Source organism: Carica papaya, chromosome 7, assembly GCF_054855325.1.
Source record: "Carica papaya isolate Zhongbai chromosome 7, ASM5485532v1, whole genome shotgun sequence".
Classification (NCBI taxonomy): domain Eukaryota; kingdom Viridiplantae; phylum Streptophyta; class Magnoliopsida; order Brassicales; family Caricaceae; genus Carica; species Carica papaya.
This window is the reverse complement of record NC_142315.1, coordinates 6,154,553-6,419,552: the sequence shown is the minus strand read 5'-3', so window position 1 is coordinate 6,419,552 and position 265,000 is coordinate 6,154,553. Positions and strand designations below refer to the sequence as shown.

General features: G+C 34.7%; 21 protein-coding genes and 2 pseudogenes across 49 annotated transcripts; 12 read left to right on the top strand and 11 right to left on the bottom strand.

Annotated features, from left to right (window-relative positions):
• Positions 1–1,137: 1,137 nt before the first annotated feature.
• EMF1 (embryonic flower 1 (EMF1)) lies at positions 1,138–8,729 on the bottom strand. 5 transcript variants are annotated; one of them, XR_015813366.1, is made up of 8 exons: positions 8,450–8,729; positions 7,287–7,468; positions 6,377–6,564; positions 6,131–6,283; positions 5,938–6,051; positions 4,357–5,855; positions 1,707–3,459; positions 1,138–1,614 (listed from the first exon to the last, which is right to left on the bottom strand). XR_015813366.1 is itself a non-coding variant. In XM_088207713.1 (8 exons), exons 2-7 carry the CDS (start codon positions 7,430–7,432, stop codon positions 1,765–1,767), a joined length of 3,795 nt encoding a protein of 1,264 aa, XP_088063839.1. In that variant the 5' UTR covers positions 7,433–7,468; positions 8,450–8,729; the 3' UTR covers positions 1,138–1,614; positions 1,737–1,764. The 5 variants fall into 5 exon arrangements, 2 of the variants coding, with proteins under 2 accessions (XP_088063839.1, XP_088063838.1); XR_015813368.1 differs by having other exon boundaries at positions 4,357–5,852; XR_015813367.1 differs by having other exon boundaries at positions 7,287–7,459.
• An 8,675-nt stretch (positions 8,730–17,404) lies between these two features.
• On the top strand, positions 17,405–25,523 carry LOC110822062 (protein tesmin/TSO1-like CXC 7). 2 transcript variants are annotated; one of them, XM_088207807.1, is made up of 8 exons: positions 17,405–18,217; positions 19,063–19,170; positions 20,241–20,418; positions 21,077–21,220; positions 21,714–21,814; positions 21,913–22,007; positions 23,892–24,317; positions 24,898–25,523. In XM_088207807.1, exons 1-8 carry the CDS (start codon positions 17,784–17,786, stop codon positions 25,134–25,136), a joined length of 1,725 nt encoding a protein of 574 aa, XP_088063933.1. In that variant the 5' UTR covers positions 17,405–17,783; the 3' UTR covers positions 25,137–25,523. The 2 variants fall into 2 exon arrangements, with proteins under 2 accessions (XP_088063933.1, XP_021907759.2); XM_022052067.2 differs by having other exon boundaries at positions 20,864–21,220.
• Positions 25,524–27,709: 2,186 nt separating this feature from the next.
• LOC110822116 (alpha/beta-Hydrolases superfamily protein) lies at positions 27,710–56,536 on the top strand. Of its 3 annotated transcripts, none has more exons than XM_088208676.1 (14): positions 27,710–27,975; positions 28,209–28,285; positions 28,489–28,569; positions 28,893–29,021; positions 29,111–29,197; positions 30,873–30,926; positions 31,132–31,222; positions 31,308–31,378; positions 31,473–31,542; positions 52,035–52,087; positions 52,320–52,413; positions 54,021–54,118; positions 55,162–55,215; positions 56,292–56,536. In XM_088208676.1, exons 1-14 carry the CDS (start codon positions 27,717–27,719, stop codon positions 56,412–56,414), a joined length of 1,341 nt encoding a protein of 446 aa, XP_088064802.1. In that variant the 5' UTR covers positions 27,710–27,716; the 3' UTR covers positions 56,415–56,536. The 3 variants fall into 3 exon arrangements, with proteins under 3 accessions (XP_088064802.1, XP_088064803.1, XP_088064804.1); XM_088208677.1 differs by lacking the exon at positions 56,292–56,536 and adding an exon at positions 55,585–55,611; XM_088208678.1 differs by lacking the exons at positions 52,035–52,087; positions 52,320–52,413.
• A 2,352-nt stretch (positions 56,537–58,888) lies between these two features.
• PRMT11 (arginine methyltransferase 11) lies at positions 58,889–64,364 on the top strand. Its single transcript, XM_022052005.2, has 9 exons — positions 58,889–59,340; positions 60,546–60,556; positions 61,219–61,374; positions 61,519–61,582; positions 61,690–61,832; positions 62,753–62,840; positions 62,958–63,073; positions 63,180–63,330; positions 63,859–64,364. Exons 1-9 carry the CDS (start codon positions 59,079–59,081, stop codon positions 64,062–64,064), a joined length of 1,197 nt encoding a protein of 398 aa, XP_021907697.2. The 5' UTR covers positions 58,889–59,078; the 3' UTR covers positions 64,065–64,364.
• An 862-nt stretch (positions 64,365–65,226) lies between these two features.
• LOC110821960 (nucleophosmin) lies at positions 65,227–70,441 on the bottom strand. The gene is made up of 7 exons (XM_088208586.1): positions 70,046–70,441; positions 69,810–69,920; positions 69,622–69,690; positions 69,408–69,539; positions 65,991–66,068; positions 65,787–65,915; positions 65,227–65,704 (listed from the first exon to the last, which is right to left on the bottom strand). The coding sequence occupies exons 1-7, from the start codon at positions 70,250–70,252 to the stop codon at positions 65,516–65,518; spliced, it is 915 nt and encodes a 304-aa protein (XP_088064712.1). The 5' UTR covers positions 70,253–70,441; the 3' UTR covers positions 65,227–65,515.
• A 157-nt stretch (positions 70,442–70,598) lies between these two features.
• LOC110821959 (SNF2 domain protein) lies at positions 70,599–76,013 on the top strand. Its single transcript, XM_022051941.2, has 5 exons — positions 70,599–71,541; positions 71,784–71,836; positions 74,927–75,093; positions 75,167–75,300; positions 75,395–76,013. Exons 1-5 carry the CDS (start codon positions 70,749–70,751, stop codon positions 75,805–75,807), a joined length of 1,560 nt encoding a protein of 519 aa, XP_021907633.1. The 5' UTR covers positions 70,599–70,748; the 3' UTR covers positions 75,808–76,013.
• Positions 76,014–77,675: 1,662 nt separating this feature from the next.
• On the top strand, positions 77,676–82,023 carry LOC110822070 (protein NDL1-like). Its single transcript, XM_022052075.2, has 11 exons — positions 77,676–77,858; positions 79,351–79,450; positions 79,886–79,983; positions 80,138–80,226; positions 80,452–80,512; positions 80,594–80,680; positions 80,762–80,839; positions 80,940–80,996; positions 81,147–81,202; positions 81,304–81,439; positions 81,543–82,023. Exons 1-11 carry the CDS (start codon positions 77,799–77,801, stop codon positions 81,762–81,764), a joined length of 1,044 nt encoding a protein of 347 aa, XP_021907767.1. The 5' UTR covers positions 77,676–77,798; the 3' UTR covers positions 81,765–82,023.
• A 270-nt stretch (positions 82,024–82,293) lies between these two features.
• On the top strand, positions 82,294–84,707 carry LOC110822105 (Pyridoxal phosphate phosphatase-related protein). 4 transcript variants are annotated; one of them, XM_022052111.2, is made up of 4 exons: positions 82,294–82,520; positions 83,084–83,205; positions 83,315–83,516; positions 84,261–84,707. In XM_022052111.2, exons 1-4 carry the CDS (start codon positions 82,386–82,388, stop codon positions 84,528–84,530), a joined length of 729 nt encoding a protein of 242 aa, XP_021907803.1. In that variant the 5' UTR covers positions 82,294–82,385; the 3' UTR covers positions 84,531–84,707. The 4 variants fall into 4 exon arrangements, with proteins under 4 accessions (XP_021907803.1, XP_021907802.1, XP_088063511.1 ...); XM_022052110.2 differs by having other exon boundaries at positions 82,294–82,523; XM_088207385.1 differs by having other exon boundaries at positions 82,386–82,523; positions 83,089–83,205.
• A 1,169-nt stretch (positions 84,708–85,876) lies between these two features.
• Positions 85,877–94,078, top strand: LOC110821952 (Mitochondrial substrate carrier family protein). Of its 2 annotated transcripts, none has more exons than XM_022051932.2 (7): positions 85,877–86,161; positions 92,420–92,505; positions 92,599–92,806; positions 92,882–93,008; positions 93,100–93,284; positions 93,373–93,492; positions 93,568–94,078. In XM_022051932.2, exons 1-7 carry the CDS (start codon positions 86,003–86,005, stop codon positions 93,703–93,705), a joined length of 1,023 nt encoding a protein of 340 aa, XP_021907624.1. In that variant the 5' UTR covers positions 85,877–86,002; the 3' UTR covers positions 93,706–94,078. The 2 variants fall into 2 exon arrangements, with proteins under 2 accessions (XP_021907624.1, XP_088064562.1); XM_088208436.1 differs by lacking the exon at positions 85,877–86,161 and adding an exon at positions 88,177–91,675.
• Positions 94,079–94,358: 280 nt separating this feature from the next.
• On the bottom strand, positions 94,359–96,251 carry LOC110821951 (pentatricopeptide repeat-containing protein At2g15690, mitochondrial pseudogene; annotated as a pseudogene).
• An 800-nt stretch (positions 96,252–97,051) lies between these two features.
• On the bottom strand, positions 97,052–98,660 carry SERAT1;1 (serine acetyltransferase 1;1). The gene is made up of 2 exons (XM_088208437.1): positions 98,067–98,660; positions 97,052–97,718 (listed from the first exon to the last, which is right to left on the bottom strand). The coding sequence occupies exons 1-2, from the start codon at positions 98,466–98,468 to the stop codon at positions 97,227–97,229; spliced, it is 894 nt and encodes a 297-aa protein (XP_088064563.1). The 5' UTR covers positions 98,469–98,660; the 3' UTR covers positions 97,052–97,226.
• A 279-nt stretch (positions 98,661–98,939) lies between these two features.
• On the bottom strand, positions 98,940–101,995 carry LOC110822083 (protein EFFECTOR OF TRANSCRIPTION 2-like). Its single transcript, XM_022052089.2, has 3 exons — positions 101,838–101,995; positions 101,131–101,499; positions 98,940–100,157 (listed from the first exon to the last, which is right to left on the bottom strand). Exons 1-3 carry the CDS (start codon positions 101,928–101,930, stop codon positions 99,123–99,125), a joined length of 1,497 nt encoding a protein of 498 aa, XP_021907781.2. The 5' UTR covers positions 101,931–101,995; the 3' UTR covers positions 98,940–99,122.
• A 7,962-nt stretch (positions 101,996–109,957) lies between these two features.
• LOC110825411 (ephrin type-B receptor) lies at positions 109,958–132,506 on the top strand. The gene is made up of 22 exons (XM_088207484.1): positions 109,958–111,112; positions 113,215–113,330; positions 114,609–114,817; positions 115,883–116,002; positions 116,192–116,320; positions 116,430–116,555; positions 121,781–121,836; positions 121,915–122,014; positions 122,108–122,225; positions 122,470–122,679; positions 122,982–123,318; positions 123,558–123,651; positions 124,241–124,349; positions 124,592–124,863; positions 124,976–125,103; positions 125,249–125,483; positions 129,670–129,858; positions 130,116–130,399; positions 131,194–131,407; positions 131,511–131,753; positions 132,098–132,189; positions 132,297–132,506. Exons 1-22 carry the CDS (start codon positions 110,280–110,282, stop codon positions 132,442–132,444), a joined length of 4,362 nt encoding a protein of 1,453 aa, XP_088063610.1. The 5' UTR covers positions 109,958–110,279; the 3' UTR covers positions 132,445–132,506.
• A 400-nt stretch (positions 132,507–132,906) lies between these two features.
• LOC110822060 (Tetratricopeptide repeat (TPR)-like superfamily protein) lies at positions 132,907–156,343 on the bottom strand. Of its 3 annotated transcripts, none has more exons than XM_088207481.1 (19): positions 156,112–156,343; positions 155,901–155,975; positions 144,020–144,139; positions 143,892–143,932; positions 143,350–143,570; positions 141,279–143,176; positions 140,691–140,906; positions 139,991–140,599; positions 139,549–139,784; positions 139,197–139,407; positions 138,931–139,086; positions 138,388–138,545; positions 138,100–138,292; positions 137,512–137,900; positions 135,907–136,087; positions 135,197–135,426; positions 134,025–134,679; positions 133,692–133,770; positions 132,907–133,446 (listed from the first exon to the last, which is right to left on the bottom strand). In XM_088207481.1, exons 1-19 carry the CDS (start codon positions 156,112–156,114, stop codon positions 133,223–133,225), a joined length of 5,895 nt encoding a protein of 1,964 aa, XP_088063607.1. In that variant the 5' UTR covers positions 156,115–156,343; the 3' UTR covers positions 132,907–133,222. The 3 variants fall into 3 exon arrangements, with proteins under 3 accessions (XP_088063607.1, XP_088063608.1, XP_088063609.1); XM_088207482.1 differs by having other exon boundaries at positions 143,350–143,561; positions 156,112–156,342; XM_088207483.1 differs by lacking the exons at positions 143,892–143,932; positions 144,020–144,139; positions 155,901–155,975; positions 156,112–156,343 and having other exon boundaries at positions 143,281–143,419.
• Positions 156,344–161,626: 5,283 nt separating this feature from the next.
• LOC110808954 (caveolin-1 protein) lies at positions 161,627–178,526 on the top strand. Of its 7 annotated transcripts, XM_088208488.1 has the most exons (9): positions 161,627–161,832; positions 164,013–164,080; positions 176,568–176,693; positions 176,821–176,959; positions 177,047–177,175; positions 177,259–177,349; positions 177,767–177,850; positions 177,946–177,988; positions 178,218–178,396. In XM_088208488.1, exons 3-7 carry the CDS (start codon positions 176,614–176,616, stop codon positions 177,847–177,849), a joined length of 522 nt encoding a protein of 173 aa, XP_088064614.1. In that variant the 5' UTR covers positions 161,627–161,832; positions 164,013–164,080; positions 176,568–176,613; the 3' UTR covers position 177,850; positions 177,946–177,988; positions 178,218–178,396. The 7 variants fall into 7 exon arrangements, with proteins under 7 accessions (XP_088064614.1, XP_088064613.1, XP_088064611.1 ...); XM_088208487.1 differs by lacking the exons at positions 177,767–177,850; positions 177,946–177,988 and adding an exon at positions 173,540–173,608 and having other exon boundaries at positions 161,627–161,778; positions 178,218–178,526; XM_088208485.1 differs by lacking the exons at positions 177,767–177,850; positions 177,946–177,988 and adding an exon at positions 173,540–173,608 and having other exon boundaries at positions 178,218–178,526.
• LOC148252912 (purine permease 3-like) lies at positions 169,372–175,836 on the bottom strand. The gene is given in 9 exon segments (XM_088207799.1): positions 169,372–169,701; positions 169,944–170,111; positions 170,114–170,555; positions 170,557–170,676; positions 172,750–172,989; positions 173,337–173,344; positions 174,765–175,045; positions 175,135–175,198; positions 175,594–175,836. Coding segments are annotated over 9 exon segments (1,896 nt in total).
• A 1,170-nt stretch (positions 178,527–179,696) lies between the features above and the next one.
• Positions 179,697–180,278, bottom strand: LOC110808940 (Oleosin family protein). The gene has a single exon (XM_022034593.2). The coding sequence runs from the start codon at positions 180,235–180,237 to the stop codon at positions 179,842–179,844; it is 396 nt and encodes a 131-aa protein (XP_021890285.1). The 5' UTR covers positions 180,238–180,278; the 3' UTR covers positions 179,697–179,841.
• Positions 180,279–181,066: 788 nt separating this feature from the next.
• On the top strand, positions 181,067–184,932 carry AUR1 (ataurora1). Its single transcript, XM_022034581.2, has 9 exons — positions 181,067–181,241; positions 181,897–182,013; positions 182,256–182,402; positions 182,519–182,614; positions 182,751–182,846; positions 182,934–183,030; positions 183,433–183,550; positions 184,378–184,450; positions 184,553–184,932. Exons 1-9 carry the CDS (start codon positions 181,206–181,208, stop codon positions 184,652–184,654), a joined length of 882 nt encoding a protein of 293 aa, XP_021890273.1. The 5' UTR covers positions 181,067–181,205; the 3' UTR covers positions 184,655–184,932.
• A 3,988-nt stretch (positions 184,933–188,920) lies between these two features.
• Positions 188,921–207,765, bottom strand: PFK6 (phosphofructokinase 6). 2 transcript variants are annotated; one of them, XM_088207230.1, is made up of 13 exons: positions 207,492–207,765; positions 207,063–207,109; positions 206,631–206,670; positions 206,346–206,408; positions 206,131–206,268; positions 196,496–196,654; positions 196,335–196,388; positions 192,114–192,182; positions 191,878–192,007; positions 191,468–191,724; positions 191,117–191,165; positions 190,867–191,021; positions 188,921–189,450 (listed from the first exon to the last, which is right to left on the bottom strand). In XM_088207230.1, the coding sequence occupies exons 1-13, from the start codon at positions 207,591–207,593 to the stop codon at positions 189,277–189,279; spliced, it is 1,437 nt and encodes a 478-aa protein (XP_088063356.1). In that variant the 5' UTR covers positions 207,594–207,765; the 3' UTR covers positions 188,921–189,276. The 2 variants fall into 2 exon arrangements, with proteins under 2 accessions (XP_088063356.1, XP_088063357.1); XM_088207231.1 differs by lacking the exon at positions 196,496–196,654 and having other exon boundaries at positions 207,492–207,761.
• Positions 207,766–209,052: 1,287 nt separating this feature from the next.
• Positions 209,053–215,668, top strand: LOC110821931 (early nodulin-93). 3 transcript variants are annotated; one of them, XM_022051908.2, is made up of 5 exons: positions 209,053–209,190; positions 209,297–209,422; positions 209,620–209,681; positions 214,055–214,130; positions 214,447–214,767. In XM_022051908.2, exons 2-5 carry the CDS (start codon positions 209,314–209,316, stop codon positions 214,536–214,538), a joined length of 339 nt encoding a protein of 112 aa, XP_021907600.1. In that variant the 5' UTR covers positions 209,053–209,190; positions 209,297–209,313; the 3' UTR covers positions 214,539–214,767. The 3 variants fall into 3 exon arrangements, with proteins under 3 accessions (XP_021907600.1, XP_021907599.1, XP_088063358.1); XM_022051907.2 differs by adding an exon at positions 215,364–215,668 and having other exon boundaries at positions 209,087–209,422; positions 214,447–214,575; XM_088207232.1 differs by having other exon boundaries at positions 209,087–209,422.
• Positions 215,669–216,087: 419 nt separating this feature from the next.
• On the bottom strand, positions 216,088–218,910 carry LOC110821930 (pentatricopeptide repeat-containing protein At5g48910 pseudogene; annotated as a pseudogene). The gene is made up of 2 exons (XR_015813223.1): positions 216,716–218,910; positions 216,088–216,496 (listed from the first exon to the last, which is right to left on the bottom strand). The product of XR_015813223.1 is annotated as a pentatricopeptide repeat-containing protein At5g48910 pseudogene (transcript).
• Positions 218,911–221,042: 2,132 nt separating this feature from the next.
• Positions 221,043–248,918, top strand: LOC110821908 (haloacid dehalogenase-like hydrolase family protein). 6 transcript variants are annotated; one of them, XM_088208718.1, is made up of 12 exons: positions 221,044–221,576; positions 222,109–222,360; positions 222,477–222,572; positions 225,429–225,606; positions 230,060–230,128; positions 230,206–230,306; positions 230,578–230,670; positions 241,309–241,380; positions 244,796–244,915; positions 245,008–245,058; positions 247,253–247,441; positions 248,358–248,918. In XM_088208718.1, the coding sequence occupies exons 1-12, from the start codon at positions 221,187–221,189 to the stop codon at positions 248,523–248,525; spliced, it is 1,779 nt and encodes a 592-aa protein (XP_088064844.1). In that variant the 5' UTR covers positions 221,044–221,186; the 3' UTR covers positions 248,526–248,918. The 6 variants fall into 6 exon arrangements, with proteins under 6 accessions (XP_088064845.1, XP_088064846.1, XP_088064844.1 ...); XM_088208717.1 differs by having other exon boundaries at positions 230,045–230,128; XM_088208716.1 differs by having other exon boundaries at positions 230,033–230,128.
• An 869-nt stretch (positions 248,919–249,787) lies between these two features.
• LOC110821972 (kinase family with leucine-rich repeat domain-containing protein) lies at positions 249,788–253,310 on the bottom strand. Its single transcript, XM_022051956.2, has 2 exons — positions 250,574–253,310; positions 249,788–250,501 (listed from the first exon to the last, which is right to left on the bottom strand). The coding sequence occupies exons 1-2, from the start codon at positions 253,209–253,211 to the stop codon at positions 250,116–250,118; spliced, it is 3,024 nt and encodes a 1,007-aa protein (XP_021907648.2). The 5' UTR covers positions 253,212–253,310; the 3' UTR covers positions 249,788–250,115.
• Between the last annotated feature and the right edge of the window lie 11,690 nt (positions 253,311–265,000).

Genomic DNA, 265,000 nt, shown 5'->3' with positions numbered 1-265,000 from the left:
TTTTACGGACGTGAGAAAATTATATTTGTTTCAACTTTTAATAGTAACAAATAGTATTTGACTAAAAAAATTTGGGATGAATTTTTAAACCACTAAATTGATGATATTTGGTGGACATTCTATTTGTTTTCTATTATACCCCCATCTAATTTAATTAATTCAATATATATTTTGACAATTAAAAATTTATTAAATTAATGTGATAATATAAATAATTATTATTTATTTTATTAAACATAAAATTTTAATTTAATTATATATAATAATTATTTATTTAAATATAAATATAATTATATTGATAAATATTTTTTTTTTCTTTACATACTTCTTTTATACTATTTATTATTACATATAATGTGTATGGATAAATTAGTAATTTAGCTAAAAATACAACCATATTATCCTATAATATGCCATTAATATACATTAATATATCATCATCCAAACGTAAAAAAATTTTGTCATTACAATCATGTGTTATTTTCATTCAATTACTGCTATTACTGTACATTAATTAATCATTACTGAAATTTATCCAAACAGAACTTCAATACATCTTGTTATTTTATTAAACTTTAATAACTACTTTTTAATTGAAAAAATATCCAATTTTAATGCATCAACTCATAAAATAACAAAGTTGACTAGCTTTCTTATTTGTTACTCTCTGTTTTGTTCGAACCAAAAGCTGCTTGAGCCACCATCATGATTTCCATTTGCTGAAATTCGTATACTTCTCCATTTACCAAGTCTTCTCCGGAAGCTCCTCATGCAAAAATACCCTTAACCCTTAATATCTTCAGTAGATTGGGTGATAATATATATATATATATATATGTATATATTTTCTAGAGGCTACTATGCCCTTTGAATTTACAGGAATTGATGATGAAAATAGAGCCTCGCTTATCATACTGGGACAGAAGATACTATTCAGCCAAAAGGTTAAAAAGATCAATTTTTATAATTTCAAGAGAAATTTTTATCATCTTCTGGTTAAAAAAGTGAATTTTTAAATATGTTCCTCCAAATTTGTTCAATTTTCCCAATGATAAACTAAATCAAATAAAAGAACACTTGAAATCAAGAATATTCAGGTTTCATAAGTTGGAGTTGCAGGCTAATATTCCAACCATATTCAATAAATCACATCACCTATTTTATTTATACCTTTATGCTGTAAATTACAATCACAATATTATTCATAGATGGCTCGACATCCATACTTTATATTAGCTACTGTATTTTTTTTTTTTTTGGGTTCCCACCCAACATCCTGGTCAGGCATGGAGCCTTCATATGAAGGATCAAAAAATCCCACCCTAGAACTCATAAGCAAACTTAGGGCTTTTAGAATAACCCTTACAACACACAACATTAAATTAAATACATATATCTACTTGTTTCTATGGAAGGTCAAGGCATGTAACTATCTACAGCTCCACCAAAACCCCTTTATGTCTTTCACAGCTCCACTCTGGACATCAAAAAAGCAAAAACTAAATCCAAGGTCACCTGAAAAGAGTTCCCCCATCAAAGATCAAACTTGTCTCCAGAACATGACAATTATTTATCACCGATCTCTTTTCTGTAGCAAGATTTCTTCCATAATACCTGTTTCAAATCAACAAATAAATTACAATCAGCTAGTTATAACAAGCCATGAGATAACTGTTCAATGAAGAGGTGAATGTCAAGCAACCAACATATTCAGGAGCATCTCTAGGGTTACTGGCCTAAGTATCACTCTGATGAAAGTCCATGTCATGGATGTTCCTTTGTTGGCATATGTTTCTTTCGTCGCTTTGTCCCCTCTGCTTTAGAAAAGCCAGACCTACTTCCAGAACCAGGTTGCTTTCTCAATTTTAGGTCTTGACCCTTTATCATGTAGACATTTCCTGCTTCTGGAATGGTGAAATCAGCAGGGTTTCTGTTGATACTGCACACTTCAAGCTCAGGATTGTTTTTCAGAGGCCAAACAGTGCCACTACCATGATTATTCTGCAGCCCCAACTTATCTCTTGTCACAGTCTTCATTGCATAGAATTTTAAGGGAAGTACTGCAGAATCTGAAATGCCCATAGAGAATTTTGGCATGCTTGGAACAGGAACAGATCCAACATCTGTGTGTAAATTGCCACTTAAAAAACCAGATTCTTTTATCTTCTCTTTATCCCGAAACTTCGGGGGAACTTGAGCTGTACAATCAGATGCCTTCTTGAAACTTTTGTCAGGTTGAAATGAAAATGCAGAAGCACCAACAATAGGAACGGCAGAAAACTTTTCACGGGAATTCTCTGATAATGGACTTTTACTATGAGAATTAAATGAAGGGTATTTCATAATATTGGAAGCCTTACAACCCCCAGATGGCAGACCTGAAAACTCCACAGGACGGCGATCATGAGGAAAGGAAGGCCTCTTAACAAACTTTGGGCTTCCATTGAGATCAATTTGTCTGCCTGATTGAAGTCCTGCATCCATGAGGCTGAGCAAATGCATTGCTGGTATGGTTTCATTGGAATAAAGGTCTAATGATCCAACCCCGTTATGTTTACTTGTGTATGAGTAATCTGGATGTGTTCTGCAGAGAGTTTCTGAATTGAACTTCTGATTTTGCTTGTCATGATTGCTGATATTTAGATTAAGAAAGTCCGAATCATGATTCCCATTAATATTCCCCTTGAGCAGATTGCTAGGATGACATGAAAGCAAATTCATCTTGGTAGGCTGTTCCACTCCATTGTGAGTCATACCATACGCAAAGGGCATCTGATTCGGCATTACAGATGACCAGAGATGAGCTGGTTCTTTACATTGCTGTGCGGCACTCTGGCAGGTATTGCATGTTCCTAATTCCCTGAATGTAGTTCGAGGGGACCTCTGCCCTATCATATTCGCAACCCACTGGCAATTATGACTGCTACTCTGCCCACCAGAACTGCTTCCAGAAAATTGGATGGCACTTGATGGCTTCTCTCGATATTGAGGATATGTGTTGAACCATCCAGGGGCATAAGGTTGTCCCAACTGGCTGATATTGTAATAGTTCTGATTGGTATGAGAAAAGCAATCAACTGACTTTTGATTAGCAGTTAACACATTTTTGCCTCGGGTCATTTCATTTACTCTCCCATTTTTAGCTCGAGGTTTTGGTTTTATAGCAGTCTCCTCCTGCAATAAGTTCAACTTTGCATTCCCATAAACTTTATTACGATCCATTCTCTGCAAATTTCTGGAGCTATTGGTTACTTGTAACGGATATCTCCCATCTTCAGTATCAGGAAGACACCTCTCGTACTGGTTCTTTGCCATGAGTTCAACAATTTCCATTGGTATGTCATCTAAAACTACCTGTTCAGGCACTTTATCTGCTCTTGGGTCAATATGTTTCCTAGAAACAGTAGAATTTTCCTGAATTTCAACGGTTTTCTTATTGCTGCTTCCTCCACAGGTGTCCTGCCAACAACAAAAATTGCTTTTTGTCTGAAACACAGTATACATTAAGGAGGCCTTAATACTACTTCTAGAGAACTAAAAAGAAAAAAGGAAAACTAAAATGGCCAGAACTCATCCCAAATTATATGCCTAACTGCAGCAAAGACAGACAGATAGACAATCAAGGTTAAACAAGAATAATAGTATTTTAGGTACCAATCTAGCCCGCCAAGAATATAATATATGCAGAGTTCTTGTTGATGAAATCAACAATGCTATATGTGTGATATATCAAGAATGAAGAAACACTAAATTAAGTGTCATTAAATTAGCAGAAAAGCCACGGGATAATGCAAGCCAGTGTATATATAAACGAATAACAAACACACATATACGAGAAAGTCAATGATCATTTCAAAAGCAACAGTTTCAGTAACTCCAATTGAGTTATTAGTTCAGTGGATTAAATACAAACTTAACGATGGTGTGACAGAAACTTTAGAGGTAACTAATAAACAAACAACATTGCCTCCTAGGAAGTAAATGTCAAACTCATAGCAAAGTTACTCAACTATAGAGAATCGTTTCCGTCAGATGGATCAAATATGCACAGGCAAGCTATGAAGGTAAAAAAGTTTAGGCAATGCTGCCAAAACAAAATTGCAAGAGAATTAGCACCTCGATAACTTATCTATAGTTCAGAATAAATGTTTTTAATTTAAGGAACAGCTTATATGGTTCGTAAAGTAAAAAATTATCATTTATTGAGACCCAATTATTAACATATGAGCAAATAGCAAGTAAAAATCAATAACGTTGAGAATTTGAAAGAGATACTGAAAATGGGAAATAAGCTGCAAACGAGTGCAAACATGTACTTGATTCTTAAAAGTAGCAGCAGCTAAAGAAAGGTCATACCATTTGCTGCACAATAGAACAATCTCCAAGTTCAACCGCAGGGGTAAACTTCTGCTTCTCATTCAGGAAAGGCATTACACTGGTGGTGCCCTTGCCACTGAGATTAAAATGTACTCCTTTGTGAAGACATCCAAGTGGTTCAGATTTCTTAAAGAAGCTTAAGTCCAGAAGACTATTTGTCTTTAAATCTTTCCGTGTCGCCTGATCTTCTTTGCAACTGGCCTCTCGTCTAGACAATGGAGAATCCATTGCATCTCTGACATATGGAAAATATTGTTTATCATATTGTTGAGAGGCCAAAAAGCTGTTAAGAGAAAGATCTAACCCCTTCATTGTAGATACACCTAATGCTGATTGACAGGGAACAGCTGTGGGCTTAGATTGCATGATTCCTACACCTCTGCTTGTAATATGACTTTCTCTTAGTATGTCATTATTCCAAAGAACTGTAGAAGCCTGCCCCTCATCAACTTGATGCATCTTGTTTTTCTTTTTGGATGAATTATATCTTCTTTCCATGTTTTGAGCATGCAAAGGACAAGGAACCAATCCCCTGCCTGCAAATGTGGTGGATACGGATTTGACCGAAACACTGTCAGTGGCATTACCTGCTCTTAGATCATCTGTTTTCTTTTGAACATCATTTTGTAAACTTTCTTCATATAGCACCAATGGAAAGTTCTCATTAACAGACTGAGACTTTTCATTTTTCTTCTTAACAAAAGGAACATCAACTCCATTATTAGTACTCAAGTGATTCTTCGTACCAGCTTGTAAGCCTATACCCAAAAATGAATTGTCTTCGAAGTCAGAACTTCCAGCTGCACTTGTAGTTTCAGCATCAGCATTTGAGGACTTAACTCTTTTGTATGCATTACTTCGAGGGCTCCTTTCCTGGGGTGTCCAGTCATCATCTTGAGATAACTTCTTTTTCCTATTTTGAACGACCCCACTTAGGTTATTTCTTTGGCTAGACATCTGACTTTGGGAATCAGAAAGCACATCCAACCCTCTTGATGCATTGGTGAGGGCATTGGATGGGGAATGATCCTCTTTTCTCAAGTTAGAAGTGTCTGCACCTCCATTTTTACCCAGCAACTCAGTCAACAGACGTACCTTACGAGTTTTTTTGCGATGCACACCACCTGGATTATCTTGGTGATTATGCTGGAATCTACTTCTAACCAAGACGTCCGTACTTCTGGTTGATGTATTATCGCACTCATCTAATTCCAGTGAAGGATGTTCACTGGTATGACCCTGGACCATATCAGATGCCTCATCAACCATACCAGCAACCTCATATGACCCAAGAGCTATCAAATTTGCATTTTGATCATTTAACGAATTTTCTTTTCCTTTTTTACAAGTTTCTGTGGAATTCCTAACCATTCGTTTAAGGTTCCTGTCAGCACACTCAATAGCAGTAACTTCAAGACATTCACTTCCAGCCTTATGAGAGTCATCAGATCCATTGCAATTTGCCTCAAGGAAAACTGCTATATATATATCAAAAGCATTAGTGTTGATAAAACCAGAACACACATACTATCAAAAGCATTTTTTATCACTAAGATTTACCTCTGTCACTGATATAATTCCTTTCTTGCATTGAACTTGATGCAACCTCAGCTGCAGCATCAGTTAACATGGGAATTTCCCCATTCGAATTCTCTTCGGTGGCAATTTTATGACCTGCACAAAACATGATAAATGAACCAAAGACTCTAATAAGATAAGAGACTGTGAGGACTAAGCCCAGATTGAAGTGTACCTGTAACAGGAATTTTTGCAGGTTCAGCTTTCCTTTCTTTCTTGTCACTACATGACGAAGGATGACAGCAACTTCGATGCAGAACAGCAGGAGCATTGGAGTCAACTTTATTCCTCTCCTCAATAGTATTTGGACTTTGAGCTTCCTGAACATCTGATACATACATTACCTTTATCAAGGCACCATTAAAAGGGAATTTTATTTTTAAGCATAATGACGACATTGTTTAAGAGTTAAAGACAGAACCAATGTCACTTGCAGTGCCGTCAGCAGTGATCTCTTGATGGCAGTTCTGGCACTGCCACCATCTGAATTTCGGAACAGTTAAAGGAGGAAGATTAGATGTTTGTCCATCAGAGTTATCATGGTTACCATTTAATGCAAATGGCCAACATCTCTTCCAGTCTCTCTTGCGAACTTCTGATACGTATCCACTGCACTCACAGAAAAAAAAAAAATTATCTATTACATGGAAAAGAAACCCAGTGTAACTCTTCACTCTGATTGCTGAGATAACTAGATCCCCTATAGGTTCACTTTCTCCATTCTAAGTTGGCACTTTTCACACATCGTTATCCATTATGCAGATTAGCTAGTGATTAAAAAATCATTTGAGTCAATACTATTATTCACTTATCTAACTAGTAAAATATATAGGTTACCAAAAGACTACCAAGTAAACCATTCATAATTTTGCACATCCACCATCCATTCTCTTCAAATAAAAAAGCAAAAGACTAGAGAAGCATGTAAACTGGTGGGGACAAGTCTGTATGCACAAGCTCATGCACATGAAAAAAAAGGGCAAGAAATAAGTACAAGGATGTTAACTGGGGTGAACAAGTGTGAGCAGAAGCTCATGCCCATGCATGTAAATTTTTGGAGTTAAAACGAGATCAAAACAAGCTCAAATTAATGATTCCTTCTCAATTAAGGAGAAAATAATGAACCTATATAGTACTTATATATATACGTATTGCCTATATTAATCATATGATGCTAGTGAATGGAAGATTTAGAATCTATCTATCTACACACATGAACATACACCAACAGAATCAACAAAAGGAGACATACATGCAGTGGAGGACACTAACAATGCTTCTGTAAAACTTGAGAAAAGCAAGAATATAATGCAGATAGGAGCAGGCCTCACCGAATCGAGAAATGTTCACAGTTTTTTATGTCTATTGTATCATTAGAACTGACAAGATCTATAGAGATTGAGTTGATCTTAATCGATGATCCCACAGATTTGGTGAAAATATTTGAATCACCAGAATGATGAGTGTCCTCCACCATGATAATTCTCTCTTCAAGCAACTATTGCTGCAATGCCTAAACATAAAATGTTTTAGGCGCACATAATTAAATCTTTGAATAACATGGTAATGGCTCACCAAAAGAGTATACATAAAACTTGATAATCTGCTAAAATTACGAAAGAGCTGTGCGCAGATCCATATGCAAGAAATGAAAATCTCTTTTGATCTTAAATTCTAACTACATCAACAGATCTTTGGTAAATTATTAAAACCCATAATAGGGTTAAAATATATAAACTTCAACTGATTGAATGTTAACATTGGTTATTGTTATTAGCTCCAGTGGAGAAGTAAACGAAAGATGTAAGAAGCTGAAACTGCCATAAGTATGGGGATTTGGAGCATGAAATAACAGCCTTAGGCAACATATACATAATTAACTATTCAAGGAGAACAATTAGGAACCCTAGATTTCCATGAAATTAAGCATAAACATGTGGGTAGCACGACTTTCCTCTTCTAATCGTATTACAACAGTTCATGCAGTTAAATCCACACATTTCAGATGTAAAGTAGATCATGAAATAACACATAGGAGAAACCGGCGCATTAGGGTTTCACTATATGTGAACCATAAGTGCTTCACACGAAGGAGAGAAACTATCAAATGTCACAACATAAACGATAAAAGCTACAAAACGCATTTTGAACTGAACTCGAACGCTCACGAAATCAAAGACTTCAATTGTTAAGTCAAATTTTTAGGGTTAAAAGTCTCCAAATTGACAGCAAATGAACAGTAAACATAACTTGTAACCAAACGAAAAAATCAAAACGCGCATAGAATATTGGATAATCAGACTGATTTCACTCCGACAATAAAAACTCAGATGAGCAAAAAGCGAAGGAAGACTGCAGTAAACGTGGTGAGCACAGTGAACTGACCAAAAGACCTCAATCAAACGAGCTCAAAGTAAGCTAAAAGACGACGCTAAATCCAAACAGAAGGACGAAAAGCAGAAACAGAAAACAGTAATTAGAGTATAAAACGTACCTTCTCTCGCTCGATAATCAGGCAAAGAATCCCATATCGACTGATCTCCGATTCTCGACGGCGAGGCAAGAAAATGGTATCAGCAGATAGAGCATACCACAGGAGATAAGAATATACCTTGTAGAAGAAGAGATTCCCCGCTGGTAGAGAACAAATTGAGTGCGAAGCTGGTAGAAACCCTAGCTTTGCAGAGAAACCTTCGATTTTTTAGAGAGAGAGTGGGGGAGAGAGAGAGAGAGAGAGAGAGAGAGAGATTTTATCTTTTGTCTTGAAAAGAGGTTTTGTGTATTAAAATCACCTCACCTCCAAAAACATGACATGCCATGTCATAACCGTATATCTCTTTTTTCTTTATTTATTTACATTCCTTAACCAATAGAAAGCATCCACGTGGCATCAAAGTGCGTGTCTTATCACAGTCCATTATGCTTCAAAAGGAAACCCTAGAGAGGAAATGGTAATAGTACCCTCCTCACGCGTTATTTCCACGCTCTGTTGGGAAAATAGTTTTCCCTAGTCCTTTTCATGTCATTTTGGGTCCCAAGATTCCTTCCCACTTAAACGCCTTCCCATTGGTAGGTGCAACCCACGCTCTTCTAAAGAGAATGGTGGTTGTTTAACCTAAAAACCCTAGATTTATATATATATATATATATATATATATATAAATAACCCTAGCCCATCCTCACAATAAATGCCTAACCCTAACTGTTGGCCTAACCAGTAACTAAGAGAATGTGTGGATCACAAGAGAGTTGGGTTTTGGAGATAAAAATCATTTTGGGGTAGCCCAAATAATGTGACATGATTCTTCCCTTTTACCTTTTTTTTTTTTTTTTTAGCTTTCAATTTAACATAAAATAACCATGTTACATGATTTAATGTCATTTTATATCATTATAATTAGCTTCATTGATCGTATATAATGATGTTATGTATGTAATTCTATGCTTTGAATCAATTACAAATTCAAAAAAGTTACACAAAATCATAATATCTCATGTAATTCAATTTTTAATGTACCCATTTTTAGCGATCCCAAAGATAAGCATCAAATAAACATATATTCGCACACGTGACAATTCAAACGTGCGGGCACGTGTTTCCAAATTCAAGAAAAGAAAATCGGAATGAGAGAGTGTGAAAGAGAATCGAATCAGATCCGTTTTGTGAAACGGATCTTGTAACATAAATATTTAGTGATTATGTTATTAATGCAAGTGATAGGAATAAAAATCTAATTTAAATAAGTAATGAATATTTTTTTTTCATATATTAATTTAAGGTTTAATTATTCGATAAATTACATTTACCATTTTTCGAGTAAAATTTAATCTTAAATTCTTATGTGGGTGATTAATTAAAGTGTATATATATAATATAATTATTTTTAAGTTAATTAATTATATAGTATATGCAAAAAGTTTGGGATGTAGCTTGAATAACAAGATGTTATGGGACATAAGCAAATTAGCTATATATATACATATATATATATAGATACATACATAACATGCTGTGGAGGTGGGACCATCATTATTTTACAAAAGAGGTGGTTAATTAAAATGGAGATCAAGAAGATGCTTATTCCAAAAACGTTAATATTCATGAGTTTTTTTTTTTAATTTTCCAAAGTGTTGATGAATAAATGTGTTTGGCTTTTCTTCTCTAACAGGTTAAATTAGTCGCAGTAAAATAACATAGCCGTGCAGTCAGTAATTTTCAGATACATACATACATACATACGTACTATTTACATATATATATATATATGTAAATAGTTAATGCCAAAGCTCCATTGAGATGTGTGTTGATTTTGGTGAAGTCGATTCACGAGCCTTCCTCTTCCTCGTATCTATTTAAAAACAAATCATTCTTAATTTGTCTCTGCTCCATCATCATCAACTATATAATGTGTATATATATATATATATATATAGTATTCTGCAAATTAACTTTTGAGCGGTCAAATCGAAGAATAGTTTATGGGTTAATTACGACCCAGATGCATGTATAAAATCACCTTTAATTGCTTCAATCCTGGGTAGGAACTAAAAGAAACCTTACGTCAAATTTAAAATTATTCTGATACAAAATAATATTAGTTTTCTTTTATATACATATATGTGTGTGTGTGTGTGTGTGTGCGTGCGTATGTATATATATATATATATATGAAATGGGTGGATACAGCATAAAGGTGGTAGACCCACCAGTATAATTCATGTATATGAGTTGGCAAGTTGAGTCCTTTTGTGATTGTAATTTTCCATTCTCTCCATACATCCAAATGATCATTAGCCTTTTGCTTTTTTCTCTTCTCTATATATTTACACGTACTTGTAACTTCAATTCCCAATCATTCATTTTCTACTATACCCTTTTTTATGTTTACACGCAAACATACATATCCATACATACATACATATATGTATATCCAACGGTTTGAAGCTTAATTCTCAAACCTTATACATAAATACATATATCATCACACATACATGCATTATATGTATTATAAAGGGTAGGTACGTACGTATATCATCACACATATATGCATTATAAAGGATGTAATTATTAAAGAATAAACAAATATAAAAAGAAAATAAATCAGATTAAATTATTTTAAACATGATATTAGCAATTTAGGTTATGCGGATTTTACATGTTTTCACGAATTATGATTTCAATACCACAGATTTGTTTTGGAAAAAGGTAGACAATTATAGAGACACATATTTACATATATATATATATATAGGAATGTATGCTATATTTGTCATAAAAAAAAAGTGATGATTAATTAATTAATTAATTAATTTAAGGTCGAAAATGAAAGTTAGAACTTATTCTTCCAATTTTAAATAAATTTTTGTACGAAAAAAATTATGTTTATGATCTCATTATAAAATTTATATTCCTTATAATTAAAATAATAAAAAATTTATAGATAAATTTCATGTAAATTAATTATAAAAATTATTTTAAAAAAGTCTGGTTAAATTTACTAATAAATTCTACAAGCAGCTCTCCATGTATGTATGTATATATATATATATATTTCAATACAGAATGTAAATTTATTACTCTGAAAATATCGGCAGGTGTCATGCATTTCTTCCTTTCCAGATAAGATGCATCCATCGTATGTATGACAAGATGCATATATTAGCAGTATATATACTGTTAGAGAGAGAAAGAGACACGTACCAAAAAATTCCATGCATTAATATATTTCATGGTGATGAGTCACGAGACCTGTTTCAAGTTGCGTGCATGGTTGAGTAATTTCTGCTCCAACACGCCATGACCAACATGCATATGTGTATACTCGTCATCCACATATTCCACATATATATATATACATTTGTTTTAATACATGAAACCACCCTTATCTATATATATATATATATATATATCTGTATATGATGTTATAGTTCCTATTGTAGAGACCAAAAATAATCACGGTCTAAACATAAAAATTAATTATGAAACACTTCATCATGACAATCTAATTATATTTTGTAGATAGATATATATATATATATAATATATATATAACAATTATGAATTTCAAGATTTGTTAAATGAAATCTGTTGATGTTAACTTTATATCTAAATTAATATCATAAAAATAAAATCTAAAATATATGGATAATATTTATGAAATCTGTACTATTCAAACATTTCATAATTATTAGATATATACATATACGAACATATTCTATAACTTATATATTTAAATAGTATCTCTCAAACACATAAACATTCACTGTCCCAAAATTAGCAACAGGTGTTGAGGCATTGGCTTATAATATATATATATATATATATATATATATATCATAAAAGGAAATTAACACGTTATTAATTTCTTTATTCTTTTAAGACTTGAATATATATAATATTATATGTGTATTTATAAGTGTCTAGATTTGAGCTTACGTAGTTATTAATTATTTTCGCATGCTTGCATGAGAATTAATGATTGTACGTATTTGTATACATACGGAAATAAAGCAAATACCTTTTACGTACCTGTGACCATCTTCCACAACTCCCGACAAGTTAAGGGTACGTGTCTACTCTAGATTAAACCTCTATATATATACACACACACACACACACACACACATATATATATATATATATACAATACCCACATTTTTGCTTCCTACCCTAAAAGCTAATTATACTAATACATTAAAATTTGATACTAAATTATCTTTGACAACTAATAAACTATCACTAAAATAACAATTTATGATCATAGACATGTCATGATACATGATGGCAACATATTAAAATGTAACATGCAATACAACCATTAATGTAACAATTAAAAATTAAGTAAATAATTGTCAAAAAGCCCTCGGGGAGGAGCGGTGTACTAAAATTCATAGAAAGGAAAAAAAGTATTATAAGTAATGAAAATAAAATATATGATCCATCATCTTTCACATGATCATCTCTCCTACCTTCTAAAAATAATTGTCAAAGCATGCCTCCTTTTTTTCTTGAGGGATGGATGATATGTATGTATGTATGTGTGTACGTATATAAATACATACATAACACATCTTTATTTTTATACCATACTAACAAAATATACTATAATACTAACATGAAAACGATATATACTAATAGTCAAAATTGTTACTATAGAATCATTTTTTGCTGATAGAACTCTCTGACAACTCCATCAACAATTTTATTTTTCGTTAAGTTTATAAAATTTATGCAAATGGTTGAATTGACTGTCGATATAGATTTAAGTATATATACAAATGATAAAAAAATCATTAATATAGATTATCAAACTGTACTAACGGATTTTTTTCAAAATTTTTATCAATTTTTTGTTTGTGGATAAAATTCTTTATTAGAATTTTCTCCTCCTTATTATATGTTAAGTACATTATAATAAAGATACATCATTGTAATATTTATATTATTTATTAAGTTGTTTTTAAACTACTATTAATTAAATTATAAATATAATTATTATAAACATACGTTCAAGATCACTGTAAAAATAAAATTACAAACATAACCAAAATAAGTAAATTTTATAAGATTTATGTTTATTTATAATATTCATAAATTGAATTCTTAGTTCAAAATACTAAATACATTTTTTTCCTAAAGTATAAGAGTATCATCATTACACAAAATTTTAACTTAATAAGTAATAAGTACACAACAAACAAAAATTAGACCACTAGTAACTAAGAATAGCAAGACTCCAACTTCGTGCAACTTCATGTATCATGAAGGCTTTATCATCAATGCGAATATCTTCTTTGTCGTGACTAGAATTTACAGGAGTCTAAACTTACTTAAAATCATTCATCAACTTTATACCAAATATTTTTACCTTAAAAAAGAGAATTTAAAGATATTCAATTCTGCAATAAAAATTCAAATGAAAAGTAGAGAAATAATTAAATTCTAAAAAATTAAAAGAAATATAAGAACTAAAATTTTTGTTTCATTAACATATTTATCCGTCTCTATGAAGGCTGCCCAACCTCAAAGTAATAAAAAAGTACATCAAAATGGTGTAAAAAAATGAGAAGTATAATCTTGAAATTGTAATATGAATAAGATAATTACTTAGCCAACTTGAACCTCATTATTAACTTTAACAATACCAAACATGTGACTAATGTCTATATTGTATATGTATATATGTTTATTCTCTAAAAGTTTAATTATGTCTTTCTGACTTGAACTACTAAAATACTTAAAAACATAGACATTAAGAAAGTATGAGGTGTTGAACTTGTAGCATCATGCCAAACTTAACATTCTCTAACCCATGCGACAAGAAATGTCTTTGGTTTGCATTAAGATTATTAAGGAAACAGGGACACATAGTCAAAAAGTACCATTTCAATTTACTTTTTATCTCATCTATTCGAGGAAAAAAAAAGACTAATATGTAATTACTTCACTAGATTAGTTACAAATGATAATATATATATATACATATAAATAAACTAAATTATTCCTATCAAATTCAATGTGCATTAACAACATGAATAAATTATTCAACTTTCTTATTCAAGTAACAAAGTTTACTTAGCTATTTATTTGGATGAATTTGCATTTTACTTTTCCATCCAATATAGTTCACCTATATTAATACAAAAATTTACCACAAATCATTGCAATGAAGGTTCACAATTATCTTTCAATGCATAATTGATATAATTTACTTAATTCATGCAACATACTTTTCAAATAAAATTAACCATGTTTTTTTTCATCTCTAGTTCATCTCATTTATGTCGTTCTACCAATCATTTCTCTTACTAAGGTTTACCATATTTGTTATAGATAATTGCAATTGTACTTTATTAAAAATCAACTAGACTTTTAATCAAAGTTGATAATTTAATAATAAAAAAAGTAAATACAGTAATAAAACAATTTAATGAGACAAAATTTAACTCTCTATGACTAGAACAGAATAATTATTGGATCACCTTGTGCAAAATTCATTCCATCACAAGACTTACCTGACCATTCATTGTTGTTTTGCCTATAAAAGCACATTAATACAACAATCGTATGTAAGTATACTTGCATTTCTTTTTTCAACAAGTTATGTAACTATTAATTTTACGAAAAAGAATATAAATAATTTTTTTATACATATTCACTCAATAAAACCCAACATGAGTTGCATGTGGCAAACATTATAGAGATAGAGGAATAAATAATTTTATGCAAATATATAATGCAGAGAATGAGTGCATAGTTTTGCACGCCTCTTTCACCATAAAAATTGTATCTTAATCATGCGAACAAAAATTTGGTTTTACCATGAAAGTGAGGAGAGAGAAACATGTCGAAGGAAAAGATGATGATACTAACATGGACAAGAATGAAGAATTCGAAATGCAAGCAATGTAAAGAAAAAAAAAAAGGTTTGTTTAGGTGTGTGAGAAAGCTTTAATGGAGTTTAGAGAAAGAGACTCCAAAATGAGTGAGAAGATAAGAAATTCAAAATGAGTGATATAACTTATCAAAATATTTGTATTAATAAATTCACAAAAATGTTAAAATTTGAAATTTAAAAAAATGAATTACATATGCAACTAACATGATTGACAAGATTGAGATTCTAATAAGAGGGTAAATTTAGTAATTAGTTTTTACGATCTTATAATAAATATTTATTATTTATTTTAAAAGTAAATTAGATTGTAATTTTTCGTACAAAGTAAAAATTCATATAATATATATAAAACTTAATTATAAGAATAGTTATCGACATATTTACTTAATTTTTAATTTCATTATTAACATTCTAATTGACATAATTAAATTCTAAGTTAATTATAAAATTTACACATGCAACTAACAAGATTGAGATTTGAATAAGAGGGCAAATTTAGTAATTATTTTTTACGATCTTATAATAAATATTTATTACTTATCTTAAAAATAAATTAGATTGTAATTTTTAGTACAAAGTAAAAATTCATATAGTATATATAGAACTTAATTGTAAGAATAGTTATTGACATTTTTACTTAATTTTTAATTTCATTATTAACCTTCTAATTGATGTAATTAAGTTCTAAGTTAATTATAAGAATTATACATTCAACTAACAAGATTGACAAGATTAAAATTTGAATAAGAGGGCAAATTTAGTAATTATTTTTTACGATCTTATAATAAATATTTATTACTTATCTTAAAAATAAATTAGATTGTAATTTTTAATACAAAGTAAAAATTCATATAGTAAATATAGAACTTAATTATAAGAATAGTTACTGACATTTTTACTTAATTTTTAATTTTATTATTAACCTTTTAATTAACGTAATTAAGTTCTAAGTTAATTATAAGAATTACACATGCAACTAACAAGATTGACAAGATTGAGGTTCTAATAAGAGGAAAAATTTAGTAATTATTTTTTACGATCTTATAATAAATATTTATTACTTATCTTAAAAGTAAATTAGATTATAAATTTTCGTACAAAGTAAAAATTCATATAATATATATAAAACTTAATTATAAGAGTAGTTATTGACATCTTTACTTAATTTTTAATTTCATTATTAACCTTCTAATTGACATAATTAAATTCTAAGTTAATTATAAAAATTACACATGCAACTAACAAGATTGAGATTTGAATAAGAGGGCAAATTTAGTAATTATTTTTTACGATCTTATAATAAATATTTATTACTTATCTTAAAAATAAATTAGATTGTAATTTTTAGTACAAAGTAAAAATTCATATAGTATATATAGAACTTAATTATAAGAATAGTTATTGACAATTTTACTTAATTTTTAATTTTATCATTAACCTTTTGATTGATGTAATTAAGTTTTAAGTTTTTTTAAAATATGTTTTTTGTTGTCTTATATATTAAAAATAAATAGATTTTTTTAGCATATTATTACTATATGAGAACCATATTATAAAAAATAATTTAAAGATGAATTATGAAATTAAAAAAGAAATAATCAATAATTATTTTTGCATTGAGACTATATATATATTTGAAAAAGAAAGATCCACGTTAGTCAAACAATCGTGGGTCCCATCCGATTCATACAAAGACAAACGTGTATTTACCCTTAAACCCGCTAAAAGCCCCCTTATCTAAAAAAAAAATATATATTTTAATTTTCAACTACAGAATTTAGTCTTCTTTAAAATTTACGAGTTTAAATATTATCCGTCCACTGACAGAATTGCCTCCAAGTAGCAAATCTCAACCGTACACGTGTAAAGCAGTGTGTCTGTCCTTCCCTCATTCATTTAGGAGTGAGTTCATCTAAATCTGAATCTAACGACTATAACCCAACTTATCTTTCTTCTATCGAATCTTATCCGTTGAATACTCTTTTCAATTTCATCCGTCCGATCATGCGTTCAATTTCAAAAATGGTTTTTCTTTTAAGTGAAAATTTCAAAAGAGTTCAGAGAGCGAAAAGGAGAGAATGCACAAGAAAGAAAAAGAGGCAAAAGAAAACGAAGAGATAGAGAGCTTGTCATCTGAGCTCTTCGCTTCGAGATCTATTCAATTCGAAACATGGAAGTTGCAGTGGCGTTAGAAATCTAATTTGAGCTACGAGGAAACGCTCATTCTGGTTTTGGTGTTAGATTTTAATTTTTGAATGTCAATGTTCGAGTTTGGAGGGATTTTGATATTTGATTAGCATTGCAAGTTCTTTTTGGGGCTTCCGGATGCAGAGATGGTGATCGGAGATTGGTGTAAAGCTTGATACGGATTCGTTAAGTCGATTTAATTTTGATTTCTTTGTTATCTCTTAAAAATTCATTTGGAGATTGATGGAGCAAGGCGAAACTATTTCTGATTTCGCGCCGAAGAAATTGGCAAGGCAGTTGGATTTTACCGCGGTGTGCCGCGCATCGGCCAATGTACCCTTAGCGGAGCAGGCAATACAGTTACAGTCACAGCCGCAGGAGTCGCCGCCACGGCCGTTATCATATTCATCTACGGGGCCACAGCCACCGCAGCCGCAATCACAGATTCAACGGCAGCACTCTCCGTTTCAGCAACAGGTATTCATGTCACGGTCACAGGCTAAACAGCCGCCATCGCTATCACCATCGCCGACGCCGTCGCCTTCACAACCACAAGCTAAACCGCAGTCAAGGTCACAGGCAACGCCACCATTGCAAGCGCGGGTACAACAAGCGTCACCAGTGCCTAGAGTGCGCCACCCGGTGCAGAAGCTTCAGTTACCGACATATCAAGTAGGGTAAGTTTTCTTTTTTTATCAAGTAAATATTTTCTTTTTGTCTCCTGTACAGGTTGTTAGTGGTACATTTGGTGTATGGATTGAAAACTTCGGGTTTGGTTCATCCAACTAAGAAGCAAATTCATTAATTTATGGCCACTGGACTAGAGTTTTCAATTTTTAATGTTAATGGACAATCAGCACTGAATCTTGTTTTTAGAATGATAGGTATTTATTAATGCTGAAGATCTAGAAAAGGATTTCGATAATTTAGTTTTGAAGATAAAAAGGAGAGTTTGATTGGTTATCAAATTTCATAATTTTGTGGAGGGAAAAACTAGACAAATAAGTATTCTATGCTTATTATAGGGCGTACATGATTACAGTTTTCAGACATGATATTTTCTTGAAATTAAATATCAAGAAGTAGGTGAGCTCAATGAGCTCCCTTTAATGTTGTGGTTTGATAGTGACATATCATAGGACAATACCTCCATGGCCATTTCTAAGCTCAATTAAAATCTTAGCTGGAAGGCCTTCCTTTCGCTAAACATCTCTTTGCTGTTTTGCATCATGTAAGGCCATCAGGAGTTCCTTTTTCTTGTCCTGTTTTCTGGCTTAGGTATGTGCTTTTTAGTGCCGACACTGAATTTTGCTTTAAGTGGTAATACATTGAGCATCTAAAGGATGTATACTTATAGGTTGCAAAATTTTTATATTTATTACTTCTCTCCCCCTCCTACAGCTACATCAAAAAGAATATCTGTATCTTGATTACCAACTTCACAAATATGCCTCTTTTAGATGCATCTTATGCAAGTATGATGTATCATTCTTGTTAACTTTGCACATATGTGTTTCTTTAGGAAGCAAGAATCCCCTAGCTCAAGACCGCATGCCAGTATTGAAGCGAAGGATTGTACTCCGAAGAAACAAAGACAGTGTAACTGTAAGAATTCTCGATGTTTGAAGCTGTAAGTATGGTCTCCTTTATATGGTGTTTTAGTTCTAGAAAATGCTTTCAGTTGGCTCTTTGCTTTTTTCCTCTTAGCACCTGCATCTTTCATGGAAAATTTGGACAAGTCACTTGTGCCTGCCCATAATGAGGGGTTTTACTAACTATGAGGGGTTTTACTAACTATCCCATTAAGGGAAGTGTGTGTTTAGTCCTGGGAAATCTAATGGTACTAATTTACTCTTCTTCTATCTTTTAGGTGGTATCCTAACCTGTAGACTTGGGTTTGTCTTTAGTTTTCTGTATGATCGAATTGGATTTTTTAACAAATTATACCAATGAATTGCTTTGTGGCAGAAAAAAGTTTTCTTTTTTTTTCCATAAATATGGAGAATGCATTATTGAGGTGTTTTTTTTCCAACCATTTTGCATCAATCCCTACATTTTCCTTCCTTTCTGTTTTGAATCCAATATTTTTCTTCCATGCCATAAAGTCATGGAATTCCTTTAAGTGGAAGTGACTAAGTGCTTCCAGATCCTGTGTGAGGAAAGCAAAATGAACATGCTACAAGTCCTTTACTAATTTAACCTATAGGTTATGTTTGAGTCTATATGCTAATTCTATAGAATATGAATATAAATAAATAGGCATTGGGCATTAGTTGGAATAGAGTAATGCTACATTTGTAATTTGTAATCTCTATCTACCAAATAAAAATACAGACTGTTCATTTTAGAATTGAATAATCGATAATAATTGGAAATTGCAAATCAAATGTGTATGTAATTATCTAATACTTCATTTAAAATATCAAAAAATAGAATGAGAATAGAATAGCAATTGAAGCAAATTAGATCATTTTAGAATTATAATTCTCTATTATTCAGTGATTTTTTCTTCTATACTTTGAATTTATTTAATAAGTTGATAACTCAGGTGGTTTGTAATTTAACTAGCCTATGAATGCCTTAACCTTGTCATTTGAACTTAAATTGTTTCTAGATTTGCTTTTTGTTTGTTGCTTAATATTCTTCTACTTTCATTTCAATTATAATGTCTATACACGAGCAAAATATTGCTATTTTTAGGTATTGTGAGTGCTTTGCTGCTGGAATTTATTGTGATGGTTGCAATTGCCTAAATTGTCACAATAATGTGGAGAATGAGGATGCTAGGCAAGATGCAGTTGGAGCAACGTTAGGGCGAAACCCAAATGCATTCAGACCAAAGATTGCTAGCAGTCCATGTGGATCTCATAATGCAAAGGTATTTCGTGCAAATCTGTGAGTTTTCATGGAACTTCAATTGATTTCTAAGTAACTGAAAAGCATTAATGTGGATGGTTCTCTTGAGGTTTTTATACATGCATTAGCAATATTGATCTATCATATTTATTTAGTTCTAGCTGCATCACCACTTTTCTCTCTCTCTCCATTCTGATCTGCATGCATACACACACACATCACCAAATATACATTTAATTTTTTTGAAAGAAATTATTGACCTTTCAGAAAGTTATGGATAATGGCTCTAAAAAGCAATGATAAGGGATGTTAATAGTATTCATGCCTATATATATATATATATATATATTTAATTCATGCTTAATCTTTGAAAAATTTTAACCAAAATTTAGCTCAAGAGTCAAGTGGAAACTCTAATGATCTTATATGATTGGTGTGCATTTAAAATGTCATCAACACAACTCTAGGAGGATCTGGAGGAAGTTCAGATGGTGGGAAAGCACAATAAAGGATGTCACTGCAAGAAATCAGGATGCCTTAAGAAATATTGCGAGTGTTTCCAAGCCAATATTCTATGCTCTGAAAATTGTAAATGCCTGGAATGTAAAAATTTTGAAGGAAGTGAAGAAAGAAGGGGCGTCCTTCATGGAAATCCTAATACCATTGCCTATGTGCAACAGGCAGCCAATGCAGCCATTACTGGGGCCATTGGCTTGTCCGGCTATGTGGCTTCTACAGCAACAAAGAAGAGAAAGATTGAGGAACTCTTATTTAGCCTGGCTGCCAAAGAACCATCCATTCAAATGGCTGCAAAATGTCAACAGGTGACTATTTTGTGGCACTACTGCATTTAAGAATGGATATATTGATTGATCAAAACTATAAATTGGCTAAATTATCATTTTAATGGGCTTTCATATTGAGATACACATCTTCTCTTCCAAGTAGTTTAGAAAGTGAACGAACTTGAATCACTAATAAATTCTTGTTATTGTTAATCATTCTAAAATTAGTATTAAATCTTTGCATCTTTTATTGCTTTTGGCAGTCAACTTCTCCTAATTTTTGTAGTTTATGGTTTTATATGTCTGAAATCAACTTTAGTTCAGTACCCTTTGATGTGTGAAAAACTACATATACTCTGGTTGATCATTGAGGACAATGAAAAAACTGTGAAGCTTTTGTCAGCTTCTTTTGAGTTGCAAATAGTTATGAGATTGAGTTATAATCTTTTCTATTTTACCATTTAATGTCTTCCATTTCCTACAGAATGAATGCATAACATTTTTTTTTTGTAAAATTTTAAATTCCAATCAGGAAAATCCTCTCTGCAATCATTCAGTCTCTTCTCTTTTATCAGTCCCTGTTTCTCAAACTGTGAATAGAGCGGTATTGGGATCCTCCAAATCACCATACAGGTCAGCCTTTTATATCCTTGTTGTGCAAACCTTCAAATCAGAACTTCCTTTCGATTATTCTTTCAGAAACTAATTGGCTCAACTGATCATGATTGAAGGTCTCCATTGGCGGACATCCTCCAGCTGCAGGATATACAGAAACTGTGCTCAGATATGATCATAATCTCATTGGGAGCTACGCTGACACATGAAGGTATATCATGTTTTACACAAAAATGCACATATATATGTTTCTGTGTCTTCTTTATGTGTATCCTTTTTTAGGATAACAGGGAACCTAGCAAAGGCCCCTCTACTTGGGACCACCCATTCATGTAGAAGTGGCAAACAAATTGGTTCTCATCAGTCCTGTAAGTCTGGATACAGCCTCGACTAGTCTATTGTTCCCAAATAAACTACTCTTGGTCCAGATTCTTTTTTTTCAATAAAAAAAAAATCAGAAATGATGCTAATATTCAACTAAAAGAAAAAACTCAGTTTTAGTAATAATATAGTTAGATAATATAAGATGCACTTGTTTCTGGACATGCTTATGAAGAGAGTTATGTATTTTCCAGTGTCTAGGAGAATTATTAGATATTTGTGTCGTGTTGAGTGTTGCAAATGAGAAATGTAAAAGGGAACCAATATTTCTTTAAAGCAATTTCCGAAAATGCCCCTAGAAACTTTCCATTACTGTTTCTCAGAGAGTATTTTGGTAAAAAATTCTAAAAAGGGGCTATTTCAGGCAGTCTCATTTAGTCCTGGGTTCGGGCTGCAAATTGGATTGCGAGCCTTCTGGTCCAGTCTGTTTATGAGCTCCTTGGAACCCTGGGCTTAGCTAGATTCACCATTTTGGTGAATAGATCCTAGAGGCTAAGCTTCTCTGGTCCTGGTTTGAAATGGCCATGTTGTCCCACATTATAAAAGTAAACCCTGGAATACTATCTTGGCCCCACAGGACCTTCCTAAGCATAGTCATCCCAGTAAGGGATGTTTGGGTTTATGATATATCAAGTGCATATTTGGCAAGGTTTGTACTTGTGCTGTAAATGCATAGTGCTATTAAAGTGATTATTCAGCAAAAGTGTTTTTAGTAAAGAAGTTGTTTTGCTTTTAGTGAAAATACTTGTATATAGTGTTGTTACTTTGAAAAACATAAACTGTTATATTTTGTATAAGTCACTGTTGATATTGAATTACAAAAAAGAGCATAACAAATCTTGATTGATTTTTTCAATAAATATGAATTAAAACCTTAACTAACTAATATATGTTTAACAAATCATATAAACCTTATACCTAAAATATAATGTAATATTATATATACATTAGGTATCTACAAATAAATTTATGTTATATAAAATAACTTAATATATATACATATATGTATATTATATATAATATGTATATAATATAATATATTATATTTACTTAAGAGTAATATTGGAAAAAAATGTTAGAAACAGAAGCAGTTTTCTAAAAAGCATGTATTTTTAACTTATGTGTTTAAAACCTATTAAGAACATATTTTACCTTTAGTTTTGACGAAAAATACTTTAAAATTTATCTGTTTGGCTGCAAGTGCTTTGGCATTATAAAGCTACAATCAAAAGTTGCTGCCAGATAAGTCTCTAGATTTCCCTGACCGTTGAGGCAATCCTGAAGGGAAGATTTTATGTATTATGTGATTCAACGCCTTAAACTGACACAATGGTGGCACTTAAATACATTTCTGGATCTCTTTTTGGCTTTGGAAACTGTGGGTAGGTTCTATAGATTTATATTTTTATCTTCGTTTTATTTATATTTTAAGGCTTTATATTTCTGATTAAGACTTTGGATCGAAGACCTGATATGGCAAAATCATGGTGAGAATATTAATATGATCCTTGTATTCTGTAACCCAAAGAGTACACTGGTATCAGTGCTTTTCCAATCGTCAAAGACTTACCAACAGTCAGTACTGGTAGAACTCTGTGTAGTAATGTGTGATGAGAAGCTTTTTAACAGCTATAATGATTGTTCTTAAGAACGTATCCAGTTCTAGTTTTTAACTTTGTCATAGTAAAGAGCTTAAATATGTGATTTTCCCCAGAAAATAGAAAGGAAATGGATCGACACGTAGAGACGGATTATTATAGTGTCCAAACTTCCATTTTTTCATCAGTTGAAGCAAGGGAAACCAGTAAAAAAATAAAGGATACTTTGGAAGGTGTTGGTGATGTCCGTTTGACTGAGAATCAGGTGGATAGAGATAGTATTATTAACTGCAGTGCTATTAGGGATGACTTCCAAAATGAAAGGCCAGTGTCTCCTGGAACTCGTGCATTGATGTGTGATGAAAAAGATTCTATTTTGATGGCATCATTAGCAACTAGAATGGCAGGCCATTGTATTAAAACAAATCAGACGTCACTGAAGGAGTATGAACATTCAGAGGCTTATGCAGAGCAGGAAAGGCTTGTCTTAACAAGGTTTCGGGATTTTCTCAACCGCCTCATTACTTGTGGAAGTATAAAAGGTACTTTTTGAAAACTTAATTTTTATTTAGTAATTTGCAAAATTTGAATTCTAGCAATCAGTATCAAAAGTGAGCCTCTATGTTTCAGTTTGGTAAATATTATCTTCCATCAGTTTCAATTACATCTAATAACTTGTAGAATTATCCTGTAGTTAAGGACCTTTTAAACTGTATTGGATGGTGTGTTGGGTTAGAAAAAGTTGCTTCTGCAGTTGTATTCTTTCTGAGTACTTGGGACTTCTGTTGGTTTTAGGTAAGAGGCTTAATAATAGTTTGGTGATTAAGTTATGGCTGTCGTGAATCTTCATCATTGGATACTGCTTTCATAAAAAGATGAATCTTAAGTTTTCAGTTTCAACATAAATGTCTCTTTAAATGAAGCTTTAATATTTATGTCTGGGTTTCATGTGAAATCTTGTCCACTTATAACAAAGAGCCCAAAAGTCATACTTTTGCTGTTGAAAAAGCTGATTTTTAATCTTATCCTCAAAACATTTGCAAGTTAAGAGACAATTTATTTATCAGAAATTGGTGAATTTCTCATCAAAATGTTGATGAATTTTTCCTCTTCAAACTGCAGAAACAATGTGTTCACCAATGACCAGAAGTGAAACGGCGAAAGCTGGGACTAAAATAGAGAATCAGAAACAGACTTATTGCAATGGCAATTTAAAACCTTCATTTCCCATGTTGGTGGAGAAGGCTGAGACTGAAACTGCACCGATTTCTTCATCGAGTGATGGTCTGACTTTAAAGGTGGGTTTCTCTGTTGGGAAAGGGGAGGTGAATTCAGAAACCAAAAATAAGCGAGAGAAGTAGCTTCAGGATCACCATTGTGGCATGTTGTTCAGCCTGTTCGCATTTGCTGCTTTTAGTGCATTTTAATTTTGACCTTCGTTCTTGTTGAAAGTGCTTAGGAGAATTTGTTATACCAGGACACTGTTCTTAAATAGCAGTCGGACACTTATTCGGTAATTTTTAGATTGTTTTAGGTTTTAGGCTGATGTCTGATTTTTGTGAAGCTTCGGTTAGTTCTATTTTTCTTGTATATGTTTAATAATGGCAGTTGTGCTGGGTTCATTTGACGCTCTTTACTCAGCACCTAATTGCAGCATTGTCTTTGTAGCTTTCCAGGAGTAGGGATCAGCGGCCAACCTGCCCGTTTGTAATAGATACATCTGCAAATAAAGCGGCCTTGAAATTCAATATGCTCTTGCAACTAAGATATATATATATATATATATAGAAATATTGCAATAATTTAAAAATGAAGTTCTCTGTGAAATTTGTTTAAATTAAACTTATATGGTTTAACAAGTGTAAAGTAGTGCATTTTACAAATAAGTTTTACATATAATGGCAAATTTACACTTAATTCAATTTAATGTAACAATAATTTTCTTCAAAATAATAAAATTGAATTCATATGAAATTTTATCTAAAATTAAAATAATATATTTTAGAATTTATCAAAATCGATAGAATTTAAAATGAAACATGATAATTTTATAGAAAATTTTATATGAATTTAATTTTTTATTATGTTTAATAAATTTTTTTATTGTTTCTTAATTAAAATAAGTGTATATTTATAAATGAATTTTATAAAATTATCTTAAATCACATATATGCACGAAAAAAAAATAGCATTTACATCGAATTAGTAATATAATATAATATCCCTACCTTGAATGTCCTCTTTATATGCTATTTTTTTAAGAGGAATGGGTGTCAAGTCTTCAATCAAGGTTGGAGATGTTTGTTTATAAGAGTTTCTTATTTCTAAAATTTATGGTGACTAAAGATCTTTCTCTCATCTCAACTACTTAATATCCCTTTGTTATGTGTTAATCATCTTGTATCACACTAGCATCGTCATAAGCAAAATTTTAATTTAATTTTAACATGAATGCTATTATACCCTTAAGATTTAAGGTAGATCCTTTTATAATTATATTGAATGAAGTATAGGACTTAATGATAATCCGTTTTGTTATAAGTGTACTTTACTTTAGATGAATTTATACGATCAAAGTAGTGGTTATTAACTCCTTTTGATTGTATAATTATATTGTCAAAGTCAATAAGTACAATTTGATACTTTGAGCAAATGCATATGTAGTTTTATTTGATCAAAACCTTATACAAATATTATATTCACATATTTTCCTATGTTTATTAATGCTCTTTCATCTCAAAATTTGTAATAAAATGAGTCATTACCACAACATCATTATGTGGTACACAAATTCCTCCAAGTCTGTATTAAAGAGGGTAACCAAGTTATTTGATTTGTTTCCGAGCCTTTTGTTAGCATGATACACCTCAAATCCTCATACATGACGTTTTTCTCCATTGGATGACTTTCCTTTAATTGTTAAATCTATTAAGATGGGTAGATAACTCTAGTTTGTTGAAGATGTTAAGTTTGTTAAGATGGATGAATACTCCAACTAGTTGAGAATATTGACCCTAATGTTTCGTATACTCCATTTGACACTCCAAGGATTCAATATCTCAATTTTTATTCCTCAATCCATTTGGTTGAAATTGTCGTGCTCCTATTAAGATATCATAGTATGAGAGGTAAACTTATCTTCCTGATAGATGTCTCATTGGGCTATTTGTACAGTTCTCCTAAACACCATACTTATCTTTCATTTTCGATAGACAACATCAAATATTGATTGGAGGATATGAGTGTTGTGACTAGATCGAGATTGTCAGTTATTGAGTGAGTTGCATCTATAAAAATTAATTCTTAATTTTTATTCTAAAAAAAAAAATTTCAATATTCAAGTTAGTAATAAAGAACTAGGCGACAAGCTTAAAGAGTAAGTGAGAATTTTGAGCGAAAATGAGTACGAGTCTGTAGCCTCCAACTTTTAGCTCATCAATTATTAACTTCCGTTGAGGTCAATTTGCATTATAATAGGGTTATTACAATCATAATGTAAAGAAAGGGTTTATGACAACTTATACATAATTAGTAAAATTTTGGTGATTGGATTAAGTCGGTGCATAAGCCAAATTCTTATATTTTAGCACAAGAAATAAATAAATAGTGGCATTTAGATTTTATTTTCTTAGTTAACAAGTAAAAGAGTATAAAATAAATGTGAGTATGAGTTTGTAGTCTTTAATTTTTATTTTATCACTTATATCTATATTGTATTATAATATTTAATACTTGATGTGTATTACGAATATATTTATAAAAAATTTATATTATGATCAACATGTACGCTCTATATAATTAATAAAATTTATAAATTTTTTAGAATCTTCAATTTATTTATTTGAGAATTCAATACTTAATTAATAAATATATAAATATTTAATTATCTAAAATTTACTTTTTTTTTTCCGTAAATCAAAATTAGACACGTGTTCCCAGCTATGGGCAAAGCTGATTTTTGCCTCATGAACCATCGTCTCTTTCTCGGCAAGATGACCTTACCAATGGTCTCGTACGTGTCTCTCATGTCGCACGTGCAAGTGTACCCGCCAAAAGCTTTTCCCTATAAATACCGAACACAGACTGTGACCATAGTGATGAAGGAGTTAACAGGTAGCAAAATGGGAGACACTGTTGTCCATGCCGATGAGATTCGAACTCGGTTTCTGCAAGTTCTACGAAGCAGACGATCTGGTGAAGGTAAATTGCGTTTAATATATTTTTATTATCTGCTTGGATGCTGAGAAATTGCAGGAAATTTTAAAAGAGTGACAATATGTACGAAGACATGAAATTGTCGCTTTCGTTGTTTGACCTTGTTGTTTAGTTAACTAATTGTGATTTCTTTTCATTCTTTATGGTGTACTGTGCTGAATTATGTCTAACAATGTGTTTAATTTGTTGTTTTTGTGTAAAAATGGTGAATTACTCAGTTCCCTTGACCGTAGAACCTGCAAAACCTGTTCCAAGTCCTCTATTTCAGGATGCTTCTCCATTGCGATTCAGTGAGGTGGGAGTCTCGTGATAATCCCTCGGTTCAATTATTCGCTCTCAAAATCCAATGTACTTTCCCTAGTTGACTTTAATCAGCGATTACAAGTGAAAAGTCCACAAGTTTTTTCCAAGATTCTCGGTTAAAATTATCTTTGAAAGTATTGTTACTGAACATGTTGCTTATATTATGCTTATTTAATTTTTGAGACATTTTACCAGGCAATGGAGTCCTGCCCAAAGGTGAATATGGGCGCTCTGAAGGACCAACTTGTAGAGGAAAACCTATATTTACTAACTGAGGTAATTAGAGCATTATTCAGTTATTGCCATTAGGTATAACTATCGAGAGGAGATTATCAGACTTCCAGTCTCTGTTCTCAAAAATAAGTTGTGCTGTACTTGTATTAGCAGAGCATACTAATAGATTCCAGAGTGAGTTGGATTTAATCAATTTCAATTAGGATAACCAATCAATTATTCTAATAATCAATAGCAGAGATGAGAAAACAAGTAGCATACTAATAGATGCATGTGATTTGCATCAACATGTTTTGGGATCTTACAGTGTACATATTGTTTTATTTTAAGGATTTGAAGGATTTTATTAATATGGTTATTAATAGGCTGGAGAACAAGGACGATTACCTGTGTTGATTTTAAGCATGAAGGAGGAAATTCAACAAAAAAGGCCTGCTATTGTTTTCCTGCATAGTACACATAAATGCAAGGAGTGGTTACGGCCACTGATTGAGGTAGTCTCTCTTGTGGATCTACTTAACCCGTACATCAATATAAGTGAATATTTCTGATAAGATACTGAAATTTGTTTTGCTTGTTTCAGGCATATGCTTCGCGGGGATATATAGCCATTAGTGTTGATTCTCGCTATCATGGCGAACGTGCAAACAGTTTAACCTCCTATCGGGATGTAAGTATTATTTAACCCTTTCACAAAGTCAGGTTAATTACTTTTATCATGCTTTTAGAGATAAAAAATCATAATTTGACAAAACCTAAATTTTTTCTTTTGACAAATTTGGCCTATGCACTGACAAAGATAGCTAAATGTTTTTCGCAATCTGAACAGGTTGTTGCTCTGAGGAGTGATTTTGTTATCTGAGGGAGAGAGAGAGTAGTTTCTGTTATAATATCATTTTCTTAGATGCAAAAGAAATATTACTAGAGAGAAAAAAGAGAGGAGTCTATTAAATAAGGGTAATGAATATTCCCAACCAAAAAAAAAGGAAAAAAAAAGTGGAAAAGAGAAAAGAAAAATTAATATAGAGCAGCTTCCTAATCTTAGCCAATGAGATATCCTATAATGCTCAACCTGAAGTTGCACCAAAGATCATCCTACCCCAAAGAAGCGGAGGGAGTTGACTTTTTTTTAAAAAAAGTTTGTGGAGTTTTTATCCAACCACACCAACATAATCCAGAAAAAAGGAGTTCCTAAAAAAGTCTTTTCTCCTACTTCCACAACCCCATAGCGAGGAAGGGGAAAAATCCTCAAGAAAAGGGGGAGAGATCCCATTGAATATGAAAGTGGGACTGGAAAAAATTTGACATGGCCTATTATATGATAAATTTAAGCAGGTTTGCATTTTGTCTAAAAGGGTGTGGGCCATTGACAAGGAAGACAGACCCCTAAAAAAGTCTAAATAGCTAGAACCTACTTAACCTATTTAGATTTGTTTGACTGCTTAAACTGGTTAAACAGATTACTTGTTTCACCATTACAGATTGAACATATTTGACCTATGTGGCGTATGTATAAAAATATAAGTGTATGTCCAAGATGTATATAATATATCCACATTGGTCAAGTCGACTCGAATTTCAGGTTGGTTAAACCTTTTGATCTAGGATAAATAAATCATGTGTTTAAACATTTTGACGTGTTTATTGAATGGGTGGTATATGGGTTGTATATACCTTTGAGGTAATAATTATTTATTATATATATTAGTATGATCTATTTAGGTACACCTTATCAAATTGACATCTCTAATCGACAGTATCAAACAATTTGATGCAAAGCTTCTAAGCCACATCAAAATGCAAAAGGAGATGATTGTAGAACTCGACCTTTTGATAGCACATTTACACACATCTGAAGAGGGATCATGGCTGGGCCTTCGAGCTTGAAGCAGATTGTATGTGCTAAGCATGTTAAGAACAATTGTCCTAACAAAAACCTTTACTTTGAGAAAATATTCACCTTCTAGTAAGCATTGATAAAGACCACATTCTAATTGATGGGATTGACGGTGGGATAGCAAAAAAAGGATTTACAAGTGTAGACACCTAAAGAATCGAAAGTCTAGAATGTGCAACCAGGAGTAGAAGAAACTTAAAAGGCTCACGGAGATTAAGTAAGTAGGCATGTCAATAGTTTCTCCATCATTTGGGTTTATGGGAAGGAACAAGTTCCAAGATGTATGATCTTCATATTAGATTATGAAAATAAAATTAAGGACATTGTGGGAAAGAGAAAGGTTATACAGGCGCGAGCAATGGTTGGGTATGATGTTCTTGTTTCTCTCTAAGATGTTAAAAGTCATTTCTCCTTTGATTACTTATCTAGTTATGCTATTTGAATGCAGGCTCTTATCTCATCATGGAAAAAAGGTGATACAATGCCATTCATCTTTGATACGGTAATAGCCCCATTAATTTTTTGTTGTATAGCATACAATATTTTATGAGAGATCAATTGCCAAATTTCTCTTAAGGATCTTTTGTGAATTGATTTAAGTGTTTTTTGGTGCAGATGAGCTCTTAATCTTATGAGTATATAACTTGCTGAATTCATTGCTGGGTCCAAATATTGGGTGACAAAACAATCATCTTTGAATCTTGCAGGTGTGGGACTTGATTAAACTGGCAGACTATTTAACCAAGAGAGATGATATAAACCCTAAAAGGATTGGAATCACTGGTGAATCACTTGGAGGTCTGTTGCTTTATACTTAAAGATGATGAATAACTAAGTCTGAAATTATAGCGTGCAAGATTTATTTGATCAATATGAAACATAGGGATGCATGCCTGGTTTGCGGCTGCTGCTGATACTCGTTATTCAGTGGTTGCCCCTATAATTGGTGTTCAGGTATACTATTCATTTCTTTATGCAATTTTATCAGGTACCTTTATTTATGTTGATCTTTTTCTTGAGTGAATAACAAAACTTTCTTGTAATCTAGGGATTTCAATGGGCCATAGAAAATGACAAGTGGCAGGGTCGAGTTGACAGTATAAAGCCTGTATTTGAAGGTATGCAATTCATAATGACAAGGAATGACTGATGATTTCATTTAGGATAATTAGGGCTAATTTACCTATTTAGGATTTTGTGGATAAAAACCTGAATATCACACAGGATTTTTTAGATGTCATATCTAAAAAGTCTTAAGTACCAAACTGTTACGAACGGCAAATTAGTTCCTTTTGCAAGGGTGTATTAAAGACAGAATAAAAATTAAAATATTATATGTATTAATAATGTACGTCAAACTATGTTTGAATGTAAGTGTGTAAGTGTTAAATTATGTGTGATATGGGAGAATAAGCCTTAAAAAGCAAAATCTGGAAAACTATTTCCAGAATTAACTGCCTGGGTAATTGCACCTTTATGTTAAAAACATTCTCTCTTCTTCAAAGACAGATTATGTATGAAGAATTATTTCAAGTATAGTACTTTCTTTACTTTAGAGATCATAGAGCATTCTCTTACAAAAGAGCTCTTTTTTAATCTAAATCTGACAATAGGTAAAGGCAGAAAAAAAAAAAATTCTCTTCTTACTGATTTTGTTGTTATCGTCCCATAACGAAATCTGTCAATAGGGAAGGTAACAAGTTGGTATCAAAGCCAATTATTATGGAGAAATTGCATACTATCTTTGAAAATTTTCTGTAGATTTATCAAAAAGATAGAGGAGAAGATAAAATAAAGTTTGAATATTTAGCGGGAAGATTGGAGGAATTATCAGCCAGGACCTGCCCAAAAGGAGTCTGGCGAAAGGAGCCAAACAGACCACCACCAGTCATCCACATAGGGGCTGGTGAATTCACAGTGAGCAATCTGTGTGAGGAAGTAAAATTCTAGCTGGAGCAGACCCCTCTGCCGCACTGCACAGCCTTGCAGGTGCCTCTGCATACTCAAAGCGAACTTGCAGCAGCGGGGATCCTCCAGCAGGCGGAGCGGCCTTTCTTCCATGCTACACCAAACTGTACTTTCCCTGTTTTGACAGTTCCAGCGATCCTCTTCCCTAGTCGGGCAAATGTGAGTGCTTCTTCCACCACCAGCTAACCGCCAAAGAGGAGAAAGTATCCCTGGCCTCCTTCCATTTTGATTCAGAAGCACAGTTGTGGTTCCTCAAATTGGAGCATGGCTGGTCTTTTCTGTCTTGGGTAGAATTCAAGCAGTTCTGCCAACTGTGTTTAGGGCTGCCGTTATGGAGTAATAAGTTGGGAGAGTTGAGCAAATTGAGGCAAATCGGAAGTGTGACTAAGTACCAACACTGTAAAGGTTTGAAACCTTAAAAAAAATGAATTTATAATTTAAATGCGGAAGCGAATAATGACGTTAAGATTTACATTTCTTACATAATAAATTGAATTGCCCAATAAAGTCACGAAAATGTCCATTTTACGTGGTTTATAAAAGACAAACAGTAATTAAAGAAAAACGAATAAATAAGTATTCTAAAACAATTTTCACTAGCATTTGAAGGGAGTTTGGAAGATGAAATACTCACAACCCTCTCGTTGATCGGGATCTATATCTTGATTTTTTTATCTGAAATGGTTAATGAAATGATGAGTTAAACTAATCAAGTAAGAATATCATACTAATTACTGATACAAAAAACTAAAGATTAGTAAAAATCAGAAAACAACTAATGAGCACTTGTTTTAAGTAAATACATTTAATTTTAAAACTTTTTATTCGATACTTACTGTTACAGTTTTTCTCAAAATCAACTTATAAAGACAATTAACCAAATGACATTTCAATTTCATGCATAGTATCAACAATATTTCCTTTTTAACCTATTTATTGGGACACATGGGGGTTCATAGGAATATCCCTCTACTTGTGAGCCCAATATCAAGATTTGACAATTAATCTGACTGTCTTCATACCCTATTCGGTAATGGGCACCAAAAAACACAATCGCCTTGATATCTAGTCTGATATGAAAGTGAACCATATCTTCTAAAACCTTTCCGCTCTGGGATTTGTCAGCCCCGTTCGACTGAGTTAATGTCCACTGTAGGGTTCTCTATGTATTTAGTCCGTTCACCATTTCCCAGGATGCTCAGTAAACTTTCATTTATTTAGATTCTCACCATGTAAACAACCATTAAAGCATACCAATATCTCATTTTGTATTAACATATTAATTCAAATGGTACTTAACAAGCGTTATAGTTTGGCATAGCTAAATAACCAATAACCAGAATACTGGATAAACATTGCAGGAAAAACCAAATAACCAAATAACCGAGAATGCCATTAAAACTATCAATTTAATTACGCACAGTATAATAGTAAGCAAATATGGCCAGTGCAGGAAAATAAACAGGGAATCAGGACAAATGTGAACTAAGCGGTTCCAACTCCACTAGTGACCCTATAATATTTTTAGGATTTTTCTAATTTTTCACAAAATACACAATTATCGATTATTAATCTTTAATTTATCGTAATCAAGAATAAAGTGAGGGATCCTTACCCGAATCGATGTTTCAAGACGCTGCACTGTCTCCTAACGGGTCTCGGGTTTCTTGAATTTTTTTGTGAGAATCCAAAATACTTGTCACGTACCTAAAAATACCCCAAAAAATTCAAAATCGGTGTTGAAAACATTTTTCGGTCAATTTTAGGGTTCTGACACGGCGGCGGCACCGTGCTCCGGCCTTGGCTCTGCTGTCGGTGGCAGCGATTCGACTTAGCTTGGCCAGTTTTGGCTAGTTTTACACGTATCTCTGTGGAAAAATACGTTAGGAGGTCTCAGATGGGTAGAAAATCACAAAAAATCGAACCTACTATCGGGGGGTATCCGGGTGCGGCGGCTCCGCCAGTTCTCCTATGCGGCTGGGGTTTCTTCTTCAGCTAATCTGCACAGAAAAAGACGGTGAATATAATAATCATAAAATTTTGTGAAATAGGAAACGGGAAGGGTTTATCGGAGGGGTTTTAGGGTTTCGGCCGCTGCGGCTCCATCAGGCTTTACTCGCAGTTTTCGGCTCACCCGACATCCCTTTTGCTCCAATATGGCCACAGGGGGACTCACAATCGAATTCTGAACGGGTAGGGGAGAATTTACTTTTTTTTGGCGGTGGGCGGTTACGGCGGCGGCCGCCAGGGGTCTGTCTCCTTCTCCGGCTGCTGGTCCTTCTCCACCGAGGATAGGGTGGCTAGGGTTAGGGTTATCCTGCGACGTGATGTATATATACTCATCATGCGTCGATCTGGGTCATCCATTCGTGTCGACGTGGAGTGAGGAGGGCCATTCGATCGTTGCCTGTTTAGATTGATTGCGTGGGCGAATCTCGACTGTTCATCGCGTTTGATCTCGTTTGTCCGATTGCGCTTAAGGAAGGAATGTATCTAAGCCGTTCATGCGCGCGAGATCAAATCTGGGCTGTCGGATCGCTGGGAATGCGGATTGCCTGCGTGGCATCGATGTCAGCGTATTTTGCCACGCGACGTGCTCTGATTCGTCGGGACTACTGATTGGGCCGTCCCACGTGGTCGAATTTTTTTTTTTTTTTTTTTTTGTATTTTAATTCTTGTTTCTAATTTTTCTTTCAAAAACACCATCCGAACTCAAATTTTCACCAATTTTCTCTAAAATTGTTTTCAATTATGTCCCTAACCTATTTTTCTCAAATAATTTAATAAAATTAAGTTAAAATAATATTTTTAATTATTTCTATAACACGAAAATTGATCCCGGCCAAATTCCGGACCCGGATATTACAACTCTCCATCTCTTAAGAAAAATTTGATCTTTCAAATTTTTTGCTCTCTCACTTAGTCAAACAGTTGGGGATATGGGCTCTGAAGTCCGATTCTAACTCCCACGTGGCCTCTTTTTGTGTGTGATTCTGTCATAAGATCTTGACGGAGAGAATTTTTCTATTGTAAAGTACTTTGCTCTTTCGGTTTATAATGCCTACTGGTACCTTCTCATAGGATAGATCTTCATGAAGTGAAATGAACTCGTGGGACAGGATGTGCGAGAGGTCCAGGTTGTATTTGCGTAGCATGGATGCATGAAACACATTATGAATCCTGGATACCTCTGAAGATAGTGTCAGTCTGTATGCGGTCGTACCAATCCTGTTTAAGATCTCAAATGGCCCAATGAATAAGAGATTTAATTTTTCCCGCCAAAATTACTGATTCCCTTGAAATGGGTGATCTTGAGAAACACTCGATCATTTTTTTAAAATTCCAAATGCCTACTGGTACCTTCTCATAGGATAGATTTTCTTGTAGTGAAAAGAATTCATGGGACAGGATGTGCGAGAGGTTCGTGTTGTACTTGCATAGCATGGATACATGAAACACATTATGAACCTTGGATAACTCTGGAGGTAGTGTCAGTCTGTAGGCGGTCGTACCAATCTTGTTTAAGATCTCAAATGGCTTAATGAATCAGGAATTTAATTTCTCCCTTTTGCCAAATCTACTTATTCCATTAAAATGGGTGACCTTGAGAAACACTCGATCATCTTTCTCAAATTTTAAATCCCTCCTCTGAGTGTCCGCATAATTCTTCTGCCTGCTCTGAGCTGTCTGGATGTTCTTCCTGATCTTAACTATCTTGGCTATAGTCTCCTCTACAAGATTTAGGCCGAACAATTTTCTATCACCCATTTTTTTCCAACAAATCGGCAACCTGTAGGGGCGGCCATACAATGCCTCGTACGGGGGGCCATGCTGATACTTGCTTGGTAACTATTATTGTAGGCGAACTCTATCAAAGGTAGGTGATCATCCTAATGACCTCCGAAATGTAGAACACAAACTCGGAGCATATCCTCCAGTGTGCAAATCATTCTCTCTGATTGTCCATCGGTTTGAGGGTGGAATGTAGTACTAAGAGACAATTTTGTTCTCACAACTTGCTGAAAACTAGACCAAAACTGAAAAGTGAACCTGGGATCTCTGTCGGATATCACTGTCATTGGAACTCCATGTAACCTGATTATCTCCTAGATATACATTCTTGCTAGCTTATCTAATGGGTCAGTCATCTTGATAGTCAAGAAGTGAGAAGACTTGGTGAGCCGATCAATAATTTTTCAAATAGCATCATATCCCGAGCTTAGGCAGTCTCGTTACGAAGTCCATTGTGATATGTTCCTACTTCCTCTACGGGATCAATAATGACTGAAGTAGTCCGCCTAGGTGTTGATGCTCTGCCTTAACCTATTGACATACCAGACACTTAGAGATAAAATTAGTTATATCTTTTTTTCATCCCGCTCCACCAAAACTGGGGTCGCATACTTTGATACATTTTAATACTTCCGAAATGTATGACGAACTTTGAGCTGCGAACCTTTGTCATGATGTCCCTTTTCAGTTCACTGTTATTTGGAACACACATCTTGTCCTGAAACCTGAGCAATCCATCGGTAGAGATTCGAAATTTTGGATTTACTTCCTGTTTTGCATCCTTCTTGAGAGTTGCTATGGTGGAATCGGTTAATTGGGTTTCTTTCATTCTCTGGATCAGTTCAAGTTGGACAGTCATGTGAGACAAACATTTAACTCTCTTCAAGTTTTGAAGTCGTATTATATTGTACGACCCCTATTACCTTGCATTCAAAAATCATTAGGTGAGCGTGGCGGCTATCACATTACTCTTGCCCGAGTGATACAAAATATTACAATCGTAGTTCTTGAGAAACTCTATCTAACGCCTCTGATGCATGTTGAGATCCTTCTGAGTGAATATATGCTTCAATCTCTTATGTTCAGTATAAATCTCAAATGTCTCTCTATATAAGTAGTGGCATCAGGTTTTCAATGCGTGGATAATAACGACCAATTTTAAGTCGTAGGTGGGGTAATTCTTTTCATAACTTTTCAACTGCTTGAACCCATAGGTTATATGACATTCCCATGCTGCATCACTATACACTGTGTATCCACCTATTCCACTCGATAGAGTCAACACGGGTGCAGTAGTCAACCGTTTTTTGAGTTCTATAAAGTTTTTTTCCCAATTCTCGTTCCATTCAAACTTGACGTTATTCTTTAAGTCGGGTAAATGGAGCGGTTAGACTAGAAAACTCTTCCACAAATCCGCGGTAATAACCTGCTATTCCCAGAAAGTTACGAATCTCCTTAACCGATGTCAATTTCTCCAAACCGAGTACTGTCTCAACTTTTTCAGGGTTCACTAATACTCCATCCCTTGATATGATGTGTCATAGGAAAGTAGTTTGCTCGAAATAGAACCTATACTTGCTCAATTTTGCATATAATTTTTTTTCCTTTAAAACTTGCAAAACTTGAGTCAGGTGGTGGCATGTTCCTCTCTGCTCTTTGAATAGATAAGGATATCATCGATAAACATAATGACGAACTAATTCATGAATTGTCTAAAAACTCTGTTCATCAAGTTTATAAAAATGGCTGGTGCATTGGTTAATCCAAATGGCATGATCAGAAACTTATAGTGTCTGTACCTGGTTCTGAAAATTGTCTTGGGAATGTTCTCTGCCCTGATCTTTATCTGATGGTCACCCGAACGCAAATCTATCTTAGAGAAAACTTGAGCACCCTGTAACTGATCGAAAAGATCATCGATCCTGGAAGGGGTACTTATTTTTTATTGTGACTCTGTTCAATTCCCTGTAGTCAATACACAACCCCAGGGACCCATCCCCTTTCCGTGACTCCAGCACTCTAAGGAGATACATTGTGTTGGATGAACCCACTATCCTGCAATTCTTTGATTTGTTTCTGAAATTTTTGGAGAAAATAAATTTTTAATTTTTATTCATTAGGTTTTGTTTACATTTAGAAGATATATACAGACTAATTATTTTTATTCTATTTGGACTCTAATTATAAGATATAATTATACTAATAGAATTTTAAATAATATAATATTCTATTTAGCATGAAATCCTTATCAATACTCTCCCTCAAGTTGGCGCAAAAATATCACACATGTCCAACTTGCAAATCAGGTTCTGAAGAAATTTGTTGTGTAGTCCCTTAGTGCAAATGTCAGTCACCTGATCGTCAAAAGATACATGATATAAGCATAGAGAGCCACCAACCACCTTCTCTTTTATGAAGTGTCGATCAATATCAACGTGTTTTGTCCTGTCATGTTGAACTGTATTATGTGCAATGTTAATTACTGCTTTGTTGTCACAAAACAAGAATAGTTTCTCATCTTTAAGCAGTTTTAACTCCCTCATTAGATTTTGCAACTATAGTACTTCACATACTCCTTAGGCCATTACTCTGTATTCTGCCTCAGCATTAGAGCGAGCAAGTACATTTTGTTTTTTACTTTTTTATGTGACTAAGTTACCTCCTACAAGTGTGCAGTAACCTGTAGTTGATATTTTATCATTTAGGGACCCAGCCCAATTAGCATCTATAAATGTTTCTATTTTAATGTAACCATGCTTAGAAAAGAACAGACATCTTCCTGGTGCAGACTTCAGGTATCGTAATATGCGGAAGACAGCATGTAAATGAGTCTCACGAGGATCATGCATATACTGTCTCATAAGATTAACTGCATATGCTATATCAAGCCTGATATGTGAGAGATAAATGAGTCTTCCAACTAGTTTCTAGTATCTTTACAAGTCAACTAATATACCACTATTTGCTTGCAATTTGTGGTTGCTCTCAATAGGTGATTTTGCCAGCATGCAACCTATCATACCAGTCTCTTCTAGCAAGTTTATGGTATACTTCCTTTGAAAAATGAAGATTCTTTTATTGGATCTACCAATTTCAATCCCCAAGAAGTATTACAATTTTCCTAAATCTTTTATTTCAAACTCTTGAGTAAGAAGTTCTTTCAATCGAGTCATCTCCTTTATACCATATCTAGTCACCACAATATCATCCACATATACAATGGGAAGAGTGATATAACCCTCACGATGTTTAATAAATAAGGTATGATCCGCATTGCTTTGTTAATATTCAAAAGAGATCATAAGCTTTCTAAACTGTTCAAACCATGCTCTTAGAGACTATTTCAATCTATATAAGACCTTTTTTAATTGGTAAATTTTTTCTTGCATCATCTCATCTTCAAATCCATGTGAAATTCCATGTACACCTCTTCCTCTAAGTCTCCATGGAGGAATGCATTTTTTACATCAAACTGCTGTAAATCCCAATCAAGGTTAGCTGCACAAGATAAAAGTATTCTAATTGTGTTCATTTTCGCAACAGGTGCAAATGTCTCCTGATAGTCAATTCCATAGGTATGAGTAAATCCTTTAGCCACCAATCTAGTTTTGTACCTTTCGATCGATCCGTATGCTTTGTGTTTTACGTTGAACACCTATTTGCAATCAACTATCTTTTTTCCCTGTGGAGGTGAAACAAGTTCCCATGTTTCATTGTTTGTCAATGCTCTCATTTCTTCAATCATGGATTTCTTCCACTTGAGATCTTGTAGAGCTTCTCTCTAATCTTGTGGAATAGATACAGAGAAAATAAATAAAACAAAGGCTCTATAAGAGGGAGATAGATAGTCATAGAAAACAAAGTTAGATATAGGGTGTTTAGTACAAGTTCTCGTTTCTTTTCTAATAGCAATAGGTTTATCTGATAAATCAAAAGAGAAAAATAACTCACCAGTATCTTCTGGAACCAAAGAAGATTCTTGATCTGAAACAGGCTGCATGATGGCTTTTTCAGACTTTTCTCTCCTTGAATACATTTTCAAGTCTGGTTTATCTAGACGTTCAACATTATTTTCCTGATTAATACTTTCTATAATAGAATTATCCTCCTGAATATGATTCTCAATTGTTACTTAATTAGGTATCACTTCTTCCTTCTCTCTCGCTTCCTGAAGAGGTGTTGGGTTTGAGTTGAAGTAAGACTCATTCTCCCTAAAAGTAACATCCATAGTTATAAAGTATTTTGTAGATGATGCATGATAACATTTATACCATTTTTGGGTAGAAGAATATCCAACAAATACACACTTAAGAACTCTAGGTTCTAGTTTCCCACATTTCTAGCATGAACACAACACACACATGCAAATACTTTTGGGGGGACAATGTAAGAATTTTTTCCTTACAAAACCTCCATAAGACTTTTAAAATTCAGGACCTGTAAAGGCATTCTATTGATAAGATAGACAGCAGAGAGAACAGCATCTCCCCAGTAACTCTTTGATAAATTTATAGTGAACATTAGTGACCCAGCTACCTCTAATATGTGTCTGTTTTTTCTTTCAGCAACCCCATTTTGTTCACTAGTGTAAGCACAATTTGTCTGATGAATTATTTCATTTGACTCCAAGTAAATATGAAACTCACTATTTATATATTTTGTACCATTGTCAATTCGTAAATCTTAACTTTAGCACCAAACTGTGTACATATCATTTTGTGGAAAGATTGAAAATATGAAAATACATCACCTTTTGCTTTTAACAGATAAATTCATGTTAATCTAGTACAACAGTCAATAAAAGTAACAAAGCATGTATGACCAGAAAAAGTGGTATTTTGAGTAGATCCCTACACATTATAGTGAATAATCATAAAAGTATTAGTACTTCTATTATTACTTAAATGATAAGAGCTCATCTTATGTTTATAAGTTCGCATGTATCACAAAACAAAAACTCAATAAAAGTTTTTTTAAATAACTTAGAATATAATTTTTTAAAAACAAAAAAGAAAAGATGTTCCAATCGTCTGTGCAATTGTAGTATCCCCATCTTGATTTCTTTATTCCCAATGGTTGCTTGATTTCCAATTAAGTTCAGATGTCTATCAAAGACATATAAACCATCTTGCAGTCTACCAGTGCCAATCCTCTTCCCGGTTTTAAGATTCTGAAAGATGTAATGATCATGAAAAAATTCAATTTTACAGTTGAAATCTCTAGTTATAGCACTAATAGATAAAATATTGTTAGAAAAATTTGATACATGTAAAACTGAAAACAATGTAATAGTAGAAGTACAATTAATGAAACTTGTTCCTGACACGGGAGTGTATGACCTATCTGCTATACGGACATTATCTCCTTCAGTACAAGAAGAATAGGTTAAGAATTCTTTATAAGAGTCTGTCATGTGTCTGTTACCTTCAGAGTTTATGATCCAATTATCAGGAGTGGAAATAGGATGAACAATACCTGATTTTACCATATTTGATGTGCTAACAGTTGATGGAGAGTTAAGTTGACTCAGAAGGCTCTTCAAATTTTGAATTTTTTCTGTGGAAAATGCTTCAACGGATGGTGAACTAGGTGTTTTCCTAACTTCAACAAAATTTACTTGAACTCTTGTGGTTCCACCTCTTCTTCCTCCCCAACCTCTAATTGGTCTTCCATGCAACTTCCAACAAGTTTCCCTTGTGTGTCTTAGCTTGCCACAATAGTCACACTTCTATATATCTCTGGATTAATCAGACCGAGCAACTAATTCAGCTTTCTTAATCGATGCAATGTGAAACATGATATTTTTTCTACTCTCTTCTTGCTGAACATAAGTATAAATTTGTTTTAATAAAGAAAAATGATCCTTACGAAGCACTTGAACCCGTATTTGATCATATTCGATATTCAGATCAGTTAAAAAATTATAAATTCGTTTTTTTCTATCAATTTTTGAAATTTGACTGCATTTGCAGGGCACTTTACTTGAAAATCTTAATAGTAATATAACTCCTGCCATAATCCATTTAGTTCAGAAAAATATTGAGAAATAGTCATCTCTCCTTACTTTGTGTCATGAACTTTATTCCGGAGTTCATAAATCTGAGCGTCATGACCCATATGTGAATATGTAAGAGATGCAGCATTTCATATTTTTTCGACAGTGTTAAGCAACAGATATGTTCTCGCAATATGGGGTTGCATAGAATTTATGAGTCATGACATTACTAATGAGATCTCAGAGTCCTATCTATTATATTCTAAATTACGAACTTCTGATTTTTTCATCTCACCAGTAATGTAACCATGCAATCCTCTAAATTTGATGAACAATAAATAAGATCTCGACCAAATAAAATAATTAGTTTCATCAAGTTTTACGGGACTGATTTGTAATGAAAGATTATCAAAGCTAATAATACTCACATTTTTTGCTTCTGTCATTTTAGAATGCTAAAAATAAGAAGAAAAAATACCCAATAATGAAAACTGAACTTCATATCTGCACAAAGGAGCCAAAAAAGGACCAAAAAAATCGGAACTAGATCTGGTTCGGCTCAAAACGGCTCAGGTTTAGTTCTAAAACGGCCTGATTCATCTTCTCCGAACAGATCTCTGAACATGTGCAGAAAAAGGTAATGGTGTGGCCTTTTTTACCGGCATCTGTTAATGTGCAGAAAAAGGCCATTGTTAATGTGCAGCTGTAATTTTTTACCAGCACCTGCGGATGTGCGGTTTTAACTTTTACCAGCATTTTCGGATGTGCAGCTGCACTTTTTTATCAGCGCGTGGGATGTGCGGCACTTTTCCCGGCACATGAGGATGTGTGATTGCAACTTTTTATCAGCGCTTACGGTTGTGCGATTGTATATTTTTACCGGCATTTTCGGAGGTGTGGCTGCACTTTTTTACCGGCGCTTGTGGATGTGCTGCTTCAGTTTTTACCGGTGCATGCGAATGTGCGGCTGCAGTTTTTTAACAGCGCTCTGATACCATAAAATTTTTGGAGAAACTAAATTTCTAATTTTTATTACTTATGTTTTGTTTACATTTAGAAAATATATATCGATTGGTTATTTTTATTTTATTTGGACTCTAATTATAAGATATAATTATATTATTAGAATTTTAAATAATATAATATTTTACTTAGTGTGAAATCCTTATCAACAGTTTTCTCAGTTCTTCCACCTCTACACGATTCATGCTGTAAGAGGCAATTGAAATTGGCTGGGTGTCGGGTTGAAGATTTATAGTAAATTCAATTTCGCTATCCACCGGCAATCCTGATATTTCATCAGGGAACACGTCCGGAGAATCTCAGACCACAAGAATCTCTTAAATGCAAATTTCTTTCTTACACTTGTTCTGTATCACATCCGAGTTGGCTTTAGTATTCTGCCGGGTGAGGGTATAGCCTATGCTCTATACTAGATGTCTGGCTTGATTTTTGATTTCGCAAACACTCTCTCGCGTAATGTTGGGCACTTCCGCAGATGCGGTAGGTGTTGTTGAGGAGATAGTAGAGTTGGTCTCCATGGTCCTTGTCGCGATGCTTGCAAGTCTTGATGAAGAAGAACTGGATTATGTTGAGGAGGGGCACCGGATTGTACTGTAGCGGTACCGGATGATACAGTAGAGGGGCATGGTTGTATCGAGATGACACTGGATCCTCTCGTTGTAGGGGTGGCTCATACTGTGATAGTGGTGGAGGGTCAGACAGCTTCCTTCTCTCTTCCTTGGCATGCTGAGTAGAGATGAGTCTCTCTAATATCTCGAAGAGCCGATCGACATCTTTTCGAAGCGACTCATCTCGGGTTGCCCTGTTCTGTAGGAGCCCTCCTCTTCTCATGTCTTTGTACTTATTTTTCACAATGAAGGGTTAAGAGTCAGGTTGTATTTAAATGTTTCAAATCTTTGTGCAAGGAATGGTTCTAAGGAACGCGACTCTGATACCAACTATAAAGGTCTGAAACCTTAAAGGAAATGAATTTATAATTTAAATGCGGAAGCGAATAATAACGTTAGCATTTACATTTTTTACAAAATAAAATGAATTGTCCAATAAGGTTACGGGAATGTCCCTTCTACGTGGTTCATAAAAGATAAACGGTAATTAAAGAAAAACGAATAAATAAGTATCCTAAAACAATCTTTACTAGCACTTGAAATAAGTCCGCGAAGTGAACTACTTGCAACTCTCTTGCTAATCGGGATCTGTATCTTGATTTTTTTTATCTGAAATGGTTAATGAAATGGTGAGATACACTAATTCAGTAAGAATATCACACTAATCACTGATACGAAAAACTGAATGTTGGTAAAAATAAAAAAACAACTTATGGAGCCCTTGCTTTAAGTAAATACATTTAGTTTTAAAATTTTTTATTCGATACATACCGTTATGGTTTTTCTCAAAATCAACCTATAAAGACATTTATCCAAATGATATTTTAATTTCATGCATAGGATCAGCAATCCTTCCTTTTTAACCTACTTAATGGGACCCATGGGGGTCCATAGGGATATCCCTCTACTCGTGAATCCAATATCACGATTTGACAATTAACCCGGCCATTCCCATACCCCATCTAGTAATGGGCGCTAAAAAATACCATCGCCTCGATACCCCGTCCGATATGAGGGTGAACCATATCTTCTAAAACCCTTTCAGTATGGAACTTTTTAGTCTCGTCCAATTGAGGCAATGTCTACGGTAGGATTCCTTATGTACCGGGTTCATCCACCATTTCTCAGGATACATAGTAAGCTTTCATTTATTTAGACTCTCACCATCCAAACAACCACTAAAGCATACCAACATCTCATTTCATATTTACAGATTAATTCAAATGACACTTAACAAACGTTATAGTTTGGTATAGCTAAATAACCAATAACCAGAATACTGAATAAACAATACAGGAAGAACCAAATAACCGAATAACCGAGAAGATTAATAAAACCATCAATTCAATTACGCACAGTATAGTAGTAAACAAATATCGGCAGTACAGGAAAATAACAGAGAATCAGGACAAATGTAAACTAACTGGTTTCACCTCTACTAGCGACCTATAATATTTTTTGGATTTTTCTAGTTTTTCACAAAACACACAATTATCGATTATTGATTTTCAATTTACCGTAAACGAGAATAGAGTGAGCGATTCTTACCCGAATCGGTGTTTCGAGACACCATACTGTCTCCTAACGGGTCCCGGGTTTCTTGAATTTTCTACAGGAATCCAAAATACTTATCACATACCTAAAAATATTCTAAAAAATCTAAAATCGGTGTTAAAAATCTTTTCCACCCAATTTTAATGTTCCGACACGGCTCCACTGCTATGCTCTAGCGCTGGCTCCGCCGCCCGCGGCATCGTTTGTCTCGATCTTGTCAGTTTTGGCCGGTTTTATACGTATCCCTGAAGAAAAACACGTTAGGAAGTCTCGATTAGCTAGAAAATCATAAAAAACTGAATCTACCGACAAGGGGATCTCCGGGTGCGGCGACTCCACCGACTCTCCTTCGCAGCTGGAGTTTCTTTTTCGGCTAATCTGCACAAAAAAAGACAGTGAACGCAATGGTCGGAAAATTTTGTGAAACGGAAAACGGGAAAGGGGCTCATCGGAAGGATTTTAGGGTTTTGGCCACGGCGGCTCCACCGGGTTTTGCTCGTGGTTTCCGGCCCACCCGCGGTCCCTTTTGCTCCGATATGGATACAGAGAGACTCGGAATCGAATTCCAAGCAGGTAGGGGAGAATTTTATCTTTTATTTCCAGTCGGCGGTGGCTCCAATATGGCGGCAGCCAGGGGTCTGTCTCCTTCTCCAGCGAGGGCAAGGCGGATAGGGTTAGGGTTCTCCCACGACGCAATGTTTATATACTCATCTCTTGTCAGTCTGGGCCATTCATTCGCGTCGACGTGGAACGAGGAGAGTCATCCGATCGTTGCCTGTTTAAATCGATTGCGTGGGCGAATTTAGGTTGTTTATCACGATTAATCTCGTCCGTCCGATCGCGCCTAAGGAGAGAATGCATCTGAGCCATTCGCGCGTGCGGAATCGAATCTGGGCCGTCGGATCGCTGGACACGCAGATCGCCTGCGTGACCTCCTGCATGGCGCCGATGTTAACGTGTTTTGCCACGCAGCGTGTTATAGTTTATTGGAGCTACTGACTGGACCGTTCCATGTGGGTGAATTTTTCATTTTTGTATTTTGACCTCCTGTTTTTAATTTTTTTTTGAAAAAAACACTCATCGAACTCAAGTTTTCTCTCATTTTTCTCGAAATTGCTTTCAATTACTTTTCTAACATATTCTTCTCAAATAATTTAATAAAATTAAATTAGAATAATATTTTTAATTATTTTTTTAATACAAAAATTAATTTTGGACCAAATTTCGGATCCGGATATTACAAATACCAATTTGAGTTACTCTTGGATTTGGCAAGTACAAGTACTTTAGAATAAGCAGAAATTCTTTTCAGTTGATTAAAAGACCATATTGTGGTGGAAGTGGAGTTGCCAAATCCCTCTGATTTGGCCGCAACCATGAACCTAGCAAGAAAATACGAATGCCGAATAGGGCCTCTGAAGTGGAATTCAGACAATTCTCTTCTGACGTGTTGGTACAGCAGCAGCAACCAGCCCCCATTAATTCTGGTTGGCCACCTGGACATATTCCTGCAATATGCTGTCCACTTGAGAACTTGATTGCCAACTGGCGCAAAAAGTACGTTTTAATTGTGAAGAAAAATTTGTGTTGGGACACTGCTACAAAATGCTGTTTTGGCTTGAAGTACCAAACTGTAGTGCCAATGAAGAACCAGAAACTGAAGTGGCAGATCAAGCAACACCTGACGACTTGGCTGCAGCAGAAATTTCTTTAACGGAATGTTGGGTTTTAGATCCTCAAGAACTAGTAAGCTTCATGGAATTTTAGAAAGTAAACCCATTGTGATTTTAATTAATTTTGGCAGTACACAGTTTTCTTGACCGTGAATTAGTATCTGACATTAAAGAAAACTGTTCAGCCTGCAAATTTCAAAATTTTAGTTGCTAATGGGGAGAAAATTCAGTCTTTGGGTTACTTTTGGAATTTGTCATTGGAAATGTGATGAAACTTTTCAACTTGATTTTATCTTGGTCTCACTAATTGGCTTCCATGCTGTTTTAGGTGTTAATTCGCTGTGTACTTCAGGTCCCATTACTTTGGATTTTCACAAGATGACCATAGACTTCATGAGGAATGGGCATCGCATAATTCTTAATGGTTTACCACTAATTAATAATTAGACGACAGTGTCAAGATTATTTTCTTCTACTTCAGACGACCAGAATATGGCTTGCAACAGTTATTGCTGGAATTTGAGGAACTCTTCCAGGAAGCCACTGCATTACCACCTTCCCGTGCATGTGGTCACTACATTACTTTGTTGCTAAATAATCCTTTGGTGGTGGTACGGCTTTATTGTTATCTGCATTTTAAAAAATATGAAATTGAGAAACGATACGATACCATGCTATAACAAAGATTGATCTGCCCAAGTCAGTCTCCCTTCTCTTCTCCTGTGCTGTTGGAGAGGAAAACTGATAACACATGATGCTTTTGTGTTCATTATTGGCCACTTAATGCCAAGACCATGAGAGACAGGCTCCCTATGCCCGTCTCGATGAATTATTAGAGGAGTTACATAGTGTAGTTTTTTTCTCTAAATTGGATCTCTGTTCTAGTTATCATCAGATTAGAATGTTTCTTATAGATGTGGAAAAACAGCTTTCAAAGTGCATCATGGACACTGAAAATTTTTAGTAATGCCTTTTGGGCTTAGTAATGCTCCTTCAACCTTGCAATCCTTGGATGAATGGTGCTTTTGAGAAACAATTGACGCAAGTTTGTATTAGTTTTCTTTTACGACATCCTCATTTATAGTAAGTCCTGGGTAGAACATGTTCAACATCTTCGGACTGTATTTTCTACTCTCCAACAGCAGTCTCTATTCCTCATTAAGTCTAAATTTTTGATGGGTCAAATTTCCGTTGCTTATTTGGGCCATGTCATTTCTCAACAAGGAGTTTTTGTGGATAATGATAAAAATTCAGCCATGCGCCAATTTTTATTGCCTTCTTTCATTATGGCTTTGAGAGGTTGACTGGATATTACCGCAAATGTATTCATTACTATTGCATTATCGCTGCTACCTTAACCGACATGCTCAAGAAGAATTCTATTCAATTAACTGATGAAAGTCGTGCTGCTTTTGAGATTCTCAGAGATGCCATATCTTTTACTCTAGTGTTGGCTCGTCCTGATTTCTCACACTTTCATCATTGAATGTGATGCTTTTGACTTGGGTATTGGAGCTGTTCTGCAACAACAAGATAAGGCAATTACTTTTCCAATATTAATTTTTCATCATAACACACTACCTTGCTTAAAAAAGAACTGATTGGATTGATGAAGGCCATTCGACATTGGCGGCCTTATTTATGGGGCCAACAGTTCTTGATCAAAATGGATCGTTGTAGTCTTAAATTTCTATTAGAGCAAGTAGTTTTTCACTTCTTTCTCGATAATTTAATCCACTGGTAATTGTCTTGCTGTTTCAATTCCTTCTCTTGATTACTTTGGTGGAATCTATAAGAAGGTAAAAGATTCTGCTACCATGCAGTAGCTGGTAAGTCACTTTTCATAAGGTGATTTGAACGAACGTTGGGAGATAAGGTTGGATTAATTTTCTATGAACAGAGAGTTTTCCTTCTTCCAGAATCCCATTTCTGTTAGCCGTTAGTGGATGTGATTCATAATCAGTTTCATGAAGAGTACTAAAAAACCCTTTGAAGGCTGACCATGGATTTGTTTCTGGAAAGCAATGAAATCACAAGTACAAGATTTTGTGCATTCTTATGTCATTTGTCAGAAAAATAAATCTGAGCATTTACTGCTAGCTCGGTTATTGCAGCCCTTAAGTGTTTCTATGCAAGTTTGATCTGGTATCTATATGGATTTTATGGAGGGGCTGCCTACCTCTCGAGATAAAAATGTCTTATTGGTTGTGTGGATCGTTTTTCCAAATATGCTCATTTCCTTCCTCTCTCTCATCCATAAACTACAATTACTACAGCCTGTCTTTTCTTTCATCATGTCTTCAAGTTGCATGAGTTACTCGAGTCTATTGTCAATGACAGAGATGTAGTATTCACTAGTCTTTTCTGGAAGGAGTTCTTTCACTTATGTGGCTTCAGGTTGGCTTTTTTTTAGGCTTATTACCTTCAGTTCGATGGCCAAACTGAAGTGGTCAATCTAATAGTTGAGATGTATCTGCGTTGTCTTATGGATGATCATCCTACTAATTGGATGCAGTGGGTATCTTGGTTTGAATTTGCTTACAATGTAAGACTCTATTGTATACTGAATGCTACAGGGTTTGAGGTAGTCTACAGGCAACTGATTCTCCGCCTTATCTCTTATTGTCCTGGATTATTGAAGTTGGAAGCTGTGGATTGTGAATTGAGAACTTGTGACCAGGTATTACAAGGCTTGAGGCATTGATTGTTGCAAGGTCAGAAGCACATGAAAGAGTTTTATGATGCTCATCACCATGAGGTCACCTTTCAAGTCAGAAACTTCGTCTTGCTGGAATTACAGCCCTATTGCCAAAACTTCTCTGGGCAAGAAAATGGTTTGAAAGTTGTCTCCTAGCTTTTTGGCCTTTAAGGTACTCCAACGCATTGGGGAAGTGGCTTACAAGTTGGGGCTTCCATCCACTTCCAAGTTCTATCCAGTTTTTTCGTTTTTTCATGTCTCCTTGCTGAAGCCTTAGCATGGACAGCTGGGAATCTCTCCAACTCTACCCCCTTTTGAGCAAGGTGTTCCTCTCCCTACTCCCAAGGCTCAGTTGGAATCTTGTCATAACAAGGGGTAGCTTGAGGTACTTATACATTAGGAGGGTCTCTCCCAGCAGATGCTTCTTAGAAGCTTGCGGATTAAATGGCTATTTGCTGTTCAGACTCTGTGCTTGGGGACAAGCACCGTTTCAAAGGGAGAAGTGATGTTAGGAATAATAAAATAGTTTCTTTTGCAAGGGTGTATCAAAAAAAGAATAAAAAATAAAATATTAATTATGTAGGTTGTATTACGTGTAATATGTATGTAAGTTTTAAATTATTTGTAATATAGGAGAATAAACTTTTAAATGTAAAGGGGGCAGAATAGGATCCGGAAAATTATTTCCAGAATTAACTGCCCTGATAATTACACCTGTATGTTAAAATCATTATGTCTTCTTCAAGGAGAGATTATGTATAAAAGATTATTTTAAGTAGAGTACTTTCTTACTCTAGCAATCATGGGGTTCTCTGTCTCAAATGAACTCTTAATTTTTAATCTAAACCTAAAAATAGGTAAAGGCCAAAAACCAAAAAGAATGCTTCTCTTCTTACTGATTTTGTTATTCATCGTCCCATAACGAGATCTGCAAACTAGGAACCCAACACGAACTTAAAGATTTGATAAAATTATGTGACCAGAAAATTAAAAAAAAAAAATTAAAATATTTTATTGAATAACTGAATTCTATCTCAAAAAATGACGTTACAAAATATTTAATGTTTACTAGGTAAATAGAATTAAATTAAGAAATAATAATAATAATATGGTTAGAAAATAATAATACTAATACAAATAAGAAAACTGAGTACTAAAAAGGATAAAATCTTGAAGTTACTAAAACTATTAAATAGACTCCTAAATAGTATAGTAGTTTTACATTTAAAAGAATTATAATCTTTAATCTATTTAGGCAATCAAGCTCTAATCTATTGTACATAATTCACTTTTGAGAAAAACCTAGGTCATGATTTTGAAGTGAAGAAGGATGTAAGACCTAGATTTTCACCTTCCCAATGAAAATTCAACAAACTATCTGCTTGATCATCCTCTTTAGCAATGAAAATAATAGAAATACACAATTGGTTAGTAGTGTGGAATCCTATTGGAAGGATGAAATCAAAATATTGCAAAATTTGCGCTTCAGTTTCCTCCCTGAGTTAAACATTAAACTTAATTATTGGCTTACATTTCTGCTTGTTCTGAACTTGCATAATCCTTTTTGGGGGTGAAAGGTCTTGAGTAACTTCAAAATCTTTATGCTAAGTAAGACATGAGAATTTTTCTTATGCCTCATCTTTATGTTAGGTCCCAACTTTGAGATGTGCTTCACTAGAACCTTAATTTGCTAAAAAAATTAATTTGTAAATAATTATGGTAAAATTGAGATAAAGAAGGGTAGTTTTGAGAAACTCAAAAATATTAGGGAAGAATTTGGAAATAAAGAAATATTGGGGGAAGAAAAGAAAACTAGAGAAAGAAAAAAGATATTTTTAAGAGAGAGAAAAGGAGATTTGGAGAGAGAGAGAAAGAAGAAGATTGGGAGAGAGACAGAGAGAGAAAGAGTCTATTGGAGAGAGAAAGAGAGAGAAATAGAGAGAGATCTCGGGGAAGAGAAGAACAGAGAAGATAGTAGAGAAGAGAGATAGAACTATACAAATAAAAAAATTAAATATTAAAAATAATAAAATTCTAGACTTACTAAAGCTATAAATAACATACTCATAGATAATATAATACTTTTATATCTAAAAGAATCATAATTTCTAATCTATCAAGACAATTTCAACCCAACTCATTTATTATTAACAAAATTGATGACATTGTGCAAATAATAGCATTTAGTATTTTTACATGAATGCAAGTTCATTTAGTTTGGCTGGTATATAGTACCAGTAGCGCCTTGAAGCATAAGTTGGCCATATTTCTATTTATCATTTCCCATGGTATGATTCAGAGGCAAGGATTGATATGGGGAAGAGTGCAATTGACAAAGAAGTGGTGAAGAAGGTTAGTTACACAATTCTCCACATTTGAATAATTTGATTTTCTCCCTACCTTTAATACAATTAGTTACTAAGTGGTTAGCCTATTCATGTTGAACTTTGACTTTCATTACGGATGGAGATGCAGCAATTTGTGACACTCTACTTTCTTATCTACACATAATCATTTACATTTTCATGCATCAAAGTCTGGTTTGCAAATTAAGCTTTTTTCTTTGTGCTACTTCTCTAACCAGGTATGGGATAGGATTGCTCCCGGTCTAACCTCTGACTTCGACTCGCCTTACACGATTCCAGCAATTGCACCACGTCCGCTGTTGATTGTTAATGGTATCATTGTATTTTGTTACATTTCACCTGGTTTTAAGTACTCTTGTTTCTTTTCTTTTCTGTCTTTCTTTTTTGCCGGGGCACAAGAAGCAAATGATTGTTGCATAGTTAATTCTCTTCTTGATTTGGGGACATAGATGGTGCCCACCCTCCCTTTTTAGAATGGAGGTAAGGAGAAGTGAACTGTCTCATCTCTATGGTATTTCTTCATGGAGGACTAGATGAATGTGTTCCTTAGTTGGTAGCTCCAGGTGGTATTCCGGAGTGCTGATTTTTTCTAGGATAGAAAGGTCCATAAAAATATGGGAAAGATTTTTGTAAAGATTGTTGTGCTATAGATAGTTCTCAATATGTCTATAGTTTGAGAACAACTAGCTCCCTGACCTAAAAAGAGACGCAATGGGTGGTGAGTATCATGTGGCCTCTATGGCTTGTTGTGCATTACCTATCCCTTAGATCCTGAAGAACGTGATCCCTTGTTTGAATTATCCCTTTCAGATAATTCAACCTTAAAAAGTGCGAGGTAGCATATCTAGGGAAAGGATTCTAGTATTGATTCCTTTGTTGAATCTTGGATCGGTCAGCAGAAGGAATTGTTGAACATTTCAAATATTTTTTTAAAATAAAAATAATATAGTATGATTCGTAACATGCAATAAGGGGGTACAAATCCATGTACAAATATATTTACATATTAATGAAAATGTCTGTAAGGTTCCCAAAATCCTCAAACGAATAGAGAGGGTTACCCATTATTAAAGTGAACATTTTAAGTAATAGCAGTAATTGGTTATTATGCTGGAATTGGTTCTGGAACAATGATGTTACTGCCGTGGCGAGCATCATTTCTAGCAGCAGCTTTGCTTTTATCCATGCAAAGTCTGTTGCAGATGTAATTGCTGTTGAGGCTGTGCCACTTTGCCAGATTGACCCTAGCATTGTCCAGACGGGTCTTGCAGAGTTCACTCAGAAGAAGCTCAGTTCAGCTTCAACTGACCTTGAGAAAGCTGAGGCCCAGATTTGGCTTGATTTTCATAGTGCTCTCAACTCTGCTCTCTTAGGCTAATATGGTGTAGCATCATGAAAATAATTTTTACGTGTAGTTTTGCTCATGTTTTGAAGCATGATATTATTGACGAAGTACGACAAAATTTTATCAATCACAGTTGACATGTTTTACAGTTTAACCTGGTTAAAAGATAACTGTCTCAGTGCCATTGATATTTCTTGACTTCGTTGTTTTCTTGACTTTGTATAACAGCTCATATTTAATGGTCTGTTTGGTTCAATTCTCATTTATTTTCTGCTTAATTTATCTCTAATTTTTATATTATGATTAAAATCTAAAATTAGAATAGTTTCTATCTCCTTAGGGCTGGGAATTCAACTTCAATTTTAATTTATAGGAATCAAGTTCACACCCTAATGGTGCTTTTTGTTAACATTTACTGCAGTGAGGCTGCAATCTTTTAATGTCTTCTCACTGATTGAATAATCTAGCAAAATAGTGTTTCTTATGTTCATTATTATTTTTTAATGTCTTCTCATAGATTGAATAAGCTGGAAAAATAGTATTTCTTATGTTCACTTTGCCATAACAAATGTAGGTGCCGAAGATCATCGTTGCCCTCTTGAAGGTATTGAAATTCCCAAAATAAAGGCACTCAAGGCATATGAGGAGCTCCATTCTTTGGACAAATTTAAGGTACAATTCTTTCCAAAAGAAGTCTTTAGAAATTATCAACCATAATTCGGTTTCTGTTCATATCCATAGAACCATATGACCATATGTTGGAAAAGCCGAAGCACCAGATTAGAAAAGCATGAGAAAGTTAATTTACAAATAAATTAGCACAAATAATTACACAAATAACTGATGTGATTATAATTCAACGAATTTGAGTATCGTTAATATGCTGGGTATTCCTTCAAAACTAGTATTCATTGTAAAGTAGTACAAAATTGAAGTCCATATACTCGTAACAACCAACTTTAAAATTATAGTAGTCTAAAATTATAGCAGTCTATTCGATCCTGATAATCTGAGGAGAAAATCTATTTTACCTTATGTTTTTTGATTACTTAGGTAGCATCACTCCCTTTGTAGTTTATCATTGCTAATAAGCTCCGTATTAACCACATGGTCGAAACACTGAAGAACTGTCTCTAAGCTGACCGATTATGCACATAACATCTAGTACTGGAACTAGGATGTGTTTGCTAGCTAAATAGGGCTTTGGCTCTGACTGATATTGGTTGGATAGAGCTCAGTCAAGGTGCATAAAACTAATGCGATGACAACAATTTAGCGCAGAATACTTTATGAAGTCAATTGCAAAAGATGACATCTTTAATGCTGAGGCAAACATTTCAACTGCAGGACCAGGCATGTCAATGGCCATGGTGCCGTGATAACATCTCTAAAAGAAGTTCGTAACCTTTTGGGGATATAAGTCAATAATTTTAGAATTAAGTTTATTTTTAAATTTATATTAATTATTTTAAGTATTATTGTAATATAATATTTCAATACTAAAATTATAATGCTATTGAAAATAACAGTTATATCTAAAATAACAAGAAAATGTTTTTCATTTGTCAGATATACTCACCAACTGAACAGCATAATTAATATTCTAACGTGGAAATAGTAGTTTTCTGGTTGATTTTCTATTTTATATACACCATTACTAGCTAATCCCTTCTGATTTCTATGCTTTTAATGCCAAAAAATCAATTCACCTGCAGCTTGTAGCCCAGCCTGGAATTGGACATCAAATGACACCGTTGATGGTAAAAGAAGTAAGTGATTGGTTTGATAGGTTCTTAAAGGGGTGAGCTACCTAAATGATTTTGATAGTTGCATCTGTTATGAATATATACACACATATATATATATATATATTGATCAATGTGCTTGAATTCGTGAGATTCAGAAAGCTCTTGGTGTGTGGTTTTTAATAAAGCTGTTGCTTTTTTCTAATAAGAGAACTAATTTTCATGGGAGATTTAGCTCAAGTTTTCTCTTCCCATATGATCAATTGAGTTAAAAGTCTGATCCTTGAGAGCTTTTATTTTAACAAAGTTTGAATGTCTAGAATAATCTCAGTTGTATCATATATAAATGCACAGAAAAACGATAACAAGCTATAGAATTGTTACTTGATCCAGGGTTTGCAATAGGAGAGGACTCTCTCTTCCTCCAGACAATTAAGGTTGAATAATGGTCACAATGGGACAACCATAGGTCCATATGTGTAAGGAATGAGAGTACAGATGTTGTGTGTCTATAGAATTAGGTAGATCTACTGGTTATGCAAAGCCCAATCCACAAAGTCTGGATAACCATCATTCCAATAACTGTTATAGTAATCACGCACTTAATGAGCTGAAAAATATAACCCTTAAATTTAAAGTTTCAATTAATCCCAATTTATTCAAAGTCTGACTATGCTAGTACACAGTATATAAAATTTTTTGAAAAATATCCCACTTTAATACCATTAACTATATATGTTAGGTTTTTTGGAAGTATCCAGTGTCTAAGTCACCTTAATCCATAGAGTGAGGGGCCATGTAAACTTTTGTTTAAGTTTAATAGACACTCTAATTAATGTTTTCAACTATGTAGTAAAACTTGATAATTTGTTTTTTTTATTAATTTAATAAACCATTATAATATAGTAATTCCTCTATTTCTCCCGAATATCAATGTTATCCCATGTCACAACCTCTTAATCTACTTGTATATAATATCCAACCTGTGCCTACATCTTCTTCTCAAGTCCCCATTTAGGAATTTCCATTATCAAGCTTGTTTCAAGGTGTCAAGCTTCAGTCTCTTACACAATTTGTTTTTTTTTTTTTTTTTTTATAAGGGCATCCAGCTTTACATTTCACAATGCTTGTTTATTGAGGTGACTAGCTCCACCTCTCACAATTGCTTCGCCAAACACTTCTCACAAGAAAGGAGCAGCCACTCTTTTTTAATTCCATCTTAAGAATTGAGAGATGAAATATAATGTTTTTCCCTTTCTCTCCCTCAATAATGAATAAAACAATTGAAGCTTAAAAGGAATCATCTTTCAAGCTCAAGAAGAAGATGATGATATTCAAGTTTTTATACTCTTTTAAAAATATTTGAATTCAAAGCTCATGTCAAAAGTTTTTTTGCTTTTTTTAAAAATGCATTTGGAAGGCTATATATAGTTTGAGTAAGAAAATTATTTGTCATTGATGTTAAAGAATAGATAATAGCAATAAATGTTTTCTTTTTTACTATTACCCAGAAATTTAAAAAGTCCAGTCTATTTGCATTATGACTCAAGTGTAAATTATATATTTTTTAAAAGTGACTATTTTACTCTCAACTTGTGACTGACGTTCATGAAATTTGAAAGACTTTGTTCGCATTTCAAATGACTTGAAAGTGAAACAAGTGTGAGTTAAAAGTATGTAGAAAAAATTTTAGAATATCTTCTTTTAAAAAAAAAAAAACTTTTCTTTAGATGAATTCTTGTGAGTTTCTTTGAAATCGTTTTCGAAATATCTTTCTAAAATTTTAAATCAATATATTCGTATCTTTTGAACTATAAAATCTATTAAACAAGTAGCTAGTGAAGCTATTACTAATGTATAAACTTCAAGATACATTTTGGCTCATCATTTTCCTTAAAAATTTTCTAATCCGTAAGTTGTTTCCTTTGTTGCGTATCTTAATTTACAAGGGTTTAAGAAGAGTCAATATTAATATTAATTAAATATCGTTATGATAAAATTCAGTGAATATATTTTAACAATCGCTCCTTTTTTTTTTTATAACAAAAGTTAATCTTACATCCAATGTTATAAGCAAAATAATAAAGAAGATTTTTAGAAGGAGATATGATTTTTATATATATGAAACTCTTTTTTTCTTAGTATCTTAAAAGAATGAGTGAGTAAATCAGAATATATATATATATATATATATACTTATATACTTGTCTCTGCGTGTGTGTGTGTGTATAATTCTTCCTTGCTATGTGTTTACCCTTTTTCCAATAAATAACGTCATCATAGCCCTCACAAAGTTCTTTTAACAATTTACAGTACAAGTATATTTATGATTTCTCAATAGTTAATGAATGTATTTATATCTCCTAATAGTAATTTGTAAACATAGGGGATGCATAATAATTTTATAATTAAGAATACATTGTGTTCAAGAATCTATGTTAAATCATATTTTATTGGATACTAACTTCACATTCAATGTTTATATTAATTATATTATGTTCAACTATAACATAGAAATATAACGTAGTCAAATTTATCGATCTTTATAATTAGATAACAATCTACAATCATCAAATTAGATTTTACAAATCATCATGATGGAACTTCGCAAATCATCATTGAAAAAAATGGAAAATTTCAAAACATAAATTTTTCAATCGATCAATTTATTTCTCCATTTTTATGTCATCTATCAATAACAAATTTAAAAGCATGAGGTTGGACAAAACAAGATTCAAGGATTAATAAATATTCAAGCATAATTACAAAAAACCTAAAATATTGTATTCAAGGAATTAAAAACATAAGATTGCTACTAAAATGTATTGACGGAATTAAAAATATAAGATTTAAATATTGTATTCATGGAATTAAATATTCAAGGTTGATAAATATGTTATCTTCCCAATGTTAAAAAGATTATACATGACCTTAAAGATTGCTACCAAAATAACATGGCATAAGAGGAAAACATATAATGATGCACTTATGAGACATCTATATGAATTTGAAGCTAAGAAAAGCTTTAATAGAAAATATTCTTCATTTCCTGTAGAATCACGCAATATTTGAGTTAAATTTGTGGTTTTAATTCATTTGGGAATATGAGTTTTTGTTATACTATATGATAAGTTGTTCTCATTAATCACAATTTACGATTCGGAATGTACATGAAGAATTCTTGTTTCATTCTATCAATGTTAACGGTTTTAAAGCTCCAAAAAATAACATTAATGTATACCTGTAATTATTAATAGATGAACTAAATGATTTATGAGAAATAGAAGTTGAGATTTATAATGCAAAATTAAAAAATAAAATTCGGTTACATATACTTATAATGCGAATATTGCTTCTTTATCAGATATTGAAAATGGACGAGATTGTAGATAATTTATATGAATTAAAGATGAAATATTCTATTTACATACATGAGATTAGATTTTATTAGCGATTACAATAAAGATAATAGAGATATTTAGTTACGACATAGTTTGACTATAATGGCATTAAGGTGCATCCGAAATTCAATGGTGGAGAGAGACTAGAAAATCTTTGCTTTGGACTTTTAAGAGATAATGTTTGTTTTTCATGACTTAATTAAGTCAATAATAATAATAATAATAATAAAGAGAATCTGGTCTAGAGGAGGAACCAAAGGTAGTCGCTGCTCTACGCACAGTTCCTTCCGATATACGACGCCGTTCAGTTTTAAGGATGTCGGACCCTTTGAAATATCTCGCACAAATATTTAAAACCCAAAACATTAACGCGCAACCACTGTCAACCGAAGCTGTTAAGCAGAGCAGCTTCGTAAAACCCTAATTTTCTTCTCTCTTTCTTTCAAAAACCCCTAAATTTCTCCTCAGAACTAAAAGTTGACAACAATGGGTCGTAAAAAGAACAGCAACACCAGTCAAAGCTCGGAGAAAAACAACGACACGAATCAGAATCAAAACACAAAGATTCGTTTTGAAGCCTCGGATGACTTGGAGGAACCCGCAATGAGCTCCAGTCCAGAGGAATCTGCTGTGGTTAGCGATAAAATCACTGAAGACGTATCCATGTGCGACGCTGATGCCTCGTTCATAGATGGCGATGACGATAAGACTAGTGCTGATTATTACTTTGATTCGTACTCTCACTTTGGTATTTTTCTCTCGGCAAAATGGCTTAAGATATGTTGAAATTTGAATATTTTTAGGTTTTGAAAGTCATTTTCTTCATTCTTTAAATGAAATCTAGTTTAACTTGTGTTCTTTACATTTGATTGGTTCATTGAATTGTTTCTCAAAGAAAGGAAGATCTTTTGTTTTGTTAAGGGATTGTATTCGGACGGACTTACAATAACTTTTGAGGAAAGAAAAGAGAACATTTTTGTTTTATGGAAAATGATCTTGGATCAAGTATAGGATGACGATACTAGATTTGCGTAAGTTGAGTGGAAGTTTTTCGTTAATGAAATGCTCACAAGTATTTCATTTGTAAGTAGATACTGGGACCTGAAGAACGATATCAACATTTTTATTATAATGATTCAATTTCCATGTTATCAGCTAGTAAAGATGATCCAAAAATTAAAAATTCATGCCAGTAGGATTAAGCAAACATGTATATTAAATGAAGAGGAAATTATTTTTACCATTGGCTCATTTTAATAAAGTTGGGTTGTTCTGCGATAGTTCTAAATCTTTGGGTTTCACATTTATACATAGGCTAGTTGCTACTTTATTGGCCAATGTAAATCTTCATGACTTTAATAATGTTTTAGTGATGAGATGAATCTCACATGATTCTTTACAATCATTGACAAATGAATGAAATTTGTCTTTAAACTTGGGCTAATTTATGTTGCAAAAAGTGATTATATGTCACGAAATATTCTTTTTTTAACTTTCTTTTTGAGTAAGTCTAAAAAATGAAGTCTCAAATCAGACTACTGTCACAAAACAAATCATTAACTTTTTCTTTTGAAATGGGTCAAATCATAAGGACGAGGTTATATCTTGCTCTTTTATTAATTGTTAATATGGCACACAGTCCAGCTGCCGATATGAATACATTTATTATGTGAAACTTTATCAGGTTATTGAATAGATCGAACTGCGGTACGAATCCCTATAAATTCATATTATACGAAGTTACGTAAATTTTTCATTAATGGCAGCTAATCTTTCTGATAATGTTTGGTCATTGTTTATTTGATTGGTCTTTGCATCCTTACTCTACTGTGATGAATATAGGGTTGGGAAATGTCTATGTAGAACTTTTTCTTGGTGCTCTCTAGTTATTCTGTTTGAAGATTTCCCTTCAAAAGCTCATCTTTTTTCTCTCTTTTCCTTGTTTGTTTGCAGGTATTCACGAAGTAAGTATGCGCAGTTGGATGCAAACCGACTCTAGATTTGTTATTGGTTGTTGGTATTACATGTTTTTAATACAGTTCATCTTCAATTCAGTTTTTGGCTTCAGGACAAATGGTTTTATGATCTGGAAATATGATTTTCTTTACCTTGTCATTTCAATTGAGTATGTTCTGACTTCTGTTTACTGAAACAAATTTGTGATGTTGTAATGGCATTCCCAGCAGATTAGTTGTTGTTCTATGTGTTAAGGCACCTTCTGGCAGGGAACATCCAGTTATATTAATTGTAGCTGTTAATTGAACATGGATCGAAGTGCTTGTATTCTTTTTTCAGTTAACTCAAAGCTACAGCTAGATCAGATGATTTTTCTTGTTTATCTCACACGTACCGCTTCTTTTATATTACTGTTTCTTTGAATATCATGTCGAGAGTATTTTCTGCAATACACGAACATACAATTGTTTATTTATAATTTTTTTTTTTTGGTTTCTTTCTTTAAAAAATTGCTCTCTTTTTCCACACTATTATAAGATCAAGAATTCTGAAGAGATCTTGGTATAGCTGAATCGTTCTCTTGTTTGGTCTTGTTAAAGAATCATTATTCTTTTTTTTTTCTTCTTGCAACAACATCTTGCAGTTAAGTCGCTTTATTATTGTGTTACAGGAAATGCTGAAAGATGTAGTAAGAACTAAGACATATCAGAATGTCATCAACCAAAACAAATTTCTATTTAAGAATAAAGTTGTTCTTGATGTTGGAGCTGGGACCGGAATTTTGTCCTTGTTTTGTGCTAAAGCAGGGGCAGCACATGTTTATGCAGTATGCCTCTCACCTTTGTCCGACTTGTTACTTTTTCCCAACTTTTTGTGTTCCGTAATTAGTTGCGTAGTGCTCTGTATCTGTTGTAAGTTTGTCATAGTTAATTTGGAACTTGCTTAATTTGTGTGGTTATTCGTTGCCTAGGTTGAGTGTTCCCATATGGCTGACATGGCGAAAGAGATTGTTAAAACAAATGGACTATCTGATGGTGATGCTTTTTGTTTTTTACCCTTGATTTCAGTTTTTTTCCCCAATTCTGTTGCTCTGAATACTTCAGTTTCTTACACTCAACTGACAATTATTTGATTCTTGCAGTTATAACAGTTTTGAAAGGAAAAATAGAAGAAATAGAGCTGCCAACAGCTAAAGTGGATATAATCATATCAGAGTGGATGGGATATTTTTTGTTGTTTGAGAATATGTTAAATACAGTTCTGTACGCCCGAGACAAATGGCTTGTAAGTCTCATCTATTTTACAGTCATTCATATGTTAGTTTGTGCTACCTCTTGCGTCTATGGGTACTTTTTTGTTACCTTTGCTTTTCTTGGATCTTGAGATATAAGGGAGAGATGGGCTGAATATGTGGGCTAGAAAGAGCAAGAACCGTATAAACAAGGAACTAACTGCACCAAATAATTCTCGTTCAAAGTTATGTACTATTGTTAGGTTAGTAATCCTTATACAAGCATATTACCCAGAATCTGCTAGGGAAGCTATAAAAATAATAAAGACGGAAGTTACAGGAGAAAACGGAAGATAGAAAGAATCAGAAGAAATTGATCATTGAAATGAAAAGACAGGAAACTTAGGGAATGAAAAAAAGTTAGAATTTGGATAGTTTTAGTATTAGTAAATATTTATTATAGTGCCTGTCTAATTCAATATATTTTAAGTTTTATTAGGATTTGATACCTTTTTTATTATGTCTATATCAATGGTATAATCTCTTTTATTGTAATTAATCTCTACATAAAGGCTACCTAGGGAATAGTAAAAAAGTTGATTTATAATTACTTGCTAGGAGTCTATTCCATCTTTATCTGTTTTTTATTTCTTTCTATCCTAATGGCATATCTATCTCTCTTCTTAACTTTACTCACCTGTTTCTTTTGTCTATTTCTCTTTCTCTTCTATTTCCACACAAGTTTCCTTCAATTCTCTACCCTTGAAAAATTGGGTTCAAACCCTTCTTGTCCCTGGGGATAAGACGTCACTAAGTGATTTGCCTTATGACAGCTCTATTTACAAATTCTCAAGTGGTGCTTTGTGCTCCACATGTGCTAACAGCACCTAGAATGAAATATCTTTTATAATTTTTGGTTCAATACGTAGGAATCATTCGTTTCCAATATATTATGCGTGATTTGGATTTTCAGGTCAACGACGGACTCGTATTACCAGATAAAGCTTCTCTTTATTTGACAGCCATTGAGGATGCAGAGTACAAAGATGACAAAATTGAATGTGAGCTGATTTACTTTTTCTGCATATTACAAGTAAATTATATATGATTCCTTACTCAATTTGTGGATTGCATAGGATCTCGCCTTTGTTAACTCACATAATTTGTTGCAACTCCAGTTTGGAATAATGTTTATGGCTTCAACATGAGCTGCATCAAAAAGCAAGCCATGATGGAACCTCTGGTTGACACAGTTGACCAGAATCAAATTGTCACAAACTGCCAGCTTCTCAAGGTGATATGCTTTGTATGCAGTTTTCAAAATTTTTATTTCTACCTCTTTTATTCCCTAATTATTGCTTTGCTGATGGCTGATGTGCGATTATTTGTGTTGGTTTCAGACAATGGATATCTCTAAGATGTCCCCTGGGGATGCTTCCTTCACAGCCCCATTTAAGCTTGTGGCAGAACGCAATGATTACATCCATGCTCTGGTAGCATATTTTGATGTATCATTTACCAAGTGCCATAAACTGATGGGCTTTTCCACAGGTTTATCTCTTTTCTTTACTTTCCCTTATTTAACTATGGTGCAGATTAGTTCTCTGTGGTTCAATTTCTAGTTCATTTCCAGCTAATCTTTGCACTTCTCTTCATATTAGTCTTGATTGGTTGAATTACAGTGGGAACTGGAAATCCCACCACCATTGAGTTCAAGGTGGGTGTGGATGTAGCTCAAAAATAAAAATCATATTATGCTCCCATCTATAAAGACTAATATAGTGTAAAAATTAGTTAGAAATGGAATGTAAATTATACCATGTACTACCTAAGGGTTTTTCTTGACCTAGTACTTCAAAGTTTTCTCCTGCATTAGCTGAAGAACAAAATCTATCATGTCATGAGGCTTTGTTTCTGAATCCATGATGTCATATAAGTATATTTTGATTGTCTGAGAAGTATATATTTACTTTGCTATTTTTTGACTGCAACACCTAGTTGTTAGGGTCTATATTCTAGACCAAAATAAAACTTACATTTTGAACAGCTTAAAATATAAGAAGTTTTAATATAATGCAGGACCGAGATCACGGGCTACGCATTGGAAGCAAACAGTTCTGTATCTGGAAGATGTGTTAACAATATGTGAAGGGGAGGCAATTACTGGGAGCATGACAGTTGCTCCAAACAAGAAAAATCCACGAGACATTGACATCATGCTCAAATATTCATTGAGTGGTCGTCACTGTGTTGTTTCCAGGATTCAACATTATAAAATGCGCTGATTGCTTTCATAATGCTAACAGATTTCCAGAATGATGTATGCTTGGTCGCTGGCCCAATCAGATGGTCGTTTTGGAGTTTAATTGCTGCCCCCTATGGTATGTATGAGCTGTTGCTGCCTACCTGCACATCAAGTAGCCATTATTGTTCCGAATTTGCCTGTTAAGGATAGGGCAAAGGCATAGAATCATATGTATTATATCAGTCAAATTCCAATATTTAATCTTTTTTTCCCTTAAGGTTATGCAACGTTATGCTTACTTTTGATATTTTAATTTATGAAATTTTTTTGTTTGGGTTCATTTTTTTCTTTGCAAAAATTCACCTGCTATCTCTGTCTCAAGACTGTAATAACCGTAGTTTTGCTTCTTGTTTCTGGCGACTAGGTATAAAGCTTCGTTAAGATAGTCTCCTAGTATGCACTATCTTAGAGGCTTGATGCATACACACAGAACAACTCTAAGCAGATCCAGTATTCAACTTAATTGAAATAATTGAGAGTTAATAATTGAATTTAGTGCATACGTTTGAACTCTCATCATACTTCATGTGTTAATAGTGGATAAGCTTGAGCTTTATGCAATTTCTTTCTTCTTTTTTTGGTTAAAACCATTTAATGGTAACATGTAGGAATGTAATTCAGCTAGAAATTAAACCAAACCAAGGAAAATCGAACAAAGAGCTGAAATGAAAATACAAAACAGAAGCTGATTTTAATTTGGTCACAACTTTGATTCTAACCCTAAGAAAAGTTGTAAAGCACCTATTTTATGTATATGTAGCAAACTTGGAGTGATTAATTAACATTAAATTTACATTTCAAGTAAACTAATAAAAATTAATATAGAACTGTTATATTTACCTTGTATTAAATTAAATATTTTACAAGTTGCATTTACCTTGTAGTTATATATATATATTTTTTTTCATAATTATTACTGTTGGTGATACTTTTTGCTTAATAATTTCGCAACATATTTAGCAAATACATTGATTTCCAGGCATACTTGTATGGCTACAGCATTCATAATTTCCTATTTTATCTGTGATAGATAAATGACTATCTGTGCGGTAATCTTTTGGTTTTCACTTTAACCACGAGTTCTTGATTCTCTTCTCCAACAAAAGAAAATGACCTGGAATCACCATGACCAGATGAAAATCTTCTGCAAAACTCAAAAACATGTAGTGGCATTATAGAGCTTTCACATTTCTGATGATCCTATGCGATAGGTTCAACAGAGCTTCCATTTAGTGGTATTGCACTCCCACCAGATACTCAATTACATTAAAAGAATCAACTACAAAATTAACCAAAACTTAAGGAAAAAAGAGTGAGGAAAAAATTAACCAAAACTTTTCTCCGCAAACTCCTGCTACTAGAGTTGCTTTCCATGTAGTAAATAATTGTGCCGGGTGCAATTCTTCCCACAGTTTTGCCATCTACGGTATCTTAAAGCTCTGCCTTCTTGCCTTTTGAATTCTTTGAAGATGATGCCTTCATTCCTCTCCACCATCTTCTTACCCGGTTGGGTACCTTGCTTGCATGTCTCTTCAGTGCATCCCATGTATCCATGATTCCTTTTGTGATCATCTGCTTCAAGTCACCCTTTTTACTCTCCTTTTCTCGCAATACTTTTTTCTGAAGAAATGAGATTTTACAATTAGAGAAACTAAATATTTCATGAAAAGTTTTTAAAATCTATTTAAAATCTTTTCGGTACCAAGTTGGAGGGGAAGTTTGGCTCTTCCTCGTCATCTTCATCATCATCAGCATCCTCGTTGCCAAAATTTTTCGTATTCATAAGTTCTTCCCTTGAATACATTTTCATGCCCGGTGCTCCTGGCATACCCTGAAACCAGTGAAAACAAATTTACACCAGACAGCGTTATATACCTTACAGGTTTTGGAAATGAATATGTGATACCTCCATTGATTTCAGGATTTTTTCCATTTCAGCCTCTTTAGCTGGTTTGGCCACAAATGCTTCTCCGGGAACCCTATCCTGGGCCATAGAAAAACAGTAACGAGTATGGACTTCAGGTTTCTAAAGCTGGTAGTTTTACAAAATAAATATAGCCTGTGAATTATACATAATTCTTTTTTACAGAACTTATTAATGAACAGTGAAAGATTTCTCTGGATGAATATAGCAGATAAAGACGAGCAATTTAAAGTACGGAACAAAAAACAATTATTAGATTTATATATCATCAGTAGGTTGACTTTTACTTCATTTGCTAAGGTAAGAAATTTAGATGCTTTAGCAGCCACCGAGTTTGATTTAATAGGCAAGGGAAATAATTCACCTAAAGCCATCAATCAGTACAAATAAGAACTTTGGGCAGATTATGAGAACATTTTCCAAAGACCAAACTCAAAGTAAAAATGTCCAACTTCCTCATATGGAATCAAAAAATTATAGGTTGGTTAATGCATTAATGTTCAGTATAACTTCAAGAAGTAAAATACAGAAACAAAGTTGGGTATTTAATGCTCAATCAGAGACTTTCTCTGGATTCTCCTTCTCTTCAAATATTTATGGCAATTTATATAACCTATATGGGAATGCAACAATGTCAATCACACAATACCAATTATCTTTCAAGTAATTCTTCAATATCAAAAATAGCACTTACAATAATTTTTCAGAGCTTATTTAGTTATCAATTCATGACACCATTTCGGAAAATGCTAATGTAGCACCCGGAAAGGAGGAGGAAGAAAAAAAAAAAAAAAAAAAAAAAAAAAAAAAGGGGGGGGGGGGGGGGGGCCACGTCAGCAGCCACGTCAGCAGGCCCGGTCAGCAGTCCCGGCCAACCGGGGCCTGCCACGTGGCAAGATCGCGTCACTCCGAAAGGAGCCACGTTGGCGATCCGCGTGGGTGCGATCCGACGGCCCAGATCAATCACGCGATCGGACGGCCCAGATTCAAACGCACGGACGGCCCAGATTCAATCAAAAACGAACGGCCCAGATTAAAACGAAACGAACGGCTGTGATCAAAAGGCAAGGGGTTATAAATAGAACCCCCACACCAGACCAAAAACCCTAGCCGCCAGCCGCTCGCCGGAGAAGACGAACCAGAGGCCGACCGCCGCCACCCGCCGCCACTCGCCGCCGCACCGGGGAAATTTCCGACCGCCGATCGAGGTAAATTTCATACCCCCGACTCGTTTTTCCCCACTGATTCCTCCTATGGCCAAATCGAAGCCGAAATCCCGGCCAAACGGCCGGAATACGCGGCCGAAGCCCAGCGGCGCCGCCGCGCCCCCTCTCGGTTTTTGCCTCCGACGAGGCCCTTCCCGGCCTCCGTTCGATGCAATTTTTATATCACCGTGATCACCATTCTTTTCTCTACAGGTTGACCGAAGCCAAATCACCAAAACACGAACTTCGCCGGAGAGTCGCCGTACCCGAGAGCGCCGCCGCCGGTAAGCTCCGTTTTTCCGTGATTTTTTGGCCCCCCGAGGGCCCTAGGGTTGTTTTCTGACAAGGACCAATGCGAGTGTGGCCGAATTCGGCCAAAAACGGCCGAAAACAGTCAACCCGAGGCGACTCGCCGCCGCCAGCGGCGGCGCCGTCGCCGGAGCACGGCGGAGCCGCCGTGCCGGAGTTGCGATTTGGGCCGAAAGAGGCCCTGGGCCTAATTTGGATTTTTTTTGGAACCCGTGCAGGTACTGTTAGCGTGTTTCAGTTCCCCGGGAAAAATTCAGGGGAAAATTAGGGACAGCCTGCAGGCGCACTGTGAATCGTATTCGGATCCCGAAAACAAGTAAGGACCCCTCACCCTATTTCCTATCACGGTATTAAAGTTCAAAATGATAAAACAGTATTTCTTGAATTAACGCATGTGTGAAATTGCTTAAGGTTGCTAATGGAGCCCGAGTCTAGTGTGATTGATGATTTACTGTTATTTGGCCTGTTTACAGCTTTAAATGCAAAATGAGGTTTGATGTGTTCATTTTACGAATTTGTGTGCATGTACTACGTTTTTATTAATTATGGGTTGAATGACTGAAAAACTGATACTGTATGTTGCCTGTTTGGTATGAATTACGATTTGCTTGTTTAAATGTGAATTGATGATGTTGATTGAGGAAAAGGAAAAATGAAAGATTGTGTAGACTGATAATTGTATTATGGGGGTCAGCCTGACTAGATATCCTGGGAGATGGTGGACGGACCGGGTCCGTAGGGAACCCTACCGGGATTGTGGTCTCACATGCCGGACGGGGTATGGAGATCTTATGGTTTTGGCGCCCATACCGGACGGGGTATGGGGACGGCCCGTTTCACCCTCATACCGGACGGGGTATTGAGGTTTATGGTTTTGGCGCCCATACCGGACGGGGTATGGGGACGGCCCGTTTCACCCTCATACCGGACGGGGTATTGAGGTTCATGGTTTTGGCGCCCATACCGGACGGGGTATGGGGACGGCCCTGGAAACTGATTATGAATGTTAAAGGTTAACGGGTAGCGGAACCCCTATGGACCCCCACGGATACTAGTAGGCTGGTAAATGAGAAAAAAAGATATGTTGTACAATGATTGAATTACAAGATGCGTGATAAGTGTTATGTTTTACAGCTTAGATTATTCAATGATTATGATAATGTTATTGTTTTTCTCATATTGTTTTCATAAATTCCACCAAGGTAAGTGGATGGTAAAAGTTTTATTATTGATAAAAGGTTTTGTTGTTAATAAACGAGTTTATTGTAAATTATGCTCCATTGGTCTTTTTGTGGTTTTCTACCCACCTTTATCTCCGTGACGGTGAGATATCGTGATGTTCTTACTGGGCTAGTGTAGCTCACTCCTTAATTAACCATTTCAGATCAGGAAGACATGGTTCCCGAGCCCGTTCCGCAGGAGGACGACGAAGGGGATGCCTAGAGACTCTGTAGTCATACGCATAGTTTATTTTCGAGTTTTCTTTCTTAGTTAGTTTAACCTTTTATATTTTAAGTACGTTTGTTTGGTTTTTCGTGTAAGGGATGTTAACTGAAATTTTGATCTCGCTTCCGCATTCGATATATTTAAATACTCATTTCATTTTTATATTTTCCGGGGTCGTTACAGCTAATGTTGCTTATATGCAAAAGAAAATTGCATAGTTACAGGTGTTGTTGAAACAGCAGAACTGGCCACATGCTCCACAAGCTCAATGTGCACGTTAACAATTTTGGCAAAGATAGAACCAGCAGTATTTACAGGATCCAATAGCGAAAACCATTGACATTTACAGCGTCAAAGTGCAAGAGAACCACGCTATCATATTCTACAATCACATCATAAAAAGAATTGAGCCCAAGATATTATATGTAGATGAAGATACCTTAGGAACTGGAGGTGGCTTCTTGCTGCATGCTTTTGTCAGGTCTTTACAAAGATAATTCAGCAAAGAATCAACATCAGGTTGGGATGTATATATATATTCAGCAACATCAGTATCCGAATACCCAATCACCTGCAAAGTAGTACAAACAGATCATACACGCTACATCCTACATTCAAGTGCTTTCAATCAACTAACAAGAAGATATGCTCACCTCCTGACATGCCCGCTCAATTGTCTTGCACTCGGAATTACAGTTTCCTTCAACATCTTGTTCAATCAACTGAAAATAAAAGGAAACTTACATAAATCTTAGCTTAAAATGGTTTGAGAAAACAAAGAAGAAGAGTGAGAAGATAAGATCCTTCCTGCTAAGCTGTAAAAATTGAACTTCTCTCTTACCTCCAACTTATCCCCTTTCTCTACTACATCAATCCGAAGAATCCAATCAGCTTCCTCTTTCTTCAAATTGCAAACATTCTCCGCAATCTCAATGATTTGATACTCTGAGATCTAAAATTTCCCCAAAAAGCCACAGAACACAAAACTCACGATCACGTCAACAATCCACCATTTAGAAAAAAAAAAAAAAAACAGAATGAAGACATTAACATAAAAAACCAAGATGATGAAATCACCTTCTTAGGTGAGATCTGTGCCTGCTTCTTCTGTACTTGTTGGTGCAACTGCGACGCAAGCTTCTCACAGACCTGGCACTTGATGTACGGTATGTCTTCTTTTCTAGCTCCCGCCACGGGTTTCTGGACACTCTCCGAGACTGGTAAACCTGACCACCCGACAAACAACATCGATACTACAACAAGTATTTGATTAACATTCGCCATAACCCTCTGTCTCTCTCTGTATCGAAAGCACGAAGCTTTATCGGATACTAACAGAGAGAATCGATGAAATGGAGGTAAAAACAGAACAAGGAGTTTTCTTTCTATTGAGGATTTTCGCTTCGTTCATCACCAAACAGTTCCTGTTGTAAAGAGCTTTTCAGCGATGACCATTGTTGACAAAGCACCTACGTGTTTCAAGAAATCTGATTGGTTGATGATCGGAGTTAAGCAGATCTTTTTAACACGTAACCCAGATTTCATCAACACCGTTTAACATTTCATCATGTGGGACCCACGGAGTCAAAGTCGACCCCTAGAAACTGTACAAACGGGAAGCTGACTAACAGGAGGGACAGGAGAAAACCCCTTCTAAAACCCTAACGAGCATTCACCCCTCCATCTGCGGCTTGAAAAGATCCTTAGGGTTTATTGTCGTTCAACTTTTGGAGTTCCTGCTTCTACCGTTTCATATAAGTAATTTCACGTTGTTTCTTCTATGGATTTGTCTGTAATGGTAACTGCAGGCCTTCCTAAACAGGATGCTCTTATGGGCGACAATTACCATATCACACTAAACCAATCAATGCAGAATCTCTTGGGTGAAATTCACAGAGGAAGCCAGAATTTTTCTCATTTAATTAACATATTCTACCAATTGATGCAAGCGAAGATCGACCCACCTCTCGAATCTATCTGGTTTTACTCTGCTTTGTCGTTTTGCAGCCATAGATCCCCAGACGAAGATACTCTGAATCGAATATCGGAAACAAAAGGCCTTTTTCATTTGATATCCACATGTTCGGGTTCGTGTAATCCAATAAAGAGCGTTGCATTGCTTGCTCCTGTTGTTCTCCATTTGTACAAGTTAGTCCTTGAATTACAAGGAAAGAATTTGAGCTCAAAGAGAGAGCGGAAAGCAATGAGAGAGGCTAAGTCTTTAATTGAAGGGATTCTTGGTTGTATAAGCTTGTGCGGTAATATGAAGTTGACTGAGGGAAAAACTGGTGCTGATTTGAGTTTGATTATGCCGGTAGCGGACTTGGTTCGCGTTTGGACGGAAGGAAATGAGGGACTAGAATCCTTTTTTCCTCTGGTGAGCGGCAAAATTCATAGCAAGATTAGTGGGGATGATTGTGATGTGAATTACTTGGCCGGAGCGGTTATCTTGGAGGCTTTTTTGTTGAAATTGTGCTTGGATTTTCGTGGTGAAGTTGCTAGAACTTATTTGGAGGAGTTGAAAAGCTGGGCTGTTGGATCCATAACTGGCTTCCGAAACTTATATTTCTTTGGTTAGTGCCTCTTTTGCATTGCGGATTATTTATTACTCTGACCAGCCCTTTTATCATTTCTTTCTCTGATCTTTAATGTTTATGAGATGGCTCCGAATTCTTGTATTGCTTGAATTATATGTTGAATGTGAATTTGCATGTGTCGCATACCACTTCAATGGCATTGACTCTTTTGCTTCATTTTTGAGTTGCTTACATTCTACTTCCCATTTCCTGTTTTCCTTTTTTTTCTTGCTGCCCAGATATACTTGTGAGCATGCTCCTGGAGTCGTCTTTGCCTGTGACTTCCCTTTTGGTTGGTATATGTTTCTACATACTCTAATTTATTAATGTTTAATGTCTTAGTTGGTATTATTTTTTTTTCGATTTGTGCATTTGTGTAAGTAGCTTAGATACTAAATGTGCATCTCTTGATGTTCCCTTCTCTGTGGATGGATCATTTTCTATTTGCTGCTCTTGCGCATGCTTTCTTGTGCACACACGACAGTACTTACCAACAACCATCGTATCATTTTAGGAAGTGTGGACAAATGTAAAACATATACTAGGATAAAAATTTTAGAATTCTTGTAATTGAAACAAATTGTACGGTTAAGTCAAAACCTAGGTCATATGTTTAATTCAATCCCGAGCCATTACATATTAAATGTTCTCCTCATCCTTACCTCAAAGGAGACAACTTAGAGAACCTTATAGATGTTTTAGATGGTTTTCTTCTTGTAATACTTTTGTACTTGGACGGGCACCCCTGGTGCTTTGTGAACAACTTTCTCTTTTTCCTTTAAAAGAAAATATAGTATGGTAAGTACAACCCCTGTGGTTTTTATATGGATTTTATTAAGCAAAATTGAGAACTAATCAAGAAAAATATATTTGCGCTTTTCAAACAATTCCGTGAAACTTTGTCATTGTTTCCAGTCTGAATCCCACTTTCTTAGTTTTCTTTCCAAAATTTGCAAGGACTCCAAACATAAAACAGTTAAGACCTATAAGCTTGGTAAAAAATATTATAGATTCATTGCAAAAATCCTAGTGGGGAGATTAGGTAAGGTTGTGGAAAGGGTAGTTGGCGAGTGGTAACATACATATATAGAGGGAAGACAAATCTTGAATGCAGCATTAATAGCAAATGAAGTTTAGACGGTTCTCTAACAAGTGGCAAGGAAGGGGTGTTATGCAAACTTGGTGTGGAGAAGGTGTACGACCACGTATCATTGAGATTATCTCTTTTACATGCGAAAAAGGTTGGCTTTTGGTCCTAGTTGTGTTCATGGATGAAGACTTGCGCCACCAATACCTGCTTTGTCAATATGGTTAATGGTGGTTCCTCAGGTCTTTTCGAGGCATCTAGGGATCTTGAACAGGGATATCCTCTATCTTCTCTACTTTGTATAAATGTAATGGGGGCACTAAACATATTGATCTGCAACTCCAGAGAAAATTAGTTTTCTAGAGGTCTAGTGGTTTGAAAATGAAAAGGTAGAACTCATTTGTCTTTGGCAAATGATAGACTACTGTTTTATGAGCCAGATCCATAGTCAATGTTAAGAATAAGAAGCCTTCTTGTTTATCCAGATTCAATTGGTACCCGGACTCAAGATCAATATGGCCAAGACTGAATTGATACCGATTGGTGAAGGGAGAAATCCAGAACTTCATGCCGATACTTTGGGTGCAAATTGGCTTCTCTACCTATAAAGTATTTGAGTCTACTTCTCGGTGTCAAATTCAAAGATGTCTATGTATGGACTCCAATAGTCAAAAGATTTGAAGCTAGGCTTACAGGGAGGGCGAGGAATTACCTTTCAAATGGTGAAATATTAGCACTTTTAAAAAGTACTCTGGCAAGTATCTCAATCTATTATTCATCACTTTTGTCTATTTTGGCAAGTGTGTTGAAGAGATTGGAGGCGATCCAGAGATGTTTTCTATGAGGGAATTTGGGTGAGGAAAGAAGGTTTCACTTGGTGGCACGACATGCAGTTAAAACTTCATTCAAGGATAGAGGCCCTCAGATCTAGTCAATTGTTGAATCCAACAGAGCACTAGAAGGAAAGTGGTTGTGGAGATTATGGAGCAAAGCAGTCCTTGAAGAAGAGTGATCAAATCAAAATTCGGAACAAAAAATAAAGAGTGGGATTCTAAAAGACCCAAATGGTTGTATGGGGTGAGTTTGTGGAAGAATATTACAATGGCAATAAAGGATTTTTAGGGGTTTATTATATGGAAGATTGGTTCCGGGTGAAGGATGAGTTTTTAGTTAAACAAATGGTGTGGAGATAGAATTACTAAACAATGAAGCAACAGTGGCAGAATCTTTCTCAGATGATGGGGTCATTGGATCTTGGTGGTGGATTTGGTTAGAAGCCTAAATGATTGGGAAATAAATGGAATCATCAATCTAATCCAATTTTCCCTAAGCAAGAAGCACCAAAGGAAGTCTTGGCTAAGTTATTCTGGGAACTCAATTCAGAAGGGGCATGTTCAGCAAAATCGTACCATCTCTATTTAGCAAAGATCGAAGTGAGTTCAGGTGAACTTTCCATGAAAACTGATTTTGAAAATTAAAGCTTCACAAAGAGTGGTCTTTTTTGCATAGGAGACAACAAGAGGTTGTGTCTTAGCTTTGGATAATTTCACAAAAAAATGAGTAGTCTAGGTGAACAGGTATTACTTGTGTAGGAATGATGTGGAGAGAGCTGACCATCTTCTTCTATGGTGTCCTTTCACTTCTCGGCTTTCCTCCATACATATGGTCTTTTGAGAGTTAATTGGAAAATGGCTGTGTTCAGTGAGAGGGGATATTTGGGTTTGGAGAGGTTTCCATGGGGATAAATCATTCAAGGATAGTGCAAGCCTTATCCCTTTGGCAGACTCTATGGACTATTTGCAATGAAAGAAATAAAACGACTTTGGAGGATATAGAATTTTTTGATAGAGTCAAGAATACTTGGTTCCAACTTGAATTTTTTAATAAGGGTCATCCTCTGTACTCTAATGAGGATTTACATATGATAGAATTGTAAAGCTTGCTTACACGGGTTGCATCTTGTTGCTGCCTTTAATACTATATTTTTTTATTAAAGAAAAATCTTGAATAGATTATGTACAATAATGTAAGCCCTAAGTCAGGTCTTTTGATGGCCTTCCTCTTGGCCTTTTTACATCTCTTAAGTGCTGTAACTGGGTCATTTTCTTTTTTTCGTTTATATTTTCTACAATTTAGCTTGCCCAAAGAATCTATCATTTTTTCTTAGTAGTGTTTCTACGAGTTCCCCATAATCTTTTTGTTAACAAAGGAAGCTTGACTTATCATCTATAATAAGCAGTTCATTGATGGTTTATCTTCAAAATAAATTTGAACCCATGCAAAATCTATATGCAGGGCTCTGAAAATGTTGTTCAGCTAAAGAAAGTTTTATATGATGCTGTTATATTGGTGGAATACTCGTTCCTCAATCCTAAGATGGATATCAACCAACCAGTTGAATTCATGAAAGATCTTGCCATCAAAAGATTGATTATTACTCAGGAAGGCATCAAGTGTGCCAGGTAATGAGTAAATGTATGTTTAGGTCAGAAGTTTAAAATTAAATGCACATACTCATTATTTAGTTTGCTGCAGGGAGGATGGGGATCAGAAGCGAGCTCTCTCTTATACAAGTTCTTTCTCCAATTCCCGCCTATCTTCCCAGCTAATGAAATGGTTCCAAACTGGAGAAAGTTGGAAAAACGGATCATCGCCTAAAGCTTTTATACGTAAGTTGCTTATGTTCATTTTTGTCTCACATTACATCTAAAATTTCTGGGGCAGTAAATTATGACTGACCGCTGCTATACTGCCATTACCTAGAGTGGTTACTTGACCTCGAGAGACAAAGTATAAAAGTATTTGGAGATAGCCTCCTGAAACACCATGCCAGATTAGCGATTGATAATTCCAGAGCAGATTATAAGCAGAAATTATCTAATGGCGAGGTGAAGGAAATAGATGCTGATATTCTCTTCTACATTGATGACGAAGGAGAAGGGACAGATAGAGAGGAGGATGAAACGCGGAGTGAAACAATTAGTAGTGCATTTATAACTGCTGCTCGCTCAATGAAGTGGAAAGAAAATAAAAGGAGAAAACGTGAAGAAACAGGAGGTGCCGAAAAGAAGGAGAGAGTAAAGTATGATCTTGGTTATGGTTATGATACACCCAGTGGGAGGTTCTCAGATGACCCGAATAGTGAGAGCGAAGTTGATGATCCAGTTTCGGACTGACATGGAAAGAGAAGGGAAGGTAAGAAACTTCTGCTGCTGAATGTGTAGAGAGTGTTAGTATGGATCAGATCATTTTGATCAAGTGGACTGTATCTGGTGATCTTGTTATCATCATTGTTCTTTAAAGCAACGACCTCAGCTGCCTATAAATTCTTAAATTTATTTGAAAATTTTGCAATTAATCTCAGAAAATTTATTTTTTCAAACAGTATTAGTTTTAGAATCTTTGACTTCTGAAAGGGAGTTTGTGAGGCATCTTTAGACGTTGAATTTTAGGCCCTACTGAGTTTACATATATATATATCTATACATATATGTGTATACATATCTATTATCAGACTATTACTAATAAAAAAAATAAGATAAACATGAAAAAGTAAATATTTTATAATTTGTATGTTCATACAAGTAAAGAAGGAATAAGTAAGAAAGGTAATATTTTAGTTAATAAAAAAATCATATTTTTATTACTTAAAAAATAATGAAATACTTGCAATTACATATATGTTATTTTATTTCATATTTTCTTATATGGAAAATTTGATTTTATTGTGATTTAAAAAAAAAAAAAAAAAACTCCCCAATTTTATTTTTCAAATAAGAATATATTTTAAAAGGAATATGCTTTTGGATTCCAGATGTTCCTTTCTAACTTTGAAAATTTTAATTTAATTTTAGTTTAATTTCCATCAAATTTAACACGATTTTCACACTTCAATTATTTGTTATAAAAATATCAATAAAATCATTAATTTATTTTTTAAATTATAATTTATTATTTTTCTACATTTTTGTTCCTAAACTTATAAAAATATTCCAAAACATAATTTTTTTTACTAACAGAAATAACAAAAAAAAAAAATTATACATTATTTAAATAACATAATATAATATTTTTATTTATAATTGAGAATTAAAAATTAAATCTTTGTACCAAAAATATTCTATTGTCATACACTTAAAAAAAATTTATTTATTTATTTACTTACTTATATTAATATTTAATTATTATAACTTCTAAATTCGATTAAAAATAAAATAAAATAATATTTTTCCCACTAAAACTTTTATAAATTTCTAAAAATATATTACTAGAAAAAAAAAATTTAAAAAAAATAGTAAATTTTAAATATAAGATACTAAATAGTTTAGAGGCTAAAATATAAATTTATATGTAGACGAAAATTGAGTCATACCGACGGCAAGCTTGCGAAATGTGCCAACAAATGTTGTAGCTTTGAAGGCCCGGACATGGGCATGGCACGTCAATGTCCCTAAAAAAGAATAAAAAGGACGCTGGGCCCCACTCCTAGAGAGAATCCAATGACTGACGTACACATAGCACCGGGTCCCACTTATTTCGTGATAGGACCCATTGCCTACTTCATTTCACACCAAGAAAATAAAACACCCACCAATCATCGTTTACCTTTGGTCAACACCTAAAATTTATTTTATGAAATTAAAAAATCATTCGTCAATCATCGTCATTCCCTTTCCAAAAAATAATTAAAAAAGAAAATTACGATGATCCGTATCTACCGACACTCTATACGACGTCGTAAGGCGATTGTTTTTTTGTTTTTAGTTCTTTCTGGAAGCCGTTACTCCGTTAATTTGTTATTTTGACGTCGGTTAAAAATATTTTGACAACCCTTCGGCGGAGGTTAACGGCGTGTCGTGTTGTTTTAGTTTATGGAAAGTAATGTGATTTTCCTAATCAAGATAAAAATATTAATTTAATTATTTTATAAAAAAAAAAAAAATGAGAGAGAGAGAGAGACAGAGTTTACAGAGAGAAAGAATCGCTTGGTATATAAGCGAAAGAAGGCAAAAGAAAAAGGCGTATATTTCTCGGAGGAGGGAGGAGGGAGGAGGGAGGAGGGAGGAGGGAGAGAGAGAAAGAGAGAGAGATACTGAGGGAGAGATTTTGGGAGTTAAAAGGGGGGCGAAGAAGCTTCCTATTGTTTTGGAGATACAGAGCCACGGCCATGGCAGACTCCAACGACACCGTTTCTCTCGACATGGAGAAGATCTATCTCGGTGGAAAGGTTCCATTTCTGAATACGCTCACCTTCAATTCTCTATCTTCTGAATTTTTTTTTTTTTTTTTTTTTTGCTTTTCGTTTCGTTTCAACTTCTGCTTGGTAGTTACCGAATTTTTAAATGCTTTATTTATTCCGCCTTTTTCTTTTTGAGTTTTGGCGAACGAGTAACGTTATGTTCTGCTGGGTTCTTGAATTATTGGTTTGTGCATTGCGTGAAAACGAGGAATTTTTTTTTCTTCAAAAGAAAAATTAACTTCGGCTCTTTATTGCGAGTTGGGGCCTAGTCCAAGAGAGCGTATAAATCACGAGTGTGTTTGTTTCATTAATTTTGGAGTAGTCATGGTGGGTTAGCATTAACTCTCTAGTCCTTTTTTAATTGACTTCGGAATAGCTCAATTTGGGTGCATTTGAATTGGAGAGGGTGATTCCCAGATCTATGAATTTTTTTTTTTTTTTTGCTTAATGCTTTTGGGTTGGTTCTGACCGATAAATAGCATGATTCTTCCTTATAAGGTCTCCAATCGTCTTCTCTGTTTTTACCTGTAAATCATGTTGATTGTAAGTTCTGGATGCCATCGGCTTCTTCCTTGCAGTCTCCTTGTTTTTTTTTTTTAATCATTTTTTGCTTTTCATGAATTGTTTATTCTAAACTTGTTAAAATGTGCATTCTGCGATGAAGTGTTACACGTTTTGGTTTTTTCTTTTTTGTTTGATTATGAAATGATCATTTTCTTTAATTGTAGGAACTGGGTGTTGGGGTTTTGATACTCTTATTTTTTATTAGTAGTAGTTGTTATTGAAGTATATTTTATTTGGGTTGTGGATTGAGGAGATTCCTTCCTTGTATGATGTATTTTATGCCAAAGAAGTTGGATCTTTGGGTGAACATAATTATACCTTCGTTTCATTCAAAGTTGTTGCAGTCCATTGAAGAAATCTTTATGCTTTCTGTTGTCTCTCCTCTTTTTGTTTTTTTAATATTATATTCAGATGCCTAGCTGTTAACTTTATTTTGTTTCCTTCATTCTTTATGGCCATTAGTTCTGTCTGCCATCAATATCTTCTCTTAACATCAGAGATGTTGAGTTTCTCTTTTAACCTGTTCATCATTTTTTTAAGGATACAATCATTGATTTTAGGGAGCACTTACTTTATCATGTAACCCTTTTTGCAAAAGTTATATTAGTATGATTAAGGAAGGCGATTAGATTTCCTACTGGAAAGAGTTATTTGAGATCGGCACATGGGAAGCCCTTATCAGGAATAATTTTTTTCCAGACAAATTCCGCCTTTAAAGAAAACAAATGATTACGCTATCGTCTTTGAAGGCAGTCCTCCTCATACATATCAAATTGGCTAGGAATTATGGTAGTGAAAATTTGCATAATGCATCTCTGCTAAACTCATTTATGAAACTCAGATTTACCTGTTGGTATGTTTGCCTCTTACCCTTTTCTTCAATGTATTTGATGAGTCATTATTAAAATCCTTTCAGGAACATCATGTACAAACAGGCCGTGGTTCTATCTCTGTTATCGTCTATGGAGACCAAGAGAAGCCAGCACTGGTTACTTATCCTGATCTTGCCCTAAATCGTAAGTGCAGAGAGTCAAATCAATGTAGCTTTATATGCAGTTATTTTTATGTTCGATTTTCATGATATCTTCTGCATACTGCTGCCTTAATTGATGGACAAATTTGTAGATGCATGTTTGCATGAAAAGTTTATTGTCTTCATGTGGTTAGTCACTATTGCTTTTTGTGCTAATCACTTATGGATCAATATTTTCTAAAGGTTTTTGACTGGTAAAAGCACGTAATTTTGAAAAAAGTTGACCTGCCTCTAATTTGTGTTTCTATTTGATTGTCGACATATTCTGCTACTGTATCTTGTTGTGCTACTATTTTTATTCATGAATTGGTGGTTGAAACCAATGCTCAGAAGTTTCTTTTCATCCACTCATTATATACATTGCTGACATGCAATATAACATTGATATTTTTCTTTTTTTTGCCAATTTGTTAATCAGATGTGTCTTGTTTCCAAGGATTATTCTTCTGTCCGGAAGCAGCATCATTGTTGCTCCATAACTTCTGCATTTACCATATTAGCCCGCCTGGGCATGAGGTCCGTAGACTGGTTATTGGAGTGTGTTTACATTATTCTTTTTTTAATTCCTAGACTGTTTCATTTAGTGATACACGCGACATGACTTGCTAACAAGTGGGATGCTATTACTCACGTAGTTTCTTTTCTGGCACTTTCACAAGAGTTCTTGCAGTTGGGAGCCGGTCAGGTTTGTCCCGATGATCCTGTACCTTCTGTTGATGACTTAGCAGATCAGATCCTTGAGGTTCTCAATTTCTTTGGGTAATTAAAATCCAAAATCTCATGGTATTTAGCCCTTGGCTGAGTATTCATAGCATGTCTGTTACTTAAGGCTCCTGCTGGATCTGCTTGTAACTTTTGGCTCTTAATTGAGAGAAGGAAAAGAAGTAACCTTCATTTTCAGGATTCAGATAATTTTTCATTTGTTTATTGCTGGTTGAAACCCCGCTGGCAATATTTTGATGGCATTAATTATTTCCTATCCAGGCTTGGTGCAGTTATGTGCATGGGAGTGACAGCGGGTGCTTACATCCTTACCTTATTTGCTGTATGTTCCCGTTTGGAAATCATGTAATAGACATGCTTTAATTGAGATTCTTTTATTTAGTATTTTTTTCTTTATCTGCAGATGAAGTATAGAGAACGGGTTCTTGGTCTAATACTTGTATCCCCTCTATGCAAAGCACCCTCTTGGACTGAATGGGTTTATAACAAGGTTCCTTATCTTCAGAATTCAATTGACATCATGGTGGCCATTATCATGGATCTTACTATGAATATTACTTGTGTTCTACAGGTGATGTCAAATTTATTATATTTCTATGGTATGTGCGGATTGCTTAAAGAATTTTTGCTTCAGCGGTACTTCAGCAAGGTAAACTGGAATATTTTTTTCTCGCCATATCTGTTTACTTTCTATTCTAATGTGTTTTTACTTACCGGGTAGAGTGATGAATTGCCATTAATTGGAGCAGGAAGTTCGAGGTAATTCTGAAGTTCCAGAGTCAGATATTGTGCAAGCATGCAGAAAAGTTAGTTGCCAACACTTCTGCTTATTTAGCATTTATCCATGTGTTTTCCTAGAATTCTCATATGCTAGAATCTGACATTCTTCCCCTTCTTAAAAAGTGGTTTGTTTTAAGGATGAGATCTGTTTCATTCCTGTGACATGTTTATTTCAGTTGCTGGAAGAGAGGCAGAGCGTAAACGTTATGCGGTTTCTGCAGGCAATCAATAGGTAGAGACTGATGACATTGCCATTTTATGATGCCTTTTGTGGGTGTTTTGATTCTTTTATAAGAATTTTCTAAAGTGTCACAAACAAATTCCAACCTGCAGGAGACCTGACATTTCCAGCGGGTTGAAGAGCTTAAGATGTCGCACGCTAATATTTGTGGGGGATCACTCTCCTTTTCATTCTGAGGCTATTTATATGACCTCAAAGTTGGACAGAAGATATAGTGCCCTAGTTGAGGTATAACAAAATAGACTTGTAAGAAATGATAGGTAGAAGAGACATGGGGTATGTAAGTTCATGTATTGGCAAATGTTTTTGATGAGGGGATGTGTTGGTGCAGGTCCAGGCTTGTGGATCAATGGTGACAGAGGAGCAGCCACATGCAATGTTGATACCAATGGAGTACTTCTTCATGGGTTATGGGTTATACAGACCATGCCAGTTCAGTGATAGCCCAAGGAGCCCACTCAGCCCCTCTTGCATCTCCCCGGAGCTTCTCTCGCCGGAAAGCATGGGATTGAAGCTAAAACCAATAAAGACTCGAATCTCGCTAGAAGTTTGAATTTGTCTTTTGTGAAATTTTGTTCATCTTCTTGTTTTTTTGTTCCTTGAATTGGTTAAAATGTAGAAGGAAGATGGGGAGGGGTTTGTAGATATATATAATAGGGAGATGACTTGCATTCATTCTTTTGTAGACAGTCATAAAAGAGAGTCATCTGAGCTCCTTGTGTAAATTCTAAAGAGGACTGAGATTTATTTGTGGTTATCAACAACAAATAACAGATTTGAACTCTCCATTTATTCAAAATTCTTTATGACTATTTCATCTTCTCAAGCTTAACCCAGGATCATTGTTACTATTTTGTGTATTTACATTAACAACTTTATATATATAGATATAGGTATTAGTAATATAATTTAATCAAAATTTTAAAACTTATTAAAGCACAAACAAAAATCCGGTGATTAAATAATTATCAAATCAAAGAGGGAAAAAATAAAAATAAAAAAGCACGAAAACTAGAAAGAAACACGTGGCAGAGACCCACAGGAGACAGTGATCTATAAATCTAACAGCCTGTCTGCCAACCAAAGTTCTCCAACGCAGTATCCTCACATTCAAGTGGTGGCGCCAGGAGACTTCTTTCCTGGTCCCCTGGAAGCGCCTCCCGCAGCCTTCGACATGGCGCGAATCGTCGTCATCTTTGACTTTGACCGGACAATAATCGACGGAGACAGCGACAAATGGGTGGTCACGGAGATGGGCCTCACCCAACTCTTCCATCAGCTTTACTCTACTCTGCCCTGGACTGCTCTTGTAGTCTGTTCTCTCTCACTCTTACCTTGCATTAACATTTTCAATTTTGCCTAATTCGTTCATCATGTTCATTTAGTTTTTGTTCTATTTTTACTTTTAGTTCTCGTTTTAGTTTTGAGTAGCGTAAATACAAACTGATTTGCTGATTTTGTTTGAGTTATGTCAAGTCATCATTCAACACAATGAAATTTCAAGTTTAATTTCTAATCATGTATGTCAAGACTGTAAGGAAATTACAAGTAGTAATTGATTGGCAATTGAAGGAGAAGGAGAAATGAAATCAAGAAAATCTAAATAGTTCTCTCGCTTGCTCTCCTTTTTTTTTTTTGCTTGTTTGTTGATTAGAAATCGTGGGTATGTTTATAGGTTAATGACTGAAAAGGGGTTTCTACATGAGTTTATTACAACGCTATATTTAATAGTTAATGGGTTTTATTTCAGTTAAACTTCTCATCTTATTTTTACTTTTTTTCTTGGCGTGTTAAAAAAGGTTTTGCATATGAAATTATTCAAATAAGTAATTGGATTTTTGCTTGATGTTTTTCCCCCTTAAATTTCTGAAGGATAGGATGTTGAAAGAGCTGCATTCGCAAGGGAAAACAGCTGAGGATGTTGCAGAGTGCTTAAAACGGGTCTACATGGATCCTAGAATCATTGCAGCCATAAAATTGGCTCATTCTCTGGGGTAACATCTCGTTTTCGACATGTTTCTTGTATTGTCCAATATTTGTTCTGATGTAGTTTGTCTTTGCTGTCTGACTGAGAAGTGATAATTGTTTGATTAACATTTTTAGATGTGATTTAAAGATAGTGAGCGATGCCAATCAGTTTTTCATTGAGAAGATTTTGGAACATCACGGTTTGTTGGGCTTCTTCTCAGAGATCAATACAAATTCGAGCTTGGTAGCTGAAGAAGGAAGGCTTATGGTCTTCCCGTACCATGATCCAACTTTACCTCCTCATGGTTGCAATCTATGTCCTTCAAACCTGTGCAAGGTAATATGAGTACCTCATTTTAAAGTTTCTTTTTTTATTTATCTTTCAGTCTCCTTTATGCTTTTCCTGTCGACCACATTATCAAATCTTGGTTGATGGCTTCCCAACGATTGATCATTTGGTTGCTGTCGTTAACCAATTTTTATGTTTGTTTTTGTAAAGATTATAAAAAATGGTTTTGACTTTTGTTTTATAGTTTGAGTTATTGTTTCCTATATGTCTATTAGTTTTTAGCTACACGTGCTACCATTTCTATTATAGTGGTGGGTATTAACAATTTACTAATTACGTTTCAATGGTTGCCAAATCTAATGGGCTATCAATGAGTAATCAATTTGTGGCCGGTAACCATTTGTAAAAGATCAGAAAAAGTGGATTTTTGTTTTGTTTGAGTTAGCTGCCTACATCCTGAATGCAGTGTTCAGCCGTAGGTACTACCAAATCTAATCCATTTGCCCACTAGCCTTGATTTGCAAATTTCATTCTCACTAATTACTTATGAAACTTTAGCAAAGATCAGAGGTTAGATACTTGTGTTAAATTTCTGGTAATCTCAGTGGAAGACATTTCCGAAACTGTGAAGAAGCAGCAGTAGACAGGAGGATGATAGCTAATATTAAAGGGGATGATAGTATTTGCTTCTGCTGTGTCTTGAGTTTGGTTGTTTGTTTTTTTTTTTCCTCTTTCATGCTTCCATCTTTTCCTCTGCATAGAATGTGTTATTATAATGACCTTCTGTCTCAGGGTCTAGTACTTGATCGAATACGTGCTTCTGCTCCTGATAATCGGACACAAAAATTTATTTACCTTGGAGATGGGGGAGGTGATTACTGCCCCACTTTGAAGCTGCAAGATGGTGATTATGTGATGCCAAGAAAGAATTATCCTTTGTGGCGCCGGATTTGCAGAAATCCTGTTCTTGTTAAGGCGGAAGTCCACGAATGGAGCAACGGAAATGAGCTCGAGAGGGTCCTAATCCAACTAATCAACAAAATTCATAGAAGTGCAAGTTAACAATGGAAGCTCCAGTTCTAACTCATCTCAACACGACTCTTTTCTATTAATGGCTGAAAATTATCATTATTCCTAGAATTTCTGTGTCTGGTTTTGTACCACCAAAAGCTATTTTTCTGTTCAAAACAATTACTTTATGAAATAAAAATATAATGAAAGAAGAGAATGTTACAGTTACTACCATGTTCTTTTACAAATGTAAAATTACTATCATCCTGTAATGTTAATTAAAATAATGACAGCCCTATTTGCCAGTTTCTCAAACAGGTTTTCTCCCAGAAATTTATTATAAAGAATGCAAATATAAATTAATATTCAATTATTATAATCTTGTTTATTACCAACATGGTAGTTTAGTAGTTAAAATTCTAATACTCCATTTGAAATTTTACCGAAAATGTGAAAGATATTCATAATTTTTATGACTGTATTATGCATTAACGTTGACTAATATATAATATTTAATTTAAAAAATTTAAAACTTTACTCAATAATATATTAATAAATTATGCTAATCAAGATGGATTTTGTCCCATCGAGTTATTACAATTTAGATTAAAAGAAAATATTATGTCACAATTAAATTTTTTTAATTAAAATAAATTAATGTCAGATTTAATTTCTTTATATTTAAAAAAAAATAAAAACTTTAATCTCGTCAAACTTAATAATTCAATCTAATACTATTAGATTTTTATTTTTATATATATTTTATTTTATTTGATTTTATTAGAATTTATCAAACACCTAAAAAATTATTAACAAATAATAAATCAAGTATTATATTTATGTAACATAAATTTTTTTTTGATTAAATTAAAATGCAATAAATTATAGAGATAAAACTGAGAATAATTTCCACAAATAGAGGCACCGTATTTTTATTTGGGTAATAAAAAATATATATAAATAAATATATATATATACCGCCGTACTGATACCCACCATGAAAGAAAAGTTAGGTCTGAAATTCAATGAACTGACTTGATTGGAAATTTTGAAGATGCTCCTCCATCCAAAGCTAAAAAAAAAAAAAAATTAAAAATAAAACAAAAATTATTTTTTACTAATTTACAGTGCGGTAATAAGTTCCTTTTTACTGGGATTAATTAATTTATAATCTTAATTAATTATGTTTTTAATTGATCAATTAATCTATAATTGGTCAGATTCAAATTTAATTAACCCACTTGGGAAACAGAACGGGTTTAATTTCTCATAAAATTTTACGGGTTACGGGTCGGGTTGCAATTTTACCAAATCCATCTCAAGTCGGGCCCACCCGATACCAAAATCCAATCAGGCTTTTTCTTTGACTTGTCAGCTGTCCACAAGCGTTTCAGTTCTTGCTCTTCCTTCTTTTCAAACTACCCTTTTCTTTTTATTCTCCCTGACGCAAAAACATTTCTCCCTCTCTTTTTTTTCTCTTCTCTCTCTCTCTCTCCTGGTAATTGAATCGTGCTTTCAATTCAATGGTAAAAGAGGGAGAGGAAAGAGAGATGAGTGTGTTCTTTGATGGAATAATCGAAGCCATGCCTCTGTTTGCTAAGGAATTGGTTGCTGGGGGTGTGGCTGGAGGCCTTGCCAAGACTGCTGTTGCTCCGCTTGAGCGTGTCAAGATTTTGTTTCAGGTATCTTTTTGACTTCATTCTGCTTCTATAATTCAAGATTCTATTTTATCTACTCCTTAACTATTGATTCAAATTTTACGATCGGCTCTCCTTGAAAATGGATAATGAGAATATGGGAATTTAATTCAGTTGCCTCTTCTTTCCACATTCTTTATCGGTTGCAAGTCGTTGCTTGCAATTTGGGTATTTCTAGTATATACTCATATGAGTTGAAGCAATCATCTCGAAGAGTGAATGTGAGTATTCCAGTGTATAATTTGGGTAAAGGTTGATCAATCACGAAACAGATTTCCATTCTGTTTTTTTGTTGGCGATATTTAGCTTCTGTGGTGTCAGCATTTTCTTATTTAATAATTCTTGAAAACAGCAATGTCTCAAGTATTTTTGCATAAATGATAATTGGAAGCTCAACTGATTGCTGCGCAACTAACGAGCGTTGCTCATTAGCAGCCAACTTAATTTGCTCTGTAGATCACCTTCTCATTTTAATAAACAGTACCCTTTTACATGGACTTGTGACCCCCTATATTTGGATTCATGATTCTGTCCAGTGTCTACAGTTCAACTATATTCAGTTATTCAGGCTTAGGACCATGTTTTACATGGCCTAGTGACCCATATATCACAGAGGTTGTTTAATATCTGCAGTATGAACAAAACTTAACTCCCAAACTGAGTTGGTTACTTTCTGATACTGCACAGACATGACCTCCAAACCTTGTTAAGCCTTCATTTCCTTTTTCCATTTCTTTATATTTTCTGGAAAGAACATTGAGTTCGATGCGATTGATGTAGACGAAACACATTTTTTCAACTGCTTATTGTTACGTTAGCCGCCTGTTTTCTTTGTGGTATGAACTTATTTAATAAAAGACCAAAATTACTTCAACAAAACCATCTTTAAAACAAGACAAATTTTCATAGTAGGAGAAATGGCCCAAATCCTTCTCCTGTGACTTACAAAAGAATAATGTTATTAGTGTTACTAGGGCTGATTGTGAATGGTCCAGCCATGTCGCTAATGTATCTATCAGAATCCCGGTCAGTGGAACAATCAGTTAAAGGTGTGCAGCATATTGTGTGTAGTATGTCTCCTCATCTTGGGAAACGACAGTGTTATTCTCTTACAGTATGAATTCAGTTAATGCTCAAATCAAATTTCTTCATCTTCTAATAGAACTGAACTAATATTGGATAGGAAAAATGCATTTAGGAAAAAGTTCGACCAAAATGACATAGAACAAAAATTTCTTTTCGTAAAAGGTTTACCTGTAGGGATATCCATTGGATGAAATTCATTCTGTCATATAATGATGTTTGTTCATCAAATATCAATGCATATGAAGTGTATAGGTCTACATAGAGGTGATAATAGATTTATGTCTTTTTCAGAAGAGAAGATTTATGTATGGGGATAACATCAGGCTGCAGTTGTCAAAGATTCTGCATAAGATATTGGAAGTATTACATCAATGATGTAGAACAAAAAGATCTTAAATCGAAATAACTTTTCTATTAAAGAAAATTTCTATAATTTTTATTATCATTGTTTAGGTTGTTTGATTTATTTAACTTTAGATTTTAAATTATTGGAAACTTTGGTTATTTAGGTTGATCTTAAGTTATAGAAACTTTTGATTTCTTCTTTAATTATTTTGATATATCCCTTATTTCTTTTAGAAGAAAAAAATTGATGAATTTCTTATTAGTTGTAACTAATGCCTTATAAAGGCTAATAGCTAAAATAAAGAATGGACGATGATGAATTAAAACTTTCCTGCTAGGATTTTATTCCTGTTATTTTTCTGTGCTTTTATGGTTATTGTCCCATTTAGTCTATTTCTTTTATATTTCTTCAACTTGATTCCCAGTTTCCTCTGGCTTATCTTTACTCTTCTCTTTTCATGTAAATTTTCTCTGCACCTAAATTATTTAGGGGACAAGTTAATTTAACCGCTACTCATCAAATATGAGACTTTAACAGTTATCCTAACTATCTGGCAAAATTTACTACTTAAAAAAAGATGAGTTCTTCATACCAGCTAGTCCAACAAAAAAGAGGACCTTCATGCAAAAAGAAATCCTTTTTTAACGAACAAAAAACCTTAAAAGATGAAAAAAATTCCAAGCAGCTACATGCCTAGACTGTTGTCTAGACGAAACAATATCTAAATAGCCACATGCTTAGACTGTTGTCTACACTCATCACTAGCCAACATTTGGAGGTGGTTGACACCACTTACAGAATTAGCTTTAGAGAGTCTTGAGTAGCTTCCCCGCCATTTTTTAGCCGATGATTCCGCTTGGAAAACATTTCACTAATTGTTGAAAGAGAGGACCATTACTATCCTACAAGATCTTTGCTTCCAAGCTATCATAGTAGAACCAATCGAAAATAATTTTTATCTGATTTAAATTTTCTTGTAGAATATACCATAATTATTTGACCTTCGCAAATAGGTCAAATATATACTCGATACCCAATTGAATGATTCTGAAGTTATGGTAGAAAACATGATTCTGCATTCTCCGTTGGACTTTAACATGATTCTGCATGCTCCATTGGATTTCTATACACTCTCCTTCGCTAGTCACCTTCTGACCATTAGCCAGGGCCTATGGTGCACCACTTTATTTTGAAACCCTTTAGTCACATAGGAGTCCATAAATGAATGTGAACTACCACTGTTCAGGAGGATCATGATTGTTTTTTTGTTGAATAGGCCTCTGATTCTTACTGTTTCACCTAAGGAGATACCTTCAATAACTTGTAATGAGAGGATTCCAGAGTCATCCCTGTTTTCTTGCTGATATAACTCCTGATTTTCTTCGTTCTCATCTTTTTCCTCCTCACATTCTTCTACTGGCATAACTTTTTTCAACTTACATTTATAGGCTGTGAAGTATCTTCTTCCACAATGGTTACAAAAACTGTTTCGTTCGCCTTCTGGTGGGTATTGGGAAGCCCCTTTCTGTACTTTTGAATGAAAATTTATTTTTGGGTGTTTATTATGATTGATAGCAGGCAAGGGTGTCTTTGGACTGAATGGTGGATGCAGTGATCTTAGGTTGGAGGTTGGGTTGTTTTGTGTGTTAGTTACCTTGTTGCAGTTCATGGCATCTGCTACTTGTTCTTGCCACGGGACTAATTCAAAGGCATGGTATGAAGTTCAAGGTTTATGCATCCTCATCACAGGTTTCTTCCTTCAACCCACTAATAAAACTGGGTATAAAGTATCTCTCTGATAATCCTGGGTTTTCTGAAAGTAAGAGTTCAAACTTTTCTTGGTTGATCATTTTATCCTCTTGTATAAGTTTATTAAATTATTCCTCTACATGAGTTCCTGTTAACCCCTCAAACCTCTTTCACAGTTCCTCTACAAATATATATTAATCTAATATTTTTGGTGAATTGTGAATTAATGAAACCATTATTCCACCTTATCTCCTACATGGCTGCTGTTTTTTCCCTATTTTCATCAGATATCTTATACACATTAAAGTATTCCAAACACCTTTTTATCTAGGTCCTAGAGTTCTATCCCTTGAAGATGGGAGTTTACACCTTTTGTGTAGGGTTTCCCGATGGTGATTCCGTGGGTTTTGCATGCAACTACCCCCAGTGTCTTGCTACTTTGGGATGGGGAGTATACCCCGCTCATGAGCCTGAACATTAGAAAAATGACTTTACATGCAGTGATGACTCACCCAGCCTGACTCCACCTTGCAATATCTCTGCAAGTTGCTCAAACCATTGGTCGAGGAACTCCTTGGTTTGACAATGTGCATCATAAATCTCAGCCATGAAGTCACAGAGCTTCTGGTCAACCTTTCTTACATTGTCTTCAAGAGTCTGCAGTTTCCACGGTTCGTTAATCACCACTTTCCCTTTGCTTTTCACCATGGCAGCAAGTTTCTCGTCAGAATCACTCTGCTAGAATACCAAGTTGCAGGTACTTTTGACATGTACCCGGTGACTGTTACTTAGAGTAGTAAAAGAGTTAGTTAGATCGAAGAGAAGAGGGAGAGGGAGAGAGAGATAGAATAAGGAAGAAGAAAAGATTTGATCTAGAGATCCACTTAGTATTGAGACTTATCATGCTTAGATAGAATAATATAGAGTAATTTAAAACCTAAGGAAGTTAGAATTGTTTTGAATACTACCTAAAAACACTCCATGGAAACAGAGCGACGGGGGAAGAAACCCTTGTTGCTCAACACCCAAAATGACCTTTTATCTTTGAGACCCTTTCTTCTAACCCTAACCCACTTTAAATAGCTACCCTGGATTTTGCCACATTACCCCCATCCTTCACCAATTGAAGCCACATATTTCACTTACTCCCTACTTAAGCCGATTGTCGAGCTTTGCCCCCATTTACACCTGATTGTGCCACGAGTTGCCAGCTATTCTCCGCTTGTAAAGCAGCACCTACTTTTGTTCCTTGCTTTCAGTTCCATTTCCAATTTCGGGAGCTCGCCTCTGTTGCCTGCCCTTGTTCTATTTTCCTCCCGATGAGCTCGTTCTGTAACAATCATATTCCCTATTTCTCTCTCTTGTGTTTGTTCTTCTGGTTGTTATTCTCTTTTATCTATCCTGCTTATTCTACGTATTTCTATATTTCTTCACCTTCATCCCTAATTTCTTTACATTGTAGGACAATTTTGGTTCTGCCATAACTTGTCCTATATTAGTTGGTACCAGAGCCTAATTTCTATTCTTACTTCTGCACTTTCTTAGACTGCCAAAAAAGCAACAAAAAAAAAACACAATTTTTTTCGTCCCATCAGATTGGTCAAATGGGTACCTTACAATCACTTTCAGAGTAGATCAACATTAGCTCGACATGAAATCCAGTAATCTTTTTGTTATAATTTATAATGTAATCTACCTGATTACATATGATGTTGAACCAAGTTGTTGGTCCCTATGGATGCATAGAGAGTATTGAAATACATTCACAATTAATTGCTATGCAATATCATTGTAGTGAAGATGTTATCTAGAAACTCTCTCAATGGTCGTTGCATATATGATAGTTGTTGTCAGTTAAATATTGAATATGAAATAGATTTATATTCAGAAGTTAGGAAAGCCTGAGATCATTTGCACTAATTAAAGGCTGAGCTTCAGAGTATTACTAACACTTCTCAAGTATTTTAAGATGGAGAACGTAAAATTCCTTCAGAACCAATAGTAGCAGTAAGATATATTTGCTCCATTTAAAGTTGTTCGTATTCATGCTATTGAAATTGTTCTTAAACTTATTCTATCTCCTGCTATTGAAATTGTTCTCATCCACAATGACTGTATTGAAGAGATTTATTGGGATATTTTCATTTTACCTTAATGGTTTTATGATCCCAAAGAACTCATGATTTTAGTTAAGTTTAACTTCTCTGTAGAGATCATCAAAAGTCAGCTTTTTCAAGATTTTGAAAAGCATGTTTGAGCCTTTCCTATCTTATGCTCCACCACTCCAAAACTCGAGATCAGGTTTTCACCAAAAGAAGGTAGAATGATGCAGAACAAGTATATCTTAATTTGGAATAAATTTTCTATTAAATAAATCTTTTGTAATTATTATTATCTTGTCTTCTTAAGTTAAATAGGTTTATTTAGACATAAAGTATTTTAGTTTTCTTTTAGGTAGATTTTAAATATTATAGGAATTAGAATATTTTAAATTTCCTCTTTTAGAATTTTCCTTTTTAATTGACGAACTATGATATTTAGTTTCTTTTTTGGTGGATTTTTAAATATTATAGGAACTATAATTTTTTAAATTCTCATTTTTTATAATTTTCTTTACTAGTTGTAAGCAATGCCTATATAATAACTAGTAGCTACCAAGAAAGAAGAGAAGACAATGATGAAATGAGAATTCCTTTATTGAGCTTTCATTCCCTATTATAGGTGTGTCCTTATGGTTATTATTCTCTCTAATCTATCCTACTCATTTTACCTGTCCCTACATTTTTTCACCTTGCCCTTAATTCTTATAGCCTACCTTTATTCTTCTATTCTGTTTCCCATACTTTATTTTTGTCACTTTGTAGGATAATTCTGATTCTACCATAACTTGTCTTACAACAGCATATCTTGCTTTTTGCCCTAATTACATGAATTTAATTATAATCAAAAGGTCAAGAGAGACCAAATATGGGTTTGAGCTGCAACCCCCCCCCCCAACTTTTGATCTCAACTTTAATCAATTGTTGTTTGTATTGAGGAATTTATTTGTTGCTTTTTTTTAGACCAGAAGAGCAGAATTCCAGAGCATAGGGCTCTTTGGATCCATTAAAAAGATAGCCAAGACAGAAGGTGCCATGGGTTTCTACAGGTGCGTGTGGAACTTTCATTCATTGTCATTTATTTGAAGGCTTCCCTGAAAATTTTATCACTTAATTACTTTAAGAATTTGTCTTTTCAATAGAGGCAATGGTGCCAGTGTTGCTCGAATAGTTCCCTATGCCGCACTTCATTATATGGCTTATGAGCAATATCGTAGATGGATTATCAATAGTTTTCCTGATATCGGAAGAGGTCCTGTGCTTGATCTAGTGGCAGGATCATTTGCTGGAGGAACTGCTGTGATTTTTACTTACCCTCTTGATTTAGTCCGGACAAAATTAGCTTATCAGGTAAATATTTCAATGATAAATACATGCTTTCATAAAAAGAAAGAAAACTGAACTGAATTGAAAATGCTGATCCAGGTTGTTAGTTCATCAAAGATGAACGTTCAAGGGATAGTTAGCACTGAACAGATTTACAAGGGAATTCTTGATTGTTTTTCAAAGACCTATAAGGAATCTGGGATAAGAGGTCTCTACCGAGGTGCAGGTATTTGTTTTTGGACTCGGAGCTGTTTCCCTTGGTTCTTTTGATCATTTGAGTTTTTCTTTTCCAATTAATACATGGAAATTCTCATCAGCTCCATCACTTTATGGAATTTTCCCTTATGCTGGTTTAAAGTTCTATTTCTATGAGGAGATGAAGAGGCATGTTCCTGAGGAGCACAAGAAAGATATTACCGTGAAACTTGTATGTGGATCTGTTGCAGGTCTACTGGGGCAGACCTTCACATACCCTCTTGATGTTGTTAGGAGGCAAATGCAGGTATTTTACTTCTAAGGTCCTGGTCTCCACTGTATTGTTAGATTTAGAATTAAAACCTCTATAGTATTGAGTGATAACCATGCAATAGGTTGAAAGGCTGGTGTCTAATAGTGGAGAGTCAAGAGGAACAATGGAAACCCTTCTCAGGATTGCTCGAAAGCAAGGAGGGAAGCAATTGTTTTCAGGGCTGAGCATCAATTACTTGAAGGTGAGAAACAGTTTATTTTCTGTTCTTTTCTGATATTTGATTGTCGCTAAATATCTCTTGCTTTGCACAAGCCAGGTTGTACCATCAGTAGCTATTGGCTTCACTGTTTATGATGTTGTGAAATCATACCTTAGAGTTCCATCAAGAGATGAAGCTGTGATAGAAGTGACAGCCAACAAAGCAAGTAGTCAACCAACATCACTTCACTCTTAATAATGAAATATTCCATTTCAAGCAAAGCATTTTCAGGCAGGAGGGTTGGCTTGTGAATTCTGATTTTTGAATAAACCTGTATCTTGCAGTTAATTCTCATTAGTACATTCCATTCTTTTAAGCAGAATGACATCAACCGTGTTAGTGAAATATGTCCAAATTCCAAATAAATTTGTACAGGTTATATCTTTAACAGTTAGCAAATTTTAGTGATTAGGCATCTGGGTCAAAACCCACGTGGTAAATGTATATGTGTAAATAATAGTCTTACCATAGAAACTGATTACTTGGAGATATGTAACTCTTCCAAACTCCAGTTTATTGATGTAGCTATCAGATCAACTTTAATTACATCTTGGCTCTGGTTCTCCCACTTTATTGGTATTCTATTCAATAGAAGACAATTTTACATATAAAGTAATGAAAGGTTACAGAATAAAATGAAAATATAATAAAAATGGCATCCAATATGTAATTGAACTATCCACTGCCAACATAATCATTTTACTTTCTCCAGTTGGTTATTCAATATAGAATATTTACAGGGACGAAGAACTGATGTAAGGTAGACAAATTAGTTAGGCTTGCTTCCTCCCGAGTCTAAATATAAATATGCAAAATTGTTATTCCATATTCTTTTGCCAGGCTAGAGATGCAGAAATATATAACTATTCATTTTTATTGCAACTGAATAAATATCAAGAATTTGGACTGGCATAAAAAACATAATGTGCAATGTAAAGCATTGGTACAAGTATCTTCCCTGTCATAGATCTTGGGTATCTCTAGTCTACCAGTAATCCCCACAAGAGCATTTGCCATCCCTGAAATGATGAAACCGCTTGTTGTCCCTAACAATGAGCTCCCTTCCAACAATCTTTGACATGATCTTTATTGCATTATGACAGTCACCGCATATTCTGAGGTTCTTGATGATCCTAAGCGTTGTTCTTGCCGGAGTGCTAATTAGACCATAAGCTATCGCCAGACGCTCGCTATGGTATTGCAAAGCTTGCTCTTTTGCTTCTTCATCTATGTCATGAAGTACATATCTGGTGTCTGGCACATAACCAGCTTCCCTCATCTGTCCATTTAAACCTTTCAATTTACCATACCCTTCTTCCTTGTAGGACTTCATGCACCTATACTCACTCAATCTGTTCTTCTCCTCAACCATATTAATACCTGAATTCTTCTTCCGCGGTGGCAGTGGAACTTGTTTAGCAGCTCCCTTGGACGGATCAAGGCTAATTAACAACTCATGAGCATGATCTTCAAGCTCAATATCACCATGAATTCGAGCAAACTTCCACAGAGCATCCCACAAATCCACTGTGGGTTCAAATGGAACTCTTTCTACAAACTCCTGAGCCTCCCTCAAATGACCAGCTCTTCCAAGAACTTCAATGACACGCAAGTAATGTTCAATCCCCAGTACAAACCCACTGGTATTATTCATGAAGTCGAAGTGTAATAGAGCTTCTTCCACAGCTCCAGCATCAGCACACGCAGCCAAAACTGCAGAAAAAGTTTCCTCATCAGGCCGCAATCCTTGTTTCTTCATTTGCTCAAACAATAACAACCCTTCATCTCCCTCTCCGTTCTCCGCATACCCATTAACCATCAAACACCACGAACCCGTATTTCTCTCGCGCATTTGATCGAACGTCCGGCGGGCATCTTTCATGCTCCCGCACTTGACGTATGCATCAATCAATTTATTGTTCAATACAGTATCGCTGGTTAATGGAGACCGTTTCAACAATTCGTGAACTCGTTTACACAACTCCAGAGATTTAAGCTCACCGCATGAATGCAATAAAGCACCAAAGGCACAAAGATCAGCAGAAACCCCTCGTTCCACATATTCTATGACTTCCTCCAACCTTCCTTCCTTGCACAAACTTACCAAATCGATATCAAGATTCATTAACGTTGGGTCTTGACGAAATCGGTCGCTCTCATTTTGATTTTTTCTTAAGCTAACTTCATCCGAGGAGGAACGCCGCTGTTTCCTCTTGTAAGGTGAAGTAGACCGAGAATCCCGGCGAGTCTGGCTAGAATGGGACCGGTAAACAGTATTCGCGTCGTTGCTGTTATTATTTCTGGTATTAGGAAAGGCGTAGAGACCCTTGAAAGTGTTGGTGGTCAGAGTTGCAGAGAACGAAGACGAAAACGGGAGAGAAGAAAAAGAGTGAGGAAAGCTGGTACGAGATTTCAACTGAGGAGAGAGTATCACTGAGTTTCCCGCTGGGTGAGGAGAGATCAGAGACGCCATTGCTAACTGCTGTAAATCAATAGATGTAATTGGGATTCTGTACAAGAACAGAAGATGGAACAGGAAGGTGAAAAATGGCGCATCTGGAAGTTTATCGAAAATGATTTCCTGCTCCAGAGTTCGCTCGTATCTGATTGGTCAATCCACATTTATACTCAAATTTTTAAAAATGGAAATATTTTTATTCATAACAATAAATATTCAAAGCAATCTGATATATTTAGTAAAAAATAATATTTGACATTTTAAATATAAATTCCGATTAAAAGTTAAAAAGTCATCGTTTAAACGTTTTTGAATTGTAATATTTGTATTAAAATTTATTAAAAAGTAAATTTTAATTTTAATTTATAATTCATAAAATATTTTTTAAAACATAAAAATTGAAGTTAAAAACGAAATATTTCTTTTTTAAAAAAAAAAAAAAAGAAACTAATTAACTTACTTTTTATCAGACTTGAAATCTGGACGATGCTGCAGGAGAAAAGAAAAGAACTAATCTTTTGTTCAATTTTATTAAAAATAAAAAATAAAAAGATAAGATAGTAACTTTAATTACATAAAATAAAAATAAAATATATCCCTTCTGGAAAAATGTCAAAGACTTTACTTTAATTTAAGAGTACATTTAAACATTAAGAAGATAAAAAAAAATACAAGTAATTAACAATTACGTAGTTTAAGAATTGAAATATTAAATTAGTTTTTGTATTATTTTAAAAAATTTAAATTAATTTATATAATATTTTTTTATATAATTTTAATCTCTTTAAAAATTTTGTGATTTAGTTCCCAACCATTGATCCACACTACCAGTTAATGCAAGCATCACACTAATATTTTTGGATTGATAAATCTACTAATATCATATGCCCCCCTGACATCTGAATTAGAAAATTTAGAGAATCAGAAATAGTCAAGAAAGTGATTCACTTTCTCTAGTGAAATTCTATACAGCCTCCGTATTATCTGTATGCTTGAAAATTGTTAAGGGGAATAAGTTCCCCATCAATACAATGATCGCAGGCGACAAGTTCATGGCTCAATTCATAGACAGAAGCAAAGCAATCAGCAACAAAGTGAAATAATTTTACGCCAATGATAGAAACATTCAGTAGCAACAGAGTGAACAAAACTAAATTTATGAGCCTTACCAATGTATTTATGTTCCTTGTGGAGCGTTATAATTACTCTAGTATGAAAACGCAAGTAATGGTCTGAGATAGAGGGAAGAAAGATGAGATCAAATGATATAATCTGACCACTGTGAGATGAAAGAAGTATGATCCATGGATTCCCCAGGGCAGTCTTCGTGTCTTGCTGGCTGATCCTTTCCTCCCACAAGCCTTGCTGGGTTGCCGACCGCAGTGGTCCGAGCTGGGACATCAATCAGCACCACTGACCCTGCTCCAATCTTGGCTCCTTCCCCAATCTTTACATTTCCCAAAATGGTTGCACCTGCGCCGATCAAAACTCCATCTCCAAGCTTTGGGTGCCGATCCCCACAGGCCTTCCCAGTCCCACCAAGCGTTACATGATGTAGAATAGACACATTGTTTCCAATCACAGCTGTCTCGCCTATCACCACACCAGTTGCATGATCGAACAGAATTCCCTTTCCGATTTTGGCAGCCGGGTGTATGTCCACAGCGAAAACATCAGATATACGCGAGTGTAATGCTAGTGCTAGGGGCCTACGCGACTGCGTCCACAGCTTATGAGCTACTCTATGAGCCTGATACACAAAACCTTGTAACTTGTCATCATCATCTACAATCGCCTTAGGATAAAACAATCTGTAACTCGCCGAATAAAATGAGGAACTAAAATAGGCAATCATTAAAACAAATTTCAGTATAAATCTTCAAGACATCAAATGATTACTCTCAATTAAAGCAATTCGAGGACAGAGTTATCATACTTGCACCTAGCGTGTACAACAATCACATTAAACAAGTGCAATTTGAAAATTTTAGCTTTTAAGATAACAATAACAATTAATCATAGAGCAGTTGCAGATCGAGATTTCCGCTAGAGAGTAAGACGAGAGAGAGGCGTCAATTGTTGTATTGAACAAGAGTACCTGGCAGGCCAAGAAGCCCTTGTAATTGAGGAGGCAATGAGAGAATGACACACACGCGGGATCTCGCATTCGAGCCGCGCGGAGATCGGCGACGGTTGCCGCACGGATTTCAGGGTCAGAAGAGAAAGAGTTAAGAAAAAGGTCGTAGAGCAAAGTCGAGAGGAGCGTGGAGGAGCAGAGCTTGTTCCCTAGGTGGAAGGCGAGAGACCGCTCCAGCGACGAGTGAGAGAGAATCGTGGAGTACAGATAGCTAGCGAGAGCTGGCTCCGATTCAGCGTCACGACGGGCCTCCGCCTTGATCTGAGACCACACAAAAGCCTCGTCTTCGTTAGCGCCATCAGCGCTCGAAATCTCCGTCGCGGAAGACGGCGGAGACGGGTAATGAATCTCGCCGGCCGGCATCGTCAGCGGCTGCTTTTCTCTGTTGTTCGACGCGGTAGGGTGAGCGACGAAACGGAGTTGCAGTAGTGCGGTTGGTGGTGACAATGACGATTGGATTGATAAGATTTTGGAGAAGCTTCTGGCAATAACCAGGTGTGGTGATCAACTGTTTTTCTTTTCTCACCATTCGTGGGAGACCTTGTTAGGCGGTCTGTTTGAATGCCACGTGGCGTATCTTGCGGCAACTGTCACTCAGTAAACGAGACTGGGCTGTCACGGGAACACTCGTGTAAATTTTTAATTACTATTTTATTGTTCCAGTGTCGCATCACTTTATAAAAAATAAAATATTTGTTGAAAAAGATTAGCTGGTCCTTTTTAAAACGTTAATTTTTTTTTTTATTTGAATCATGACAAAAATGCATTCCCTAGATCCTGCTTAATTAACTATGTGGTGTTAATTAGTGGTAATAGCATTAATTAACACTAATGTTGCAAAGCTGAAGGCTAATCTATTATTCCATTTTGATACAACATGTTGCATATAAATTAAACCATTCTTAACAGAGAATTAAACCAAAAACAAATAAATAAAAGAAAGATACATTTGTTACATAGAAAAGCAAACATGTAGAAAATTTTCCCATGTATTTTTTCTTGGGAAACAATAGGGATTTATTGGGAAACAATGAGTCTCATCCCCTTGTGCTGCTCGCATCTTTTTCTTCCACCAGCAGGACTTTTCTCACATACAGATCCTCCTGGTGAAGTAACACCACAAATCACAGATCTTGACTGTGAATCAGATTTCAAAGAGCAACTGAAGGAACTATCACACCCATTTACCCTGTGCTGCCAACATCTTTCATGTCCTTTAGTCAATGACCTTGTACAGAATGAACCGTTTCTTAATGCTGCTCCACAGACAGTTTTCGGATCTCTATCTGTAGAACATCTGTCTGAAAATAACATAGACTTGGATGCAGGGTCATTATGCAGCTCGTTATCGGAAGCGCAGCCGCCTAAATTTACACCAGACTTATTCTTAGCTGACTTTGAAATTAAGGCATTGATCTTCATCCCTTTGTGCTCCTCACATCTTTTTCTTCCGACAATCGGTTTCCTTCCACAAGAAGTCCCATTACCAAGAGCTACACCACATATAACATGGGAATCTTGGCCATGAAGAGTGCTTGAATTCATGCATAAATCTGGCGAAGAAGGTGATTTCCCTTCTGTGATTAGCTTAAAACTGTATCCGTAAATTTTCCTCCCTTTATGTTCTTCACATCTCTTCCTCCCTAGTACTGGTGGCAGTGTACAAGAAGTACCATCACTTAAAAGAACTCCACATGTATTGCTGGGGGTCACATCAGTTTCACGTTTACCAGAAACTAATTGAGGCCTTGATCTGCTAAATTTGATTACTCCAGAAAGAAAGTTGTTGCTCTCCTCATCAGCATCAGCAGAGACTTTGTTTTTCTGCAGAAGCAGTTTGTCTCCTTTGATTTTGATACCCACTTTCTTCTGAGTAAGAGGTACAAATATCCTGTAAAGACTTGAGAATCTTCCCGTGCTTGAAGCAATCTCATCGAGTTTTTTAAGGATCTCATCAGGGCGACGTATAACATTACTGCCTTTGTTCCATGCATAGTCAAAAGTATCAAGCAACTTAGCTTCTGTTTCTTCCGCTTCCTTCTTACTTTTCATCTGATTGAATATTCAAGAAATCAAATGAAAAAGAAAAAATCGGGAATAAAACATCAAAATACATGAGCCTCTCAGCACCAAGTATCCACTGGTGGGCACCTAATTTAATCCACCAAGCCTCTTTCTGACAGTATGAGTTCCCTAATTCAGTTCTTATCAATGCTATGGTATTCCCAACGCAAAAATATAATGAACCTACCCCTTGTTTCCTTCACTCAAAAACTGTTTAGAGGACTGAAAAGTGTATTGACAACAATTTTGTCTAGCATTATTTTTCCCACTTTAAAATATGTTCTCCATTTATAAAAACTGCAGTGATATATATTATATTGCAGTCTCTATACAGAATCCAATAGTTCCCATCCTCACCTTGCATGTAAATAGATATGTGCATGATATCAATGGGGAGACTCAAGTCTTGTAGCTAATCTTCTCTTCAGCCATCTTATAAGGCTCAAACAGTAAAGGATTAACAGGAAAGTTAATTAATAGCTAATTCCATTACTAATCATGGTCTTTGTAGATGGTAAATGTCATTATTATAACCTTCTCAAAAGTAAAATAGCAAAAGCAAGAGAATTTGTTCTTTGTTTTTAAATAATGGATTGAGTGATTATTTCAAAAACTTAAGCCAATAGAATAATATTAATCTCCTCTTATGCATAAGTTCACCAGCCTAAAAACATAAATCAAACACAGGCCACCATATTCTGCACCAAATTATATTTTAAAAGAAATAGTATAGTAGCCAACAATCAAAGACTATATCACTTCTCATACTGTTTTAAATAATTAATTGAACTAGTCACCGCAAAAGAATTAAAGAGCCAGACGTAGTTAATCTGAATTCTAACTCGTCCAAAAGACCATGTTCCCAAGATTAAGCATCCTTCCTTGAACAACATGCATAATTTCATCATCAAAAGAACACACACACACCAACACGCATAACTCAAAATAGGCAAACACTTACAGGAGCCCATCTAAACACAACAGAACAGCCTCTTGAGAAGATCTCTTCGAACAAACCAGATCTTCTTGGAGAAGAATCTGATTGAGAATGAATTGGGTTGCTGGTGGTGTAGATACTGGCCAAATGAGCACCAGAACGACCATAATGCTGGAGCCTGGACCTGACATCCTCAGCTTGCCCAAGATATGTCACCACTATATCATCTGGGGCAAACTTGACAACATCACGCTCCAACCCAGAGTGAGCCACGGCAATGCCAAGCTCATAAACCCCAGGGCATGACTTGTTAGGGAGGTTGTAAACCCTGTATCTTCCAACTCCTTCCTTGCCCTTGCAGTAATCTTCCCAGTCATTTGCCCCAACAAGAACCTGAATATCCAGTGACATAATACCAAATTACCCATCTTAAATTTGATACCCAGATCACTAATCACCTCAATTTTCTACCATATCCCTCGCATTATCAAGCAGACTATCTCAAGTTCCTGAATCGAAATATGGAAAAACTGAAAGAATGAAGAGAAAACCTGTAGACATCTTTTGTTAAAAACCCGACCCTTCAACCGATAGAGATTAAATTCATGAATTTGTGAAATGCAGCAGTACAAGTATTAATCTGAAGAATATGCATACACACACACACAGAGGTAGAGTGAGTGTGTGTGTGTGTGTGTGTGTGTGTGAGAGAGAGAGAGAGAGAGAGAGACCTTCCATTTGGAGAAGCATGTATCGTGCTTGGTTCGCTTGTAGTCCTCTCTCTTCAACCTGGGAGCAAGGAGGGAGAACTCGTCTGCTCCCATGGTTATCTGCTACGATGGGAATTGACCGTTATTATTTTATTAGGACAAAGTTTGAATCTTGCAAGGCAACTTTCTTGCAAATACTTGATTGCCCATGTGAAATATCTGAAATTACGATCAGGTCCACCATTGTTGTTCAGCGTTGGATTAATCATTATCTGCATCTGCGCTGACCAGCCATGCCAGCAGTCAAACGTTGTATTTATTTGTTTTTATTTCCATTTCCAAGGATTAAATAAAGGAAAATTAATAAACCACATTGTTGAAGCTCAAATCACAAGATTATATAAGTAAAAAATAAATAAAATATATATATACACATATAATAGTATATAAACATATAAAATATATAATATATATTACTATATGTATGTGCATACATATAGCATATATGACATATCACATCATATATATGTTCATTGATTAAATTAAATATAACTTCCAATTAATTGAAAAATAAACTTATAGATTCAATGTATTTAGACTTTTCTTTCAAAAAAACATATTTTTCTGTTTTAGCCAAAAAAGACATGTTCTCTTTTTATTATTTTACATATAATGCTCCTATAACAATTGAGTATATTGTGAAAAAAATATAAATTTATATATATAAAACAAAATATTAAAAAATTAGTTTTTTGTCAAAAATAATAAAATGTTAATGTACAAAGTACCTTTGAATTTTAGTGTTCATATCAAATTATAAATCACATTCGAATTATATACTCAATATAACTTAATAGTTAAAGTAAGCAAGGGAAAAAAAAATGCAAATACGATTTATAAACCTTATACTCAACTTGTGTTTACTTCCCCTACGTAAGTCATCACTTGAAAATTTCATTAATAACTTTATTGATTACAGTCGATTATTTTATTAAAACTAATAACTTACATATTTTACAATATTTTTTCTGTAAAGTTCGTAAGTTATAATTTTATCGTACTTATTACTTAATGTGGGTAGGCTTCACGTTTACAATACTTGTTCTATACAAAGTCAACAAGTTATACATTCATATCACTTGCTTTATTTAAGGTCGACATCCTACACATTTTATAAATGTTTCATTCAACATTCTTTTTAAAAAAGTTCTCACTCTACTTTATTACAACTTCCAAATAAAAATAGAATAATAAAGTTCAATATTTTCTCTCTCTCAATAGTAGATATATAATATAAAACTTGAGTTTTAAAATATATGCTCAAGAAAATCGAAAGATTAATTTTTTTTTTTAAACTTTCGATGCCCATAATCTTATAATAAATGAATGGAAAATGATACTTTAAAATATTTGATCAAAATATCTATTACACATGTATAAATGATTTAGAACATTTAATGCTCTTAAACAAGTTCGTTTTTATCATCTTTTGAATTTTTTTCAAAAGGAATGAAAATTGTAAAAATACATTTACAAAGAAATAATGAAAGAAGTAAAGAAAAACTAAAAGGAAGAAAGGGAAATAAAAATATGTGAATGTTCACTACTTCATGATATATGACTCTACTATTGTTATTCTTTATTTATATCTCTTTTTATTTTTTAAATTTTTTTATCATTTTATTCAATTATAAAAGGCATATAAATTTAAAAAAATAATTATTTATAAATTTGTATATACTTCTAGATATTATTTAACACCCAATTATTTTTTTAATTATTATTTTTATGTTATTTTATTTTATTTCTATATAAATATAAATATGTGTTAATTGAATTGAATTTATTTTATTTTATTTTATTTTAATTTAATGAAATTAATAGTAATAATAATAATAATAAGGATAAAAAAATAATTGAGGATTTAATTGAAAACAATTTTGAAAAAAATGGGTGAAAATTTGGATTTTATGGTATTTTTGAAAAAAAAATCGAAAAACGGAGGTCAAAACGCAATTTAGAAAAATTAAGCCACGTCAGCTGCCCGGTCAACAACCCCAACTAACCAGGACGCGTCAGGCGGCAGAGACACTAACGCGAGAGGCCACGCAGGGGGAGTCATGTGGGTGATCCACATACGCGCGATCGAACAGCTGAGATCCGTTCTCGCGCGCACGGACGACCCAGATCGAAACGCACACGGACGGCCCAGATTGCATCGCGCACGGACGGTTCAGATTGAATCACGTACGGATGACTCAGATTGAATCGCGATCAACGGTCCAGATTCACTCCTTATTTAATCGTGATCGGACGGTTCAGATTCACTTCTTATTTAATCGTGATCGGACGGTCCAGATTAAAAGCGATGGACAGCCCATATCAAAAGTGGATGGGTATAAATAACCATCCGCACCCAAACCCTAACCCTAGCCGCCAGAGCCCCTCGCCAGAGAAGATAGCCCAACCGCCGGGGAGTCGACCGCTGCCACCCGCCGCCGCACCAGAGCAATTTCTGACCGCCAAACGAGGTAAAAATTCTACCATTTGCTCAGAATTTGATTCCAAACCCACCCATGGCCAAATTGAAGTGAAATAACTGGCTAATTAGCTAAAAAATGCCATCGAAACTCAGCGGCACCGCCGCGGGGTGTTTCGGTTTTTGCCTCTGATGAGGTCATTTCTGATTCCCGTTCGATGTGATTTTTTCACCGTTGTGATCATCGTTTCCTCCTCTACAAGTTGACCGGAGCAAAACACCCAACCGCAACTGAGCCATAGGAGCCGCCGCATCAGAGAGCCCCAGCGCCGATGAGTTTCGGTTTTCTACGTTTTTTCAGCCCACCGAGGGCCCTAAGTGTATTTTCTCACATGAACTTATGCAAGTTTGGCTGAATTCGACCGAAAACGGCCGAAAACATCCAATCCGAGGCGAATCGCCGCCGTGCCGGAATTCTGAAATTGGCCGAATAGGCCCTAGGTCTGATTTTTGGGTTATTTGGGACATGTGTAGGTATCGTAAGCACGTTTTAGTTCCCGATAAAAAATTCAAAAACCTAGGGACCGGCCGTAGGCGCAGTAACAATCTAGTTTTTGACGTCAAATCAAGTAATGACCTTTCACCCTATTTTCTATCATAGATGTGAAGTTTGAATAAATAATAATACGGTCTTTTGTACAAGTTAGATAAATATGCATAATTAATTACAGATTGCTAATGGAGCCTGAAATCGGACATTGTTCTCTGTTGAATCCTGTTGATTTATTTTACAGTTTAAAGGTATAATAGTATCTGGTTTAGGGTTTTAAATGCATGTATTACTGTCTTACTTGACCACTGTGTGATTTTGGAATTTAAGATATGGTTGTATTACTGGGTGCATGTTTATTGTTTATATGATTATGTTCAACTTGGTAACGGAGACTAAGGAAAAACAGATAAGGTGACAGCCTCACTAGATATCTTGGAAGATGGTGGACGAACCAGGTATATAAGGAACCCTACCATGAATGTTGTCTCATACTGGACGGGGTATGGAGACTTAGTCATTTGCCGCTCATACCAGACGGGGTATAGGGACGGCCCGTTTCACCTTCATACCAGACGGGGTATAGGGATGGAGTATTGAGGTTTAATGTCTTGACACTCATACCGGACGGGGTGTGGGGACGGCCCTGGAATTAAGATTGTTAAAAAGAATGATTCACGTGTAGCGGAGACACCCCTATGGATCCCCATAGATATTAGTAGGCTGGTGAAAATGCGAAACAGTGATAATCAGTTATTGTTAATGAATACGGATTTATGATATATTTTATGTTACTGAGTATGTATGAAATTTTGATCTGTATGATGTTATTGTCTTTATAGGTTGTTTTCACAGGTTCTTCAATGGTAAGAAAAAGGGTAAATGATTTTATTTTAAATAAATGTATTGCTTTAAAATTTGTGCTCCATTGGTTGTTTTTTGGTTTTCTACCAACCTTTATTTTTGTGACGGTGATATAGTGTGATATCCTTACTGGGTTAGTGTAGCTCATTCCTTATTTAACCATTTCATATTAGGAGGACCTGGTTCCTGAGCCCGATCCACAATAAAACGGCGAGTAGATGCTAGATGATTTATAGTTTTTTTTTATTTTTCTCATTTCTTATATTTCTTTTAGATAACTTATTCCGTGATGTTGTTTAGTACTTTTAAATTATTGTGTACGGGATATTAACATTAATCTTTTATTACGCTTCCGCACTCAGATTATTATATGTACTTCCTTTTGAATTTCCGGAGCTGTTACATATTCTGAAAATTTCCTAACAAAATAAGAATTTCAACCACATTTAAAATGGAATACATAATAAAAAAAATGAATCAATTGATGAAACTAATTATTCAATGTCATGTTAATTTAAACTTTGACACATTAAGGTCTTTATTTATTTTTGTATCCCATATCTAGGTGGACATGCGAAGATAAATATGACAAGCATTTTATTTATAAATTTTTTTGAAACCCTATCAAAATGCCAATAACCGACAAAATCTATTGACTATGTATCCTTTATTTTGTCGCACGTTTCAACTTATTTGGCAAGTAAACAATTCATTCAGATTACATAATAATCGATAAGTAATGATCTTAATAGAATAATTGCTAATACTACATCCTACGCCTTCAAGCCACCTTTTTTCTTCTCTCTCATAGTTTTTTTTTTAACAGCTAATAAAGTCCTTTCGTTCATCATCTTGAAAACCTAAGTTATAAGGCTTCTAGTTTTAACATTACTTATATGAAATCATTTCGATGAATGAACTAAACAATGTCTTTTCATGCCATTTATTATCGGAAAGTTTGATTTGAAAAAACATAGTTTTGGTGTACGCAGGATGCTAGGCTTGTACGCACATAGAGACTGGGCTTGCTAGGCTTTCTCATTCCCTTCCTTTTTCTTTTATGTTTAGGCTAACTGTTGAGCTTTTTTTTTTCTTTTTTTTTTATCTATCTTTTTTTGTTGGGATTCTTCTTCTATTTTGGTTGGGTTTTTCTTATTTATTATTTCTCTTTTATTCTTCATTTATCTTTCTTTAACTTTTGTTTTCTTATCTCAAATATAATACTTAAAATAAATAATAAATGAAATAAAAATAATAAGAATTAACCTAATTTTGTTGGTAAAAAGCAACGTGGTTCTGTAATATAAATACAAACAAGATACTTAAATTTTTACTTTACATTTCTATCACAGTTTAGTCATGCAAAATGACATTAAATGTTGTTGTAGTCCACTTTTGCCACACATCTCATTCTCTAACTATAAAATTGAGGTTGACTTGAATTTTGCATTTGCATATTATGAATGCAAAAATTGATATTATCCACATAAATTATGCATAAATATAAAAAATTATAGAATAATTGTTATTAATAAAATAATCTTGTGCTCTATCCGACAATAATTATTAAAGACATTTTAGATGAAGAGATATCAATAAACATTGATTATCTTTTCTTGATTTTAACAAGATATTTTTAAGACGTAACGATCACAATATTGTCTTATATTATTTGTAATAATTCGTTACATCTGTATTTTTTTTTTGTTATTCCTAATTTGTTTTACTGCATAAAAATATATAATGCAATAAAATAAATATCAAAGTAATCATTACTAAACTATTCTAAACTTTAGTGTAAATCACATAAACACATATATTTACAATATTGTACATGTTTTCTTGATATAATATCTTCATAAGAAATACAATAATATAAAATTGTTACAAAAGAAAAATCAATAACAAAACTATGTATAAAAATATAAGCATAATTCATCTTTTGCATAACACCTATAGAAAAACTAGTGCATAAGTATTATGTAGGTGAAGACTTGTTCACTAATCTTTACTAACAATGCATGTATCTAACTCTCATTAAATCAACTCATTATTATTCATAATGAAAAATTAATTTATAGAAAGGCATGCTAACTTTTTAATTATATTATTATTGACATTATTATTATGATAATTAGGAAAGAAAAAAAAAAGAAAAGATTTTTAAATTTTTTAAGATCTATTGAAGTCTTAAGTACATGAAAACATTTATATAATTAAATTATATGCAGTATGTAACATTTTAAATAACTAAATTTATTTGGGATTACTTTTTTCTTGTTGAATTTGTTTTACAGTATTTGGTGAGAGATGATACTAACTTCTTAAGTTTTAATAATTTAATTTCGTGGATTTTATGTTGTTAAAGTTCTCTTTGACTACTTTAACTACATGATCGTATCTTCTTGAAATATTATATCGTAGTGGTATTAAATCTAATTATTTCTTTTTAAGTGTTTTCTTTTTACCATTAGGTAATTTGCATATTTATTTGTTTGTGCCTTATTTCTTATTGTCATGAATCTTTAGCTATTTTTATGTACGAAGCAAATTATTCAAATAAATAAGTGCAATAGAACAATAAATGAAATCGAACTAGGTTCAGTCAAATCAACAAATCATGTTATTATTTTAGAAAACTTGTTTGAGATAACTTTTTTGAATTCGGACTATGAATAAGTCTAACATACAGTAATGTCATGATTGATATATTCAATAAACGAAAAAAAAAATGGTGTAGATGTATGTGGTACATGAAATATTAATATACAACAACGAGATACCTAACAACCAAACCTATTAAACATGACTTCACTAAATAAAAACCAATCATAAGGTTTGGCCTTAAAGCTTGATCAATAGAGACTTGGCCATTACCTCAATATACGTGTTATTATCATTAACATTGATATTTATTATTGTACTGTTAACTCTTGAGTATTACATATTCAAACTATCTATATAAAGACAACTTAAATGACAAATACAATATTTTATAACTATACATTCATTCATTATTCTTTACTCTCATTTAATATTTAAAGTTTGTATTTTTCTTTTCCTCATTAACTTGAGTATTGGAGTTTCTTACTAATCTTAATAAAATTTAAAACTCGTTATATATGGTTATCTTAATAGACATAGAGCATTTTGGTAACCTCAATTGTCAATCTTGCCTACTGGAGCCTAGTAAGGGCATATGAGACCTGCCACTTATCAAATTAGTTGAGCTTATGCTATAGTTCAAATTAAGCCATACATTAATAAACTATCTTAGTCGTTGATTCATATTGGTAATCTTGTGAATCTAATTATTCAGGACGTTACGAATAACACTAAAGTAATTATGTAATGTCATATCAAAATTAATTAGCACTATAAAGTAATGATAGTCTTATCAAGTCATTATAATATTATTTGATTAATATACAATATAAATGATGGATTTGTGATGATATTAATATTCTTAAATCATATCACTAAAGATGTTATTAAATATATATACATTTACTTTTTAAAAAATATTTCACACGTAAGCTATAGAAAATGTATACTATTTTTATCAGGTAATAACGAGTTTCGAGTTTACTGCAACAATATATTAAAAGAAAAATAAAATAATTATGTTATGAAGTAATATTAACTATTATAAACAATAACTTTAACAAAGTTATTTTTCTCATGCATTACATGTATATTTGTTATAGTACTATTGCTTATATATATTCTTAGAGAAGATTTAAAAAATTTTTGGGGTAAAATATACTTTTCTTTATGTGTTTGATTTTATTACAATTGAAAACTTATATATTTTTTTTTCTCTTACTTCATATAGTTTAACATTGTATAATATTACATAAAATTATTATTTTTTAAATATTTAGATATGTTTGAATTTTAAACATGAGTACATAAAAATTAAAGTGAAATAAACAAAATAAGATATTTAAAAAAAAAACATGATAGCCTAAAAAATCAATAATATTTTTTGCTAAAAAGATTAATAATTGCATGAAAAATTTATTAAAATTAAATAACAGAACTCATTTTCTTATAAACAAATTACAAAATTTGAATGCCAAAAAAAAAAAAAGCGTTAAATATATAATTTGTTATAGAAAAAGAAAAAAAAAAGAACTCGTTAAAGCATGGGACACTTGGCAGTATTTGATTAGTTTTCACTCCGAGCTCAGGTGAATTCGAGAGCTTTCTAAAATTTCCCCGTCCTGACCAAATAAAGCGCCATCCCCCTCTACCTCTCCAACGTGTTCCTTCTCGTTCGCTCGCTCCTCGCCTCGCTTCGCCTCTTTTCTCTCTGTGAAAAGCACTTTCTCTCTCCCAAAAACTTTCTGCATAGCGATATTTCTAGGGTTTCCAGTGCTATTCTACATACCTCCATTCACAAAGCATATACCAGAAACTCACGAGTTGTATACATATAACAAAAATTGCTTTCTTTCTGCTTCTGTTTCATGTGATATCAACGGCTATATTAACCCTATGGTTCCATTCAAATTCGATTCAGAACTAACTCTTAACTCTCTATTCTAATGAGTTTCACAACCAGTAAATGGCTCGATTTCGCTCCCTCGCTCTCCATTGCCCCTTGCTTTACACCATCTTAATCGTCGTTGTAAACCCTAGCCTCTCACTTTCTTCTCAAACACATGATTTTCCTCTAGTCGACTGGGATGCCAATTACTTGTTGTTCCACCAGGACTATTCTCCGCCAGCTCCACCGCCGCCTCCGCCTCATCCGCCGTCCGTTTCTTGTGTCGACGATCTGGGTGGTGTAGGCTCTCTGGATTCCACATGCCAAATTGTATCTGATTTGAACCTCACCCGTGACGTGTACATAGCAGGGAAGGGAAATTTTTACATCCTACCCGGGGTGAGATTCCAGTGCCCTGTCTCTAGCTGCTCCATAATAGTCAATGTTTCTGGTAATTTCTCTTTGGGCGCCAATTCTTCTATTTTCGGGGGCACTTTTGAGCTCGTGGCAAATAACGCTAGCTTTGGCAATGGTTCGGCCGTGAACACCACGGGTTTGGCTGGGAAGCCGCCTCCTCAGACGAGCGGGACGCCACAGGGAATTGATGGAGCGGGTGGAGGCCACGGAGGGAGAGGGGCCTGCTGCTTGGTGGATCACACGAAGCTGCCTGAGGACGTGTGGGGTGGAGACGCGTACTCGTGGTCGACGCTCCAGAAGCCATGGAGCTATGGCAGCCGCGGTGGCTCTACGAGTAAGGAAGTGAATTACGGAGGGAAAGGAGGCGGGAGAGTGAAGATGGAAATCGTGCGGTTTCTGGACGTGAATGGGAGCATTTTGGCAGAGGGTGCTAATGCAGGAGTTAAAGGGGGTGGAGGGTCTGGAGGCAGCATCTACATTAAGGCCTATAAGATGTAATTGCCATTTCTTTCTATCTTTATTTTGATTTCCTTTAGTATTTATCTGTCTTTGTTGTTTTCTGGTGCATATAGTTGGTAGGGATGTAAAAGTCAAGATTTGGAATAATTATTTGAGACAAAGGAATTTGCGGTGGTGAGGGTTTGGTTCAGATTAGTCTATTTCAAGATATGGGACAATGCAATTGCACCTGTCATCAGCACTAGTGAAGCCAAGATCTTACTTTCTTTTTATTAAGTTTTGAATGCAAATTAGTATATAGCCAAGATCTTGCTATTAAATAAATACTACGTTGTCATGCTGTTAGAAGAAAAAGGGGAAAGTGGTTCAAGCATACTCAGACTAGAGTGTAGGCTGTTGATCTACTTACAATATGTTTGTTTTCTTTTTGAATCAACACAAATTTCGTGGACAAAGCCTTGCCTCCTGATAATTATAGTCTCACCACTTATTCACCATGATTCACTTTATAGGATTGATTAATATTCATAGAATTTGAAGCTTCTGAGTATGCAACTATGTATCCCGATGATGTACAAGAAAAGGGGAAAGTGGTAAAGTACTCATAGTGCTTCCTTTGATTATCTTCCACACTAGCATGCTCTTTACTAGAATCCAGGCAATTGAATAACACACAATAATCATGTTTTTCTTTTTGAACAAAAACGAATTTCATAGACAATAGCCCTTTCCTCCCGAATGATTATAGTCTCATCATTTTTTCATTCTGATTCACTTGTTTGTATCAATCAATTATCATACTATTTGAAAATTGTAAATATTCAACAATCTTCTGCCCCCTAGGATGGTGTTGGAACTAAGACTCTTCCCTTGTTTGTTTTTAGTGAAAAGAAGGCCTTCACTGTTATTTGTGTAATTTCCTGCATTTAAGATGAATTTTCTATTGTCTTTTATAGTTGCAGTAATTGATAGAAAGAGCTTGAGTTAATTATGAAGGCTGGTTTCAGTCATATCTTGTTTGCAGGTGTAACATGTGCCATTGTACTTAGAATTTTTATTCTTACTGTTTCTTGGTAAAGTATTCTCTGATCTGGGGGCAACATGATAGACTTTTCTAACAAAAAATTTATATTCACATATGATTCTTCTATTTGGTTATTTTCTTTCACATCTCTGTTTAGTTTAATTAATTGTAGAATCCAATGAGTAAAAAGAGTGGATTTTTTTTCTGAAATAAAAAGTAGAGTAACAAGAGTGGGCTTCCATGTTTATGAAATTAATTACCAGAAGCAGTCCTCACAAGGAAAAATGAATGAGAAAATTGAATTCAGTTGTAACTTTACCAATGTTGTTTGGAACTAGAATGCTATTATAGAATAGGAGACGAATTTTTACTGGAAGAAAATGAGTTCTCACCATAGTTTGAGTTCATTTGGATGGTCCTTTTTCAACTTTAAGTCACAGGAAAGTAGAATCTGTGTTTTGTTGGGATCAAATTTTTCTTGTTCCTTTCTCTAGTAATGTCAATTTTTTCATCAAACAAAAAATTCAGGTTGGTCACTTAAATGTGTCTGGGAGGAAAAAATGGGTGCCGAGCAAGTAACCTGATAGCTACAAAATAGGGATGGAAAATGTAAAAAATGTTAAATTATGAACCTTTTGGCAATATTTTTTTTTCCTCTTAGTAATTTGAAGAATTCCTTTCTTTATATTTATGATATTGATTGGGAAAAATTTTGGTTGTTCATCTTTTTAAAAGCTTTAGATTAACTTATATGGAGACCAATATGAAAATTTGAAACCTCAGACAATGTGATTTTGTGTGGGTTTGAGAACTAGATCCTACTGAGCTTATCTACTTTATTAATTTTCCCTTGTATGTTTCCTTGTTATTCTTGTAAGATTATGCATGTGAGTTGCCTAGTTTCTTATTCGTTCTTTTGCCGCATTATATGCTGAGGCATTTTATATTCATGGTAGATACTTTTGGTACCAACTATTAGCCAAATAAATACTCAAAACTGATTCTGTTTATGCCTTGTGTCTATGGATGTGGGTTAAATTTATTATTTCTTGACTTGCTCTTTTGTTCTTTTATGGATTAAATATTCTGTTATTGCTTTCCTGTTAAGTGCAGGACTGGAAGTGGCCTGATAAGTGCTTGTGGAGGTAATGGTTATGCTGGTGGAGGTGGTGGAAGAATTGCAGTTGATATCTTTAGCAGGCATGATGACCCTAAAATCATTGTGCATGGTGAGTTTTTTGTTTCATTTGGTTCTTTGTATTTGCTGTTGAATTTTAGTAGCGAATATATAATCTTGGTTTTTAACTACTAGCTAATGTAATTATTTCATGTGCTTCTCCTGTTATAATTTTGTAACTATTGCTATGATGTGCTCTTGAAATGCTTTTTAGTAGTTTTTAGAGGGTTCTTCTTATCCCTATGTCTACTTTGTGGGTCATTTGGGAAGAAAGCCTTTGAGGATCTCTTTCATTCTTTTGATGGAGTTCGGAGTGTTTGGTCCATATACATATTCTTTTTTTTAAGTGCCATCCACTCAATTCTGCTGAAGATTTAGGTGACATCATTGGTGTATTGGCTAACTTGTTTTCCCTCAAAGAAAGTATTGATTATTATTTTTTTAAAAAATAAAGTATCGTTTAACTTGTAAATCCTGCCTTCTGTATATTTCTTCATAATTGGGTCCTGACCCATTAGTGCTCTTTAATGACTTATTTTGTTTCCAAAAAACTGTTTTTGGAGTGCTTTCATATTGTTCAATGAAAGAAAGGATAAATCTAAGAACGATTCAAAGTGTTTACGACTACTGATTCAGTTATTCCAATACTTTGCTTAATTGGTTTTACAATGTTTCTCATTTGGTGTTTTCTATACAAAAAATTAATGAGAGAAGCGACCTCTAAGTTGATTAATTCTTGTTGTGTAAACTCTTTGAGCATTCTAAATAGAGAATTCTTTATTCTCTTATTACATGTCAAACGGCTTCATGTTTGATTGAAGTTGTTATTAATACGAGAAACCACCTTCTTGAGAGGTTGTTCGGGATTGTTGAAAAAATTATGCTTAAGCACTAGGTACTTTGAGTAACGCAAAGCACCAAAACGTTGATTGAGAAAAATAGTCGTTCTATGCATGGATATTGGGATAGATAGGTCAGTGGACACGTTAAAAATAGCAATCTAAGCAAATCATTAGAAATGAAGTTAAAGTGGTGATGTTTCAGTTTCTCTGCTTAAAAGGTGCTTATGCTTATTTTGTAAGTAGATGATTATAAGTAACTTTTCAGTTTACTAAACAGAATAAGCAGCTTATAGACAATGCAAAACATCTTATAATTCTTATGTAGTTACTTACAGTAGTCTCAGTTAAGACTAAAATGTCCTTGTTTAGAATTCTTTCAAGTCTTCTGCATTCTCAAAAGTTATGCTTTCATACCAGAGGTTTTTTACTCTGCTAGTGGATTTTTGCAAAATTAGTATAGACCAGAAGATTTATTGTTATATTTGCAGGGGGGAGTAGTTTTGGCTGTCCACGTAATGCTGGTGCTGCTGGGACATTTTATGATGCTGTTCCTCGGAGCCTTACGGTTAGCAATACCAATATGACAACAGATACAGAAACACTTTTGCTAGAGTTTCCTTATCAGCCTCTTTGGACAAATGTTTATATTCGAAATCATGCAAGGGCCACTGTTCCTTTGCTTTGGAGTCGTGTTCAGGTCTTGTCTATTTTGAATTCTTAAAATATACAGATCAATATCTTTCCTCTCAAGTTTAGGCATGCTATATTTATTTCCTGAGAATACTATTGCCGTTAAGATGTTTATATTTCCTTAATTGATATGAAATGTATTACAAGTTTCTTATATATGTTTGCACTCATTTCTCACACTAGTACTTAATGTATCAAGTACTGGTGGCTTGCATGAGAGTGATTATGTTGTTTATAGATTTATACTCTGCTCTGTTCCCGGATTTTAATATATTAACTTTCAGTACCTACTGGGCTCCTGTTTCCTTCAGTCTCAGTCCAATTTTTTCTTTTTGCATTTTGATATGGCCTGGAAAGTTTGGATTCATTTATTTTATATTTGGAGTTTCTTGTGTTTCTCCTCCTATCGAGGGGTTTATTTCTTTTCTTCAAGGTTTTGGTACGAGGAGATTAAATCCTTGTGCATGGGGTTCTTTTTTGCTGGCCTGTGACTGCCGTGATTGGAGAGACATGCTACGATCTATAAGGATCATTTTGTTTCCTGCCTTTTTTCCTCCTTAGGATATGATGACTGTTTGAGCTAAGGCGTATGGGCACTTTACAGATTTTTTCTTTTTGTCTATTTTGCATAAAGATTGGCCAGCTACCCATTGTTGAGAGTCACTGATTTTTCTCCTTTTTCATTTTTCTGTTTATTGAGAATAACCTGTTTTTCCCTCTTCCTTCTGTTGGGTGGACAACTTCGTTTCTGTATTCCTCTTTCTCTATCTAATCATACTTCTTTTTTTTTTTTTTGACTAAGAATAATGTTTTATTTGGATCACTTAGCTTTGGCTTCTTTTGTACCATTTGTTTGGTTTATTGTTTGCTAATGACAGTGTGCTCATTATTATTTTTCTTTGTGTGGGTTTAGTGCTTGTCTTCCTCTCCCTCCCCTCCCCAACCGATCCTCCTCTACCATCCTAAATATGATCGAATGGCTACTTTGTTAAGTTTTATTTCTTTTGGAGCTATACTTGCATTTTGCTTGTAAAGTTACGTTTCATATGGTATGTTTTTTATATGCCTATAGGTTCAAGGACAGATTAGTCTGTTGTGTGGAGGGGTTTTGAGCTTTGGACTAGCTCATTATGCATCATCCGAGTTTGAACTGTTGGCAGAAGAACTGTTAATGAGTGACTCTATAATCAAGGTGACAACTGTGCATTTCTCAGTTTCTGCTTCAATTCTATGTTGAAATGTTCATGTCACTTTTCTTTTATATGCATACATTCATTTGCTGGAGTGAAAAATCCTGAGCCTCAGTTTGTCTCTATTTAATAGACATGATTATATAAAACTTCATAAATGCTGTATGATTACTGTGTTTGGCATCTGCCAGGTTTATGGAGCATTACGCATGACTGTTAAGATGTTCCTGATGTGGAATTCCCAAATGGTTATAGATGGGGGTGGAGATGCAACTGTAGCAACTTCCCTGCTTGAGGCTAGTAATTTATTTGTTCTTAAGGTATTTTATCCATCATGCTATTGCCATTTCTTTTACTTGTTCAGGATTTAATGATGCATCACATGACATGCCTTTGGATTTTTTTTTTTTTTTTTTAAATAATAAATAGGAGTCATCTGTCATACACTCTAATGCAAATCTTGGAGTTCATGGACAAGGTTTGTTGAATCTATCAGGACCAGGAAATTCAATTGAGGCACAGCGACTAGTTCTGTCACTGTTTTACAGTATTCATGTAAGTAGCTTTCTTGTCATAATTGATGGTAATTTTGCATTTGGTGACTTGTAGATTTATCTGCTGTATTTCGAGGTGTGTGGATTGACTTATTCTTTTGGTGCTTTAATTCCATAGGGCTTTTAGCTCCAATAGTTTTAAGCTTATATTAGTGTTAGTTGAATAATTAATAAGAAGACAAAAAAAAGGACAGTTAATTGGTTACTATTGATTAAAAATTATCTAAATGCAATATTTTGCTTTTACTAGGGGTGTTCTAGTAAAACATATTGGTCAAAAGAGTTTCACTAGATCACTTATATTTTTTTTTACTAAAAAGCTTTGTGGCGTTTAGTCATTTTAAGGTGTACCCAAGTGCTTTTAAGCTTTTCATTATACTGGTATCAGCTCTTAAATATCTTTGGTCAAGAAAGAAAGTAAATCCAAACACCCTCTTAATAGCTTTTTGGTTATTCTTCTCTTTCCTAAAACTAATTATGAATTATGGTAAGATTTCTAGTCCTCTCAATCTGTCTTGGATTGTTTCTAGCTTATGGGCGGAAGGTTTAGGCTTGTTTCTTTTTTTCTTTTTTCACTTTTGGGGGGGGGGGGCGAATGGAGATCTAAGAGTTTGTGAATCTAGAAAGAAGCTTTATAATCTTATTCCTATCTCTATATTTTAGGTTATTTGGAAAGAAATAAAGATAAGGGTTTCTGAGGGCTTTTATTCCTCTTTTGATAGAATTAAGACCTTTGTCCATTCTTTGAGTATTTTGTTAACAGAGAATCCTGTTCTTTACGATGAGGATTCTAGAGAACCTTATTGATATTTTGTCTTTGATTTCTTTTAAATGTACAAGGGCTGCAACCTTCTGGTGCCTCTTAATGTCATCTTTTCTTTTTGTTTCAGTAAAAAAGGTAAGATTCTTCCCTCTTCTAGTAACTTCCCTGGCCCTGATCTAGTTATAGGTTTTTGAATTGAAAAGTCATAAGATTTGTGGAATGCTTCAGCAAACGTCAAGCTTTATGAGTTATTTCAGTTAAATAAGTTTCAGCTCATCAAGAGAAAATCCAACAATCTCTTGAATAAGAAAATACTCAAAGTTTCAGTTAAATTTTTTTGGATCAATCTATCTACGACATCCTTTTATGGCTTATAAGGGAATACAACATCATTCTCTGATTTAGGATGAAGACTTCACTCCTAATAGATAGCAGACCTAGATCAAAGATGTAGTATTTCAAACATAAATGAGTCGTAACTGGCAGTTGATAGAATAAAAAATTGTCAATAGAAAGAACAAACAAATTGACAATTAAATTGAACAATAAGCATGAAATAAATGTTTTTCAGTGATGAGCAGGAAAAAGCCATTCATTACAATTGAAACAAAGGTTTTCCATTCTTGTATCCGCAAATTTCTCTTAACTAAGCTGCTTCAGAAAGGGATAATGGTTCTGGGTTGGACCTTTTTGACGCACCATAGAAGACTTGGCTTTGGGTTGATTCCTCATCTCCCAATGGAAGCTATATTTCACTTACCTATAATTTGAAAGATTGGGAGATTGAAGAATTGTCTAATTCATTGCTTTTGTCATCTCTCCTCTTGATCACCATAGAAGATTTGCTTTGGGTTGATTTTTCATCTCCCAATGAAAGCTATATTTCACTTACCTATAATTTGAAAGATTGGGAGATCGAAGACTTGTCTAATTCATTATTTGTCATCTCTCCTCTTGATCATATTGCCAATAAATTTGATATTAGTTCTGCCAGTCCTAAAGAATGCAGATTACGTTGTTGACTCCTGGCTCAATCTCCTTTTCAAACTGAAGTTGCTTTTAGATTTATTGAGAAGGATTTGGAAGAAAAAGGCGTCACCTTGAATTGCTTTCTTTGCTTGGGAAGCTGCCTATGAAATATTCTTTCTTAAATTGACAACCTTAAAATGAGGGAGAATCATTGTTACTGGCTGCTAGTCTGCCTACATGGGAATGGGTCCCCCTCAATGATCTTTTCTTTTGATGCCCTAAGTCTAGAAGATTATAGGATTCAATCCTCAATCTCCTCAACCTCTCTTGGATGGTTAGTGCTTGGTGAAAAATAAATTTTTCAAGAAAAAAAGTTCTTGGTGAAAATAAAATTTTGGCTTGGGATTGGTAGTCCACTAACAAAGAGAGGAAGAATCTTATCTCCCTTATTTCGTTGGCTACAATTTGGGTGATCTGGAAGGAGACAAACAAAAGATTGTTTGAGGCAGCATCTCTTCTTTTGGTAGTATTAAAGATCATCGGTTTCAGACCTTGAGTTTTTTGTTTAGAGATCAATCTCTACATTATGCAGGTGGTCTTGGGAACCATTCTAGATGTTTTAAGCTCTTCTTGAAAGTTGTAATCCTTTTATTCTAGGGTGGCACTCACTTGCTGGCTTTTTTTTTAAGAATAAAAATGTGTTTATGTCATCAAATCCAAGCACCAAGAGTGCTAACCCCTATACTAAAATATTTACATATCAATCAAAAAGTCAATAAGATCTCCAGAATCCTTAAAAGAATATAGAGAATGACCCATAGCTAAAACACCTGGTCGGGGACCATCTGTTTCTAATCCTATCCATATCCTCCTCCATCCCCTCAAAACTCACTTGTTGCCTTATTTGTAATATTTCACTTTTTCTTTCAAGAAAAAAAAGAATCTAGGAGTCGATATAATTCTACTTCCACAAATTCTGCATCCTAGTGAGAAACATGTGTACATCTTGATTAATAGTTGAAGAGCTAGCTGTTGTCACCAATTATTTGAACTTGCGCTAATTATTGACTGAAGTAATTTTCCTTAATTTGGTCAATCTAACTTGTTGCTTCAGATAAAAAGACAAGTGTAAGCGGCATTGACGTTTAAGGCCATTTGATGATAAAAACCACAACTAGGTATCTCTGTCAAGGTGAAGTGATGCTAAATGTAGTTGAGGAGCGAGTAGATACAACAGAATCATGATAGATTGGAACTATAACTTTGAATATTTCAGGTAAATACGATTAGCTTACATGTTTGAACCATCGCAACTCTTCTCTATCCCTGTCCTGCTAACACTTCCCTTACCTATATGCTCAAAAGCAACACGATCTTGCTCCTCATGTAGGCTCTATCCTTTATATGATTTGAGTCAAATTGTTATCGGAAAGATTGTAAATTAACCTATCCTTATTTGTCCTGTAAAATTATTTTATCTTCATATTGCTCATCCCTCCTCCATCAACACGTCTCGTTCCCTTGGAGGCTGATTTGGAGGGGAAATGCTTTACGAAAAAAAGATTTTGTTTTTGGGTTTTTAGAAGCTGAATATGGGCGTATTTTGCCTGTCAACTTATCAAAGAAGGAAAAACCTTGGTGGGTGGTTGTTTCTTGTGTGAGAATGTTGCTTAGACCGTCTATTGTTTTCAACTTTCTCAAAATGGTATTATTGATGGCCAGCTCTATGGTTTCCCAGTTGTAGGCTTGGCAAGGTATCTCAAGAGAGAAAAAGAAGAAAGAAGCTTGCATTCTTTACCTACTTTATGGTCATTAGCTATAAATAAATAGAAGAGCCTTTCTTATTTGAAAAAGAAATAAATAGAAGAGCCTTTGAAGACGCTTGTTTTTCGTTTGATAGAGTTGAGAATGTTTGGTTCCATACCCTTCATCTTTGTCGAAGGGCCATAAGCTCAATTAGCTGAAAGATTTGGGGGCTTAGTTTACATTTTGACTCGCTCATAATTTATGGACATATTTGCATTTTTCATAATTTATAAACTTTTGTGCATTTTTTATATTTGTCCAGCACCCCATGGTGCTCTTTTCCATAAAAAGATAAACATTGCAGATCACCTACAACTGATTGCTTTGATACTAAACTGGTGCAGTCCCTACTTGATACTAAACTGGTGTGGTCCCTACTTTGATACCAAACTGGTATGTTCCTTAGCAGTTGATCTAGTTATAGGTTCTTGAACGATAAAATAGGGGTGACAACTTGATCCTATCTCTTCGAGTTCCTATTGTGGATTCCCCAGCAGTGCCAAATAACAATTTGTTTTGAAATAAAACTTGTAAGGTATGATTCATTCACATGCATCAGGAGGGTGCAAACTCATAGATAAATAATATTTACATGTCGACCAAAATGTTAATAAGGTTACCAAAGTTCTCAAGTGAATAAAGAGGATGACCCATAACCAAAAAGTTAGGGCTGGACCATCTATCTTTCACCTTATCGTAATCATCTTTTACTCCCTTGAAAGTTTTCTTGTTTCTCTCTTTTCACACTGCACAAAAAGTAGCAAGGAGAACGAGACTAATATGCTTCTTCACACCACTAATGCCTTTCCACGTCCAAATTTCTTCCATCGCTGAATCAGCCATCACTTAATTGATATGAATCCATAAGTCAGGGTCCATTATCAATTTGACCTGGATTTAAGCAGAGTGGAGAGAATTCTCTGCCCCATCGCGAGCTTTGGTCCTTATTAGTAAATATATTATTAATTTAAATACCATATAATAATATGTACCTAATAAAACTATGACAGTGGACACATGCACTCGCGTATGGGCGAGACTCTTACTGACTTTGTGACTGTACCCTTTCTGCAGAATCTGATTGAGTTACATTTTTGTGATTGTGGCTGATTTGTAATATCTTTATTCTTGGAGTGACTTATTTAAGTGTAACTAAAGTATGACACATCTTATGAATTTTCTTTCCTAATTTTATGAAGGGAAATTCTGTCAGATGTTGATCAATAAAAGATTTTGTTTTTTTTTAAAGGTTAACATTCTTGTGGATAATTAATCATAAGCCACATTCAATTCATTTGTCTCTGTCAATAATTAATTTAAGAGCCTAATGTGACAAATTTTGGTTGTCTAATTGTGACTAGATGCGTTGTTTCTGTCTGACAATTCTTGTTTTCTTGGCCTTTTAAGACTTTCATCAGTCATGACCTACTTTTCTATTTCAAAACAAGAGTTACTGTCACTGTTTTACCATGCTGAGTTACAGCAGCAGTAGTATGATTGTGATGGGAACTTTTCTTTATGTGACTAGCTATTCATTTATTTGTGAGACAAAAATTGTGAATGGCATATTTTGAAGAACTTATTCTGCAAAATATTTTGATGAAGTTGCAAATTCCCATGGTATTACCGCGGGATAAAAAATCCATGCTTATATTATTTAAGTGAAGGTACTGTTTATGTTGATGAAGGTTGGACCTGGATCTGTTTTGCGCGGCCCCTTACAGAACGCAACAATTGATGCTGTGTAAGTCTTGGTTTTCATCATATCCTCCTCTGAAAAAGTCCTATTTAAATCTAAATTTCATACTTTTATGTTTGACAGTACTCCAATACTTAATTGTGATCTCCAAGATTGCCCCATTGAATTGCTTCATCCACCTGAAGATTGCAACGTTAACGCATCTCTGTCTTTTACTCTCCAGGTGTTAACCCAATATGATTTGTGCAGTTACGGAGTTTGGAAAATCTTCTCTTTTCTTTTCCTGTTTCCAACTAGTGTTAATTTTCTTTTCCAGATCTGTCGGGTTGAAGATATTAGTGTTGAAGGTCACATCAAAGGATCTATTGTACACTTTCATCGAGCAAGAACTATAACCGTCCAATCTTCTGGAGTGATTAGTGCTTCCAGCATGGGTATGCTTTTGTTGGTTCCTGTATGATGGTCCTTAATAAGTGAATGGTTCTGTGATTTTTTACTGCCTATCCCTCTCTGTTTTTTTCATGCATATGTGTGCCTTGTGCGTGCATACATAGCCATCATTGTTGTAAATTGTTTACTGAACTTTTGTCTGCTTATGTCTTGATTAGTGTAGAATATCATTGCTTTCCTTGCTGTTGAATTTTACTAGTAAATGGACTTGCATTTGCGGTTACTCAGGCTGCACAGGTGGAGTGGGTAGAGGTAAATGGCTTAGCAGTGGTATCGGAAGTGGTGGTGGCCATGGTGGTGAAGGTGGTCTTGGGTGTTACCATGATGACTGCATTGAAGGTGGTATTACTTATGGAAATGCTGATTTGCCATGTGAACTTGGCAGTGGAAGTGGAAATGACAGTTCAGCTGGTTCTACTGCTGGCGGTGGTATTATAGGTAAGCTGGCTTGGGCAGTTGAATTGTTTTTGCCTTTTTATCATATGATTACGAGTATCAGCTTTGGATAGTGACATCTATTTAGAGTATAGTGATTATTCTGGGATGCAAGAATTTGGTTGCTATTAGAGTTAAATGACTCGTGGCATTTATCTTTCATTCCTAATCTTGCTTCTGAAATATATATGCCGATGGTACTTTTTTTTAGAACTGTTATGATGTACTAGTACTTTTCAGAGTTGATACCTGCAATCTGTGTTTCACATGGCACATATTCTCATTTGTTCTGTCCACTTGAGCAGTAATGGGTTCATTGGAGCATCCGCTGTCTAGTTTGTCTGTTGCGGGCTTAGTTCATGCTGATGGACAAAGTTCTGGAGGAACAGCCAGAGGGATAAAACTTCCTGCTTCCAATGTTTCAATGCTTGGACCTGGTGGTGGTTCTGGTGGAACTGTACTTATGTTTTTGCGTACATTGGATCTAGGCGAGGATGCTGCTCTCTCGAGTGCTGGGGGACATGGTAATCCCAATGGAGGTGGTGGAGGAGGTGGTGGAAGGATTCATTTTCATTGGTCAGACATTCCCACTGGAGATCTCTACCAGCCCATTGCTAGTGTGAAAGGAAACATTCATGCTAGGTTTGTACATAATGCAATTTATTTGAATTCTCTATAATCATAGCAGACCTGATAGATTGTTTAGTTTTCTTGTCGCCAACTGAAAGGACACGTTTATTTGTTTATGATAAAACATTGGCCTCTCTGTTAAACCAAATATTCATGAAAAAGAAAAAATGAAGAATTCACTTGAAGGTCACCTGCAGTTGATGTTCTAGCTTGTCCCAGCAATGTGATTGATGAATTTCATTATGTTGTAGGGGAGGATTGGGTGGAGATGATGATGGCGCTGGAGAGAACGGAACTGTGACTGGAAAAGCTTGTCCAAAAGGGCTTTATGGAATATTTTGTGAGGTAGCTATTTAGTTATATGAAATAAGTATTTTAAAGGTATTTTTGTTTCTTTTCCTTATTTTACTTGTTAGTTCCAGAGCATGCTGTTTGGCATAACTTTAAAACGTGATTTGAAACTATAGCTGGACTCTCTCTTTCTTTTTCGAACTAAGTTCAAACCTTTCATTTCATCTAAATGAACTAAGCTCATACTCGTGAGTTATGTTATGCAGTTAGTATGCTTAGTAAGGTTTGCAATAAACATTTATGGATGTATATGTGTACATATATATATATATATATATGTATACACTGGCACACACTCGAACCTTCAGCATAAATGAATTTTGTTTAGTGTTTTTTTAGGGTAAGTTGTCTAGGATTTCAATTAAATTCCCTTTTGATATTTTTTCCTTTTCTATCTTTACTGGAGATTATGTTCCTGCAATGAGGTCGACATAAGAGTTTGGTCTTGCTTCCCTTTACCTTGCTCACGTGCCGTATTACCATCCTTTACACTATCAAATAGTCTTCCCCTTACATATTTGGTGGCAATGTTAAATTTCTCTAATTTACTGCTGAAAGGTTTAAGTTTATTTTTATCCCTCAGGAATGTCCAACTGGAACTTACAAGAGCGTTACTGGGTCTGATAAAGCTCTTTGTCATCCTTGTCCTGCTCAGGAGCTTCCAAATCGTGCAGTTTTTGTTGTTGTTCGAGGTACCTTAGAATTGTCATTCAAGTACAATTTATAAGATCTATGTATTTTGTTGAAATAAGTATTGCTGTTCTAATTGACCGCATTTCGCCCTTCACCTGTTAATTACATTCCTTTTTCCAGAAGGGAATGTTTATTCCTGTTATGTTCCAAATAACTACGTTTGGAGTTTGCCTTAAATTTGCTTGAGCTAAGTGTAATTTTTGTAAATTATTTATTAGCTTGTCTCTTGTCCTTGTGACAGGTGGTGTTGCTGAAACACCTTGCCCTTACAGATGCATTTCTGAGAGATATCACATGCCCCACTGTTACACAGCGCTGGAAGAGTTGATTCACACATTTGGTGGGCCTTGGTTGTTTGGTCTTCTTCTAATAGGTCTGCTTATCCTCCTAGCGTTGGTACTTAGTGTTGCCCGTATGAAATTCGTTGGGGTTGATGAATTGCCTGGGCCAGCTCCTACTCAACATGGCTCTCAAATAGACCATTCGTTTCCTTTTCTGGAGTCACTGAATGAGGTTCCCCTCTCTCATATGCTCTTGCTTTAGCTCTCTGTTCACATTTCCATTTCAAATCTGAGCTTTTACTCAGTCTTTTATGGTATGAGTGGGTATTGTTGTTGGTTTTCAGGTACTGGAAACAAACAGGGCAGAGGAGTCCCAGAATCATGTGCATAGAATGTATTTCATGGGTCCCAATACATTTAGTGAACCTTGGCATCTCCCACACAGTCCTCCTTACCAAATAAAAGAGATTGTGTAAGTTTATTGGTTGCTTTTTAGTTGTTTCCAGTAGGGAGTTATCCTCTGATTCATAGGTATTTTCTGTTCATGTTTCTCTATATTTCCAATCATTGATGGGCATTTTGTTATTATTATGGGTATCTTGTTGTTTGCTTGCCAGATATGAGGGTGCATTCAACACATTTGTTGATGAGATTAATGCTATAGCTGCTTATCAATGGTGGGAGGGTGCACTGTACAGCATTCTTTCAATTCTTGCATATCCCCTTGCATGGTCATGGCAGCAATGGCGCCGGAGGATGAAATTGCAACGACTGCGTGAGTTTGTACGATCAGAATATGACCATGCTTGCTTACGTTCTTGCCGTTCACGTGCTCTCTACGAGGGGCTTAAGGTGTATATCTGAATTCTGAGCTATAGTTGTGATCACTTAGTCAGTTACAACTGATCTGTCCGACATTTAAGTTTTTTGTTCATGCTCTCTATCTCGCATCTCTTTATCCCTGGCTGTCTAGTGCATGTTGTACATTGTAGTTCTATTGCAAGATCATTGTTTTAATAAGCGACTAGGAAAAAATAGGGTTTGAGACCAACTTGTCCAAGGATACTGCAGAAATAGGAGGAATATAGCCTGAGGAAATAGAAGAATAGAGGTATACCAGAAAAAATGAGAGATCAAAGTGAGAAGAGTGGTAGGCTAGATAGAAAAGAACTACGGACAGAGAGATGAATAAGGAATGGAATTGTAACCAAATACTTTACAAGTCATTATTCTGTTATCTACCATTTCTGGGAGTTAATAGCTTTTATATTGGCACTAATTATAACTAACAAGGCAGATATTGCAGAATACATAATTGGAAGGTTGACCTTATTCTCCCTCGGGGGTAGGGTTACCCTTACATAGTCTTTTGCTTGTCTAGTATCTTCTTTTATTTTCCCTCTCTCTCTCCCTCTCTGTTAATCCTTAAATGTCTGATTGATTTGTTTTTTTTATTTGAAGTAAAAAGAGAATAGAATATATAGGCACCAAAGCGGTACACAACCCATAACAACATTATGGAGACCAAGATATTAAAATGGACATAATTCAGTAAGATATTTTATGTAATTGTAATGTTTATATATTTAGCATATTTAGGAATTTGTTATGGTCCCTATTGATGGATCGTGTTATGGGTCGATTCACAATGAAATCAATAGGCAAAAATACATTCTTCTCTGTTTTTCTGTCTTTTCCTATTTTAGAAATTTAGATTGATAACTAAGGCTCATTGGATAGAGAGAGCGGTATGATCTCTAGAGTACAAACGTACCCTTCATTATTTCAATAAAAGAAATGGTACCTTCATAAGATAAATTCTTTGATAGGTTCCTTCTTCATCCACAGCACTGTTTTATTTACAAAAGGGAGCAGTTAAAATTAAAATTCCAGAATTGTCTCATCCTTGTTTTCTTTCAGACTTATTTCTTACTCCTAATAGATGCATAACACTTATTATTACACATTTACATAATTATTACACACCATAAACACCAGTACACACATACTGCAGTTACATAGATTTCTTTTAGTTCCTTCTTTGGTAAACTTGCGGAAAGGAACTAATTTGTTTCTAACATCACTCCCCTCGAATTGGTGCTTGTCCTCAAGCCCAAAGTGAGGATACCGAAGCATCATGTGATTGGCAAGTTGCCAAGAAGTATCTGCGGGAGAAAGACCCTCCCAATGAATGAGGAACTCATGTTGTCCTTTATGAGTTCTTGAAGTCAACTGAGCTTGGGTTGTAGGATGAGGAACTCCTTGGTGAACAATAGGAAGAGTAGATGACACACGTTGCTGTCCATGAAAAGCTTTAGGAGAGGAAAACATGGAAAGCAGGATGCAACCTGGTTGTTGGTTGTAGTTCAAATTTATAAGCGTCTTCTTCCATCCTTTTGGAGCACCTTGAAGGGGCCATAAAATTGCGGAGACAGCTTCTGGATCTGCTTATTACCAAGAGAAATTTGCCTATAAGGCTGGAGCTTCAAACGAACCAAGTAATCCACTTGAAAGACGACTTCCTGATGACTACAGTCTTAGATCTGTTTTATCTTCTGCTGTGTCTGTATCAACTGAGTGTGTAAATTGTATGACCTTATCATGGGCTTGGAGTTTACAATAAACAACTTCTAGTTTGAAAGAGTTGAACAATAAGAGAGGAGTCTATGGACTAGTCTCCCATAGACTACTTCAAAAGGAGTAGCTTTTAAAGGGGAATGATACCTGATACTGTAAGTGTACTCCATCGACATTATGTCGGATGATCACCTGTGAAAGATTAGAGGTACATTTCCATTGTTCTATTGACAATGTTGGTTTGACTATTGGATTAAGCATGATATGTTGAAATGAAAGTGAGCTTAATACCACAAAGGTGAAAAAGCTCCTTCTAAAACTTATTAAAATAACATCATGATCGTAGACAATAGATTCAGGGAACCCATAAAGTTTAAAGATATGATTAAAAAAGAGTAGCTACCATATAGTGAGCATATTTTGAGAACTTGTCCACCACATAAACAAAACATTTTTACTTCTAGAAGTTGGAAGGCATTCCACAAAATCCAAGGGACCACACTTGAGAAGGAACCGGTAATGGCTGCAACAAACAAGCTGGTCGTAAATGTTCAACCGTATTCTGTTGGCACACTATGCAAGAAGGAGTAAAATCTCGGACCTGAGATTTCATTCCTTTCCAGAAAAAATCCATAGAGGTGCCAGAGCATTTTTTGATATTATAGCAAAAATCAAGGCACATAGAGGGGGATCTGTCCTTGTACTTGTAGAAAGTCAAGCCATCCTAAACCTGCCAACGATCATTTAACTCTTCTTGGAGAATTCTAGTGACCGATTGTTGCATAGCCCAAAGTAATTAAGAGAAGGAATGGCAATAGCTTGACAAGAAGGCTCAAATTCTTTGGAAAGAGCATCAGCCACCATATTTTCACATGTTGCGTGATATTTTACATTATAATCAAACCCAAGTAACTCACTGATTCAACGTTGTTGGGAGAACTCAGAACACACTGTTCCAGAAAGATTTGAGACTGTAATGATCAGTTTTAATGTGGAACTATTGTCCCCATAAATACAGACATTAATGGCAAATTGCCTTGATCAACCCCAAATATGCAGAAACAGAGCAAAAATAGAGCACGAAACAGAGCATTTGCTGCTGGAGCAAGAGCATGCGGGAACAGAGCGAAAAAGAGCAGTGTGCAGCAGATAAGTTGCAAAAAGAGAGCCAAAACAGAATAGTGGCGGCTGATAATAGATCTTGCTAAACAAAGTTGTGTGGCTGGCTGTTCTGGCTGAAACAGAGGCATTTTCCGGCTATGAAATCAGACTTCTGTTTTATGTAGCCCAGCAATGAAGGCCAAATGTCTCTTTAGGGTTTTTGATAAGAGTTTAGAGTTTCTTTAACTTAGAGCTCCGGTACCATGTTAAGAATAGTTTTTTCAATTAATGTGTGTTCTATTGAGTATAATAGCATTATATATAGGTTTTCTTACACGAAAAAAGAAAATAGACAATTAATTATAATTAATTATAAAGATGTAACTTTATCTTTATACTCTTTTAACCTGGTTTGCTGCTTCCTCTAACCTTTTGATTTCCTTTTTCTTTAACATCCTGATTTACTTCCTCTTTAATGAGAGGAAGCTAGGGATCAGACATAATGTGGTAGGCCAGACAGAAGAAAAAACAGAGATAAGCAGTGAATAAAATCAAAACCAATAAATTCACAGTTCATCATTGTTAATTGATTACTGTTATGAAAGTAAATGGCCTTTACATAGCTAATAATTATAATTAATAAGGAAAACATTGCAGTAAAGAAGAAGAAATAAAAAATTTCCATTTACTAATAATACTTAAGATCTATCTAAATACGCCGAGTAAATTGAAGATACCAAATTATAATACTAGTTCCATATTATTTTTGTAATTCTGGGTCTCACTAAGGTTCCTCTCCCCCGACCCCGAAATCCCTTTACATTGTATAAATGTTACTTTTTACTCCAAAAGGGAGAAAATTTTCCTATTCAGGATGGTTATTTAGAGATCGTTTTGCTGTCTACTTTGGAACAAGAAAGTGTTAGAAAATTTTCTCTACATACATCTGCATGTTGCAAAATGAGAGTTCTATTTCGGCCTAAAATGAAGGAAGCCACATTTTTTTACGCTAATTTGTCAAGTATGCAATTCAGGGAAAGCATTGTGTTAGTTTCATCTCTAATTTGTCTCTCCAGAAAGAATAATTCTGGGAGTTTGCCGTTTACCTTATTAGCTTGATTTTTTTCTTTGCTTATTGTCATCAGAATCCTTTTCTTTTGTTAGGTCTTATGAAATTTCAATTCTGATGGTATCTATCTGTGCTTTATGCTACTCGATATGTTTGTATCTCTTTCATATTGGTGTTTTGAGTTCTTATACATTACTTAATATAACTTTTATACACCTTTTCCATAACTTTGACGTCCCTTTTGGTCTCAGTGCATTGTCTTGAAGTATTTAATCTTTGCTTACGGTGTAGGTTGCTGCAACTTCTGATTTAATGCTAGCATATGTGGATTTCTTCCTTGGTGGAGATGAAAAGAGGACTGATCTTCCTCCTCGCCTTCAACAAAGATTTCCAATGCCTATCATTTTTGGAGGTGATGGTAGTTTTATGGCTCCATTCTCACTCCAAGGCGATAACATTCTTACTAGTCTCATGAGTCAGGTCAGTTTTGAGATTTTTTGTAAAATTGCCTGTGTGTGTATGTGTCTCAGGTTGGAGGCAGGATTGTTTGTTATGTTTTCTTGGTTGGAGGCAGTGTGTTGGTTATGTTTTCTTGGTTGGAGGCAGGGTGTTGGTTATGTTTTCTTGGTTGGAGGCAGGGTGTTGGTTATGTTTTCTTGGTTGGAGGCAGGGTGTTGGTTATTTTTTTTCCATGTTATCTCTATTTTGAAGTTTTTCTTTTTTTATTTTCCTCACAGTTGGTCCCTCCTACTACATGGTATCGGTTGGTGGCTGGTCTGAATGCTCAATTACGCCTGGTTCGTCGTGGGCGTTTAAAAGTAACATTTCGCCCAGTTCTCAGATGGCTTGAAACTCATGCAAATCCTGCTTTGAGATTACATGGTGTACGAGTTGATCTGACTTGGCTTCGGACTACTTCTGGTTATTGCCAATATGGATTATTGGTGCATGCTGTTGAAGAGGATGACGACCATGCATCAATGGAAAATATGCATGGAGTGGAAACTGATCATCATTCATGGTAATTGTCCCTTCTCCTTTTCCCCAAGCTCCCTCCTACCCGCGGACAAAATCACCCATGTTTTTGACGTAGGACGAAGAGAGTATGAACACAATATTTCAAGAATTTTTTAAGAACCGGAAGTGGAGATCTTGAATCTTAATAGTCAGATGAATAACTATATAAATAGTCTACCAAATAATTCAGTTAGGATACCCTATTTGTAGTTATTAGATTACAGTCAAAGTAAGAATTCTTAAATCTATCTAGGAATCCTACTAAATAGAAAACTAAGCTAATTAATTGGAATAATCTATAATAGAAAATAACTAAATGAGATCCTAAATAAATAGTAAATAACCAACTTATGCCATTTGTAAGTTTATAGATATTTATTCCTAAATAAACTAAATACCTTAATAATAATAACCATCGCAATTACTTAAATATATCTTATTACCGAATATTTATCCACTTTTGCATCAGTTATCTTGTGAGATGATGCATGTGAGTGCCACCTGGTGTTTCTTTGATTCTATTGTTGGTGTTCTGTGATTGTGAAAATTTAATCAAGGGTATGTTTCATTCTTGTTACCATGTTGAGGCACATTGGACTAACACGTGATTGAACTAAATATTGCATTAAACCTTAAGACACATTGGTTGTTGCATATGATAAAACCAGGTATCACCTAGAAATATTATTCAGTTTTGGCAATTAGGAGAACATGCAAAGTATGTTTATATGTTCTGTATGGTTTACATATATGCCTTATATGGAGTTTAATGTGGTTTTCTTTGTCTTTGGCTAATAGTGTCAAAAACATGTATAAAGAGAACTCATCTCGTTACTTGAGAGAGGATCTGCTCTTAAACCAAGACCAGAGAAACAGTGAACATCAGATGAGACGCAAAAAGAATTACGGAGAAATTATAGATACTAACAGCATACAAATGCTTGAACAGAAGAGAGATATATTTTATTTTCTCTCTTTTATAGTTCATAATACTAAGCCTGTTGGTCACCAGGTACCTCTCATTTATTAAATATGCTCTTCTTTCTAGTTGACATTTCCTGACAAATTTGAAATTTCCATTCATCACTCAATTTTCTTCATTTTTTTTATTGCAGGACCTTGTTGGCCTAGTTATCTCAATGCTACTTCTAGGAGATTTTAGTCTAGTGTTGCTTACATTGCTCCAGTTATATTCAATTTCACTCGTGGACGTCTTTTTGGCTTTGTTTATTTTACCACTCGGCATACTTCTTCCTTTCCCTGCTGGAATCAATGCTTTATTTAGTCATGGACCCAGGCGGTCTGCGGGTCTTGCACGTGTGTATGCATTGTGGAATCTAACATCTTTAATTAATGTTGTGAGTATTGACCCCCTTGGCAATTTTTTTTTATCTTACCAGTGTGGATACTTTATTGCATCTTTTGGAATTTTGGAAATTGTTAGGAGAGAATTGCATTGTGAATTGTAGCCTTTAAAATATCTGCTTATATAGTGAAGGGCAGTGGATTAGAACCTTACAATTTCTAAGGGTTGGGGAAATTTCTCATGCTGAGAATTGGCATGATCTAAAAATGGTCTGACGTTTGACTTTTTCAATTTGTTCCCCGACCCTTCAGTTGCTGCAATTTGACTTTTGATCTTTAGTTGTTTATGAAACTGAATAAATTCAAGATAATAACCATCCTTTGATCTTTTCTGCAGGGTGTTGCTTTTCTTTGTGGATATATTCACTATAGCAGTCAATCATCATCAAGTAAAAAGCTTCCATTCTTTCAGCCGTGGAATATTAGCATGTGAGATTGTTTATTTATTTTGCAGGAAAAAGAAAATCTCTTAATTTTAACTAGAGAAGATGCATATCCAACTAACATGTGCCATTGTGTGGCGGCTATGGTTGCAGGGATGAAAGTGAATGGTGGATTTTTCCAGCTGGACTGGTTTTGTGTAAGATTTTCCAATCGCAACTTGTAAACTGGCATGTCGCAAATCTGGAGATTCAAGACCGCTCATTGTATAGTAATGATTTTGAGCTGTTTTGGCAATCATGACACCAGTAAATTATATATTCTGCATTAACGAGCTGCTTTTCATTCTTGGTTTTGTTTTTGAACTTGTCTTCTTTTTTGTTTGTTATTTGAGAGCAAGAGGTGAGTGACTGACTGATGCATAGAACTAGAAATACCGAAATAGAAACAAAAAAAGAAATTAAAGGGGGTGGGGGGGAAATAACAGGGATAGGCAATTCATTCATGTAATTTTAATTGATCACAGTTTTCTCTTTGAACTTATTCTTGGTTTAATTTTTTTTCCTTAATTTCCAATGTAAATAATCAAATGGTGAGATATTTTGCCTTTTGATTCATTTTTCTTTTTTGTGTATTATCACATTGGAAAGTTGTTTGGGTCGTGAATTTTCAATTGGCCTTCTGTTAGAGTGTATAGTCTGATTGTAATAGCATACCGTTATATAACTTTTCTATGCAATATAATTAACTTAGTTAACGTAACTATGGTGTGAAAGTGGTTTTCAATATAAATAGCAAAAACACAGCATTTTTACGTAGTTTATTAGATGACGATCATGTATATTTTCTTTTGTAATAGTAAGCAGGCAGTGGCTTTTGGTGGCACTCTTTATGGGGTCAATTCCCAACAGTGTAAGATGGTTTCAAAAGCAGAAGAGATGAACATCCTAAACCCTAGTTTTTGGGGAAAATCCAGACTTTCTTAAATAGAACCCTGACTTTCTATGTATGGAGATGCACGCAAAGTTCTTCAAAGCCTATTGAACCTGGCAGGATGAACTACAATGTTGCTAATTCTAAGTCAGCCTTTGTCACGAGGATCTCCTCCGTAAGCCTGAGAGCTTTTTTCTGAAACCAAGTTGCTACAATGATGTAGCTGGGGAGTTGTGAATAAACCCTTTTGAATCTCACCAGATGGCATTGGAACCGTGCTGGATGTGCTCTCCAACTCAGACAACAAAAAAGATGCCACTCTGCTTGCTGGGGCACCCTCTGTTTCGCTGCTTCCACCATGACTTGCACCACCTATAACCATCAGTTGAAACATCAAAATGTTGAAATAAATGTGAGAAATATTTCTAAAGACCATGGGACAAGTCAAAGAATGCAGGTAAAGGAAATACAGCCAGGTTAAAAATGATTTAGAAACCATACAGATTGTAAAGTTGACATTTTCTTGGATACCCACCTTGGACTGTTTTCCAAATTACCAAGATCTGAAGGGAAGATCACGAAAAGATGTAAACCATTAAATAGGAGCAATCTATTACCTATGTGAGTGGAGACAGCAGTTGGTTGGCCTGTATTTGAGAGCATCGATGAGGTGCCGGATCCTTTTTTCATTCTAAGCTGCAAACAGAGTAACCATCCAATTATACATTGTCAGCTTCAAAATCTAATCATCCGAGTTTAAATATATGGTGGGAACATTCTGCTGTAAATGTTGCACTTTGTTTTCTACTGAAATTTTCAACAGAAAAATCAGAAGTCTATTTTACAAGTCAATCACTCCTCTCTAAAACAAATAGCAGAATAATACTACATGTTGAAATCCTACTGATTATCAATGAAAAAATTATCAAGGAAAAAGTTAGCTTCTATACCTTCGCAATTTCTTCACAATGCTTTACAACATACGAAATGTTTGCATAGCGACCATGCAATAGTGTGAAAGCCCACAGGAGAAGCTTCCTTGGAATACTTAAATCAAGAATTTCAACCCCTTCCACACCTAGGTGAAATTTTGCTTCCGTTACTGATCGAGATGGCACCAAATAAAGGTTAACACCAGATGGGAGCATTACACATGAGGTTTCCCGGTAGAAGTTGTATGAACTTCTTAGCAAAGAGTTGGCACTCTCCAACTTGTCATCTACTACCTTCTTGACTGCTAAATTCTTGATTTTCGTCAGTGTAGGGCTCCATTTTGCTTCAAGACTATCTAGCTGTGTTGAGTTCTCAAATGATGAATTCCATATTTCATTTGGTTGTATATCAATGAAAAGCAATGGAGTATTTTCACCATCCATCTGGTTGATCTGAGTGTCAATTGGGAGTCCGGACTGAAGTGGAGTGATCAATGCCAAGCTAACAACGAGAGAACGACACCAAGCAACAGAAGCATGCCTGCAAACTTTCGCACAATTGCTATTTGACAACTTTGGATTCTTAAAGCGTTTTCGGAGCTTATCATTTATTCCTTCAAGCATTTCTAGCTTGCCATTCTTCTCCAGCAAAACAATGTATTGGTGGAGATAGCTGAAACAAGATAATTAATTGTGAGAGAATTATTGAACTGAGACAGAGTTACACTGCACTCTTAAATAGCTGTTAAGTACAAACAATAATTTGCAGCAGTAGAAAAAATGTCCTCTCTCCTTGTAAATGAAGCACAGATCACAATTAATACTTGTTAGCAGCTCAAATAAATCAGATCTCCCAGGAAAACATTGGCATAAAACAGTTCTTCAATTTTTATTTTAGATTCTTCTTCATTCTTCTTTTGGTTTTCTTTTTTCCCTGGCGGTTTGAGTGAAGCGGGTAATACCATTTTGTAAGACAAAAATCAAAAGGCAAGTTCCAGAATAACAAGTATTGCATAGAGTAATCAAATCGCCGCATGGACTCCTGATCACTCATTTAGGGTGATTGTCATCTAATCATGCCTTTCACAAGCGTTTGCCTAAGTAGGGGTTAACTTCTTTATCATTATGTCCTAACTCAAATAAGTTTCAGTTTGAAAAGTAACTCATAGTATATGTTGTTCACACATTACCCATATAAGCTGCTCTCAGATGTCTCTGCTGTCTTGAACTCGGTCAAACTGCATATTTCTGGCCATAATGTCCCTTGTTCCATGAAGATAGTAAATATCTTCTCTAATTGATGCTCAGAGCTGTTTGAAGTCCCAAAGCCAGATATATCAGCATCACACATAGATACAAGTAGGGCCTTGATGTATCTCCCAATTGCTACTGGTACAAGATCTTCTATGCACAAGGAAAACTGGATTCAAGTCAAAAGTTAGACTTGGCTTGAATTGATAGAAACATTAAATAATATAAGCACCAAAGCAACCAACGGACCAACGGAGCTACACTCGGTTGTTATGTCCCCTACGTGGGTTCATAAATGACTTGAGTTGTAGCCTTTCTGAAGTTCATTGGGGTAACCAAAAAAAAATCATCAAAATAAACTTTTTTACTAATACAACTTTAAGAGTAATGGAAACAGGTTACTGCATCTTATGATAAGGCATTCAAGTACAAAAAGTCACTGTCTTTTCTTTTCTTAGTTGGAACAAAGAGGTTGAGGAAACTGGGGGAAGGAACAAAGTCCTAGACACTGGTCAAATTCAGAGACAAATTGAATGTAGGAAACCGTTTCAGCATCTTGCTAACCCTTGATGCATGCCTAACAAGAAGCAAATGATGAATCTCTTTACAAAATAATAAAGAAAAACCAATTACATTGTTGACTTCTTACCCTCTTATCTGACCGAAGAGACACATATGCACGATCAAGAGTACAGATGTCTCTGGTCTCCTCCAGAAGTTTCAAATAGAATAATAAGTACTTCCGGATGCAAGTAATAAATTTTCGTGAACTCTCTGGTAAGTTAACTTCAAGGGCCTTTCTGTTCCCTGCCAAAGCTGGTGTTTTACGCCTAATACAGAAGTGGAAAATGTAGATAGATAAGCAGATGGATACATATACACAGCATGTAAGGGAAGCATCATGCTACTGATAATAAGATGACTCTAATAAAACCAACAATAGTGAAACTAGAACAACTTAAGGTATCCACTGAAAAGGAATCAAGGGTGTGCCACCCAATTACAAAAGATTTACAAGTCTTTCAAAGACAAAGTATTAAACAGATCAACAATAATTGTGGCATCTGAGATTGGGTTTGCTATTGGTCAAAATATAATACTTGGAAAATGTGAGGACGAATTTTGAAGAACTCTTCTATTTCTCTATTACCAAATAACTTTAAAACATATATAAAAGGATGAGGGAGATAATCCTGTTATTTCATCCTTGAAGGAACCACACACACCCTGGAGAGATTAAGAAGAGCAAAGCAGAATCCCAAAGCCTTCTAGTCTCACAACATGACAAAAAGAACATGATGAGGGGATCCCCACCCATTTAGAATTAAGAAGCAGCCATTAACCAACATCCTCCTCTTCTTGCCAGGTTACCCAAGGTTAAAATCATTTTCCAAGCAGCCTCTGACACATTTAAAAAAAAAAAGCAACATAAGGCAAGGCCTTTTTTCCAAACCTGTTTCCAAGGGAAGCATTCCAAAAACTAGGTTGAGAACTTGGGGGACAAGAAAGGTTCCACTGAAAAAATACCACCTTTAAGTAGACTTCCAAACTGGACTGTCATCCTAATTAGGCTGAATAGATACAGATTTCAACAACGACGAAAGTGAGATCCACTTATCCACTTCCTAATCATTCCTATTTGAATAAGAGTGATATTCCAATGCCAATCTCTACCTCACTGCAATCATTGTTAGAGCCTCCTTTTCCTACCAGCCAATAGATTATTTGATAAGAATCATTCCATGGCCAATTCAAACACTAATGGTCAATCCAATGTCATGTCAATCATTCAATGGCCGATGACAAAAGTGTTAATGCTGTTGTATAATAATTATGTAAGTGTAAGTGTAACAATTGTGTAATACAATGATTCAGCTATGTCATAAAATTTTCTCTCTACCACCAGAAATTTTCTCCGTGGTTCAATTAGCATGGCTGTTGCAGTCCTTCATGATTAGTTGCCTAAAGAGAAACAGCATGCCTTTGCAAGAGAGGTTGAAGAAGAGACGAAGGGGGGTTTGGGGGGGGGTGAGTGAGTGAGTAGTATTTGTTGGTTATATCAGATAGTAAGATAGCATTAATGATGCTATTTTCATGTTAGAACTGCATATGCAATTCAAGCACGTGAGCTCATAAATATGAGCTCTTTAGTAAATTGATCACCATGCAGTAACCGAAGTTACGAAAATACTTGTGGCATTCTGTAAACTGTAATCCCAAATAAAATAAATTATAAGTAGGATTGTAGTCAAACCTTCCTTTTTTGACCATGCCATCAATCTCCCACATATTTATTGTGAAGCTCGAACGAGATGATTTAAAGCAAAAAGAAAGTTCATCCTTTGCCCTTTGCAGATCACCAATCCCACCCCTTTTATACAGCCCTTGAGCAAGCATAAATCTGGCTTTATGGAAATGTTTGAGATCTCCTTCAACACAAATTTCTAAAGCAGAAAGGCAATCATTGTAAAGCATACGCCAAACCTCTTCCATTGGCACTTGTTCATATTTTCCCTCTGAATTTTCTTGCAAGATTCCATCCTTAATATATTCTAGAATATTTGAAGTTTCTGGTGCCTGTTCATTGATGATGCTCACAACAGCCTCTCTTGTTGATTTATCAAAGCAATAAGTTGAAAGAATCTGGAATTTTTTGGCAGAGGATGTTAGAATTTGTTCTCTAAAGAAAACAAGCAAAGAAGTAAAGATGTTCGGTTTGTGGATATGGAAAACCAAAAAATAATAAGCTACTCAAAACAAAGACGCGGATTTATAATTTTAAGCCAAAAACACAATATCCATGGCGATTAGAACTGAGATGTCCAGAAAAAGGAGGCTACACCTTTAGTGTCTCAACATTCTCCTTTCCAAAGGTGCAAAGAAGCTTCAAGCGTGAAGCATGCATTCTATATACAGGATCCACCGCTGATGGATTCAAAGCCATAGCTTTATCATAATATGATAATGATATTTCAAGAGGGTAACCAAGCTTTTCACAGAGTTTTCCCATGTAGAATGCATGCGACCAGTCCTGCCTGCAGCACAAAAGGGAGTCAGACAAGTTACTCGAGCATGTACAAATAACTATAAATACTAAAGTAAGGATATTTAAATAAGAAAAGAGATATACTTATGTGAAAATGCTTTCTTAAAGTGTCTCAAAGAGCTCTCACAAAACATCATCCATGCTGAATCCCTTGAGGGTACAAAAGTTCGTTGATCATAAAATGGTACTACATTTTGAAGGCTGTCATAATATACCAATGCCAATAGCTCGTGTATCTCGCACTAGAATCACAAAATGGTTAGCAACAGTATGCCACAAAAATTTATTTATAAAGTGTGCAAGAATAATCATTGAAGGACATAGATTTCACTGTCCTAGTCAAAATCGACATCTTGACTTCTTTTGAGTTCCATAGTTAAAGAAACATCTCAACTGAAAGACTATAAGTACATTAGCAAAATATGAAAGGTTAAACTTGCAGGACCTTTTCATTGCAATCCATTTTACTTGGAACCCATATTTTGAAAAGCATGCTGTGACACCTATTAAAATTAAAAGTTGAGGTTTCCATCAAAATGGCTAACAAATCTAGTCACGCTGTCAAAATGAACAGTTGAACCTAACTCCCTATTTTTTCACACATATACTACAGATATAAGGTCAGACCTGTTGATTTGATGTCTTTGCTAAAGCCAAACTCACTAGTAGACAACGTCTACTCCTCCTTCGACTAGTCTCAACTCTTAGAGGTAAAGTGGCATTCTTTCTCCATCCCGCTACATTTATGTGCTTACTGCCATCATTTAGCAACAAGTCCACTTCCTGCTTCAGAAAAACCAAAGAGAGAGAACAAATCTATCACCTTCAGAAAACTGATGAACCTGTGTTTTGGTTTTATCAAAAAATGAGAAAAGAAAATTAGTAAATCTTGCCTCATCATAGATATTTGCAAGTTTCTGCCAACTCTCAAAGCGGAAAGGATTGTAGAGTATATCATATTTGAAAAGATTTGCATTCTGCTGCACAAATTCTTCGCCTTCCTTGGTGAGTACAAAGCCAGGCCATTTGTCAGTTGCACTTATTTCTTCAGACTGAGCTAGGAGATAATATAAGTTGCAATAGACATCCATATACGGCCCAGAGCTGCAATCATTTGATTCAACATGAAAATGATTCATCATAGAATTCCCAACAAACTAAAATCTACTAGAAGTTCTGCAAAATGAAGCAAACAAACAGGGATTTGTACATTACATATAAAGTAAAAACTATGTACATATGTACCTTCGAAATAATGATGCTTTGTATTGTTTGAGGCTTCCAACTCCGGAAAATATAATATTTGTTATGGTTTCAAGATACACATCAGATCCAGCCTCCTCTGAGAGTTTGTCCTCACATAAGTCAGGGTCATCTAAAAACTTGTCTATAGGATTTCCAGCCAAAACATCATCAGGAGGTTGTGGAAAATGTTTGCGAATTGCTCTCAAGACTCTACGAAGTTTGACCAGTCCAGTCCTCTGCCAGGCAAGCATATGTTACACAACCAAGTTGCAAAAAAAAAAGACATAAAACAAACACACACAGCATGGGAGGTGGAGAAGTGGCATCAATCTGTTACTGCATAATGATCAATCAGTCCAGTCCTCTCGGACTGCATATGTAACATAGAAAAGTTAGAAGAAGCAAAATTTAAAGAACCATATGAAAAAGGGAGAGTACTAACTGAGGAAGCCTTGGCATAGGGCAGTATATACTGAAAAACATCAGCACATTGTTCCTTGGTCTGATAATCCCCACGACTAGTATTTTTGTGCACGGCTAGGTCATCCTCATAGGATGAATCACATCTGAGATTCAGACCATATAAACAGAAAAAGCATTGATCCAGAGCAGTATCAATCATTAGCTCAAGTTCATCTTTTTCATCTTCTGTAAGTTCATTTGCATGGTCAGTAAGCACGCCATTACCTTCTTCTCCTTTGTTTAGATTTCCATCATGACTAAATTGATCTCCTACATCATCTTTTTCTAGGATTAAATTAGAAGTTGAATCCTTGGAGTTTATCCCTTCACAATCGTCCTTCTTCACTGAAATGGTTTCAGCCTCACCCACTCCCGCATCTAGCATATCTGTTCGATTTTGAGATGTTTTATCACATGGAATTCGCCCCCTGTTCAAAGGGTTAATATTGGATTTAAGCCTCATGTCCAAGGCCAAGAGGTGTTTTATTGCAAATTTAAGAAACATTCCTTCCTCCCCTTCACCATCTTCACCCACACAACAAAGTCCATACTCGGCAAGCAAGTCATGTAATCCCACAATTAATTCTACCTACGAAAATAATTAAAAAGATCATAAGTCAAAAAAAGGCTTGAGAGGAGAAAGAAGAAATGAGCACGAGAGGACAAAAAGGTGAAGTCACCTGAGTTTTAACCGGTATCGTAGAATTGAGGTGTTGAAGTTTGCAAAACGCAATGGCTGCACTGAGGAAACAACATTTCTGCTTTTGTTCGGATTGATCAGCTATTACTGGCTCCAAAGATTTCTTACTAAGGAAATTTCTTGCAACATTCAACATGACGGCCAACAGCAGTGATTGAAGATCACCAATTATAGACACTGGGTAAACGATACCATTCTGCAAGCACAGGTTAAGGACATAGTGAATTAGTATTAACATCCCATGATTACCTTATACACATAAAGAAAATCTTTCAAGGTAAAGTAAATGATTAATTTAAATTATGGTAACAAGGATCCAAAAATTCCAATTATAGTCGGAGCCCATGCTAACAAAACCACTGGAATTATTTTTCCTAAATCAAAATAATATTACAAGTATAAGATTAAAGGGTTGCAAACAAGTACAAATTTGACAATATTTATCATGAAAACAGTGATAAATATTATTTACATATTGTGATTTCAGAACTAACAACATCAATGAAATGTCACATTCTAAAGAAGATATGATCATAAACACAGTTATTCAGATGAATAAATAACTTACAGCATCTCCAGACTGATCAATAAAATTCTTTGCTCTTGACACACATTGTAGAACTGCTTTGACTTCCTCTGCAACTAAGCTATTCTGGTGCACATTTGAATTATTTCTTAATGCAACATCAGAAGCAGAAAGCAACTTTGATTCTGCTTTCTGATGGAAAGGCTTACACGAAACAAGGCACTCATCCGTACCACCTAACATCATGAGTATTTGCAGCTTCCTTCTATGAGAATTCAGATATACTTCAACATCCATTTTTTTCATCTTTTCACATGCTTCGATTAAAATATCTAAAGCAGGAAGTTCAACAGATATAATCCCATCACTCTTTTTATCAGCAGAAGGTAGTGGCAATACATCATTGGTGGAAAACAAAAGAGGAGCAAGTAAGTTTACACATTCCATATACATTTCTCTCTCAATCATCTCACTAAGAGTCTTTTCCAGCAAGAAATCAACCTTTATCAAATTTATTTCATAAAGAACCCTACTAACAGTTAGCTTTTTAACTAGCTTGCAATGTGGCAAGGGAACCGAGAACAAAGAATCTTTTGGATTTTCCTTCCTTTCCAACAATGACAAAGAAATACAGAATTCTTCATGAGCTTTTTCTTTTCTACCTTCATAACTAGACAATTGGCCACTCAACCAGAAGAATCGGGCCCAGAAGGAACTTTTGTTGGATACTAACAAATTATCTAAAGATGAATTGTGCATTGCAGAGTTGGAATCTGCTATTTCATTACTGCCCTGGAAATTCCCAACTGAAGAGTAACTTCCATTTCCAGATACAAAATTCAAATGGAAAGAATTAGAAAGAGCTACTGATTCTATTACTTTACAGAGATGATATGATGCCTCTGATACAAGTGCAGATCGATTGGAAACACTGCAAGGAGCAGATCCAAGGTCATAATACAGCTCAGCAAGAAAAAGACTGCATTCAGGGGTCCTATCCTGACCCCAGTGTCTTGTCAACTTCTCCAATTCTAGGAATTTAACAAATGCATCTTGAAAGGTGAGAGGTTTATTTGCAGCATATTCTAAAAGCAAGTGACCCATATGATAAGCACCGTAGTTTTTTGAATTGTCTCTCACAAAATTAGCAACATCAGTATCTTCAGGGTTCAACGAACACATTTGATCAGAAAATGAGTCGGAGAAATTAACAGTGGAATCCAAACCTTTACTTTCTGATTTGCTAACGATGAATGATTCAAGATATTGAAGCACGCTTTCGGCTGGATTCTTGCTATTAGCAAAATCTATCTCTTCTTTTTCAGGCTTACGACTTCTAAGCCTTTCAAGACGAGTGCTCCGCCTCTCTTGCGGGTGTTCGTCAAAACATGCAGCATCTTTCTCTTTAGTGCCGGCTGCTCTTTCAGCATTACAATCACCAAGAGCCATAACTTCACAATTTGGAGTCACCATTGGCCCTTTCTTTTCCATAGTCTGCATAACTGTTTCTGAACTAGAAGGTATGTGAATGATTATTTTGACATCCCCAGACAGGTATGCATTTTCAGTCCCCATCTCTGTGCCATGGCTACTCAATGGATGTAGTATTTTCAATAGTGAATCAGAAAGAGCTACCCAGGAAGCTTCTGCCAATCGCAATTCTATGCTCCGATTCAGCTTTTTGTGTACAACGACCTCATCCTGATTCTCAGCATGTGCTTTTCTCTTGTCAACAAATTTAAGACGATTATGTTTAGGTTCTAGTTTATCTATACCTCTAGGAGCAAATGGAACTGGTTCAGACTCTTCAATAGTAGTTTTAACATGCAAGGCCCTAGAATGTGATGGCCAATGCCTCAGAATCAACTCTGCAACAGATAGACATGCAACTTCATCACCGATAGCAATGAGAACTTCCAATAGTTTCTCCATGCAATTCCCTGCACAAATCATCCAAATCAGGAAAAGATAAAATACGTTTAGTCTCATGGAAGAAAATAAAATTCAAAGATGATTGGATATAAAGAGCAGATGTAGAACCAACATTCAACAAGGTTACTGATAAGATGATCCATTTTGTAACAAATGTTTCAACAACCAAACAAACACTAACAATTATTGGGGCTGCATACAAGTCCCTGCTCAAATGCCCAGCGGGAAATACTCAGCAAACCCATGGAGCAAGATAGTGTTCCCAGCTGGTTCCAGAGAACAGAATCATTGGTGTCAATCTCTACAGCTTGAAGGTAACAATGCAGTGCACTCTCGTGATGACTTGAACCTTGTTGAAGGAAAACAGTTGCAAGGTTCTTCAGAGCCAAAAATCTGTAGATACTACACAAACACTGTTAATAAAATATCTGAGCATACAGAATTCTTGCATGCATATACATGTGCGCCTCTATATAAGAAGTGGATGTGTGTAATTCTTTATTGTTGCAACGAAAAATATTTTTTAGATAAAAAGAGGAAACTTAGAACGATATGAACCAGTTTCATTCTGTTAATCTCAAAAGAATATAGGAAAACCAAGGTAGTCATGATAATAACAGCCAAGCGACAAGAAAATGTACTTTTATGCATCATTTAGGATAAGATAATGGTGACTATAAGATAGATAAGGGGAAATCCTCAAAAACAAAGGGGGGGGCTAACCTGAGCTGCAACAAATGACCATCGCTGGCGCCATTATCCACCTTAAATAAAGCAGAAAACCATCAATGAAGGAATACTTAGTATGGGGAGAATAATTGCAATTAATAGTTTCAGAAAAAAGAAGTTACTTGAGCATTGGATATTAGAGGATCTTTAAGAACAGATTCTAGCAGCTCCTGAGCTTTATCATATTCTTTTGCATGTAACTTGAGAAGACCATCATGATAAGTTTGTGAAAGATGAAATTCCTGTCATAAGCAAATAATAAATAGCCGAATATGCAGTTTATTCACCCCAGAAAAAAAAAAAGGGGAAAAGAAAACTCCATGAACACAAGATGTTCTCAGTTGAGAAGGTGATATCATACCTAAGAAATTGAGGGGAAAACCTAAATATCGCACCTAAGATTCTTAGGCATTAAGTCTAAAGATTGATTTAATCACATAATTAATTATGAAAAATTATTTAAAAAATATCATTGACTATTTAGAGATTATTATAAGTAGCTTTATAGTTTTACTTATTAATCATTCAAGTAACTTTTATTAACTAGAATTAAATTAGAAAATAATAATTTAATAGAATTAATAATACTAATCCTAATATAAATAGAAAAAAATACTAATAAAAATAAACTCCTAACTCTAATAAGACTTTTAAATAATAAACTGAAAATACTCCAATGATAAATAAAATCACGGTTATACGCCATCAATTCTCAGCAGGGGAAAAAACTCGGCTCCGATTGAGTTGAAATCATAGAATGTGGCATGCAGATAAGGTTAAGCCTCTTGAGGTCAGCTTTTGTGATCCAAGTGCAATCACTTTGAGGATATCACTTCCATTTTACTAGAAACTTGTGGGAAGTGCCACTCCTTTTTGCTACCTCTTGATAATCAAAACATATTTCCAATCTTGTCCTTGACATTTGCAAGTGTCTGGCAAGTGAATAAGAATGCTATCATGGGAAATTGTAAGGTCATCTCCTTGATATGAAGTAAGATTTTTAACACTGAAGACCTTATTTGTAAAGACCAATGTTTTTGAAATGAAGTTTCCTGTAAACTCCCTTAGCAAAACTTCCGAATTTGAGGCGTACCATAACCATATCTCCTCATTAAGTCAACAAGCCTTCTTTTTAAATCAGAAAAAGTTTTATACCCTTGATTTTTTTTTTGAAATAAAAAGTGTAAAGTACTATTAACAATGTGCAAAAGAATCGGGGATACCTCCCATGTACAAAAACATTTACAACGAAGGTAGAGTATCAATGACATTTTCAAAATCTCCATCACTATTGATATCATAATTTAACATAATCGACCCAAACATATGTATCCACCTATCTATTAATCTATTAGTATTACTCTCAACACTATCAAAAGCTCGTATATTATACTCTTTCCAAATAACCTAAAAAACAGTCAAAGAGATAACGTTAGCAATATTTCTTTTTACATATAAACTATTCCAAATCCAAACCCCCCCTCTCCTACCGAACCTGAGATAACCTAATTGATCCTTAACAAACCATAAATCATACACCCTAAGCTGTACGTTGTAGGACACCACAATAGTAAATTGTTATACGTTTCCTCTGCCTTTAGACAATAGTAGCATCCATTTATAATAACCCTGCCCTTACTTTTTAGTCTGTCCAAAGTAAGAATTCTTTCCCAGCAAGCCTCACAGGCGAAGAAAGCAATGCAGGAGGGGAATTTTTGTCTTCTAAATGAGCTTAGCCAGAAAAACACCTTTGTCTTCAGCACCCTTTCACTTAAATAGTTATAATATGAAGTGACAAAATTTTCAATTCTTTTCCAATTTCCAAGCTACCAGATCTTCGTTGTTCGACACCTGCAGTGAATCAAGGAAATGCTACTAATCTTCAAACTCTTCAACCTCTCAATCATTCAGATTCCGTTTTACATTAATAAACCATACAATACTCCCATTTATTACCCAGTATGCCTCCCCAACCGTCATATTTTTTTATTGAGTAATACTGTAAATTCTGGAAAATCTCCTTATTAGACAGCCATCACCCACCCAGTCCTCCCAGAAATTAATCTTGTTACCTCCACCAACCTTCCACTTTATACATTGCTGAAAAGAATACCATTGCATCAGAATTTTCCTCCACACACTACGCCCGTGAGGAATAGAAATTCTGCTACCACTTCTAGTAGTCATATACTCACCTCATCTTGATTCAACAATCTGTCTCCAAAGTCTGTTTTCTTCCCTCCAATACCTCCATAACCATTTGTCTTGAAGAGCTTCATTCAATTTAACCATGGAGTGGATCCCCAATCCCTCATAATTAAAGGGAACTTTGATATCATCCCATTAACCAAATGAGATTTACGTTCATCAATACCATCACCCTACAAAAACCTACACTGGATACTTTCCAATTTTTTTGCCACCTTCACCGGAATAGTGATTGTAGATAAGTAATAAATTGGTAGATTGGCCAAAGTGCTCTTTATTAAGGTATATCTCCCTCCTTTAGACAAAAAACTCTCTTCTAACCTGTAAGCCTTTTTTCAAACATATCAATGACCAATTCCCACGTAATTTGATCTTTATATTTAGCACCCAACGGAACCCCAAGATACTTTAAAGGAAATTTTACTTCTTTGCACTGCAAAATTTTATCAAAAGGCCTAGCATCACCACAACCTCCAATTCTGACTAGTTCAGATTTGTAGAGGTTTATTTTGAGTCCCGATACTGCTTGAAAACATAATAGGATACATCTTAAGTGTAAGAGATTCTTTAAATCTGGTTTGCAAAATATTAAAGTATCATCTGCAAAGAATAGATGAGTCACAACTGCACTGTTCTCCCCTCAATCCACTGAGACAGCCTTCAACAGCTGTAATTCATTTGCCCTTCCCAATAGCCCTTTGAGAGATCCCATTACTAATATGAAGAGAAGAGGATAACGGGGATCTCCTTGTCTTAAATCTCTCGAGGCCATAAAAACTTTAGAGGGACCCCCGTTGATTAAAACGGCAAAGAATATTGTTGTAATGCATCATTCCATCCACTTCCTCCATTTCGACCCAAAACTCATTCTATTAAGCATATAATCAACAAAAGTCTAGTTTACATCATTGTAAGTTTTCTCTATATCTAACTTACACACCAATCATTCCCTCTTATTAGTCAAAATATCATCAACCGTCTCATTTGTCGTCATTATTGCATCAAGAATCTGTCTTCCTTCCACAAATGCATGTTGCTAATCTGCTATAACCTCTCACAGCACCTTTGAGAGTCTCTTAGCCAACACCTTGACAATTAATTTGTAAACATACCTCACCAAACTTACTAGTCTAAAATCTTTGAATTCATTTGTCTCATTCCTTTTAGGTATGAGGGTGATGAAAGTGGTATTCAAGGATTTAAAAAATTGACCCGAAGAGTACAACTCATTAAAGATACACATTATGTCATCTTTCGATAAGTACCAAAAAGATTGGAGAAACTTCATGTTGAATCTGTAAAGCCTTAGAGTCTTGTTACCATTACACAATTTCAAGCCATCAAACACCTTCTCCTCAGAAAATTCCATTTCTAACATCTGTCCACTCTCTTCAAAAATTCTATTAAACTGCAAATCATCCAATTCGGGGCAGACAACATTGTCTTTTTTGTACAGATTGAAGAAATGACATCTAGCAGCCTCCCTTAGCTCTATGTTACCATGTATTTTTTTATCATCAAACCACACCTCTTTTATATAGTTCCATCTGTGTCTATAAGAGGCCAGCGCATTGAAATACCTAATGTTTCTATCCCCCTCCTCCAACCATTTTTCCTTATTTCTCTGCTTCCCATCGTTTCCTCATCCTTCAAATAGGAAGCCAATCTTAACTTCAGATTGCTTCTCCTTCCTCTGTCTTCATCATTTAAACCCATCAATACCTCTTTCATGTCCAATAACTAATTTCGGTCATAACAGTCTCAAATTCTATTTTCTCCTCTCCCATAACCTCTTTGGTCCAAATCTTGATTTCATTCCTCAGAACTCTTAGTTTATGGGTGAATCAGTAACTTGCAAATCTCTCAGTCTCAGTACTCTGCCATGTTTTTTCCACCAGCTGCCTAAATTTTTCCTTCCCCAGCCATTTATTATCCAAGTGGAATGGGATAGGATCCCATTGGATTCCCTTGGCTTCAATGCAAATGGGCTAGTGATCCAAGATAGGCCGAGGTAAAGTTTTGTGGCTAACTCCAGTAAGATCCACCAACAAATTGACTAAAATAAAAAAACTGTCAATTCTAGATCTGCTTTTTTGGTTAGACCAAGTCCATTATCCTTTACATAATGGAAGATCAACAACCCCAACCCTATCCATCATCTTCTTGAATTCTTTTGCTTCTTTTGTCAAGAAATTACTTCCACTTCTCTCTTCTTTTCTCACAGTCATGTTAAAGTCCCCTCCAATTATCTAGTTACCTCCTCATTTGGATCTGCGTTCCTCCAACTCATTCCATAAAATAGTTTTCTCATCTTTGTTGCCTCTATAATAGACTCCAGTAAACATCCAACTAAAATCCCCCTTACAATATTTAAAGATGCAAGATAATGTACATTCCCCTTTTATCACAGCCACACACTGTACTTGTTCATCCCTCCACTAAATAATCATACCACTTGCTGAGCCTTTCGCTGGAATAACTTGTCGTCCCTTATCCTTCACACTCCACAAATTGTTAATTATCCCACTGTCATACTCTTCCATTTTCGTTTCTTGCAAACATACTACTGTAGATCTCCATTTACTTCACCCTCAGATGATTAATCTTTGCCCCCGATCATCTGCACCACGAACATTCCATGAAATTACTTTATCTTGAAATTACTTTATCTATCATTGACAAATCATTTTAACCCCACCTGCTGTCTTGCTTCCCTTCTGTTTTTATAATTAATCGAAAATTCTAGTCTTTTTAACTCTCTTGGGGGTACCACCAATTTGTTTTTTCTTCTCTTTATTGGTCATGTCTGTCTTCTTCTTTGATATTTTCCTTTTTTCTACTTCAGAGAAGAAAAAAAAGGCCAAGTGTTCCATACCTTCAAGTGATACCCCCATCTGTTTGCTGAATTTCTGGATATTATTAGCAACCCATTGTGAACAATAATCCACTTCTCTCTCTGTGATTTTCACACCCTCTAAACTTAGTTGGATGATTTCTTCAATTTATGAATCGTAAAGGATTTCTCCATAATGCCCATGAAGAGTTGCTCCTAGAGTAGCCAAATAAGGCTTAGCTGATCTTATTACTACAGAGTCAACTTGAACAATTAAAACTTGATCCGATTTTAGGTGCAGTCCATTTTTGGCTAGACATACATTTTCACAAATAAATTGCCCAAGACTAATTATTGTGGATGTTTCTTCACAATTATTATGATGATGATCAATCATAATCATAATCATCATCAATCATAATCATCGCCAAATTCGACAGTTTCTCATCCTCACTCTATGCTTCTATCGGAACTCTGCTTTCACTATCAAAACCATCCATCGTAAAAATGACTGAACACAATTCATCATCATCCCCATCACTTTGTTTCTTCAATTCTTTAGCAACTTCACGCTCCTCTTCTGACATTGCCATTTCCGATTCTGCGAGCCCTAATTTCTCCTTCTCTTCTTTTCTATTTTCTTTTCTTTTCTCATTTACTTAAGCAGAGGACTTTACCCGCCTTTAAACCCCAAACATTCACCCCAGGTCGGATTAGACCCTAAGCCCGAACATGGTTTGATGATTAAGCCCTCTTCTTTTTTTGGGCTAGCGATCCATTTCTCATTCTCTTTCCAAGTGTTACCTATTTGTCTTACCCGACCCATTCTTTTTGTTTTGATTCTGGCCCATGTTCCTTGAAGAGCCCTCCCCATTAAATGCAAAACGACGAGAGTGCCAAGCATTTTGGAATCTACCCGAAATCCAGTTATCCATTTGATTCAAATTGATCGGGCAAACCCGATTTGACTTGCCTTCGGGTTGCCTATGCCCTACCCGCTTCGCATTTCCTCCAGCAGCTTGTGTCGCACACGATTGTGGACCGCCCCCCTCCGCTGAGACATTAATCAAGACATTATAGTGCGGGCATGGAAAGAAAATTTTCCTCGGTTTCTTTAGCTGAATCGCCTTCTCCATGGGCCTTATCATGTTCACCCTACCACTCTCCGCTGCAAAGCTAGGATTTTTCATTGGTCTATCCACAAGCTCAAAGTTGGCAACCAACAGCTTCCACCATCCATTCCCCTGAAACCCTCCAGGAAAGAATATACTCTTCGTATGTCGACCCCAATGCACCGTTAATGCCAAATAATCCCCCCGTCTATTCTTTCCAAAAGAGAACCATAGCTCGTAATTCCTCTTCACCAGGTGTTTTGCCCAACTCCCCAATCTTCTTCTCCACCAAAACTCATCAAGAGCATCGAGGAACCAATCACACTCCTCTTTATCTAAGAAAATCAAATGCCAAAAGTCACACCCGTTCTCAGTAATCCGCAGACCATCCGACCTTTTTCTCTTTACACACCAAGTCGAAGGATTTATTCTCTATTGCTAGATATCTTCTATCGAACCTACTCATGGCTATTCTTCACGGTGCAGCTGGCCTAAATAGCTTACTAGGATTCCAACATAGCAGAAATGATAGAGAGAAATCTAGAGAGGGAAAGTTTTAGAGAGAGAGAAAATCACTCGTAAGCTTTATACCCTTCATTACTTAAAGTAGTCTAACCTTTGGATGTACATCATGCATATGTTTGGCAAAGTCTTTTGGCTCAATGTTAAGACGAGCATCCAGTGGTAAAGGAACCAAGTTAATAGTTTTCCTCAATTGTATGCCCATAACGTATTCAGAAGGATTTTTTTCAATTCTTCGAATTACTGAACTATTGTAAGCAAATTCAGCAATGAGATGAACAAGATCCCATTTGGTAACATAATTGCACACATGCCATCGAAAGAGGTCTCCCAAGCTCCTATTGATAACTTTTGTTTGTCCATTAGCTTGTACATGAAAATGTGTAAAATACTTGAGTTGAGTGTTCAACATCTTCTACAAGGTAGAACAAAAGTAACTTATAAATAAATAGGCAGAGGCCATGTAAGCGAACTACTTCTTTGAAAAATAATTTGGCCATATGATAAAGCATCAAGGATCTTTACAAATATAATGAAATGAGCCATTTTAGAACATCAATCTACTATCACAAATATTGCATCATGGCTTCTAGTTGTTTTTGGCAAACCAAGTACAAAATCAATGCTTATATCTATCCATGGCTCATGGACTACAAATACTGGAGTATATAGACAAGTATTATGCTTCTTTCCTTTGTAGGTTTGATAGAAACAAAACCAAGTTAATATTCAAACCACATCTCTTTTTATTTTTGGCCAATAAAATGATCTTCCACCATACTAAGTGTTTTCTCTCTTCCGGAATGACCTATTATACCTCCTGAATGCAATTCCAATATTACTTCATGTCGAAGAGATGCATTAGGTAGACAAAGACGAGTTCTTTAAATAGGTTTTCGTCGTGCAATGAAAAATTAAGATCACACTTCCAACCAACTAAGTTTTGATAAATTATGCTAAAATCCTTGTAGGATAAATAACCTGTTTTAATCACATCAAATACCACAACTTGGAAAGTCATGGAGGTAAATATGATGGTCTTTTGACTTAACGCATTTGCTACTTGATTCTCTACCCCTTGCCTGTATTTGCTTACAAGAGTGTACTCTTGCAAGAAAGCTACCCATTTTGCATAACAGTCGCTAAGTTTCTTCTAAGAATTGATATATTTAAAAGCCTTTTGGTCAAAATAGTGACAAACTCTTTTTGCAATACGTGTCAAAGTGCTTGGATAATAGCATATAATTCTTTATCGTATGTGATATATTTCTTGTTTTGCATCATTAAGATTTTCACTAAAGTATGCTATTTCACGTCCTTCCTAACTAAGTACGCCATCAGTACCTACTTGAGATGCATCACAAGCCACTTCAAATATCCTAGAGAAATCGAAAAATGTAACAATAGTGCTTCTGTTAATTTCTTCTAGATGATCTCGAAAGCTCTAGATGCTGTTTCGATCTAAACAAATTTCCCATTCTTCATGCAATTTGTAATGGGTGTCATTGTAGTCCTAAAGCATTCAATAAACCTTCTATTAAAAGAAGCCAACTTGTGGAAGCTTTACGCTTCATGTAAGGTCTTGGGAGTTAGTCACAGGAACACAATACTGATAGTAACGAATGCGGATTTTTTCATGTTTAGATAGAGTTTTTCTTGGCAAGTATTTTCATAACTTATTGTAAATAAAAGATGTGTTCCTCCTTAAACTTACTAAAAATAAGAATATTATCAAAATAGATAACAAGAAATCTCATGTTAAAAGCTTGGAAAACTTTATTCATGAAGTGCACGAAAGTATTTGGAGCATTACACGATCTAAATGTGTGACTAATCACTGATAAAAGGAATGAAAGCAAATTGCCTCACAAGTGTAGATCGGGTTCTGGGGACCCAAAGGAGGTTCGGGTTTTGATCACCGGCTACAATCTCTTCGCTCCTGCTCACCTGTGGCAGCGACCCCTTGGCCACACACAGTAACATGGCTTCCTCAACTGCCAACCTGCTACCACCGCACCACTTTTTTTCTTCTTTTGGCCCCCACTCCCTCCTCTGTCATCTGATCGACCCTCTCACTCTCTCTCCTTACTATTAAGTCATCCTACTTAAATGGAAATAAGGCCTGAGGATCTCATCTCATCCATTATTGGATTGTAAACAACACCAACCATTGGGACCTTCCTGATCGTGAGACCAATTGAGGCTTCCTGATCGTGAGACCAATTGAGGCACAAACAAAGGGTAACCCTGTTACAAGTCATCTTTTGTTTTGAATGTTGTTTTCCATTTAACTCCTAACTTTAAGCAAATTTGGTGATATCCGCTCTTTAAATCTATCTTTGAAAGTATGTCAAGCTTACATGAGATCTAGCATGTCATCAAGACGAGGCATGAGGAACCTATAGTCGACGGTAATCTTGTTGATTGCATGACTGTTAATACACATCCTCCAAATCCCGTCCTTCTTGGATGTGAGTAATGTTACCATAGCACATGGGCTTAAACTTTTTTCATATAAACCCTTTCGAAAATAATTCATTTACTTGTCACTCAAGCTCAGCATGTTCACTAGGATTCATATGGTAGGTTGGTAAGTTAGTCAATTGTAATCCCAAAAATAAGTCAATCTCATGTTGAACACTACAAATTGAAGGAAGTTCATTTGGCAAGTCCAGTGGAGTAATATCATAAAAGTCAAACAGTAGCCTTGCCACTTTGGTGGCATTGCTTTTGTTGAACAAGCCATTGATTCCTTTACCTCCTAACTTATTATAGCATAAACAACTTTTGATTCTTTACTTTCCACTTCAAACTACTTCTTTGACAAAAGATGGAGTTCTTCTTTTGATCAGTTGTCGCAAACTTTGCAGTCTTTTTGGTTTTAAAGTTTCTGATATCATTTGTGTTCATGGGTTCAAGAGAATGTCTCTTTTTTCATGGAAAAGGAATATGTATTTTCCCTTTCATTATGTTGTATATTGCGATCATATAGCCAAGGGAAATCAAGGAGAATATGAGTTACTTACATGGGGAAAACATCGCATAAGATGGCATCTTTATACTTATCACATCGAAAAGAGACAACACATTGTTGAGTTACTGGAATTATTGTGTCATGAATCCATGCTACCTTACATGGTTGTGGATGTGGTTTTATGGACAGCTTCAGACGCTCTACAGTTGAAGCTAACTCTACATTCATGCAACTGTCTCCATCGATGATCAAGTTTTTTGACTTTTGGTCCACAAATGACTAGGGGTACAACGTTAATGTTCTTCCTCAATTTTAGGTGTTGCAAGTATACGTTTGACTACAGACCCAAGGGAAGCATTAACTCGACAATCGTCATCAGTTAAGTCATCGTTGTCAAGGGAAACATCATTATTCCTCGTGCAAATTATTTTTCTAAGGACATTTATAACTAATATGGCTTCGCCTCCTACACTTGATGTATTTCTTTGTCTCTTATATTGATAACTATTTTTTTCCGAGTTAAAGTTTGTTATGCACAACTTGCTAGCACATCATGATTTGTTCCAAAGTTCCTCCTAGGGGAGATTCAAGTTTTCTTGAAGTTGGATATTTCAAGTAATCTTCTATATCCAATTAGGTTGATAAATTTGTGTTACAACTAAAAGAGGTTGCCGAATTAATTCTCTTTTAATATCAACTCTTAGTTCTACTTTGAATAGTGATGTTCTTTGACTATCATCTTCGATTAATTGATTCTGAATTTTTAATACTTCAAACTTCTGTGTATATTCAATCACCAACATTTTCCCAAAATTAAAACATAAGCTTGATCATGAAGTTTGTCAAAGTAGTTGGGAGATAAATACTTTCCACAAAGAATACTTTTCATCTCATTCTATGTTTCAATTTTCATCAATAATGTACCACCATATTTTTGCAAGTCCAACCAACTTCATCTTGGTAAATCGAATTCTTCATGCATCTAACATATCATACCAGTTGAAGTATTCTTCCATTGAATTAAGCTAGTCGAGAAAGAAATCAAGATCATTTCTACCATCAAAATTAGGAGCTTCGACCTTTACCTTCTTTACAATGTCTCCAGCACTATCCTCAACGTGTCTTTGAGTAGGATGGATTGCTTGAGCCACATGCAGATTTTGAATGGAGGACCTACTTGAGCTGTGCTTAAGTGTCTCGGTTCTTCAAGGATTGTTTAGAAAGTGTTTCGCATTGCTTCCAAATCTAGTATTAGAAGTTGCCTCAAGTGTCTCAGATTTAGTATATAATTCAGCATTGTTGAAGCCGAATATCTCTTAAAAAAGTCTAATTGAGGCAGGAAATGATTGCAGAAACCAAAACAAAACAGAACGCACAAGGCTTACTCGCGGCTGGCAGCACGTGGGCTTCACGTGCCGACTTCCAGTCACTGGATTGTGGCGGCCAATAGGCAGGCAGCTTAACTGGAGGCACTAAACTTAGATTGGAGGCCAGTGTAGGATGCAACAGTGCAAAAAATGCAGATTCACAAGAGACTACAGCTGTGGGAGCTTGCATCAATAACTGCAGCAGTCTCCAGTGGAATTCTTAAGCGAGCTTCGGGGATCTGTTAATCGACCTTTTCTGGAGCTGGTGCTGGTGGCAGTGTCAACCAACTCTTGCAGATGGTTGGTGAACACTGTTAGCGGCTATTTTAAAGTTTTGATTTTTTTTCCTCAAATGGGTATTCAACTATTTGAGTGCAAGGTTTTGAGAATTTGGATGTGTATATATTTAGTTCTAGTACCAAATTGATCAAGAACAAATTAGGGTTAATTTGTCTACCAAGCAATTGCAGGAAGAACCTAAGTAACACATCTAGGGATCTTAAGCATCGCACCTAAGGATTGACTGTATCACACAATTCATTGTGAGAAATTCTCAAAAAAATATTATTGATTACTGCGACGATTAATAAGTGAAATTACAAAAATTATTTATAATAATCTCTAAATAACTTTTTTTTAAATAGAATATAATTAGGAAATAGTAATCTAATTAAGAATACTAATCCTAATACAAATAAAAAAATAACAGTAATAAAAACAATTCCTAACTCTAATAAGACTCTTAAATAGTAAACTGAAAATACTCCTAAAATTCAAAACAAAAATCCTATCATGCCTATGCACCATGAAAGGTTCATGTCTATAAACAGAGCTTCTACATTTGATATCCTACTCTCTCTTTCAAAAAGGAAAAACTAGGAAAAGAAGAGAAAAGAAAAGAAATCCCAAATTCTTGAACAAGGAAATTGGTGCATTTCGGAGAGGACAAAATAAATAAATAAATAAATAAAATAAAAAAAGAGGTACCTGGGCTTCTTTGGTCGGAGCCAAGGGTTCCCATTGGCCTGTAGAGTCAGTATCATTGATAGCTGCAATAGAGAACTGAAACATACACGCACGCACACACACGAAAAGCCCTGATTTAGGTTATGTTACAGATACTGCAGAGACGGAAAACGAAGAGAAAATAGTGACTTAACATTGAAAGAAGATTAAAAGGAAACAAGAATCATGTTACCATGTTTCGATTACAGGAATATGGCCGTGAGTCTGCCGAGTTCTGTGCTTTTAGCCTCCCCCTTGAGATTTTAGGCGGGTTGGATTTATCCTGTACCTCCAAGCAAGTCCAAGGTACACGAAAGAACAGAAATGAGGACAATCGTCTGTATGGCTCCCAGCGGATCCCGGTCGGGTAATTGCGTTCATTTCATTCAAGAAGGTTTTTTCTTTTCTGAACGCTTTATGAAGGTTATGTTGTTCTTCTTTTATTCAGATAAATATTAATTATTATAATTACATTTACAAAATTAATATATGTATATAGTGAGAAAATGCCACATGATATTTTTAAAAATTAAAAATTAAAAACAATATCTTAGTATTAATTATATATATAATTTTAGATATTATCCGCTCAAATTTTAAATTAATGTGGTAGTTATAATTAGATATTATATAAAAATAAAATTTTAATATTATATACTCAAAATTTAAAATATAAAAATAAATTTAATAAAATAATATATATAATAATTATTATATATTAAAATTTTAAAATATAAAAATAGAATAATTTTTAAACATTCACCCTATAAATTTTAAATATAAAAATAATCTTAATAGCATGTATAATAATTATTAATTATAAGTTTTTATCTATTATATAAAGAAAAATTTTATATAATATATGCAGAAGGTTCCAATTGGACAACATCAAAAGCCCTGCCACGAAATTCTACTAGAAATTGTCATATTATATTAGTTTATTTGGACTGGTTTATCCTTATTAGGTCGACTTTAGGTAATTTATATGAGGTATTTTTATCTACTTTTCTTATTTTATAATATTTTGCAAAAGTATATGATAGAAAAAATTTAAACATGTGGAATCATGAGGAAGAGAACGAATCATCACCCGTGATGATAAAATTAGTAAGTCTTTTTTTATTGTCATTCAGCATAATCATGTAGTTAATGTAGAAAATGATTCAAATGATTCGCCAAGTTTCTAAATTGTAACCTATTGTGAAAATCAGTATAAGAAACTTGTCATTTACGAATGATGTTATATAAATTTTATTTCAATATCTATAGTTGAAAAAATCAATATTTTGATACAACCACATACGCAACCATCAAATTATAATGGACATATAAATCGAGCATTTTAATAACTCAGCAAAGCCTTGTTTCTATTCATCATGATATCTGTAGTGATCCAATTCCATGTGATGTAATTCCTATGATGTTCGCACATATTCGTCTAGGTCAATCTTAGTTTTATGATTAGAAGACTCAATATAATGATATTACTAACACTAGTTATTTTATGTATGACATAAATAATATAGTTTTAAAGCATAACTACAAAAGAGATTGAATACGTACAAAGTATGCAAAAACACATGCAGTCAATGAAAAAATAAAGAGAATGAGCATGTCATAGTAGAGAAACGAGAAGAACTATCATGTTTTCTTGAGAGTAAATATATTAAAGTTATTAAAAAATTTTACTACCTATGGAGAGTATGGAAGTTAAGAAAGAACTTGAGCCAATAATTGAGACTAATGATATTTAACTCGACAATGAAGTTTAAGTACAAACTAGTCAAATGCTAATTTCATCATGTTATCAGGATTCAAGACTTGTAAATTGTTACATGTTTGCATTATGTTTGCTGCTGAAGAGAATGAACAAGCAAAAAGGTTGTTGCATTTTTTTATGAGAAAGCTTTAATATCAAGATTTTTTCGCCACTTCAAAATTTGTTATACAAATTTTCTCTAACCAAGTAAGAATGATGATGAACGGGTTAACACTAGATTTTGTAAATAAATTAGAATTTATAATCATATTACATGTGAAACAACTATATTATTTAGAAGTCTATTATTATATTATTTAGGAATATTATTATAAGTTTGATAATTTTAGAATTTTATTCTTTTTACTATTTAAATTTCATATTTGTTTTAATATTTCAAATTCGTATTATGATTAATTTTCTTAAAAGTATCAGTATTAATTTCTTATTTTTATCAGGATTAGTATTTTTTTTCTTAGTTTAATTTTCTTTAAAAAAAGTTACTTAAATACTATTATAAATAGTTTTGTAATTTCATTAGTTGTCATTCAAGTATTTAATAATATTTTTTGAGAACTTCTCATAACTAATTCGATCAATCCTTAAGTTTGTCGCTTAAGAACCCGAGACATGGCATCTAAATTTTTTCTCCCAATTTCTTATTAGGTAAATTAGTCCTAATTTATCATTCATTACATTAGTTGTCATTTTTGCCTTTGTTTTATATGACTTTTTTTAACAAATTTTTTTATTTTATATGAGATTCTAAAGAAAAAAATTTAGTATCGAATATAGATTCAAATGATGATATACGATTGTATTATTAAAATTTCATACTAAATAAGTTATTTTGATTAAAAAAAATCTATCAACATATGAAAATGCAAACAAATAAGAGATCGAATAAGTTAGTTTTCTTGTTCGTTATCCGTAGCGAGATGAACTTGAAAAATAGAGTTTCAAAAAACATCAACGTATTATAAATTTTATTAACTAAAATTATATATTATTTTATTTAGAAATTAAACAAATGTATTATATATTTTATAAATTTTGATGAAAGGTTCAAATTCTATAGAAAATTATTAAACACTTATTTTTTATCATTTCAATATAATTTACACATTTTTCTTTTAATTCAAATATAATTTATATATTAATTGTAACACTCAATAAATTCCTTTTTATTTTTATTTTTATTATTTTATTTTATTTTATTTTATTTTATTCTATATAAATATAAATAAGTATTAATAGAATTTAATTTAATTTATTTTTATTTTAATGAAAATAATAATATTAATAATAATAAAAAAAGGTAAAAATTATTTAGAGATTTAATTGAAAGCAATTTTAGAGAAAATTGGTGAAAATTTGGGTTCTGAGGGTATTTTTGAAAGAAAAATCGAAAATCGATGGTCAAAACACAATTTAAAAAAATTTTGCCACGTTAACTGCCCGATCAGTAGTCCCGGCCAACTAAGACGTGCCAAGTGGCAGAGACGCTGACGCGGGAGGCCACACAGAAGGAAGCCACATGAGCGATCTGCGTGCGCGCGATTGAACAGCTGAGATCCGTTCCCGCGAGTACGAACGACTCAGATCCGCTTCCACGTGCATGGACGACCCAAATTGCATCGCGCACGGATGGTCCAGATTGAATCGTGCACGGACGGGCCAGATTGAATCACGATGAACGGTCCCGATTCATTTTCTATTTAATCGCGATCAGACGGTCCAAATTAAAAGCGATGGATGGCTGAGATCAAAAGCGGATGGGTATAAATAACCTCATCCGCACCCAAACCCTAACCCTAGCTGCTAGAGCCCCTCGCTGAAGAAGACAGCCCAGCTGTCGAGAGCCGACCGTCGCCACCCACCGCCGTATCGGAGTAATTTCCGACAGCCAAACGAGATAAAAATTCTACCATTTGCTTAGAATTTGATTCTAAACCCACTTGCGACCAAATCGGAGTGAAAGCACCGGCCAATTGATCGAAAAACGCTGCCGAAGCCCAGCGGCGCCGCCGCGGGGTGTCTCGATTTTTACCTCCGACGAGGCCCTTCCTGATTCCCGTTCAATATAATTTTTTAACCGTTGTAATCACCGTTTCCTCCTCTACAGGTTGACTGGAGCAAAACATCCAATTGCGACGTGAGTCGGAGGAGCCGCCGCACTGGAGAGCCCCAGTGCTGGTAAGTTTCGATTTTTTATGTTTTTTTGGGCCCACTGAGGGCCCTAAGTATGTTTTCTCATAGGAACGGATGCAAGTTTGGTTGAATTCAGTCGAAAACGGCCGAAAACAGCTAACCCGAGGCGGATCGTCATCGCGAGTGGCGGCACCGTTGCCAGAGCATAGCGGATCGCCATCGCGAGTGGCGGCGCCGTTGCCAGAGCACGGCGGAGCCGCTGTGTCGAAATTCTGAAATTAGCCAAGTAAGCCCTAGGTATGATTTTTGGATTATTTAGGATATGTGTAGGTACCATAAGCGCGTTTTCTTTCCCGAAAAAAAATTCAGAAAACCTAGGAATTGCCCGTAGGCGCAGTGAAAACCTAGTTTTCGACGTCAAATCAAGTAAAGATCCATCACCCGTAAGGACCGTCCGTGGGCGCAGTGAAAATCTAATTTTTGACGTCAAGTAAAGACCCATCACCCTATTTCCTATCATAGAATTGAATTCTGAATAAATGATAATACTATATTTTGTACAAACTAAATAGATATGCATAATTAATTACGGTTGCTAATGGAGCCCGAACCGGACATATTTCTCTGTCAATCACTGTTTGATTTATTTTACAGTTTAAATGCATTATGGTATCTGGTTTATTTATTCTACAGTTTTGAATGCATGTATCACTGTCTACTTCACTACTGTTTGATTTTGAGAATCTAAGATATACTTGCTTTGTTGGATGCATGTTACTTGTGTATGCATTCATGTTTGAGTTGGTAACGGAGACTAAGGACAAATAGGAATGGGATGAGATTTGATAAATAGATAAGATGACAGCCTTACTAGATATATTGAGAGATGGTGGACGAGCCGGGTTCATAGGGAACCCTACCGTGAATGTTGTCTCATACTGAATTGGGTATAGAAACTTGATCATTTGGCGCCTATACCGGACGGAGTATTGAGGTTTATTATTTTGGCCCTCATACCGGACGGGGTATGAGGACGGCCTTGGAATTAAGTTTGTTAAGAAGAATGGTTCACGTATAGCGGAGACCCCTATGGATCCCCATGGATACTAGTAGGCTGATAAAAATGGACAATTGTTATTTGATGATTTGAATATAAAAGTATGATATGTGCTATGTTATAGATTATATATGAATTCATGATATTTATAATGTTATTATTTTCGTAGGTTGTTTTTATGAATCTCACTGCGGTAAGTGGACCGTAAATGGTTTGATTATTGATAAATGAATTTGTTTAAAATTTTTGCTTCATTAATTGTTTTTGGTTTTCTACCAAACTTTACTTCTGTGACGGTGATATAATGTGATGTCTTTATTGGGTTAATGTATCTCATTCCTTATTTAACAATTTCAGATCAGGAATACCTAGTTCCCGAGTCCGATCCACAAAAAGACAGCGAGTAGATACTAGATATTTTATAATTTCCTTTATTTTTTTATTTCTCATATTTCCTTTAAAGAACTTATTTCGTGATCTTATTTAGTACTTTTAAGTTATTATGTAAGGGATGTTAACTTTAATTTTTTATTTCGCTTTCATACTCAGATTATTATATGTATTTTTTTTTAAATATCCGGGACCGTTTTATTAATTATGTGAACTTTTAAAAAATGTATATTTAAAAAGCACATAATCCTATTCTTAATTTATTATTTATTTTACCGAATATTAATAATAAAACGTAGGAATATAATACGATTAAATATATATATATATATATATACATATATTTTTTGGTGTATTGCTGCTCCCTAATGTATCCCTAGAAAAATGAGACGCTCACATCACATGGAGCTCTCTCAAGGAGCAGGGATTATATTAGCCGCGTCGACAAAGTATCTACGTCGCCGAGTTGAATTTTGTAATCCAGTGCTGAGTTCTACAAAACGGTAAAAGGCATCGGAAAATCTCAGGCTACATCCGATTTACCTTCTCTCTCTACAGTTAATTTTCTTTTCCTTTTGGTCAGTTCACGGCTAGAAGCCTATGTTATGGAGTTTCGCAGTCTTTTTGTTTTCTGGATGCACGTGTAATTGCTTAGTATGATTTTTGATGAGATTTATACTCCAATTTTTTTTTTAATCAATTTCAAATTATTGGTTGAAGATTCATGAAAAAATTGTGAAGAATTTGAGCAATCTCGTTGTCATGCTTAAGAAAATGGGGTATCGGTGAAATCACGACCTGAAATGCTGGTGATTCACGCATTTGTAACCTAAACATGTAGCTTTTAGACTTTTCGTTTCATGTTGCAGTGTTTGTCAAATTTGCACCAAGTGAAAAACGTATTGACTTCTTGGATCATGACTGCCATTTTTCATTGTTATTAGAGGAATACTAAGTATCTTTTCCCTATTATCGTGGAACACAATAATGTGAAATATGGCCTGGTATGGTGTTGCTGGTGTTTTGAAGGGCTCATCTAGTGACCATAAAAAAAGTGTGAATTAGTGGTGATAAATATAATTTATTTATAACTTTGTTGATGAAATTCCTCAAGTTTCCATATAATTTGCTTGTTGAGTTCTATTTTATTTTTAATTCTTATTATGGTATAGTAGTAATTAAAAAATGCATATGCATCTCCACATCTAAAAAAATGTAAATGCATCTTATATCCTGACAATGTTCTATATTTTTTTTTTTTTGAAAGAAAAGAAAGCATTATTATGCACATAGGTATCAAAGGGGTACCACCCAAATATAAAAGTTAGTTACAAATTAATCAAATGGTTCATGACAATTCCAAAATCTTCCCAATCTTTAATGTCATGACTTAACAAAATAGAACTAAAAGTGTGTATTCATCTATATCTAACATGTGTAATGTTAGTCTCATTGTTCTCAAAAGCTCTCGCATTTCTTTCCTTCCACACGACCCAAAAAATAGTTAGTGGAATAAGGAATAAATGTCTTTTCTTTTTACAAAAACCCGCCCAAGCCCACAATTCACTGCCCAAGTTTTCTGCCATAACCCAGTTCGGCCCCAGCAGCCCCAAAACAGAAATCCATAAGTTATAAGTCTTCGGGCATCTCAACAATAAATGATTGCATGTTTCCTCATCAGATTTCCACAGATAGCATCTGTTAGCCATGGTGTTTCCTCTTCTTTTAAGCATATCCATAGTCAAGATGCATTCTTTAGCAGCTTTCCAAGTAAAAAATGTCAATATAGGAGGAGCTCTAATCTTCCAAATCTGCTTAAAGGGAGCAATATTGCTGTTACTGCTGCTGTCATTCTTACACAGGACCATGTACAAAGATTTCACAGAAAAGCCCTTCTTATCATCAGGTTTCCACACCCTTTTATATCTGTCATTGCCCAATTTTTTGCTGTCAAGGCACCATAACAGATTACTATACTCCTTGATTTCCCAGTCCTGTAAATTTCTTATCACTTTCATGTTCCAGACCCATCCCTCCCCCTCTGTATCATAAATATCCTTCACTTTAGCTTCTTTATTGCTTGCAATTTCAAAGATTATGGGAAAGTGATATTTGAGCTTGAATTTGCCCACCCATTCATCATGCCAGAATTTGATATCCCCCCCGTTTCCAGGCAGCCACCCCACACAGCCCATGAAAGAGAAACTTTCATCACTAATTTTCTTCTAAAAGCTCATGCCATGCGGTTTGAATCTCCCCCTCCATCATGATAACTTTCTATGTGAAGACTACCAGAATATATTCACACCATCCAATATCTGAAGCCCAAGTAAGAGGAAAAGGATTCAAAATTTCAAATGCATCCCTTTCTGTTTCTTTTTCCATATTGGTTCCAAGATTCGAATGCTTTTTAACTGTTGATTATCTGTTGGGTGCTTGGGCATGGGTTATGTTAAAGAAAACAAACAAAAAATGGATGGCAGTTAAAAATATCTTAAATGAGAGTTTATATTATATAAATAAAATTCATGTGAAGACAAATGAAGTCTGCATGTGGGGGCTATTCTTGAGATTTCGAATCAGTTCGAACTTGATAAAACACACACAAGCACATACTGTGTGTGGTATTCTCTAATCTCTACTGAATACTAATCATACTGTAATTTTATATTCTGTTTTTCTTATCAAATTTGCAGTAGATGTATCTCATTCTTGTTTATATGTTTGGTTGGTGCAGATTTTTCCACTTAGACCCTTGATTAAATTCTCTTCAAGGTGACAAATTAGCTGATATAGATAATTAAGGTATGTATATGATATTTATAATTATTGTTGAGCTCATAATATAAATCATATTTTAATACGAATGCATTTCTATTGTTATCATATAATATTGTTTAAGGATTTATAGTTAAACACATTCTTTTACTACTTCTAGATAGAGGAATAGCCCATAACATATATTCTTGAATGGGATAGGACCTCTACCCTATTAGTTGATGACTACAATTAGGAAACTGTGTAAACGTCCATATAAATAAATATATATACAATTAATTTTCTTTAGCTATTCTTAATGTTCTTTGTTGTAGCACCATTTTATACGTTCCTAGACCTTTAAGGATGGGCTTTAGTGTCCCTAGATGTAGAAAAATGCATCCGTAGTTGTGAGTTCCGGCTATAACCATGAGACTTCATTGTATCAATTGATAATAAATCAAGAACACTTTAGAAGGATAGAAGAAATGCTATTACTATGGAAGAGGTCTTTACTGTCCAAGAGTGAGGGGGTGACTCTTACTGAAAGTACTCTATCTAGCATCCATATTTACTTGATGTCTTTATTGGCAATTCTGGTCGACATTGCTAATAGACTGGAAAAAACTAAGTTGAATTTTATTGGGTGTGATGGTGTGAAGACAAGAAGATATCATTTGGTTGCGTTACAAGCTCTAATTGGGTTTAGTAGAGGACATGATTGGGGTTACGATCTCTAGTTGGGTTTAATAAGCTCCCTTGAGAAGGTGGTTATGGAGATTTTTGGAGAAGCAGGGGAGTTTCCAGACATGAGGTAGAGGGGTGGGATTGGTGCATTAGAATTCCAAAAGGGGGTTCGCATGGGGTAGAGTTATGGGAGAAAATCTGTTTTCAGGAGTTTATCACAGAGAGCATGGGGTCAATCGAAAGAGTGAGTTTTTGGAGAGATGAATGGGTGGAGGAGGGAATTTTATTGCTTTTGTTACACGCATTAAGGATGCCATTGTTAAGGAGTTCTTGGTGGGCGCTCAAGGAAACAGGGTGTGGTGTGTAGAGTTAAATAGAAACCTAATGGAGACTCTTTCAAGGATAAATTTAGACCACAATGTGATAGATAAACCAATATGGAAGTGGAATTCTTTTGGAGTTTTCTTTATGAAGTCTTACTATGACTACTTGGGCATCATGGAAGAAAGTTATTGATGCTCGTTTGGGTTGCTTGATGGGTGGTGTGAGGAGTAGTGAGGTGGCGATACCTCATGGAAGAAGCTTGTGGAAGATGATTGGTTTGGGTTTTTATAAATTTAAAGAATGCATCTCTTAGAATGTGAGGAGGGGGAATAAAATTCTTTTTTAGGAGGATGAGTGGACAGGAAAGGGTAAAAAGAGGATGAGGGGACGGGAAGGGGTAGGCTCAAGAATTTGTATCTGCAGATTTATGCTATTACCAGGCTAAACACATCAGTGTTGAAGAAATAGGAATCTTAATGATTGGGAAGTAGAGGAGTATGAAGCCTTATTTCAGCTCATATCTTCGGTCCAGATCCGTGATGAGAGGGATAACATTATCTGAAGACCTTGGAAGGATAGAAACTTCTGTCAAATCTTGTTATCATTATTTGGTTGTCAATTTGGGGAATAAAGCGATTACACTTTCCTGTTAACTAGATTTGGAAAACTTAAGCTCTTCCAAGACTTGCGGTTCTTTGCTTGGGAAGCGAGTAGAGAATGCATTCTCACAATTGATAAACTGGTGAAAAGAGGTAGAATTATGGTGAATGGTTACTACTTATCTAAAAGGACTGCAGAGACTTGTAACCATATTGTCCTTTGGTGCCCATTGGCTTAAGAAATGTGGACTATGGTGTACAATCTTCTTGACATTAATTGGGTTATTATTGGGTCGGTGAGAGAGCAATTATGGGCTTGGAAAGGTTTATGTAAAAAGAAAAAATTTGTAAAGCTTATACCATTGACTATCTTTTGGGTAATTTGGAAAGAATGTAATAGTGGGGCTTTTGATGGTATAGAGGACGATTGGGCAACAATCAGGGATAGATAATTTCATCTTTTTGGCTTGTTAATCTTAGGTCATGACATATACAAGATGGAAGATTTGGGAATCTCATTGAAATGATTACTACTTGGTAAATATTTTTGTACATGAGTGGCACCCCTTGGTGCTTTTTAATATACTTTTATGCTTTTTATTTTTTAAAAAATGACTATTTGAGCATCGGAGAGGTGGATGAGCTGACTTCCCAGCCAAGCTGATCTGGAAAGCCCATATAACTGCGAGGGTTACCTTTTTCACTTGGGACACATTAAGGGAATGCATTCCGATGCCGGAAAAATTGATAAGGGTAAAATTATTTATGCAAACGGCAAGCAGAATCTTGCAAACATGTTCCTTTTGGTGTCCGTTTATGTTTCGACTTTAGTGTTTGACTTATGGTTTATTGAGGGCGAGTTGAGTTATTGCTAGATCTATAAAGGAGGGCTATGAGCTTGAAGAGGCACGCAGGAGGGTAAGAGTAAAACTTATCCCTTTTATTACCTTTTGGGTCATCTGGAAAGAGAAGAACATAATAGCTTTCAAGGTTATTGAGTCTAAGTTTGATAGATTTAGGATTCTTAGTTCCAAAGCCTAAAAATTGTTTTTTGATCATGGGTCTCATTTGCTTTATTGTAGCAAGGATAGGACCTGATAGATATTTTGGTAAATTTGTAAATAATTATATGTGAGTTGTACTCCCTTAACTTACATTTATCATATTTTAGATTATGAATATATCACTTATTGTGCATGTGATAGTGTTCAATATATGCATACGCCAACATAGCAAGACAAAGAGACAAACAAATATGAAGACATTCTATTAAAAGAGGGGGGGAAAAACAAAAAGACAAATACATCAATAGTTATTGTAAAACCTCAACTCAAGGATCAATAATATCCAATATATGCATATACTAACATAGCAAGACAAGAGACAAGCGAAGATAAAGACATTCTATCTAAAGAAAAAGAAAAAAAAACAAACTAGAAATACATCAATAATCATCATAAAACCTTAACTCAAGAACTATTGATCCAATAATTTTCAAACCTAAATTATATCAAACGTTCAAGTTCTACTTCTTGGTAGTGTGTGACTCGAACTCTTAATAAAATTTAAAAATATATTTTTTTAATGTGAGATTGGAATAGTGATTACAAATAATATCATAGTACGTTAGCTTGGTGATTTGGGTAACGACATCAACTAAGAGGATGGAAAGCAAACGGTAAATGCTAAATGGGTGGCAGCAATCAACGTAGTAGAGATAGGGAGATGTGTCACACCATAGGTAAAGTGGTCTTCGATCCTTTGAGATTCTTATGACTATAAAGATGTAGAACAAGTGAGGTTTCATGAGGATGAACTTCTTTTTCTGCACTGGGTTTGATTGCTAGCCATGACATGGTGAAGGTTGATGATGAGGGAGAGGAGGATGGGCTGGCCCGTTTCAACCCGGCTTGAGAATCTGAGCACTTTGCTACCGTAAATGAAGTAGACATGCATAGGGCTGCCAAAGTTGCCAATGTTGATGATAATCCAGTTTAGAACTAGAAAGCCCTTTTCATGGTGGTGCTTAACGTGGTTTTCACTATGCCAATCAAGATTGCAAAGAAGCTGGAAATAATTCAATGCAGATTTTTATGGGGTGATGAGGTGGACAAAAGAAAGTATCACATAGTTAGATGGGAAGAGGTGAAAAAACCGTACAAGAAAGGTAGTTTGGGGCTGAGATCATTGGTGAAAATGAATAAAGCTTTGTTAGGAAAGTGGTTGTGGAGAGAGGGAAAGGAAGGAGATAGTCTATGGAGTAAGGTGGTTGAGTCAAGGTGGGGTAATAGAACTAAGGGGTTTGACGTGAGACTGGTAAGAGGAAATCATAGCAGAAGTCTGTGGATGAAAATCCTAGTGGGTTGCGATGAATTTTCAGCATGCACAAAATGGCGTGTCAGAAATGGTGATAAAATAAGCTTCTGGGAAGATGAGTGGGCTGGAAACTTTAAATTAAAAGATAGATTCTCTAGAATATTTGAGATAGCGCTAAAAAAAGACATGAAAATCAAGGAGGCATATTTTGGAGTGGGGGAATACAAATTCTGGGATGTGCAAGTGAAAAGAAATTTGAATGATTGGGAGATTGATGAGTTTCAACAATTAATCATTATGGTCTCTCAAGCAAAAATGGAACAACAAGAGGACTCTATAAAATGGAAGACAAGAATATCACCAGGAATGGTTTTTTTCGCATGGGAAGCTTGCAGAGAATGTATGCTCACTATTGATATGTTGATGACTAGGGGCAGATGCATGGTTAACCACTGTTTCATGTGCAAAGCTAATGAGAAATCATGTAATCATTTGTTGCTAGGGTGTTTGCTGACTTACAAATTGTGGACTCTTGGTAATTAAATGGGCAATAGTAGGCTCCATGAAAGCTGAAATTTGGGCATGGACGGGTTTATGCAAAAAGAGAAACAATTTAATGCTTATTCCTTATATTGGTCCTATGGGTAGTATGGAAAGAAAGAAACTCTAGAGCTTTCGAAGGAATTGAAAAAGATTTCAATTGTATCATTGATAGATGGTTACACACTTCTGGTTTTTTATTGTTGGGTCATGATATTTCTGATATACACGAATTTGGAATGGTGTTAAATCATTTGATTGAGATGTAAATGTTTGTATTTGGGTGGTACCAATCTTATAATATAACTTTGTTTATTTAAAAAAAAATGGTGGTGCTTAGTGTAGGTTCTGCAATATTCATTTTCCTTGCACATGTTAGCTGGTCACAATCCTCTGCCTATGTATGTTCGCTTGAAGCTATTGTAGGTAGCCTTCCACGTGGATCTGAAATGCCATTAATTGGTCTTAGTTAGTTAACTGATTGGCTTACACATGGAAATATGACAATGTTGAAAAGAATTGGGCTTTAGGGATTTTTTTTTCAATGTTTATATATGGGTAGAATTTACAAATGAAAATGGAGAAAAAGACGAGATAATCCAAGACGTACTTGGAAAAAATTAATTCAAGTATTCTAATCTTGTGATGGTAGAATTACAGTTAGTGAAATATAATTTTTTTAGAACTATGCAATAGATATTAGTCTCGAGATGAATAAGAATCCGAATTTAATTTTTAACATAAACGAGAACTTGGATAGCTGAAATTGAAATATTAACTGATTAACATTATAAGATAGAACAGTGAATTCCCTGATATATAAAAGTAACTTGTTACAATTATTTTTTACTATCTTGAATTAACTAGTAAGATCTACTTTAGGAGTAGCAGTGTGTTGCGGTAGTTTTTGGTGTTGCTTTTTACTGTGTTTGATGTCGCGGTGAAAGAGATAAAACCCCAGAGAGAGAGGACAAGAGCCACAGCCTTCTCAACTTGAAACTTTTCATGGAAGAAAATAACACCGAGGATCTCTGTGACCGGTAATAGAACTGTTGATATAATACAAGACAACAATGATGAGTGGCAAAACACAACTCCTATTGCCCCTGTCATGTAGCACTGCCATGTCAGTGCACTCCCTATCATCACCATATAGTACTTAGCTTCTCCCAATTCATATTCTCTTGCTTCTCTTGAAATGACCTGCAGTAAATCAAGTAATAGTATTAATGATATTTAACAGATATAAAGTAATATATATATTTAATAAACAGCTTAAAAGAGCAAAAAACTACTTCAATGACCAATTTGAAAATTAACACTAGTGCTAAAATAAATTTAGAATTTAGTTCTATATATAATTAAAAATAATACTAAAATAAATTTAAAATTTAGTTTGTTAAAGGGTATGAATTTTTACAGTAAAGGGAAATAGAGGCATTAACCTTGAAGTTATTGTTAACCAGCATCCCAATGGTGCTAAAAGCAGTAGCAAACACACTCATAACCATCAACATCTGCAACATAAGTGGATAAGTAAGTTGCTGATGAGCCTTCATGAAAACTAGCTCCACCGCCGGCAAGACAAACGCAGACAAAACCGAAGCCCCGTCCCGAGTGTCATTATAAATCCCAAGACATACCATCCTGTAGATTCATTATTGGGTTTGTCACTGCTGGTGTGCAAGGCTAAAACTGAGGCCCCAATGGTTAGCACCACCACGGAGTTTATGGAATAAGGAGTGAATTTCTGCTTGACCAACAGCAAAGCGAACAATGCAGTGAAAGCCAGTTGGGTAGCAAGGATCAGAGATGCGGTGGAGACAGGAAGACACGCCACGCTGTAGGCGTAAATATAGCCATTGAGACCTAAGATGATTCCCAATATGGCGGCTGGGACATAGACACAAGGTTTCATGAAAAAGGAATTTGCTGCTTCATGTTCTGAGTATGATCTGAGTTGATTTGTGTTTTTATGGTGGAAGTAAGCAATGGTTATGGGGATAATCATGACAGGCCAGCCGGCTGTTTGGTCCCAGCTGGAAAACCACACTCTTTCCACCATGAATGAAGTAGAGCCGCATTAATAAAGGGACTCCACAGTTGCCTATGGCGAGAAACATGCAATTTAGTAGCAGAAGAGCTCTTTTCATGGTCATTTTTGCTTCTGCCTGCGTACTATACAAGAACAATACAAGTATCAGTTGTATTTTATCGTTTGGGAAAGAGAGAGGAAGAAGGACAAAACACTAAACCGACATCAGAACTTGCTTTTTTTTTGCAAGTGAATTCAGATATCAGTCATGAACCTGGGGGGATATCTAAAGAGAGAGCGATGGTGGGAGTATATATGGATCGAGAGTATGGAGATAGCTTTTAAATATAGTTCACAGGATTACGAAAGCAGACTGGGATCACAGAATGAGGTGATGAGTGTTTAGTACTTATTTATGCACTATTTTTAACCTTATGGGTCCCGCAATCTTTTATCAATAGTCATGAAGATTGAATTACAAGAGAGAATTGTTCTTTTTGAGACGGGAATGGAGAATTAAAGAGATTGAAATTTTTAGTTTTTTAGTATAATATATAAAAATAGTTACAAACAAATAATGTTGCATATTTTATTGTACAAAAAAATAAGTGTTTAGTACTTAATAAGCTTATAAACTAATGAGTTAAAGTTAGTGCAATGAATAAGATTACTAATTAGGACTAATATTTTATTGTAGAAACAAATATATTTTACTGTAAAAAAATAGGAGCTTTTAGTACTTAAACTGATGAGTTAGTCCAATAGATAAGATTAACTATTAGGGTTGATATTTTATTGTAAAAAAAATATTTTATCATAATTTTTTTTTTATCTTAAAAACAAACAATGTTGCATATTTTACATTATCTGTAAAGTCAAAAGATAAATTTATTCAAATTGCTTATGTTAAATAAATTATGGCCTAAATACTTTTCTAGTCTCTATATTATTTTATTTTATTCAATTTGGCCTTTATATAATTCTTTTCTTCTTTTAGTTTTTGTACTTTTAAAAGTGTGCATATTAATTCTTCACTGTTAGTTTATTTTAATACTGTTAATATATTTATCATATATCACCAGACTTGACATGTGTTATTTAATTGGGTGCTTATATTAGATATTACGTAATATTTAATGTGTAAAAATAGTTAAATTTTTAATTTTTTTAATTAAAAAAAGTACAGAAACCAACACTGTATTTAGACTTATAAACATTTATAGCAAAACTAATGTAAATCAAAGGTAAAATATTGGTGGTGTAAAAACCTATAATAAAAAAATATAATACAATGTATATTGACGTTTCTTAGTAAAAAATAAACCTTGCAAAAGGGAGTCAATATTTTTTTGGGTTGATTATTAGACTGATTAATATCTCAATCAGTTTTGCTATCTTTGTTATGACTTTATGGCAATTCAAATTCAGTAACTTTTTTGTGGTTTAGTTTTATTATTATTTTCCATAAAACCCTTAGTTTTTTAAAGAAGTATCTCCAAGTCTTTGGTTTTTAAACTTGTATACTTAAAAATTCAAAATTAATAAGAAACGAAAGTAGGGGAAAACTTATAAGATAACATATAGAAGATTAATAATTTTAGGGAAAGTGAAAAAAGAAAACTCTTCAAGGATTAAACTGTTATAAGAGATCACAGTTTAAATTGTAATAGGGAGTGAAACTGTAATTTTTCTTTACTCGTTTATTATCATTAGTTGTGGTTTTCTTGTCTAATTCCATTTAAAATTAGTATAAAAAGTGAAATATAGAAAACCACTAGTATTATACTTATATTACATGATTCATAATTATCTACAGTAAAAAACATATAGTATTATATTAATAATACAAATGTACAATGTTATTCTGTATTATTGTTGGTCTGATGTTATATCAAAAACAAAATATGAGTTATTTTCAAAATTTGGCTCAAAAACAATGTTGCTATTAGATTTATTTAAAATATAAATTCAAGACGCAAAATTTACAGTATTCATAGGCCACATAATCCATACAAAATTATTTTCACACACAGTTAAAGCAGATAAACCCTTGATTCATATTAAAGGAAAGCAACAACATCTTGGAACGAGAAACATTTTGGTAGCTAGAATTCTCAGAATCATGGATTAGAAACTTGTGGCATCTCTGTTTCTAGAGCACTCCGCTTCTGTTTATTAGGATCTTTTTTCTCACTATAAAAGTAAGAGATAGAGACCCACAGAGAGGGTGCAAGGGCAACACCCTCTCAGGTTTGAAATTTTCTTTGCAGAAAATAACAGCTAGGACCTCTGTTATTGGTAATCCAGCTGCAATTACAATACCGGACAATAAAGATGATGCGCAGAAGATGACCCCTATTGCCCCCAAGAAGCACTGCCATGCTATTGCGTTAAACACAACCACCGAATAGTACTTGGTTTCAGAGCTCATATTCTTTTGCTTCTTTTGAAATTGCCTGAAATACAATAGAATAGAATATAATGGAAGATGATTTTATGGTGTAGTACTCTGCTCATTCTCTTGCTTATTTTCTAACTTTAAGATAGGTCCCCTTTCTTTTAACAAAAGCATTTCGAGTTTAGTAATGAATTTTTGAAAGTACAATTTAATTGTTTCATTTTTTCATGGTTTTTTTTGCCAATTCAGTAAGTAATCTGATTTTTTGTTATTTAACAATAAAACATTAGGTTTTTAAGGTTATTTTTCCTTTTTCTATTATATATTGTGTACTATTTTCTAACTATACATTTTTATAAGATATATAATGACTAATTAACAGTGTTTAAGTTGACATAAAAGGACCATGCATACTGAAAGTAAAAAAAAGTTATTCGTTAAAATTAATCATTCAAACAACACATATATTACAGTAAAAATCAAAATCATCTGTCCCTTGTGACATGAGATTTTAGAGTCTAAAATATAGATGTTTATGATCTGAAAAATATTAAAAATAACCATCATTGCTATGTTTAAATATTTTAAACGGTGTTTTCTGAATGTAGGCAGACAAAAATGAGAAGAGGAAGACCTCTTTCGGGAAAAAAAGTATAAAAAAAAAATTAATCCTCCAGGTTTGCCTTAAATTTTTTTCCTGACATATATTGCTATCTTCTACTTGTTTTTAATGTTATTTGGGAATAATACACTAAAAAGCTCTTTTACTGTTCTAAAAAGTTCAAATAGGTATTTGATGTATTTTCAGTTAAAATACAACTTAAATTTCAAATTTGTCCAGACATGTCTTTACCATTAATGACATGTCTAATACTGTTAGAGTAATCCTTACATAGCAGATGATATCGTCAACATGCGCATTGGGTTTGAAAATATTATTGGTCTGACAGCCACATGGTCCCTATCTTGGCAACCAGTTCCAGTCTTTTTTTTCTCTTATTTTTTTCATTTCGAAATAGTTATAAATTAAATATCAATTTATGAAAAGTCAACAAAAAGACATAAAAGTAAAAGAAAATTTTCAGTGTCAAATGTTGCTTCAATGCTTTTCGGCTTCCATTTAAGCACCATCATTCAGTTCAGCGGCATTGGGAAACATAGAACTGCGAAAAAAAAGTAATAATGGTAGAACCAATCATGTGATTGCTACGTTGACAATATTTTAAAACTTGATGCCTACATGGATATATTTTTTATCACGTGAACATTTGGTTAACGGTACTAGACACGCTATTAGTGGTAAGAGTCTATTCGGACAAATTTTGAAAAGACAAGTTGTATTTGATCTAAAAAATAATCGTAAGGCTGCTTTGAATGCTTTTTGAATGGTACAAGAGCTTCCTGATGTAGTATATATATATTTTTTTCTGAATCTTTCATGCTAGTGGAACAAAACTTATAAATCTGTTATCTTATGTATACTTTGCTTTAAATGAAGTTAATACAAAAAACTTGCGGATCTGTAATTTTTTAAGTGTTATTTGACAAATAGGATCGAGTCTTAGTAATATTTTCTACTGCCATTAAAATGCAACAACATACTTTTAACCTGAAGAAACCTATGTTATATAAAATATTTCAAATTAGGAACATCTTTAAACTTTGGAGTCTTGATAAATGTAATCATACCTCTAAGCAGCTTAGATCTCTCTTAACGTATTCGAATATTCGTGTTTAGTAGTTAATATGCATGTATAGTGACCCGCTTTTGATTTTATTTTAACCAGCAAGAGAGAGAGAGAGAGACCAACATACGTAAATCAGTAATCATACCTGAAAATCATTGTTAACCAGCATCCCTATTGTGCAAACCCCAGTAGCAAAAAAACACATAACCATCTTATTCTCCAAAACTAGAGCATAACTGATTTCCCGTCTCGCCTTCTTGTAAGACAACTCCACTAATGGCAAGACCAACCCATACAAAGTGGGAGCAGCTATTGTCATCACCAACCCCAAAATAGGGACATGGGAAATCTCGCATTGAAGTTTTTTGGAATTTTTATTGAACAATGATGGATATAGTTTTTCAAGATATGAGAAATTTGGGTAGCCTAATTGATAGTATCATAACATAACAACGCTATCTGTCTTGGTACTAGGGTTGGAAACTACTTCATTAGTAGCTTTCGAATTTCCTCACCTCTCAGGAGGTAAAGTTCAGCATGCACCTCAACATTGCAAATCCTCTTCTCAGAGTTCAAGTCCTAAAATTCACACACATGTGAAAGAAATTTTGTAACACAGTTAAGATCCCGTGTTAGTGTACTTATAGATAATAAGTTGTAATCCAATTTCAGTACATAGAGAATAGAGTGAAGAGTAGTGTCCTTGAAAATAATAACTGAACTTGCGCCAACTATCCTAGAAAGGGTCGCATTGGCTATTCGAACTGAGGAATTGTTATGGCAAGATATATATTCATGAAAAACCATGATATTCCTAGTTATGTGATTTGATGCTCCTGAGTCAACTATCTATGTAGTATGAGTTTCCTATCTAACATTGAGAGCATGAAAAAAATACCTTTCTAGGCTACATATGCAGTACCACTAGTTGTTCAAGTGGATTGAAGAGTCTGTTAGAACATTTTCTGTAGTGCCTCTAATTGCTCTTTACTAAACGAATTGGGATTTGGGATAATGTTAGATGTGTCTTCTTTGGCTGTAGTGTTATTGTCTCGACCTCCTCTGTTTTGTTGTGGCCGAGAAGGTTTCCAATCAGCACGTTTACTATGTAGATGCCAACAAGTCTCTTTTGTGTATCCAGTTTTTTTGCAATTGTCACACCATAAATGATTCTTCTTTTTTTGGTTGTTATTGGATTGGGTTCCTTGTGCAGTCATGGCTGAGTTCTTAAGATTTTTAGAAGAAGTTTAGGTTCCTAACATCACCTTTTGTCTGCTTTCTTGCCTATCAATTTTGGAAAAAACTTTCCTAACATTAAATAATGGCTTAATACTTAGAACTTTTCCACATAGCTCATCGACAATACCTCTGTGCTTGTGCCTATCATGAAAGGGTTAGTTGTGACTTCTCCGTTTTGAAAATATTTGGAAGAGCCTGAGAGTCACCATTGTGACATCAGCTAACCTAATTAATTAGGTGATTGGGCTCGGGCCCAATCATCATATTAATCAATCGTTATCTTATTGATTAATCGCTATTGTAACAACATATATGCTAACCTAATTAATAAGGTGATTGGGCTCGGGCTCAAGTCGCACACTGCCTGTATTGTTTCTTTTTCCCTCTCTGCTTTTTCTTCTTATGTAATATCAAGGTTTAAATTCGTTTATTCTCTTTGCACGCTCGGCATGTACATTGATTATGTTGTGGACTGAACTAAATATGTTGTTACAGTAGCGATTAATCAATAAGATAGTCTAATACATAGTAAGACATATTTATGCTGTGGTTGTAAACCTACCAATTGCACCCTGCTGGTTGTGATCCCAATTTGGATTGTGATCACAGTTTGGGTAATTAAATCTTAGGCACTGCACTCGTAAGATGGTTTCTTATATTTACCTCTTTTGATTTTTAATTGTACAAAATCATGCTTGTCATTTGTTAGTTTCAACAACTTGAAGCTGGACAAAGGGTGTTCAGCTGATCTGAAAATGCTTCAGCTTTGTGGAGACAATTTGTTCCTTCTGCTCTGCACTATCAGCTTCATTATCAGTTTGAGTCATGGAATCAAGTCAGTATGCTTAAATCTGCAGACAATTTGCATTTACCTCAATCTGCACTGAATACCTTATCTCTGCCTGTCTACTAATCATCTTGGCTTAGGTATGAAATATTTTCACTGGTCCAAATGCATGCAGGGTTGATAGCAAAATCTTGAATGTTGGGGAGGAGTTACAGAAGGAGACTCTGCCGCTACAATTGGGTTCTCGACTATATGGATTGAGGGGGCTTAAGTCACATTCTTGGTACGAAGTGAAGATATCATTTCCTGCTTCTGTATGTAAAGTTTTGTTTCTTTTCTCTGCATGTTTCTCAAAGCATTCTCAGGAATTACAAACTGATCTCCCTCTTGTTTGATGGCAGATCCCTGCTACCTTTTCCTTGCAACTCAAGAGAGATGATTTAGGTTTAGAGCTAGGCAAGAACAGAAGATTATTAAACACTGAAAAGTTGATTTTCAAGGTTGATAGTCTTGAAATGATTAGTGATCAGGTTTGATGTACTCCAGCAGTTGTTTTGTGTGCATTTTTTTCCTTTGTCATTTGAGATGATAAAGAGTTTCCGGCTTTGCTCAGGATGGATGGTCTGTTTTGGTGAGCGTGGAGCCTGAGGGAATTGTAGCAATTCCTCATCTACAAGAGAGGGAGTTCGTCACATTCAATATAGGTAAAATGGATTCCTCCCCTCCTTTAAGTTTTTTGCATTATTTGATTGGTGGCGTAATGACATGAACCTTGTCATTTTCTGCCTCCAATGCAATCGTACAAAATTTCTCAGTCTTTACAATTTTCTTCAACTGTTTTACCTTTCAATTCCATTAATAATTGCCCTTCTCCATCTTTATTCCCGAATACCGTGTTCAACTCTACATGATTTTGGGTATGATCATCAGATCCTTATCTGACATCTAGTTTTTATTGTTACATCTTATGGAAGGTAAAACTACAGGTGATATTGCTTTGTAGTTACATATAATGGAAGATAAAACTAGAGATGTCATACCCACATGGTCATACAGATGGGACCTAAGAAATTTTCTTGAGCTGATTTTGCATTTTTCGTAATACTCTTTATCTTCATTAGCCCAACTGGATGTGGGATCATCTCAATTATTCGGGAAGGTGTATTCTCATATGATGAAGAATGCTTTCCAAGAATATTCTTAGTGTAAGAGTCTTGCTAGTATATGATTATCTTTGTATCTTATTAGCTTGTGTCTTGTTGTCTATTGTATTCTTATTTAATAATTCTACTCATACTAGATTACGTAAACACCCTATAATGCACGAGTGGTTTACAGACGAGGTATGTATAAAAATGATTGGTATTCTCTCGTTGTTGTTGAATTGAATAATTGTTTTTTTCTAACTGGATATTTTCATCCTAGATGAATTCTTGGGTATTTTCTTGAATCAGCCTAACTTTTTAACTTTTTTTGCTAAACTGTTAAATCGACATATAAATTTGAATTAAACCGTAAAAACAGTATAGCGGGATTTGTGGGTATGACTAACAATTTTAATTTTCATGACAGTTTGTGATGAGCTTTTATTGGGCATCCCGCACAAGGCTTGGTGGGTGGTAGCTTTGGCATTGCTGTGTCTGGCTGTGGCACTTGTTCTTCCTGGATTCCTTCCATGTTATCTGCTGCTAAAGAATCAAAACCAGCAGACTTTTAGTCAGAATGTTTGTAAGAAGTCTTGAGACCGAAAATCATTTATTTACATAAAGCTGAACTGTTTTTGTGCTCCAAGCTGTATGCATCGAATCAAATGCATTCTCTGTAATTACCTGCACATTTTGTTTAAAGGGAGGTTTGGAATAATAAACTAAGTTTCTGTAATTCATTTGGAAAAGTATAATTTTTGGTTGGACAAAATTTAGAGAGAGCGCAGAGTGTACTTGAAAATTCACACTTAGGTTAACTAAGAACATAAAAGTATGTTTGGTTGATTAAAAAAGTTGACCTCATATCAAATTCTATATGGAGTTTGAACAATGCATTTCAAATTTCCACCAAATTTGATGAAGGCTTCCCATTTCTATTATCTTTATTTGCATGAATTTTGGATTTGCTTAAATTTTGAACTCTCAAACTAGGAAATTTTACCTTCAAATAGATTTAAAAGGAAATTAGCAAATGAATGTTGGATTTGTTTCTTCTTTATCTAGTTTAATGGATGTCATGCAATTCTTTTAAGAGGTTCTTTAATATATTTTGCTGAACATCTCTAGTTTTCATTATTTAATTTTTAGGTCTAGAAAATAATTACTTATGATTTTTTTTTTAAGAATATCCTACTAAAATTATGATAAAAATATATATATTTTTTATGAAAATAAATATATAAAATTATTAATTTTATGAATAAATTTATGTTTATTAAATCAAGAATTTAAATATATTACTAATAAGAAATTAAAATTAATTTAAAATAAAGTAATTGCTGTAGTACACACACACACACACACACACACACACAATATTTAAAAAATACCACTAGAAAATAGTTTACTTAATTCATGAACAAATTCTAACTTAATCAAAAGCTAACATCATATTGATTTTTTAAAAATTAAAATTAAGTATAGATTATGCTTACTAATATTATGCACTATAATTTACGTACTTACTAACGCAATTTTTATGAATGTGTCACTACTTATATTAAATGCGTACCATTATACAAATTTGTCCAAGAACATTAAAAAAAACATGAAATCAAAAACTTGTTTAAGAATTTGAGCTTCTAAAACTATAAAAATTAAGAAGCTTCAAATTTATTCCAAAACCTTGATGGTACCCTTCAACATATATCAAAATATACTTCTAAATATTTAACTTTTGCATCGTGATATCGAATCCATTAGAACCCAATGATATATTGTTACCATTACAAATTTTTACTATCGTTTTAGGTTGTCGTACATATATGATATGTATATGTATAGCAAAATGTGATCCACGCCCATCAAATCTAAACCTTTCAAACCTAAATGCAAGACTAGAATATATTAAAACCAGAAAGTTTATTATTAACAGCAAACTAAAAGAAAACCTAAGACATCCATCATCCATTCATACATATTAATTCATTATTACAGATGAAACCTTCAACAACCATCTTCTTCTTCTTCACCATACTTATTAATAATTACTAGGAAGCTTCCTGCGCCTTCTGCTGCACATACTGCCCGTACTCTCTCGCCTTCTCTGCTATCCTCTTCCTCGCATAATCCACCTTCTCCGCTCCAGCCGGATGCTTTCCCGTCACGTATCTGTATATCCACGTTAACGTCGCTATCGCCGCCGCCCCGCACCCGCCGGAAAACAAAAGCCCAGTCCCCATCAGCACTACCGCCGCCGCCGCCGGCACCAGTATCGGACTGAACAGCACCAGAACCGGCGTCGCAAGGATCAGCCCTATCACTGTCGCCGTCAACGTTATCCCCGACAGGACAAGCAGGGTTGTCCCGATTCCTGCCGCCGTTAGGAACCTTACTGTCTCCCCCGCAGGCGACTTCTGGGTTGTCAACTTTTGTTGATCCGCCATGATGATGAGGATGACGATAAACACTGAGCAGTGGAAAGGGTGGTGGGATGGGGATTTAAGGTGGGATTTGGAGGACACGTGGCGGCACGACAGGCGTCATCTTCTCGTGATGTGTGTCTGATGATGAGAACAGGCTGTATGTGTTCGTGTTCGCCTGCATGGGTTACAACTTCACTGTTTTATGACACGTGTTAGACGTGCATGGGTAATTTGGATTGTAATTTATTTTTCTTAAGCAAAATTATAGAAATATTATTTGGACAAAAAAATGATTAACTTAAATCCATTGCTAAATTATGGGCAAAATTATTATATGTAGTCAAACATGGTATAAATAATTAATTTTAAAAATTCTTGAAGTATATTAATTAGTTTTCCTAAATTAAGCATTTGGCTTAGAAGTATAAATTAAAAAAAATGATTAATACCACATTCAAGCGGAAAAAGTCTATTAAAACTAATAGTTAATCTTAATATCATTGTAAAATAATAATAATAATAATAAATTAATGTTTTTAATTAAATAATTTAAAAAATACATAAGAATTTTATATAACTGCAATCTAAAGAAAACCCAATAAAAGTTGACTGACTGGGCCGGTTGGCCCGGACAATTATATTTAACGGCGTAAAGCGTATCTGATAAGACAAGGTCAGGAGCCGGCCCATTGGCCATCACATCACAGTTTCCACCGTTGGATTGCATGATCCTGGGACCCACTTGATGTACGTTAAAGAAATGGTCACAGTCCAGTGACGTTAGAATTACTCGTCTGAAGGACGCTCCAAAGGAAATTTTTGAAATGTGATTGAATCATGTGCCTACGTGCAAGAATTCGACCGTTGCAATCCCTTGCTTTTTCTTTTCCCCTCGCCTGCATCATCGTCGTTGTGTCCGTCTCTCTCTCAACTGTTTTCTCTCACTCCATTTTTCCATCTCTCTCTCTCTCTCTCTCTCTCTCTCTCCAATGGGGATCGTTGCAGACGCACAACCGCAGGAGAAGGTAAATCAAAGAAACCAAATCTGCAAAAACAAGAGTTTCATTTTAGAACGTGTTCTAGGGTTCTTGAATTTCTAATTTAGGGTTTTTGTGTTCTCATTTTCTGTAGCATATCATATAGGTTCGACTTTTAATTTCTTGCATTTCGTTCTTTGCTTCTTTTTTTATGTCAATTGAGTATTTTCTTCATTTTTTTCTCTCTTCGTCTTTTTTCCCTCCTTTTCGGGGAAAAGCTCGAATTATTGATGGTCTCTTGGTACTTGGAAGGATCTAAGTCGTCTTCGTTATTATTTCCCTTTTCCTGTTTGTTATGGGAAATAAGGGAAGAGAAAAGAAAATTTCACGTAGGTTTTTTGCTTTCTTGGATCCTACGTAGGTTTTTGTTTTTCACTCTGTAATCGATATAAATGAACTCGTCTGTATAAACGCTGGGATCACAGGTATCGAACTAATTCATTTCTAAAATCTGCAGGATCAAAAGCATGAGTTTGATTGTTAGTCTTCAATAGTAAGGGATTTAGCGGTTTAGCTGATTTAGAATTTTAGGTTCACTGGAAAATATCTCGATTTACAAATTTGGCGAATCTGCAAAAGTTTTTTTTGTTTTTTGTGTTTCGAGATTGATCCTAGGGTTTCAATCTGGATTTTCTTTGTGCAGGCTTCTTCAGAGATTTCGACGATGGAGAAAAAGAGATGGACGCTCAATGACTTCGACATTGGAAAGCCTCTAGGACGAGGAAAGTTTGGTCATGTTTATCTGGCAAGAGAAAAGAGGGTCAGTTTACTAGCTCCTTTCAAACGTTCAACATTCCACATCCTTTAGTTTCTAAAGCTGACTTGGTTCTAAGATGATTACATTGATTAATGCAACGATTTACTGCATTGTTCTTCTTTTCTTTAATATGTACACCACTGCTTGTCTTGTTGAGATGAAATATCTGTTGTATTAATATGATCACAAAGAACATCTTTTGTGACATGAAGTGCCAATCTGATCTGTGCATATTTCTGAAACAGAGCAATCATATAGTGGCTTTGAAGGTGCTCTTTAAGAGCCAACTTCAACAATCTCAAGTTGAACATCAGCTTCGTAGAGAAGTTGAAATACAAAGCCATCTTAGGCATCCCAACATTCTGCGTCTCTATGGTTATTTCTACGATCAGGTATATCTGTGCCTGCGTCATTGTGCACTTGTTGGTATCCCAGTGTCAACATGGTCAAGATAACAAGTGCATATGCAAAATTGATTAACATTTATCTTGTATGCAATATGTTGCAGAAACGGGTTTATTTGGTATTAGAATATGCAGCAAAAGGTGAGCTGTACAAGGAACTACAGAAGTGTAAATACTTTAGTGAAAGGCGTGCTGCCACTGTAAGTCCTTTTTGCAGCGTAGCTCCTTTTCTTTACGATAAATGCTTATCATTCACACCTTATGTGTTGTCTGTTGAAGTCGTTATTATGTCTAATTTATTCAGATAGAAACCAATAAATGTTTTATATGTGGCAGTATGTTGCATCACTAGCTCGAGCTCTCATTTATTGTCATGGAAAGCATGTAATACACAGAGACATTAAGCCAGAGAACCTCCTGATCGGTGTTGAGGTATCAACCAACACCAGTAGTTTATGTTTTTTATGTCTTTCATTTATCATGTCTTTATTAAACACCAATTTGGAATTTTATCGCCAGGGTGAGCTGAAGATTGCAGATTTCGGATGGTCGGTTCACACATTTAATCGCAGAAGGACCATGTGTGGCACTCTGGATTACCTCCCTCCTGAGATGGGTAGGTGAATAGAATAAATTTAGAAAATAGACTTGCTTAATATATTTGACTTAAATAGCTTGTTATTTGATGGTTTATTTTTATGGAACAATTTAAATTTTTGGTCGAAATTAGAATTATCATGTGGTTCTGCCAAGTAAAGTATCAACTGATTTCTTGTATTTCCCATGATTTGACTTAAATAGCTTGTTATTTGATGGTTTATTTTTATGGAACAATTTAAATTTTTGGTCCAAATTAAAATTATCTTGTGGTTCTGCCAAATATTTGATTTAAGATAACTTGTTATTTGATGGTTTATTTTTATGGAACAATTTAAATTTTTGGTCGAAATTAGAATTATCATGTGGTTCTGCCAAGTAAAGTATCAACTGATTTCTTGTATTTCCCATGATTTGACAGTGGAAAGTGTAGAGCATGATGCAAGTGTGGATATCTGGAGCCTAGGTGTTTTGTGCTATGAATTTCTTTATGGGGTCCCTCCTTTTGAGGCCAGGGAACACTCAGACACCTACAGAAGGTAAACATAAATGAGAAAACATATTAAAGTAACGCCATTGAACATGAGAATCTTATATTCTTTTAGTGTATGAGATAATGGCATTTCATAATCCTAGTGACCTTGCTAAAATTTTGTACAATATTAGAGTTGTCATTTCTTAGGCTTCCTTTCCGCATGATTTAGAAAATAAGTTTCCCAATGTGCTTCGAGTTATAACAATTGAATTGTAACAGAAGCTTATGTTTCTTATCATTAACAAAAGTTTATCTTGTACTCTTTCAGTGTATAAGACAATGGCATTTCATAGTTCTAGTGACCTTTCTAACATTTTGTACAATATTAGAGTTGTCATTTCTTAGGTTTTCTTCCCGCGTGATTTGGAAAATGAGTTTCCCAATGTGCTTCGAGTTATAACAATTGAGTTGTAACAAAAGTTTATCTTGTACTCTTTCAGTATATAAGACAATGGTATTTCATAATCCTACTGACCTTTCTAACATTTTGTACAATATTAAAGTTCTTAAGCTTCCTTCCTGCATGATTTAGAAAATGAGTTTCTCAATGTACTTCGAGTTATAACAATTGAGTTGTAACAAAAGTTTATGTTTCTTATCATTAATAAAAGTTTATCTTGTACTCTTTCAGTGTATAAGACAATAGTATTTCATAATCCTAATGACCTTTCTAACATTTTGTACAATATTAAAGTTGTCATTTCTTAGGCTTCATTCCCGCGTGATTTGGAAAATGAATTTCCCAATATGCTTCGAGTTATAACAATTGAGTTGTAATAAAAGTTTATGTTTCTTATCATTAACTTTTTGTGTCTATTATGATGTCTACAGGATAGTGCAAGTCGATCTGAAGTTCCCTCCGAAACCAATTGTCTCTTCACCTGCAAAGGATCTTATTAGTCAGGTCTGAATCCTCTTCTTCCTTGATTTCTTGTAAGTTGGTTAAAATCATTAATTTGGAGTTGCAGAAAATGACTGATAGTTTTCTCTATTATCTAACTATTAGATGCTTGTCAAGGATTCTTCACAACGCCTGCCTCTACATAAGCTTCTTGAGCATCCATGGATTGTTCAAAATGCAGATCCATCTGGCGTCTATAGGAGTTAATCATTGCTTGGGGTTGTTGATGAAGCTGTTATCCAGAGTCAACAACTCTGCATTTTTTTTTTACTCAAATGGCTATATGCAATCCAACATTGTTATAAGCCAATATCTACTTTAGTTGATATATAAACCCATGGATCTAACGGTGGAAATTTAATGCATATGCATATGTGATGTATCATATCAAAAGCCCTGTAGTAATGAAGGAAACCATTTATTTTGGTGAATTGTATCATTAATATGTAAAAATTATGTTCTCTAATAGTAGGAATGTTCCTTTATTTTTCTTAGCCTCCCAAAAAAGCCAGATAAAAATTGACTTACAAATAAAATAGCAAAACAAAATTTGGCTCTTTAATAGCAGTAACTAAATCTTTTTACCTTTAATTTTCTTTTTAATAAGTTATTCAATTAATTATAAATCAACAGATAAAAAAATCGTATTTAACGATATAATTACTATTTAAAATAATATACTTATTTTAAAAATCTATGCAATTTTAAAAGACTCCTAACACATTGAAGCTGTGATTGGTCTCTTCATAAATATAATTTACAAAGGTTTAGAAAGGGAGCAACCTCAAAAACTTCATAGAAAGTCTCAGATAAAAAAGAACTTTGGTAGATACAAAGTTGGTACAATTTACCCAAAGTCTATAAATCTGCTCAGGGAAATTTACCCAAACAAAACACCCATACAACTAAGTTCAAAACAATTGGTATCATCTTTCTCCTATTCTTTTGTCATACACTAAAAGAATGTCAAAACTCTTATTTTTGGTCTCTACTGTTATCCCTATCTAACAACTGTGTTGGGGGCTATTCTTTTTTCTTAGCTTCAATAACATCTCTGGGGCTCAAGAAGCTTAGCTGGTTTGTTGAAGAAAGTAGTCTTGCCCACATCCTATCTGTAATAACTATCTTGTTCTGCGTCTCAAGAATTCGTTGTACATTAAAACTCTATACTATTAGAACAAACATTGTTTTGTATAAAAACATGAACAGTTAAAAGAGTCGTGCTTTACTCAAAGTTTAGAAGCTGCATTCGGGTACTTCGCAACAAAAACACTAATAAAGAAAAGAATAGAAAACTTATAATAGAAGTTTGATTAACTCAAGGTAAACAGGGTAATGGACAAGACGAGCTCTGCTTTCTGACTAGTTAATTAAATTTTTCTTTAGTAGGGTAAGTTAAAACACGTCCAAACATTTAAGAAGCAAACAGTCATTCTAACTGCTCCAATCTTGCATGAGATATTTTTTCAAAAATGACTGAATTTCAGTTCCTAGAATGTCTTCAATGATTTAGAGAGAGTTAAAGATTGTTTAGTTAATTTTGACATTTCAAACACAAAAACAGGAAGCTGCTGATAATATCCCATTTAACAATAACAATATTGGCCATTTAGAACTAAGTATCAAAGAGTTTGTCTCTATTGTCAATAATAATATTGGATTGGTAATAGTACTTTGCTAATCATTTTCCTTGCCTGTATAATATTTAATCAAATCACAACCCCTTCATTTCTTATTTTGTACGTCCTACAGATAGAACTATTACGTGGAACTTGATCCCTTCAGAATCCTGTCCAATCGGGAGAACAATGATACACTAACCGAACAACCTAATAGCATAGTTTAGACTTTAGATCCTTTATAAATTATAAACATCCAAATCTTTCTTCGAACACATAAACCCGTTAACCCCAACTACTGCCACCTTCCTTGAGCAATCTATTCTGCAAAGTTAATGAGCTGCAGCTAATTCGTAACCCTACTTGAACTCTTTCACCAGATGTTTATGTTACGTATTGAAGGAAAGATGAGAGACAAAATGATTTATTTCTAGGATATGCTGTGGCTTGGAAATTGTGAACAAGACTAATTTGGTATGTTTGGATTGGTTTGGGTTATTCCTTTAGAATGTTTTATAAGTTCGAGTTTTTAACGTATTAGGTTTAAGTGTTCTAAACTTGAGTACAATTTTAAAACAAGTATATCATTTCACATAATAATTATAAGACGATCTTTTTTTAATTGTTGAATAAATTAATTGAATAACTTATTAAAAAAAATTAAAGGTTTTATATTTAGTTACTGTAATTAAGAAGGAAAGTTTATTCCGCTTATTTTATTCGACTATTCTATTTCTAAGTCCATGTTTTCTTATGAAATTGGAAAGCTGGTCCTTTTTGACAGGCTAAGTAAAAGAAAAAAAATAGAACATTGTTATCAATAGAGAACATGATTTTTACATTTTAATAACTCAATTCAACAAAACAAATGGTTTCCTTAATTACTACAGGGCTTTTGATATGATACATCTCATGCATATGCATTAAATTTCCCCCGTTAGATCCATGGGTCTATATATCGACTAAAGTAGATAGTGGCTTATATGAATGTTGCATTGCATGTAGCCATTTGAGTATAAAAAATGCAGAGTTGTTGACTCTGGATAACGGTTTCATCAACGACCCCGAGCAATGATTTAACTCCTATAGACACCAGATGGATCTGCATTTTGAACAATCCATGGGTGCTCAAGAAGCTTATGTAGAGGTAGGCGTTGTGAAGAATCCTTGACAAGCATCTGATAGTTAGTTCGCGAGAATACTATCAGTCATTTTCTGCAACTCCATATTAATGATATTAACCAATTTACAAGAAATCAAGGAAGAAGAGGATTCAAACCTCACTAATAAGATCCTTTGCAGCTAAAAGAGACAATTGGTTTCGGAGGGAACTTCAGATCGATTTGTTCTATCCTGTAGACATCATAACAGACACAAAAAGTTAGTGATAAGAAATTTAAACTTTTGTTACAACTCAATTATTAAACTCGAAGCACATTGGGAAACTCATTTTCCAAATCACGCAGAAAGAAAGTCTAAAAAATAGCAACTCTAATATTGTAGAAAATGTTAGAAAGGTCACTAGAATTATGAAATACCATTGTCTCATACACTGAAAGGTTACAAGATTCTCATGTTCAATGGTGTTAATCTAATGTGTTTTCTTATTTATGTTCACTTTCTGTAGGTGTTAAGAGTGTTTCCTGGCCTCAAAATGAAGGACCCGTTAAAAAAATTCGTAGCACAAACTACCAAGGCTCCAGATATCCACACTTGCATCATGCTCTACACTTTCCACTGTCAAATCATGAAGTACAAGAAATCAGTTTGATACTTTATTTGACAAAACCACAAAATAAGCCTAATTTGGATAAAAAATTTAAATTATTTCACAAAAATAAACCATCAAAATAACAAGCTGTCTTAAATCAAATATACTAAGCAAGTCCATTTAATAAATTTATTCTATTCACCTGCCCATCTCAAGAGGGAGGTAATTCAGAGTGGTCCTTCTGCGACTAAATGTGTGAACCAACCATATGAAATCTGCATTTTTCAGCTCACCCTAGCGGGTAAAAATCCAAATTGATGTTCAATAAGGACATGATAAATGAAAGACATAAAAAAGTACGAAATTATTGATGTTGGTTATCACCTCAACACCGATCAGGAGGTTCTCTAGCTTAATGTTTATGTATATTATGTACGTTCCCATGACAATAAATAAGAATTCCAGCTAATAATGTGATATACTGTCACATATAAAATATTTATTTTTTTCTATGCGAATAAATTAGAGATAATAACGACTTCAACAGACAACAAATGAGAAGCGTGAATCCTAAACAAAAGGAGCTAGGCTGCAAAAGGACTTACAAGGGCAGCAAGCCTTACACTAAAGTATTTACACGTCCATAGTTCTTTGTACAGCTCACCTTTTGCTGCATATTCTAATATCACATTGACTTGTTTCTACGACGTGTAGCATTCAAGATAATATGTTAGTCAATTCTACATACGCAACATAGCTCAATTTTAGATGACTCAATCGTAATAACATAATTATTAGGTTAAATGAAAATTTTTACTCAATTTTAAAAAACTCAAACGTAACACATAAAAAGATATCATTGTTCTCTCTTATCTAGATTGCACAAATATTATTTATTTATACTTTGCTCACTCTCATTATAAATATAATTTACATAAGTCACTTCATAAAAGTCCGGCAGTGATGATGTGATTAAGAATTATTTTGTTCCCACATAATTTTTAATTAAATAATTAATTTTTAAAAAATTAAAAAACCAATTGAAGTAAATTAAAAAAAAAAAAAAAAAAAGAAGAGATTGAACCTCTAACTAAAATGAGTATTTTGATTATGTCTTGATGCCAAAGTCCGAAAGCGCACACAAAAAAAGTAAAACTATACTTACATAATCTCAAAATGAGTTGACATCATTAAGTCAAACTACAGCTTGCAACCTCAGTTTAAATTAGAAACTAAAACAGATGGCTAGACCTTTGTTTGGTCTTTTGCTTGATAAAATAGACACGTGTAAACTCGCAAGACATTTCCAAAGGAAAAAAGGAAACGGAGCAACCCCAAAAACTTTACAGAAAGTTTCGGATAAAAAAGAACTTGGTAGAAAGTCTATAATCTACTTGAGGAAATTTATCCGAACAAAAAGCACATACAACTAAATTTAAAACAGTTGGTACCATATTTCTCCTATTTTTCCCTTACACACAAAAAGAATGTCAAAACCCCTATTTTTGATCTTGACAGTTATCCCCATCTAACAACTGTGTTGGGGGCTGTTCTTCTTTCTTGGATTCAATAACATCTCTGGGGCTCAAGAAGCTCGGCTGGTTCGTCGAAGAAAGCAGTCTCGCCCACATCCTATCTGTAATAACTACCTTGTTCTGCGTCTCCGTAATTCGCTGTGCATTAAAATTCCATACTATTAGAACAAATATCATTTTATAGAAAAGCATGAACAATTAAAGGAGTCTTACTTTACTCAAGGTTTAGAAGCTGCATTCGGGTATTTCGTTCAACTCGAAAAAAACACTAATCAAGAAAATAATAGAAAGCATATAATAGAAATTCGATTAAGGTAAACAGGGTAATAGACAAGAAAAGTTCTGCTCTCTGACTAATTAATTAATTTTCTATTCGGTAGGATGAGTTAAAACATGTGCAAACATTTAAGATGCAAATAATTATTCCAAATGCTCCAATCTTGCATGAGATGTTTTTTCAAATGATTGCTGAGTTTCAGTTTCCAGAATGTCTTGAATAATTTACAGGGAGTTAGAGATAGACAAAAACAGGAAGCTGTTAACAGTATCCTATTTAACAATAACAATATTGGCCATGTGGAAAAAAGCATCAAAGAATATCTCTATTAGCAATAATAATATTGGATTGGCAATAGTACTTTAGCTAAGCATTTTCCTTACCTGTATAATATTTAATCCAATCACGATGCCCTCATTCCTTATTTTGTATGCCCTACAGAAAGAACTATTACATGGAGCTTTTATCTCTTCAGAAGCCTATTCGACTCGGAGACCGATGACACACTAACCCAGCAGCCTAATAGCATAATTTAGACTTTAGATACTTCAGAATTGTAAACATGTAAATCTTTCTTCGAACACATAAACCCATAACCCCAACTACTACCGTCTTCCTTTAGCCAATATGCTCTGCAAAGTTAATGAGCTGCAGCAAATTTGTAACCCTACTTGAGGCTCTTTCACCGGATGTTTATCTTATATGTCGAAGGAAAGATGAGAAACAGAATGACTTATTTCTCGATGCTCTGTGGCTTGGAAATTGTGAACGAGGCCATTTGGTATGTTTTTATTGGTTTCAGTTACTCCTTTGAAATGTTTTGTAAGTTCGAATCTTTATAGAGTATGGGTGAGAAAAGTTGCTAACCTCTATGGCTCGGTGCTCTATTTGAGCGTTTCTGGACATTACAGCTAGAAAATAATCGTCGGATTTTTGAAACTCCTTCCTCTTGAATTCAAGAGCTGTGGAGAGGATGATATCTTTTGGGTCTTCTATGGACAAAGGCCCACGAAAAATTTCAGGTATTCCTATTTCTGCATTATGCAGGAGCTGGAGGGGAGACAATTTACTGATCCTTAGTGGATTGGTTTTAACTATTTTGTGTTTGGGGCTTTTCTACTAGGCTTTAGGAGGATATCCTATTCTACACATTGTATTTAAACATTTCTTCAATAATTCCCTTTTTTTTTCTCAAAAAGTATACAATGATAATAATAAAAATAATAAAAATAATAATACTGTTGCAAAAGAGCACAAGATTTTTCAAGTAAACATACATTGAAAGGAATGTAAGCATGTCTGCCATTAACAGGACCAACAGTGAACCCTGAATATCCTGCCATCGCTCCATGAACTGCACTTTGAGCGAGGAGAGTGCAATAGACATTATCAGATGCAATGCTTGGAATGGCTCGGATCATGTATGTAGGATCTGCATGACAATTAAGTCTTACTGTACTTTGTATATCCATCAGGTTGAGTGTACGATGAAAAAGAAGGAAACAGAGGCAAGCTCGTTGCACTGACCTATATATTTGAGATTAATGCTCATTCTATGATGACTTGCAAAATGTTCCTACAAAACAAGGATAATGTAAGTGTACATTATCCATCAGGTTTTTCTACACAAAAGAAAATAAACAACCGACAGGTTATTCATTTTTGCTTCATCTCTGGTACACCAGAAGACTTGGCATTCTTCTGAGATATGGAAGTCAAAAAAAAAAAACTAGGTTTTTTCATGATCAAATTCTGATGGATGCAAGTAATTGTACTGTCATGTACTTCATTACTAGAAAGGATATTCTCATAAACAGCACAGCCAAGAACAAAAATCAAATTGCATTTAACCAAGATTATCCAATGCAAAGGTGGTACCTTGATCCTCTGAGACATCCATAACCCAACATCTTTAAGAAGCTTGTTTCCTGAAGCATCTTGCCCATCCATGCCCTCTGAAAGGAGATCCTGTCCAGCGCCTTCAGCGATAACAATGACCATGTGTCCAAATTCTTTGAGTCGCTTTTCAATGAACTCGAAGAGTCCACCTTTTCCTTCAAGATAGAAGGGTGATTCTGGGATCAAGCAACAGTCCACATCTCGGCTGGCTAGAGTTGCGTACATAGCAATGAATCCTACACCAGCAATTCCATACAATTCAGTAAAAGGTTGGAATTCGAATTTACTGAAATAAACCACTGAAGTCAAGTCAAGATAGAATGCTTGTCGTATCATTCTCTTATGGCTTTGAAAAAATAGAATAATATCAATCACAAGAAAAAGCTTACCACTGTATCTGCCCATTAGCTTCACTAGACCAATACCGTTCTCGGTGCTTTCAGCTTCAACATGTGCAGCATTAATTGCACGTTGAGCCTCCTCAACAGCAGTATCAAACCCAAACGATTTATCAATAACCTGAATCATGATAAGCAAATCTAGGTAATAACACGTTAGGCATCAATTTAAGACAAGACAAACATTCATATTAATTCAGAACTATAGCAGGTGAAGTGGGAAATACTGGAATGTCATTGTCAATTGTTTTAGGAATTCCAGCAACTGCAACTTTGAGGCCACGCTTTCTAATTTCCTGCAAAGTTAGAATTAGATGATTGCAAAAACACAAAAAGGAGAAAAATGACTTGACTATAATATTTTGCCTTCAAATAAAGCAACTGGTCAGATTGAGAAGACTTAGATGATTGACAAGAACAAATAACAATAACTTCCAGTAACTGCAATTTTGTGTTGCCAAATTTGATTTCCTGCAAGGTAAGAATCATTGCAAAATGGACAACAAAGGAGAGAAATGACTAGCTATAATGTTTTTCCTTCAAATAAAGATGCTGGTGGTGTTCAGAAGAATTAGTGAGATGATTGACAATAAACCAATAATATGGATGAACAGAATCCTTTTTTTTTTCATATGAGAATTGACAAAGAACAGAATTTGATCATGAACCAACCCACAAATGTTTAACCATCATTGAGCATATGTTATAGACTTTCTTTTTTTCCAAATAAAAAGGATAGTATTATGATGAGTTGGTTTTATAATGACTAATCAGGCATCTAGTCACTTGATAACTGTTAGTTTTTGAGACATTTTATAGTGAAAGTTAATTATTTGTGTTTGAATGCAGATCTACAGAAGATAGTGAAGATTCAGGGACAAATTGGTGGAGAACAGATGTTGGAGAAAAATGTGCAGTTTTCAGGCTTCAGCTGAATGACCTTTGGAAGTTCAATTGAGGTTTCACACTCTTAGTGCTCCCGAACGAAAAAGAGGCATTCTTAAAGTTTAAAGTAGAGATCCTGAGCTTTCTAGATTGGGATTACATGCTCAAATCCCAGTTCAGTTGGGTTCTCAAAAATCTATATCGCATATTTAGAACAATTAGTCCAAGTAGTCCTAAGATTTTCCACATTGACACAAACAACAAAACAAGTCCCCATATTTCACCTCCCAATCATCGAGATTCCTTACCAAGTTAACTGTCAATATTATTTTACCCTATGAAGTTGGAGGGAGATTTTGCCATCATTGCCTCTTTATTGCAAGTCAAGGATAAATTGCAAAAATGATGCTCTAGTTTACCACCATCCATTCAGTTGTCAACTAGAACCTCACCTTTTGACCCGACCCAACCTTCCATGTTATGGCTTCCTGGAACTCCTCTTTTCCCGTGCCAATTTTCTTCCATAAGGTGATCCCATAAAATCATTTGGAGATCCTTGGGTATCATTCCATACTGTCAATATCAAACTTAGCTTTGATCACCCTCCACCATAAGCTATCCCTCTCCTTTATTAATTTCCAGAACCACTTCCATTGAGGCTTTGTTAAGCTCAATCATTAACGATCCCAAGACTGCCCTTATGATATGGTTCTTTAACTGTTTTCCAAGCAACTAAATGAAAACTCCTCTTTTCACTTGAATTACTTCATAGGAATCTATATTGAATGACTCTCAACTTTTTTGCCACACTCATTGGAATAGTCAAGATCAGTAGAAAATAAATTGGTGAATTTAAAATGTCTCTTAATGAGAGTCAATCTTCCTCCTTTTGATAAGAAGTTCATTTTCCAATCCATTAGTTTGGTTTCACATGTATTGACAATGGATCCCTAATGGAAACATCTTCAAATTTTATATCTAGAGGTAAGCCCGAATACTTCATAAGAAGATAAGTCACTCTACATCCAAAAGAAGAAGCAAAGTCTTTTGAATCCCTCATGTCTCCTATCCGAACCACCTCTGATATTCACATATTTATCTTGAGCCCAAAAGCCACTTGAAAGCAAAGTAGCACGCACCTAATATTCAGTAAGAATTGTGGTTCACCATTATTGTTGATTTTATATAAAAAATATAAATTTTATTTTTTCACTCCCTTTACGTTGTTACACTTAAGGTGTTTATAAAATTTTTAACCTACAGATAAAGAAATTACTATTTTAGTAGAATTTTAATTACATGAGATAACTATTCTAATAGAATTCTAATTACATCATCTCAACTAATTAAATAATAAAATATCTTAATCAACACTCCCTCTCAAGTTGGTGCAAAGATATCACACATGTCCAACTTGCAGAACAAGTTTTAAAAAGATTTGCTGCTTCCGTCATGTTTTAAAGTAAAAGAGAAAGAACAACATCTAATAGTTAATCTCATAAGGATATAACAAAAATTTTATCCAACACTTATGGAGTTAAAAACAGCAGGATAAGGCCAAAAAGGGAAATAAGTTGCGAGTTCGGAGTTAGTGACCAAAAACAGACCGATCCAGCGGCAGACACGGCGACAAAGGCGGCGATGCTTGGAAAAAAGATCAGAAAAGACAAGTCAGAGCAGTTCGCACACAGAGAAACTAGATTGGTGCTAGATTGCAAAACCAGAAGCCGGATGCGTAGGGGAGCTGGAAAAATGACTAGAGAAGGTTGATCGAAGCGGCTTGCATGCATAGGAACCCAATCGGCATCAATATCGCAAAACCGAAGGTGGATGCACGCGGATGAGCCAGAAGGACCAGATAAGGCCGGTCGAAGTGGCTCGCGCGTGGAGGAGTCAGATCGCGAAATCTTTCCCGGCGTGGTCGGGTTTGCCCGAGAGAGGGGAATATGCGTTGGATCTGTAAAGTCGGTCCCCATGCACACACCAGAAGGTTGATTCAAGTCGGAGGAAAAGAATTCCAAGGGTGCATGTGGCTCACGTGCTTTTATTGCAGCGACGCTTATGGCTCACGTACTTCTACTGCAGCGGCGCTTGTGGCTCACACACTCCAGAAATAGTCAACTAAGTGGGGGGACAGGCTGGCAGTGAGGCTGCAAATCCATTTAGGGTGGTGGTGAGATTAGATCTTCATAAGTGAATACCAAATCAACTTATTTGCTATTTTAGGTTTAAATAAAACCCCAAAATTAGAATTATAAAATAACTTTATTTAACTCTGATACCATGTTGATTTTGGAGAAAAAATATAAACTTTATTTTTTCACTCTATTTATATTGTTATACATGAGGTATTTATAGAATTCTTAATTTACAGATAAGAAAATTCATATTTTAATAAAATTCTAATTACATTAGATAACTAATTTAGTAGAATTTTAATTATATCATCTCAACTAATTAAATAATAAAATATTATAGTCAACAATTATAAATAGTAGCGTGTCATCTACTGATAGGTAACCTTCTTACCATATTCTCCCACCACTAAACCCCACAAAGAGTTGGTTTTTTCTATCTTTTTTAATCAATTTGTTTAAATCTTCAATTACAATGATAACAAGAAGCGGGGAGAATGGATCTCCCTACCATGGACCCCTAAATGCCCTTAAAGAAATGTGAAGAGAACTACATTTGATCATAACAACAAAGGAGATGGTTGAAATGCAAATCTTATTACTTGAGAGAAAAATGGTTAAATTAATGTTAGGTAATAAGTAGTTGGGAGTATCTCCCTTGAGTGAATGAGTTTTTAAAATGTTTACATCAAAGTGAGAGATAAAAACAACTAATCAATATCACCCACATGTAGGCTATTTATTTTAGTTTTATGATATGATCTTTGGAGTGTGTGTAAACAAACAATTCTGGCAAGGGAACAAATTTCAAAGATCCAAGGGTTCAGTCTGGATCATCATAGTCAAATAATTAAAATAATCAGCAGCTTGGAGTATCTCCCCTTACTTTTTTAGTTTTTGAGATGTTTACAGATGAAAGTACTCTGCCGCATGTATAGACAGTTTTATTTTAGTTTATTTTGGTTATAGGGTTCTCGAAAAATGAAATCAACTTCACCAGCACTTTGAGGTGTTATGAGTACATCCTTTATAACTGATGTTAGCAGAATGAACCAGCTTCTAATATAAAGTTAAATTTGGTTCAAATTTTAATTTCATAGCATAGGAACGACCATATGATATAAATAGGATAAAAATTTGAATGAAAATAGCATTCTAATTAAAGTCAATAAAATCTTCAATTCAAGTCAAGTGTTTTTGTGATTTCTTCCTTGACAAGTGAAAATACAAACTTATGTTTGCTGAATTGAAGATATGAGCGAAGCTGGTTTAATCATACATATGATGTAGAAATTATGAAAAACTTCTAAATATTACATAACTTAAATTTAAGAATTGGATGAGAATAGAATAGATTTAGATCAACTGCAACATGAGTTATGAAAATAAACTGTTTGATACTTTTTCTAAAATTGTGGAATAAGTTACCTCATAAATCACTGCTGCTCCCCTTTGAGTTCCATCACCTCCAAGTATGTAAACCTGTAGTATAACTGAGATTATTCATAAAAGAATTCTCATATTTCTCACTTGCATAAAGAAATTTCATGTCAAATAAAAATTTCTTAAACAATCCTATCCGTACAAACCTCATTAATTTCACGATCTTGAATGCTGTCGACTATCTTTGAGGTATCATGGCCTCCCCGTGATGTTCCAAGGATAGTACCACCTCGTTTATGGATGTCATTCACAACTTTAGGTGTTAAGCTTATAGTATTTTTGGAATAAAAACCTCTGTATCCTCCCTGCGAAGACTCTTTAGTTACAATTATATTTTCTTTGATATTCTATTTCTTATTTAGTTAGTAGGCTTATTTTGTATTGTTTTTCTATTATAGTTGTGCGTAAACACCCCATAAATGAAAGATAGTTCATTAATATTAAAAAAAATTGCCTATAAGTAAAAATATATTAATACTTCTATTGAATTGAGTCACTAGCAATTCTGTCATTACAGTTGTGACAACTTTGCTAACTGCGAATTCCTGCTGCTGTAGATTAGAATTTTTTTAATAGCAAAAGAAGTATCATTAAAAACAAGAATGGTGTAATTACAATGACGTAGAATAAGTTATCCTTCTAAAGCTTTCTAGAAGAAAGCTCAAATCACAAAATAGCTACAACTGAACTAACAGAGGATCAATAAATTATTGCACTCTTGTCTCCATGTTGAGAAAAAAAAAAAAGCAATATTTGGAAATTTTCCATGGGCCTTAACCTATAGGAAATCGAAAAATATCATCATCTTCCACAGGTCTTGAATTGGAGAGGAGCGATCTTCAAAAATCTTAGTATTCCACTCTAACCATAGTGCCATAAACCCACAAAAACAGAACCTTGCAAGAGAAGTTTAGCAACTTTTCTTACCCCACCTCCATAGAAAACTAGGACTTCGAGAAAAAAGGAGGTAACGTGGATTATCCTTATTTTCTTCTTCTAACTTTCTAAAGCCTATTATGTTGTCCAATACTAATCTGGTGCCAAAACTAAAATTGGTGAGGTTGCTCCATCTATTCACCCAGTTAATCCAAAATTGACCGAACCATTTGACTCGCCCGATTTAGACAGTTCCAGACCACTTTTTTACTGTTCTACACTAGTTCCAAAGGTTTTTGGGCACACCCTTTCCACTTTTTGACGATTTCATTTGGAAAATTAAACTACAACATATTTGAAAAAGTTCAAGCACTTCTATTGTAGAGGCTTTTTTTATGCTTTTAATATTAGGCATAGGTCTTCTGCTTCAAAATTTACTAAGTTTAGATTATTAATTAGTATTAGGTCCTTTCTGCATTCCTTTAAATTTTACCATTGCTGGAAGGAAAAAAAAAACAAAGAGAATATAAATATATTTTAATTCTCCACATGTCCATATTGATCAAAAGCTTGATAGATCTTGTAGTTTATCCTTCATAACTAAACTATATGTCCAGTAAAATATAACCAAAAGAGTAGGACTAGATTCCATGCACCCATTCAGAACCCTTTTTACCAAAAATTGTCAAACAGTGTAAGAGAAAAAAATGAAAAGCTAAGGGAAAGAGAGTTGCTAATGATTTGAAGATAACGTTAAAGTGAGGTGAGGGGTGGAAATTGCCTAATCTAATCAAGCTCAATCCCTCTTAAAATTTCTGCAAAGAAAATTTTGACTTATAGACAACTAGGAAAGCAGCATAGTTGAGAGGTTGGCTTGGCTTTGATGAGGCTAAGCTGTAGAAAGCAACTCGGCTCAAGAGGCGACTTGGCTCTAGAAACGGCTCAAGTCAAGACATGGCTTTGCTCAAAAAGTGGCTCGTGCAGGACTGCACTTGCGGGTTGCAATTGAACCATATACCCAATAAATTATTAGGACTATATTTTACTTTGGACCATTGAAAATCCTCTTTCACCTCAAAGCTGCAAACAATTTATGCATGAGAAAGCTTAAGCCGTAATGTTGAGGGGATTTTAGACAGATTTTTCTCCCAATTGGTAAATAAAAGTATGGCCAAGGGAAAGAGAGTTGCTAATGGTTTGAAGATAAGTCAGGCTCAAGTGAGGGGGAAGAGTATTGCCTAATCTATACAAGCTCAATGTGATGCAGGACAAGTAATGATAGAATCATAATTACTTTACAATATAAAGAAATAGAGGAAAATATGGGGAAGAGAATAGAAGACTAGATAGATAGAAGGAAGTACACGATTAAGTGAACACTTTTGAGGGAGAGTAGAAGAATACTACGCAGGGATGAAGAACAAGAAAGACATACAGAAATAACATATAGAAATGTAAATAAATTCACTAAAAATTGTCAATCCCAAACTTCCATAAATTGTGGATTAGAAACCTTTATATAGGTTGTAACTTTAAATAAAAAGGAAAACAATTAATAAGAAAACAAATCCAATGTTTCTAAAATTTCTTAAATAACTAAATTATTCAAACATCATCAAGATATTATTTCCTAATTAGATAAACAAAAAGAAATATCTTAAAAGGTATAAATTTATAGAGGATTCTGCATCATTCTCTTCCACTTACAAAGAACTATACTTTTGGAGTTAGAATGCAGATAGTTAGCTGAGAGCCTGGAATTCAAAGTGCATAAGAACTCATTGTCAAGCCAAACAGCAGCAAGACTTAGGAGGACGGTTCCACTCAACAAAGATATTCATGAAAACTGCCTGTAGAGGGGTTAGGTTGCAATTCTCCCTTGTTCGCAGGAACATATGCTTGAATTTAGGCCAGGTTGCACAAATATGCAAAAGCGATGCAAAAGACTCCAAGAGACCTCAATAAGTTCATAAATTCCCAACTTCAAAAAGATGATTAATATCCATATCGTCAGGTCTGTCAAGAAGATAAGTAGTTGGTCCATATTTCTAAAGGACTGGGAATGGGCTAAGAGGGTGTGAGTTCAAAGAGTGTGGTAAATAATTAATCATAACAAAATCAACTTCTTGAAAAGACTCTTTAATATAATAATCAAGAAAAATAGGACCTTGGGGTGCCGGGAGACGAGAGAGCTTTTCAAGTTATAGTAGGCAAAGAGGATAAAGATCACAATTCATAGCAGCTTGAACCTCCTGAGGTTCCTTAGTATCATTAAGAGGACAAATCAGAGAAGCAACAAGACGAGAAGCGAAAACAGTTTTTTCATTACAAATTCATCTTCATCACGTTTCTCCTATGCAGTAATACCCTGTTAGCCCTAAAAATCCTCTGAGAGCCTTCAATGTTTATGGAGTCGGGCAATTAACGATGGTTTCTATTTTCGGAGTCTGTTTTTACCCATTGACAGGAGATGATGTGTCACAAATATTCTACCTCAGTCTAGAAGAAGCAATAGTTGATTGTTTGGCATATAATTTGTTTCTTCTAAGTAACTTCAAGACTTCTTCAATTTGCTTTAGGTGTTCTTGTTTAGTGGTATTGTAAACTAATATGGCATCAAAGAAGACAAGAAAGAATTTCCGTATGAAGGTTTTGAAGATGTGATTCATAAGGGTCTAAAATGTGACTGCAACATTGATAAGACCAAAAGGCATTACTCTGAACTCATAGAGACCTTGGTGTGTCCTAAAGGCAGTTCTACGTTTATCCTTTCCTTTTACTTGAATCTAATGATACCCTGCTCGAATATCAATTTTAGAAAATACAGTTGTTCCATATAATTCATCAAGAAAGTCATCAATCATGGATATTGGTGTTGAATATGATATTTTATTATTTTATTATTTAATTAGTTAATATTATGTAATTATAATTCTATTAAAATAGTAATCTGACGTAATTAAGATTCTAGTACAATATTTATTTCCTAATTAATAGTTTAACAATTCTATAAATACCTAAATGTAATAAGTTAAGGGTGAGAAATAAATTTTTTTTTTTTTTTTAATCCTAAAACTAACATGATATCTAAGCCAATTAAAGTTATTTTACTATTTTAATTTCATGATTCTTTTCAAATCTTAAATTAGCACAATATGCAGCGTTGGTACCCTTTTATCCAAATCTACTCTCATCACCACCCAAAACGGATTTGAACCCGCCGATGTTCTATGTTATTTATGGTGATTTTCAGTGGCGGTTCAAGTGCCAGTAAAAAATACAACCACACTCTGAAGACGTCAGTAAAATAGTGCGGTAGCACTCTAGAGGTACCGTTAAAATGGTGTGGCCGCACCTTGAAAGCATCGGTAAAAAGATACAACCGCACTCTGGAGGTGCCGGTAAAAAGGAGCAGCCGCATTCTTGAGGTGCTAGTAAAAAAGTGTCACCGCACATTCGCAAGCGACAATAAAAGGTGCAATCGCACATCGCAGTCGTTGGTAAAAAAGTGCAGCTGCACATCTACAAGTGTCGGTAAAAAGATATAGTCGCATATCGACAATTGCTAGTAAAAAGGTGCAGCTGCACATCCACAAGCGCTGGTAAAAAATTACAGCCGCAAATCAACACATATGGGTAAAAAAGACCACGTCATTCCATTTTTCTGCGCACGTCCAAAGATCTGTCCAGAAAAGACGAGCCTGAGCTGAGCTGCTGCCTGAGCCAAGTGAGTTTGAACCGTTTGAGCCAAGCCGCTGTGTTGTCCGACAGATCTGCTTCCTCCGCACACAAACCACTCTTACCAACATTTTCTGGTCCTTTTTCTGGCTCCTCTACAGGTGACCGCTTCTAATTTTGTGACTAGACCTTCTTCACACGCGAGCCCTTTTGACCAACCTTTTCTGACCCTTTTTTTTTACTCTTTTGCGCGTGTCTGCCTCTAATTTGGCAATCCGGCGCAAATCCGCTTCTTTTGCGTACGAGCCTTCCTGACCAGTCTTTTTTAGTCCTTATTCAACTCTTTCGCGTGCGTACGCTTCGGGTTTGCAACTCAGTTTGCAAGTTACACATGTGTGATATCCTTGCACCAACTTGAGGGAAGGTGTTGAATATGATATATTATTTAATTCGTTAGTATTATGTAATTACAATTTTATTAGAATAGTAATCTTATGTAATTAAAATTTTAGTAGAATAGTTATTTTCTAATTAGTAATTTAAAAATTTTATAAATATCTAAATATAACAAATTGAAGGTGAGAAATAAAATTATTATTTTTCCTCCTAAAATCAACAATTGAGAACTTATCTTTTATGGTTAGAGAATTGAGCTCTCTGTAATCAATGAAGAACCTCCAGGTTGTCCTTCTTCTTGACTAATAATGCTTGTGATGAGAAAGGCGCATACTAGAATGAACAAGCGAATCATCTAGCATATTTTGTACTTGTTTCTCTATTTCGTTTTTTTTTTTTTTGTGTAATGAATTTATATCAGGACTTGTATTTACCGTGGCATTCTCGTGAGTCATCGAGATGGTGTGATTGAAGACCTTGATTGGAGACAACCGTCAAGATTCCTTAGAGACATCCTTATATTGGTCAAGTAATGTTTCGAGTGTCTTGTTGAAGATCTCTTAAGTTTGTATCTCCTTTACAATATCCATCACCAAAAATAAGGTTCCGCCCTCAATTACTTGTTTTTGCTTGACCCATTTGTTTATTCAAGCCACTTTCTTACCTTAATCTCTTTTGCTTCACCAGTTAACTTACTATAAGTATTGCTTCTATTAAGCATTATGACTAAATCACCAAAGTTAAACTTAATAGTGGCTTGAACAAAGCCAAATATCATTGGACTGAATTATTTCATCCAATCGAAACTCAATATCATATCATATCTATCCAACGGAATCATGCGAAAACCGTAAAAAGACTTATATCTTTGCAGCGTCCAAGACACTTCTAAACACTCGATGCTGTTAGATATCTTTTGCTTGTTGGCTATCGTCATCATTAATGTTTTATTGCTAACCACGTGATTCTTGATTTATTCGATTGCTCCTTCGTCCAAGAAGAAGAGCAAACTTCCGTTGTCTAAGAGACCAAGATGTCATGCTTTGCTAACGTTTCTTGGATTTTGAGGATACTTCCTGTAGTCAACCATTATATTGCTTGGATGTACAAGGTACATATGGGATTTTCTCAATTCTCAACAAAGTTTTCAGGTACCTCTTTTTTTCCAAGGGCTCCCCGCTTGCAATTTCTTCCACTACCATTACGTTTTACTTGGGCAACAGTGCCCTAAAAAATAACAGTCGTCACATTTATATCAGGATGTTGTTGACTTCCTAGGCTCTATTTCCCTTCCCGTGGCTTGGGAAGCTCGCTCCTGATCCTTCCAATAGTTGGACAATTCTCCGAATGACATATAAACTCTGATACATCTCTATAATGGATTGTTCTTAGAGTAAAGTTTGCTCAAAAACTTGGTTAAAAGTACGGAGTTTGAGCAATTATATTATAAGTTGTAATTTAGGTTTGAGGTCACTGATAAAGCTTGAGATAAAAAAGTTTTCCGAGAGTGCAAGATTATCCAAATAAGACTTGCAAATATTTGAAACATTCTTTATATTCTACAATTGGACTAGTTTGTGTGACCTTTTTGAATTTTTCTTAAAATATTTTCTCGAAACACCACCAAATATGCAACAAAGCTCATCCACGAAACATTCCTACTCTGTCTCATCATCTTTTACCAACCATCCCAAGTACCACACATCCGCAACTTCGCAAAGGAAAATTGATGCTACTCCCACTTTTTGTTCCTTCTTAGTGTCGTGTATTAAAAAATACTAATCACATCTATCCAAGCACAAGGATTTACTCCTTCAAATAGTGAAATATTCTCACTCTATCTCATCATTACCAGCCATCCTCAGTACCATGCACCCGCAACTTCACCAAGGAAAATCGATACTACTCCCACCTTTTGTTCTTTTGGATTGCCATGTACCAAAAAATACTTATCACATCTCCTTATCCAGGTACGGGGATTTACTCCTCAAATAGTGGAACTTCCATTTTTGGTAGATTTGGCAGCTGACTCGTGGGATGTTAACCTGGCCGGTTGAACTAGGTTTGAGCGGTTCCCAAGGTTTCTCATCCGGTTTAGTTTGCAAACTGGTTTTAAACATCTCCCATATTTCCTCCAGTCCATATCTTTTTCTTTCATGCGGCTGGCAGCGGCGGGAGCACACAATTCCTCTCTACCCAACGAGGACGGCCGTCCGCAATATAAGATCCAGTGCTCTCTGAAGAAAAATATCGTCATGCAACAACTCTACTATGAGATCCAACTGCTATCGAGCTTGTCTATGAACTTCATAGACTTCTATCATGAAGTTGGTCAGTCGCTAGTCCACTTCCTTAACAATAGGTTCGTCAATTCTGCCTTGACGGTTTCCACTACCACCGCCTTTCTTTTAGATCTGGTGGGGAAGCTACCGAATCATAGATCTCCGCCGGTTCAAATAGCTTTAATACCACTTTTTCAAAACCTTTATTCCTGATTCCAACTTAATTTGGTAAATAGAAGACAATGTTTAGTCCACAGAGAGAGAGCGATAGAGAGAAGAAAGGAAACTCAGATTGATTCAAATGATTAGGCATTGATTTCTTCATTCAATTACAACCTGCTTAAAGGCGAAATCGGGGTAGGAAGTGCCAGTTTGATAGGCGCTCCTGCTTGTTACAGAGATGGTTGCACCGGTTGCAACCGTTGTAACGAGTTCTAGTTACAACAACCGACATATCATTCCCTTCAAGAACCTTCTATCAAGGGTGTGAATCCTATTTTACCCTTTTATATTTTTACTCTTTTGCCTTCTGTAAATTTATTACCATTTTAGCCCTCTTTCTATAATACACTATTCATGGTTTTATTACACCTTCATCCTCACATGCTCTTCTTTTATGTAGCTACCTCTTTTCGTGAAGCATCAAGATAAGTTATTTGATAGCTCTTGTGATTACTCAGGAGTAGGTAAAGTACTCCCCTTTAGTAATCTTTCAACATATATTGTGTAGGGTTGGAGAGGGATATTTTACTTTCTACAAGAAAGTTGATGTTTTAATAGACCACCTCGATCAACGGAGATGTTACATCCTGCCTAAGAACCTGATCTCATAGTTAAAGCCACTTAATCTTGAAGTATTTGTCTTTAAAATGGAAATTGCAAAACACTCATGATAAGTGTATGGATTCTCTAATCAATAACCCTTTGGTCAAAAGCAGTTTCTGTGTTAGTGACAGTGTAGACGATGTTTTTTAATAGGATAACCAACTCTTGCTTAAGGCTTTTATTTGGGTACATGTTTACTTAAAGCAAGATAACAGCATTAACTTGCATTATTGAGTTTACTAGTAACTCTTTTGTTATTCGATCCATTAGAACAATGACGTTTTCACCTTTCTTCATGTATATTCACCACATTTGCCTATCGATTTTTTTGATAATTCTTTTCATAATTCTTGTCTCTCTTAGCCAACTATATCTATTGACCAACATATTGCTGGTTTGTATACTAAATCAAATGTAAAGACTACAATGAGTAACACAGAGTATAAGCTTATTAGAGTTATCCAATGTAGGATCGAAGAATCTTTAATGGTGACCATATTATTATTTGCACTAGAACTCAGTGCTGTCTTTTCCTTCTTAAGAATTTAAACACCACAGAGCTATATTTCATTTCGAGAAGCTTAAACCTAATACCTATTTACTCGATTTACCTAGTCATGTAAATTTTAGTTGGGTTTTCACCAATCATCATTGAGGATTTGTCCCTAGTCAAGGCAATATCGAGCCTCTTACTTCTCCTACAAGTGATTTGGCAGATACTTAGTTCTTAATGCCCTTACATTTTTGTTACTATCAAAAATACTACCGTAGGTATTTTGGTTAACGGATACATTATTTTTATAAGTAGAGGTTTCTATGTATTACCAAATCTTTTGAAAGCTCATCCAAATTCAAGCATTTCATGGAAATTGCAGAGAAATATTTCATGATGGATTCACACTTGATGACTATTATCAAGGATTTGTCATTGAGTTGATTCTTCTAGAGAGAGGGAGAATAATCTGGGACCATCAAGCAGTTTTTACTAACATAGGATTACTACAATGACTATTATATGTTAGCAAGACTTTCACACCCATTATATTGTCTTAAGGTTTTATTCTTAGTTAGTAATCATATTTTGTTCTTGTTTACCAATTTAGCAATTCTAGACAATATTATGCCAAGTAAACACCCTATAAATACACGGGTAATTAGATTTTGAATGTCACGGCTTACCTTGAGCTACCGATATGTTATCGTAACTGTTTTGGAAATATATTTTAATGGAAACATCTTAAGCCCTATAAAACTAGGAAAAGTAGCTTGCATGTATAACATGTAGTAATACTGAAACAATATAGAAAAATGCATAAACTTGTGAGAAGAAAGTGCAAAACATACAGGAAAATAGCCTAATTTATAATGCTATAAAATTTATAAGGAATTATTTTCAATTGAACACAACAGCATTGATAAAGCTTTAATCATAATTAAGAGTGACACAAAGGTAAATCTAAAGATTACGAGTTTCTTCCAGATCCCATGCTCGGTCTCAAATTTGAACTAGCATTCCTCATCTCTTATGCATGCTAACTGCCTTGCAAATCACCAGAATATATGCAAGGCTTATAAATAAGAATATAATTTCTCAGAGACAAAAATAAGTCACACATAGGCAAAGCGTGAAAAGAAATTGAAACTGTAAGACTTGCATGCTCCAATAATATCATTTTTCTCAGCCACAATCAAGTACATATAATCAATATTGAATTCTTACTCACATCTATTCCGAGAATTCTGGTGACACCATACATGTGATAGAGGCCACAGACAATTTCCCTAATCACAGTGTTTAGCCCAGGGCACAGACCACCGCATGTTACTATGCAAGCATGCACTTCATCCGAATGAAAATAAACCTGTCCCAAGACTGCTTATCAAAAAGATGCATGCTGTTTACTACCACAAACATAGATTTCAGACATCTTAAACAAACCTTTTGCCGAGGTCCTGCGCGTCGAAAGTGCGTCCCTCTTGGACTGTCCTTGTGAACAACAATCTACAAAATCACAAATGCAAACGAACTGTCACTCTGTTATTGTATCTGTGTGTTATGACAAACTCAAATACACAGAATTTCCGTTAACGAATAATTATTTGTTTGGTTTAGTAAACAAATTATGGGCTCCTGACAATCAGATCTCTAACAAATAGGAAGTCCAGGAATTTTAACTGAACGAAACTATAAAATAGCAGTCAAGAAATAAGAACCGTGATCCACCTTTTGAGCAACCGTGTCATCGTCATTTACAAAATACTGCCTGAAATCACAGAATCGACAATCAATTTTCTTCCTCTAATCATTAATCACCTTAAGCACACAAACAATAACTAAAAAAAATCAATCAGCTACTGCTTCAGTTTGGAACGAATCGAACTTTGATGGAAATTCATATTTAATAAATTACGCTGACAAAATTATAAAAATCAAACAACTAAACAATTTTAATATAAGGGGAATTAAGAAAATATATTTCAAATTTTATTAAAATTGGTAAACTCCTACTTAATTCTTACTTTTTCTTTAAATTGCTTAGATATTATATTTAAATTAAATGTTAATTTTTAAATAAAACTTCAGAATGAAATTCATTTGTTCCAAATACATGCTAGGGCAATATTTTTATACACGAAAATAAAAATTTTCACTTACTTAACCGCTGAATAAGCGGGATTGAATTGCAAAGGATTTGAATATGTCTGCATCGAAACAATCGCCGAAAAATAAATTAATAAAAAGACAACACAGTTGAAGAGTGCAAGAATATATTCCTAAAGAAAATAAATCGCAAGACTCCATAGAACTCCACCGAAAAAAAGATGGAGAAGAAGTTCTCAAAATCCAGTATAATCTTAAACGGCAATAACAAGAGAGAGAGAGAGAGAGAGAGAGAGAGAGAGAGAGAGAGACAGAGAGAGATGTCGTCATTCCAAGGCAGCGGTAGAGATATCAAACCAGTTTTAAGTAAATCAAACAAAATGTTAGAGGAAATGTCGAGATGATGAGATCACTGATTCAAATAAGCAGCAGAGAAATGCATAGAGAAAGAAGAAGATGACGAGATCAGAGACAGTAGTATACAGGGAGATCAGAAATGTAATCAGTCAAGTGAGGAACATCTTCGAGCACGTAACCGGCATCACCGTCAATGCGTTTCATATGTGATTTACAATCAAACCCCATGTATACCAGATCCCCTGTATCTCTTTCTTTCCGCAAGTTAGAGCAGAGTAAATATACTGGCGGAGGGAAAGTTCTTCAAGTGTCGGATTTTCAAGATGGTTCATATATCGGTGGAGATTGAAGGGCGTGCCTTCGAAGCCGAATATATAGGGCCGTGTTTGGGGAGAATGAGAATATAGCTCTCCATACCTGAGCGGACAAATAGCGGCACGTGAGGGAAGAAGAAAGCGACGTCGTGTCAAAGTTTTTTCTTTTTCTTTTTTTTTTTTTGAGGAAAAACAGGTGGCGGACACAGGATAAGTTTTCACTGCTTACTTGTGTCCTACTCCTGTCCCCCCCGTCGTTTTCGTTTTGATAGCCACTGCGTGCCGCCACACTCAAAAATTTTCAATTGCATTAAATATTATATTGTTCGAGTTAAATATCACATCTGAATATTATATTATTTGAGTTAAATATTTTATTTCATATTTTAATATTTATACATCATAAATATTCTATCATATATAATATTTATACTAGAATGAGAGAATAAAATTTTTTCTTATCCACATAAATGTATTATTTAATTATAATTCTATAGATGTTATATATATTTTTTGTTATTAACATTTATTTATTTGTTTATTATGAAAAATTATATAATTAATAATGGTTATCTAATAAAAAGGTAAAAGATATTATTTATTTGATTTTAGATGTGTGCAAGTCTAAAATTTTTGAAGAATTTAGTCATAAAAATAATTTTTTGTGTGTGAAAAAATAGATAACGGACACTAGTATTATTTTTTATACCTAAATAAAAATTATTGATTATAGTAATTATGCTGTCGTACAATTTTATTAAATTAAATATATTTTATAATAAAAAAAATTAAATATGTGTTATTAATACCCAAGTTACTATAATAAAATTAAATAAAATAAAATTGAAAATAAATATGCATAGGTGTATACTAATCATGCATGAGTATAAGTTAAATTTATTTTCATTAGTCTTATAATTATTAGTAAATCATTATTTTGAAGATTTAGTGAAATTTTATATTTATTGTGACTAGTTTAAATATTTTTAAAATTAAAAAGTAAATAATTTAATTGATATTTGTTAATCAAAAATATTGTAAAAATAATAATTTGAAATTTAAAAAATTTTATATTTTTTTTTGTAATTCTAGCATTTAAATTATTTTTATATTATAGTGTAAGTTAAAATAGTAATTATTCAACTATGTTTAAAATTAAAAATTCATAATTTATTATCGACATATTTAAATATAAAAGGTACGGTCTAACTTTAAAAATATCTAATTTCTATAAAAAAAAATTACATTTAAAATTTTAAAAAATATTTTAACTAAATTCATAATTTTTATTTTTTTTTAACTCTCAAGAGCTATTTTTATAAAATATTAAATAATTTTTTATTAAAAGCAGAATTTTACCAACTTATCGAATGCCCATTTGCAAGCATATTAGATATTTATCCTTTCGTATTTTTATCTGTTTAGAAAACTTTAGCAGCCAGCCAGGCGGGCGGCCACCTATTGTATTATGCTTCTTACCATGAGCAAGCTCGTTGATTTGGTATAAACAGGTAGCTCAAGGAACCAAATCTGGAACCCTCTTTCCCTCTCCCTCTCGATCTTCCAGGTAAAATAAATATTCAGTCTTCGTCAAGTTGAAAGATTATTGTTTTGAAGGAACTCGCAAGACGGAAATGGGAATTCCATCGGGAATGAGGGATTTTTGGGTGCACAGCAGAAACAATTCATTGCTGATCGCGTCTCCCTCTGAGAAAGACTTGAGAGCTCAGCAAGCCGCTCAAGGTTTTCTACAGCCCTAGCTTTGTTACTGATAGCAATCTAGGAAAACTTATGAATTTGATTAATTTTGGGCGAAGTTTTGAAAATTTGATCGGAAATTGTAGGATCCGGAGTTCCTTTTTAGTTTTATGCTTTATTTTGATATTTTACCTGTTACGACATCATAATTTTCTGTAGATTAATATTCATGTAATCTGCAGATAGTGCTGTTGCAGGAGCCAAGGCAGCTTCCCTCGCTGCTGTTGTAGCTGCAGTGCCAACTGTATGTACTATGTTATGATTTGTTCAATATTTCGTTTCCCTCTTTTAACCCTTAAATCGATTCGACCACGATAGTCTAGTTTAGTTTTAGTTTGAATTTAGTAAATTGCACAAATCGAATTAAACTCTGCGGTTCACAATGGATCCTCATGATCTGCCCTCAATTCATGATACATTCCGATTCATTTTTTACAGTTCGAATCATTTTGCAACTGAGTGAATTGCATTGTGAATCATACGTTTCTAACAACAATGTTTTTATTTGCTTATTATTAGTTATTGAAGCTAATAATAATAATTGGGAAGTTTTATTAAAGATGAGAATTACCACAAGGATGCATATAGCTTGCTCCTCATAACAAGAATATAGCCAAAAGATGTAATCATGGGTATTGTCCCTTTGCTCTTTTTGACATGGCAGCAAGAGCCATTCGGCTTTTGTTGAATCTGTAGGCAACTGGAAGATCTTCTCTTATATATATAATTTGTTTGATGAAAAGTCCATCTTTTTTTTTTCTGAGCATTTATTTAATCAACTCGTAGTAGGTGAACCAAGGTTTGCTAGGTTAAGGTGTTGATTCTGGTCATGAAGCATGCATGTTCAGTAAAAATAGGGTTGACTTTAGTTTATTTGTTGGATTATATAATATTCAACTTCCAAAACCAAGGTCTCATGTAATGTATGGCATTGTTAATAAGTCACAACTGTGGCTTGGCATAGTGTTTTTTTTCCCTTCGAGGAGTTTCATCTCTTAAATCAACGATTTTGTCTAACATAATGCAAAAAGGAGTGGAGTTTACTTGGCTGAATATTATGGTATTACAGGGTTCTTGCATTGAAAGATTAGGTGCAATTAGAGTGTGTCCTTCAGTGTGCAAAAATGAGAATATGAATAGGTGATGTAGATCCAATTGGACTAATTTGCCTATTTAAGATTTTGAGAATAATACTTAGATATCACTGCTAGGTTTTCTTAAATATCATACCTAAGAATTCTTAAGCATGTTCTTAAAGGTTTGCTTACATCACACGACAAGAAAGATTGAAAAAATTCTTAATTAAATAATTGCTCTTATCTCAAATTGATATAATATAAGATATTTATATTACTTCCTAAGTGACCTTTCCCATATAGAATTAGACAAAGAAATGCTAATTTTGATAAGAATAGAAACACTAATGATAATTTTTTTTTGAAATAGCACTAGTCATAATTAACTTAGAGAAAACATAATTTAAATCCTAAGTAGTTAGATACTAAAATAAATAAAAGTAACTTCCTACATAACGTAGCCATTGCCATGCGCCACCTATTTTCTTTGGGTAGAAAAACCTCAAACTCATTGAGTTGGAAGCTGTTAAAACCAAAAGCTTGGCAATATATTGGGTTAGGAATTTTGCATGAATGAACATGCACCATTTTTTCCACCTTGAAATGGGTGTAGCTATATCTATTTGTCCCTTCTAGTTTTTATCTTGCCAAAGGTTGGAGTTGGTTTTCTTTAACTTTAAGAACTTTAGATTCACGGGTCTTTTTCTCATCATAGTTTTTTGTTTTTTTGGATGTCTCTTTATATTAGTGATATTCATGGTTTTGGAACAATCTTGCTTTTTTCTTTGTATAAAAGGAAAAGAAGTACCAAGGTGTGCTTGATCACAGAAGGGGCGACTAAGGAGGATATGTGTAACATTCATACCAGTGATGTTAAGTAAGATAGAATTGTTGTAGGCACCACATTGAAAAGAAACGTCTTCAAGTTACTGAGATAGTTTTGTTATCGATTCATGCTACTTCGTAAGTTTGTGGATATGGGTGTCTTGGCAAATTGAGACGCTCCACTGTTGAAGCTGAAACCACATTCATGCCACTTCTACTTTCAATAGCAAGCTTTTTAGCTTTTGTTCCACAATAAATTAACAGTAATTTCAATTATATTAGCATGATAACTATCATCTTTCTCCACTTTAGCAGTTGCTAAGTTGCGTTTCATTACAGAGGAGGGAAAGGTTTCTGTTGTTCATCATCAACTAAGTCATCGTATTCATAGGACACATAAACTCCTTTCTTCTAGGCATCTCCTTTTCTTGTTCCTTGAGTTATTTTTTTTTGGCATTGGTGAAGCATATTGCTTGGCTTTCACACCTGAAGCAGACTATTTCTTTATATTTAACGTTGGATGTGTTAGAAGGTGATCATGCAACAATAGCGCAATTAGATGTTTGTTATGTAGAATTTGTTCCTGCCAAAGTTTTCTTCTGAGTTCCTTCTAGAGGTCGATTCTCCAGATGAGAATCCAATCTTCCTTGACATTTTGTACTTTAAGTAGTCCTCTATGTCTAGGTAAGTTTCGTACATCTGGACCATGATTGCAGTTCCACTGGTAATTCATCTATTCCTCAGGGCAAAAACTTGCCTCAAGTCATTGAGGTAATTGTCCTTTCCAAAATCTATGTCCAGCAGAAATAATTCATGGGGTTTTTTGTTGAGTCCAAGCAAAAACTTGTAGAGCCTCTTCCTTTCCACAGTCTATCTGTACGTCAGGGCAGTTCCACTGGTGCCCTTCGAACATGTGGATCTGCTGCCATTTTTTTATTAGTGTGTTATAGTATTGGGTTAAACTGAGGTCCCCTTGCAGCAAGTCATGCAACATGCTCTCCACTGCAAGCAACTCAGATGAATTATCTATTTTAGAGTAAGTTTCTTTTTCTGCATCCCCTATCTCTTCAGCCAATCCAAATAGGAGGAAATTTTCTCCAACTTCATTCATCGTCGAGTTGATGAACCAGGACGACATAACCATATTATTTTGAATTTTCTAAGTTTGATACTTTGGATATTCTTTTGGTGGAGGAACCGCAGCTCAAGTCAGGTAATCTTCCTTCTCCTTTTCATATAAAAACGTCAGTACTGATTGCGACCGTGGGAGGTAGGTTTGGTCATTTAGTTTGTGTCCAGTGATGAACACCACAGTGCTGTCTATTCCTTCGTTATTGGTTGCTAGAAATTTTCAGCAGGGAAGGCACTCAGAACTTGCAGTCTGCTAGCTTGCCATCCCTTATTTTTTCATGTTTGGGAGGGTTTTGTGGCGATGATGAAGCTAGATTAGAGGCTGTTCTGATACCATGTTGTTTTAATGATTCTGTGTATTGAATTTATCAGATCATATTGATCACAAATATATAACCGAGGTTACAAGAGTTATAATCTAATTAGATAAGTAAGAATCATCCTAAATTGAGTCTTCTAAGAAATTAAGATATTTACAATGATCTTTCCAGATATAGATCCTCCTTAATTAGTTACCATAGTTTAGGAAATAAATATCCTATAATTTAGGAAGTACATCTGATCAGGGACCAACTGATTTAGGAATTCTACACTATATGATAAGACTTTAGGCCATATTCCCCTTGCTACCTTATGAGCAATATGAAAAGAAAGAAACAGAAGGGTTTTTGAAGGAATAGAATTTATTTGTAATAAATTTAAGAACTTACGGTTCCAGACTCTGACTTTTTGAGTGAGGTCATTCTCTTCATACATATGAGGATTTCCGAGACCTTATTGATATTTCGACATATTTGAAAAAATATTGTATATAATTGGTGTTATATAGACTCTAGTTTATTTAAAAAAATTACCTATTTAAGAATAAGGAGTAAAACTTAGATATCACACGTAAGATATCACAGGTAATTTTTAAATATGACATTTTTCGCGCAACAAGAAAGATTGAGCAGAATTCTAGTACCTTTTATTGAATAATTAATCTTCTCATAATTGACATTACATAAAGTATATATAGTGCTTCTTGATTAATCTTTCTCAAATAGAATTAGCTTGAGAAATAGTTACTAATAAAAAATAGAAAAACTAATCATAATGAATTTAGGAAACTATAACTAAAATTCTAAATAATTAAATACTAAAAATAAATAAAAATAACTTTTTAAGTAACTTTTTAATAGCAAATGGATGATGGGTTTTTCTCAGGTACAGATAATTTGGCATGATTTTTGGGGTCAGCATATGATGTGTTTTTGACGTTGGAATCCGAGATAGCCCATCCAGCTCCTTGAAGAGGGCAATGATGGGCTTCCACAATGGAGAGCCTCATAACTAGCATAATCCATCTTTCTTCACTGTCCGCTAGAGTCACCTTTACATCCTGATCATATCTTTGATGTTAGAGGCTCGCCATAGGTGGATTGGTTATAAATCAAGTTCCTTTCGTCCATTTGTTTTTTCTATTTGCAAAGAGCACTCCGGGTCATGGAATCTGGGCTTCTTGGCTTGACTGAATTCACTTACTCTCCAATAATGGTCGTTATTGTGCTGATTTCTAATTTGTATTTCTTTCCATGTATATCAGTTGGTTGCAGTTCGTGTGATTCCTTGGGCAAAGGCCAACATTAACCACACTGGGCAAGCACTTATTGTATCTGCAGGTATAAAGAGGCTGAAATTTGTGTATTTATAAAATAGTTTGTTCGGAGTTAATGTTCTACGCAAGGCATTACTGGTCAATGAGTCTGATCTCGCAATCTCATAACGACAATGTAATTTTACTGTCTGAACTTCTATTATTAATGGACTGACATTTTGAATCCTCCTAAAAGAAGGGAAAAAAAACCTGCACATCTTGCAATAAGTTCATTGTTCTGTATGCCCACTGATAGCATTGAATTTCGTGGCGATATACTTCCATGAGAATATGCTGGAACATGAAAATTTTGACATTATCTTCCTCTGTTTGGTTAACAGCCTCAATTGCTGCTTTCTTCATCGCTGCCGATAAAAACATACTGCAGACTGCAAAAACAAAAACTGAGACGAAGTTAAAAGAAGCAGCTTGATGTTCGAGAACTAATGCTACCCAACTTTTTTCCTGCGGTAAGAACATCATGTCACCTTTTCTTGTGCATGATGATTATCGGTCTGTATCATGAATGTTTCTGCTTTGACATACTGAATCAAATTTTCGCATCTTGCTGAGGAGATGATGCCTCTGTGAGTTTCTCATGACAATGTAATTCAAAACTCACTTTTCAATTTCCATTGCGCCCATGGACAATTTTACCTGCATGATTGGAAGAGTTTCTTAAAGAATTCCATAAAAATTTATAAAAATGATACACTTTGCCCCAATTAACTAACAAATTAATAATTATGAGTTGAAGCAGTACTAATTTGGAGTTTAATTCAACTTCAAATGAATTTATAGTTGAAACTAAGCATTTCAGGTTTGATAGAGTTCGAAATATTTTATTTGGTTCTCTTAGAATTTATTTCTAAACAAGTTTTTACCATGTCATATTTGAATCAAGTATACATTTTCAAATGAATGTTAGAAAGATATTGTAGCAATTCATTTTCCTCTTGGCATGTAACTTAATTTCAGCCCTTCTATGGTTGGTATTTGTAAACTTAATTTCAGCCCTTCTATGGGTGGTGGTAGTTATTTTTTGGGGAATGAAATTTTCCTTGCCCTGAAATGGCTGTGCTAACAACACGAGTCATGGAAGCTCTGAGAGGAGAAACTTTAGTAACTTCTAACTTTTTCACCAGAGCATCTAGTGCATAATGCTCTACTTGTAGAGTTTGGCAATGAGCCCTGCTTTCTATCTGATTTATATATATAATGTATGTATATAAATCGTAGACTTATTCTTTCATTGTAGGTAATCAGGTGAAGAAAATTATTTTGTACAACAGGTATATTCTAATGTTATATTTTTTTTTTCCAAAAAGATTGTTAGTGTGCTTCATAAAATGGGGAATATTCTAGTAATTTCTTTTTAATAAGTGGAAGAACTTTTATCTCCCTTTGTTATGTTCATTGGGTTTGAAAAATAGCAATACCCTTTCGTTTGGATATGTAGAATTAGGAATGAAATTCAAATAATTAGAATAAAACTAATAGAATTTGACTTCTTGTATCCTACATGAAATTTTTATATAATGTCAATTTTTTAATTTTTTATTATTTTAGAGATCATGATTTTCTAGTTGAATTATGCGTGAATTTAAAATTTATTTAAAATTTAGCATTATGCGTGATTATACAATATTTAGACATCAGGTAATTGAATTCAACTGCTCAATTTTACAAACTCAAATTTGATACAAATGATATAAATAATAGAAAATAACATATTATTTTTCAGAGTCTTGTATAAAATATATTATCTTCTGTAAATCTGAAAAATATTCAATAAAATTACTGTATGATATAAAAATTTTATATAAAGTAAATTTATAACATGCATATACATATAGTATATAATTATTTATTTCTTTAAAAATCTTGGTTTGTAGTTCAATCACGGTTAACTGCAGTTTTTCTAAAAGCGGAAACCGATGTCAAACCATTACATTAATTGAATTTTCAGATCATGACACAAATTAGCCGAAAGAACCTGTTAAATTCTTAAGAGAACACAACAACATACCTTATATCATTCGGGAACAAAATTATCTCTGTGGACAATGTGAAAAACGCACATCTCAGGCTTCCTGTCCACTCTATTCGTTACATTAAATTATGTATGAGAAAGTCCTGACTAATATATAATACATTGAAATATAGAAGAAAAACTGTCATGATTGTGAGATCAGCATGGTTAACATGACAATAGGTTGTCCAAACACTAAGTTTTCTAATGTGTGGTTAAAGAGCCAAATGCCAACTTCAGAAACTCTTTTATTGCTAACTTACAGAGTCATTCAACGCAGTGATTAGAGAAACCATTATGCTAAGTTGAAAGCATTGAGCCGATGGGAAAAGTTCTTTGTATCTCCTCCTTCGCAATTCCTAGAGACAGAAATTGGCATCGTCAATTAGATCTTGTTAATTCCAGGGGAAAAGATGTTTAAAATAGTAAGTTGGACTGTCAAAATTCTATATATTCAGAGTTCGTGTAACCGGATAGATACTTAAGGCTTCACAGGAAGTTTAACAGTGGTAAAATAAACTAGCATATTTCCTTCTAGAGGCCTGTAAAATTCAGGATCATGCCAATCACATACTCACCAATAGGAAGGATGGCAGGCCATTGCCAAAACATGACGTATACTTGTTTGGAGAGCAGGAGGAAATTAGGGTCATCTTTCTCTGCTAATCCCACAAATAAGCAACCATCTTCTCCCCAACTTCTACACCATTTCTCTCATTTCCTGATGGATGAACTTGTTACCAATAGTCATTACAAGAACATTTCCCATTTTCAAAATGATGAAAGCGACTACGATCTCTGACAATAATCTCTCTGTGAACAATTTTTGAAATTATTTTTATTGCACCATGACAGTCATCACAAATTCGTAAGTTCTTGACAATCCGAATTGTGGTCCCTTCTCTAGTTGAAATTAGTCCAAATGCAATTGCCAGCTTCTCACTGTGAGTAAATAAAGCATCTTCCTTCTCTTCCTCGTCTACATTATGAATTACAAGGTCAGTTTTTGGTTTATATCCAGCAAGTTTTAATTTTTGTTGTAATTCCCTTATCATTGAACTTATTTTCTCTGATTGAGGATGTGATAGGTCCCCCATAAAGAACTCATGAACCATGTTGTCCACCTCAATCCAACTGCACCCAGGCATCTTCGTCACACCACTATCCCGCATTCTCAGCCTACATTTCACGGCATCATCCAACCTACCCGTGGAAGCATACAGATTAGCAAGATAAATATAACTTCCTGAGTGATCAGAATCTAGTTCAAGAATCTGCTGAACAACATTCTCTCCCCTGTCACTATCCTTGTAGATTCGGCAACCTCCAAGCAATGCACCCCAAACTTTAACATTTGGCTTCACAGGCATCGAACTAATCAAGTTTTCTGCCTCATCAAGGCGACCAGCACGACTTAGAAGATCAACTACACACCCATAATGCTCAACCTTGGGAGTGATCCCATAAACCTTATCCATCATATCAAAATGCTTGAGCCCACGATCAACCAAACCAGCATGAGTGCAAGCTGTTAACAATCCCATAAAAGTCACATCAGTAGGCTTCGCCCCACAACCAATCATTTCACAAAAGAATCCAAAGGCTTCATTTGCACGTCCATGCATGGCCAATCCGGTTATAATGATAGTCCAAGATATTGCATCTCTCTTTTTCATTGCATCAAAAACAAGCATAGCTTCCCTTATGCATCCACACTTCGCATACATATCAGCCAACGCATTCCCCAAGAACAAACTTAGCTCCATCCCGCTCCCTCTAATAAATCTATGAATCCACTTCCCTAAATCAAGCGCACCAAGATGCGCGCAAGCTGACAACACACTAACCAACGTAGCATCATTAGACCTCATGCCACCAATTTCCTGCATTTTCCGAAACAACTCGATAGCGTCTCCGTACCTCTCATTCTGCGTATACCCAGCAATCATAGCGTTCCAACAGACCACATTCCTCTCCGTCATTTCATCGAACAGCCGCCTGGCATCCTCCACCTTACCAACTCTCGCATACCCACTGATCATCGTCGACCACGTGACCAAACTCTTCTCAACCATCCCATTAAACACCTTCCTAGCCTTATCCACATCCCCATTCGTGCAAAGGCCAGAAACCAACGTATTCCACGATACAACATCTCTCGTAGGCATGTCATCGAACAGTTTCTGCGCTACCCAGAAGTAACCCAGTTTAAAATACATATCAATCAGCGAGTTCTTGACAAAAAGATTAGATTCAAATCCATTTTTTATCAAAAAGCAGTGAATTTTCTGTCCATCTGCCACGTTAGCAAGCCCAGCGCAAGCCTTGAGCACAGAAGTGAAGGTGTACTCGTCTGGGTACGGCGCATTTGATGATAGTAAGAGTTGGTTGAAGTAGAAAAGTGCGCTATACCATTCGCTGTTGTGGGCAAAAGATTTAAGAAGAGCATTGTAAGCAAAGATATTCGGGCTGGTGAGATGGCGGGTGAAGATTTGCACACAGTATGAGACATTACCGCGGGCTGAGCAAATTCCGATGAGCTTGACGGCGATGAGGTTAGGATCAAGGCAAAGGAATGGAGATGACAGGGCTTGGGCTTGGACTTGGACAACATGGTGAATGGTGAGCTGAGCGGCGCATTTTAGCAAGAGGTGAGTGAATCTCTGGTGAGTGGTTGTTGAGGAGTGGAGAAGAGCCAGGATTCGTGTGGAGCTGCGTTCAGGCAACTCGGTTCAGTTGACTCACTGAGGGACTCTGATATTCTCGATTGTATATTATTAATTCTTGTTTATAAATTATATAATATCAAAACTTGATTTTTCAGTAATTATTGAAATTTTTATTCAAATTAAAAATTTTAATTTTAACTTTTATTTAATGTTAAAAATATATATTATATGTAATTTAAAAAAAATAAATGTTATTAGTTAATATATTATTAAATTACTTATATATTTTTATGCTGTTTATTTGATTTGATTTTTATGCCCTTCACCAGTTATTTGAACATTTATTTTATCTATGCAAAAATTATAATTACGTGTAAAATTTTGTCCTCATTGTTTTTGTTACTATGTGAAGTTATATAAGTATTTATTAGAATTAATATTTGTTTAATTATTTAAATTGATTTTTTCATTGTCTATCATTCTAATAGAGAAAATCATTGAAATTATTTTTAAAAATCTTTTTGAACTTTATAAGAGATAAGGAAATATCTCTTGTGATAATATTTTTAGTGTTCGAAAATATTTGTATTAGCAAGTAAGTATTAGATTAAACTGTGATTTTACATTTTTTAAAATAGCGAGAAAAAAAATTCTCAAATAAATTATTTGAGTAGAGAATGTAGACACAATATTAATATTTGAATCTCTATAAATCAAATTTAGGATTTCTGTTTTTTTTTGTTTTCCTAATATCTTTAATTCATCCATCTTATTTAGCTACATATTATGAATTCATTTTAGTTTTCATAATTAATTTACTTTTGGGTGTTTGTTTTCTTATTTTAAATAGTTTAAATTTGAAACCCAATTCCCCCATCAATTGGATTATCATAAACACTTGAGCTCACAATAATATTTTAATTTATGTAACATTATTTCTTATTTATATGAGATGACGTGTATTAAATTTATTATTATTAAATTATACATTGCTTATGATATATCTAATAACAAAATATTTAATAATGTTAACCCGTATGACAATATTAACCAAGATGAAATATGAGTAATTTTAGTTTTTTTTTTAATGGTTAAATTATTTTAGATAATCTACTTAGTGCACTAAGTAGATTTTAACTCTACAAGTAAGATGTGTCTTTTTATTAATTAATTCATACTCAAAATTATTCAATTATGAATAATTATTTATATTCAAAAATTCTCACAAGCATCTTATAAAATTTCATTTGGAGTATGTTGAATAATTTTTATCAATTATGTCATTTTATTGATTTTCGATAAACAACGAGTTAATAAATCTTTTTTTTTTGTTATTATTAATTTTTATAAAAGAATTCGCTATAGCACTTATAATGTTTAACTTTACAAATATCTAATTGTGATCGAAATGTGTGCGTAGCATTGGTAGGAAAAAACACCAATTCATTGTTTTTTGGTGTACCAATAGTGTCTTCACCTTTAACTCGTTGAAAAATACATGAATGCATGTAATAAGTTTTAGATATTCAACAATCTTTATAAAAAAAATAATCACAAAAGTCTAAGCATTTAGCTATCCAACCATAAAGTAGACGGACCATTATTCCTCTTATATAAAGATAATTAAGCATTGTTTTTATTTTGGTAGCAACTTCAATGAATCATACACCAATTCTCATTCTCTAAAAATAAAAAATAAAAAGGAGTTGTCCACTATATATCCTTATATTTAATTTTAAAGAAAAATTAAAATATTACAACAAATCTAAAATAATTTTACGGATAACTGATGAAATAATTGTTTTTCAAAGATAAATTGTGCAAATATTATATATTATAATTAAATAAAAATAAAATTATCTAAATATTTAATTACAATTGATTTTCAACTTCATTAAAATAAATCGTACAAATTGAATTAAAATATATGTTATATTATTAATTTCTAAGATTATTTTACGATTCATGATAAACTATAATTCACTCGTAAAATTTGAATTTTTTTGTTGATGAATTGAATTAAACTTTAAAATTTATTAAATTCGAATTGTGAATTGCAAAATTCTAACCAGAGAAGGTTTTATTATCTTTAATAATAGATAATTTTATAATTTTTATCTTGTCAAATAATATATATAATAAATTTTTATTGACGTAATAATTAATTTGAATTTCACAAGAGAATATTCGCATAAAATTTAAAATTAAAATCTGATTTAAAAAATAATATTTTAATAACTCCTCATTTTCAAGCACCAACAGGGAAAACAGCGGTCTATGTCCCGTATCCTTCGTTGGCACCGCCTTCACTAAAAATTCACCGGCCAAACGCCTCTGCACAAAATTTAAATCTCGTTTTCTCCATTACCGAGTTTTCTACATGCTCCCTCGCGTCTCCCCTCTCATCCGCACTATACAAATCTCCTACTGTCTCCCGGCGCGTAAAATGACGCGCGCCGCTCCTCTTCCCCTGGCTCTCCCGGAAATCTCTGCATTCTCCGTTCACCATTCCTCGCAGCTAGTGATTATTGGAAAATCGAATCATTCCGAGTATAGTTCTCTGTCCAATTCCTCGCTGTTTACTCGGAGATTTCACGCTTTGTGCAGAGGAGATGAGAAGCTTTTAAAGGCAAGAAGTGGAACGGTTTTCGCGTCAAATAGGGAGTACAGAAAGCTGAGGAGGAAACCTGTTAAGAAGAAGGAGAAGGAGTTGGAGCTAAATGTTAGTATTTGCATTGAAGAAGAGTTGCCTGATGATACTGAAATCTTGGTAATCTATTTATTCACTCAGTACGAAACATGTGCGTAAATGTTTGTGGACATTTTTAAATCTTGTTCTCTTATTTTTGTTTATCTCTTACGGATGTTCTTTTTTTTGGTTGTAAACAAGTACGGGAAAGAAAACTGTTGAATACTTATTTTCTTGTTTTTCTTTACTGGTGTGCCGTACAAGATAATCTGAATGTCTGCCCTGCCAAGTTTGATTATGCTGTTAGCAGTTGTTTAATACTGTTTCCGTCAGCATAAAATATTTGGAGTTAGATAAGCTATAATGTATGAGGAATTGGAGCTTCGGATTAAAGTCTGAGTTTCCATCTTCATCATGTTTCTAATTGCTTCCACAGCCTTCAAGCTTAAATTAATCCTTCTTCACCATTAGATGAAAACCAATTAATTACTCTATTCATTTTCTTCTTTGTCGGCCCTGGAGAGAGACAAGGATACGATGTTGTGTGAGATGATTGAATGTTTTTGTTCTGATTAAATGGACTCTTTCTACTCTCTATTTGACCTGATTGTAGAGCATCGCGGAAATGCTTCGTCTAAATGTACCCATGGCAATGAAGTTAGGTTTTGAACGTTTACACAATTCACAGCATGAGACAAGAGAAACTGCCATTCAAGATGTTGGTGGATTTCAGAGTGTCGAGTTGTCTGTGCTTCTTTGCAATGATGAGTTCATTCGCAAGCTTAATAAGGAATGGAGAGATGAGGACCATGCGACTGATGTTCTTTCCATGTCACAGCATGTCCCCGAACTTAAGCTTCCTATTGTAAGATACATGTCTAGAGATTTGAGAAAGTTTTTGATTGGATTTCTCTCGAAAAAGCATGTCTACAGATGATGATTGATTTTTGTTACAGCAATTGACAGCTGTCATTTCTGCAGCTAATGTTAGGTGACATAGTAATTTCTGTTGAGACAGCTGCAAAGCAAGCTGAGGAAAGGGGACACACACTTCTTGATGAAATACGCATCCTTATGGTTGGTTAATATTATGATAACCTTTGATTTCTTCCAATGACTTCATTTAGCTTCGAGTATTGGCTCTTTCATACATGAATGATGATGGCACACTTGCATTTTTAATTTGCAATTTTAATTTATAGTATTTTTCTTTAGTAGTAATAGGATCTACTTATTTCTTTCTAGTGATGTGATAATTTACTTAATTTTTTTCTGTTGGTGTTGGGATTTGTTTATGAATTAGATTTTTAATTTAGGATTTATTTTATATAAAAGAAGAAAAAGCCCTATGAAATAAATCAGTCTATCATGAAGTAAATATCTTATCATATTAATTAAGAGTATTCTTTTATAACATGTATAGAATGTTAAAATTATATTCAGCTGGGCAGAAACTCAACTCGAGATAGGTCAAAGCGCTCAACCCATTGCAACTGTAGCACAAATCTATTAAGCTGCTTTTTTACGTGGAAGGATACTTGAAATACCCAGCTTCTAGGAAAATTGCTATAGGAATTAAACTAAGCTTCTTATTGTTGTTGGTGTGAGTTGCATGAATGTCATGTCAACTTCTTGTTATGGACTTGGTTTGAGATCTTGTCACGGGACCACTCACTACAAAAGTCTTCCAACAAGTGAGATGCTTGTTTGTTAAAATTTTGTTCCTGTTTGCCCTATGTTAGTAAACAACAGCTTATTTGGTAGACCCCTTAATCTATTGAAACTGTTATCAATTAATATTAGTTCTCTTCATATTAGAATGACTACGTAGAAAGGAGGTTGCAGAACCAATGTCCTATTTTCTAGGATATATGAAATAACTACATATGAAGGAGGCTGTAGAACCAGTTCTTTCTTTTCTTCTACGATCAGTCATGTTGACTATATCTTATTTAATGCAAACATTGCCTAATTAAACTGAAATTCTTATCTTATTGAAAAATTAAATCTGAACCTAATGTGGAATCCTAATATAGGAAGATCACCCCATCATATAACGCGTTTTTCTTTCCATGCTTACCTGATATGTACATCTGGCCAGTGAACGGATTTGAGGAATTGACATTGGCTGTCACATCCCTTCCTTCCTTGAGAAGGTGCTGATACCGAGTGCTTGGTGGGACAATGTTCCTTCAAGGTAGTGACATTCTCCAAGAAGCTTATCCTAGTTAAGGGCTTAATAATGGATCGAATTCATGTCAATTGTTACAGTGGTTTGAGTCAAAATGCACCCTGAGGAACTGGGAGCAACTCCTTGTGCGCATCTGGAGGCAGAGGTGTCAGGATAGGTTTGTGGCTTACTTCCTTTTTAAGCAAGAAACATGAGAAGCAAGGTGGATTTTGGAGTCAATTGGTAATTTCAGCTATAAGCTACTTAGTCGACCTTTGGTTCGAGAGGAACAAGCAATAAGACCTTGGAAATGACTTTTAAGATGTATGTTGAGCCACTGAAGGTTGATGTTAAGGATGTAGTTCAAGAATAACCTTGTAATCAACCTCGAAGTTTGCTTCTTTGTCATTTGTATTGTAGACCGCTTTCATATTGGATTGAGCAAGCAATAGGTAGGTTAACCACTCTTAAAGGACTTGAGTCTTCATTTTTATGGTTCACTGTACCCAACTTTGCTCTACCAGGGCAATAATACGAAAGCCATGCTGCGGACCAACCATAAACCACCCAATGCCTCTCTAGCCCTAGGAGGGTTTTCTTTACACGACTATGATGAGCCTAAATGAGGAGGGAGTGTAAAGCTCTTTGGTGTCGGGTTGTCTTTGCTGGACTGTGTTAATTGGCTGTAACTGAATGTTTATCTCAAGAAAAAAAAAATTTGCTGTAACAGAATGCTAAAAAGTTTGCTTTTTGGTTTGTTTGGGCCAAGTCTAATAGTCTCTTTAAGGATATTTCTTTATCTGTTTTATTTATCTTGTGATTAGTCAGTTTTTAGGAGGATATTTTTTCTTTCTATTAACATATCTTCTTTTTCTATAAAAATATTTCTTTTGCAACAGTTTTCTTATTGAAGAGAAAATAATTTTAACCAAATCAATATTATGAATATGAAATAAATTGCATTAGCAAAGAAGAGAACTCCAAAAAATATTATTACCTAATGTAAGGAGCACACTCCATTAATTTTTCCTTTTAGCTTTCTACAAATCAATTAATAGTTAATTCTAATATATGGTTTTGTATATTTAGACAACATGAAGTCTATAGAAAATAACTTATGTAAGTGACATTTTTTTCAGCCTCTTTTCACCTTTTTTAGTCTTAACATTAAAAATGTTGTTTACTCTATTGACTGTGTAACAGTGAATAGAGAGTACTTTAGATAACTTTTGTAATGGTTGGAATATCATGTCAACAACAGATTGATAAAAAGGCATATAAAAAATTCTTCCAAATGATTAAATCATACCATTTGATTTGTAAATGGTCAGATTAAGAGGCACGATCTGTATGCCATGAGGTAGTAAGTTGCCAAAAAAAAAAGTCTCAGATTGGAAAACCTTAATCCAGAAGAGGTCAAAAGAAATTTGCTATAAAACTGAAATTTGTTCTAAATTAAAACAATTAATTAAATTTGTAAGAAGAGTGTGTTGTTGAGTTGGCATAATCACAATAAATTAAAACAACCAACATGGCAGTAATATTATGTAGAGATATTCTTTTCTCTATATAAATAAAGATATAATATATAGTCTTTTGAGAATAGAATCTTGCGTTGATGACTGAGGGGGTGACAGCCATGTTCAAATGATTTACAATGTAGAATAAAAAAGTACAAGTCGGTTAAAATAGATATGCACATAAAATACTTATGGCCAATTAATACGTGTGAGCAAATATTTAATATTGTCTCCCTTGCTCAGGTTCATGGGTTATTACATCTTTTGGGTTTTGATCATGAGATCAGTGAAGAGGCTGAATCAGAAATGGAGGAGGAGGAGGAGTTTCTCTTGAAGAGCCTTGGATGGAAGGGTAAAGGATTAATTCAGAGTGCCTCCAATGCTGAAGCAACTGCAAACCTTCATGTAGAAAATTTTGATGGTAATTGGACTTTTATTCTGTTTATCATTAACTGTTGCTTTTGATAGAGAAATCTAGGTGGTGGATGGAATAGCTTTTTTCGTGTTATTGACCTTTATGACGTCTCCTGATATTTTGGCAAGAATGGAGAACCCACTGATCTCTCAAGCTGCAAATAACTTCAGGAATTTGAGGAGGAGAATACTGCTTGCTTTCTCTATTTATTGCATAGATATTTGTAGAGTTGTATGTTATAACTGTTAAGATAGTATTCCGGGAGACTCAGTCAACCAAAGCTCATGTTGTGGCCATATCTAATGCTGCTGCAAGAAATGCTGAGCAGCCTTAACCAACTGACTTGAGGAATCTGTCAGTTTTCTTTTACATGTGCTGTTTCTGAATTTCTGTTCAGTTATTCTTTATGATTTTAGTTCCTACTCTGGTGTGCAAAACATATTTTCTCTTCGGTTTTCTTTTAGGTGGTTAGTTACCATCATTCTCGGAGAAGTGCCTTTATAATCTTTTGCAGTTAAGAGACTTTCTGATGATAAACAGAGAGAAGAAAATTTTTCTCAAGAAAAAATGTTCTAGAAAACTCAGAGATCAAAGATTCTCGCTGGTATCCCTTACTAACTCACCTAGATAGGTTATATAAGAAAGAAAGGCAGGGAATTCTGTTGTCTTTTCAGAGAAGGTGGGTTATTGCATTGAGAATCTTATATCTAAAAACCTATTAACTAGTGGCTAAATGGCTGTGGATTTTTTCAATGAATTTGTTCTTGTAACTTAAGGTGATTAGGAGTAAGTATAGATAGCAGAGGAATGACTGAGATTCTATAACTAGGAGTTGCTTGACTGATAAGAGCCATTGGAAAGCCATTTTGCAGCTCTATGAAATCTTAATCCCTTTTATCTGTTTGAAAGTAGTTGATGGGTCTCGTATATTATTTTGGGTAGACCCTTGGATTGGTGATTTATCCCTAGCTAATCTTTTTGCTTGCCTTATCCATTTTTCTTCTTGTCATAATGCTCACATCGGGTCACTTTCTCAATCTGTAAGATGGCTAAAATTCTTGGGGTTATCTTTTCTTTATGAAACTTAATTATCGAGAATTCATTGACTTGATCTTTCTGTTGAACATCCTTGCCCTTTTAGCATCTTTCCATATCTTGATAGTAAAATTTGGATCCTAGACTCCTCTAATCTGTAAACTTACAAAACAATTGTTTATTTAGAGAAAAAATTGTACACTTACAAGTCTTTCTTTGCTCACCTTACCCATAATTCCAGTTGCCCTAATGAGGCTTGCTGTAGTGCATTTTTAGAAGGCTAAAGTTTCTTGTGAGGTTGAAGTTTTTGTTTGGACTACTGCTTTGGACAGGCTCAAAGCTAATGATTTAATGCAGATTACCGTAAACTAAACATGCCCTTCACGTAGGTGTGTTTGCCATAATAAGACTTTTTTCTAGCACGTTTTGGAAGGAAAAGTTCCTTGAAAAATGAAGGTTTTTGTTTGGACTACTCTTTCGAATAGACTCAACACACAAATCAGTGGACCTAACCATGCCCTTTGTTCGGATATGTTTGTTATTAACTCAAGGCTAGTGAATCGTATAGAATGCTCGTTTTGCACTCTTAGGTGGCTTGGAGGCTTTGGTTTAGACTCTCTGATACTTTTAGTATCATGTGGGGATGAACTAGGGTTAATTTGCTTATTCATTTTTTGAGGATAAAAATCTAAATAGAGTGCCAATTAATCCTTCTCGAGTGAGATTAGACTAAAGAAATACAAAGAGTAATGAGATCCGAAATACTATTTTCGATGAGATGAGAAATATTGCTACGACTTGTTGAGCCTTTAAGAATCTTTTCAGCCATCCCAATAGCCAGATTGTGGAATATAAATTCTAGAATCATCAGGTACATACACTTGCTAATCTTTTTTCCATCACACTATCAAATACCTTGACTATTACCATAGTCGCTTTATCAAGGTGTTCTGGCAAGTCAAGATTCTTTCTAAGGTGAAGGTGTTCATGTAGATTGCAATCTACGTCAGTTAAACACCAATTGACTGTAGCAAGTTCATGGGCCTAATCGGGATTTGTCTCCAGGCATTTGTGTGATATGCTGTATAGAAGAGGAAAAAATTGCTTCTATGTGAGCTGGCATGGAAGCTATGAATAAGGTTATCTGACATATTTAACCAACCTTGGATAACATCTTTTTCATTGGAATGCTTTGCAAATTCCAATTTTGGAGGCATAGGAGTAAGGAGGAAAGCAAGACTGCTATGGCACAGAGCATTATTTGCAGATCTATGGACAATTTAGTTCAAAATGAACCATTGAATATTTCACAATCAACCCTTCTCAGAGCTTTATTGTGTAAGGAAATGACTTTTTTTTGCTTCCCAATGGGTAAAGGCTTAGGGGAATTCTCTGACATCTCTTTTACTGTTCTTAACATGAACTGGGGAGCAATAACCACATGATCATTGGTGGTTCCATTTTGTCCTTAGCAATGTTATTTATGTTATTTTGTTTGTTTCTCGTATCCTTTCAGCATGATATGTTATCCTTTATTTTTGTAATGCTCCATTTTTAATATAAAAAAAGAAATACTAATACTAATGGAATCAGAAATAATAATACATTAATACAAATAAGAAAATAAATACTAGTAAGAGTAAAATTTTAAAAGTTATTAGGACTATAATAATATAGTCCTAAATAGTATAATAGTCTTATGTGTAATAGAATTATGATTTCTATTTCAGCAATCTAGAGTTAACCCACTCTACACCATCTTCTCTATGCTCCTTAAGGGAGTTGGGCGCATAAGGAAGATAATCTGCTCCTCTTAGGTGGAAAGAAGTTAGGTCCAACTTTTTTTTTCCCATACCTTACGTAATTTGAAAGTAGGGCTTATTGTTGAGCCACCCGGGGGTCTATTACACTATCAAAATAGGGAAAATCAAGAAAAAATTTTGCACCAGCACCTCCCTCTCTACGCTTCCATTGTGCTTGATTAACACTGCCTTCAACTCTTGTGTGCATCCCCTAGAGTTTCCTTGTTAGTTCTCTCAATTGCTTCATCAACTCCTATGTTACGAACTTGATACATGGTTCGAATCTGGAAGGTAAATGTTTCGGGTTTGAGAGAAAGAGAGAGAGTTACAAGGCCTAGAGAATGGAAACAGAGAAAGAGAGAGAAAAAATTTGAGGGAGATGATGAAAATACACACAAATAATTTATTTCATGCTTACATCTTCGAAACAGGTGATTATGTACAAAAAGATAAATGAAAATGCTCTGAATCTACCCCATTCCGCCAGAAACATGAGAGCCAGGCTCAAAAGAACCCTAAGCGGCGAAAATGCATCTGTCGAGTTCCAGAAAACACTAATCCCATTTACCTTGAATAACCCTCTTAATCGCCATCCATGAGTCCCGGAATGCAGATCTGGTGGCCAGGATCTTCTCCTCAAGCAACATAGATGCGTATCGGATCTTCCGGCTCAGAAAGCCACACATCCCAGGTTTCCCCGGTTGTCGCCACGTGTTTTAATCTCCTGGAATATACCTTTAGGTGATCGGTTTCTCTGCATTCAGTTCCACCATTTTCTTCATGCACCCGTTGCCATCCTCTGTTCTCCAGCTCATTTTCTTTCATTTGCAACTGATTCTCAACATCCTACTGCTTTGCCTAAGAGGTTGCACAATCTTTGTCCATTTATGTGATCATGCACGAGCTGGAGTACGATTCTTCTATTGTATGTTCAGGAAGGTCTCAAACTATATTGACAGTATAGAGGTTTTGCATTACTCCTTGCTTTATTACTAAGTTCTTATGGCCTCAAGTTTGGGATTTAGTTACAAGTCCGTTGACAGAAAACATTGGTAAGATTGGAAGTGTGTTAGAGTGTGTTTGACTTAATTTTCTATTTTTTGCTTTTAGTGAGGCCTCATTACAAAGAACCTCCCAATTTCTAAAGATGCAAATAACTCAAAGGATTTGACAAGGAAAACACTGCTTGCTTTCTTTATGCAATTCATAGATTTTTATTGACTAATGTTGTAATCACAAATTGAGCAAGTATAGCTGTAAAAGGGAAACAACATAAATCTATGAGCAATCATGAAAATAGGATAATATTTTCTGGAGAGACAATAGAAAAATAAAATAAAATCTGTTAGAGAGAAATCATTAAAAAGTAGATCAAATAAGCTTGGTCTCTGCACTATTGTATTCCTTTTTTAACTCTTATAACCAGCCCAGAAAAGAGAGCTAATATGATTGAATTCTTCTTGTTGTCGGGCTGACAGGAATCCACCTAATTTGTTTTATTTGTCTCTTTCCCCCTGTGTTTACAACTCAGAACGATATATATACATATATCTTTTAAATTTTATCATGAAAGATCTAAACAAGTTTTTCAGAAGATAATCTTACAGATAAACTCTTAAAAGACAGGAAGAAAGAGGGCAGTCTCCGGTTCTATAAACCAAAATTCAGCTATATCTTCTGTGATATGGATGGTAAGACCAAGTCTTCAATTTCTTGGAGTGGTTATGTTTGAGATTATCATCTAACAGCCTTCCTATTAAAATGCAAGGCACACTACTGAACAGCAAAAGTCAAATTACAGAGACAACTGCCAAAGCTTTGACTGAGGCTTTGTCACGGGGTGTAAAAGTGGTGATAGCCACTGGAAAAGTAAGCAAAGATGAGATTTTACACTGTCATTGTTGTTTATTTACTACGACGGCATCATTGAACAAGTGCATATATCTGGTCAACTAAAATATTCCTCCAATTCCTTGCAATTGGTTTTCCAATGAGTTTTCTGTCTGGTTAACTGTGGGGCAAATCATTTTTTTATTTTCTCCTTTTTCGTTCTCTCTGTGTTGGTTTCTATTAGATATGTTTCTTGCTTCGTGAAGAGTCTATTTGTGAATTGTTCATTTGATCTTGATCCTTGGAATAGACTCGTCCAGCTGTGATAAGAGCCTTGAAGATGGTTGGTTTAGCTGGTAGGGACGGCATTGTTTCTGAGTCTTCTCCTGGGGTTTTCTTACAGGTATTTTTGTCTTGTCCTGGGCAACTGCAAACTTGACTTTATTTCATATTTATTTTGTCCTTTTGAAGTTAACATGCTAAAAATCAATGATGACTTAGGCTGATCGAATAAGTCATATGCCTTTAGACATTTTGAACATTTGTGTATGAAAGATATTCTCTTAGTAGGTTAGTGCAATTCTTTCGAACTGCATAAGTTCGTGAAACTAGTTGTCTTATGAAGGTTGTAAATCCTTAAAGACCATTGTTCAAAGGGAGTGAGAACTAGTTGTTCGATAAAATAAATGATAACACATAAAGACTAAATTATGTACATATCCTATAATACTTGAGCTACATACATTCTAGGATACTCCTATTCCAAATCAGAGTCTTTTGTAACTATTAGAGAATCTCAATGGAGGAAACTAACATCTTATGCTCTTTACCCTCCTTCTCAAGCTGGAGAATATAATATCATGTGTGCGAAGCTTGTTACTGGTAAACCTAACATGAGCTTCTCTAATATTTTCTGAGCAAGTTAGCAAGATGGTTTGCAGACTTCACATGTGTAGTCCTAATCACCTCGTCTACAAGTTTTTTTAAATGAATTGATAGAAAATCTCAATATGTTTTTTCTGTTAGAAAAAATGACCACAGACAATTGCAAGCTGGTTATTGTGTAATAAATTGGTAGCTTCTTTTTTGGGATAAGAAAAGAAATATTATTAAAGAGATCAAAGATAAATTTAAATTATTGGGTGTTAAAAAACCCTCCCAAACAGAGAAAACAGAAAAAGCAAACACAAACAACTTTAAGAAATTCCTGAAATACATGTGAACCTTTGTCCAAAAAGAAGCCAAAAAGGTGATTCTGTTCGAAAGAATAGGAGGTAGAGAGCAATCCTTCTATACCTAGTCTTCAACCATAGCATCCTTAATCCAGCAAAAAAAGCTCTTATCTAAAGCACCAAAACCTCCTTCTTTACCCCAACACTCTTAGGGGAGGAAGTGATGAAACACTCAAGAGAAGATAGAGAAACCCACATGACACAGAAGTGTTCAAAACAACGAGAACCAAAATGTCCATGTCATCTCATAATGCAAGAAAGTTTGCCAATAAAATTTGGACTGCATAAAACATCTGATATATCCTAAGGCAGAGCACCAAAAGATCTGCGAGCTTGAAGCATATTATCTGTATTAAGTCTGTCGAGAACAATGCTCAAGGTAAAGACTTTAATTTTGAGATGGTGTAACCTTCCAAAACACTCTGTTGAAGACCACATTTTGGCAATTATGACCATGAGTAAGGTATCCAAAGAAGGATTTACGGGTATAATGCCCAGAATCTGAAGTAACAATTTTGTTACTTGGACTAAATGACAAACCTGAAGGCTCGTGGATGTTAAGGACAGCATGCCATTGATCATTAAGTTTAAGAAAAAGAACATATTCCAAGAAAGTCACCATCAAATTGACTAAGAAAGTGGCCTTCATTCACCAATGAAAGTAGAAATTTGAACATTGTGGCATGAGGAAAGATTATAAAGGATAGAAAACAACTACCTAAAGGAATCTCACTAGTTCAATTGTGTTCTTGAAAAAAAAAAAAGGACACGAGCCATCACCCACCCTTAAATGGGTTGGGGAGTGAAAATATCACAAAGCCAAGTTATGACTTTTTACTCCACAATTACTTTTAATCACCTTGTACCATATAGAAAAAGATTATGATGAAAAATGGTAGAACCATTTAGCCAAAGTGAAAGCTTTTTAAATCCTAACACCCATCCCACCCTCCTCTTAATGAAGGCAATACATACATTTCACCGAATGGTCTCTAGAAGCTTCACCCATCTTAAACCACAGAGATCTGTCATGATCCTCTTGATTCTTTCAGCCTCACTCAGAAACGGCTCAAAAAATGTTCTAACTTTAAATTGATTATGAATTAGAAAATGAACTTCTCTACTTGACTGCAAAATCAAGAGAGGCATAGTAACGAACCAGAAAATTTGCTCAGGAGTTCTATCAAATAGGTTATGGATAGACAATAGAAATACTGAAGAACTGATAATTTTATTATTCCCAGCCAGCAAATTTATACACATGCTGCCACCATAATTCCACGAAATCAGCAACTATATAACCATGATAAGCAAATCTCCTGAAGTATCTAACACTATCCACTAACTACAAGACTAGGACAATTAATTAACTAATTAAAAACAGGAAAAACATGTGACTAAATAAGCAAAACATGTGACTTACTAATTTCTGCATTATCTTTAACACTCCCCATAATGCAGAAATTTACAAGACCAATCATTTATTTAAATATTTTTTTTTTTGCCACCAATTCTCTAATAAAATGATGTCTACTCTAAATGTCTTGTGGGACTATGATAAATAAAATTATTCGTCATGACAATGGTGGATTGATTGTCACAATAAATCATAGTTGCCTCTTGGTTTTGCTTCATGTCTTCTAAAATTCTTTGCAACCATACTGCCTAACAAGCTGTTGAAGTTACAACCATGTATTCAGTCTCCGATAATGATAAAGCTGTAGATGCTTGCTTTTTTGAACTCCAAGATGTAACATTTGATCCCAAACTAAAAACATACTCTGTAGTGCTTTTGTGATCATCAACAAAATATGCCCAATCAGTATCTGAATATCCATGCAAATTCAAATTATCGGTGTTATAAAACAAATCATATAAAGTTGTTCATTTCAAGTATCTTAACACTCTTTTTGCTGCCCTATAGTGTATTTTGCTTGGTTTTTGCATAAATCTAGTTGCTTGTAAGATGTCTGACTGAGTGTTAATAAGATGGAGTAGGCTGCCTTCTAAGCTTCGGCACATGAGCATCAACTTGTTTTTTTCCATCTTCAACACAACTTTTGATCAGTTGCCATGAAGTTTTTACTGAATAGCAATCTTGCAACTTAAACTTGCTTAGAAGATCATTTGCATACGTTTGTTGACAAATAAAAAATTCTGCATCATTTTAATGTATTTTTAGCCCTAAAGTGTAGCTCGTCAAACCCAAATTAGTCATATCAAACTCTTCAATCATAAGCTTTCTGAAATCAACCAGCAATGAAGGACTATTGTTAGTGTAGATTAAATCATCGATATAACGGCAAACAATAAGTACCTCATCAACTCCTCTTGCTTTTACATATAAGGTAGGTTCACTAGCACTTATTTAAAAACCATTGCTGCTGAAATGTTCATCAATCCTCGTATACCCGGCCCATGGAGCTTGTTTATAACCATAAAAAACCTTTTTCAATTTGCACACATTGTCTCTTACCCTTTCACTTCATAATCTGGCGGCGCTCCACATAGACGTTCTCATCCAGAAACCATTTAAGAAAGCTGATTTAACATGAAATTGATAAATACTTCACTTGTACTGTGTAGCTATAGTTAGAGCAGCCATTCTGGTGTCAAATCTTGGTATCAGTGTAAACATCTTTTCAAAGTCAATACCTTTACGTTGCATGTAACCAAGAGCAACTAGCCGTACTTTATAGTTTTGAATTGAGCCATTAGGTTTGTATTTTAATTTATAAATCTATTTCAATCTAACTACTTCTTCACCTTTAGGCAATTCAACAAGTTGTCATGTTTTGTTTCATTCCAAGACCTTCATTTCTTCATCCATAGCATCACACCATTCTTTGAGCTTGCAGCATCTTTGAAGCAGTTAGATTCTTGAATTTATACAATTTGACAGCGTTTAATTCTTTGATAAATCTCCTTCAAAGATCCCCACTTCCTTGGAGGTGTATTACTTGAGGTTGAACTTGAAGATGCAATTGTTGGCAGACTGGTTGGGCTGGATGGATTGGAAGGATTTGAATCATCATCATTACAATTTGTTGGAGCTACTGGAGAATTATAATCGTCATCACTAGCTTCAAGCAATTCTGGACAGCCTTGTTTCTCATCCCAATTCTATTTACTTTTCTCATCAAACACTACATCACGGCTAATAATCAGCTTTTTAGTGATTGGATCATAAAAACGATACTATTTTGTTTCATCATTAGAGTTCACAAATATGCATTTGACACTATTTTCATCAAGTTTGTGTCTTTTTTGATAAGGATGAACATAAAAAATACAACTGAAAGTTTTGAAGTGAGTTACTTTTGGTTTCCACCCATTCTAAGCTTCAAAAGGTTTTTAATTTTGTAAGGCTAATGTAGGGATTCGATTGAGAAACTAAGCAACCGTTTGAACAGCTTTAGCCTAAAAACATCTTGGTAGAGCTTTCGCACTTAGCCATCTCCATTAGACTTCTATTCTTTCGCTTCGTTACATAGTTTTGCTAGGGTATGTAATTAGCTGTTAATTGTTTTTTAATACTGTAATTTTCACAAAAATTATTAAACTCAGTTGAAACAAATTCACTTCATCGATTAGTTCTGAGAATCTTCAAAGTATTTTCGCTTTGTTTCTCAACATAATTCTTAAACTTCTTGAAAATAGGCAAGGCGGCAGATTTTTCTTTCGCAAAATAAATCCAAGTCATTTTCCTGTGATCATCAACAAACACAACAAAATATAAATTATTATTAGTGAAGGAATTCTTGTAGGATTGCATAAATCGACGTGAACTAGCCTAATCGGACTTGATACTCTTCTTGCCAATCCTTTTGAAAATGCATCTTGACATTATTTTTCAAACATGTAACTTTCACATATGTTGTTCATGTACTGTATTACAAACAAACCATCCATCAAAGCTTGATTAGACAAAGATTTCAAGTTATTAAAGTTTAAATGTCCATCGCTGTGGTGCCATAACCAGCCATTATCATCTAAAGAGACTGCAAGTGCTTGACATTTGCATTGCAGAAAGAGAGGAAACATGTGTTTCTTAGTTTTATAATAAAAAACATCACATAACATATCATCATAAACAAGTGCATGCTCTTCTCTTAAAAATTGTTCCATACTCAACAAACTTGAATTCAAGTCAGGTATATAAAGAACATCTTTAATGTAGTTGAAACGATTAAGATTTACCTTGACGGTCCGGTTTCCACATTCTTCACAACCTATACAATCTCCCATCTTCACCTGCTTCTTAATTGTCTTATCTAGGCAGATGAAAGCATCCAAATATGTTGTTATATGATTACTGCAGCTGCTCTCCATATGCCATATATTTGACAAGCATCTTTCCATTAACACAAGCCAAAATCAAGTTTTCAGTATTATCTTCTTTTTACTTCTCTTCGGTAAATTTTACATGTTTAGCTTTGAGTCGACAAAATTTTGCAATGTGACCAATCTTCTTACAACAAAAGTAGTATGACTTCTGATTTTGAGCTTCACTGTTGTTCCCAGTATTTTGGTTGCGATTATAGCTTCTACGTCCACCACCTCGACCATTTTTACCTCTTTTTCGTCCATGGTTAGCATAGCCTTCGTGCCCTTTCTAGTCACTTGACTCATTAGGATTTGTTTTAGAAAAATGTATTTGTGTTAAATGCATTTTTAGCACCACATTCTTCATGCTTATTCAGTCTGTCTTCATGAGATTGCAATGAGTCAAGCAATTCATGAGTTGTTAGCTGACTCAAGTCTTTGGATTCTTCTATGACAACCACTACATGATCATATTTCTTTGAAAGACTTTGCAACACTTTCTCAACAACCTTTTGCTATGATAATTGATCACAATATTTGTGTATCTGGTTAACAATCTCTAATATTTTGCAAAAATAGGCCTCCATAGTCTCACCATCCTTCATGGAGAACTCTTCAAATTGTCTTCTAAGTGTTTGCAATTTGATGGATTAAACTTTAGCAGTTCCCCTATAAGCCATTTGTAATGCATTCCGTGCGTTTTGTGACTTTGTTACGACTGCAATTCGTGAAAAGATGTTGGCATCAACAACTTGTTGAATAAAAATAAGAGTTTTAGCATCTTTCTTCTCAGATTCTTTAAGAACTTCAGCTGAAACACCTGCTTCATTATAGTCATTCTCAACTAGCTCCCACAAGTCCTAAAAAACGAAGAGAGTCTTCATTTTTATGCTCAATACTTCATAGTCATTTCCTTTGAATAATGGTAGTGAGGGAAGAGTTGTGCTCACACCGATGGAGTTGTTTGCCATCTCTTTATAATCTTGCTCAGATTTTAGATGTTAACTTTAAACTGGTTATGAATTAGAAAATAAACTTCTCTGCTTTACTGCAAAATCAAGAGAGATAAAGCAACAAACTAGAAAATTCACTCAAGACTTTTATCAAACAGGTTAGGGACAAAAAACAGAAATGCTGAAGAACTGATTATTTTATTATTCCCAGTCAACAAATTTATACACGAGCTACAACCATAACCCTACAAAATCAACAACTACATAACCATGGTAAACAAATCTCCTAAAGTATCTAACACTATCCATCAGCCACAAGATTAGAACAATTAATTAACTAATTAAAAACAGGAAAAAACATGTGACTTGCTAATTTCTGAATTATCTTTAACAGAATGACTAAGCTCCAAAAATGACTTGTCTCTAGAGGTGGCTCACCTCCAGAAGCAAGTAACAAAGTTTTTAACTTGCGGCTTCAAATGCGTGATGTTCATGAACATCTTTCCGCAAATCTTCGGTGGTTGAGTTTCTGGCTTTGTGGATGACCATTGATGGAGGTCCTAAACCTAGTCTCAACCGTTATCTAAGTGATTGGGAGACCCGCCCTATGTTCTAGCAAGGCAATGTTGGTCAACATTGATCCTAAGTGTGGTAATTTTTAGTGGATTTAAAGGTAGGCCAGTTAGTGTCCTCTGGTGTCGGTGGTCGTGGCGGTGATGCTTCAGATGCTGGCGAATACTTGTGTCTGAAGGTCAATGTTTAGGTACTTGTTGCCTATAATGAGTCACTGGCAAGGTTTTGGAGGCTATTATTTTTTCTTGTTTAGCAATAGATTGTGAAGTTTGGATGAAAAGCTATGGGAGCCTGCTGAAATGGAAGTTAGACTTTGATATTAACTGATGTAGGACAAACAGAAGTTGAGAATAATACTTGTAGAAATTTATTAGGAACAAAAATTGTAAAAATCTTGATTTAAAAAAATATCAATAACTCAATATTTATATAATAATTTTATAAATAATCTACTTAATAATTTTTTAAAAAAAATAAAAGTACAAGAAATATATTGATGTGTCAGCACCAATGGGGCGTCACCTATGTACAAAAGATTTATAAGTTAATAAATATATTTACAATTGAAGCTAAATCTTCTAAACTATCAAGATTGTGACCTAATATAATGGTACGAAAAATATGAAGCCATTTATTCTTGATAGAAGCAAAATCTAATTCTTTCCCATCAAAAGTTCAGTAATTCCTTTCTTTCCAAATAATCTAGACAATTGTTAGAGGAATAAGCCAGTAAAGGTTGTTCTTTCTGCATAAACCCTTCCAAGCGAGTAATTCACTTTTGACCAACCCAGCCATAGCCCAGCAAATACCCATAAAGACCATAGACCTAAGACTATAGGGTATGAGTGACTGCACACCACAGTAGGAGATGATGACTAGTTTCCTTATTACTTTTGGAAAGATAACATCTATTAACCATAATAATCGCTCTCTTCATAGGATTATTTATTGTCAGGTTCCTTTACAACTTCCCAAGCAAAAAAAGATTATCGGAGGAGCGTGGACTTTCCAAATCAATTTAGAAGGGAAAATTTCCTCTATAGCCTTCCAAATATCTATAAAAAGATTTAACTGAGAATACACTGCTCTTATTCAGATTCCAGCTTAATTTGTTCTCTTTGTTGCTGAGTCTGTTATGGGTCAAAAGCTGAAGCAGTTCCTCATATTCTTTCACTTCCCGATCCTGTAAGTTCCTGTTAACCACTACATTCCGATCTTTGGATAAGTCAGCCCTAAATGTGTTCTCACTGAGTAACTCTTTGTTCTGGATATGCCAAAAATGAGAGGAAAACGGGTCGGAGATTTCTCATGACCGCACCAGACGTCTTGCCAGAAACTAACTTTGTTCCCCTTGCCAACAGCCCATTTGGTCTTATAGAGGACTGAGTTTCCATTCTGCATAATGCTTTTTGACGGACCCAAGCGGATGGGCTATGCTCCAAGTGGGAATAACTATTTATTGTCAGGTTCCTTCATAGGATTATTTATTGTTAGGTTCCTTTACAACTTCCCAAGCAAAAAAAGATTATCGGAGGAGCGTGGGCTTTCCAAATCAATTTAGAAGGGAAAATTTCCTCTATAGCCTTCCAAATATCTATAAAAAGATTTAACTGAGAATACACTGCTCTTATTCAGATTCCAGCTTAATTTGTTCTCTTTGTTGCTGAGTCTGGTATGGATCAAAAGCTGAAGCAGTTCCTCATATTCTTTCACTTCCTGATCCTGTAAGTTCCTGTTAACCACTACATTCCGATCTTTGGATAAGTCAGCCCTAAATGTGTTCTCACTGAGTAAATCTTTGTTCTGGATATGCCAAAAATGAGAGGAAAACGGGTCGGAGATTTCTCATGACCGCACCAGACGTCTTGCCAGAAACTAACTTTGTTCCCCTTGCCAACAGCCCATTTGGTCTTATAGAGGACTGAGTTTCCATTCTGCATAATGCTTTTTGACGGACCCAAGCGGATGGGCTATGCTCCAAGTGGGAATAACTAAAATGCTATTTATACACACTAAAATACAATCAAGATAAGAAATCGTGTATTTAAGAATTTTACAAAGGAAAAGATATCTTTTCTTTTTGAAATAAAAACTAAGAGAGAGATATCTAATTAGCTAAATAACCTATAATGGAGAACAACTAAATAGCATCTAATTAAATAGGAAATAATAAATTCATACTAAAATAATAAGCCTATAGTTAACAATTCTTAAATAAGCTGAATACTTTAATAATGCATAAAAATCACAACTACTTGAAAATCTCATTACTGAAATACGTCTACTTCAATTTTTTTTTTTTGTTATGCATCAGATATGCATGGAATTTAGTACAATTATCCTTTATTGTAGCAAAAGATAGGTAAGAAAATAAAAGAGTGGAACATTCACCGTCCAAGAAACATTAGTAAAGGTCTTACTTGGAACGGTTATGGGTAAGATATGTAAGAAAAACATTTGCAAGTATAGACACCATAAGAAAAAAAAACACACAATCTATCTCAACAAATCTTGAAGGCTCAATAATGGTAAAGGAAGAAATGGTATCAATAGTTTTTCTATCATTAAGGTTTATGAGCTAGAACAAGTTCTACTTTTGAATCTAGCCATTGGCTTGGGATATAAATAGAGATAAGAGCCTTGTCTTGAAAGGGAACATTATGACGACAAAGGAAATTGCTAGCCAAAGGAAGATTTCCCACCTAAGTTTCTTCCTAGAATAGAATGGAGAGCTATTCCCTACTCTCAAATGGAGATGGAGAATGAAAGAATCATAAATTTGTGAGATGGCTTCCCAAGGCTTCTTATGAGTCTTAAGTCCAAACTACTATAGTACAACCTGTACTCGTAAAAAGTTGTGGCACAAAGAGAAGGGTCTTAAAAAATCGTCATAACGACTTTGCCAATAAAGACAATTTACTTATATTAAGTTAGCCATTCCCTCATGCTAAGCTAATATTGTCTTGACACCTCTTTTGCTCTTGACCACAAAAAATTCCTCATCGTCCACTCTATTATGTTAACCACAATTCTAGAGATTTTAGATAACTTGAGGTTATACAAGGGGTGATGGAAAGGCAAATATTGAATGATAAATGAGAAAAAAAAAAAACTACTCTTCTAACAGTGATGGTGCCTAGAAACCCTATACAGTATAGGATCTCAAAGAATAAGCTGACAAAGGCTTATCCGAAAGAGGAACACCCAAATTAACGGTGGGTTGAGATGAAGGTACACTTGGATAATAGTAAGCACATTATTAACAATTAAGACCATGAGACGGGACGATGGTATCATCTGCAAACCAACGGTTCAAGTACTTCTACCCTATCCTTGTCGAAGCTAAAACCTCTCACCTTACCTCTCTTAGATCCCGAGACAACATGTAATTCAGAACCTCGACTTGCAATGTGAATAGTTCGAGATTTCAATTCTTTATCTGTTTTTTTAATTAACCATGATTTGATGCGATATTGAAAAGAAAAATCTGATTTTATTATATTTATGAAGAAGCCATATATAGATTTTTATGGTGATACTATGAGACTTGTATACACTTGCATAGGAAACTAGCTTAAGTAGGAAAATTATAAATGAGATCACCGGATACTATTTGGAAAGGTTCGCAAGAATTTGTATTGCCATTCCCTGCAAATTATATCAGCTTTAAATAAGATTTTAAAGAATTAAGGACATAAAAGAGTTGAAAGTATATGTCATATGTGTAGTTAATCCAAGTGCTAAAGCATTTATCATGAAATATGTGTGGTAAATTCCTACTCACTGAAGACGCTATACTGCATGATTTCTTGGGTAATCATTCTCGTCATAACACTTGAAAAGCCAATCTGTCTCGCTGTGTTCGTGATGTGAATAGCTACATGCTTTCTAGCTCATTTCTAATTGTAGATTGTAATTTCATTTGCTGTCCTGTAATCTACTTTTTCTTGATTCTAGGGGTTGCTCGTTTATGGTAGACAGGGACGAGAAGTTTTTAGAAGCAATTTAGATCCGCATGTTTGTAGGCAGGTAATTTATTTATGAACTTCAGTGTGTATTACTATTTACTCCATTACACATTTATACACGTTTTACATTCGTTCTAAAAGGAAACTACAGATATGTATAACTAGTTTAAGGATTTATGTTTAGTAGAATTTTTTAACAAAATAACAGCAAGGATCTTTTCTCAATGATCTTGGTGGTAATCTCTCCTTCTCAAGATGTGTTGTCTAAATGCCTCTTATGCCCATCTTGCAAATCAATCCATGAAATTGCTTACTTCTTGGTTCTTTAGTGAAGGCATCTGCAAATTATATATTGGAAGTTATATGGAAGTATTTAGACTATGACAACTTAATTTTTTTTTTGATAAAACTTGATCTTAATATGTTTATTCTTGTCATGTTGGACTGGCTTGTTTGAACGCTGAGCACATGATCCCCTGTAGGTCAAGATACCACTAAAGGCATCATCCGTTTATTCATACTACTAGTTTAAAACATTTTGATTTTTGCTTCAAATTTTATAGAAACCATTCTATAAAATGACTTACAGCACAAAAAGTTTTATTTTAGCATGCAAAAGATATAACCAAGTCATTCTACTGCAACATTCAGTAAACATGACAAACTATTTGTAACAAACCAACAACGTGGTTTGAGTATGTCCCCACACATATGAATTGATAGTTTTGAAAGAAACAAAAGTTATTATTAGTAATCGAAGGATAAAAAGTTCTAATGTGCTTCGCAAACTCACAAGTATCACAGACAAATGACTCAAATTTGTAGGTTTTAAAGATATAGGATAAAGTTTCTCGAGAACAGAAATGGGGGGATGATCTAATTGTTGATGGAGGTGGGTCACTTGTTAGTTATCAGACAGAGAAGTACCTATTATGGGGGTTAGACAGAGTCCCCTGAAATATTTTGATTCCTCTAAACCAGATACTGGTACTAATGATCCAAAATTTTTTACTGCTGTTAGGATAAAAAGGTTTGTAATTGCACAGAACATGCTTTATCCAATATTGTCACCTTGATATAAAGCTTTTGTATCGTCTTTGTCCTATGTGTCTATGCTATAGGGTTGGCAAGAAGCTCTAATTGATCCTAAGTAGAAAGTGGCAATGGATGATGGGATGAGAGTTCTAACAAAAAAGGAAATGGGACCTTCTTGATCTTCCATTGGAAAAGAAAGCTGTGGATTGTAGATGAGTGTTTACCATAAAACATAAAGCTAATGGAAGTTTTGAGGAGATTCAGGGCTCTCGACTAGTAGCAAAAGGATTCACAAAAGCCATGAGGTTGACTATTAAGAGGCCTTTGACCCAGTTGCGAAAATGAACACCATTAAAATTGTCATGTCATGTGCAACTAATCTTGACAGGAATTTGTAACAACTTGATTTTAATAATATTTTTCCTATGGGGAATTGGGTGAGGAAGTTTCTGTGGAATTTGCTCTAGGTCTTGAACTTGAGAAAAGTGGGGGAAAGCTTTGCAGATTGGAGAAGCCATTATATCGGTAAAAAAAGAATATACTAGGGCCTGGTTCACATGGATTCAATAATACTATGGCCACCTATGATATAGTCAAAGTAATGCTGATTATATCTTGTTCTTTAAACGTCAACATAATAAGATTACCATTGTCACTTTTTATGTTGATGATATAGTAATGACATTAGATGATACGAAAGAAATGGCAAAGCTAAAGAAAATCCCATGCACCAAAGTTTGAGATCAAGGATTTGAGGAAGTTGAGATATTTTTTTTAGTATTGAAGTTGCTGGATCGGAAAACATCATCTTAATTCCTGATGCAAATATGTTTAGAACTCATTGAAAATATGTGTATTGAATTGCAAACGAGTTGATTCTCCCATTGAAGCAAACCACAAACTATAAAGTGATACTAGTAAGCTGGTGGAAATTGACATTATCAGAGATTGGTTCTGAGATTAATATGTTTATACTGCTAGACTAATATAGTTTACACTCCAAGTATGGTGAGCCAATACATGCATGAGTCTGAAGAACTACATCTTAGTGTAGTTAATCACATTTTGAGATATTTAATGTTTGCACTATGAAAGAAGGGTTCATCAATATAGATTGGGTTGGATCTCTTAATGATGGAAAATCTATTGGATGTTTCACATTTTTCGGTGGAAATTTTGGTTATTTGGAGAAACAAAAAATGGAATGTAGTGGCAAGATCTACTATGGAAGCTGATATTGAATGACTCAGGTAGAATGTGAGCTATGATGGCCTTAGAAATTGAAAAATGAAATGAATTTATTAGAAGAGAAGATCCTACTACTATACCTATGACCACAAGATTGCACTTAGCATCATTTACAATCTAATTCAACTTGACAGGAATAAACACATTGAATTGATCTATACTCCATCAAACAAAAGTTAAGTTGTGTTTTAATATCCTCCGTGTGACTTTTGGAAGACAACTTGTAGATGCTTTTATTGAGGTACTGGGAAGTAATATTGATAGGATTTTTGACATCTATTTGTGGCTTGACTAATATTGGCATGAAAGACATCTATCTATTCACCATCTTAAGGGGGATTTTTGACGGCCAAGCTTATGGAGGAAAGATCGTTGCTTTGTTTTGTAAATTTTCTCTATTTAATTTAAAGCCCTAAAATTTGTGATATGTACCCATAATTCTGTTTTAGAAACCATGTAAATGTGTATAAGTACATGAAAGCTTAAAATATACCCCAAAACTCAATTTTTCATTCATATTTGTATCTCTTTCTCTGATTTGGACTATAGATCACGACAACTTCAAATGAGACTTTTATCACGAAAATTCATTCTTGCTCATGTTGTGTGTACCCTTTTCCATATTTTATTTTCCTGCGAGAAAGGGTTTGTAATATTTGTTTTAATTATTGATTAAAAGCTGAGGCTCTTTTTGGTTAGACAAAATGCTTTCAGTTTTTATTTTTAACAGAAGTGTTTATATACAAAAATCAACATGGCTGTCGAAAATTGAAAACTAGTTGAGAAAATATTTGTAAAAAATGATGTGTTTGAAAGAACATAAAGTTTTTAAAAATCTCATCTATATCGCACCATCATTTTCAAACTTTGTTTTCATTTTTAACATATTTAAATATAACTGAACTTGTCATTTTTGACAGTTACATATGTTTTTGTTTTTTAAAGATAAACAAACTTACAAGAAAATAGAAATGAAAATAGTTTTCTACAACTAAAGAAGGTCCAACTGTTTTCAGCTTCTTTTGTAACTATGTTTATGTGTAGGTGGATGGTTTATCAGCGTGAAGACCTTATTTGCTCAGAATAGAAAAGTCAGTTTAAGATGTAAACATGTTGACCAAGCATGTGCTTGCTTGGTTGAAATATCACATTAGTTATTTTCTAAAATAAAAATTCATAACTTGAAATTGCAGGCATCTCTTTACTCTTTGGAGAACAAAGTTCCACTTATTGCATTCAGTAAGGATCGCTGCTTAACACTATTTGATCACCCTCTTGTTCAGTCACTGCACACTGTATACCATGAGCCGAAGGTGCCTAATGCATTTAGTTCTCTATTTTGGCTACACTTTATCTGTTTGCTTAAGCAAATTTGTCATACATTATATCAAAATTGCATGAACAGGCAGAGATCATGGATTCAGTGGACCATCTTATTGCTGAAGCTGATATACAGGTATGGCATGATATGTATTTCTATGTGCATTTGGATACATAGAAACATGAAGGTTTTGGCTTTGTTAGAATGTAATACAGAAAATAAGTAGGATATTTTTTTGTCAGTTTCAGCTTGTGTAATAATCTATAATCTAATATGTTGTTCTCTTGTTACCAAGGAAGTGATGGCCGTGGGATTTACACTTTGAGATAAATAAAACAACCATCAGTTTACACTTTGAGACAAATAAATCAACCATTGATCAAAATTTTGCCTCTTCCCATCATGTTTTTTAAAGGAAAAGTCCTTGCAGAAGTTTCCCCTCCCCCCGGGAAAAGAAAAGGTAATGTGAGAGGGAAACAATCTGCAACAGGTTATCTAGAATAGGAAGAAGATATAGAAATCTCTTTCTGTCTTTCTTTCTTTTCTTGTTGGGTTTTTTGTTTTGGTTTTATTTCTTTTGTTTCTTTTGGGAGAATGTATCATTCTCTTTTGTTGTATCTTCTTCACCTAATCTTAATATATTCTCTTATTCTATAAAAAAAGGAATATAATATAAAGAATTGAATTTTTTTTTCATAAGTTTATGTTTTTGTGATAATAACTTGCAGAACAGGGATATTCTGGGATACATTTCACTATTGTGAATATTTATAAATCACAAATTTTATATATTATATTGAAAAAAATTATAAATTTTATATATTTCCAAGTGTATTTGGCTTATTTAGGAACTATGAAGAAATGATTTCTTGTTACTTTAGGATTTTATTGCTTATGTTGTCAAAACTCTCATATTGTTTTTATTTTTTAATTAAAGTATTTTTGTAAGTTTAGGCTATGTAAACACCCTATATATATTGGTGATTCAACATAGTGCTTATGAATAAAAATTGTGGGAAAAGTAGATACTTTGATGTATATATTTTTTTGCTTCTCTTTAACAAATTGTATACCTAGAATTAGGCCTATTTAGTTAAGTGTCTATTATGGTAGAATATCCCACATATCTTAGGATCCCAAAATAATTAAGTTTCTTTTTACGTAGCTAGGATGGCTATATATATATTTGAAACCTCATGTAACTAGTTATTCAATAAGAAGAATACTTTTTTCTAACATGTTAACAAAGCTATAGAAAAGATATTGTAGTTTTTCCAAACCATAAACCAACCTTTATTACAGGAATTAAAAGAAAAGAAACATAAACACATAACTGGCCCTTATAGCCAAAATTCTGCAGCTGTCCGCTGCTACCCAGCTTCACAGCTGGAAAACATCCAGCCGGACCTCTGTTTTTGCAGGCTCTGTTTCATAGTCAGTCATAGATGTAAAGTTCCTACCAAGTTGGGAATTTAGACGGATTAAGTCGATTTTGATGTTTTGTCTATGAAAAATACTTATTTTGTTTTTGGTCACCATTGGTTTTATGACCTTGGTGTGGCAGAATATGAAAAAGGTGAATTATATGTTGAGAATAATGAAAAAACCATAGTATTGAATCTTCTCATCATAGTAACAAGGGGCAAGAGTCCTGTCCCTCCCCCTAGTTACCACCACAAAGCATCCTTACATTTTGAGCCAAAATTATGTGAAATGTAATGACTTGCCAAGTAAGCTGACAATCTGAACTTAAGTTCAATACTATTTTGGACTTGTTCAACCAACAAATAAATCTAACAATGTGAAATGAAATGACTTGCCAAGTAAGGTGCTTGACAGAATGCTTTGTAAGTATTCTAGGAATGATCTTAGGAATGTGCTTGTGACAAGAAAAACTGGTCTACTGGTGGTCGGCTATGAAAGCTGGCCTCCTCAGGGTTTTTTTTCTTATTTTGGCAATGATGAACGATTGGAATTCATAAAAGAGAACTATGGTTTTTTTCCTCACACTTTGATGCTATATGGAAGAATAGAATGTTGTTTCTTTCATTAAATATTAGGGTCCTATATATACAGTTTCATATATAAATTAGAAAGAAAACATAATTAATTACACAGAAGGGTGTATTACTAGTATACCTTTCACCCTAATTACATTTAATCTACATTTCCCAGCAGTACTTTCCTTTGATATACATGTTTTTGTGTCTTTTACATGCATATATATTTGGCGAGGATGCATTTTAAATGCTGTTCTTTTAGCTTTGAAATATTTACATTATGGTACTGTTTCTTCTGTTCTTATCATCCACATAATTTGTTTTTACAGAAGCTGATCTTTTTAGACACTGCTGACGGGGTGGCTACTGTTCTCCGGCCATACTGGTCGGAAGCAACTGGTGATCATGCCAAAGTTGTCCAAGCACAGGAAGACATGCTTGAAATTGTCCCACCTGGAACCTCTAAGGGTAATGGAGTGAGAATGCTGATTGATCATTTGGGAATTACGGCAAAGGAGGTACAAAGCGATGCAACTCTTGTTTCCATCTTCTCCCAACTTCTCCCTTCTTTTGACCTGCTTAGGTTTCTCAAGAAATTCCAATTTTCTTAAGAATGCTTTTTTTAATTTTCCTTACTGGATTCCTGAATTTTCCCTTGTAGTTGTTTTGATATATGTTAGGATATGATACTAGTGAAGCAAACTGAACATAAAGATGATTAAAACTAGAATGTTTTTGATAGAGTTATGAATGATTAATGAAAGGGGTGCATGCCTTCTCCACTTTAATAAGATGAGATAGTTCACTACCTGGAAATGCCACTATCTGGTGCTGTAAACTCTATTCTGTCCTTTTTTTTTGAGAAAGAACTCTTCATTCATTCCTTCAGTAATATATAGGATCGTTTTCAGGGATGAAAGACAATTTTGAACATTCAACCAAAGGGAGTAGTAGTTAAGTTGTAATTCCCTTAGTGACATTCACATCCTGACCTGTCTTTCTGTTTTCGTTCTCAAACAGTGTCAGTTATTTGCTTGTTTCTAGTGCAACTTTGGGTTTGGTGAGTTGTGATTTACACATTTACAACCTATATGAGTTTTTTAGTTTTTTCTTCATGGTCAAGCTTAAATTATGGGCTTGTCTACAAGCCAAACTCAAGCACCCACCATAGTCCCACCTGGAACATAAATTCATTCAGTCATCTAGGCCTAAAGTGAAAAAAAACTTGCTGTTTTTTTTTACATCATGAATGCCATAAGATGGCAGAAGAAGTCACATTTCTAACTGATGGAAAAGATGAGCCATGATGCTTAAACATCTTAGCTTTTTTTTTTTTCCCTTTATTTCTAAGTAAAGATCGTATTTGTAGAAGTGTGTTAAGTTTATTTTAAGACGCTCTCTTCGTCTGGTTGATTTTGGTACGTTGCTTTTCAGGTAATGGCTATTGGTGACGGGGAAAATGATATCGAGATGCTTGAATTAGCTTCTCTAGGCATTGCTCTCAGTAATGGCACGGAGAAGACAAAAGCAGTGGCTAACGTGATAGGTGCTAGCAATGACGAAGATGGTGTTGCTGATGCCATCTATCGGTATGCATTCTGAGATTAGAGGTGTTAACAATTTGATGAAGTTGATATTGAACAATCTACAAAGTCTTGGATGCAACCTGCAATCTTATGGCAGATTATACATTAATTGATGCTTTTCCTCCCAAAAATCAGGATTGATTTATTGACCTCTATAGAATTGGTATCCTTCTCTATTTTTTAAGAATCAGAATCATTGGTTAGAGCTGGTAAGATTTACGGAGAGAACTTCCATGCCACTGTAAATGTTTTGTTTCTGCAGCAGGCCGGTGCAAGCAAGCGTGCTCATTCACACTTAACTTATTTATGTTGTTATAATAATATATAGATATGTAACCTGCACTATGTACAGATTTAGTTATACTAAAAATTTTATTAAACAGTTATGATAATTTTTAATTTTAAAAAATTGTATTTTAATTACAGTCCACAAAAGTAGAATCCATTTTCTTTATATTCTTTCTCTAGTTATTAAAACAAGATATTTTTTATTAAATAGTTTATTTTCATGGAATTTTTAATTAAATAGTTAAAAAGAAATTTTAATTGTACAACTTTAGTTTCAGCTAATATAATTGTAACATTTTTTTTTCTAACATTGCCATTTAGATTTAATTATGACTAAATTTGTAATTAGACATTGATATAGTTTTTAATAAAAGTTTTAATTCCTTTAGCATTTTTTGGTTATGTGACTTTATAGAATTGCTAGATGGTTACTAAAATATTTTTTAATTAGGAAACTTTAATTTTAATCTAATTTTAATTTCAATAGAATTTTTGGTTAATGCAATTGTGACATTTATTACAATTTTTAATCAAACAATTTTAATTGCAATAGAATTCTCAGTTGAGTTGTTAGTATAATCTTTTCATTAAGAATTTAGTTGAATAGTTTGTAAAACTTCTAATTAGGTAGTGTTGACTCTAATAGGAATTTTGGTTAACATAATTATTATATTTATTAGAAATTTTAATTAAAAAATTTATAGTTTCGTCCGAATTTTTTTACTAGGAAGTTAAGAAATAAAATTGTAAAAATATTTTTATATACCCAACAAAGTTTTTAGTTTATGCATTTAGCTTAAACTTGAAAAGGTGATAATAATATAATTTTCAATAAGTGTTATAATCAGAATTGGAAACAAAAAATCTTTTAACAGTTCAAACTTTGTTTGAATATGAATTTACAAAAAAGAAATGATTCTTTTGTTTGCTTCATAATTTCACAAAACCATTTACAATATATTAACTGAAAATTAATTTTCAACACTGAAATTTTCAAATAAGAAGAAAAAATAATTGGATTGCCAACTATTTTTTGGTTAGATAAAGTTGGTTTCTTTAAAATACATATGTACATAATGGATACAGAGATATATAACTTTTAAGACCCAAAAAAAAATAAAGGAAAAAGAAAACAGTTAGCCCAACAAGCTAGGGAATTTGGATAGGGGATGATTGGGTAATGTTACATTGCGTAATTTTTTCTAGGGATTCACTCAATGGAGATCATCGTTCTTTTTCTCTCTTAAATCTTGATCAAAACCTCATCCTTTACTTAATCCTAGGACTTTCTATGGCTAACTTTCTCCTCAGGTGCTTATTACATGGTAGGAATGATGAGAGGTAAAGTATCAACATGAGCCTGGGAATCCTTATTCTTGGGTTGATATCCTTGCTGAGGGCTACACCTGCGAAGAATCTGCAGAACTTCCTTCATGGAAGGTCTTGAAGAGGGTAATGTCCCAGTGCAAATCATTCCTAGCTTAAACACAGTTGTCATTTGCTCCAAGTAATCTTCTTCTTTTATTTCCTGGTCAAGAACATCCACAATATACTTGTCCTCTTGGTACTGTCTCCATGCCCATTCTGCAAGATTTGTGTATTCATCTCCAAAATTTGCTTCTTTCCCTGTCACCAACTCTAGCAGCACCACACCAAAGCTATACACATCGATCTTTTCGTTCACTTTTCTCGTATAAGCATACTCTGCAATTGCATATAATGTCTAAGTTAATAACATGTATTTTTGAAATTGAATCTGAGATAATTAGTGTTTACCTGGAGCAATGTAACCAAATGAGCCAGCCACTGCAGACATTGTGTGCGGCTCTCCTCCTCTATCTAACATCTTGGCCAATCCAAAATCTGCTATTCTTGCCTTGAATTCATAGTCCAACAAGATGTTGCTGGACTTCACATCTCGGTGGATGATCGAAGGGGAGCATTCGTGGTGCATGTAACATAGCCCTTGTGCAGCACCTATTGCAATCTGCAACCTCCTTGGCCAATCTAAAACTGCATGATGAACTGAACTTAACCCGGATGATATTCTTGATCTCTTCATTCCATGGAGCCATCTATCCAGGCTCCGATTCTCCATGTATTCGTACACCAGAAGCTTAGAATCCTCACTCGAAATGCAACACAACAATTTCACTATATTCCCATGCCTGATTCTTCCCAGAATTTCTACCTCTGCTATAAACTCCTTCTCTAACTTTTCATCCAGTTTCCTGTTATTCCATATCCTCTTCACAGCAACATATTCACCGGCATTATTAGTACTGATCTTGTACACCTTCCCTGATCCACCACTTCCAATCATATTGCTCTCTGTTAAACTTGACAATATGTTTGCTTCTGTAAAATCTAATCTCTGGAACAAGGTCAGCTTCCAAGTTGCAACTTCACGTTGATGCTTTTTCCTCATGTAGTCTCTAACCACGAGCAACGTTGATACAACTGTTGCCAGAAAGACAATTACTGCAACTACCAGAATGATGGCAAGGTATTTAGAGGACAATCCGCTTGAAGCCCGGGTTTTAGAATAGCAATCTGGCAGGTTCAAAACTGGAGTATCCACACATAGCTTAGCGTTGTTAAAGAAACTGTTTTCATATGCCAGGTTATCAAACTCCTCTGGGATTTTCCCAGAAAGTTTATTGGAGGACAAGTTAAGGAAAGTGAGTCTCAGGTTGCCGAATTCGGGTGGGATTTTACCTGAGAATTGATTCTCAGATAAATCTAAATTAAGTAGGTTAGGCAAAGACCCAAAGGCGGCCGGAATTTCCCCAGAAAGTTTGTTTCTGGCAAGATCCAAAGTATTTAATGATCTCCATGAGACAATTTCAGATGGTAGTTCACCAGAAAGTTGATTATCATCAAGCAAGAGAGTAGTAAGTTGATTGAGATAAGTCAATCCCTTGGGAATTTCTCCCCGGAGCAGATTATTGCTTGCTTTGAAAACTGTCAACCTGGACCAAGACCCAATTCCACTCGGTATCTCCCCAGAAAATCTGTTGTCACCGATCTCAACTCTGGATAAATTCCACGCCAGATGCATAGGTAGCTTGCCAGTAAACGAGTTGTTACTTATCATCAAACTTGATAGATTAAAGATTCTCCACACAGCCGAAGGAAACTCCCCAGAAAACTTGTTGTGATGAAGCTGAAGTGTGCGCAGAGTATGGCAGTCTCCAAGCGATTTAGGCAGCTCTCCAATGAGATTGTTGGAAAACGCAACAACTCCTTGTAACACCCCTGCTGCACATAAATTTTCAGGTAATTTCCCACTGAACTGATTCTCCGACACCTCGAAAGCTTCGAGATGGGAATGGAGACCCATTTCGGGTGGAAGGATTCCACTCAACTTATTGCTAAAAACACTAAATTGCTTCAGCGTAGGGATCAGTCCAATACTTGATGGAACTTCACCACTAAACTGATTGTCGAACAGATTCAATAACTGCAGCTTCTGTAACTTCCCAAAATCATCCGGAATCGAACCCGACAAATTATTCATGGAAATATCTATTCCAACTAAATTTATGGCTTGGATCGATCTAGGTATTTCTCCAGATAATCTATTGTGAAACATATAAAAATTGGACAAATTCTTCAAAGCAAAGAACCCACCAGGAAATGCACCCACCAAGTTGTTCCTCGACAAATCCACGTGCTCAAGATTCGTAAGATCAGCAATACTTTCCGGAATTTCGCCGATCAAATTCGCTTCCGTCATCCACAGAAACCTCAATTTCTTCAACTTACCAAACTCATCCGGTATCTGGCCAGGAACGAACCTGTCGTTATAAGCCATACCCAGCACTTCAAGGTTGGCCAGGTTCCCAATCTCCTTAGGAAACGTTCCGTTAAACTCATTCTGGTACAAATGCAAGACTTGCAACTCTGTTAACCGTGATATCTCCGGCGGAATATCGCCGGAGAAGTTGTTAGCACCGAGGTTTATTAACCGAAGACCGGACAAACGGTGAATATCGACAGGAATAGGACCTACAAAGTAGTTCTGAGAAAGGTCCAGCTCTTGTAACTTGGAGCAATTAAACAAGACCCGAGGAAACTCTCCGGGGATGAAGTTCCAGGAGAGGTCGAGCTTGGTCAGATTCTTCAGGTCACATATTGTCGACGGAATCTCAACAGTGATGTCCATGTTCCTGAGGAAAAGTCCGGTAACATAGTTTTCCGTGCATTCAATCTCCGGCCAGATGCACGGCGACGATGAAGAGTTCCAGGAGTCAATGGACGGTGGATTGCCCAGTTTCTGTCTCAGGTCGAGTAAGATGGATCTCTCCTCTGTGTTAACGGTCTGTGAAATTACCTCAGAGGGTAAGACGATGATGAGAAAAAGGAAGAGATGGATGGGAATTATCTGACACGTTAGGGGTATGTTAGACATTTCAAACAGTTTTCCGCCCGGGAAAATAAGATGGGAAAAGGACTTACAACGGGCGACTTGGAAAATGAGAGTCCACGACACGAGGATCAGGCAGGGTGTGAAAGGTGGTGAATTGGGATATATATATATATATATGTGTGTGTGTAGAGGTTACGGTTATAAAAGATAGCACCTGGAGTTGATGTAAATTACAAAAATGCCACTGAGATTATGCTAGCTCCACAAGGATGAATTTAATCAAGAAAGCAATCATTTAAAATCCACTTAAATAATCCGGTAAGATTTTATTCAACTCCGTGATGAGATGTCAATTTCAAATCTTCATGCACTCTAAGACTATGTTGAATTTAAATATTTTTATTTTTATTTAATTCATACATTTAGTTATTAAAAAAAAAAGTTAACATATATTCAATTTTACAATAATAAATTTTAATTTAATTTTAATCTTAAATTAAAATATTTATACTATTTCTATTATATTTTTATTTCATTCAATATTTAAATTCGAATTAAATTTAATAATGGTTCTCTGTCTTTTTTTTTTTTTTAAGACGATATAATATATGGGAATTATACTTTTCCCATTTAGCTCTTGATTTTGTTGTATTTGGTTGAAGTTTTGTGTATTTTTACTTAAAAGTCTTTTTTTTTTTTTTTTTTTTTTTTGTGGTTGTAATTTTATCTATTAGAGAAAGTGTTCTTATTGGACTTTTATGGAAGGTTTTTGGTTCCTCTTGATATGTAGTTTGAACAAGTCCATTGAATTTTAACTATTTGTTGGAAGTGCTTATAACCTATATTATATCTATATAAATTGCATTATTTCTATTACAATTATGGAAGTTTGTAATTAACCCACTACCCAAGTTTATTTATTTATTTATTTATAAGTTAACATCGTCATTATTAAGAGATAGAATTTTTATTATACTTCATTCTTTGCGGATAAAATTCATTTTGGTTTAAGCAATAATTTTTTTAGAAAATTAAAAAAGAAAAAAATAAACTAATTATATATATATATATTTTACTCTTAGCTTCAAATAATAATTAGTGTGAAAAATATTGTATTAACTTGTCCGGGGAAGAGCACTGCTCGTGGCCACTTGAGCCACCTTCCTAAATTAATAATATTCTACATATAATAATATATATATATATATATATTCAGATTTCAATGTTGTTAACTGGAACCAAGAGGTTTTTGGTTTCCTGAAAAAAGAATAAATAAATAAATCAAGTGGTGTTTATTTGTTTATTCACCGTAAGGTTCAACCAAATAAAATAAATAATGGGGAGTGCATATTCTCCTAATTTGTGTAAACTTTTTAGCAAAAACAATGATTTGTTCTTTATATTATTAGTTTTATTTTTATTCAAAATATTTTTTTTAAAATTTTTTTGATCAAATTAATTTATATGCTTTTAAAAAACTTTCAATTTAATCCATTTTTTTTAACCTATTGTTAGTAAACATTAAGAAAATTTAATGTGAATTGGTTCAAATTGGTCAATAAATTTCTTTTTTTTTTTTAAAAAAGTTGATGATCTAAGCCTACACGCGTTGCACCGCACCAAACTCAACAATGTTCTTCCTCATTATTAACAATGTCTCCCTCTATCAATATATAATAGATGATGGGTGAATCATTATTGGCTACAAGTGTAACGTCCCGTTTTTTTTTTTTAATGACGCAGTTTAAAATAATTCCACGACTAAATACGAAAATGTCATTCCAAATCCACCACAAACATAGAAGTCTTACCGCAATCTATTATTCAAAGTCAAACTAAACCTGCAACCCTACATGTAATATCACAATGAAGTATAATCTCACAGACTCCCAGTAGATACACTATCTACACTACTACTAATTATTACACACTCAATCATGCCAAATAACGAAAATATTATTGCCCTGTTCCTCTATTCGCTAGGCTCGGAAATAAGCAACTCCGATCTCGACTCAATCCCTACTTTATTTATAAATAATAAAGAGTGAGTATATATAACTCAGTACAGTAAAAATTAAGTTACAAGTATCATATACAACAATAGGGAACTCAATGTTTCTATATGTACTCTACCTACTTAAAATAATACCTATCCTTGGTAATTTAATATTATGCATGTTAATTGTGATCGTCTCTCGACGTCTCCCAACTGTACAAATATTCTCACTCGTCACCAATATCGGCGACCATCATTAAACCGCCTACCTCTCGACCCCTAATAGGCCACACACACACACACAGATACCATTCTTTCCATTCACCAATATTGGCGACCAAACTCCTTTCCGTTGGAGTCTCATGACCATCACCACTGTCAACGATCAACTTACTTCTTCTAGGTAGTGACAACCAACATCGACGTTCCCCAATGCTACCAACTCAAAAACAATATCATCCTGTTCTTACTCCACCACCTTATCTTGAAATTCTCCTATACCTTTAACCTGTATACTGAAACTACACGCGTCTCCCCATAAGACACACACTAACACTTAACACACCCACACCAGTAACGTTCCCTTCCCAACTACCAAATTTATAGCAGCTATACAAACCGATATACAACCCACACCCTCACACCACATAACTACACCACTCATCCCCTCGCCCTACACAGCTACACCCACACACCTCTATCTTGACACTTCACACCCACGCTCTATGGCCTCTCTTTCCTCCTCCCAAATTTTCCATATCCACACACTCCACCTTTCCCTGCCTACCTCCACTCACAACCACACACCACTTCCTCTCTTACACAAATCCACCTCATTCACCAAATCCCTTCTTCTCTCTCCTTCCACGGCCTACTCTAGATACTCCACTCTTAAATTCCCAAATCACCTCTCTCTCACAGACCTCACTCACACGCCGCATTCCTTCCTCTCTCTCCTCCCACGAACTCATCCTCATACTTTCACTCATACTTACACAGAATCCTCTCTCCAACACGGACCTCACTCACACACCACGTTCTTTCCTCTCTCTCCTCCCGCAGTCCCCTCCATAAACCTCCATTCATGCTCACACAAAATCTCCTCCCTCTCACGAACCTCACTCACACACCGCGCACCTTCTTTTCTCTCCTCCCGCGGCCCTCTCCATAAGCCTCCATTCACGCTCACATAAGATCTCCTCCCTCTCATGAACCTCACTCACACACTGCACTCCTTCTTTTCTCTCCTCCCGCGGCCTAGCCTCCTCCATATGCTCCCGTTCATACTCAACATCTCCTCTCCCTCACAAACCTCACTCACACGCCACATTCTTTCTTCTCTCTCCTTCCGCAGCCTCCTCCACACACCTCCACTCATATTCACACAAAATCCTCCACCTACGACCAAAATTTCAAATCTACATCAACCTACGCATGAAACTTAAAGTTTACCGTACCTCCCATCTCCATCTTCCTTCTTCCCGTGGCTCGCTCCGTCACTGTCCTTTGTCTCTTCCTCTCTCTCTTCTCGCTTCTCTCTGCTCTGGCTCTTCTCTCTCTCTCTTGAACCTTCTCTTCCCCCCGATATCTCTTCTCTCTTTTCTTTCTTTTCCTCTCATTTTTCTTTTCCTTTTTCCTTTCTTTTCTTTTTTTTTTCTTTCTTTTCTTCCTTTTTTTTCATTCCCATCTCTTATTTATACCCCACATATTTTCCATCCTGTCCGTCCATCTCTTCTCATCCCAACTGTTCACTCCCTCTTCTCCAAACGACGTCGTTTCCTCCTCCTCATCACCAAACGACACTGTTTCCTCCAAACAATGTCGTTTCCTCCTCCTCATCACCAAACGACACCGTTTTCTTTAAACGATGTCGTCTCCTCCTCCTCCTCTTTTCCAAACGACGCCGTTTCCCCCTCTTGTTCTCCAAACGACACTGTTTCACTCTAACCATCTCTATATACCCATATATACATACATGCCATAATTTTTTTTCCTTACATCCAGTTACTACAACAAGCCCATGTTGAAGACACTGATTAGGAATTTAATGATTGGGTTAGCGACATATAGAAAAAAATGGTGTCGATTGACTATAGATGTAACACTCCGAGCCCGAGATTTATGCTTGGGATGACAAAATTTATATTAATAATAATTTTAAAAATTTTTAATTTTAATTTTTTAAAGAATTTTTGAAGAAAATTGTATTTTGAATGTATTTGAAAATAATTTTAAAAGGGAAGTGTCAAATTGAAAATAAAGAATGACCTATTTAATAATGAAAATTTGAAAACTGAAGCCAAAGTACAAAAATGAAAAAGATTGCCACATAGGACGACCACGTCAGCAACATGGCTAGTCGCCGTGCACCGCGTGGCAGACACTTGGATACGCGTTTTACGCAGGAGCCATATGAAAAATCTGCGTACTAATCGATCCGATGGCCCGGATCTACTCTCGCACGCACGAACGACTTAGATCTATTTCTCCATCAGGTGCAATCGAACAGTCCACGTACCTTCAATTAGACAGCCTTGATTTGCTTTCCAAATAAGCTAGATCCAACGGTGGAGATCGGCCCGCGCGAACCCAAATAGACAGTTCGGATCGAGAGAAGAGGAGTATTTAAACTTCTCTTCCACCGAAATAGTAACCCTAGCCGCAACTAGTTCGCTGAAGAAGAAGAAAAAGGGTGGCCGGAAGAGAAGCCGACCACCGTTGTCGCCGCACCAGAGACCTAAATTGACGTTGATAAGTGAAATTTTTCTCTCGTTCGTTCTGTTTTTCCATTATAAACTACCCAAAGCCCTTATCAATGCTGAAAAACTTGAGAGAAAGCCAAAAATGGTGAGTGAAGATCGGTATTGTTGCCGTACTCGAAATTAAAAAACCCCTCTGGTGAGTTCGAATCCTTTTCGTGTTCCCCTCTATTTTTTGACCCTAGGCTATCAGACATGTTTTCAGTTCAGGGCAATCGAAAAAAGGCCACGATCATGAGGAAGAAGCGACAGAGCTGCCGCACCAAAAAACTAAAACCGTTGGTAAGTTTTGATTTTCCTCTTTTTTTTACCAACAGAGGCCACCTAACCCAAATTACGTAGATTTTCACCCAAAATCAGCCGAAACCAACTTGTAATTATTAAATGCAAGTGTTGCACGTATTTGGTGGCTAGATGGTAATGAAAACTTGTATGTGTATGCAATATTGTTTAAAATTAAAGGGACTTACCGGGTGTCATGGAAAAGTGTGGATGAACTTGATACATAGAGTAAACCTTATTGTAGACATTTCCCTTAGTCAGACAGGGTTGAGGAATCTCATACTGAAAGGAGTTGGGAATTGTCTATTACGCTCATTACTAGACGAGATATTGAAGTGGTAGTATGTTTGACGCTCATTACCAGATGGGGTATGAGAACGGCTGGTTGATTAATAGAATAGATAATTGGTCCACGTGTAGTGGGAACTCATATGGACTCCTAGTGGCACCGGTAAGTAAGTAAAAAGGTAAATGTTGATTATTATTGGTTTTTTAAAATGTTTAATGTGAATTACTATTTTAGTTCTTTCCTTCATAAATAACATCTAGAAACTTAAAGTTGAGTGAAAAAAAATGTTTTCAGTTAAATAAATTTACTTAAGAAAGAATAAGCTCAATTGGTTGTTTTCTGATTTCTACAAACTTTTGATTTTCTGTATCGATAGTAAAATATTAATATTCTTACTAAGCTACTATAGCTCATCCCTTTATTATTAATCATTTCAAATTAGGACAACTAAGATCTGGATCCTGAACAGTAAAAAAATTAGCGAAAAGGTTGCCTCCCATTTTTTTTCCAGTTGTGCAGTGGAAGTTGATTGCATAGGTTTTTCAGATTACGCATTTCTTTCTTTTATGTTTTTTTAAGGACCATTTTCGTAGTCTTATTGTGTATTTCAATTAAATTGTGTAAGGAAAGTAATCCCAAATTCTAAATTACTTCTGTAAAACTAATAAATTTCAATATTATTTATTTAGCTATTTATAGGCCTTTACAGTTGGTATTAGAGCTGTATTTCTCGGAATCATTCTTTATATATAAGGTTAGAATAATTTAATACAACCCGAATCTCAAATCTTTGTTGTGAAATATAGGTACAAGAACATGAGGAGAGGAAGACCCTTGCTGAATAGAGCAGCCCGGGAGAGATCACTTTAGTAGTATGTCGATCGACTTTTCGAGATGCTAGAGAGGCTCATATTTGCCCAGCAGGCAAGGGAAGATAGGAGGGAGTTGCTTGATCCCCTTCCACCACTGCCACAATATGAGCCACTTACACCGAGAGGATTCAGTGCCACCACGGTAGAACTTTGCTCATCCACCATATCATCCAGCATCGCCACAATATAATATCATGCCCCCACCATACAATCAGGTGCTGCCACAAGGCCACCCAATCCCTCCCTAACAAAATTCAGTCCCCTTTCAATAGGACCTAGCTCCACCCGTGATGGATCTAGACTACATCGAGATGTACAAAAGACTTAATCCATTTATTTTTGCAAGGGTATCCACTTTTGAAGAAGTTGAGTATTGGTTAGTAGAGACAGAGAATGCATTCGCAGCCCTTGGTGTAGTTCCCTAACAGAAGGTTATTCTTGCCTCTTACATTCTCGTAGGTGAGGTAGGGTGTTGGTGGCAATCGAAGCAGACAACTTTACCCATTCTAGTCACCTGGGAACAGTTTCTAATAACCTTCAATGCTGAGTACTTTTCAGAACACCTTTGGCATCTGAAGGAGATGGAGTTTGCACACCTAGTACAGGGAGATTTGTCAGTATTAAAGTATGATCGGAAATTCCTGGAGTTAGGCTGATACTCTCTTGCGAGCATGACGGACAAAAGCAGAAAGATAAGAAAGTTTGAGTGGGGTCTCCATCCTGAAATCAAACAATAATTGTATATGTTCAAACTAAGTACGTACTCAGCAATTTTGGCCAAGACACAATTGATAGAAAGGAACCTCTACATTTTCTCCCAGTAGTGGGCAACTTGAGGCCCTTAGTTGCACACCGTAGGCTAGCACCTACTGCATTGAACCAGTAAAACTAGAGACCAAGCCCCACAACTCAAATTCTTCCCCAGGCCCTGGTAACAGGACGCAACAAGATTTATTAGCACTGTAACAAGGATCATGGAGACCGACTTTGCTATCACATCAACAATACTTGCCGCATATGCGGGAGTTCCCAACACTACGCAAGAGAATGTCTACGAGATCAGAATCAGACCAGACTCGCAGTCTAGGGCAGAGTCTATACACTCACCCAGCAAGATGCTGAAACCAACCCTGACATAATACAGGGTATGTACACTATTTGCAACCACCTTGTACATGTTTTAATTGATACTAGTGCTTCATATTCTTTTATTTCATATATTTTTACTTAAAATTTAAATGTGTTACTTGAAAGTCTTGATTTTGTACTGTTTGTGTCTACACTTGGGAACGAGACACTACTGGAGAATGTTATATACAAATCTTATATCATAAAAATAACAGGTAGGAAATTGAGCATATGTAAAGGTCTAGAACTTAAAGAAAATGAATTTATATTTTTAATACGGAAGCAAATAATAAAGTTAGAGTTTACATTCCTTACACATTAAATTAGAATAACTAATAAGGGTACAAAAATATCCCTTCTATAGTGGCTCATAAAAACAAGTAAATAAATGATTTAAAATAAATAAATGTTATAGGGGGTCAGCCTCCACTAGCTTTTGAAGGAGTCCGGAAGGTAAATTACTCACAACTTTCTTACTGATCGGGATCTGGATCTTGGTTCTCTTGATATGAAATAGTTAATAGAGGATTAAGCTACACTAGCCCAGTAAAAATATCATACTAATTACTGATACGGAAAATAAAGATTGGTAAAAAATTACAAAACAACTAATAGAGTCCTTAATTTAAATTAATTTGTTTATCATCAAAACATTATTTCTATACTTACCATTACGAATTTTTCAAAATCAACCTATATGACAAACACCCATATAACATTTATAACTCCATATACAAGTGAACAAGATTGATCATTCTCCTTTTTTTAACCTGCTTACTGGAACTCCTAGGGATTAATAGGGATATTCCCCTATTCATGAATCCAATATATAGATTTATCAATTTACCCAACCGTCTCCATATCCCGTCCAGTAATGGGCGCCAAACACCCCATCGTCTCGATATCATGTCTGGTATGAGGGTGAATCGTATCTCCCAACCCTTCTGGTATGGGACTTCTCAGCCCCGTCCGACTGAGATAATATCTACAATATGATTTTTTCTATGTACCGGGTCCGTCCACCCTTTTTTAGGGTAACCAATATGCCTTTCATCATCAAATAACCACCAATCGAATACCAATATTTCATTTCATATTCACATATTAATCTAATGACATTTAAGAAAACAATACAATTTCATACCTTAACAATTAAGAAACGTACTCAGGGTCTTTACCTCAAATCAGTCAATAGATAAAAATAACTATTAGACAATCAATGAATAAGAAAGTAATTAAAAGTAATAATTTAAAGCACACGGTCGAATAATAAACAATTTAAGTAATATAAAAAAAATAAATAGGCAACACAGACAAAGTAGGACAATTGTACATTGATCAGTTTCGGCTACACTAGTGACCTGTAATTATTGTTAGAATTTTTTTACTTTTCACAAAATATACGATTATCGATTAAGCCTTAATTTACCATAACAAGGAATAGGGTGAGAGATTCTTACCGAGATCAGTATTTCAAACTGTTGTGTTGCCTACTATACTTTCTAACAGTCTCTGGATTTTCTGAAATGCAAAAATCAAAATACATGTCACGTACCCAAAAATATCCCAAAAGGCCAAAATCGATGTTTAAAAACCTTTTTCGGCAAATTATAGGGTTTTGGCACGGCGCCGCCGTCGTGCTCTGATGCTGGCTCCACTTTTTATGGTGGTGGTTCACCTCGGTCTAGCCAATTTTGGCTGATTTTAATTGGTTTTACACGTATCCCTGCGAAAAAATATGTTAGGAAGCCTCGATTGGCTGAAAAAATAAAAAAACTGAAACCTACCAGCGAGGGAGTCTCTGGGAGCAGCAGCTTTGCTAGTCCTCCTTCATGGCTGGGGTTCTTCTTTGGCTAACCTGTACTAGAAAGAAACGGTGAACATGGCAGTCAAAGAATTGCATGAGACAAAAAATGGGAAGGGGGTGATTAAAGAGTGTTTTGGGTTTTAGCCGCGGTGGCTCGGTCGGGCTTTGCACGTGATTTCCACCTCACCCACCATCCTTTTTGCTCCAATATGGCAATAGGAAGGCTCATAAGTGAATTTTGAACGAGAATAGAAAATTTTTACCTTTTTCGGCTGTGATTGGTGGCTACAGTGAAGTGTCGATGGTGGTCAGCTTCCTTCTACTGCAAGGGTTGGTGTGGCTAGGGTTAGGGTTCCCTAGAACGTGATGATTACCTTCCCTGTGTCGATATGGATCATCCGTTCGGGAATAAATGGTCATCTCCCGTCCGTTGGATCCATCTTATTTGAGAAATGAATCTAGGTGGCATGATTGAGTTTAATATGACAGTTCGATCATGCCTGAAGGAGAAACGTATCTGGGTTATCCGTGGGCGTAGGACTTGATCTGGACCTTCGAATCGCCAGGCACGCTGATTGCCCGCGTGGCCTCCCGCATGGCACTGATGTCAGCGTGGTTTGCTATGCGACGTGCTCTGATTTGCTGTAGCTGCTGATTGGGTCGTCCCATGTGGCTGAATATCCTCTTTTTGCGATTTTATCCCACGTCTTTAAGTTTTCTTTTAAAAACACCCCCCTTATTCAAAATTTCATTCATTTTCTCCAAAATTATTTTCAATTTCGTCCATAATTCATTTTTTTCTCAAAAATTTAATAATATTTAAATTAAAATAAAATTAATTAATTATTTATATGTTTTTATAAATGAAAAATTTATCCTGGGTCGATTTTCAAGCCTAGGTATTACAGTGTAGATCTGATAGTATTTGAAATGAGAGATTTTGATGTAATTCTTAAACTGAACTGGTTAATGGTGTATCACGCCACTGTATATTGTTTTCATAAAAAGTTTGTATTCAACATTTCTAATAAAGATTTTTTTTTACAAATTAATAAAAATTTTAGATGTTATTCACATGTGGTAACTATATTGTTTATCAAATGCCTTTAACTCAACTATTCTTTTTCACGTTAAGCAAACATAAGAAAGAGATTTACATTCAAGATATTCCTGTTGTCTGAGATTTCTCGAACGTATTTTTTGATGAACTACCAGGACTGCCAGTAAATCAAGAAGTCGAGTTTGCCATAGACCTTCAACCTAGCACCTAGCCCATCTCGATTACTCCATATCGAATGAGTGGTGTCGAGATGAAAAAACTGAGGAAATAGATCAAAAAGTTGCAAGATAATAGGTTCATCTGATATAACATATCCCCTTGGGGTGCTAGAGTCACGTTCGCAAAGAAAAATGATGGGTCTTTAAGGTTGTGTATTGACTAAAAGGGAACTAAATAGGGCCACAATTAAGAACAAGTACCATATCCCCAAGATTGATGATCTTTTTGACCAATTACAGAGTGCTCAGATTTTCTTTAAGATTGATATGCATTCGGGATACCATCAAGTAAAGATCAAGGCAGAGGATATCCATAAAACGACCTTCAAAACCTAGTATGAGCACTATGAGTTCCTGGTTATGTCATACGGATTAACTAATGCACCTGCGATTTTTATAGACTTTATGAACAGGATCTTCAAGTCGTTCTTGGATCAGTCCGTCATAGTATTTATTGATGATATCCTAGTCTATTCGAATAGTAGAGAGGAACACACTCAGTATCTGACTCAAGTCTTACAGATTCTCAGAGAAAATAAACTATATAAAAAATTGAGTAAGTGTAGGATTTAACTTGAGCAGAATTCTTTCTTGGGGCACATAATATCAAATGATGAAGTATCAGTGAATTCCAATAAGATTGATGCAGTGATGGATTGGAAGCAGTTGACTTCAATTAAGGAAGATTTTTGGGTATGGCAGGTTATTACCGCATGTTTATAGAAGTGTTTTCAAGTATAGCCACCCTCTGACATGACTTACGGAGAAAAACGTCAAGTTTGAGTGGAATGAAGAATGTGAAAAGAGCTTTACAGAATTTAAGGAATGACTAACTATTATGCTAGTCTTGGCTCTACCAAATGGAATCGGTGGATATACAGTATACAGTGATGCGTCCTACTAATGACTAAGTTGTGTTTTGATGCATCACAAGAAAGTCATAGCTTATGGGTCCAAACAGTTAAAAACTCATGAAAAAAATTATTTCACTCACAACTTGAATTTTGCTGCCATTTTCTATGCCTTGAAGACGTGACACCATTACTTATATAAGGAAACCTTTAAAATTTATACAGACAATAAGAGTTTAAAACATATATTTACCCAAAATGATCTCAATATGTGTCAGAGGCGTTGGATTGAGTTTCTCAAAAATTACGATTGTAAGATATTGTATCACCTAGGTAAGGGTAATATGGTAGTCGACGCCCTCAGTAGAAAAAATACAAGAATGTTAGCTCACATAATGGTTTCTAAGTACATGGTGATAAAGGTCACGCAGCAGATATAGCTCTAAGATTTGAAAATGACCACATGTCTGGCCCACCTAGCAGTCCAACCTAAATTAATCCAAAGAATAAGGGAGGCTCAACTGATCCCACTCTAACAGCTCTCAAAAAGGATACAGAACAGGGTTTAA

Excerpts from the sequence above, each read along its gene's own strand:
- PRMT11 (XM_022052005.2), top strand. The coding sequence starts at position 59,079 with ATGGGTCGTAAAAAGAACAGCAACACCAGTCAAAGCTCGGAGAAAAAC. Across the intron at positions 61,375-61,518 it reads GGGCAGCACATGTTTATGCA|GTTGAGTGTTCCCATATGGC; the intron begins GTATGCCTCTCA and ends TTCGTTGCCTAG. Across the intron at positions 61,833-62,752 it reads ACGCCCGAGACAAATGGCTT|GTCAACGACGGACTCGTATT; the intron begins GTAAGTCTCATC and ends TTGGATTTTCAG.
- LOC110822083 (XM_022052089.2), bottom strand. The coding sequence starts at position 101,930 with ATGGGAGCAGACGAGTTCTCCCTCCTTGCTCCCAGGTTGAAGAGAGAG. Across the intron at positions 101,500-101,837 it reads CATGCTTCTCCAAATGGAAG|GTTCTTGTTGGGGCAAATGA; the intron begins GTCTCTCTCTCT and ends CTGGATATTCAG. Across the intron at positions 100,158-101,130 it reads TTGTGTTTAGATGGGCTCCT|ATGAAAAGTAAGAAGGAAGC; the intron begins GTAAGTGTTTGC and ends ATATTCAATCAG.
- LOC110822105 (XM_022052110.2), top strand. The coding sequence starts at position 82,386 with ATGGCGCGAATCGTCGTCATCTTTGACTTTGACCGGACAATAATCGAC. Across the intron at positions 82,524-83,083 it reads TGCCCTGGACTGCTCTTGTA|GATAGGATGTTGAAAGAGCT; the intron begins GTCTGTTCTCTC and ends AAATTTCTGAAG. Across the intron at positions 83,517-84,260 it reads GTCCTTCAAACCTGTGCAAG|GGTCTAGTACTTGATCGAAT; the intron begins GTAATATGAGTA and ends CTTCTGTCTCAG.
- LOC110821960 (XM_088208586.1), bottom strand. The coding sequence starts at position 70,252 with ATGGCGAATGTTAATCAAATACTTGTTGTAGTATCGATGTTGTTTGTC. Across the intron at positions 69,691-69,809 it reads AGAAAGGGGATAAGTTGGAG|TTGATTGAACAAGATGTTGA; the intron begins GTAAGAGAGAAG and ends TTTTATTTTCAG. Across the intron at positions 66,069-69,407 it reads AGCCACCTCCAGTTCCTAAG|GATAGGGTTCCCGGAGAAGC; the intron begins GTATCTTCATCT and ends TCTATGGCCCAG.
- LOC110822116 (XM_088208676.1), top strand. The coding sequence starts at position 27,717 with ATGGGCAAAGCTGATTTTTGCCTCATGAACCATCGTCTCTTTCTCGGC. Across the intron at positions 31,223-31,307 it reads CACTGGTGAATCACTTGGAG|GGATGCATGCCTGGTTTGCG; the intron begins GTCTGTTGCTTT and ends TATGAAACATAG. Across the intron at positions 55,216-56,291 it reads CACCGTTGATGGTAAAAGAA|GGCATCCAGCTTTACATTTC; the intron begins GTAAGTGATTGG and ends TTTTTTTATAAG.
- LOC110822070 (XM_022052075.2), top strand. The coding sequence starts at position 77,799 with ATGGCAGACTCCAACGACACCGTTTCTCTCGACATGGAGAAGATCTAT. Across the intron at positions 79,984-80,137 it reads TTAGCCCGCCTGGGCATGAG|TTGGGAGCCGGTCAGGTTTG; the intron begins GTCCGTAGACTG and ends GAGTTCTTGCAG. Across the intron at positions 81,440-81,542 it reads GATATAGTGCCCTAGTTGAG|GTCCAGGCTTGTGGATCAAT; the intron begins GTATAACAAAAT and ends GTGTTGGTGCAG.
- LOC110821908 (XM_088208715.1), top strand. The coding sequence starts at position 221,187 with ATGCTCCCTCGCGTCTCCCCTCTCATCCGCACTATACAAATCTCCTAC. Across the intron at positions 225,607-230,029 it reads TCATGTAGAAAATTTTGATG|AAGATAATCTTACAGATAAA; the intron begins GTAATTGGACTT and ends CAAGTTTTTCAG. Across the intron at positions 245,059-247,252 it reads TTGCTGAAGCTGATATACAG|AAGCTGATCTTTTTAGACAC; the intron begins GTATGGCATGAT and ends TTGTTTTTACAG.
- LOC110825411 (XM_088207484.1), top strand. The coding sequence starts at position 110,280 with ATGGCTCGATTTCGCTCCCTCGCTCTCCATTGCCCCTTGCTTTACACC. Across the intron at positions 130,400-131,193 it reads GAAACTGATCATCATTCATG|TGTCAAAAACATGTATAAAG; the intron begins GTAATTGTCCCT and ends TTTGGCTAATAG. Across the intron at positions 132,190-132,296 it reads CAGCCGTGGAATATTAGCAT|GGATGAAAGTGAATGGTGGA; the intron begins GTGAGATTGTTT and ends CTATGGTTGCAG.
- LOC110822062 (XM_022052067.2), top strand. The coding sequence starts at position 17,784 with ATGGAGCAAGGCGAAACTATTTCTGATTTCGCGCCGAAGAAATTGGCA. Across the intron at positions 21,221-21,713 it reads TGGCTGCAAAATGTCAACAG|GAAAATCCTCTCTGCAATCA; the intron begins GTGACTATTTTG and ends AATTCCAATCAG. Across the intron at positions 21,815-21,912 it reads TCCTCCAAATCACCATACAG|GTCTCCATTGGCGGACATCC; the intron begins GTCAGCCTTTTA and ends TCATGATTGAAG.
- LOC110808954 (XM_088208486.1), top strand. The coding sequence starts at position 176,614 with ATGCTTCAGCTTTGTGGAGACAATTTGTTCCTTCTGCTCTGCACTATC. Across the intron at positions 176,694-176,820 it reads AGTTTGAGTCATGGAATCAA|GGTTGATAGCAAAATCTTGA; the intron begins GTCAGTATGCTT and ends AAATGCATGCAG. Across the intron at positions 176,960-177,046 it reads AGATATCATTTCCTGCTTCT|ATCCCTGCTACCTTTTCCTT; the intron begins GTATGTAAAGTT and ends GTTTGATGGCAG.
- LOC110808940 (XM_022034593.2), bottom strand. The coding sequence starts at position 180,237 with ATGGCGGATCAACAAAAGTTGACAACCCAGAAGTCGCCTGCGGGGGAG.
- LOC110821959 (XM_022051941.2), top strand. The coding sequence starts at position 70,749 with ATGGATTTGTCTGTAATGGTAACTGCAGGCCTTCCTAAACAGGATGCT. Across the intron at positions 71,837-74,926 it reads TGCCTGTGACTTCCCTTTTG|GGCTCTGAAAATGTTGTTCA; the intron begins GTTGGTATATGT and ends ATCTATATGCAG. Across the intron at positions 75,301-75,394 it reads ATCGCCTAAAGCTTTTATAC|AGTGGTTACTTGACCTCGAG; the intron begins GTAAGTTGCTTA and ends GCCATTACCTAG.
- PFK6 (XM_088207230.1), bottom strand. The coding sequence starts at position 207,593 with ATGGGGTTTGATTGTAAATCACATATGAAACGCATTGACGGTGATGCC. Across the intron at positions 206,269-206,345 it reads GCGCAGGACCTCGGCAAAAG|GTTTATTTTCATTCGGATGA; the intron begins GTTTGTTTAAGA and ends GTCTTGGGACAG. Across the intron at positions 196,389-196,495 it reads AAGATCGTGAAATTAATGAG|GTTTACATACTTGGAGGTGA; the intron begins GTTTGTACGGAT and ends GTTATACTACAG.
- EMF1 (XM_088207713.1), bottom strand. The coding sequence starts at position 7,432 with ATGGTGGAGGACACTCATCATTCTGGTGATTCAAATATTTTCACCAAA. Across the intron at positions 6,565-7,286 it reads TGTGAACATTTCTCGATTCG|TGGATACGTATCAGAAGTTC; the intron begins GTGAGGCCTGCT and ends CTGTGAGTGCAG. Across the intron at positions 5,856-5,937 it reads GAATTATATCAGTGACAGAG|CAGTTTTCCTTGAGGCAAAT; the intron begins GTAAATCTTAGT and ends ATATATATATAG.
- LOC110821952 (XM_022051932.2), top strand. The coding sequence starts at position 86,003 with ATGGTAAAAGAGGGAGAGGAAAGAGAGATGAGTGTGTTCTTTGATGGA. Across the intron at positions 86,162-92,419 it reads GTGTCAAGATTTTGTTTCAG|ACCAGAAGAGCAGAATTCCA; the intron begins GTATCTTTTTGA and ends GCTTTTTTTTAG. Across the intron at positions 93,009-93,099 it reads AGGTCTCTACCGAGGTGCAG|CTCCATCACTTTATGGAATT; the intron begins GTATTTGTTTTT and ends AATTCTCATCAG.
- LOC110822060 (XM_088207481.1), bottom strand. Across the intron at positions 144,140-155,900 it reads CTCCGACCAAAGAAGCCCAG|GAATTTCATCTTTCACAAAC; the intron begins GTACCTCTTTTT and ends TGCTTATGACAG. Across the intron at positions 143,177-143,349 it reads TGTATGCAGCCCCAATAATT|GGAATTGCATGGAGAAACTA; the intron begins GTTAGTGTTTGT and ends TGATTTGTGCAG.
- LOC110821931 (XM_022051907.2), top strand. The coding sequence starts at position 209,314 with ATGGGAATTCCATCGGGAATGAGGGATTTTTGGGTGCACAGCAGAAAC. Across the intron at positions 209,423-209,619 it reads AGCTCAGCAAGCCGCTCAAG|ATAGTGCTGTTGCAGGAGCC; the intron begins GTTTTCTACAGC and ends TGTAATCTGCAG. Across the intron at positions 209,682-214,054 it reads TTGTAGCTGCAGTGCCAACT|TTGGTTGCAGTTCGTGTGAT; the intron begins GTATGTACTATG and ends CATGTATATCAG.
- LOC110821972 (XM_022051956.2), bottom strand. The coding sequence starts at position 253,211 with ATGTCTAACATACCCCTAACGTGTCAGATAATTCCCATCCATCTCTTC. Across the intron at positions 250,502-250,573 it reads ATTTGGTTACATTGCTCCAG|AGTATGCTTATACGAGAAAA; the intron begins GTAAACACTAAT and ends ATGCAATTGCAG.
- AUR1 (XM_022034581.2), top strand. The coding sequence starts at position 181,206 with ATGGGGATCGTTGCAGACGCACAACCGCAGGAGAAG. Across the intron at positions 181,242-181,896 it reads ACGCACAACCGCAGGAGAAG|GCTTCTTCAGAGATTTCGAC; the intron begins GTAAATCAAAGA and ends TTCTTTGTGCAG. Across the intron at positions 182,014-182,255 it reads ATCTGGCAAGAGAAAAGAGG|AGCAATCATATAGTGGCTTT; the intron begins GTCAGTTTACTA and ends TTTCTGAAACAG.